The sequence below is a fragment of the Ursus arctos genome, unplaced genomic scaffold (assembly GCF_023065955.2).
Source record: "Ursus arctos isolate Adak ecotype North America unplaced genomic scaffold, UrsArc2.0 scaffold_37, whole genome shotgun sequence".
NCBI lineage: Eukaryota > Metazoa > Chordata > Mammalia > Carnivora > Ursidae > Ursus > Ursus arctos.
The window spans coordinates 26,402,281-26,690,638 of record NW_026623053.1 but is presented as its reverse complement, the minus strand read 5'-3'; the positions used below and the strand labels follow the sequence as shown (position 1 = coordinate 26,690,638).

General features: G+C 35.8%; 2 pseudogenes; both read right to left on the bottom strand.

Moving 5' to 3' along the window:
• Positions 1 to 177,434: 177,434 nt before the first annotated feature.
• Positions 177,435 to 179,419, bottom strand: LOC113266047 (kinesin-like protein KIF2A; annotated as a pseudogene).
• A 52,000-nt stretch (positions 179,420 to 231,419) lies between these two features.
• Positions 231,420 to 235,560, bottom strand: LOC113266072 (glyceraldehyde-3-phosphate dehydrogenase-like; annotated as a pseudogene).
• Positions 235,561 to 288,358: the final 52,798 nt, after the last annotated feature.

The following is a 288,358-nucleotide window of genomic DNA, read 5'->3' as shown; positions in this document are numbered from 1 at the left end:
TGACCACAAACTTCATGGTTCAGAAAAAGACAAATTTATTATCTCATAGTCCTGGAGCTCAGAGGTCTGAGATTGGTCTTCAAGGACTAAAATCAAGGTGTCAGCAGAGCTCTGTTCCTCATAAAAGATTAGCGGGAAAATATGTTTCTTTGCCTTTTCTGAATTCTAGAGGCTGCTTGGATTTCTTTGCTTGTGGTTCCCAGTTAGCAAGCACCTAATTTCAATCTCTGCTTTCATCCTGACTTCTTCCTCTCTGGTTCTGGCACTCCTGTCTTGTTCTTTTAGGAATCCTTATGATTATATTGAGCCCACCCAAATAATCCAGGTGTATCCTTCCATCTCAAGATACTAAATCACAACTGCAAAGTCACTTTTTCTATGTAAGGTAATATGTTCACAGTTTTCATGCTTAGGATATAAGCATCTTTGGGGAATCATCATTCTATCATTCTTGCCTATCACCACTGCCCAATGCTCATTCCTAGTCTTTCTTCTTAGCTCTGCTTTGTGATTGCCTCATTTCTGATGTCTTCAGAGCCGGTCTCCTGGAATTGTCTACTCAGAATTTTTTTTCCTTATCACCCTATGTACGCATACACACATTCTTGGAAACCAGTTCCATCATGGGCACTATGAATTTTTTATCACAAAATCCCTTTCAGTTCCTACCTTACTCCTTACTTGACCTTTTGGCTATATTTATACCACTGACAACACATTGCTTCTTGAAAAGCATTCCTATTTTTTTCTCTTTTTTTATTATGTTCAGTTAGCCAATAGTACATATATGTACATATAGTACATAATGATGTACATATAGTACATCATTAGTTTTTGATGTAGTGATTCATTCGTTGCATATAACACCCAGCGCTCATCACAACACATGCCCTTCTTAATACCCATCACTCAGTTACCCATCCCCCCACCCCCTTGTATAGGCTTCTATAACACCTACCTTTCTAGTTTTCTGCCTATGTCTGTACTCCTTCCTTCCTTCCTTCCTTCCTTCCTTCCTTCCTTCCTTTCTTTCTTGTTTCAGAATTTTTTTCTGCATATCATTTTCATGTTAGTTTTTCTCTGGGTTCTATTCATAGCCTTATTCTCTACTCACTGTACGTGGTCTCTGTAACTGGTCTCAAAGATACCACCATTCAAATTCTTTTAGGAATACCAATGGCATCCCAGTTTCTATTTTTAGTATATAACTCTTTTTTATTTCATAGCATATATATAACTGATCACTGTAATTTTCAATTAAATGGGGATAGCATTTTATGCCCTAATCCTTTTCCATTCCTTATATTCCTTATACTCAAACATAAGTCTTGAGATACACTCTTGAGTTTGCCTCTGTATTTCTTCCATCAATCTATCATAATTCTTGTCTTCTTCTTTCTAAATCCTACATCCTAAAATTTTGTAATTCACTCCATTTTTATGGGCTTTACCATAGTTCATGCCAAGATTATCTATCATCTGAATTATTTTTATAGCCCTCAGGCAAGTCTCCCTGCTTCAAATATGGCTTCCCTTCCAAGCTATACTCTATGATGGAAGCAAGGTATATTTCTAAAACTAAAATGAGCTTTTAGTATTCTCATACTTAAAAGCTTTTATAGTTTCCTATTATTCTTAGATGGGACCAGCTTGTGACATGAGCATGCACAGGTCCTGGTTTTAGAAGGGCCCCATAGTTGACTTAATGTTCTGTTCTATCATCTTGAATTTTTCTTTAAGATTTATTTATTTATTTTTGAGGGTAGAGGGAGGAGGGACAGAGAGAGAAGGAGGGAATTTCCAGCCTCTTTCTGCAGACTGCTAACATGTAAAGTCACATTATAATTAAAAAATATTTTATAAACTGCACAATTATGTGAGCTATGTCTCATATTTTCACACCAAAGGCAAGCTATATCAAGCACCACATTATCAAAAGTTTGCTTGGTGTTCATGAAAGCAGAACAAGGGAATTAGTAGATATTAAGAAGTCTCTTTTAGCTAGCTAGCAACAAAACTATCTTTCACTTCGGGAAGCCTTGATAAAGGAGCATGAGTGTTCTGCCTATTTAAAGCCCCTTCTCCATGACCAACCTCAGACTCTGCTATGCTTACTTCTACTGATACTCCATCCAATGTCCTTAGAAGGCTCTTCTTAGTGTGAACCTAAGTTATGTCTCTTTTATCACACTGGAGTGGTTACTTCATAGTATTTGGCAAAATCTTGAATTTAAATAATTGCTTGGTCAATGTCTATTGAACAGTAAGCTCTAGGAAGTCAGAACTTTTACCTATTCTGATCATTATTTTATAGACAATGCTTGACACACAGTAAGCATCTGGTTAAGTTTTTTTTTTTTTTTTTTTTTTTTTTTGCATGTTACAAATGACAAACAAGCTTCAGTCTCTAACCTGGCCTTGCACTATGGTCTCCATTAATCCCTCCCCTCCCCCATTCATATGTTGAAATCCTAATGTCCAACATTAAGGTATGAGGAAGTAGGGCCTTTGAAAGGTGATGGCTAAGTCATGAGGATGGAATCTCATGAATGGGACTAGTGTTCTTACAAAAGAGACCCTGCAGAGCTTCAGTAAGAAGGCTCTGGGTATGAACCAGGAAGAGGGCCTTCACCATGCTCGTGCCTTGATCTTAGACTTCCAGCCTTCAGAACTGTGAGGAATAAATTTCGTCTTCATAAGTTACCTACTCTGCAGTATTTTGTTAGACCAAATGGACTAAAACAGCTTGGTATATGCTTGATCAAATTTTGATTTATTAATTTCAAATTTGTCTTCCCAAATATCACTCTCTTAAGAATACCATGATTTGAATTCTGGGACCTCTTATACATATGTGATCTAATTGTTTACTCTTATATGTGGCTAAATTTACTGTATGTGAATTTCCTAGTAAACCACTGGGGCAATCATATATTTTGACAATCGTATTCTTAGGTGGTTGCTCTCTTATTGCAACATACCTTTCTACGAAGCACCTAAATTCTAGGACAGAGAACATTTTGAAGGTACACACAATAGTTCCTTTTTAAAAAATTGTTTAAATGTAATGAGTTGCTGGAATATATTTTTAGTCAACTAATTATGAATGTCTATCTAGTGAGTTCACATAGGAAGTTATATATGAAGAGATATGTATGTATTTCTAGACAAAGAAAAATCTATTTTTCTATATGGAAGTCTAAAAGTGCAAGTCCATGTATCTCTTTCAGTTAGGGTTGTCGAAAATAAATGAATAAATAAACATACCAACCAACCAACCAACCAACCAACCAGGAAGTGATGTTTCAGTCAATGTAGTTATTTGGATTCCAAACCTCAGAAAGCTATGAAGAACACCCAGTGTAATGACAATCTAGTTTATGGTGTATTTCAACTTGTATGTTTCTAAGTGAGTTGGCTATGTAACAGAGACTGATTTTTCATTAAACTAACTCAGTTCTGAGGTTTATCCAGACTCTAAATGTACAGAGGCTCTCAAACATACAATACTTTGTATAGTAAACGCTCAAACTTCCCCAAAGAGATTTTTATCACAGAAAACATTTTAGCATTCCTATGGGAACACATTTCCAATACAATAATTGCTAAACTTGAATCAAAATACATATACTTATTATTACATGTTTCTAAAAATAAAGCAAAATCAAAACGTCAAGGTTAATTATTAAAGATAGAAAATAGAGAGTGGTAGATATTTATATAGTACTATGGACTTTCATTTTAATAGGATTTGGTCTATACAATACAAAAAGTGCCATAGTGCTATGCAAATATTTAATAACTGGAGATAAACAGATACTGACACATAGGAAACTAAAGGCATTAATTGGCTCGTAGATGACCAGATAAATACCAATGACTGTCAAGAACTGTAAAGGATCTGAACTTCTAACCTACTCATGGGCAAACAACTTAGCCTACTTTCATTGTATAGAGGCTGGTAGAAGGCACACACCTTAGGCCAGAGACAAAGGAGGGTTGATTACTCAGAGTAATAGCAGTACATCACTTTAATAAGTCACATTGAGAAAGACAAATATCATATGACTTCACTCATGCGTGGAATCTAAAAAATGGAAATGAATAAACAAAAAGCAGAATCAGACTTATAAATACAGATAACATGCTAGAGGGAGGGGTGGGGGCATGAGCAAAATGGGTGACAGGGAGAGGAAGATACAGGCTTCCAGTTATGGAATGTATAAATCATGGGAATAAAGGGCACAGCATAAGGACTATAGTCAGTGATATTGTAATAGCCTTGTATGGTGACAGATGGGAGCTACACTTGCAGTGAGCAGAGCATAATGTATAAGGAACTTGAATCACTATGTTGTTCACCCAAAACTCATGTAGCATTGTGTATCAACTATGCTCAAATTTAAAAATATATGTATTTTTAATATGTCACTTAGCATCAGTTCCCAAGCCCAAATTCTCACATGGCAATGTAAAGATGGCCTAAGGTAACAGCACAAGAAATGTATTTGGTTACAAAAGAGTAACCCTGGACATGGGCAACCCCAATCTTTACAGCAGGCAGTAAACATGCCCAACCTTAACTTCAGAAAAGACACTGTCTCTATTTCTCGAAGTTGTTTGTTACATAGACATCCTTGAAAAGTGAGTCAGGACAAAAGGGCAATAAGTGTCTTGCTAGAAAGACATACAGAAATATGAGAGAGCCATGAAGAACTGTGTCTCAACATTGGCTCTTTAAAATAATTGAACAAGGATCACCTTTGGGTATCTTAACAATTAGTTTAGATGCTGGAATAATCAATAAACCTGCACTTACACTTTTGGATGGTGAAGGGTGATGGTTGTGAAACACACCTACCCATTTCTGGAGCTCCTTTTTTACCTGGGCATTATCTTAACAAAACCCCCATCTATTCTCTAGGGTGATGTTTTTGATTAAAAAAACAAACAAACATAAAACAAACAAAATTTAGAGGTTTTAAATACCAAGAAAGGAATGTCTATAATGAGTAAAAGGAGATTGATGGTTGTAGAGTTTAAAGCAGAGTAGCATCTCTGAAGTATATTTAACCTAATTCTAAAAGAAAACAGAATGTCCATTAATGTAACTATCAGTATCTCCATCACATGTGCTATGTAGCTATGCAATCAAAACATAGATTTAGGGCACAGAATCTGATTCCAGTTACTCTTTTAAGAAACATAGAGGTTTTCAGGGGCACTTGGGTGGCTCAGTTCTTAAGCGTCTGCCTTTGGTTCACGGTGTGATCCCAGGGTCCTGGGATCGAGCCCCGCATCGGGCTCCTCTGGGAAGCCTGCTTCTCCCTCTCCCACTCCCTCTACTTGTGTTCCCTCTCTCACTGTATCTCTCTCTGTCAAATAAATAAAGAAAATCTTAAAAAAAAAAAACATAAGAGGTTTCCAAAAATGGTAAGAAACTGAATTTTAGAAGATTAGAATTTCTGAAATAAAAAAAAAATACCTTTCTTTTGGATCTTCCAAGTTACCCTTCTAAAGTTCATCTTACACACATTCTATACTACTTAACCTATCTCTGTTGATATTCTAGAAAGAGCAACATCTTTATTATCATATTTATACAAGAGTAATTCTTTTGAAAATTACAATGGGCTTTTGACCCTTGGGTATCACAGTATTTTTTTTCAAACATTTTTATTTCCCTTACTGATGATTTTGGGAAATGATGTGTCCACTGACTCATTCTTTAGTTTAACAAATATTTACTGAAACCTATCATGTACAAGTGACTGGTCTACGGAAGAAAGCTATAGATCTCACCTTGTCAGAATAGCCAAAATCCTTGTCCTGACTGACCTTACATTTAAATGGAAAGGAAAAATAATACAACATATTTTGAAATAAAAAACCAAGATGACTTGATGGAATAATGTGGAATAATTTCACATGGTACAAAAATGAAGGGCTTTTCTACAGATGAGAAACAAGAAACACAAAGGAATCAGTACTGTGAAGTCCCTAAGAAAAGCAGTTCAGGCAAAGAATGCAAAGGGCAAGTGCTAGGTCCCTGAACAAACAGAAAGTCTGTATGATTATAAGAGAGCTAAGAATCTGGCAAGGTGAGACAGCTGGTAGGCCTGAAGGCTATAGCAAGAAGTTTGGTTTTTATTTATTTTTTAATGTAAAGTCATTGAAAATTTTTTTACAACCAGAAAGGAACATTATTTGTTTGGATTAAAAAAAAAATACTGTCATTCTAAATGTTGCATTAAACACTGATTGAATGGGGACCAAAATTTGAGGCAGGAAAGTTGGTATATTTAGACATATTTGAGTTATTCCTGAAAGCACATGATGAGGTTGGATGAGGAAAACACGAGTGAGAAAAATAAAGGGTGTTCCCAAGTTATGGGCTCTGCCATGCTGTTACTGAGAAGGGATTCCTGGGAAGAGATACAAGTTGTAATGCATAATGGACATGCTAAATTTGAAATGTCTATCAGACATGCAACTAAAGATGTATAATAAAATACTGGATTAACCATCTGGACATATAAATTAAGCAATCATCACATATAAATATTTTTTTTACAGCTAGATGCAATTGTTCAGGGTGGAGGATAAATAGAAAAGAAAAAAATTACTCTAACTCGACCTTTGGGGTACACCCATATTGAAAGTTTTAAATTGGTCTCTCTGGGAAGGGGAGCCCAGGAAGAAGGAAAAGGGAAAGAGAAAAGTCAGAGATGTGTGATTTCAAGAAATCCAAGAGAAGAACTCTCCCAGAAAGAAGGGGAGGTTGATGAGATTTCAAGTAAGATGAGGCTAAAGCAATATTATAAGTGAGGGAAGATGACAGTTTTTTATCACCTTAGTACAGTCTGGGTAGTTGTGGAACCAAAGCCAATGGAAATTGATTGACAAGTAAATAGAGAATCAGACACAAACCATAGAAGATGCTTTGAATATTTTTCTATAAAGAGGGATTGAAAATGGCCCATCACTGATAAAGTTATGTCATCAAGAAGAAATCTGTTTGTTTGTTTTTTGGATAGTGGAATTATAATTCACTTAGTTGGAGACCATCAACTAATGGTAATAACCCAGTGAAGCAGGATAATTTGATGATTCAGAAGAAAGTGATGAATATATGGAGTAAGCTAAAGTTTTAAGTAAAATCAAACAGATATTATTGAGAACCAAGGAAAAGAGTATTACTGATAGGAGTAAGGGAACAAGAGAAAAGAGAGATGAAGGATGTAAATTTGTGTTGGATTTATAGAACTATATCGGTGGGGAAAAATGGTTCTTTTTCTGTGTTAGCTTCTATTCTCTCAACGAAATATGAGGTGAAATCATTATCTGAATTATCTTTTTCTGTGTTAGCTTCTATTCTCTCAATGAAATATGAGGTGAAATCATTATCTGAAAGTAAAAGGTGGTAGAGAAGGGAGGTGGTGAGACTTGAAAAACTGTAAAGGACAAGATACCAACAGAAAAATAGTAGGTTTCCTTGGCAGTGCTATTTATTTGTGTTTGCCATTGTGAATTAATATTGAAACTGCTCTTTCCCCACAGCTACCTCCAGTGGTTTGGAGGCAGGTGCGGAGATGAAAGACCCTGCATTCAAGGATGATGGAGGTTGAGTGGACTAGAGACTCGTGAATGTTTCCCATGAGGTCATTTTAATAATATGTCAATATGTATAAATTGAGTGAACATGGAAGTGCAGGAAAGAAGTACCAATGAATGGAGGGAATGAATACAGTAGAATAAATAAGTTGGACCAGTAAATAAGAGGTAGTGGTAGGAAGGTGGAATGCTTAAACTAAAATTTTTGAAAGTAGAATGTATCCTGTCTACGTCCTAGATCTGAGGGACACAAGCAAAACACAATCCTGGACAGCTAAATTTTAGATGAGATCTGGAGGTGAACAGAAATAAAAGACTGAAGATTTACGGATTGTTAATTTACTGATTCAGGGCTTCTGAGGGCATGTGTTTTAAGTCTGACCCTCACAAGGGGGATGAAAGATGATATCCAATTAGAAGATGTCCAAGATGGTGAGGAAATTCAAGTTCAGATGATAATGCATAAACTGGGATGCTTGGTTTCTGGAAATTACAAATATTTTCCATAATAAGCAGCAGTAAACAGTGGTATTTGAAATGGTTGTGTCATTGGGCAAAGCAGGCTCGGGACACCTGGGTGTGTCAGTCGGTTAAGCATCTGCCTTCTGCTCAGGTCATGATCCCAGTGTCCTGCGATTGAGCCCCACATCGGGCTCCCTGCTCGTTCGGGAGCCTGCTTCTCCCCCTCCCACTACTGCTCCCCCTACATGTGCTTGCTCTCTCTCTCTCTTTCTCTGTCAAATATATAGATAGATAGATAGATAGGTAGATAGATAGATAGATAGATAGATAGATAGATAGATAAAAAGTGGGCCATTAGTTCAAACAGCTTGTTATGGGTTCCTGGAGCCATTAGTCTGTTTTATAGCTAATAATATAACACTGTGGAGGAGAAATGTGATAGCCAAAGTGTTCCCCCTAGGCCCTGAGGCAATGTGTTTAAGACTATATAACAGAAGTAAAATAGATATAATTTCAAATCTTAGCTACGTAACTTAATTGCTAGGAGAATCACATAACGTGAAGCCATGGATTTTTCATTTGTTAAGGAAAAAAATAAAGAAAAATATTGGGAACACAGGTAATTACTCCTATATTGGTAGGACGCTGTAAAAGGTAAAGACTGAGTGAAATGAGGTATATAGCAAAGTACTTACAGAACGTCTGAACGTTGTTTTCCTTTTCTGTGTGTCTTCTTATTGGCCTTGTGCTCCACCCCCACTGCCTCCCTTTTCCCACTCCCCTCAGCCTAGTAACAATGATAATTTTAATAACTGACAGATGTGGCATTAATTTTTAATAGCTGGCTCATAGTAAGTTTCCTAAATATTTCTCTATTGAATTACAAAAATGTATAATTATGAATATGTTAAATCTTCAGATCCAATAATTGCAACTTTTGTACCGAGAAGTTACCAGTATCATTTTTATTATTTAGAAAGATGCGAAAGATGGTTCTTTAACAATTGGATAGAAAACTGTTAGCATTTTAGTTCCTCCCTTTTTAAATTTAATTTACAGAGCTAGTACAATTTCTATTGTATGTCACAAATATGTGGATGATCCTGTTTTTCTGCTTTGTAAATTCTTATCAGCTCCTTTGATTAATGTTTACTGAGCTCCCACAAAGAACATGACATTGAATTTAGTAATTTCTTCAAAGCTGATGAATCAGCACTGTTGGTGGAAAGAATGACTCAAAACTAAAACATGAGTACTCTACAAAGGAAAAAAAAAGCTTTCAGCCAAGATTATTCATTCCCCTTCTCAATGCTTTTGTCTTTACAGTGTTGGCAATCGGGCATTCTTTGTGCTTTGCCTCCCTTCATAAAATGCTCCCTTAACACTGCTAGTATTACTCTTGCTATTTAAATTTATTTTTCTGTTGATGCCTTTACTTAGAAACCATAAATGGATTACATCCCTCTTCCTCAAGAAGAGGGTTAATTGTCCTATTCTCTTGTTTCAAAAGAAAAATTGATAATCATTGATAATCATAAAATTTTATAAAAACATTTTTGGAATTGGGGCACCTGGGTGGCTCAGTCAGTTAAGTGTCAGACTTCGGCTCAGGTCATGATCTCAGGATCCTGGGACTGAGCCCTGAGATGCGCTCCCTGCACAGCAGGGTGTCAGCTTGTCCCTCTCCCTTTGCCCCTCCCCCACCCCACCTCAGGTGCTCATGCTCTCTCCCTCTCTCTCAAATAAATAAATACAATCTTTAAAAAAAATTTTTTTTGGAATTAACTCCTTTCTAAATCCTTTCCTGAAATCAAATGGGAAATTGTTTTAAGTTAGATCATAAAATATTATTAGCACATGCCTTCATTTTCATATTTTATACAAATTTAATCATCCCTTTTGCTAATTAGCATAAACCTAAATTCATATTATGTTTTAAAAAATAAATTACTGATATCATCTGCAAACTTTCCTTGCTAATATGATCTGAAATTACTCTATTTAAATTTTAGTGATATAACCCAAGGTGCTAGAACTACTATGCTCATTGGCTGATATTAACTTATTGACCTGCTCTGAAGGTGCATATTTTCATTTAAAGCGCTACCAACAGGGAAATGTCACTTCTTATGCTCTAATACAGGGTAGATCAAGAAAAAAAACCTGATAATTATAAAAATAAACTACTTGGAAATACTCAAGTTAGGGAAGAGCCTGTCTACCTGCCAGTTTTATAAATAGTGATTATATTAACAAATGGCTTTGCTCTCAGTCACAGAGAAATTTTCACCTGGGGGTAAGGTTTTTACCTACAAACGGGTTTATTTCATTTGGAACCTTAAAAGCAAAAGCAATGATAACTTTTTTAACCCAGTTTAGTAATCAGATGCTGTTTGTTTTGTTTGTTTTGCTTGTTCGTTTCTTTTCTTTTTAACATAGTTTTCCTTTGGCCTTTTGCTTTGCCTGATGAATCAAACTCTATTTTAATTCTTTGATTCGGTTAAAAACTGCTTCAACCAAATGAAAAGTAGATAAAGACTCCAAAATACAAACCCTCCTACCAGTATTTTTTGCCTGATCAGTATGTAATAGGAGTTGTGAAGGGTGGGTGGGGGGCTAAACTGGGAGGATGTGTGAGAAGAAGGTATAATAGCATCTATAAAAATAGATACAATCATCTGAATTATTTTCCTCTCTGAGACACACTTTGAATTGGTCACAGTCTGCTTCCCTGATAAGGATTGAAGCCAAGATTTAAATAAAATTTGTTAAGATTACATAACTAGTGTTTTCTTCTTGACTTTTTCCTTGGATCCTAAATGGCCCAAACTGCAAAGTCAAGAGTCTTGGTAACGTAGATATTCTTTAATTCACGAATTAACCTAGCTTCTCGTAAGTAGAACATTAGCTTTTCATGGTCTGATTTTTAAATCCTTTTCTAAAATTTTGCGTTTGCCTTTCTTTTCATGGGGAAGGCTCATTTAATTCTGTCTTTGTCAATTTAAGTCCAAATTCTAGAACACAATAGTCTTTCTGCTACCATCACTTGTCCTTGAACAATTTCTGGTTTACATTTTCTCTTGCAGCATTCATTTTGGGCTTTTAACTGGAGGTCTTTTATTTCTGCTGGCAGATACAAGCTTTTTCATTTATCAGCTCCTCTAAGGAGCTCTAGGAACCTCTCGACGTATCTTCAGACCAAAGGCTCCCGAAATTAAACATCCTATCTTTAAGATGCATTGCTTTATCTACAGAGAAGAGTTGCCTATTCTCTGGTCAAAATCCAGTAGCAGCTTCACTCTGACCATCTTTATGGTCTACTCTGATTCTTCCAATGGTTTTTGAACCTTAGACCCAGTGACCTATGTTGTTTCTGCCTACTCCAATTTGCTTGATGGAATAATTTTTGAATTTCAAATTTTGAGTGAGACACACATCAGGGTTGAGTAACTCAAAGTATATAATTCCCTTGGGGAACTGTAGAGAATAGTCTTCTTTATTCTTTACTACTTTACATTGAAATACAATTACCACCTTTTCTCATTACTGTCTTGTAGAGTACAAATACCAGCATTTACTATGTAAAAGCTGCCACTCAGACCCAAACTGTGATGGCCCAGCAGAAAAAATATTATTCAACATTTAAAGCTCATTATGCTTACTGTCTGCCTTTGTGGTGATACATGGGTGCTACAGAATTCTAAATTAATTTCCCTTAATAAGCCATTTTCTTTTTTTTTTTTTAAATCTTTTAATGACATTTCTCCTAGTATTTAATCATAGCTTATGGCACAGATCTGTAAAAGCAATTATGAGACAACACATGTTTGGCAGCCTTGTCATTATCTCGTGAGTTAAGAAAGGTCAGACTCTCAAAACCTGAATGGAAATCTCCAAAGAAAAGCCAGGTGTTTCATGGATAAGCACTAGGGATTCAGGAGAAGCAACTCTATCCTTTGAGTCAGAACAGCACAGTCTTGATAAGACAGTCAGTAAATTCCCACTTCCCCACTCCCTGCCCCGTCCAGTGAAGCAGCTCTGTTGTTTTCCGGTGAGAAGAAAATGCTCATGAATGTATATTAAAAAGAATGAAAAATGGACATTAGCAACTTTTCAAAAGAAGCTCTTCTTCTAAGAAAGTAAAATAATTGAACTGATAAGATATGGAGTTGTTTATACAACATGGTGACTCTCAGCTCTCTCTCTTCTAATCCGCACAAGGGAAAAGAGAGAAGGCAGGTACTCGTGGTGATTAATTACACCCACTTGCCTCCCCAGAGTCACATCACGGTGATGGATGTCTGCGTAGTGCTGTAGTCCTCTAATTAGGGCTGACTGAATATGGTAGATTAAAATTCTAAACATTAGGCTTTGGGGAAAAACTCCAGCCCCCCTTCAATTTTCATTAGCTTAAGTCACTTCATATATTCAAAGTCATCTGAGAAATATTTATAGGTTTCCTGAGAAATTTAGCTACATTCCAGGAATGCTGAAATTTGACGATTATTTTTAATTCTTAAACTGACTGGATTCTTTCAGTGGCACCTTCTGTGCAGAGGCAATGCCTTTAAAACTTTAAAATAATTAAAGAAAAACAAATTTTTTTAAAAAAAATATTGTGTTTGTTTGATCCTGAGTTTTAAAACCTTAACCCAGTTTGCCTAAGTTACAGATTTACACCTTACTTGGATTTTTGTTTATTGTACTCTTCTAAAGCAAAATTCCCATTTTTTAAATATGTTAGCCTTAAATACATTATTTAGTGTAGAGAAACAGCCTGAATAGGTTTTATTTTCTCTCCTTTTAGTTTCCACTTTTTTCAAAAGGGAAATTTCATTTTAGTGCATAATGTATATACAGAAAATAATGTAATTAGAATAAGTAAAAAATTTAAATGAGAAAAACAATTTCAGCAGGCCATGGAGAGTTATTGTTAGTAATTTATAAATTTAACTCAGTAAACAGATTTAGTAAACTTCCTTAAAATCTGGCAATTTGGTCTCCACACTGATTTGCATTTTTAACAAAGACATGACAGGTGATACTGTCTCTGGTGGTCAGTTTCTATGCCTGCCTGTTTTTCTTCCTCAGCTTGAAATCCAAGAGGGAAAGACTGCTTAAATAAATTCAGTAAGACTGAGTGGAAGGGTTTGGGTGGAGGGAGAGTAGGAGGAGAGAGTCCTTAATCTAGAATCTGCTCCCACCTCTAAAATTTCCCTCTGGCAGAACTCTTGGACACTATTCGGCCTTAGAAATGCAGATAGAGCCTCAAGCAAGAATTCCTATTACTGAACTAATCCCGGGTTTGAAGACAACCACTTGCTTGTCAGTTGAAGGTTTAATGAGAAACTTCCTGGGCAAAATGACAACCTGAAGGTGGGAAAAATGAAAATCAAGCTTTGAGCATGTAGCAAAATAAAATAAATAGCTTCCCCATTTGGTTCTAGCTGTCCACTTTGCATTTGGAGGCATCAATTATTATCAGCATTTTGTATTGGTTTTCAGCTCTAGACTTGTGTATAGCAGTGGTGTATAAGAGACTTCTCCCACATATCTTGTATATTTTCCCTGATTTCATAGTTGAGACAGATCGGGAATGGGCATTTTTCTTTGCTTATTTTATCATCCTGATGACTTTAAGCTAATAGAGAAAGTACTGACCTTATTTCTGCTTATAGCATATATCTATCAACTTAAAGGCATATTTATGCCATTTCTGATCTAAAGATGATGCTGGGAAAAGATCCGAGCACCAAATGGCACTAGTTAAGAGTGAAAGGTATCCCCGAGACACAAGGAAAAGGGGTTTTATGCACAATTATAGAGAAACTATGTCAGGTTGTGTCTTCTTGCTTGTTACTTATATTTGGTTAAGTTCTATTTATCTCCTTTACTTCCCCTTCTGCTTTTTATCATCACCAGAAAAGCCCTACAAATCCCTGGGTTAAAATAATCCTATTTCTTGCTGCCAAGTTATCATTATTCTTTAGGCTTTTCAGTAACTGTTTATCCAAAAATTTGAAACCAATTACATGAACATTTTCCATTTCATTTTAAGGGCCATTTAGTTACTATCGGTATCAAGTAGGACTACGTTTATCTAAAAATCACAAATAGCAAACGTACCAGTGACTTCAAGACTACCTGTTTTTATTTCTCTCACATGTGCAAGTCTCAAGGTAAGCCATCCAAGCGTTGTTTTGCCAATTCTCCTGGGTGAAATCTCCAGAAACTCAGGGTAGTTTATCTTGTTGTTCTCCTAGGAGTGGTTTTTATCCCTAAAGTGTTACAGTCTGAAATGGTTACTTTGACTCCAGATGTCACACATGTTCAAGGAGAAAGGGGTAAAGTAGAAGGAGCAAAGGACGGAGCAAAGGAAGGAGGAAAGATCACCATCCGCTTAACATTCCACGGGCCACGTTAGTCATACGGTATTTGTAACTGCAGGTGGACTGAGAAATGCAGGGCCCAACTAAAATTAGGAATTCTATTACTATGATAAAGGGGGAAATAGATATTGGAGACACAAGCAATCTCTGAAATTTTTTAAAAGGAAGAAATTTGCAAGTAGCAGGTAATAAATGCTCTGGCTTCCTCCCTTACTTTAAACTTCTCCTGTTTAAAAGGTAAGTCTATAAACCACTCTAAGCTTTAGATGTCTTAACAGCAAAGTAGGGAAAATAATGACATCACTCTTAGAAGGTTATTGTGAGGATTGATTATACAGAAAGTCATAGTATAAAGCCCTGTGCATTATATGTGTTCAATAAGTGCTATCCTCCCTGTATAATTCCTTTCCTTATAAGCTAGTTTGTAGTACTGCAGGAGCTTTAATGATTTATAAAATTGACAATGTTCAACAGAAAAATCATACAAGTCAAAACTATGAGTATACTTCAGTATGCATTTTCTAGTATCCAGATTTAAAAGAAGTAAAAAGAACAGGTTGAAATTACTTTACTATCTTTTTTATTTAAACTTACATAGTCAAAATGTTATCATTTCAACCTGAAATCAATATAAAATCATTGAGATTGGGGCGCCTGGGTGGCTCAGTCGTTAAGTGTCTGCCTTTGGCTCAGGGCGTGGGATTGATCCCTGCATAAGGCTCCCTGCTCCACTGGGAGCCTGCTTCCTCCTCTCCCACTCCCCCTGCTTGTGTTCCCTCTCTGGCTGGCTGTCTCTCTCTCTCTGTCAAATAAATAAATAAAATCTTTAAAAAAAATCATTGAGATAATTTTCATTTTTTATGTACTATATTTTCAAAATTGCTATGCATTTTATACATACAACCCATCTCAATTTGGACTAGCAACAATTGAGTTTCAATAGTAAAATATGGCTAGTAACTACTTATTGAAGAGTGAATCTATACCCCAAGATTTTACTTGAAGCAAAAAAATGCTGAGGTTCATGACTGACTTTTCTTTCCACATTGAATATTTGCAAGCCAATATCTAAAATAGTCCAAATTAAAACTTCCTAAATATATACACAATAGAGAAACAAAATGCTCTTTGATCAGTTAGAACTGGCAAAAAGGAAGATCGGGTACATATTTGAAGATGAAAAGCTTCTTATACAGGAAATGGAGAGTAAATTTAAAAAAATACCAAATGTATTAATGTGTATTTGTGGAGTTTCTATCCATTGAATCCCCAATTGAGATATTCTTAATTTATTTAGTGTATGTTAGCTTTTGTATTCCAATACAAATGCAAACTTGTTTTACTCCATTAATAAAGAAAAAAATCAATGAGATTTTAATGATCCTCAATAAAACTTTAATTATTAGAGGCAAGTTTTTCATCTCAACATTAAGGCTACATAGTGATAATTAGTTGTTAATATGATAAGTGATTATGTAAAATAGGTCATAGAATAAATGGTATTGAACATAATGCATTTGTACCACTGAGAAGGAAGAGTCAAATCAACACTTGATTTTTGTCACTGCTAAAAAATCCATTGTTCTCCTTCACAAACGAAAAGAAATAGTTTAAATAAAGACAATTAAAATGCACACAACTAACTCATGAATTTTCATGACAGTAAACAAAATTGATCAATTCTCGATATATATGCTTTTACTGATCAATTTAATAATTTTATGATAAAATTAATTTATGTTTAAAAATCTATCAGAAAATTAGAATAAGATTATTTTAGAAAGGAAAAAATTTCCCTACTAGAAATCTCTTGTTTTGTGTATGAAGAAACCAAGACTCAAGAAAAGTAAGTAAATTTTCCTCTAGATAACTGGTTTGTGTCAAAAGTACTAAAATTAAGTTCTAAAACTAAATAAAAAATCAACATGAATTTTGAGGATTCAGATTTTTAACAAATGTATAAAAGACAAATTCTCATGCCAAGTTGCAGTTGTTCCCGGGGACAGGCGCCACACTCACTGCTTTTTTCAGGTGCACTCATCTGAAGCTCTCCACACTCACACACACACGCGCGCGCGCACTGGTAATTTTCAGTTTCTTTGGGGGCATTCACAAGAACCATCTGATATTTCAGTGAAGTCAGAGGCAGCACTTTCATTCTAGGGATTTAAAAGTCTCTGTATTGGCTTAAAACAACAGAATTTTAGGCTCTCATGGTTTGGGAGTCCAGAAGCCCAAAGTCAAGGCGTTGGCAGGGCCACAGTTGATCAGAGGGCTCCAACGAAGGATCCTTCCTCACCTTCTCCAGCTTCTGATGGCTCCCTAGTCTGTGGCGGGATAACTCCAATGTCTGCCTCTGTCCTCACATGGCTTTTCCCTGTGACTCTGTGTGTCCTTTCCTGTCACATATAAGGATGTTCTTATTGGATTTAGGGTCCACTCTAACACAGTATGACCCCATCCCAATGCCTACCTTAATTACCTCTGAAATTAATTAAATTCACAGGTGCCAGGGATTATGATATAGACATATCTTTGGGGGGGGGGGAGCAGGCACTACTCAATCTACTAAGGTACCTAAATGGTTGTACATCTTATTTTTACAAAACACAATGACACCATATCCATGACAGCAATGTAATTGTGGCTGCCATTTGAATAAGGGTATCATATTCGTATCTTTCATTGTTAGTTTGATTAACTTCCTTCCCAACAACCAACCAACCCCAAGTCCTCAGAAATTCCATCACCATCACATCTCTCAAATGCTTTCTCTTCTTCTTCAAAAGTAACTTTCTCTTCTACCTGCACCTCATTCTAGTTCAGTACATGTGGCAATCTTATTAATGTGGTATGCTAACATGCCAGGGGTTATCATTCCCCTAAGCATTCTCCTCCAAGGGTGTTTGTTTGTTTGTTTGTTTGTTTTTACATTTGTCTGACTAGTTTTCCAATTTTATTGTCCTATTTATAGAATTTATCTTATCAAATGTCCACCAGAGGCAGACCCTGTACCAGGATTTAAGTACAATAAGTTTGTCTGAGAGACAGAGGGAAACCTTGTAGGAAAGCTGGGAAGTCATACAGGGGAGGAAAGGCAGCCAGTTAGGGGTTCATTATCAAGGGATGATTGGAGCTTAACATGTGGAGAAACTTGAGAAACAGAGTAAAACACACGTCTCAGCATTAACCGACCTAAGAGGCAAGGGGCCTTATGTCTTTATATCATCCCCTCCAGCCTTTGAGGATTATTTCCTGGGCTTGCTGCCCATGAAGGCTGTGTTCCATTTTATGTGTTCAGGGGAAAAAAAAATCTGGCTGTTTAGGACTAAGTTATAGCTCACTGAAGTAGTATGGCTCCAGGCACGTGGGCATGGCAATGGAGCCTCTGCTACACTTAACACTGTAAACTTTTCTTTATGTTCCGAGAGTTCGTTCTCCACTAATGCTCCCACTGTCCTCGAATAAATATATTACAACATTTACTTTGTCCTCTTTTTAAATTGTGAATTTTCTCTCTTTAAGTGTAAGCCAGACCAGGACTATTTTTGTTAACTTATTTGCATCCATCTCAGTAACTGACAGCACTTAGCAATAATAGGCTCTCAAAAATACTAATTAAAATTAATGTTATATCAAGCAATGCACTCACTTGTGATCATCTGAACTGGTGATTCTGTTTCCATAGACAATAGGTGGCACTTTCTGTCTACCTGTTATTATCTCTGCATTCAAGCAAGGCTGGAAATCAGAGTTCTTATTGACCCTTCAAAATTATTGAGAATTTATAATATTTATAAGGGAAGGTTTTAGATTTTTCATTTAATATCTGACTCATTTGGGGAAGGTAAATACTCCTCCATAGATCTAACTTTTAAGAAATTGCAGAAAACAAAGTAGCAGGACCTTTGGTATGGAAATAATTTAAGGATGCTAAATATAATTTGGGCAAGTATGGATTGTGACAAAGAGTGGTCTATACAACACAAAGACTATTTCCTTCTCATACTTCACACATATACACAACACCAATTGTGTTTACAACCAAAGATAAATTCCTAGAGAGATTAAAAAAAAAAGATCCTATTCCTTACCATTTTTTTAAAGGGACTATAACATGTCATACATCTTCATATCCCCCATGCTCTAGTAGCTTTACTACTGTACACCAGGAATTAAATAAAACTCTTACTTATTTGAATTCTCATATGGTTATATTAGTTCAATACATTCAGATATTATAATGTACAAAATGTAGGCATAATTAATATGCCTTAACATAGAAGTCTCGTTGCAGTCATCTCTTCTCTGTTCTTAGAAAACAGATGTAGCTCTTTCATAAACTTAAAACAGATTTATGTTAGGTTTCCGTGTGTGTATGTGTGTGTGTGTTTTCATATCAGTGTTTGGAGATTGATTCATAGAAACTACAAAGAAAATAAAATGTATTATTAAAATAGATTTCTAACATTGAGCACAAATCTCAACTCAGAGAAGACATTTAATAATTATTTGTCGAATGAATTGCTCTAGATTTTTTTTTCAAAAACTTCAAGATTTTATTTATTTATTTGACAGAGATAGAGACAGCCAGCGAGAGAGGGAACACAAGCAGGGGGAGTGGGAGAGGAAGAAGCAGGCTCATAGCGGAGGAGCCTGATGTGGGGCTTGATCCCAGAACGCTGGGATCACGCCCTAAGCCAAAGGCAAATGCTTAACCGCTGTGCCACCCAGGCGCCCCTGCTCTAGATTTCTACTTAAATTTTTCTCATAGCAAAATTATAGAAAATATCTACAAAAACACAAAATTCCCGACGTTATAGAACAAAGAAGTAAAGACTTGCTTGGGATATATTTTTAAACCTGAATAATACTAATGGTCAATATTTTATTTTTTATGCCTTTACACCTGCATTGAAAGAAAAGAAAAATTACTAAAATACACTACTATGCTAGATACTGTTTACTGGTAAACTAAATATCGTAACACTATTTATCTGGTATAAATGTGAAGGAGGTTTCTTTATCTAGTTAGCCAATTGTCAGAAATTTGCAGCAAATATATCTGAAGAAGACTATTACACAAAACAGAATGCATTAGGATGCTTCCTTTTCATAAATCAACACTTTCCAAAGAATTCATGATGATCTACTTAACAGACTAATGGTATAATTTGTTCAGTGTTGCTTAAAACTGTAATAGCTCCACTCTACATCATAAGTGGCTTGAATTAAAACATAATCTAAAAAATAAAAGTGGCTCACATACTGACATAATACTGATATTCGATAGATACTTGAAAATTCAACTTTATGATTTAGACGCAAGCGAGGTCTCATTCGAAGTAGAGTTAATAGTATGCTCTAATGGTATGGTATCATAGTGACCCTGCACGTCTATTATCCTCATCCAGTAACACGAGTTTCTGAAGTTAAAGTACCTCAAATCACCCAGGTTACTTCCTTCAGTCAACAGTTGCAGAGCTTCAGGAAGTGTTCCTAACTCCCACCCCACCTTCTCTTGGCTCCACCATCCTGTGAGGTCTAACTTCAGCCAGCAGGGGAATAGGATTTGGGGTGTGAGAATTTTTAGTTTGTTTACGCAAGTAGCAAAAAAAAAAAAAAAAAAGGTATACTCAATTTCCTAGGGCTTCCATAACAAATGACCACAAAATGAGTGGCTTCAAATTACAAAATGTTATTCTCTCACAGTTCTGGAAGCCAGAAGTCAGAAGTCTGAAATCAAGGTGTCCACAGAGTCAATTTCTTCTGGAAGCTTAAAGCCTTAGGCTTACAGAATCCATTCCATGCCTTCTTTCTTGTTTCTATGGTTTCTGGCAATCCTTGGCATTACTGGTTTATAGCCACATGACTCCAGTCACTCCCTCAGTCTTTACAGTGGCTTCTCGTCCATGTGTTCGTGTCTTCCCTTATGTCTGAAATCTCCCTTTATCTTATAAGGAGATTTGTCATTAGATTTAGGAGCTGCGTATGTAATCTAGGATAATCTTCTCATCTCAAGGAAATATTCACAGGCGTCAGTGTTTAGAATGTGGACCTATCTTTTGGAGGGCTACAATTCAACCTCCTTCAAAGAGGTTGTTAAAAATCAAAACAGGAAAAGTTAATGAACCAAGATTTATTATAATTATTGGACAACAATAGTTTTCTTACATGTTCTGGTGAATTCATAATCATAAAAAGGGGTTTTGAGAAGGGAGTTTTGGGATAAAGCACTCTTTTAGATACTTTGAAAATGAGGATTTTTGTGTTTATAATGAGTTGGCATATTTCTGCATATGAGAGAGAGTGTGTGTGTGTAGTGAAAGATGGTCTAAAGAGAAGTATTTAGTCCTAATAAACAGCTGACAAAGGTAAAGCGTTGGATGCTGTAATAATGAAGAAATATGCTGAGCTATGGGCTAACAGAGGTTTTTAGAAAAGTTTCTTAGAGCAAGGGTAAAATTTGGTAGTTTGTGTCTTTGAAGTTGATTACATTTCAAGGAAGATAATTGAGTCTTTTTACATTGTGAAAAAAAAAATACTTGAAGAACTAATATGGGAAATCCAGTGACAAATTTTTTAAGAAGGTAGGTTCCCATTTTCAAAGGCATATTTGTTATCATAATAGCTTAGTACTTGCTACACTAAGATGATTATTCAAGGAAGGACTTCTTTAAAAAAGATTAATTTATTTATTTTAGGGGGGTAGGGACAGGGGAGAGGGAGAGGAAAAGCAGACTCCCTGATGAGTGCAGAGCCCCATCTCATGACCCTGAGATCATGACCTGAGCCAAAACCAGGAATTAGACACAGTCAACCGAGCCACCCAGGTACCTCAGGAAGGATGTGTTTTTCTTTCTTTCTTTCTTTCTTTCTTTCTTTCTTTCTTTCTTTCTTTCTTTCTTTCTTCCTTTCTTCCTTTCCTTTCCTTTCCTTTCCTTTCCTTTTGTCAAACTAACACATGGATATAGTTTAAAAAGTCAAACAAAATGTATTTTTCACTCACCCTTAGAAAGCACCTTAAAATGAGGGTAAACAGAAAAAAAGGGTTAAACATACTAGTACACAAAGGAGAGAGAAGGGCCAACACTAGATAAAGGAAACTAGACATGACAACAAAATTACGGAAAATTGAAAGTAGATGGAAAAGTAATATCTGACTGAGGACACTAGAAACTTAAAATCTAAAGCTACACAGTAAGGATGCAGTTAGATTCAAGGTGATACAAGCTAAAGAACTCCTTAACTGCCCAGGAATTAAAGACAAAAAACTGAAAATGGTTAAAAGTTTTTGTTAAAAGTTAAATTTTTTTTATGAAGAAGAGTTGGGCTCCTAAATACCTTCTCATCCCTGAAATGGGTACTCTGGCCCAAGCAAGAGACACTGGGCAGAATGGAGGGGTTATGTACTGCAGACGGTTTAGGTGGGAATCTACCTGACTCTTCCGCCCTAACGCTCTTTCAGAAAGATAGACTGCTGGACTTACACTCCCACAGAAGAGGTTGGGAAATTCATCTTCGGGAACCTGAAAGACCCAAAAGAAAAAACATACAGAAACCTATAACTGGGGATCTTACAGCAAGGTCTTTTGTTTTTGAGCCACACCTACACACAGAGGTTCTAATATGCTTGTGAGCGCCAAAGATTGGTAGACATTGGAGTAAAGCACCTACGCTGGCAGAAAGAAATCAAATCATACAGTTGTAAAAAGCAGTGTCTGCAAAACCAGAGTCAGAAACATTGCAAGGAACAAGCAGAAGTAAATTCAGACATGAAGGAATTTAATATTTTCAGAGGAATGAAAGAAGACATTGGACTCATAAAATAAAAACAGAAGGCCATAAAACAACCAATCATAAAATGAGAAAGAACTCTTGGAAATAAAAAAAGGATGACAGTGAGTATTTATTAAAAAAAAAAAAAAAGAAATGTTGAAAATAAAGTTGAGAAAAGTGTCACAAATTGAAACAAATTGACAAACCTGAAATAGGAAAAACGTAAGTTGATTTACAAGATTAATCTAAAGGATTCCACATCTGATTCAGAATAGATTCTGAAAAGAGAAACGATGAGAACTAGGACCTCCTTATTATCAAGAAGTAATTCAAAATTTTTTTCAGGACTAAAGGCCAAGAGTTTCAAAATTGAAAGTCTCCCCAAATGCTCAGAATAATAAATGAGGTGCACACACACAGACACACACACACTCACACACAGGCCCATCAACCTGAAACCAAACAAACAAACAAAACAGAAAGAACAAAGAAAAGATGCTTAAAGCTTGCATATAGGAAAAAAGGAGGAACTAGAATGTTATTAGATTTCTTAACATCTGCAAAAGAAGCTAGAAGACAACGCAGAAATGCCTTCAGGCTCAGAGGGAAAAAAATGTCAAACTTAGTTACTGTTTAATCATCAAGCTGTAAGTTAAAACTGAGTTTATTATAAAATTTTCAAACATGAGAGGACTCAGAAAACTGTGGTCTGGGTACCATTTCTCAGAAAGTCTCTAGAGGATGTGCTCCACACAAAAGCTGTAGCAAAACGAGAAAAAGGAAAGCCATGGCATCCAGGAAAGGAACAGGCTTTTACGCAGAAAGAAATGAAAGGCAACCCTAGACCCACGGAAAGGAAGACACCAGCATACTGGCCGGGCAGCTGACGTGGGAGCCAGTGAACTGGACTGGATCAGGGAAGGTGAGGGGTAACTTCAAGGAAGGGCAGCAGGAGTAGAGAAAACATGTAACAGAAACTGATGGGTTTGGACGTTTTATGAAAAAGCTTCCTGCTTTGCCCAGGATTTTGTAGATAAATCTCTAATGGGTTTCTCTTTTAATTTAATTTTGTTTAGGTTGGGTTTCTCTAAGACCACAGGTCTTAATAAATATGGAAATACGTGACCAGTATCGGGGCGTTGTGATTGTTGTTTGATTCTAGGTTGATTCTGTCCTCTGGGTCATGGTCATAAAATGCTAGAATACTGAATGTCTTTTCTGCTTGGAAAGGCCTTCATCAATGTACGATAAGACAAAGACAACTTCAAACCCAGCTGGACCAGCTGGAAGCAATAGGGAACAGCAGCATGTTCTAAAATTTTGCTGAAGGACGTACATACTTGCTCTCTGTGTGCAGTGCCCAAAATAATCAATGCTTATATTATAATGAATCTTTATGAATAATCACAGCTACATATTCTGCATAAAGTTAGTGAACTGATCAGGAATCTACGTATTTTTGGAAAGTTTGAATGGGGAGCGGGGAAGACTCAAATCACCAGCAGAACCCGAATTTCAGATCCTTGTCAAGCACTGAATATACCATGCTTGACAAGGTTGATAACGTCTTCCATTATTGGACCCCCCCCATATGAACCATTTATTAACTATTATAAGCTACAAACTAGCACATTTTCTAGGCCACAATATCTTTATCTATAAACTATACAATCATCTGAAAAAAATGTGTCTACGTATAATACAATTAGTAAGTGTCCATAGGTATATACTTTGGAACTAAGGAGATAGTGGTAATTTATGGTTATTTTATTGGAATTTAGGTATCTGGCCAGTGTCCTGTACATTATACTTAACCAATATTTTCTCCCTACTGTCTCTCCCATGGGACTCCTTCCTCCCACATCCACGATCTCTATCGCAGAGTTGGGCCAAAGTAGTCATATTTGCAACCTTTGGCCCTTTCCCTATGTGACTGACTTGAGACTGGATCCATATCTATTTTGCTTGGAGTCAACAATATTCTTTCCAAAAATCCTCATTTTAAGAGTTATAGACAACTGGATAGGTCTTCCATTAAAGCTTAGCCAAATGTCTTCCTACTGTGTGTTATGGATTGTTCAAGTAGTAAAATAAATACTTTTTAAATCTTTCTCTAAGTAAATTTCTGCTCCATATGACAAAAAATTACCTTGGTGAAATATCTTTATGTATTAAATTATACTTTAAATTATTAAATTTATTTATTAAACATTTTTATGGTTTATTTTATTAAATTATTAATGGTTTAATTTATTAAATTAACTTATATTAATTAATGGTTTGATTTGGTTTAATTTATTATGGTTTAACTTATTAAATAAATTTATTAAAATGTAGTTTCTATGGGGCAATCATATTTAACCTACATTAATGAGTGCTGTGTCAATGTTTACATTGATACAAATTTTATCTTGTATGAAATATGATAATGGATAATAAGTTGGTAGAATAAAAAGCTTATAGTTTTACTTATCTTGAATATCCCAAATAAAGAAGACTATGGTATTATACTACAAATCTGTCACAGAAAATCTCCCTACTCATATGACTATTTCTACTTCTAGTTCTGAAAAAGATAAAAATAAGAAGACAGGCTTCTTATTTCTGATTCTAATTCTCATTTAAATTTAGTCCATTGAAAGAAGCTAATAAGAGATATAAAACACCTTCTGGCTACTAGCAGATATAAATAAGAAGTAATTACTCTCAATAGCATTTTAGTGCTATAATTTCATTTCTATTTATACATTGGTTCATAAAATCAAGTAAAAAACACTTTAATGTATTCCTGAAATTGCTCATTAAATTATTATTTATTAAGGCGCTGAAATATCTATGATGTTGAATTTATCAGACATTCTAAAGTTCTAAAGTGAATTCAGAGGGGAAAGCATAATTGAGATCAAGATGTGAAGGTGTGTAATTCCAAATGGTTTCTGATAAATGCAATTACCATAATCTGGAAGGTGAGTTAAAAGCTTATTCATTTGGATCATAAGACTTTTCCCTTTGCTCTTTTATGGCAGCGTTCTCTATTATTTTGCCATTTGTTATTTTGACAAATGGAAGAGATTTCTAGAAATAGCAGAGGGCAATGGGCTTGAGTAAATTTTAATCAAGTACATGTACCGCTAGTGGTCTTCCCACTACCATGACTGTTGCAGTCCTATGGTAGTCCTATGGTCTGCAATGGCAATTTCTCATTATAGTTAATTTCACATGCAGTTAACTTTATCTTCTCAAAAGGATAGCTGAGATGATTTTTCTACACTCAATGAATTGGAGGCAAAAAATTTTGGTTAAACAAACACTTGTAATTTTTGAGGCACTAAACTTACACTAATATAAAAGGCATGCACCCTATCCTTAGTAATCTCAGAGTTTAATTAAGGGAGACATGAAAACAGTTAATTATGGTACAGGAGAGATTCATATGTGCATGATTCTGGGAGCCCTAATTCCCCATGTGATTGTATTAGAGATAAGGCCTTTAAGATGGTTAAGGTTAAATGAGAGCAGAAGAGTGGAGCCCTGATCTAGGGGAACTGGTACCCTTACAAGAAGAGGAAGACACACCAGTGGTGTGTCTGCCATGTGAGGACACAGCAAGGAGGTGACCATCTGCAAACCAGGAAGAGAAGGTGACTGCTGCCACCCTGACCTTCGACTTCCGACATCCAATACTCTGAGAAAACATGTATCTGTTGTGTAAGCCAGCCAGGCTACGGTATCTTGTTATGGCAGATAAGGCTAATATACATAGAAAGGGAAAAATTAACCCTGGGTGGGGGGATGGGAATGATATAAAACTTTACAGGGAAGGTGACTATGATAGGTAAAACAATACCCAGAGGTATTTGCATCCCAATCCTGGAAATTTGAGAATGTTACCTTACATGGCAAAAGGGACTGTGCGGATAAGATTAAGTTAAATATCTAGAGATGGGAAGATTGATCTAGATTATTCCACTGGGCCCAATCTGAAGATGTTACACTGCCTGTTTTAAAGGTGGAGGAAGGGGTCATGTAGCAAGGAATGCAGGTCGTTCTGAGGAAATGGAAAAGGCACTGGAACACACTGGCTCCTAGAATCCCCAAATAGAATGCAGTCTTGCTAAAACCTTGATTTTAGCCCCAAAAGACCCATTTCAGACTTCTGACCTCCAGAATGGCAAGATAATAAATTTCAATTGTTTTAAGCCACTAAGTCTGTGGTAATGTGTTTTGTCAGCATTAGGAAACTAATACAGTGGCCTTTGAACTGGCTCTGGAAGTCAGAATCAACTTTCACAAGTAAAACAAAGACGTGAGTTACAGAAGGCAGTTTTCATGGCACAGACTATGGCATGAAAAGACTGGCAGTTTCAGTAACTACCTATGATTCTGTTTGATGGACAATAACGGATGAATTGGAGGCAAAGGATTGAATCCTGGCAGGGTTTGGAATTTGGAGATCTGGTAAGCTTTGGAAGTTAGTTGAGTTTTGTTGTGGGGTGTGAGGAGAACATTTTAACCAGGAGTGTCATGCTTGGAGATGCATTTATCAGAAGACTAATGGAAAGACAGTGTGAGGGGCAAGAGGTGGGAATATGGACTGGGGATAATCCTGACAGTATGAAGGCCAGTTAGAAGGAGAAGCCAGTGCAACCTTAACCTGACTTGCCGGATCCATCCTCTAGTTTCCCTGAACAGGCCCAGTAGTTTTTTTTTTCTGCTCTGATCAATCTGTCCAACTTCTCTTATCCATGCAAGAAGTCAATAATTAACATGCTGCATGCTAGGGGTGCCTGGGTAGCTCAGTTGATTAAGCATCCAACTCTTAGTTTTGGCTCAGGTCATAATCTTAGGGTTGAGAGACTGAGCTCCCTCCACCCCCCGCCCACCCACATTGGGCTCCATGCTTAGCGGGGAGTCTGCTTAAGATTCTTTCTCCTTTTCCACCTCCCTCTACCCCTTCTCCCACTTGAGGGCTCACATGTGCTCTCCCTCTCTAAAATAAATAAATTAATTAAAAAAATAAAATTGAAAATGCTGCATGCTGTAGTTAAAAGAACAATATCAACTTTATGGAGTGCCTGGGTGGCTCAGTCGGTGAAGTGTCTGACTCTTGATTTCAGTTCATGATCTCAGGTCCTTGGTTTTGAGCCCTGTGAGGGGCTCTGGCTCAGCATGGAGTCAGCATGTCCCTCCCCCCCACTCTTTCATTCTCTCTCTTTCAAATAAATAAATAAGTAAATCTTTAAAAAAAGAGCATCAACTTTGTAGTTTTATCATCTTATTAATTTAATTCCCATATCTGGATATTGAAATCCTTACTGCCCCCAAGAACCAGTTACTAGAATGCAAGAATACACAGGGATTCCTTTTTCAGTCATCACTACCCTTTCCAGGTCATTTATGTTGTCTGTCCCAAAACTTCAGGAAGTTACTCCTCTTTTGCTTCCATAATTCTTGGTGCACAATCAGCACTACATAACGGCATTGCTACTCTGTCTGTGTTTTTTGGTCGACTGTGATTTCTTTAGGACAGAGAGAAATCTCTCTATATGTCCAACATTTACTAGTAAATAATAAATGCTCAATAAACATTTATTGAAAATATGATAAATAAATGATAAATGAATGACAACCATTTTAGTGATCATTTCCATATCCTTTATCTTTCCAGAGAAAACCATTTAAACTGTGCAGGGAGGAAAAAAAAAAGTCAGTATCAAATAAAGTATATATAAGGTTCAAAATTCAGAATTGTGAATGCCATGTGGCCAAAGAAGATTTCATATGAAGAAGAAAGAGTAGGAATGATCAGATACAGCAGCATGTCCATTCCGTTCAGACCTCCAAATAAAGACTCAACAATAACCAGTCCTCCACACAACACCCAGCCAGACTATTTTGTTGGTACTATTCACATATTGTTCAGAGTGATTGACTTGAAATAGAAATGGAGTTTTCAGAATGTAATGGTAAAGGTTGGAACTACTTTATTATCAGAATTATTAGAATTTTCATGACTTTGACTAATTACTCATGTGTTAATTAACTATTTTCCGTATTTATACTTGACAAAATAACCTGGTTTGCTGTCCAAGTAATGTAAAGAATTTTACTGTTTCCAGAATCTTCTCTATCAGCAATAACATCAGATTTATAACTAATCACATTAATATTAATGGAATTTTTGCACATAAACGCATCATGTATCACTGATAGACGAGAGGGTGGTCAAAAACTCTAAAAAAATCTCATGTGCCAAGGACATTAGCGAAAATGGATGGTATCAAGGGATAGAAACCTTATTAAAGCATGACCATCTAAATGATGTCCACCAGTGTTAAGAAATCATTGTCATTATATCATAGATAAAATGGCCTCTTGTAGAGAAATGAGAGGGATTCAAGACCTTCTTCCTATTTGGGGGAGAGTAGTGTGGAAACACCTGCAAACAGAAAAATCACTGAATATATCTTTTGGCATAAAATATTTCTGACAGCTGTCTGATTTCTTTTGAAAATATCTATTTTCATGCTCTTTTAATGTATGCATTTAAATGGGGGGGGAACCTCAATTTAGTGCTTACTCTCCTAAATAGTTCAGTCTAATTCTGAGTAGCTATCTTTTGCTCCGCTTAGGAAACCTCACTGCAAGAGTACAGACAACAGATGTAACAGCAGGCGTAAAAATGGTATTATTACCACAGTAATAGTGATTTACATCAAGAAGCAAAGTTAACCGTAGGCTGAGCAAACCACAGGATTCATAAGGCAGCACCTATTTCAACTTGAGAATTATCAGTCTATTGCACAACTACTTCCCCCAATATGTGTTAACTGAGAATATTTAATTGACAACATACAGGAACTAATGTTGCAGCATGTGGTGAAGAGAGAGCCATTGCCTCTTTTTTTTGCTTATAAAAATCCATGAACACTAACACTGAATCAAGGCATTTTATCTAATCTTTATTAAACATCCTATCAATGCAACTTTGAGTGAAAAAAAAGTATCTTGAAGAAGGCATGTTAGTTGAGTAAAAATAAGATGGCATGAAATGAGAAAAATCAGCTATTTGTAATGACTGTCATCTTCATCAGGGCATATGCGATATTTGAATAATTTCAATCCACTCATTTATATTTTCAGCATATTTGCCAACATATTTATTAAATATTTACTATGTATTCTAACACTGGAGTAGATACTGGAGGTAGAAGTGGGAGTAAAAATACAAATAAATATTTAATAGAAAAAAATACATGGTGTTAAGTGCCAAGAAGACAATTATAGGATCAGAGGAGCATATGTCTGAGACTTAATATAGAACAGAAGGCGGGGAAATGTGGATGGCAGAATGAGTGAAGGCTTCTTTAGAAAGTAACATCTAAGGGGTGCGTGGGTGGCTCAGTGGGTTAAGTGTCTGACTTATCATTACGGCTCAGGTCATGAGCTCGGGGTCCTGGGATTGAGCCCTGTCTCAGCCTTGTGCTCAGTGGGGAGTTTACTTGAGATTCTCTCTTCCTCTCCCTATGTCCCTCCCCCCAGTCACTCATTCTCTCTCTCTCTCAGATAAATAAATACATCATTTTTTTTTTAAAAAAAGAAAGTAACATCTAAGATCTGAAGGAGGGGTGAGAGATGTTTAATTAGTAAAGGATGGCTGAGGGTTGGTGGATGGGAGGGTCCAGCCAGCGAGAACAGTGCTGGTTATCACCTGAGTCAGAAAGGACTATGGCAATGTAGGAACCGAGAGCAACAACACGGAGCATTGGAGTAAAACAAAGTGAACACAGAAAGATCACGAAGGACCGAAATGTATGTGTTCACTTTTGGCTTGTATCCTAAGAGATATCAAAGCCATCGAATCATTTTAAGTAGGGGAATGGTATGCTCATATCTGAGTTTGTCAAACATCATTCTTCCTTTAATATGAAAAAAAATTTAAGTGGAGAATGGATGACATTCAAATCTACAAAACACTTGTAGTCTTTCAGGTAATGACTTAGAAAAACAATATACTTCTTGATGGTAAAATTCTTGTTAGTTTAGCATTTAAAATATTCATATAATTAAATTCAGTATATTTGAGGGTTTTTTTTTTTCATTCATCAGAGAAAGAGAGAGCACAAGCAGGGGGAGTGGCAGAAGGAGAGAGAGAAGCAAGCTCTTCACTGAGCTGAAGGCAGACCCTTAACTGACTGAGCCACCCAGGCATCCCAGTATTTGAGTTTTAAAAACATTTTATATCACGGTGTGCCTGGGTGGCTCAGTCGGTTAAGTGTCTGCCTTCAGCTCAGGTCATGATCCCAGGGTCCTGGGATGGAGCTTCCCATCGCAGGCTCTCTGCTCAGCGGCAAGTCTGCTTCTCCCTCTCCCTTTCCCTCTTCCTCTGAGGTCTCTCTTACTCTCTCGGTCAAGTAAATAAAATCTTAAAAAATATTATATATCAGATATTTCAGATATTAATACAATGTCGTAAAATGTCTATAGGTAAAAACGTAAAACAGGTAAATAATTTTACCTAAGTAGCAATTATAGTAGATATAGTAAAAAAATATATTAAAGAGGTTATTCTTATGAGGATGAACTTTTTAGTAGTGTTGGGAATACATTTAAAACTAAAGCCGTCACATTATGATAAATATTTGTATCCATTTTCATTTGCAAATAACTTCTGGAAAATGACAGTGGAGTGCAGAAAAATTTCCAAATTTGGTAAACAGACAGGTAAACAACAAAAACACCTACAGCAACAAAACAGAATAAATTTCATCAACAGCAGCTAGGAGGGAATATTTGTTTTTCTGCTCGTTTCCTTTATAGTGATCTTCTTTTTTTTTTTTAATTTAAAAAGTGTCTAATAAAACACACCAAATAAGTAAATAAGAGTAAAGACTGTGGCACGGGTCACAGCACATAGATATCGTACATATTCAAACCAGAGATCCATTCTTGACGGGGCATTGAAGCAAAGCTGATATTTAATCTCTCTGCTTTGTAAGTTCTCTTCACAGGCTTTTGTTTGTAACACAGGAAAGTTTGTACAATTATTCAGAACTTGCATCCTTTTGACACGGTCATCAATAAAAATGTACGAGACCCTAAAATCATTTAAAATTAGCATTTAGTGACACTTACAAGTAAGGTTTTAATTGATAGAAGGATACTTGGCATGAAAAGTGCATATTCCATGTCACCCTTAGTTTACTGCCGTGGCAAGTTCCATGCCGACACTTCTGTAAAGGTAAAGTCATTACTTATTCACCTCGGATCAAGAATACAGCAGGCCTTTTCATTTCCAGCCTATTGCAGGTTTAATCTGAATATCTCTACAACAGTTTTCGGCATTAACTGTAGTGGCCAAAATGCAGATGTTTACCCATGAATCATGTGCATACGTAAAACCTTCAGGCCATTAGTATGTGGACAATCCTGATAAAGCAAATCTAATTTAACTTCACTATCAAAAGAAGGAAATTAGATATTACTGAATTTCCCAAACTTTCTAAACCATCAGTGGAGAGTAGAAGATATATTTAAACAGAAAGCAAATTGAACAATTTCAGTACTAATTTTATTTTATTTATTTTTTTGAAGATTTATTTATTTGAGAGAGAGAGAGAGAGCACATGCAAGCAGGGAGGGGGCAGGGAGAGAGAGAGAATCCTTAAGGACTCCCACTGAATGCAGAGCCCGACTTGGGGCTTGACACCAGAACCTGGGGATCATGACCTGAGCCAAAATCAAGAGTTGGACGCTTAACTGCCTGAGCCACCCAGGTGCCCCAGTAGGTACTAATTTTAAATTAAAGACATGGCTATTTCCTAGAATTAAAGTCTCAGCTTTCACACAATAAAAAATAGATTTAACAGATTTCTAGAGCTGGCTTTGAACTAGTTACAATATGGTCTTGATAAGGCTTTTAGCTTTGTTTAAAAATATTAGGTATAAATTCCCCCCCGAAATCACCAAAACATTAAAAAATAAGTGAGACAGAAAGTGACAATTTTATGTATACCACACACACCTATATATAATACATTTTGTATATTATATATATTTATAATGTGTATATTTATATGCAAAGCTTTATGTCTAATACATAACATTTTTATAATCAGAAATATTTGGGGGGATTTTATTTGTAGGTACTTGTCAGCCTACTATTGTGTCCCTATCTTTGACTTACGGTTTTTTCAAGAGTGTCAAAGGCACTCCTTCAAAGTAGTTTTCATAGACATGATTCTGTTGAATTTTTAGAGTATATAAATATCATGGAGAATGATGGCTTGTAGAAAGATGATGATGATACTCTGTCAACAGAACGTGTATCTTTTCCATTGGTGTTGTTTTCCATCAGAAACTAGAAATTTTCCATTAGTGCCTGGAAATTTTATCTGACAGGCTGTTTAATTCTGACCCACAGCAAGCCTTTACAGGATGCTAGAGTTGTCATGGTAGTCCCTGGTCACTAACAAAGTGGTGGAGGAGTTGGGGAGACTTATCCAACAACTGAAATAACTACTGTAGGTTTTGATTACAAGAAAAAAAGAATAGTATTTATTAGAATATATTTTAATATCTATTCTCACATACATTAAAAATGAACTTATGGGAGCACCGGGGTGGCTCAGTCAGTTAAGTGTCTGCCTTCAGCTCAGGTCATGATTCCAGGGTCCTGGGATTGAGTCCCGCATCGGGCTCCCTGGTTCCATGAGGAGCCTGCTTCTCCCTCTATCCCTCCCCACTGCTTGGGCTCTCTCTCTCTCTCATACTCTTTCTCTCTCTCACACACTCTCTGCCTCAAATAAATAAATAAAATATTTAAAAAGTGAACTTAGGATTATTTTTATGTATGCTTTTCCTTCATTCTTCACTTTGCACCCTAATGTGATGTTCTTGTAAAATATGTATTTATTAAATGATATAATGGGAGCCTTATTATAAAGTTGAACTTATACATCAGTGGTAATAGTTACTTGTATAAAATTCTGTTTCAACTAACAAAATAAAAAGTAGGGGAAGAGAGGTGGCTAGAGTCTGGCAGAGCTATAACCAATAAGAGAGCATGAATACAAGAAGGAGAAATCATGCAAAAAGCCTCCGATTACCTTTTTGTCAGAACAGGGCATTAGATAAAAGGAACTCAGTAAGCATAGATTATTTTTAGGAGGGCATTTTTTGTACTGCCTCAAATATTTAATTCAAAATGGACTTTGAAATGACTTCTGCTTTGCTGTGTGAACATATCAGAAGGATCACAACCAGACAAGAGTCGTGCTTTCAGGGCAAGTAGATTCATCACTCACACTAAAAGGTTACCATTTGGAGGAGTGGACTAAAGAGGTAGAAACCACAACATGTTTAAATCCAGACTTTATATCTCATACATTTAATTAATTGATCTGATATTTTGGGATATTAACTGGAAAGTGAACAATTGTTGAGTGTTTTCTGAATACAGAATCCCTGCAGGCTGCATTTTTAATGATAAAGATTTCTATTATCTAACACAGTGCTGACTTATCATAAGGACACAGAAACAATTTGTTAAATCAATGCACAAAGAGCTCGGAGAACACATAGTCTCTGGTTCCCAAATATTCCCAATTGTATATAGAGGTGCCTCTACATAAAACATTGTATGTAGTGGTAATTTTATATCATGCCATGAAAGGTATGGCTTAAATTCCTGCAAACAGAGAGAAGTAGAGGTACTTTAGTTACCAGTGTTATAAGTTACAAGGTAAAGAATACTTGAATAATATCCTCTGCACGAATAGTAAGATGACATTTAAATAGATTGTACAAAGACGTCAGTCCACTGAACACCTGAAATTTAACTAGCTAGAAAATTTAGGTAAATATTTTTTTTATGATGTTCAGCAATCACTCTGAAATGTCAGTGCCAACAGAAAAAGGAACATCATAGTTGTATATGGGTTGAATAATATGCCAGGAAGAGTTTTGGAAGCAAATGGGTCATATGCTGTGGAGGGTTTAGGCAGGGTAGGGGAAATACAGGACATTTTCCACTAGTGATCAAAATTTATATAGGACGTACTCAATGCAAACCTAGGTCTTCAACCTAAAACAAAGAATGCCATCAAAAGGAGAGTCCACGCGTACAATATAGTGATTCAACAATTCCATACAACACCCGGTGCTCATTGTGACAAGGGCACTCCTTAATTCCCGTCACCAGTTTAACTCATCCCCCCTACCCATCTCCCCCCTGGTAACCATCAGCCTGAAACTAATATAACACTGTATGTTAACCATACTGGAATTAAAATAAAAACTTCATAAATAAAAAAGTTAGATATTTGAAATCTTAAAAAAAAAAGGAGAGTTCACGAATCTGACTATAAGTTATGCACAAGAAACAGAGCCTGAGCCAATAATAAAAAAACTGAATTAGAATCAAAATGAGAGAAACTAAACATTTCCTAGGAGTGGTCTAGGCAAAATGCTGATAGGTCCTGGTGGACTTCTGTTAAAAACCCACAGCTCTCACCCCCACGCTGCTTCTAAGGCCTGAAAAAAGTGATGTCCTCTACAGGGTTATATAGACAATATCAAGCCACGTGCATTCATTTCCAAGGGTTGCTGGAACAGAGAACCACCAACTGGGTTGTGTAAAACAACAGAAATTTATTGTCTTATAGTTCTGGAGGCTAGAATTCCAAAATCAAGAAATTGGCAGGGCCATATTCCCTCCGAGAACACTTCCTTGCCTCTTCCTAGCTTCTAGTGCTTTGCCAGCAATGCTTGCATTCTAAACTTGCAGCAGCAGGGCTCTATCATCACATGGTCATCTTCTCTCTGTTGTGTGTCCATCTCTGTGTCTCTGTTCCTCCTCTTATAAGGAAACTAGCCATATTGGATTCAAGGTCCACCATATTCCAGTATGACCTCATCTTAACTTATATCTTTATTATAGCTGCAAAGATCCCATTTTCACATAACTTCACATTCACAGCTACCAAGAGTTAGGATTTAAGCACCTCGTTTGGGGGTGGGGGAGATACAATACAAGCCTTAAATCTTGTTTTTGACTAATTAAAGTGGTCCTGGTGTGAATGGGAAGCTTAGGCCGAAAAAGTAGAACAGTGGTTTCTGCAAGAAAAAAGCCAAAGGCAAAGAGGACTGGTGAACACAATGCCAACAGACAACATAAAGACCTACTCTACGACAGATACTGCTCTAACCCCTTTTCAAACAGCCACACATTTTCCTCACTCTGATGACGTGAGGCTGTAGTTGTCCACATATTTAAAGATGAGAAAGCTAAAGGACAGAGATATCAAATTGCTATGATGTGTCAACACTGGAAATTAAACTCAGATAACATGGCATGGAATTTATGTGCTTAACTAGGATAAGATTTCAAATCACAAGCTCGTTCCTCAGATCAGATCCCATCAATTGTTTGTTGTCAGCTACGGTTTCCTTCCTCTGGATTAGCAGCATTGTAAGGTGCTAATGGGTGGGGGGAGGTTAAATATGATTTAGGACTGGCCATAAAAGGATTACCAAGTTTACAAAATGCAGGTCAGGCTTCAGCTCTGTATTAGGGTACGCTCATAATTATAGGAATACACTTAAACCTCTATTTATTCTTGTGATAATGCCTACTTCTGTCTGAGAATAGGTATCTAGCTGAATCACAAAGTTATATGTACCCCGTACTTCCCTACACGTTTTCTCCTCACTGTCTATACTGGGAAAAATATCTAAAGAACTGACATTTCAGCTTGCTACCTTTAAAATTTGCTGTACTTAAATATTATTTTTATAAAAAAGTTATCTACGTAGACATGCATATGTGAAAATAAATACAAAACAAAGGAATATATACAAAATATTTCCCCAGATTTCTGGGATAAAATAATGATTTCATTTTAGAGGCTGAATAATATTTTATGAAATCTCTTTTCCATATTTTATTGAAAGATCAGTTGCTGGATATTTCATTGCAAAACTCACTTGTAATTGAAGCTCAAAAATAATATACTGGAAAAATATTATTGGACTCATAGGCCAAGGTAAATGCGATAAAATATATATCTCAAATTGTAGTATCTTATTTTAGATTTATTTTCTTTAAAATACAAAAGATCATGAAGTCAGATTTGATATCTGAAATATAACCATATGACACAAGAAACTTTTTTTTTTTTTTTTTTTTTGTACTTGGCAGGTGAGTCTTGCTAAGCTTCTAAGGTACCCAGTTGGGTGGACCACCAGCAAATCAAGGGGAAAAAAAAAACGTAAAATATAAACACGTGGTTTGAAGCTATGATTAAAGCACTTGAACTTATGCATGCTCCTTCCCTGGTGTTTTGTTCTGGGGCATTTTATTACAGTCTATACAATGGTGATAAGAAAGAATGGACACTGAGAAATCAGACTCCGTTATCACCAAGGTTGATAATCTCACTCAAATTTTAGGAAATGAGCTGATTTTTTACATCTTGGTCAGGAGGCTTACAGTATATTTTCTTTTTCAGAAGATACGGTTTTCTGGACAGCACCATCATGGTTGGCTGATCTATCAATCTTGTTGAATAGAAAAGCAATGAGTTTACAAACCTTAAAGCACTTTCTACAACCTGATGCTAGGAAACAAGGTCTGGCTCAAATTGCTCCGTTTGATGGTTCCATGGACAACTCATGGAGCACTTAAATCTGCCTACTGCAAACAGCAGTAATACTGAGGAATTAAACTCAAAGGGAATTAGGGGCCAGTAAGGCTACAGTATTTCTACCCTTGTCAAACACAACACATACATACACACACACACACACACACACACACACACACACACTTCCAAAGTGATAGATTTTTTTTTTTTTAATAAAGTAAAAATCTAAAGTAACCCTGCAAAACAATGCTACATGTAGGAAGTTGTCATGGTCACTATCTGAACATCACGCGGAATTTTGTTAATAATAAAACTGTCAGTGGAACCACCAGTGTCCATACTGCTCTACACCCATTCAGGCATGGTATCTTTCCAAATTGAGTCTGGGAAATTCTGGCCACTATTCTTTTGTGATGGAGTGTCTCTCTTAGTTTAAGGGAAATAAACCTAACTCATTTCGGGGAAATTACATTGTCATTTTATTAAAAACACTTTTTCTTTATGATTTTGTGATACACTCTGCACCTAACTAAATACACTATTGTAACATGATTGCTGCTAACAAAACATTTCCCTGAGAGATTGAAAACATGTGAAATAAAATATGGACTTTAGTTAAAACATTTTATAAGTAGAAGAACGCAGTGTGGAACATTGAAATACTGTCTTTAACCTGGCTTCACAAGGGAAATGGATAACAGGGCTTCCTGTCTTATTAAAGACTGTTTTGTTGTGAAAAGAATATTTGTGGAACAAAAGACTAGAAAGTACAAGTTACGTGACTTTCTCTGCTAACAATTCAAAATTGTGTTAAAAGGATATGTGATTATAAGTGAAACAAAATTCATGTTTAATTCATCAATTATCTCTTACTTAAACAAACCCAAGACAATAATGACATATCTTACAGAATCTCACTTTAATGACTAGATTTGGATAAGTAATGAAATGTAGGAAGAAAATTTACACACTAATATCATATTCCAGTTTTCTCTGGTCTTAATATAAATTTATTCATTCATTCAATACATATTTATTGATCGACTGTGAGCAAAGTACTCACCTGGGTACTAAAACATTACTTCCTTCTATAGATCATCAAAGTAAATTATTGATCGTGATAATGAGTTTTCTTTAATGCCTTGATCATAAAATATTGTAAACATGTACCAAAGGAGATGAAGAGTGTAAAGAATTTTCATGCACTCAAAACTAAGCTTCAACAAATAACCTATGGCCTATCTTATTTCACCCATTCCCCCCTCACCTCAGCTCCCACATTATTTTGAATAAAATCCCATACTCCATATCATTTCAATAAGTAATTCAGTAATTATCTGTGTAATATAAGCTTTCTTTTACGGTTAGTTTTTTTTGGGGGGTTAGTTATGGTTAGTTTTTTGGGGGGTTTAGTTTGGTTTGTTTTGGTTGTTTTGGGTTGTTTTGTTTTGTTTTACAAAACCATCTTACCATTATCACGGCTAAATTTTTGACAATCTTTCAATATCATCAAATACCCAGTCGGTGCTCAAATTTCTAATTATCTTTGAAATGTCATAAAATCAAACTTAAAGGACTTGAAATACGACCTGAATACAGTTCACACATTGCTGCTTGGATATGGCTCTTAAGTTTCTTTAAATCTATAGGTTTTGCTTTCATCATGTTTCTCCTCTTCTTTCAGTTTATTGTTGAGGAAAACAAGTTTTTGTCCTGTAGAGTTTTGCACTATATGGATTTTGCTGATTGCATCTCATGGTGCATTTCAAAATGCTTCTCTATCATCTGTAGTTTGATTTAGAAGCTTGATAAGATACACATACAAGTGTCTCAGTGTGGTGAGACTACATTATAAGTGGAAGGTGTCTTCTTCAATCTGCAAGCACACGGTATTTGGTTGTCTTATATTTTGGCTAACAGCATTTGATGCCTAGTGCCTGGATCCATTGTTACCAGAACTTGCAAAATATTCTAATGCTAGCATTCCTTTTCCATTTATTAGGTGGAGTACTTCTATAGAAAGAAACACTCTGTTATTTACTATAAAGTTTTATAGTGGTAGTTTTTATAGGTAAACCAAGATAAATTTACTTGATTTTTCTCCTAAATTGTCTATTTTTAAAATAACACATTGCTTTACCAGCATCGTCGAGTTATGAACAATTGTTTTTAATTGTTAGGAAATCATGGATTTAAACATATTTGATCTGCTTCAACTTGTTACAATTATTTCCTTAGAAATTGCTCTATCTTTTGCTATTATGAGCTAGATTGATCCCCCTAGAAATTTTGACAAGATTCAAGTGGTCTTGGGTAGCTCCTTGCACTTTTTTTATGTGATGAAATATTTTATGATCATGTTGTACATTTCTGGCTCCAGATCTGGAATTATCTACTTCCACCTTTGTAAATAGAACTACTCTCATTTTAGATTTGTCTGATGTTTATCACGGTTACATTCAAATGTTTCATTTCAGGTTGATAAATGACCTAAATGATGTCATGGCCCTCAAAGGAAATCACATCAGGAAGCATTCAATGTGCATTTGCCTCTCACAGTTGATATTAATTTTTTCACCCTGTTAAGGTGTTGTCCTGCTTCTCCATTTTATAGTTACTGTTTTATTCCTTGAAACTAATAAAAATTTTGGAAAGACACTTTCATACCATGCAATATTCCGTATCTCATAAAAAATAACTGCCTAGGTTTGGCAACCATTAATGATTCTTACCTAAACCAATTTTCACTATGATGGTTACAAAATATTTTTCCATCTCCTGTAATCCCTTCACATTTAGAGGCTATCAACTGGCATCTTACTATAAGAAAAAGCCCCTCTTCTCTTTTTTCTATTTGCTTTTATGTTTATTTATGATTGCTATACATTCATGGATTCCCACTTTGTTGCTCAAAATATCCAAGATTTGGCAAGAAGGTGTTACTTATAACCGCCTCCTGTGTCCTTGTAATATGCCCCATATATTTGTTTTTCATTATTATTATTTTAGTATTTCCTTACTTTCTGGTAAAACAGTTTTCAAACTCATGTTATACCTATCCTGACCACCTTTGGAGTCAAGACATTTTATGAAACCAGAACAAATCTGACATCATAAGCTGATAAGTACATTAGAAAGTAAAATTAGAAGCCAATCTCTGCTATGGATATAGATGAAAAAAATCCCTTAACAACATATTAGGAAATTGAATTCAGAAATATCCTTTGGTAGATAAGGACAATGGCTGCAATAAAGCTATAATCTCCAAAATTTTTCTCTCCAAATAAAAGTATACAGTACAGTAATACAGGATTGTTTCTTTGTTTGTAGGGGAAGGACTAGGGGTCTTCCAGTTTTGTGGTTCACTTTGGCCTGTAGAACCCTCAAACTGCATCTTATTCTTCTTTTCCTCTATACCATCCTATTGTCAAAGGGTACTTCTCTCTTCCTGTTGCTTTTTTTCTCCCCCAGAAGCTATGTATTTTGAAAGTCTCTTTAAAGTCTCTCCTATCTGTGTAAATGGCATCTGTCCTTTTAAATAACACTTACCCCTTTCAATAGTACCTCCCCTTTTAAATCACAGATACTTAAAAATCTCTTCTCTATAGATCATGCCCTGATACTTTTCCAGTATTTCCAGAATGGATTTAATAACTTTTGTGTTCATTGCAAATCATCTTTAGGCTCCTCTGACTAGTCTCCCCCTTATGTCTTGCCCAGAGTTGTTCTCATCTGTCTTTCCTTGCCACAAAGACTTGTGCCTGGGCAAGAGTGGTGTGGTAGCCTGAGAGTTCCTACACTGGAATTCGGTGTTTGTTTTTTTGTTTATTTCTCGTTTTACTTACAGTTGTTTACAGTTTCAGCATTTTTATCTTAAAATTGTGCTATAAGAATAGTTTTACATAATTCAATTTTTACAAGTAAAATAAAAAGAGGATAAGAAGTCCCCCCCCACCAGAGAGAAAACAAGAAGAAACTAATTGATGATAACCATATGCAAACAAACAAAAACTGAACCTCAACAATTATAAAATGTTGTAACATAAACATAGGAGAAAATATTTGTGACCTAGGGCTAATCAAAAGTTCTTGTCCATAACATCAGAGCATGACCCATAAATAACTCTTATCTTCAGTAGTATTCTGATACCAAAGTCAGGAAAAGACACCACAAGAAAATAGCCAATATCCATAATGAATATACACATAAAAAGTCTCAAAAAACATTAGCAAACTGAAATCAACAGCCCATTAAAAGGATCACACACCATGATCGAGTGAGACTTAACCCCAGGATTCAAGGATGGTTCAACATACTCAAATCAATAAATGTGATACATCACATCATAAAACGAGAGATAAAAGTCATATAATTTTCTCAATAGACACAGAATTTCAACATGCTTTCATGATAAAAATCCTCAGCAAACGGGTATAGAAGGAATACACTTCAAAATGTAAAGACATATAAAAATATACAAATACATAACAAGCCCATAGTTAACACCACATTCAATAGCGAAAGGCTGAAAACTAAATTTGGGAATACAAAAAGGTGCTCACTCTCAGCACTCCTATGCAACATGTACTGGAAATCCTAACTAGAACAATCAGGCAAGAAAAAAAAAAAAAAAAAAACAAATAAAAAAGCATCTAAATCAGAAAGGAAGAAGTAAAATTGTATCTGTTTGCAGAAAACATGATTGTATATATAAAAAAGCTCTAAAGATTCCACACAAAAAAATTGCTACAACTAATAAATTCAGTAAAGTTGCAAGATACAAAATAAACACACAAAAATCAGTTGTTTCTACAAACTAAAACAAATTATCTGAAAAAAAATAAAGAAAACAATTCCATTTACAATAGCATCAAAAATAATAGAATAGTTACTGTATTTAACCAAGGGGGTGTGAAAGATCTGTGCACTGAAAACTACAAGACATTGATGAAAGAAATTGAAGATAGATATAAATGGGAAAGACATTTCATGTTGATGGATTAGAAGATTTAATATTATTAAAATGTTTACACTACCACAGTAATGCAGTCCCTATCAAGATTTCACTGATATTTTTTACAGAAATTTTTTTTAAAAAAATCTTAAAATCTTAAAATTTGTGTGGTATCACAATGATCTCAAATAGCCAAAGCAATCCTGAGAAAGAAGAACAAAGCTAGAGGCATCAAACTTTTTGATTCCAAACTATACCATAAAGCTATAGCAATCTAAGCAATATGGCACTAGCATAAAAAGACACATAGATCAATGGAACAAAATGGAAAGTACAGAGATAAATCCATGCATATATGGTCAATTATTATGTGATAAAGGAGCCAAAAACATAAAATGGGGAAAGGACAATCTCTTCAATAAATGGCGTCAGGAAAACTGGACAGCCACACGCAAAGGAATGAAACTAAATTCTTATCTTATACCATACATAAAAATCAACTCAAAATGAATTAAAGATTTAAATATAAGACCTGAAACTATAAATTTCCTAGAAGAAAACATGGGGGAAGAAAAAGCTACTTGACATTGGTTTTGCAATAATTTTTTGGATATGACAACAAAAGCACAGGCAACAAAAGTAAAAATGAACAAGTGGGACTACATCAAATTAAAAACATTCTGCACAGCAAAATTAATAATCAGCAAAATGAAAAGGAAACTATGCAATGGGAGAAAATATTTACAAACCATGAATCGGAAAAGGGGTTAGCAAAAGGAAGGAAATAATAAAGATTAAAGCAGAAATAGAAATGATACAGAAACGGGGAAAAAACAGACACCACACAACAGAACATATCAATGAAACCAGGAGCTGGTTCTTTGAAAAAAAATTAATAGAATTGATAAACCTCTGGCCAGACTTATCAAAAAGAAAAGAGAAAGGACCTAAATAAATAAAATTACAAGTGAGAGAAGAAAAATAACACCACAGAGATACAATTATAAGAGAATATTATGGAAAACTACATGCCAACAAGTTGGACAACCTGGAAGAAATGGACTAATTCCTAGACATATAAACTACCAAAACTGAAACAGGAAGAAATAAATAAAACTTGAACAGACTGATAACCAACAAAGAAATTGAATCAGTAATAAAAAAACTCCCACAATGGTCTGGGGCCAGATGTTTTCACAGGCGAATTCTACCGAACATTTAAGGAAGAGTTAATACCTATTCTCAAATTATTCCAAAAAATAGAAAAAGAAGGAAAATTTCCAAATTCGTTCTATGAGGCCAGCATTACCCTGATACCAAAATCAGATAAAGACTCTACTAAAAAAGAGAACTACAGGCCAATACTCCTGATGTACATGGATACAAAAATTCTCAAATAAAATACTAGTAAACCAAATCCAAAAATACATTAAAAAATCATTCACCACAATTAAGGGGGATTTATTCCTGGGTTGCAAGTGTAGTTCAATACTTGCAAAGCAATGAATGTGATACACCAAATTAATAAAGGATAAAAAACCATATGATCATTTCAATAGATGCAGAAAAGGCATTTGACAAAATACATCTATTCTTGATAAAAACCCTCAACAAAGTAGGTTTAGAAAGAACATACCTCAACATAATAAAAGCCATCTATGAAAAACATACAAATGATATGATCCTCAATGGGGGAAAAATGGAGAGCTTCCCCTCTACAGTCTTGAACAAGACAAAGATGTCAACTCTAACCACTGGAGGTCCTAACCACGTAATAGTAGAAGTCTTAGACACAGCAATCAGACAACAAAAAGAAATAAAAGGCATCCAAATTGGCAAGGAAGAAGTAAAACTTCACTATTTGCAGATGACATGATACTCTATGTAGAAAACCTGAAAGATTCTACCAAAAAACTACTAGAACTGATAAACAAATTCATTAAAATCACAGGATACAAAACCAATGTACAGGAATCTGTTGCATTTCTAAATATCAGTAATGAAGTAGCAGAAAGAGAAATCAGGGAATCTATACCATTTACAATTACACCAAAAATTATAAGATACCTAGGAATAAAGCTAACTAAAGCGGTGAAAGACCTATGCTCTGAGAACTGTAAAACACTGATGAAAGAAATTGAAGATGACACAAAGAAATGGAAAATATTCCATGCTTATGGATTAGAAGAACCAATATTGTTAAAATGTCTATACTACCCAAAGCAGTCTACACATTTAAGGCAATCCCTATCAAAATGCCAACAGCATTTTTCACAGAACTAGAATAAACAATCCTAAAATTTGTATGGAACCACAAAAGACCCCAAGTAGCCAAAGCAACCTTGAAAAAGAAAAGCAAAGCTGGAGACATCACAATTCCAGACTTCAAGTTATATTACAAGCTGTAGTAATCAAAACAGTATGGAACTGGCACAAAAGCAGATACATAGAACGAGGGAACAGAATAGAAAACCCAGAAATGAACCCATAATTATATGACCAATGAATGTCTGACAAAGCAGGAGAGAATATCCAATGGGAAAAAGAATCTCTTCAACAAATGGTGCTGGAAAAACTGGACAGCAACATGCAGAAGAATGAAACTGGACCACTTTCTTATACCATCCATGAAAATAAATTCAAAATGGATTAAAGACTTCAGTGGGGACCTGAAACCGTAAAAATCCTAGAAGAGAACACAGGCAATAAGTCCCTTGGCATTGGCCACAGCAACTTCTCTCTAGATAGGTCTCCTGAGGCCAGGGAAACAAAAGCAAAAATAAACTATCGGGACTTCATCAAAATAAAAAGCCTCCGCACAACTAAGGAAACAATCAACAAAGCTAAAAGGCAACCTACAGAATGGGAGAAGATATTTGCAAATGACGTATCTGATAAAGGGTTGGTATCCAAGATCTATAAAGAACTTCTAAAACTGAACACCCCAAAACCCCAATTAATCCAATTAAAAAATGGGCAGAAGATGCATATAGACATTCTTCCAAAGAAGACATCCAGATGGCCAACAGACAAATAAAAAGATGTTCAACATCACTCATCATCAGGGAAATACAAATCGAAACTACAATGAGTTATCACCTCACACCTGTCAGAATGGCTAAAACTAACAATACAAGAACAACAGATGTTGGCAAGGATGTGGAAAAAGGGGAACCCTCTTGCACTGGTTGTGGGAATGCCAACTGATGCAGCCATTCTGGAAAACAGTATGGAGTTTCCTCAAAAAGTTAAAAATAGAACTACATTACAATCCAGCTATTGAATTACTAGGTCTTCACTGAAAAAAACAAAATACTAATTCCAAGGGATACATGTATCCTGATGTTTATAGCAGCAATATTTACAATAGCCAAATTATAGAAACAGCTCAAGTGTCCATTGATGGATGAATGGATGAAGAAGAGGTGATATTTTTTTAAATGGAATATTACTTAGATATTAAAAAATGAAATCTTACCATTTGCAATGACATGAATGGAGCTATAGAGGGTTATGCTAAGCGAAATAAGTCAGAAAAAGACAAATACTATATGACTTCACTCGTACGTGGAATTTAAGAAACAAAACAAATGAGCAAAGGGGGAAAAAAGAGAAAGAGAGGGAAACCAAGAAAGAATCTAAACTATAGAGAACAAACTGATGGTTATCAGAGGGGAGGTAAATGGGGGATGAGTAAAATAGGTAATAGGGACTAAGGAGTACACTTTCTATGATGAACACTGGGTGTTGTATGGAAGTGTTGAATCACTATAGAGTTTTCTATATTCTGAAACCAATATTACTCTATATGTTGACTAACTGGAATTTAGTTAATTTAAAAATTAAAGTAAAAACAAGCTATGTAATAAATACATTTATGTAAAAAAATCCAAAATATATAAATAACTCACACTAAATAATAGCAAAAAAAATCTGATTAAAAATGGGCAGAAAAACTGAACAGAAATTTTTCTGAAAACATGTAAGTGGCCAACAGACACATGAAAAGGTACTCAACATCACTGATCATCAGGGAAATGCAAATCAAAACTACAATGAGATAGGACCTAACACCAATGTTTTAATGGCTATTATCCAGAAGATAAGAAATGACAAGTGTTGGCTAAAACATAGAGAAAAGAAAATGTTTGTGCACTCTTGGTTTTAATGTAAATTGTTACAGTTACTGTGGAATACATTATGGGGGTTCTTCAAAAAACGAAAATTTTAACTACTATATGATCCAGCAATCTCACTTGTGGTTGTATATAAGAAGAAAACAATAAAAAAAAAATCAAAGAGTTATGTTATCATGTTCATTCTAGCGTGATTCACAAAAGCCAAAGTATGGAAACACCTAACCACCTATTTACAGATGAATGGATAAGGAAGATATTTTATATATATATATATATGGTATATATGGATAAAAAAGATATATATATATACACATACAAATATAATAGAATATTATTCAGCTATATAAAAAGAAGGAAATTTTGACATTTGCAACAATATGAATGGATCTTGAGGGCATTATGCTAATTGGGACAAGTCACAGAAAGACAAATACTGTTTGATCTCACTTACATGTAGAATCTAACAAAAAGGAACTCATAGAAACATAGAGTGGGTTTGTGGTGATTGCCAGGGATGGAGATACAGGTGGGGCGTGGGGAAGTGAGTGAAGGTGGTCAAAGGGTAAAACGTTCAGTTATAAATCAGTAAGGTCTGGTGATCTCATGAATGATGAATAACATTAACAATATTTTATTATATACTTAAAAATTGTTAAGAGGGATCTCAAAAGTTGTCACCCCCCAAAAATGATAACTATGTAAGGTAATGGATGTGTCAACCTTATTGTGCTAATCTTTTCACAATATATATGCATATATCGAATAATCCCCTTGTGTCCATGTCAATCATATCTCAATGAGGCTAGGGCAGGGGGAAACAAAGGACCCAACCTTCTGACCTAAACATTTTCAAATAAATAAATTAATTAATTAATAAAATATCATTAAAAATCATAAAAAACATAGTAGTCAAGAAAATCTGAGAAATAAATCTCTGAAGGGAGCTTTATTATATCTGCCCTACATTAAAACATACTATACTGTCTCTAAAATTAAAGCCCTGAGGTACTGGTTCACAAATAGACATCACATCAATGGAATAGAATAGAAAGCCCAGAAATGAACCTCAGGACATACAGATGTTTAGTATATGATAAAGGAGGTATTTTAATATTTTAAAACACTGGGATAAAGTTGAACTTTTTAATAAATAATGCAGGGACAACTGAGCAGCCATATAGATTAACTTTGACCCATATCTCACACCTTTACATGAAAATAAATCAAATGAATTAGGGATCTCAAAGTGAAAAAGAAAACCGTACAAGTACCAGAAGAAACCTGAGTAAATTACTCTTTCACCGTGGTATAGGGACAGACTTTCTACCTCTGACTCAAAATCCAGGGTCAATAAAGTGATCAATTTGATTACATTAAAAAACAAGGCAGAGAAGGAGTTAAGATGGCGGAGGAGCAGGGGACCTCTTTTTCAGCCGGTCCCCTGAGTCGAGCTGGATACCTACCAGAGCATCCTGAACATCCACGGAATCAGCCTGAGACGCAGGAAGATACATCTGGATCTCTACAAACGAACATCTCCAGCGCCGAGTATTGAGGTACGAAGCGGGGAGCCGTGAAACCGCGCACAGATATCGGAAGATAAACGGCAGGGGAGGGAGCCGCTGCGTTCGGCGCCAGGAAGCGGTAGCCACTTGCATGGGGGAGCGGGCGGACTCGTGGACCAGCACCCGGGAGAGAGCAGACTGAGACCGTAAGTGGGAACGAGCGCGCGACCAGACTGAAAACCGGAGCTCCAGAGCATGCGCGAACCACACGGAGACAGCTTGGGAGCGCGCACCAGGCGGCTGGTGGTTGGCGGCTGGTGGTGTTAGAAACACAAAGGACAGAGACGCGCTGGCCCTAGAAGTGAGGGCTGGGGCGCCAGGTGTGGGGCGCACATCCTGGGACCCTGCAGGGTTGAGCAGCACCAACAGAAACAGAGTTAAAGTGGCCAGAACATCAGTGGAGAACGGTCCGGGATCCCTCTGTTCTGAGACAGAGGCTGAGATTCCACCACTGCTGCTCTGACTCTCAGGAGAGGCACAGCAAACCACCAGGGAAAGCCGCCAGAGAACAAAAGCCTGGAAACACCGGCTCACAGTGTGCCCATCCCCATCCCCCCTCGCAGGGGACATGGAGACTCTACCCAAACAGGGTTGCCTGAGTATCGGCGCGGCAGGCCCCTCCCCCAGAAGACAGGCTGAAAAATCAAGAAGCCACATCCCTAAGATCCCTATAAAACAAGGGCGCACGGCCTGGGTCCCGGTCAATAATTTGGGCTCTGGACAACCCCGCAACCTCTCCTCATCAGAATGATGAGAAGGAGAAATCCCCCCCAGCAAAGAAAAGACAATGAGTCTGTGGCCTCTGCCACAGAATTGAGGGATATGGATATAACCAAATTATCAGAAATGGAGTTCAGAGTAACAATGGTCAAGATGATGTGCAGACTTGAAAAAAGTATTAATGAAAATATTAATGAGAATATAGAATCTCTAAGGGTGGAAACGAGAGTGATTCTGGCAGAAATTAAAGACGCTATGAGTCAAATCCAGTCAAAACTAGATGCTCTGATGGCCAGGGTAAATGAGGCAGAAGAAATCAGCGAACTGGAGGATGGGTTAGTAGAAGAGAAAGCTAAAACAGAAACTTGGCTCAAAAAAATCCAATCTCAAGGATGCAGGTTACGGGAGATTACTGACTCAATGAAACGTTCCAATGTCAGAATCATCGGCATCCCCGAGGGGGTGGAGAAAAACAGAGGTCTAGAAGAGATATTTGAACAAATTGAAGCTGAAAACTTCCCTAATCTAGCAAAGGAAACAAGCATTCATGTCCAAGAGGCAGAGAGGACCCCTCCCAAGCTCAACCACGACAAACCTACGCCACGTCACATCATAGTGCATTTCACAAATATTAGATCCAAGGATACAGTATTGAACGTGGCTAGGGCAAACAAATTTCTCACGTACCACGGCAAATGTATCAGAATTACGTCAGACCTGTCTACACAGACCTGCAATGAGAGAAAGGTTGGGGGGGGGCACATTTTTAAAGCTCTTTCAGAGAAAAAACATGCGGTCAAGGATCCTTTAACCAGCAAGGCTGTCATTCAGAATTGATGGAGAGATAAAGACCTTCCAGAATCGCCAGTCACTGACCAATTTCATAACCATGAAATCAGCCCTACAGGAGATATTAAGGGGGGTTCTATAAAAGTAAAAAGGCCCCAAGAGTGATACAGAACAGAAAGTCACAATCTATAGAAACAAAGACTTTACTGGCAACATGGCATCATTAAAATCATATCTCTCAATAATCACTCTCCATGTAAATGGCCTAAATGCTTCCATAAAACGCCACAGGGTTGCAGATTGGATAAAAAGACATGACCCATCCATTTGCTGTCTACAAGAGACTCATTTGAACCTAAAGATACATTCAGACTGAAAGTAAAGGGATGGAATACCATCTTTCATGCCAATGGACCTCAAAAGAAAGCTGGGGTAGCAATTCTCATATCAGACAGATTGCATTTTAAACTAAAGACTATAGTTAGAGACACAGAAGGACACTATATTATTCTTAAAGGATGTACCCAACAAGTGGATATGACAATTATAAATATCTATGCCCCCAACAGGGGAGCAGCAAGATACACAAGCCACCTCTTAACCAGAATAAAGAGACATATAGATAAAAATACACTAATAGTAGGGGACCTCAACACTCTACTGTCAGCAATAGATAGATCACCTAAGCAGGAAATCAACAAAGAAACAAGAGCTTTGAATGCCATACTCGACGAGTTGGACCTCATAGATATATATAGAACACTACACCCCAGAACAAAAGAATACTCATTCTACTCTAATGCACATGGAACATTCTCTAAAATAGATCATGTTCTGGCTCACAAAACACATCTCAACCGATACCAAAAGACTGAAATTATTCCCCGCATATTCTCAGACCACAATCCTTTGAAATTGGAACTCAATCACAAGGAAAAATTTGGAAGAAATTCAAACACTTGGAGACTAAGAACCATCCTGCTCAAGAATAAGTCGATAAACCAGGAAATCAAAAATCATTTTAAACAATTTATGGAGACCAAGGAAAATGAAAACACAACGGTCTAAAACCTATAAGACATTGCAAAGGCAGTCCTAAGGGGAAAATACATAGCCATCCAAGCCTCACTCAAAAGAATAGAAAAATCTAAAATGCAGTTTTTATATTCTCACCTAAAGAAGCTGGAACAGCAACAGAGGGACAGGCCTAATCCACTCAGGAGGAAGCAGTTGATCAAGATTAGAGCAGAGATCAATGGATTAGAAACCAGGAGCACAGTAGAGCAGATCAACAGAACTAGAAGCTGGTTCTTTGAAAGAATCAATAAAATAGATAAGCCGTTGGCAAGACTTATCCAAAAGAATAGAGAAAGGACCCAAATTAATAAAATTATGAATGAAAAGGGAGAGGTCACAACCAACACCAATGAAATAGGAAGGATTATTAGAAACTTTTATCAACAGCTTTATGCCAATAAATTAAGCAACCTGGGAGAGATGGAGGCCTTCCCGGAAACCTCTAAAATACCAAGACTGAAACAGGAAGAAATTGATTTTTTAAACAGACCAATTAATTATGAAGAGATTGAAACAGTGATTAAAAACCTTCCAAAAACCAAAACTCCAGGGCCTGATGGATTCCCTGGGGAATTTTACCAAACATTCAAAGAAGAAATAATACCTATTCTCCTAAAGCTGTTTCAAAAAATAGAAACAGAAGGAAAACTACCAAACTCATTCTATGAGGCCAATATTACCTTGATCCCCAAACCAGGCAAAGACCCCATCAAAAAGGAGAATTACAGACCGATATCCCTGGTGAATATGGATGCCAAAATTCTCAACAAGATCCTAGCTAATAGGATCCAACAGTACATTAAAAGGATTATCCATCATGACCAAGTGGGATTCATCCCTGGGATGCAAGCGTGGTTCAACATTCGCAAATCTATCAGTGTGATAGATTATATCAACAAGGAAAAAGCCAAGAACCATATGATCCTCTCAATAGATGCAGAAAAAGCATTTGACAAAATACAGCATCCTTTCCTGATTAAAACCCTTCAAAGTGTAGGGATACAGGGTACATTCCTCAATCTCATAAAAACCATCTATGAAAAGTCTACAGCAAATATTATTCTCAATGGGGAAAAGCTGGAAGCCTTTCCCTTAAGATCAGGAACATGATAAGGATGCCCACTCACGCCCCTATTATTCAACATAGTACTAGAAGTCCTTGCAACAGCAATCAGACAACAAAAAGGGATAAAAGGTATCCAAATCAGCAAAGAAGAAGTCAAACTGTCTCTCTTCGCAGATGACATGATACTCTATATGGAAAACCCAAAAGAATACACTCCCAAACTACTAGAAGTTATAGAGCAATTCAGTAATGTGGCAGGATACAAAATCAATGCTCAGAAATCAGTTGCATTCCTGTACACAAAGAATGAGACTGAAGAAAGAGAAATTAGGGAATCCATCCCATTTACAATAGCACCAAAAATCATACGTTATCTCGGAATTAACTTAACCAGAGACGTAAAGGACCTATATTCTAGAAACTACAAATCACTCTTGAAAGACATTGAAGAAGACACAAAAAGATGAAAAAATATTCTATGCTCATGGATCAGAAGAATTAACATAGTTAAAATGTCCATGCTACCCAGAGCAATCTACACTTTCAATGCTATCCCGATCAAAATACCGATGACATTTTTCAAAGAACTGGAACAAACAGTCCTTAAATTTGTATGGAACCAGAAAAGGCCCCGAATTGCCAAGGAATTGTTGAAAAGGGAAAACAAAGCTGGGGGCATCACAATGCCGGATTTCAAGTTGTACTACAAAGCTGTGATCACAAAGACAGCACGGTACTGGCACAAAAACAGACACATAGACCAATGGAACAGAAGAGAGAACCCAGAAATGGACCCTCGGCTCTTTGGGAAACTAATCTTTGATAAAGTAGGAAAAAACATCCAGTGGAAAAAAGACAGTCTCTTCAATAAATGGTGCTGGGAAAATTGGACAGCCACATGCAAAAGAATGAAACTTGACCACTATCTCATACCATACACAATGATAAACTCCAAATGGATGAAAGGCCTCAATGTGAGACAGGAATCCATCAAAATCCTAGAGGAGAGCATAGGCAGCAACCTCTACGACATTGGCCAAAGCAACCTTTTTCATGACACATCTCCAAAGGCAAGAGAAACAAAAGATAAAATGAACTTGTGGGACTTCATCAAGATAAAAAGCTTCTGCACAGCCAAGGAAACAGTCAAAAAAAACTAAGAGGCAGCCCACAGAATGGGAGAATATATTTGCAAATGACAATACAGATAAAAGACTGGTATCCAAGATCTACAAAGAACTTCTCAAACTCAATACACAAGAAACAAATAAACAAATCATAAAATGGGCAGAAGATATGAATAGACACTTTTCCAATAAAGACATACAAATGGCTAACAGACACATGAAAACATGTTCACCATCATTAGCCATCAGGGAAATTCAAATCAACACCACACTGAGATACCACCTTACGCCAGTTAGAATGGCAAAAAATGACAAGGCAAGAAACAATTGTTGGAGAGGATGTGGAGAAAGGGGATCCCTCCTACATTGTTGGTGGGAATGCAAGTTGGTACAGCCACTCTGGAAAACAGTGTGGATGTCCCTTAAAAAGTTAAAAATTGAGCTACCCTATGACCCAGCCATTGCACTACTGGGTATTTACTCCAAAGATACAGACGTAGTGAAGAGAAGGGCCATATGCACCCCAATGTTCATAGCAGCACTGTCACAATAGCTAAATTGTGGAAGGAGCCGAGATGCCCTTCAACAGATGACTGGATTAAGAAGATGTGGTCCATATATACAATGGAATATTACTCAGCTATCAAAAAGAACGATTTCTCAACATTTGCTGCAACATGGACAGCACTGGAGGAGATAATGCTAAGTGAAATAAGTCAAGCAGAGTAAGACAATTATCATATGTTTTCTCTCATCTATGGAACATAAGAACTAGGAAGATTGGTAGAAGAAGAAAGGGATAAAGAAAGGGGGGGTAATCAGAAGAGGGAATGAAGCATGAGAGACTGTGGACTCTGAGAAACAAACTGAGGGCTTCAGAGGGGAGGGGGTTGGGGGAATGGGATAGACCGGTGATGGGTAGTAAGGAGGGCACGTATTGCATGGTGCACTGGGTGTTATACGCAACTAATGAATCATCGAACTTTACATCAAAAACCAGGGATGTACTGTATGGTGACTAACATAATATAATAAAAAATATTATTATAGAAAAAATAAAATAAAACACAAGGCAAAATCAATCATAAACAAAATCAAAGGGCAATTGACAAACCAGTAGATCACATCCACAAACGAAGGGCTAATGTTTTTCTATATAAAGAACTCTTAAAAGTTGAAGGACAAAGTACCAAAAACACCATATTGGGTTGTAAATTGGATAGAGGTGTTGTAAAATGAGAGTTCGTTAGAATATAAATCTAGGAAATGAACTGAGGTCACCTTGGAAAGCAAAGCGCAGAGAAGAGACGTAGGATGACTGAGCCCTGAAGTATTCCAGTACAGACAGGCTGGGAAGAGGGAAAGGAATGAGGAAAAAGAATCGGAAAACAGCCAGTGGATGAACAAATTAAGCACATCTTGTGCTCTTTTTCCATCTTAATATAAAAAAATGGCTCAGAAGTAAGTTCTATCAAGATATTAATATGACAAAAAAAAATCTATTGAAAACTTACTTTTCAAGTCAGGCAGCTCATTGTTTTTTTGTATCATTTAAATAAACAACCATTATCATTTTTGGGTTGAATTAATGATTTAAAAATTTAATTAAAGCAAGTTAATTGGTGTATATCTAAATTAAAGCTTCTACAATGAGATGCATCAACTCTTCACCCTTTGTTTTACACACATTATTCTCTATAAATAATTAATTACCTTTTGGAAGCATTCAGGAAATTATTATCTTCTCTCTGCTGTACAGAAACACGAAAATGCAGCTTTTCCAAGTACAAAGCTTTTTTTAGGAGATAACAAATCCTAAAAGAACATTGCTTACTAAATAAAATATTTTGAGACATAGACATTTTCTAAAACCACTTAAAGCATATATAAGTGAAGAATATCAACACCCAGGACACTGTTTCATCTATGCTGCCTCATCCTTGGTGGCCCATGTTAAAATGCAGTGACAATAAATAGAGCCTGCTGTGTTTGACACACTATTTAGAGTAGCTCGGGAGAGTCGAGGAACGTTTACTGTTTTTAATCATTAGCTTGAAATGATTGATCAGCAGTGTTACTGGAGTGCTACTCGTTTAAATTTAAAAGCACTCTGAAGTTTCTAATTTTAGAAAGAAATAATTGAGTAAACAGCCAAGTTAATCATCATGGATGCCTTAGTGTCAAGACGGGCAATTCATAATTGTGAAAAACAGTGGTATGAAGTAGAAAGAAATCTCATCAAGTTAATGTGATTTGTTTCCTGAAATGTTATTTAAGTGGAAACTAAACTTGAGTCACTTTGACACAGACTGAGTAGAGGAAATGAAGGAGAGAGGGCTGACTTACCGCTACATTGGAAGACACTTGTCATTTGTACTTGTCCCCTCAGAAAGCACTTCATCACTTCAAAAGTGTGCCTCCAGCTGTATCATCCATTAATTTTTATAATAAACAAGTATGTATTCTGAAAGGCTGAGATATTTTTATACCCAATGTAAAGAATATATTCCCTCTGACTGTCAACAGAGAAAGACTGGGAGAATCAAAAATGAAAGCTTTCAGTTATCCTTAAAAGACTAAGAAAATTGTGGGCAAAACCAGTGGTTTCCTTACCCTGAGACAACTTCTGTAATTTTCAAGACTGAAGATGTGGAGGGTTTCTTTCAACTTTGTAGAGACCTTTTTTTTTTTTTTTAATTATTCAAAATAGATAGCATTCTCAACACTTCAGAAGTCCTATCTCTACTTTTTATATAGTTTCCCTTCTTTTTGGGGTCTGTCTTGCTTTCATATTCTACTTATTAATACCTAGGAAGAAAGAAAACCGTGAAATACACTGATGTTAAGGATCTTATTATATGAATATTCCTAAGGGCGAATGCTTTTTAAAGGAGAAGTTTGAATAATGAATTCTTACCCTAAATGAATACAGTGCTTCAAAATCAGATTAGAGAAGTACCAGAGTACATAGCAGTAAACCCCAAACCAGATCATTTTGAAGGGATGTACATATAGTGAAATTGGTCATACACAGATTATTTTATGGAATACTACATTAGAGAACCTGGAGTGTATTTTAGAAGGCAGAGTTCAGAATAACATAGAACAGGAGTTTCCAGAATGTCTTAAAGCATGAATAGTATTAAAAAGTTTTGTAGATCTCACATAAAACTTGCTTCACTACCAGACAATTCAGTTATGGTAAATCATCCCTAAACACTTGACCATTGTTGGACAGGTTTGTATTCAATTAACCTGAATTACACCTGGAAAATAGTGAAGGAATTCCATGTGAACTATATTATTTTTTTCTAATGACAATGCCTGATGCAAATAAGAATTTGAGGGCTCTTTTTAACAACTTAGCAAGGGTCGAGGCCTCCTAACTTTCCCACCTGAAATATACACCTGCACATCCCCAAGTTTATGACTCAGCCGTGAGAACACTGTCTCAGAAGCAACACATGTAGATACAAGGCAGTATAAACAGATGGTCAGTAAATCACTGCTGGAAAACAGGTTGTGGACATTTTAAAATATTGAGAGGCAGAACTAATACAGGTAGTCCTTATGTTATAAGGATATTGTTTTCCCAAAGTATTAAAATACTTTAGAAATTGAAAATCATCTTTTCATAGAAACAACAGTGGTTAGGTTGTCACAGAGACAATTTCACGTATATACGTCTAGGACAATGTATTTCTAAAATCCCACTTGGGAGGATGGAAACACACTTCACCCCCTGCAGAAGAATAACTAAACTATTTTGGTAGATGTGTAAAGAGTAAGTTATAGAGGATTTCTATCATCTATCTATCTATCTATCTATCTATCATCTATCATCATCTTCCATCTATATATATTTGTGTGTGTGTGTGTGTGTATACACACACAATGAATGTGTATTCGTTTCTGTGCCTGGTTACTTGTTTCCTTAACATTTGTATAACAAGAGCAAGCTTGGAGTTTTAGACGGTGCATGTCTGTGATGTGGGTGTGGGACGTCATGTGTTTACATCATAAATTACTTGTGTTTCAAAGTGTTAACTGTTCTTTATTCCTGAAGCCAGTAAAGTTTAAATAATTTAACCAAATGTATACTGAAGAATGTCTGCATTGAATGAAAACATGCACCATGAAACCTGAAAGCCTCTGTCACTATAGATTTATATCCTTGAGTTTTCCAAAAGTGCAGTGTGTGTTCAGAGTGAAATCTTTCTGCTGGTGCATTTTAATCCTGCTAGGAAGGCGTAGTCTGTAGAAGTTAAGACAGAGTTCGTTGTCCATAGAATTTTACACTTGGCCTTTGTCCTGAGTTTTCCAGCAAGAGCTCTCATTAATATCAATTTTCCTGACAGCTTTCATGATGTGGACACATTAATACTAGGAACTGGATTGTGATCGCTGACATAAACTACGGAACTGCTGTCAGAGAGCAGTGACTTCAAATCATTTACAGAGGATTTAATGTAGTGAAGAAAATTAACCTCATCAAGAACTTAGCTTGTGTATGAAGTAAGGAATATATTTATTACTTCCTAGTAAAAATGATTTGGGAGAGAACATGCTTTCATGGTTCTAATTGAATACGAAGCATCAAAACATGGGATTTCCCTTATAATTTCTACTGATGTGTGTGACCCCAGGTAAACCACTTTTTACAAATTCTTCCCTTAATAGCCCAACAGCAGAAAAGTAAATCATGACTATTTAAAAATGTGTGTGTTTCGACAGTAAGATATCTCACCTTGAGCATAAGGCTTAATGATGCATTTTCTTTCAAAACTTATGGTAAAACACCATTATATTCTTAAAACAGAAATAAGCATCTCCAAATAGTCTATGAACACAAAAACGTAGCAAGACATGAAATAGCTTTTAATTTCCATCTTATAAGTGCTCTTCATTGTTCATTAACTTTTAATAATGTATGGAAGCAGGTCTCAGGTTTCTTGTGATAACAACTCTGACGTTCAACGTATTGACTCCTGGATCTACTCTCTCCAGAAGGGCTCAGCCTTCTCTGACCACAGGAAGAGGTAGGCGGCTACAGCCAAGGCGCAAAGTACTATAATGACGAGAATTTCAACTGTACTCACTCATCCCCAGTTCTGTCTTTTCCCGTTTGATATAATGGACACTAGAGGAGTTAAAGCAACGTGGATTTGGAATAACTGACTTATTGGCACCATGAACTATTAAGCCAGTAGAATAAAAACCAGTTTATATCCATTTTCAATTCCATTCATACCCTAAAATCTGTTTACAATCAATCTCCACTTTCATCTGCTAACTCCTACCCAGATCTTCTTCTCAGGCGAAGCTCCCGAGATAATGTGTTGCTGTTTCACCTCTGTTTAGTCTCTTCTTCACTTATACGAGGATTTTTCTCATTATAATTTTTTTAAAGATTTTGTTTATTTATTTGACAGAGAGAGAGAGCACAAGCAGGGGGAGCAGCAGGCAGAGGGAGAGGGAGAAGCAGGCTCCCCACAGAGCAGAGAGCCCGACCTGGGTCTCGATCCCAGGACCGAAGCCAAAGGCAGACACTTAACTGACAGAGCCACCCAGGCGGCCCTCTCATTATAACCTTACTGACGCTGGGGAGAGTCACACTATCCAGACAATCGAGAGTACTTAGGCAAAGTGTAGATTGCCAAGGCATTGATGCCCTTACTGATGAGACATGATGTTCTTGGTTCATCTGAACATATGCAGAAACATTTTAATAACCTTTTTGTGTCTCATATGCCTAGGAATATCTTCTTGACCAAGACATTCTTATTGACTGGACTTGGCAGTCAAGGCCATTTTTAACCCAGATTTCCAAATTAGTACATTTTCTTTTCATTATTTCAATATAAAACAAACTAAAAGTAATCTCAATTTCATTAAACTTAAAAAGACCTTTGATAAAATGCAATTATTATTGTGATTTTGATAAATCAAAATTTTACTTTTATATTTCCCATAAAAATATTGTTCTTATATTAAACGATGAAATACAGTATGAAAATAAAATTTCCTTCTATACTCCACGAATCCTATCACTTACTTTTCAGGGAAAAAATAAGTTATGTTTTATTTGATCTAAACTAACACCATTCCAGGTACATACTCAAACTTACTGTGCTCTCTGAAACTCACTTTTAGGCAGGATTCTAAATGGGGAGTGGAAAATAACCAGTTGTGATTTCCTTGTGCTAGGTAACATTTTGTTGTGTTTCTATTCTCTTATGATTTCTAAGAAAGGAAATAACTGTATAGGTCACGCAACTTACACAAAAATACAAAAAAAACCCCACAACACTGTCAACATTTAAATGTATAAGAAGTATACTGGAAATCAACCACTATTCATTGAATGAGTAAAAGGTGAAATCAATAGCTCTTATCATTTATTTTTAAATCATAAAAAAATAGCAGGGCTTGCTGGATAAAGATATTTTATAAATTAAAAAGATATTTCATATGTTAAATTTTTAAATGAAAGAACAATTTATACTTTAAAGTATTGATAATAGTAATAATGATAATTATCTGCATTTTTCTTTTTTCTTTGCATTTTTCTGTTTTGCATATGTGGCAGAAAATAATGGCTAAAACATGTTTGCACAGCTCATTTTTTTAGGTAGTTTTCTTTTCCTTAGCATTTTTAGAGTTGCTGCATTAAGACTACGGAAAATGGATCAATTACTATTCAGCTTAGAGTCACAAGGTTAAATGTTAAGTTGTTACCTTACAATAACAATAGTAGTTAGGAATGTTTAATTTGGTGACCATTGTCATTTTTTGGTTGAACTTGCAGGGGAAGGATACAATAAGCTTTCTTAGTCAGAAGGGTGTCAACAAACTTTTTTTTTTTTTCTTTTTAACAAGGACACCCATCCATATTCAGGCCAGAATACACTGTACTATTTTGTGCATGAGAAAATGAGCAGCACTAATGCAAACCGAAAATGGATATTGACTATTCCTTTCCCCATGCTGCTGCCTCTCTGGGTGAGAATATAGTCATAGGTAGGGCAGACAGATCTGTCAGAGCTGGGTAGTGGATACCATAAAGAGGAACATAAGTGGCCAGCTGCCCCCTTGATGGTAGAAAGAAGAATGAGTTGGTGTCCTTGCATGCTTTCTGCTTTCAAAAGGTTTGCTGCCTAAGGCACAACTGCAGATGTATCATTATGTGTCGAATCTAAAATTGTACGTCCTGGGAGTAAGGACAAGAGGCACCCTCAGCATGGAGAGGACCTGAACGGGATTTGTGAGGCCTCCTTCTCATCTGAGCTCCCCAGGCTGTTAAAAAAGTAAACTGCTATTGTCTTTTGACAGATAACAAGCAGAGCTACAAGTAAGAATGTGAAAGGGAAGCACAAAAGAATTTCCTTCTCCTTTCCCCCCAAAGAGATCTTTCGTAGTATCCTGAGTATATGATAAGATGAATCACAACGTACATGAATAAAAGAATGTGAGAGTTATTTTAGTGATAAAACAAGGATAAAAATCACCATGTTAAAAATAACTTGGAAGAGTGTGTGTGTGTGTGTGTGTGTGTGTGTAAACTGAAATTCTTGGGAGCAAAATAAGTTTGACACAATTTACACCTTCATCTGTTTAATCTGTGAGCTGCCCAAACTGCAGATCACAGTAAATACCCTTTGGTCATGACTGTGATTTAGCTCTTCTGGGATTTGTTCACTACTTCATACCAGTTAAAGCTGAAGGCTGGCACTGTTTATAGATCCGGAGAACTAGATACGAGTCATATTTCACCATGGTTTTCCTTGCTAATGGCTTCCCTCTGAAAATAGAATAAAATCAGCCCAGAAGGTCCTACATGGTCCCATGACTCTCTCCAGTCCTCACTTGCTCTTCTTTCCTGCCTCACACTTCCCTATGTTCTCTCTTGCTTTCTTTGCTCCAGCCACATTGGCTTTTCCTCAAAGGGCCGTAGCCATTCTCTCCACCTGGAATGTTCTTCAGATCCAGTCACGGCCACCTCCCTGTCATTCACTTTTTAGCATCAATAACACTTCCTCCAGGGAAGTTTCTGCATGCCTTATCTAAAATTTCCCCAAACCCGGCCACTAAGTATAAATTTGCTTTATTTTTTAAATAGCATTTGTACCTGTCTGAGAGTTTTCTTACTTATCTGTTTATTGTCTGATTTCCTGCACTGTCAGCTGCACATCTGAGCTCGATGAGGGAAACATTTTGCTTATTTGTTTAGTACAGGGCTGTCAGAGAGTGACCCCTCAATTAATGATGAGGCAGAGATTGGATCATGTACATATTTGATATTTGCTGGAACAGTCAGGCCTTAACCAGATCCTTTTTTTTTTTTTTTTAAGATTTTATTTATTTGACAGAAAGAGACACAGCAAGAGAGAGCACACGAGCAGGGGGAGTAGGAGAGGGAGAAGCAGGCTTCCTGCCAAGCAGGGAGCCCGATGCGGGACTCGATCCCAGGACCCTGGGATCACGACCTGAGCCGAAGGCAGATGCTTAATGACTGAGCCACCCAGGTGCCCCAGAACTTCTTTTTTTTTTTAAATAAAGAAAGTTACAGAAATAAAATTGTTAAAATACAGCAGAATAATGGAATGATTTCATAATGCTATGGTACATATGTAATTTTCCATAAATCTTTTCAAATAAACTGTGATATTTCAATGTATTTCAGACCAGTCTACAAGTTATCCCCTGCTATTTTAACTCAACACAAAGCTTTAGCTATTACAAATTTATCTACATATATTTTAGAATTATTTCAAGTAAGTTTTTTTCCCCCTGATTCCAAAAGGAATCTGTAAGGTGCTATATTTTGCATTTAAAATAGCTAATAGAATAAATGACTGATCTGGCGGTTTTGTTTTTTAAAGCAGAAAATAATAGGGCAATATTATGCACATATATATTCAACTAGATAAATGTAATCAGCATTGCCAGATGCAGTTTTAACATTTGCTTGATTTATTTCTATGTCAGACTGTTTATCCATGTCTGTTCTAGGCCCGGTGAAACAGCATGAATGATAAATTAATTGAAGTGTCTTTAAACTCCTGTGCTCTTTCACTCAGGCCAAATGCAATAGATGCCCTCCCTTTCTCTAGAACTCCAGATTTCCCCCAAACATACCTCATTCCCTGAATATAACCCAATCTCCTCAGTGACTTCAATAATGCAGAGCTGATCCTATCTTTCCCTTTATTGATATAAATCAATTGACCCTGTCATTCCAAGGACAAGTTCCTTATAGTGGTGTAAAATCTCTTCCAGACTCAAACCTCTTTTCCTGACACGTCCCACTTTAGCCATATCTTCCTAATAACCCTTCTCTCCCTGTCTCTGTGTATCTGCACCTATTAATTTATTGTGGCTGAAACATCCTACCAATTCTTACCTCTCAGATTTGTGTGAGTAATTCCTGATCACCACTGAAGACTTGGCTTTCTTATCTTTTCTTTTGAGCGAACTTTTCTGAGCCCTGTAAAGACCCTCTAGCAGCCTTCGGATTCCCCTATTATAGCACACAGCATGTTTTTTATAACCGCCAGTTTGTCTGTCTGCATCATTAGATTTTGAAATCTGTAAGCAAAAGGAACTTTGCTTTATATTTTATTTCTCAAACACAGTACACAAAATATTATAGAAGTTTAATAACATATTTTTGAATAAATTAGTAAATGTGGCAAAAAGAAGATAAACAAATGAATGAATAATTTGCAATGAATGGAGCCTTTAAGCTCCATGAAGATAGACACTATTTTGTCTGGACAACTGTATCCATCAGATCTAGCACGGGTCTGGCACATGGATGTAATTTCATAAAATATGTTAAATAAGCAGACAAACTAATTTGACATTAGACAATACATGGATATGGTTTTTCAGCTCAAGTGATTCTCCCAGTGTAAAAGTCTACTCAGTAGGATAGCAAAATGGCTAAAAATGAAATTCTGGATTTAGAGCTAATTGATCTCTAAAATTCACCTGTGTTTTCTAAAAATACTAGGGTTTTTTGAAGACTAAAGAAGGCAGTCAATATACAGCCTCCAGAATGTGCTCTGACAGCCAGTGAGTGGCCAGTTGATGTAATGTGTTACCAACATTATCTCTGCTGCCATGCCTGCTTTTCCTGCTTTTCCTGCTCTTTTTACCCATACCGCTAGATGAGTTAGACACTTAAACATGAGGATAAAGAAAAAAGAAATTGTGTTTAGCATGAGTAAAAACAGAATCACAGATTTAACTTCTCAACTCTTGTGACAGTTAATTTTATATGTCACCTCACCTGGGCTAAGGGATGACCAGATAGCTGGTAAGACATTATTTCTGGGTGTGTCTGTGTCGGTGTGTCTGGAAGAGATTAGCATCTGCCTTCATAGACTTAGAAGATCACCTCCACCACTAGGAATGGATAGGAATGGATATCATGCAATCCCCCAAGGGCCAAATAGAACAAAGAGGCAATTTGTTCTCTCTGTTGAGCTGGAAATCCATCTCCTGCTCTTGGACAACGGTGCTCCTGATTCTCAGGCCTTTGGACTTAGACTGCTTCTTACACCATTTGCCCCCTACTTCTTAGGACTTTGGGTTTGGGCTGGAACTATACCTGCGGCTCCCCTGGACCTCCAGTTTGCAGATGGGAAATCACGAAACTTCTCAGCTTCCATAATCACGTCAGCCAAATGCCTCTATAATGAATCTTTATATAAAGCCCATTGTTCTGTTTCTCTAGAGAACCCCAGCACAGTTATTAAAGTGTAACCCCTGAACACTGAGTAATGTCTTCACAAAGCCAGAAATAATGGAAAATCCTCAAAGTTACATCACTGCATTTTTATATATAAACAAATTACATATTGGAATTAGAGTATTTATAGTACATCTTTACAAATGGAATAGCTCATAATTTTAGCCAAATACATATTTTAATAGAAATTAAATAGGAAGCAATCAGAGACAGTAGTAAATATTGAGAATGTAAATGTATATGCCCATATAAATATGAATTGCCAGGCCACCCACATATCAGCAACAGAATCCAAGAATTCTCAAGTAGTATGTTTGTTGCCTCCAGCCTCAAATTCATGACATTAATTTTCTAATTAAACATGCTTGTCTCACTGCATTTCGTGTTGCTACAATCTGAATCGGCACTAAACTAGTTCAGATTGTTTTATGTTTTCAGTCTTCTGATTCACTGATATGCATTATACAACACACTCTTTTCTTTCCAGCACAACCAGATAGGAAACCCTTCATTTGTAGTCCATACAGTTTGGGTAGCAATCTGGATTTTCTGTCAATATTCCATGATGCTACATTCAGGAGACTCATTCCCCAGAATGCCAGAGATATTTATAGACTTGACTGGCAAGAAGGGCAATGTGACTTTGCCAGTGTTCTAACAATTGCTTAGAGTATTTAGAAATGAGTCATCTCATAAGCAGCCCACCATCACAGAAGCTGATTGCTCACTGTACTCACACAGTGATGATAATAAATAGCCCCTATACAAGGAAAGACTAACACAAACTTTGCTGCATTCATGTAGACTGCACTACAGTATTTTGAGACACCTAAACTTGAATTGCTAGCACAGTTTTTATGTGACTGCCCCCCAACAAGAAAAACTCACCTAGTTCATTATTTGTTTTTGTTTTTTTTTTCTTAGATTTTTTTTTTTAAGTAATCTCACACCCAGCGTGGGGCTCAAATTTACAACCCTGAGATTAAGAGTCACATGCTCTACTGACTGAGCCAGTCAGATGTCCTCATCGTTTGTTTTAAAAGAAGCAAATTCTAGATGAGAACATGAGAAATAGTACTTAGCCCCTTTTCTCCAAATTTTCCCATGACTTAGAGGAATTCTCTATACAAATGAAAATTACAAGGTTAAGAAAGCAATTGGGAAAAATTCTAAGCTATAACGAATGTCTTCTGGATCAGAGATGATTGAGTTCTGTAAGCTAGAAGGTTAAGTGTGTAATGAGCAGGGAATGGAGGAAGGTGACTCTGAACCCACAAAAAGCCCTTCAAATAGATTCCTTTTTATTTCTGTACATGGAAGTTGACTGTCATGGAGATTGCTATACCAAACAGAGAGCTAGAACTTTCCATCTACCACTTTTTCTTCTTCTACTGTATCCTCTTTCTTTTGTTATTCCCAACTCTTTAACTCTCTACTAGGGCCTTAAATAGTGGCTTTATTCAAGGAAATGTTTCTTCTTTTTTTTTATTATGCAATTTTCAATGATTTTTTTGAAGAACAAACTTTCCTTGGTCTTTCTTTTGTACTGATACTAGGGAAATCTAAGAAACATTGATAATGAAAAAATAAAACCTGTAGTTCTAAATATGATATAATTATGTTTTTACCAAAAAAAGGAAAACACATTATGAGTATATGAAATACCAAGATTAATATAGATTAGATTAGATAAAATAAATATAGTACTTGACATAGCAGAAAATGAAATAGAGAGGCACCTGGGTGGCTCAGTTTGTTGGGCATCTGACCTTTGGTTTCAGCTCAGGTCATGATATCATGGGTCATGAGACTGAACCCCCAGTCGAGCTCCACAATCAGCAGGGGGTCTGCTTGAAGATTCTCTCCCTCTGCTCTTTCCCCTATTTGCGCAAGCACTCACACACTCTTTCTCTCTCTCAAACAAATAACTCTTTGGGGAAAAAAAAAAAAGAAAATGAATTAGGTAAGCAGAGGATAGACTTGATAAACACTGCCAGGAAAGAGAGAACAAGCTTAGAAAAAGTAGAATCTATGGGAAAATAGATAATATAAAGAAAACAAATAGTGTATTTTAAAACAGACTATTTGATGTCTCTGGAAGAGAGAATAAAATGAGTAAAACCATTTCTCAACATTTGCTGCAACATGGACGGCACTGGAAGAGATAATGCTAAGTGAAATAAGTCAAGCAGAGAAAGACAATTATATTGTTTCTCTCATCTATGGAACATAAGAAGTAGGAAAATCGGTAGGAGAAGAAAGGGATAAAGAAAGGGGGGTAATCAGAAGGGGGAATGAAGCATGAGAGACTATGGACTCTGAGAAACAAACTGAGGGCTTCAGAGGGGAGGGGGGTGGGGGAATGGGATAGACCGGTGATGGGTAGTAAGGAGGGCATGTATTGCATGGTGCACTGGGTGTTATACACAACTAATGAATCATCGAACTTTACATCAGAAACCAGGGATGTACTGTATGGTTGACTAACATTATATAATAAAAAATATTATTATAATAAAAAAATAAAGAAAAAAGATGAGTAAAACCATTTAAGACATGGTAGGAGAAAGCTTTCCTTATCTAAAACAAAACAAAACATGTCTGAAACTGGCATAAAATGTTACAAACAAATTTTATAGAAAGAGATCCACACTTATACATAATTAATCCAATAATCCTTCAAGCATGCAAAAGAAAAATAAACATGCAAAGGCACCAAACCTAGAAACAAATAAAAGTCAAACTAACTGAAGACAGTTTTATGACATTAAATGCCAGGAGAAAATGGAGTAACCTCTAATATTTAGAAAGCTTGGACTGGTATGGAAAGCTTGTTTACCTGTGAACAAACAAATAGGTATTTTCAGATATGTAAGTAATCAGAAAACTAATCATGATTTTTTTTCTGAATAAAATATTGGAATTTGTATATTATTACAAATACATTTGTATATTATTAGGTTCCAGAAGGTTGAGTCAAAACAAGAAACTCAATATTGGAAAGTAATGACTGAAAAAAACTAGGCACAAAGAATTAAAACAAGTAAAATATAGAAATAATGAGGAGTTACAATCTTAGATAAATGATATCCTTTAAAATGTGGTGTGTGTGTGTGTGTGATTCTGTGTGGTTATGAATGTGTGCACAACTGTTCCCCACTTGCTCTGCAGTCTTTTTCTACCATAACCTAGCCTAGGGTTTTTCTTCATTGTGTATGTTAACTAGCTGCCACCAGCTTGCTGTCTTCCATAAATTTGCTTAAAATTTTAGTTTATTTGTGTAAGACTTTCTCATTCTCTTCACCACAACAGATTTATTTTGTCTTGGGTTTGTTCACTTTTGTTCCAAAGAGATCAGAAGATGGAAAGCAATTCCATTTGTCAATAACTAGGGCCCTATTCCTTATTTCCTAAAGCACATCCCTTTCTCCATATGTTAGAATTTGCAGTTATTTGCAGCAAATGAAACTGATACATATTAGAGGGATTGAAGGTTTTTTTTAAAGTATAATTAACATACAATGTTATGTTAGTTTCAGGTACAGAACATAGTAATCTGACAATTCTCTACATTTCTTAACGCTCACCATGGTAAGTGTAGTCACCATCTGTTACCATGCAATGTTATTACAATATTATTCACTTTATTCTCTATGCTACACTTTTTATTCCCATGACTTATTTTATAACTGCAAGTTTGTACCTCTTAATTCCCTTTATCTATTTTAGCCACCCCCTATGTCCACCACCCCTCTGGCAACCACCGGTTTGTTCTCCATCTTTAAGTCTGTTTTTTGTTTGTTTGTTCATTCGTTTTGTTGCTTAGACTCCACATATAAGTGAAAACATATGGAGTTTGCTCAAAAAATTAAAGATAGAATTAACATATGATCCAGCAATTCCACTGCTGGGTACCTGATCAGAGAAAATAAAAACACCATTTGAAAAGATACATCCTCCCCCATGTTTATTGCAGCATTATTTACAACAGCCAAGATATGTAAACAACCCCCATGTCCACCAATAGATCATGGATAAAGCAAATGTGTTATATGTATATATTCATCTATGGATAATGGAATATTACTCAGTCATGAAAAAGAATAAGATCTTGCCATTTGTGACAATGTGGATGGATCTAGAGGATATTATGCTAAGTGAAATAAGACAGAGATTGAAGTTTTTAATGTATATTTAAAAGTTTATCATTGAATAATCCATTTTACTTTTTTGTGTTTCCAACTTATCAATTATTTCATAAGAATGAAGTTATATCAGCACATTTACAGTAATGGCTAGAGTTTACTCTCTAGTTACGCATGCCACATTGATGGAAATCATGTTTTAAAAATATTTTGGAATGCTTAAGAAATATTTGAAATCCAATTGTTTCTGTATTTAAAATGAGCTAGGGCTTAGTCTTTTTATTTATTTTCAAAATCAGTTAAAGAGGTGATTTCATCTTTTGTAATCCTGTCTACATCACATTTCTTTAACTGTGACATTTTTATCTTAGCAAGAGTCATAAGATCTGGATATTCAATTATGATATTTCATGGGAAAGACTATGGTTCTGGGAAACTGAACTTTTAGGGTTTAGCCACATTCTCCAATCTCTGGATAGCTTGGGCATGTTTCAGCTTTCCTATGCTACAGAGGTATGCTATTACAGTTTTCTAATTTTTAAAATGAAGAACCTAAATGATTTGTTAGGTTCTTTTCTTGTGTATATTTTTCCAAAGTTTAAGAAAGCAGTTTGGCAAGCATAACATAATTTTTTAAATAGCATTTTGAACAAATTTATTATGGTTTAATCAGCATTGGTCTGTTTTTATGAGTAACTGTGATTATATAAAGAAAATTCTGCAAGCAAAGCCATCTAGGGAAACACACCTTAACTTAAAATTGAAACCGTAGGGAGAGACAATAAGACATTAACAAATAATCTAAGAAATGGACTGCCTAGAAATAAAGACTGGATTCCAGCTTTGTCTCTGGAGTTGATTAGCAAAGATGAGAGATATTATCAAGGGAAAGCAAATCCTATTATGTTTCATTTTCTTAATTATTTCATTCTACTTTTAAAAATTTATGTATGAATTTCAGGACACCAGAGAACTCAAAATTAAAATGTGATATACATGGAAGTCATAATCTGAAGATATTTTAGGAGTGTAATATCATGAACCTCTGTATCAATGTTTTAGGAGGGAAATAAATTTTCCCCTGCTCTTGTTTCAGGGCTGAGTTTCCACTCGTAGGACATAGTACGATGAAATTTGTTTTTGAAGAAACTGTATTTAAATGAAGCCTTATGTCTAAATACCAGAATTCTGGGTCTAAGAATACATTGTTTCCAAGAGGTAAAGACTTTAATTTCAAATCTACTCCAAAGAGATGAGGCATTATTATAGGTTAGGTACATGTTTGGGTCTTTTAGAGACAAGAAGTTAAGCTTGTTAGTTTGGCTTTTAGCGTCAAAGTGCCTCTGAGGAATGTGGTCACATCGTTATGTTAAAAGCAAAATTGTATCCCTTTAGCCAATGCTTTTTAAGGAAAGAAAATAATTTTTTATGTAATAAAAGCATGAAGATTTCTCTGGGTCTAGAAAAAAGAAACAGTGTCTTGTTCTTATGGAGTTGTGGGAGGTTGAAGTCTAAGAAGTTACTAAGATGATATTAGAAACAAAAGACCGGCAAACCAAGGAACGAACGATGCTAATTTTATGTGTCACCTTGACTGGGTCACGGGGTGCCCAGATATTTGGTTAAACATTATTCTGGTTGGGTCTGTGAAAACTTTTCTGGGTGATATTAACATTTGGATCTATCAAATCAGTAAAGCAGATTTCCCTCTTCCATGGACGGGCTTCACCCAACTCACTGCAGGCCAGAATAGATCACAAGGTGAGAAAAGAGAGAAGGAGCCCTTTCTGTCTAAAGGTCTAAAGGTCTTCAAGCTGCAACGTCTGTCTTATCCTGCCTTCAGTCTCAGATTAGAACTTACGCCATCGGCTATCCTGGTTCTCAGGCCTTAGTTGGCAGACTTTGGGACTTCTGAACTTCCACAATCACGTGAGCCAATCCTTTATAATAAATCTTTATTTATTTATCACAGCCACACAAACACACGTGTGCGCGCACGTGCACACACACACACACGCACACACACATCTTCTGTTGGTTCTGTTTCTCTGGAGAATCCTAATAGAGAACCCTTGCCCAGGAGTGCTACTTCTGGACCTCAGGTGACAAAACTGAGAAGAGACCCATTCTCCTATTTATACAAAAGTTACCACCACCTTGGCATTCATGCCGGTGATGGTCTTAGGGAGACTGAGAGGCATTCCCCTTGGTGTTCAAGTAAGCATTCTAACAGGACCTTGGAAGGAGCTTCAGAAATCTGATAGCGTAAGGAGGCCTGAGAAGGAGAATTTAAGTGGAATTGTTACTGAGATACAGATTCAGGGACTCAAAACTGGAAACCACTTAGAAGCCTGTCCAAATCCTTGTGTAGTTTTAGCAACTTTTTTACAATTTGAGTATAAATGTAAATAGGTCTTAAGTGAACCATTTTCAGACATAACCATTACACACCATATTCTTGAACTTGGGTGACTAACTGCCTATTCCATTCAACCCAATATATGTGCGGCCTCTTGCTCGGTTTCTGTCAACGATGCAGTCATTCAAAACGCTCCCACACAGTGAAAAAGATTCAGCAGTTTCTGCTTTTAGATAATTTTATTGAGTAGCTGAGTGAAGGCTACAGACTACCTTTGGTTAAGAAAATAAAAAGGAAGAAAAATATCCTTTTACATATTTGGGGATAGAGGAAAATATTTGAGAACATTGTTTTTATCAAGATGTTTACTTCACCCACTACAAATGTTGCAAGTTAATCCAAAATGCTTCCTCATTAGGAATAAAGCAATTAAAAATAACTACAACTGCATAACTGTGCCACTGTTTTTAGATGCCTAATTACACAACCTCTTCAGGGCGATGGAAATGTCAGCTCATTAGAACACAGTTCTCATTATTCGAAGCAGACTACAACCAATATAAAAGGCGCCATCTTCAAGTTAGCCATTTTGCATGACAGGACAGATGATTAAAGTATTATTTCTAAGTCCTTAAATATACATTGAAACTAATTTTGGATGAGGTTTATTCCTTACGGGAACAATGTGAAGGATAAGAAAAGAAAGTACATCTAAGTTATGCCAAAGTGTTTAATAGGATGATTTCAAATTCATACTTTAAGAAAAATTAGCATATGCCTTCATTTTATAAAGACCGTCAGTTCTCTTTTATCCTGATCTATATAATTTGAAGCTTTGCCAGTGCTGGGTAGTATTTCAATTAGGCAGCTGTTTTCTCTCATTGCAATTCTTTTAATATCTTGACTATTAGTGCTTGGCAAAGATAAGTAGTAACAGACACATATACTCAGGAAATGAAATTCTCATATTGTTATCCATCTGGAATACACATGACGCATACCCCTGAGTGAGCTATGAGGCTCCATGAGTAAGCCTGAAAAGCCAGGCAGGTGACAGACACTGATACTTATTTCATCCTGGCAGAGGCACTGAAGGAATTCTCCTAACTGCATGGTATTCAATACGATGCCAGCAAGCGCTTTACTATTTTTCTATCATAACTATGAGTGTGTTATTCCAGTGAAGCATGCATGGTTCTATCTTTATGTGTTCAAATAGTTTGACAAAACAACTTTAGAATTTCTGTGGAAATCCTTTGTTGTCAGGCAATCTGTTTCCAGTCCTCATCTTTCTAAAATAGCTGAGGAACCTTCATCACATCCCTTCTCAACTCTGGACCTTGTTTTTCTCCAATAGAAAATCAGGCTTGACTTCCATAGTCTCCAAAGCCCCTTCCAGTGTTGACATTTGATGATTTCATTTTACGAATTCAGTCTCTTTCAGCTGTCAAAAGAATTGCACTTTCCTTTGTACTCATTAAAGTGATTTGTACTGCTACCTTTCTCTTCCATTATTTATATTTGAGGAGCAGAAGTCTGCACTCCCTCCTAATCAAAAGGAGCTCGGCATGCTCTGTAGGAGAACAAGAGGATTTTACTCATGTGGTGTTAGCACGAGAGAATAAATATCTATTTCCTCTGGTCACTCATAATAGCTAGTAGAATGAGTGAGTCACATCAGGATTCTATCTGGAAGTGACTAATGAGGTCTTCTAGAATATCAAATGGGATTTTTCCTGTTGCCCTAGAATTGATGCCATAACCAAAAGCTGAGGACAAATTACTACATACCCCACAGTCTAAGGTGAAAATGTATGAGCAGGTAATATCAGACAAGGTTTCCTCAAGGTTAATTAAGAGGCTTAATATCTCAGCTCCTTGCCCCTACCTGTACCCTGAAGCTAACATAAGATTATGGCTGAGAATGTTATCAACCTCTTAAGGAATACATGGTCCATGGACGAGAGGCCTAAAGCTAAGTGGTCCCCAAAAAATCACTTGCAAAGACTAGGCGTACTTGCAGACAGTAGCATCAACAATCGTGTTCGCCATCTTGATGCTTGCTGAGCTTTAGAACCCGTTGACACCTCTGGCATCTGGATAAAAGCAAAGGGTGGAGACATTGCTCCTAAGAACATTCTGGGGCTTGGCATTATGGCTTAATGACTTATTAATTCTCCTCTACCGAGGGAAAGAAAAGAGTGATATCTGAACTAAAGGGTAGCGTCCATCTATGATTTCTAAACAAGGAAGAACTGTTGAGGCTGTCCGTGCCACAGTGATAGAAGGCGAGGTGCCTGTGCTATGCCTGGGCAGAAAGCGGGACATCATTTACCTTGTGTCTGGGGCCCACAGTGGGGGAAACAAAAACCTCAGCTGTGCCTATTATTTCACAACCAAGCAGTGGCCTTTTCAGAGAAGGGGCTCTGGGCAGCTACTGAACTAGGTAAAGCCATGCTCAACTTGGTGGCCTAGACCAGGGGAATACTCCCGTGAAGACCACCACATAAGCAGAGAACTAAAGATCAATAAAAATAAACTAAATCAGAGTGAGGCCTTTATTGAAATGTCAGAAGACCTTGGCTTGGCTTAGCCCTTATTCCTGCAACTTGAGCCCCACTGGAGCCCAAGCATGGAAAAGAGAGAAGGAAGAAGTGTTCTAAAGCCATGCCAGATCCTTCTTTATTTCAGAGAGCCACAGGTAGGGATGTAATCTGACCTCAGGTAAGGGGAAAGATCAAACTTTGAACTGAGTTGAGAATAACTTTTAAAAATGAAAATCACAGGGCACCTGGGTGGCTCAGTCATTAAATGTCTGCTATTGGCTCAGGTCATGATCCCAGGGTCCTGGGATTCAGCCCTGTGTCAGGCTCCCTGCTCAGCAGGGAGTCTGCTTCTCCCTCTCCCTCTGCTGCTCCCCCTGCTTCTGTGTTCTCTCTCTCTGTCAAATAAATAAATAAAATCTTTTAAAAAATGAAAATAACCAAATCTTATATGTAAATCTTTATATGAAAATAACCAAATAAGGGTGCCTGGGTGGCCCAGTTGGTTAAGTGTCTGCATTCGGCTCAGTTCATGATCCCGAGGTCCTGGGATTGAGCCTCGCATCGGGCCCTCCACTCATAGGCGAGTCGGCTTCTCCCTCTCCCTCTGTAATCTTCCTTGCTTTTGTTCTCTCTCAAATAAATAAATAAAATCTGAAACAAAGAAAGAAAGAAAGAAAGAGAAAGAAAGAAAAAGAAAATAACCAAATAACTACTGAAATGAGGTCATTCTATTTACACAAGGTGACAGAAATTCTGAAATGGCGCTAAGATATCTTGACGCCTTCCCAGTATGATAGGAGACTTCATCGGAATAGTTGGAGATAGTTATTTGAAAAAAAATATCATATTTAGACCCTCAAGAGTTAAAATTATTCCAAAATTCAAGAAAAGAGCCAGCTTTTTCCTTTACTCCACTGGGGGCACATTTGGAATGGAACTCACTACTTTGGCTTTAAGCCACAGAATATACTTTTAGTTCCCCAATTTTTCACAGCTATTCCAAAATTCTTCCTTTAAGTTGAAATATTCAGAAAGGAGAGTATGAATGAGACACAGATCATTTACTGAGGGATGCATGGGAAAATTCCATTTTTTAAAAATCTTAAAAAATCCAGAGGTAAATAATTTTTTCTTTTAGTTTTCTAGATATCTACTTTCCTTTCCAATTTTCCAATGTCCTTGGTCTGCAACCTATCTTGGAATATTAGATCTTCTATTTCGGGGAGCTCACCCAGTGACTTACTCTCAATTATACCTGAAGAATTTCAAAAGTGGGTTCTGTTTCATTTTCATGCTATAGTTACACAATACGAACTGTATCCTCACAGCTCACGCACTCCATCACACTGAGACTCACTGCTTGCTGTTTTCAAAGAACATTTTATTGGCTGAATATAAAATAACTCACTGGTCCCTATGGGGGAATAGGATTCATTGACCACTTACTGCTTCTTTAATCAACACAGGATTTCACATACAGCATTTAAATCTAAACATTACAAGAGAAAAATAACAAGAAAGATACCATCTTAAACAGAAAAATTGTAGTAGGAACTTTAATTATTAACTAAAATTGGATACCAGACAACATGCAAAACTGATTCTGAGTGAGGAAAAAAATCCTTCAAAATAGACCAGCTGTATTAATAAACTTGTAATCATCATACCTGAATGAAGAGATAACTAATATTGATCAATTATTTTAAGACAAAAACCCTTCTGTGCATTGCAGTTGTCAATACCTTGACTGAGTCAATTGAATTTTTCGGCATCTCAAATGTTAAAAATTTAAATCTCAGCTTTGCCTCTTTCTAGCTGTGTGAGCTCAAACTTAGTCTAATTTTCTTTTAAATTATCTTCTAAGTTTTTTACTACAGAATATGGTACATAGAAAATGCTCAACAAAATCAGTTATAAATATTAATATGGTCATCATCAATAAGATAGGATTTTAAAGATATTGATATGTACAGGCATACAACCTGAACATATGTTTCTTTCATGCTGTGCCTATATACGTGGTTTGTGGACTTGATCAAATTTTGGATAATATTAGAGGTAGATGGATATAAATCTTTCCATTATTTTAAAGAGGAGGAATGAATTACATATATTTCGCACAAACTCCTAACTCGTTACAGTATTTTCAGAGTGCTGCATATAAAAAATCATTTGGAACAGAACAACAACATTATTGCTTATGCTGTAGATATTATAAGCAAATATAGCAAAATAGGTGTTTTCTCATATTTCTTACATTATGCCTTTGTCATCTATAGCCTTGGATTATTACTACTATAGTTTTAAGTTCTATTTATATTAAGTGAACAGATTATGAAGCAGCTGGTTGGTTAAGAAATCATAAAACAGCAAAAGGAAACTCTACTATGGCCCTGTTGTTAAGTTAAGGGCTAGGTGGTTATAAAAATAGACCAATCTAAAAATTCACTGGTTTAAACAGAAGAACCATTTACTTCTTGCTCATGTAATCATTAGGAAGTTAGAATGCCAGCCCAAGTGGCAAATCCAATTCCCATCTTGTACTCAGAAGGAGGATGGAAGAACCATAAGAGAACACATTCAGTTCTTCAGAGGGCAACCTCCACATTTGGCACATATTACTTCACAGACATTCTAAAGACAAGAACTTACTCAGACATGTAGCTACACAATATCATCTTTAACTGTGTCCTTAATATTGAAGACAGGGATGGTCAGATGTTGACTTAAAAATTAAGCAATCTGGAAGAAATGGATGCATTCCTGGAAACTTACAAACTACCAAGACTGAAACAGGAAGAAATAGACAATCTGAACAGACCAACAACCAGTAACGAAATTGAAGCAGTGATCAAAAACTTCCCCAAAAAACTAGAGTCCAGGGCCAAATAGCTTCCCAGGGGGATTCTACCAAACATTTAAAGAAGAAATAATACCTATTGTACTGAAGCTGTTTCCAAAAATAGAAATGGAAGGAAAAGTTCCAAACTCGTTCTACTAGGCCAGCATTACTCTGATCCCAAAACCAGACAAAGACCCCATCAAAAAGGAGAAATACAGACCAATATCCCTGATGAACATGGATGCCAAAATACTCAAGATCCTAGCCAATAGGATCCAACAGTACATTAAAAGGATTATTCACTGAGACCAGTTGGGATCTATTCGTGGGATGCAAGGGTGTTTCAACATTCAGAAATCAATCCATGTCGGGGCGCCTGGGTGGCACAGCGGTGAAGCGTCTGCCTTCGGCTCAGGGCGTGATCCCACCATTATGGGATCGAGCCCCACATCAGGCTCTTCCACTATGAGCCTGCTTCTTCCTCTCCCACTCCTCCTGCTTGTGTTCCCTCTCTAGCTGGCTGTCTCTATCTCTGTTGAATAAATAAATAAAATCTTAAAAAAAAAATCAATCAATGTGATAGAGCACATTAATAAAAGAAAAGACAAGAACTATATGATCATCTCAATTGATGCAGAAAAAGCATTTGAGAAAATACAGCATCCTTTCCTGATTAAAACTCTTCAAAGTATAGGGATATAGGGAACATACCTCAGTATCATAAAATCCATCTATGAAAAGCCCACAGCAAATATCATTCTCAATGAGGAAAAACTGAGAGCTTTTCCTTTAAGGTCAGGAATATGACAGGGATGCCCACTCTCACCATTATTATTCAACACAGCACTAGAAGTCCTAGCCTCAGCAATCAGTTAACAAAAAGAAATAAAAGGCATTCAAATTGGCAAAGAAGAAGTCAAACTCTCTCTCTTCATAGATGACATATATTTTATGTGGAAAACCCAAAGACTCCACCCTGAAATTACTAGAACTCATACAGCAATTCAGCAATGTGGCAGGACACAAAATCAATGCACAGTTGCATTTCTATATGCTAACAATGTAACTGAAGAAAGAGAAATTAAGGAATCCATTCCATTTATAATAACACCCCAATCATAAGATACCTAGGAATAAACCTAATGAAGGAGGTAAAGGATATATACTCTGGAAACTACAGAACGCTTTTGAAAGAAATTGTGGAAGACACAAAGAGATGGAAAAACATTCCATGCTCATGGACTAGAAGAATAAACACTGCTAGAGGTATCTGGGTGGCTCAGTTGGCTGAAGCATCTGCCTTCAGCTCAGGTCATGATCCTGGAGAGCCTGCTTCTCCCTCTCCTTCTGCTGCTCCCCCTGCTTGTGCTCTCTCTCTCTCTCGCTCACTCTCAAATAAAATCTTAAAAAAAAAAAAAGAATAGACATTGTTAAAATGTCTATGCTGCCTGACAAATCTACACTTTCAATGCAATCCCTATCAAAATATCATTGACATTTTTCACAGAGCTAGAACAAACAATCCTAAAGTTTGTATTGAACCAGAAAAGACCCTGAATCACCAGGGGAATGTTGAAGAAGAAAACCAAAGAAAACCAAAGGCATCACAATGCTTGACTTCAAGCTATATTACAAAGCTGTGATCATCAAGACAGCATGATATTGCCACAAAAACAGACACGTAGATCAATGCAGCAGAATAGAGACCCCAGAAATGGACCCTGAACTCTATGGTCAACTAACCTTTGACACATCAGGAAGGAATATCCAGTGGAAAAAAGACAGTCTCTTCAAAAAATGGTGCTGGGAAAATTGGACAGCCACATGCAGAAGAATGAAACTGGACCATTCTCTTACACCATACATGAAGATAAACTCAAAATGAATGAAAAACCCCAATGTGAGACAGGAATCATCAAAATCCTGAGGAGAACATAAGCAATAACCTCTTCCAAATCGGCCACAGCAAGTTCTTTCAAAACACATCTCTAAAGGCAAGGGAAACAAAACAAAAATGAAGTTTTGGGACTTCATCAAAATAAAAAGCTTCTGCACAGGAAAGGAAACAGTCAACAAAACTAAGAGGCAGCCCACGGAATGGGAAAAGATATTTGCAAATGACATTACAGATAAAGGGATGGTATCCAAGATCTATAAAGAACTAATCAAACTCAACATCCAAAAAACAAATAATCCAGTCAATAAATGGGTGGAAGACATGAACAGACACTTTTCCAAAGAAGACGTACAAATGGCTAACAGACACATGAAAAAATGTTAAGCATCACTAGCCATCAGGGAAATACAGATCAACACCACAATGATACCACCTTACACCAGTGAGAATGGCAAAAATTAACAAAACAAGAAACAAATGTTGGTGAGGATGTGGAGAAAGGGGAACCCTCTTACACTGTTGATGGCAATGCAAGCTGGTACGGCCACTCTGGAAAACAGTATGGATGTTTTTCAAGATTTAAAAATAGAGCTACCGTACGACCCAGAAATAGCACTACCAGGTATTTACCCCAAAGATACAGATATAGTGAAAAGAAGGGGCACCTGCACCCCAATGTTCATAGTGGCAATGTCCACAGTAGCCAAACTGTGGAAGGAGCCAAGATGTCCTTCAATGGATAAAGAAGATGTGGTTCATATATACAATGGAATATTACTCAGTCATCTGAAAAGATGAATACTTGCCATTTGCATTGACATGGACAGAACTGGAGGGGATTATGCTAAGTGAAATAAGTCAAGAAAAGAAAGACAATCATATGGTTTCATTCATATGTGGAACATAATGAATAGCACAGAGGACTATAGCGGAAGGGAGGGAAACTGAATGGGAAGAAATCAGAGAGGGAGACAAACCATGAGACTCTGGAGTCTGGGAAACAAACTGAGAGTTACAGAGGGAAGGGGATTGGAGGATGGGGTAACCGGGTAATGGGTATTAAGGAGGTCACGTGTTGTGATGAGCACTGGGTGTTATATGCAACTAATGAATTTTTGAACACTATATCAAAAACTAGTGCTGTACTATGTGTTGGCTAACTGAACAGAATAATAAAAAAACAAACAAAAAACCTATGTCCAAATATATCTTGAGCTATGATTACATTCACAAAGAACTGATTGAAAGCAAATAAACTGGAAAGTTCTTGAGTTTTTAAAAGAATTAGATTATTAACCATACAATAAATTTAGCATACATATAAAACGCAATGGTTCCACCTCTAAAATGACCTCAGGGCCCAAATCCACAGAAAGAAAGTGTGAAACATGAACTATGGCAAAGGAGACCGTAATGTATCTAACTCATATGTGATATATGAAATAATGTAAAAGGAAGATTTATTCAGATGGAAAGTTTAGGAATACAAAGGACAATAAACAAGAAAGTTCTTCCCTGAGAACAGGACTTAGTTCTCAAGAAGGAACTTAACTCCATGTTTGTGTCATAAGGGCCTCATGGTTTTGCCGGATATGTTATCAGCCAGTGACACCTGTTTCAAAGTCTTCTCTTTTCTAAAGGGCAAGATTTTGTTGTTTTGTTTACTTTTTTTGTTTCACTTCTCTGTGGTTATCCCGTTTCTTCTCCAGTCTCATATAATAGGTATGAGGTGCCTAAATTATTAATTTGTAAATCATTGGAACAGGAGGAGTCCAATCCAGACCTGAAGGAAAGGGAGGCAGTGACTGACTCAGATTTGAGGATGGCATGGCCTCTCCACCAGCCCTCAGCTGTTTAACTCTTGAACATTATGTGGAAAATAAGTGAATGTACATCTTGCCAAGTTACTGAATCTTGGGGATCTCTTTATTATAGTAGTTTCGCCCAGGCCTAACTGATAATAGTTTCCACGTTTTAAACCAAGTGTCTACAAACTATGACCCATGTGCCGAATCCAGACTGTCACCTATTTTAGTAAAAAGAACTAAATAAAAAATGTTTTATAAGAACACAGCCACGCCCATTCATTTGCATACTGTAATGGCTGTTTTTACGTTACAGGTACAGAGTTGAGTAGTCTTAACAGAAAGTGTTTGTCTGTTAAATCTCAAGTATTTACTACCTGATGCTTCATGGATAAAGTTTACCAACTCCTAGTCTAACCTCCAAACAACATAAATTGATGGGGGGAAGACTATAAGTAAGATGGCTGCGGTAGCTATTTCCCTGAGTCATGAAGACTGTCAACTTTTCAAAGGTTTTCTGGTGGAAAAGTAAGCAAACAGAGCAAGCAAAAGAGAGAGGGCGGGACAGAGAAAAGTTTCTGTATTCTTACTGGAGTAAAATAATGGGTTTGATTCGTTTAACTAACATTTTTAATGTCCTCTCTCTGCTTCTTTATTACTGCAAAGGTCCTAAGTTTGGCCTGTAGACCTTGACCTTCTCTGCTACCTCAGGAGAGAAAATCATCTCGGAGTCCCATGCCATGTATAAAGAGACTTCAGCATTTTCCAGCTGCGAACAACTTTTGACAACTCCTAACACTCGGGGGAAATTTTCCAGGTAAATGGAGATAATTTCCCTTATTCTGAGATCAGAATAAGGGATAAGTTCCCTTATTCCCTACTTCTGCTTTCCTGTTTTTATAGTCCTTTTACTGTCCAGGGTGACCTGTGAAATTTTCTTCAATCGTCCAGCAACCTTACTAGAAATCATTGCTACATCTTGATATGAGCCTGCTGAGCCCTATTGAATGTAGCCTCCTTTCAATCATTTTATTTAAACTTTATCTTGCTATGGCCTTCACTGAATGTAGTTGTATCTTTGGCTATGACGTGCACGACCTTGAATCTTCATAACCAATCTGACTCCTTTCATCACACGTGGCTTTACTTCTATTCATTTTATAATTATTTCAGTTACTTACCTATCACTTGAAGAAAATCCTGCCATCTGGCCACTTTATGAAGCCAATTTAACAGTTAAAGAACTTTGTTAAATTTTATAAGATATTCACTTTATCTTTTCAAATTACTGTCACATGCCTAATATAACTGAGGGGATAGTCAAGAGAGTAAACTCCTTCTATAAGCATATTGAAAGCAGTTAAGTCTAACCCTCATTAGCACTTGGGAATAATTGCTTCTGTACATTACTAGGGGAATGCTGGGAGTTTGGTTGTCTTTGCAGCTTGGGTAATCTAATGATATCTTACACTGGACTTCTAAAGATAATGAGTACATTATCTTGAAATTCTTAGCATTTAATTCAATCACTGATAAAGCTGATGCTTTATTGAATTTTTGTTGAAGCGAGGGGGGTTATTTGTTTTCTTTTGTTCTTTTAAGCAAATAGTACTACACTATCCATACTTTTTTCTGATCATATTCTATTTCTTCAGGCAAGCTACCTGAGGTTATCTAATAATAGCTGAAATTTCCTATCACAGAGTATAAAAATAATATATGAAGGTTAGTAAACATAAAGAAAATTAATGGATAGTTAACTGGATATAGGTCAAGTTGTATCAAAGCCAAATTTTGAATCTTTTTTTCAAATCAGGTAAAGGAAAAATTCTGGAAGTATTTTTCAAATATTTTTAGATCTGTTCTCCTTAGTTGTGTACTAATACTTCCTACGAAACACAAAATGATTTAAAAAACTCTTTGGACAATTTCTTTGCACATAACATATTAACAAAAACATTTTAGCCTTGACTCTTTAAATCATAATGCATTACAGTTGTGCGAAAGTTTGAACCACTGTGGAAAACAGTATGAGAGTTACTCAAAAAATTAAAAATAGAATTACCATAAGATCTAGTAATACTACTACTGGGTATTTACCCAAAGAATATGAAAACACTAATTTGAAGAGGTATATTCACCCCCTATGTTTATTGCAGCATTATTTATAATATCTAAAATATGGAAGCAGCCCAAGTGTCCATTGACAGATGAATGAAGAACAGGTAGTACATATAAAACAGAATATTACTCAGCTGTAAAAAAATAATGAGATCTTGAGACTTATAACAACATGGGTTGACCTAAAAAACAGACTCTCATGTATGGAGAACAAACCGATAGTTACCAGAGTGAAGGTGCCTGGGGGGGATGGGTGAAATAGGTGATGGGGATTAAAAGTATACTTATGATGAACACAGAGAAATGTATAGAATTGTTGAATCAATATATTGTATATCTGAAACTAATATAACACTGTATATTAACTAAACTGGATTTAAAATTTTTTAAAAGACTGAAAAAGGGGTGCCTGGGTGGCTCAGTCAGTTAAGTGTCTGCCTTCTGCTTAGGTCATGACCCCAGGGTCCTGAGATCCAGCCCTGCATCATCAGGCTCCCTGCTCAGTGGGGAGCCTGCTTCTCCCTCTCCCTCTGCTGCTCCCCCTGCTTGTGCATGAACTCTCTCTGTCAAATAAAAATATAAAATCTTAAAAAAAATAAAAAAAATAAAAAGGCTGAAAAAAATTTTAGTTTATATATTATTAATATAGCTTTAAATATTTTTCTAGAAAGATTTTAGGACCAGCATAGATAAAAGTCAATGGAGAACAGAAGTTATAATCTAAAATACCTAAAAAATAGTCCCATTCACATTTTGAAACTTGTCTTTTGAGACATTACTCTATAGATAGGAATTTTCTATATTTTCTATTAGATTGTATATCCTATTATACATTCTGCTTTGTAAATTTCCCTACATGATCAATATTTTATATTAATTAAAACAGATATGACATATTTTCTTTAACTTCAATCTCAATTTGGATATTTTTTATATTCTATAAATTGCTGAGATGAATTAATCAACACACTTGCAGCATACATATTTGCTTGTTTGTCAGTTTTTTTCTTGTTTGTATGTTATTTTGTATATTTTCTGATATAATATCAGAAGTGGAATTAAGATTAATATTCAACATTGATAAAATTCTTTAGCTAGGATTTAAGAATGTAATGTCCTAGCAAAGAACTTGGACCTAATGCTAATATTTCTGATATGACTCCTTAATAAGTAGTCACTATTATGGTTCTCCAGAAAATAGTTTTTTGCAATTTTAATGAAGGATCTAATATAATATCTTGGCTGCAAAGGGCAGTTTTCGAGACTTCCACTTGATTCTTCCTACAATAGTGACTCTTATTTGAAATGCACAGGAAGTTCTTGCAAAAATATCCCAAATAAAGTTAAGGTTAAATTATTGCACCTTGCACTACTGACCATTAAAAGTCATAGTGATATGTGGGCCTCTATGGGTTTTGAAAAGCATGTACTGCATGTGGGAATATTCTTTCCATCAATTTGTCAGATGAATTGGAAACTTGACAACTTTGAGTGAGACTCCAATAAGTCTGGAAGCTTATCCAGTTAGGTCCAAGCTGTGGTGCAACTTCACATTCAATGTTACAATTAATACCCATGTTTAATAAGGATTCTTTGTGTAATCTCTGGCAAAATCCAATTAGAGAATCACAACACAGAACTTCTAGGTTCTAAAAAAAGGCTAAGATATCTTCAAGACAAAACAGCTCACTATTTGAAAACCACTTCCTGGCATGCTACTGAGCAGTATCAGAAACTGAAATCAAGCGGCCGAGGGACCTCAGCTACTCATCATGAAATGGGTATTGCACAATCCACCAAGTCATCATTTTGGACAGGCGCACCAACAGCTTAAACCTATGTTCCCATGGGGAAAACTCAGGCCTGATATACAGTAAGGAGACATGGCCTTATTAAAGATATACATGGGCATCTGGGTAGGACACATGTCTGGTTTGTCAGGGTCTAGAGAAACAAAAATAAAAGATCATGGGAAAGAGAGTCTGGTGAAGAGCCATGTAGATGGGCCTAGCAAAGAGGATCCAGTGCAGAAGGGAACTCAACAATATGGTAGACAGATAATGTATCCAGTGAATACTAGCCAGCCTCTATGCCCAGCTACACCATTACTTGTGAAATAAGATTCATGAATGAAGTACCCATATTTGTAGAGATGGAGACTATACATGCAACTGACAGTATGTGCTTTCTCCCACAATGCTGACCTAACTACTGCTGTATCAAGTGTTCCATCAGCAGTGAGCCCTGAACCAGCCATCCGGGCAAGTTGATTACATTAGATCCCTTCCAGTCTGGCAAGGGCAGAAATTTTCCTTATTGGGCATCTGGGTAGGGCACATGCTTGGCAACCTATTCCTCATTCCAAAAATAAATTCCCTTCCCTAGTCCAAGTGTTTTCTGCAGTCAGTACTATTCAAGGGCTTAGAAAATAACTGATAAAAACTGACAGGGAATCCCACATAATTCAGCCTCAGACCAAAGGAGTCATTTTATAGGGAAGTGTGTGCAAGAATGGACACAGGTCTAAATAACCCACTCTTTCTATCACACGTCAAAATACCAGGAAATATCAGGCTGAGACTGGCATTCAAATAAGACATCAAGTTGGGAACTGACCCGTGGATGTTATATATTCATTAAGGCAACATTCAGTATATAGTACTATGTTCTCTGTATATCGAAAGCGTGAGCTGGGAACCAAAAGATGGAATTAAAATTAACTTCTTTAACTATCCCTTTTAGTAACTCACTTGTAGAGCTTGTACTCTGCTTCTCTACAAACTGAGCTCTGCTGGTGAGGGGTTCTGGTTCCGAGTAGAGCAGCGTTATCATCAGAGAACACAAATCTGAACCTGGGGCTTTGAATTTTTGAATAACTCTTTAGATTAATGGGGCAAGAAAGGAGTTCTACACTGGTAGAAAGTATTGGATTCTCATGATTATGAGGAGGTAGAGTTGTTGCTACATGGTATGGGCAGGGAAGAATATGTCTGAAACTTGAAGAATTCACTGGAAATCTTTTGGTGTGTCTATACGTTGACAAGGCAGGTTGACAAAGGCAAGGCAATCAAAGCTCAGCCTCCTCAAGAATGAAGACTTGTGTTGACTAATCAGGCAGCATACGTCACAATCAGCTTACTTGATTCTTTTTATCTTTTTGTTGTTTCAAAAAACCCCACTATACTCTGTAATATTTTATTGAGAAAAATTAGCAATATTTTTTGTTTTCTATAGTGTAAGTTGTATTATAACTAAATATGCTATTCATTTTACAATGCTCTAAATATTATTTATCCTTTCAATAAGTAGAAAATTAAAAAATATGTAACTATATATATATTATTTATCCTTTTATACATATCTTATTTATCCTATTATTTTATATATAATATATATATTATTTATCCTATTATTTATCCTAAATATTATTTATCCTTGCAATAAGTAGAAAATTAAAAAATACATAACTATATATATATATATATGAAGAGGAATATTTGGATTAGCTCAGATAACAGGTGATACCTAGAAGGAAATTCATTCAATGCCGTAGGATTTCGTTAATGGCACTCTCACACAAACCATTTGTTGGTGGACATCCTGTTTGTAATTTATGTATAAACTGTTCTGATATTCTCATTCAGATTCTCATTATTTTCCATTCTCGCATGCTTTGGTGAATTTAGCACAATATTATCTTGTTAGACTCCAAAAGTACCACTTGGATTGTGTTGACTACGTATCAGAAACACCAAGTGGTGGATTTTCTACTTTCCAAGGATTTAAATCTCATTTGAGGTTTCCATCTTAACATCCCTCAAAATTGCTCTTCTCCCTTTATTTCCATTGATTCAATAACTCAGAATCTACATTATATGTATCTCTCCTGAGCTGTGTTCACATCTCTATTTATATAAATATTTTCTTGCCTCTACTCCCAAACTTTTGTCTAGAAAAATCCTAATGAAGACTTATTTGAACTGTTATTCCATAAGGTTTCTTTTGTGATGAATCTAAATTGGCGGTGATCCATTCTAGGTTTTTCTGTGTCACCTTTAACTGTTCACATCGCCCTCATCACACACCTGTTGTTTATGCCACAGTATATTAATCATCCATTAAGGTCTTTTTTTACTTTATATTATTTAATTTTAATTTCCTTATTTATACCAATTCTATGAGTCCAATTTAACCATAATGTAGCATGTATTATAGATATCAATGTTTCTTCTCTCATGCACCCTGACTTCTAGACAATAAGTTATTTGAAAGCAAGGTATTTATATGATTTTTGTTTCAATCTTTTGTTGCAATAAAGAATCTTCAAAATCTTATATGCAAAGGCCAAATCGTTGTAGACTAAACAAGCCCTTAATGTTCATAATGAGCTTCTTTTTGAAAAAGTGGTATTAAAGTACGTTTCCATTGCTTGACATAGTCTATTAACATTATGCTAACATATTTCTTATTACATTTATTCAATCCTAACTAAGTATTTTAGTGGTAGAAATATAGTAGAGAAATTTATCATGTTTTGCCATTATATTCTATTATTATGTGAGAATTTAATTTGTGTGTGAAAAGTAAATAAAAAATAATAGTCAAAGAAAAAAAACATTAATTTATTCTTGACAACTGACTATGAAAAAAAAACAGATTTTTGTGAACCATCAAAGATATAACATAAATGCTTATATAGCAATATGAAAGTGCTGAAATTCATTAGTACTCAATTTGGAATAATGATTAATTCAAGTCTACTTGTAATATAAATACAATTATGCAGAGAGAATTTACACACAACTTTAATATTCTTTAAATGTCATAAAATGTTCTTTGGAACATGATTAAATTAATCAAATTCGAAAGGCAAGCATTGTCACTTATGTTAATGTAGGGTTAATGACATTAAATAGAAAATAGCCTTTTACTTAAAAATAATACAGCAAAGTCAAGCTAAAAATCAAATAAATGCTGGATGATATAAATGCTGGAATTTTTTTTTTAAGATTTTATTTTTATTTATTTGACAGAGAGAGAAACGGCCAGCGAGAGAGGGAACACAAGCAGGGGGAGTGGGAGAGGAAGAAGCAGGATCCCAGCGTATGAGCCTGATGTGGGGCTCGATCCCAGGACCCTGGGATCACGCCCTGAGCTGAAGGCAGATGCTTAACGACTGAGCCACCCAGGTGCCCCAAAATGCTGGAATTTTGAAAAAACAAAAACAAAAACTACACATTTTGTGGGTTTGTTGAAATACGCATAACCTGAAAACTTAAGCCATGTAACTCTGAGTGTGTGCCTATAAATTATACTATTTAGAAATAAATTATTGAATTCTTAACATGCTTTCCAAATCTGAGATTATAATTTTACAAAACCTTTACTCTGATAAGCATGATAAATTTGAAAAAAAGTATATTAAATTGTTTCTTATCTTCTGCAATATTAATGATAGATTTACATAGTAACCTAGAAATATATTCATGGTCACTTATAAACTATGGATGGCCACATACCGTATTAGCCAACAAAAACTGGAGCTGGGAATTAGGCCAGATATGAAAGGGTTTTGCAGGTACATTCAAATCAAGTAGTTCAATGGACAAGTCCAGAAAGGATAATTAAGGCAGATGGTAATTATACACATTTACTCAGCACTCGGAAACAGAAAACACTGGGAAAGTAGCAAAATTAGTGGGATGATAGTGTGCTCAACGTGATACTGGCAGAGTTTGAGGATGATGTTTCAAAACATCCAAGAGGAAATGTGTAATAAACAACTGGATATGTGTATCTGGAGGTTAGTAAAGATGTTTGAAATGGACATCAGTATCTAAACAGCAATTGAAGCAAGAGGAGACAGTGGAGATCAGAAAGAATAATCAATGAAAAGGGAAGAGTAGCTAAGGAAAAAAGTACCAATATGGAGAAAGAGCCATCCATAAAGGATTTTGAGTAGGGTTAGCCAGAGAAATAGAGAAAAAAAAAAAAATCAGGAGATTGGGGTATCAAGAAGGAAAAAGTTCTACATTTTTCAGACACTGCTTAGAAGACCAAATATATGAAAAATGATAAACTATGTAGTGGACATAAGAATAGAAAGACATTGGTGATCTTGGCAAGAAGAATTTTAATGAATGAAGTAGAGAGGGGCAGAAGTTTCCATGCATTGAAACAAAGTTATGCTCAATATATCCCAAGAACAAAACACATACAAACCACACTGAGGCACATCAAATTAAAATTTCTAGAAACAACTATAAAAAGAAAATCATAAAACCATTCCGAACAAAAAAGACATATTACATATAGGAAAAAGACATAGATGATAAGCAGATTTTTTCCATGAACAATGGAAGAGAGAAAACAGTACAGCAACATGTTTAAAATGTTGAAAGAGAAAAAAAAACCTGACAATCTAAAATTTATACTCTTTGCAATATCTTCTAAAAATTAAAATGAAATGCAGACATTTTGAGATCTTTGTAGATAATTAGAGATATTAAATAATTCATCGGAAGTATAGCCTCACTACAAAATTAATGTTAAGAATATCTTGTTAGGCAGAAGGAAATATGGATCAACACAAAGGAATGGAGAGCACTGGAAATGGCAGCCGTTTTTTGTTTGTTTGTTTGTTTTAATGCTTCATCTATCACAGTCCTAGGTATTTACTCAAGAGAAGGAACATGGGGGCACCTGGGTGGCACAGCGGTTAAGCGTCTGCCTTCGGCTCAGGGCGTGATCCCAGCGTTATGGGATCGAGCCCCACATCAGGCTCCTCTGCTGGGAGCCTGCTTCTTCCTCTCCCACTCCCCCTGCTTGTGTTCCCTGTCTCGCTGGCTGTCTCTATCTCTGTCGAATGAATAAATAAAATAAAATAAAATAAAATAAAATAAAATAAAATAAAATAAAATAAAAAGAGAAGGAACATGTACACCCACAGAAGACTTCTGCAGGAGTGTTCTACATAACGCTTGCCTTTGTAATACGCCCTAATTATAAAGTTCCCAATGTCCATCAGCAGGCAAGTATACAAGCAAGCTGTTGTGTGCGGCACTACTCAGCAATGCAAAGGAATGAACTAGTGGCACGTGCCTCGACAGAAATGACTCTCAGAATGATTATCCTGAGTAGAGCAAACCAGATATTAAAGAGGGTAGACTATAAAATTTTATTTTCTATAAACTCCATAAAAAGCAAGCCAGCCTAGAGTACAGAAAACAAATTAGTGGCTCCTAGGACCTGCATTATTAATTTCAATATCATATGAAAAATCATTTAAAAAGTTAGCCGGTGAGGGGCGCCTGGGTGGCACAGTGGTTAAGCGTCTGCCTTCGGCTCAGGGCGTGATCCTGGCGTTATGGGATCAAGCCCCACATCAGGCTCCTCCGCTATGAGCCTGCTTCTTCCTCTCCCACTCCCCCTGCTGTGTTCCCTCTCTCGCTGGCTGTCTCTGTCTCTGTCGAATAAATAAATAAAATCTTAAAAAAAAAAAAAGTTAGCTTGTGAAACACGTATGCACCAATAGAGAACAAAGACAGCTGTCTAATTAAAAGATGCCTTATAATTTCATCAGTGTAAAACTTTGAAGTTCAAACCCAAAGGAAAGGAAAGAGACTGCCATAGGAAAAGTATCTTTGATAAAATGAGCAATGAAACACAACACCCCCCCCCCCAAAAGAATGATTAACACTAATGTTTGGCTACAATATGTACTTTAAAATGATTATATCATGTACAAATACAGGTCTTGAAAACTTGAACGTGATATTACTGTGATTCATTTTAACCAAAATTTTACTTTTTTCAGGATTAGGACTTTTGATTCACTTCCGTCCTCTGTCCATGCTGGTTAACCAAAGGGACCTTGAAATGACAGTTTTTTTCTTATTTGTTTCCATGGCACACTGAAATCAGTACATATATATACCAAATGGGAAAAATCATGCCTGTCTAATCAAAAAGTTGTACTTGTATTTGTTTCTCACTTATTCTCACTCATGTGGAATTTAAGAAACAAAACAGAGGATCATAGGGGAAGGGAGGGAAAAATAAAACTAGAAGAAATCAGAGAGGGAGACAAACCATAAGAGATTCTTAATTATAGGAAACAAACCGAGGGTTGCTGGAGGGGTGGGAGTTGGTGGGATGGGGTAATTGGGTGATGGTCATTAAGGAGGGCACGTGATGTAATGAGCACTGGGTGGTACATGCAACTGATGAATCTCTAAACTCTACCTCTGAAACTAATAATACACTGTACGTTTATTAACTGAATTTAAGTAAAAAATGTTTATTAAAAAAAGTACTTGTAAAAAGTATCAGGAAGTAATGTAGTGAGGATGTAATTTTTCAAAATAGGTCTTACATAAGATGGGGGTGATGATTTCTCTATTACTTAGCATTGTAACTCCCAAATAGTAGATAATCGAATAAACATTAATTTCTTTCCATCCAATTTTAGAACATCTTAGTGATGGACCATGTCTATTTTGAGATGTTTGCCTGATAACGCAATGAAGTATAAACATTACACGCTACTTTGTCATTTACTAATTATTTGCCATGAGTGACTCAGGGCAGGCACTCTGACTCAGAATCTCAAAAGTATGATCATTAATGAGCTCACAATTTGTCAAAGTCCCCTTCATCCAGATGCCTGACCATTTCCTGATTTTTTATGCACAAGAATAAATTCCATTGATAAAACAACGTTTGACCTCTTCCTCACTCTCCAGTTTCCCTTACTTGCTATCTGGCAAAGAGGTATCATAACTGTCTGGAGATGAGCCCAGCCCTGTTTGTAATGGATTTACTGGTCTCTGTGGGGATGAATCACATGACCCACAAGATTATATAAATTAGCCAACAGACTACCATTCATTTTTCCACCCTGGAAAAGCAACAAAAAGGCTAATGTGAGCATTAACATTCTGGGCTTGCTAAGAAGCATGGGAGATGAAGTCTAAATTGTCCAATGGGAGGGCTAGTTTTACGGCTAGCATGCACACACATGCGCACATACACACACACCGACAGTAAACACACTCAGGAAGATACAAAAACAAGACAAATGCACACGCTACATATACATACTTTTTCAAGTGGAGGTGGAAATGAAAAGACACGTCAAGCTATCAAATTTTCTGCCAGACCCAACCAAGCCCCGTATTAGAATTTCTTCTAAATTCATGTAATACGCTATCTTCTTCACTAACATGTAGCCTGACGCAATATGTTAAGAGCGTTCACCGAGGTTTTGAATTTAGGAGTATTTCTCAAATGAAAGCAATTTTTTCAGATCTTACACAAAGTAAAAATTCTGATTTACAGCAAATCAGATTTTTTTTTAATGCATTTTTAGAGCACTACATGGTATAGGGGAGCCTTCTCGGAAACTCTCAAAATGTCACCGTGTAGATGAATGCCTACCAGCTTTATTAAATCTCCAGAAAAGTCTGGAATTATTGTTTTTGGAATTCCAAAAGGAGGTTTAAGTTCATGAAACTTTTGAAAAAACTCTTCCAAATAAAGCATTTCACAATGCCAAAATAATAAAAATTAGAATTTAAAAGTTATATAGAAAATTAACTTGTAAATTAATTTAGATTTATCATCTTTAGAAATGGAATAATGGAAATGCATAGTACTTCTGCAATCTCACTATGAATCCTAATATTCATAATTCTATGACATGTTCAGTTTTAAGTCTTAAAAAAACTATTTTAATAAAATAAAATTACTAAGCATGTTACTTTTGCTATTAAGAAGTAACCATTGGGGCGCCTGGGTGGCTCAGTCATTAAGCATCTGCCTTCGGCTCAGAGCGTGATCCCAGAGTCTTGGGATCGAGCCCCACATCAGGCCCTTCCGCTGGGAGCCTGCTTCTTCCTCTCCCACTCCCCCTGCTTATGTTCCCTCTCTCGCTGGCTGTCTCTATCTCTGTCGAATAAATAAATAAAATCTTTAAAAAAAAAAAAGAAGTAACCATTACATGGATTTTTAAAAAGATTAATGATTTTTTCAGATGAAATTATCTCATATAAATAGGACAAATATTTTTACATACATGTTACAAAAGTCAATGAATTACTGTATTTCTACTCTTACTAATGAATTTGAAATAACAACATTTCAAAAGACAGGGAAAATATCAACATAGCATTAAGTCAATCTACCAGTGTTTCCTTAAATCAGAAATGTTATATTCTTTTTGTCTCATTCTCTTTCCTAAACCAATTCCAGAACTAAATGTACCAAGTTGTTAAATCAATAGTTTGAAAGAGCACATCTCCAGATAAATGCAAATGATGACAAGAGTAAATAAATCTGATTACGTCCCTGCTACAAAAGTTATCACTGAGACCAGTAAGGCATACATGAATGCTGAATTGCTTTTGTGTATTTAAACAAAGACGTTTAACAAATTCAAGAAGCTTGTAAAAGTCATTTGGTCTCTAACAGATAGTAAAACAGGGAGATAGTTTATTTCTGTATTTCCACCATCTTGGACAGCAGTGCAAGAGAAAAGTCCAATTATTTGAATGGGTACATATTTTGTCTAAATAGTTACCTATCACTGGGCTGCAGGAATAAAATAAAGAGCCAAGGAAAAATACCTTTTCTCTAGATTCTGAGAAAAATAGCACAGGTTTTTCAAGGCCAAATAATAAGGAAAATGCCTGCTTCAAATAGATATTGACAAATATATACAGTAAGATTAAGGGATTTTTTTAATAATAATAGTGTCTATGTATGGGGAAGGAATAGTACTCTATTAAATATTGGTAAGAAGACAAATTATCACGTCTCAGGTGGAGGGGAGATATTTTGTAATATATAAATCTGCAAAACTATGTGTACACTAATCAACCAATTTTACTCTCGGAGCATTTATCTTAACAAAATAATCATGGCTACATACAAAACATTACCTAGAAGGATGTAAATTTTAAGTACCCCAATTCCAAATATAGCACTAGTTTATTAATGCGATATATTTATATTATAAAATACTGTGTGGTTATTAAAAGGATGTAAAATGTATTACTTGAGATAGAAATATATTAAGGATATACTCTTTTTTTTTTTTTTTAAGATTTTATTTATCTATTCGACAGAGATAGAGACAGCCAGCGAGAGGGGGAACACAAGGAGGGGGAGTGGGAGAGGAAGAAGCAGGCTCCCAGCGGAGGGGCCTGATGTGGGGCTCGATCCCAAGACTCTGGGACCACGCCCTGAGCCGAAGGCAGAGGCTTAACCACTGTGCCACCCAGGCGCCACGAAGGATATACTCTTAATTGAAAAAAATAAAACCTATTTATCTCCATATTTTTGAGGTTATTATTAAAAATTAAATAATTACAGAAGGCATATATTGAATTATTTCTTGGCAGAAAATTTACTGCCCTTTCTAGTTAGATAGCATTCCACTCAGATTCTCAGGATTCATTTTAGGGATGCCTTGTTTATAGATCATAAAACCTTCCTCTTAGCTCGACCACATCTGATACATCCAGGCAGCCATGACCACCCTGCCCAGTCTGGACCAATAACGTCTTTATCAAAATGTCTTCTGAGAGTTTATTCTATAATTTTATCTGTAATGTGTAAACTTGTGAGATGTCAGAAATAATATCTGTTTTGTGGTCTGGAAAACAAAGAAAGATGATCTGTAGGGAAAGAGATCAACAAAGCCAACATTCATGGAAAGCAAATATCAGAAACTGAATAAAAGAACTTGAAGCATTCTGGTCTGTGAATCTAGCCCATGTCTGAGTCCTAGCAGCAGTCTTAAGTTTAATGCAATGAAAACCTTGTATCCATAGAATAAATTCCTCATTTCAGCTTATGTTACCTTCAGTGAATTTCTATTAGATGTCAATAAACATTTTCTCTGCATAAGTTCTGGACAGATATTCATCCAAATGTTAATAATGGTTATTAACATGTAGTAGAATAATAAGCATTTTTTTCTTGTGTATATTGGTATTTACAGATAAAATTTCTGGAACTTTGTATGACAGATGTTTATCAGTGGTTACTTCCTGCAGGGGAAGAACCACCTGGAGGGACTAAGTCAGGCTCAGATTTGGGGTCTGGGGTGGGGAGACTTATTTAACATACATACCTTTCATATTTTTAAAATTTTTATATGCCACAGTCACGTATTTTCCACTAATTCCATTTCAAAATGTGAGCAAGTATACTTTGCCATAAATTGTGTAAGAAAATCATGAAGGCAAAAAGAGAAAGAGACAGAGAGAGAGTGAGAGACAAAGAGAGACAAGGCAGGGAAATGAAGTAAGATTAAAAGGGCAATAGAACGGATACATTCAAATTCCCTTACGGATCTGGAGAAGAAAATGAACTTTTTATTCTAAATGAGATGTGACCTTCTCTTTCATTGGGATGCTAAGATATCTGCATTGTACTCGGGGGAAAGAATTCGTTTCAATCCGTGCAATTGTATTCTCAAAATAGTCATAAAAAAACCTAGTTATAATTTTCAGCATTTACCAGAAACTAAATTAACCCTACAAAATGGTATTTCAATTCCATTTCTATGTCTTTGCCAATGGATTATGTGATTATTTATGAGGCTGCACAACGAAGCTTTCAGCTGCTACATGTTTTGAAAGTCCATTTTCAAAGGATTAAAAGGCTATAGAACTGAAATATATTTGTTCACGTGCCAAAAATAGCAGTGCACTTATAAACAGAAGGGAAACTTTATAGGTATATCAAAATAGAAAGTGTTGTTTCTGTAATTTCGGAATTAAATTTTGTTCTCTCATATATAGAATGATCAAAATATTAAAACTATTACATTCTAAAGATAAGAATTTCGTGATGTAACCTAAGAACTGGCAGCAAATCCTGACAGTAAAACAAAATATATTTTTGTCTAGTGATTTTCTTGAGATTAAGAAGTATATTGAAAAACCCTGATATCCATTAATCTCTGATGAAAAACATACTTTATGAGATTTTTTTTTCCTTTAAAGTCCTTTGTTTTGAGAAGTATGTATCATCTACTGTTCTTGACATGAATTCAATCTATTCTATTTTCTATAAATGCTTCTCTGGGTACAATATGACAGTAAGCCATAAAATGAAAAGGACTTGACTGTGAAAATCAGCATAAATCCATTTGCGCATATTTTACAAACACTCTTCCTTTCTCCGTGGCCATGAGAAGAGACTTTTTTATGGTAATGAACTTCCCTGCTCCTAAAGGATGCATTGCTCCTGTGAGACAAAGCAATGACTGTATCTAATAAAATAGCAAGTATCAGCAACTATGTCAATCAGATAACAAACGAGTGATGCTGATTAAGACAGTATCTCTCCATCTTAGTACCTAAATACTCAAAATTTGTAAAAAGCTTTCTAACTGCTAACACATATCCTTTCTCAATTTTCACTACTCTGAGTACTGAGAAACTTTAGTGAACACTTTCATTCACCTGTATTTCTGCTACATATTTCAAGGAAGAAGCAATTAAAAAATCCATATTTAAATCCAAAATACTGTAACTGCATTTTCAAATAAGTGGTAATATATTTTAACATTTTTTATGAGTCACAGGAGACAGATTTTCATAATTTTTTTGACAAGTTTATTGAAATAGAGATTTGTTTTCTCTTTGGAACAAGACATCTTGTCACTGTCATTCCTGGACTGTTTATCCTCATATTTATTTATTCCCACCATGAGTTTGTTTGACTTAATTTAATAGAAATATGTTGGAGTTTCACCATTGTGGATTCTACTGAGATAATGGACTTAGCAACAATCACTAATGCGCCTTCCATAAGCACTCATAATATTGCCCATATGCTCTTTTTGTTTTGTTATTAAGGATCACTGAATATCGTTTCATTCTAACGTTAAAAAAATACTAAATTATGGACACATTAAAAAGTTGTTAATAAGATCCACCTACCCCATTATAATGCTTCCCTTATATAATTTTACTTGATTTGATAATTATATTTCAAAATCAATATATATTTTTTTGCTTGGATTAAATATGAACTCAATAACAACTATAATAATAACATAATTCAGAATAATTATTCAATATGATACTCTAAAGCATCATGGTAATTGCATATATTTTAAAATTCATTTTATATGCATAAATTTATTGCAGAGAAATATAAATGCATACTTAATACAAAGTTTTAAATAATAAACATATATATGACCAAATTCTGTGAAGGAAATTGCCTGGAAATATGAGTCCCAGGAGCAAAAGAAATTACCATTAAATAGGTTATAATTCATGTGTATTTTTAAATGAATTACATGGGAATAAAATTACTATGATATACAGATTCCATTTATTTCCTGGATATTCTGGATTAGTCATACAGTTACCCTCCATTCCAACTTTTATCTATCAGAAAGGATTGGAGATAAAGTACATTTTTAGGCTCATTTATATCTAGGAATTACTTTCTAAGAAGTAGATGTACTCTTGAGATTTGGAGGATGGAATCGAGCCCCAAGACTATTTCCTACAACTTTTGGCTGATAGGTCTGGTAAGTCATACATGAAGTTATTCTGTAGCAAAATTCATTCCAGTGTCCATTTTCTAGCTTCTCAGGTGGGAGAGGCAGTTATGTCAGGAATGATTGCAGCTCCTAGCATTAGGCATACCCTAATGGAAGCCTTCATACAGCAATTCTATGTTATTTTGTGAGTCATTGTTAGATGATCTAATCTAGAACTTTCTCTTTCAAACTCCCATTAACATTGTAAATACACACATGACTGTTTTCATTCCTTTCCTGTTTAAAATAATTCGAGCTGTTTTTGCTTCTGATATAGATGTATGAATGATGCAGTATTTTGTACCAGAATTAAGATAGGATGGCTGCTCACAATGGAACTTGATCGAAGAAGGAAAATGACAAGTTATGTCTTAGTTTCTCAGCTCAAGGCAAATTCTGAGGACCAGATATCTTTTTTTATGACTATTCTATGAGATCGTACATTCTGAAAATCTTACTGAAAAAAGACAAAATTAAACAAACAAACAAACAACAAAGTCTGTTATGGTATGGCAAGTAGTGTAATACAAGTTAAATTCATAGCCATTCTGGAGGTACTAAGTAAAATTTCTCTTACTTATTAGAAAGACTGAGACCTACATAATTGTAGTAAAGACATCTTGATGAATTCAAATGAGTGTATGCATCTTGGATACAGAAGGTTCTGCTTTTCCCTGTCTATTAAGACTATTCCTATCTTGTCGGAAGACCTAGCAATTACTTTATTTTAGGTATTTTCCTTGCAAAAGAACACAAACTATACCTAGCCCATTTTTTACCACGTTTCTGTATCTAGCACTAGTTCAAAACCCGATCTCTAATACCCTAGCAAACATGTTTAAAGTCCAAACTGACAAGAGAATTTTCGAATTTTGCTAATTATTATCAGAAGCCTGAAGAATATATGTGAGATAAACAGATTGGACCAAGAGAGTTACTGGTATGGACATATTTGTTGACCTTTTGCCTAGCTCTATACATTATTGAAAGTGGAATATTGAATCTCTATTATGTTGAATTACAAAAGTTTTCATTCTATACTGTCAGCTTCGGCTTCATGTATTTTGGGGCTCTACTGTCAGGTGCCATATGTTTATAACTGTCACATTTTTCTAATGGATTAACAGTTGTATTGTTAAAAAGTCCCTCTTTATATCTTACAGCATTTTCTGTTTAAAAGCCTACTTTCTTCTTGTAATACTATAGGCTTTCCAGCTCTTTTATGGTTGCTGTTTTCATAATATATCATTCTCTATCCTTTGCTTTCAATCTTTTTTTATATTTGAATCTAAAATATGCCTTCTATAATGTTTTTTAATCCTATGTAAAAATATTCATCTTTCAATTGGATTTTTAATCCACTCACATTTAGTGTTATAATGGATATAGATGGATTTATATTACTTCTTATTTTATATATGTGTCATGTCTAATTTGCTCCTCTATATTCCTCCTTTATTGTGTAATTTTTCATTGAGTATTTCCTAGGGTAACATTTTAATTTCTTTGATGATTTTTTCACTGTATTGTTTAAAGTTATTTTCTTAGTGGTTGCCCTAGGTCAATTATACATCTTGTCAGAATCTGCATTGAATGTAAAAACAAAACAAAACAAAAACCCGCTTAATTCCAATGAGATTTTAAAATGTGATTTCTATACAGCTCTATTCCATCTTTCCCCTTTTATGCTATTACTGCTATACATATTAAATTTATATACATCACAAACCCAATAATACTAGCATCCAGCAATTTGCCAGTTACAGTACAGGTATTTGTACCTGAGCACTGGTTTCTGCTCTTGTAAGTTGTAATTCTCAGTATCTACCTGTCTGTTTCTCTCTTAAAAAAAGAAAAAGAAAAAGAAAAAGAAAAAAAGAAAAAAGATTCATTTATTTATTTGAGACTGAGAGAGTGAGTAAGGCAAGGAGGGCAGAGGGAGAGGGAGAGAGAAACTTTAGCAGACCCTGAGCTCAGCACAGAGCCTGACACGGGGCTCTATCTCATGACCCTGAGATCACAACCTGAGTGGAAAACAAGATTTAGACCCTTAACCAACTGTACCACACAGGCACCCCTACCTCTCTACTTCTATAATTTGGGGGGCAGTGGTTTGGCTTATGACCTCAATTCGCTCATGAACCTAAGAAGAGTTGTTGATTTTAATTTGTTCACTTTTTGTTTGTTGTTAGGCCAGAGTGATGACTTCCAAGATCTTTATATGTGAAAAGGGAAACCAGAAGTTCCTCCATTCTTGTAGATTATGCTAAGTAAAATAAGCAGAGAAAGACAATTATCATATGGTTTCACTCATTTATGCAACATAAGAAATAGGAAGATCGGTAGGAGAAGGAAGGGAAGAATGAAGGGGGGTAAACAGAAGGGGGAATGAACCACGAGAGACTGTGGACTCTGGGAAACAAACTGAGGGCTTCAGAGGGGAGGGGGGTGGGGGAATGGGATAGACTGGTGATGGGTAGTAAGGAGGGCACGTATCACATGGTGCACTGGGTGTTACACGCAAACAATGAATCATGGAACACTACATCAAAAACTAAGGATATACTGTATGGTGACTAACATAACAAAATAAAAATTATTATAAAAAAAAAAGAGAGAAGTTCCTCCATTCTTTTATTTTTTAACCAAATAACTCAGTCAAAGGTTTCAAACTTAAATAAATTTGAAATCTATGAGAAGGTCATATTGCATTTTTGAATGATATATTTGTGGTAACATATACAAGAATAAAAAAATATCTTGGAGAAAACACTAATTTCTTTATTCCAACTGAGTCTCAATCCTATGAAAGAAATCAGAAATCAGTGAATGACAGTTAATTCTCTTGTTTTGTGGCTCACTGTATATGGTATATTTAAAGTATATGTACAGTTTGCAATTTTTTGGTAGTAATTACAATCTAGAGAAATTATCATTGCAAATTTTTTAGTGTAAGTTAATTTATGTTGTTTTTCACTCCTCCCTTTATAAGTTGTTGCCTATAATGCAGCATGTTTCTCGATACCTGACCTTTCACTTAGTAACATAGTTCATTATACACCTAGTAGAAGTCTATAGGCAAGTGGTGAATATGTAGTTTTACCTTATTATTTTTTTATTTTTTATTTTTTTAAATTTTATTTATTTATTTGTCAGAGAGAGAGAGTGAGAGAGAGAGCAGCAGGCAGAGGGAGAAGCACACTCCCCACAGAGCAGGGAGTCCAATGCAGGACTCGATCCCAGGACCTTAGGATCATGACCTGAGCTGAAGACAGATGCTTAACCCACTGAGCCACTCAGGTGTCCCTTATCTTATTACTTTTAATGTATAATATGTGGTTTTGTACCAGATCTAAAGTTTAGAAGGACTACAAGTAGTTCCACCAACCCCATTAACTTGCATTTTCAAAACCAAAATGTTTAAGAACAGTGAAAGAAAAGAATTACAAAATACAAAAATATAAGTTCTCAATTAACAATTCTTAATAAAGAAAATTTTACCTTAATTGTCAAAGCAACTCAAATTTTAGAAATTTTGTCAAAGATATATTGAAACTTGTGACAGCCAAGATGAAATTAAAAAAGACTAAATTTCGGGGCATCTGAGTGGCTCAGTAGGTTAAGCGTCTGCCTTTGGTTCAGGTCATGATCCTGGGGTCCTAGGATTGAGCACTGTGTCATACTCCCTGCTCAGTGGGAAGTCTGCTTCTCCCTTTCCCTCTGCCCCTGCCCCCACCCCCACTCGTACTCTCTCTCTTAAATAAATAAAATCTTTTAAAAAAGAAAAAAAGACTAAATTTACCCTTCATCCTTAAACAAATTGAAACTTAAACACAATGTATGAAACAATAAATTTCAAAAAATATGTACTTTGATCACCCATAGTACAAGACAGTAACCCACAAAAGAAGGCAAACTATCAAAGTAAGCCCAGTGAGCTCTCTAACTCACTTCTGATAGATCATTTGTAAACCAAAGAACATGACAAGGAATCATATCATTCTCTAATTGCTAAAAAGCAGTGATAAAGTGAAAATCTTAAAAAAAGCAAGAAAAAAGACACATTATATACAAAAGAGCAAAGATAAGAATGCTATCAGTCTTGACGGAAACAAAAAGCCAAAACACAGTGGAATGACATATTAAATGATTAAACAAGAAAATCTTTTTACATAGGAATATATATCCAAGAAAATTGTTTTGAAAAAGAAAGGGAAGCTCTTTCAACCATTCATAATGTAGAGCATTGCAAAGAATATCATTCCTACATAATAATGAGAAAAATGCAGATAAACTTCAAAATCTTGACTTTTTTGGGGACCATCAAAAAACTGAAGTTGTCTAGCACCAACTTATAAAGCAACATTATTTCGCAACTGGCGAGGGGTAAGAGCATGGAGTTGGAACTCTCTCTGTTAGATATATAGACCCCTGAAAGTTGAAAACAGAGCATGAGCACTAGTAAAACGTTCTGGCACCCAGCTGGCACTCTAAGCATTGGTTAGAGAAGCTCACCACCAGAAGACTATGAAACTGTACGGCACCGAAGGTGACAATAGCAATAATGGTACCCAAACTCAGATCATCTTTAATTAGATGGCACAAGCTCCTGCACTAAAAGCCTAACAGGAGAGGAGCTATAAGTACTATTCACCTCATTCTCTACTGTCCCATGCTCAATGTCCAGCATGAACTCAAAATTATGCGATAGACCTAAAATAAAAATTAAAACAAAGTCATTATTGAGCAATAAAGAAATCAACAGATTCAGAGCTGATTCAGATATTGGAATAATTGCAGAAGTCAAACTTTCACTATTTCTGGATGACATGATACTGTATGTAGAAAATCTGAAAGATTCACCAAAAAATTGCTAGAACTCATACATGAATTGAACAAAGTCACAGGATATACAATCGATGTGCAGAAATCTGTTGCATTTCTATGCACCAATAACGAAGTAGCAGAAAAAGGAATCAAGGAATTGATCCCATCTGCAATTACACCAAAAACAATAAGATACTAGGAATATATCTAACTAAAGAAGTAAAAAATCTGTACTCTGAAAACTATACAACACTTATGAAAGAAATTGAAGAGGACACAAAGAAATGGAAAAGCATTTCATGCTCATGGATTGGAAGAAAAAACACTGTTAAAATATCTATACTACCCAAAGCAATCTACACATTTTATGCAATCTGCATCAAAATACCACCAATATTTTTTTCACAGAGCTAGAACAAACAATCCTAAAATTTGTATGGAGCCACAAAGGACCTCAAATAGCCAAAGCAATTCTGAAAAAGAAAAACAAAACTGGAGACATCACAATTCTGATTTCAAGCTATATTATAAAATTTTAGTCATCACGATGGTATGATACTGGCACAAAAACAGATCAGTGGAATAGAGAACCAGAAATGGACCCACAACTATATGGCCAACTAATCTTTGACAAAGCAGGAAAGAATATCCAATGGGAAAAAAAAGACAGTCACTTCAACAAATTGTATTAAGAAAACTTGGGGCGCCTGGGTGGCACAGCGGTTAAAGCGCCTGCCTTCGGCTCAGGGCGTGATCCCGACATTATGGGATCGAGCCCCACATCAGGCTCTTCAGCTATGAGCCTGCTTCTTCCTCTCCCACTCCCCTGCTTGTGTTCCCTCTCTCGCTGGCTGTCTCTATCTCTGTCAAATAAATAAATAAAATCTTTAAAAAAAAAAAAAAAGAAAGAAAAAGAAAACTGGAGAGCAACACACAGAATGAAACTGGACCACTTTCTTACACCATACACAAAAATAAACTCAAAATGGATGAAAGACCTTAATGTGAGTCAGGAAACCATCAAAATCCTAGAGGAGAATACAAGCAGAAACCTCTTTGACCTTGGCCATAGCAATTTATTACTAGATACATTATCACAGGCAGGGTAAACAGTAAAAATGAACTGTTGAGACTTCATCAAAATAAAAAGTTTCTGCACAACAGAGAAAACAACCAGCAAAACTAAAAGGCAGCCTATGGGATGGGAGAAGATGTTTGCAAAAGACATATCTGATAAAGGGTTAGTATCCAAAATCTACAAAGAACTTATCAAACTCAACACCCAAAAAACAAATAACCCAGTTAAGAAATGAGCAAAAGACATGAATAGATACTTTTCTAAAAAAGACATCCAAATGGCTAACAGACACATGAGAAGAGGCTCAACATCACTCATCATCAGGGAAATACAAATCAAAACCATGATGAGATACCATTTTACATCTGTCAGGATAGCTAAAATTAACAAGAGAGGAAACAGCAGGTGTTGTGAGGATGTGGAGAAAGGGAAACCCTCTTGCACTGGTGGTAGGAATGCAAACTGGTGCAGCCACTCTGGAGAACAGTATGGAGGTTCTTCAAAATGTTAAAAATATAACTACCCTACAATTCAGCAATTACACTACTAGGTATTTACCCAAAGGACACAAAACTACAGATTCAAAGGGATACATGCACCCTGATGTTTACAGCAGCATTATCAATGATAGCCAAACTATAGAGCAAGCACAAATGTCTATGAGAATGGAAAAGAACATGTAGTGTGTATGTGTGTGTGACATACACACACATATATAGTGTAGACACAATATGTGTACACAATGTATACACACACACACACACAGGAATATTACTAAGCCATCAAAAAGAATGAAATCTTGCCATTTACATCAACATGGATGGAGCTAAAGTGTGCTATGCTAAGTGAAGTAAGTTAGTCAGAAGGACAAATACCATATGATTTCACTCACAAGTGGAATTTAAGAAAACAGATGAGTATATGGGAAAGGGGAAGAGAAAAAAAAAAGGAGAGAGGAAAACAAGCCATAAGAGACTCTTAACAACAGAGAACAAACTGAAGGTTGATGGAGGGATGTGGAAGAGGGATGGGCTAAATGGGTGATGGGTATTAGGGAGGGCACTCGTTACGATGAGCACTGGGAGTTGTATGTAAGTGATGAATCACTGAATTCGGTTCCAGAAACCAATATTGCACTGTATGTTAACTATCTAAAAATTTATATCAAAAAAGAGAAAAAAGAAATCAACAGATTCAGAGCTGATTCAGATGTTGTAATAATCACAGAGGAACATTAAAATAAGTATTATTAATATTCTAATGGGTTTAGTGGGAACAGACAGCATGTCTGAGAGCAGAGAGAAAGAAACTATGATTCAAATGGAAATGCCAAAAAAAACCCCCAATATCAATAATAAAAATATTAATGGTAAAAAATAAGATAAGAAAGAATTTGATATGCTGTTAGCTTGATTCTCTTACTTTCAGTAGCCCAGAAAACCATATAGGTATGTGCTTACTGATGAATTTTCCTGTTCACAGCATTTCCATAATTATATTTTCTTTGTTCTATTTTACTGTATCTTCAATATCTTTTTCTCCCCAAATAGGAGGTAAGCAAATAAACTTCCTAGTTTGCCATCTTGAATTGGATATACACATATTAACAAATTTTTCCATATATGTGTTTACGCATGCAAATACGTGTTATATGTATGTGCATGTACATGTGTGTGTGTGCGTGTCTATTTACATGGATTCTGATTCAGACAATTAACATACCTGACAATCCCTTTCAGTCCCAGACCTCTCGTGAATCTCTAAGCAGCTATCTTTTAAACAGTAAGGCTGAATAGAAATAGTCTTGAATTCATATTTTGTTCTGCCTCTTCTCAGATGTCTTCCCTTGGGTAAATGATTTACCCTCACAGAATTTACTGTGTTGCCGAATGGGAGAAAAATAAAGTATCCAATACAAACGATCACTGAATGCTTGTAAAGTGCTCAGCCTAGGGTCCAACACTGAAAGTGGGTATTTTCATGAGTCATAAGAATTGATTTTCGTAATTGAATAGGGAGTTCCTCAAATTGTGAAATCTCATTTATATTCTTATTTTAAAATTTTGAAATCCTTTTATTACTATATAGATATTACTATATAGACTTTTTTCTTAAGAATTACTGAGCATGCCCTTTTCTTGTGTTCTCCATTTATCTATGCTACTAAATATGCAGAGGGTGCCATTGATGGTTTTATCCGAATATTTATTTTCTGTCTTTTTAACCCTCATATTTTAGTTTGAAACTTTTCCTAACTCACATTGATGTGTCTCCTGGTAAGTAAATACTTCCAGTGATGACGAGGTGCACTTTAACCCTAATGAAAAGCCCATCCTTCTAATATTATAGACTATTTTCCAGAAACCAAATTTAGTAGCTCTGCAATCATATAATCCACTGGGAAGAATGGGTTGCAGCAGCATCAATGCCCACAGATCCTTCCTTTTTCCTGTGTAGGACATTAGTCATGACCAGTTACTACAAATCTTCCCCTCCCCCCAACACCCACATTCCAGAGCTATGGATTTTCTCTTCTCTGTTAATATCTTTAAATACAGTTTTTTGTTATTTGACTATGATATGATAAGTGGTATATATTAGTTTTTTTCAGAAAGAGCATCACTACCTTTTTCCTGGACACAATATTTCTTTTCTCTATGCATGTTCTTTCACTACACAGACTCTTCATATTTGATTTAATTGCCTGTTTCCCCACCATCCCTTTGTTTTCTAGATCATGTCTTCTGATCTTCATGCTCTGTACTAGGACAGAGCATTATGTTTTTTTTTCACATAGTCTCACTGTTCCTTTAGCCAGCAGACCAGTCTGCGTTGAGATCACACATAATTTGTGAGTACCTCAAACAGGAAGACATTCACAGCAGGACACATTGAGGTTTATCGGAACTATTTCTCTTAGGATCCAAATATCTGGAGTACTAGAAATATTGTCCCTTGTGACTCTCCCTGACAAGTTCCTGCAAACTATACCAGCAAACTGATAGATTAGCATACATTTTCACAGAAAACTTATTAGATTTGAACTCCTCCTTAGGTTTCATGAGTTGACAAAATTTACGGAAGCTTGATGTTAGCTAAGACTTTCCAGCAAACAGCCCATCAAATAAGCGCTATTTGACTGGTTGGTTGTATATGGATATGTATGGATGTAGATGTGTATGTGTGCCTACGTACACGCATTTACCCTGGAAGTGAATTCCCCAGTCCTAGTCAAACCTTCATGCAGTCCTAACAAACACCATGAGTGGTTCTTAGACCACTCATCTGAGTCACTCCTGAAACCCAGCTTTTAGAAATTGTTCAAGTTAGTAAATGTTTACTGTTTTAAGTCACTAAATTTTGGAATAATTTGTTAAGCAGCAATTGATAACAGTCCAGTGCTAATGAACCCATATATCACCGCTCAATTAACATCAATTAGAGACTCTGCTTCCCTAATAGGCGACGAAGATAGTGTATAGCCTTTTAGTTGTAAAAGTCTGGCAATATTACTTGTCCTTCAAACCTCATTCCTGAGTACCTAGTCAGGTGCTGAACTGGATCAGGTTTCATGCTTGATGCTAAAACTTTTGCACTCAGCAGTAAATATTCAGAAACCACTAGCATCTATTTTTTTTCACTGATAGCATCATAGTTGAGTTAGATTCTTGTAGCATGCTGAATTTTTTTTTTCTGGCCAATATTACTTCTTTTTCAATCACTCAAGACACATCATTTTTCTAACTGGAGGTGACCTGTCAAGTTTATTTCCTAGTATCATCAGCAATTATTGTTTCAGTCTGCACTACTTTTGGAACACCTGTGTACATAGACCAAATAGATACTAAATTCTGTATTTTCTTTATTTGACCCCCAAGAAATATTTGAATAAGAACTGTGTCTCATTTGTTTTGTATCCTCAGTGTGTCTTTCTTTTCTTTTCTTTTCTTTTCTTTTTTTTTCTTTTTCCTTTCTTCCTTCTTTCCTTCCTTCTTTCCTTCCTTCCTCTCTCTCTCTCTTTCTTTCTTTTAGAATTCATTCAGGATGTAGTTATTAGAATAGCCTAGTAGGTCCTGAGTTCCTCATGATTACATCTACTGGAGTGAAAACAAGCAAAACACAATTGAGTAAGCAATCACATTATTTTACATTATAAATAGTTATAAAGATAATGGAGAGAGGACTGTAATAGAGAAAAGTAGGAAAAATGCAGGTCCTATGTCCCTCTGAGGAGGGAATATTTAAATAGACTTCTGAAGAGAGGGAATCATTCAAGCAGATAAAGAGCCAGGCAGAGAAGCCAGGGATGAAGGAGACTATGATGCAGCCTAAGGAGAAACCTCCTAGACATCACCGAAACAGCCTGCTGATCAAGCAGAGCCTTGCTGATCAATTACTATGTAATTGCCAAGGGGAGGTTAAGGACAAGATATTTTTTATATTGTCGAGGTCTGATTTAAGGCAGAAGTTTCAATGTAGAGCTCATTATCATGGACAAAGTTCCTTATAAAAAATTTTAGTGTTGATGGAAACAGAGAGTTGAGGTGTTGAAATGGACTTTGAAGAAAAAAACAGTTGTTTGATAAATCCAGTTGAGCCAGCGATCTCATTCTGATAAAGGAGCCCTTCACCTTGATGAGGGCAAGCTGAGTAACCTGCTTTTCACTTTTAGAACTTTTTGAAACCTAAGGTGATTTTTCTTCCTGGACAAGAATTCCCTGGACGGTGAAATCATGTTTATGGAGCCAGTCTTCATTTTTTGTCCTTTAAAGAGCTCTGATGTCGAAGATTTAAATCTTCAGTGTGAGTTAAGTTGGAAGAACAACAGGGCCAGATTCTAGTGCTTCCTTCAGTAGCACATACACTAAAAAAAGGACCAGATTTTATTTAATACCCCGTAGAGCGTGGTGAGGAACACATGCTCAGTGCACAAAAATCATCACTGGTGTGTTTTAGTGAGAATAGGGATCCCTGCTCGCGTTCTATAAGTATCATTCTAGCTTTCGGGTAGGGGATGAGTCAGACAGTGAAAAAGAAAACAACTGTGACGTTTTGCCTTCAGTCTAGTTCTCTACTAGGTTGAACACCCAGTATATGAAATGTGAGAGCTTCATATTTCTGAAAAGAAAAAGCATTGTATTTCTAAAAGGCCTACATTTCAAGATGAACCCAGAGTAGCAGATCTCCCTAAAAGCAACCCTGTGAGAAATAAGCGACTTTTGTCCCTCATCATTCCAAACCTCTTTATGAGAAATTTTGTTTGGTTCTTTAACAGTAGAAAGAGAAATGGGGCAACAAATAGAGAGGCTGTTGTAATTATACAAGCAAACTACCATATTTTGGACTAATTCAGAAAAGTGGTAATAAAAACAAATCGATGTGCACATCAGACATTAAAGGGTGGGTGGTGAGTCTATAATTCTACCCTTATATCCTTTGTCCATTTTTTTAGAGATTAGTAAAGCAAGGAATATTGGAAATGAGCCTGAAATAATTCAGAAGTCATTATTCTCTTTTTATTCTATTTAGTTTTTATAATGAGCAAGTTTATAAAATTTCACACCTGCAAGAGTTTTCATCTACATCATTACAGCCAATACTTGTGTCATCCTAAAGCCGAACTTCAATCATTTTACTTGCTCTTGCCTTCAGCTATGAAAAGATAGACTGTGAGTTTCCCATCATTGTGGTTGTCACCCTAAGGCAGGATGGCCACTTGATAAAGATATTGCTCAATGAAACATTGAATTTCTGATGTCTCAGATAGTATGATAATCTACAGTCAAATGATAATATTTTAAAAACCACTCCGCAGGATTTATAACATCTTTTCCTTTCTTTCATTTGCTATTACAGAGTTTAGGACAGATGGGGTAGAAAGACCTGGAGGCCACAATAACTTTGTGAAATCCAAGATCGGTATTGATTGTGCCTACACCAGTGGCCAGGAATAGTAGCAATAACTCCAAATAGTAGTAAAGACAGAGGGGGTGGAGCTACTGCCAGAGGCTGGTTGCCAATCCAAGTGTCCTAGTGTGTCACCATCTGGCACAAGTGTTAAAGGTTGCCAACCCCTTAAGTTAGAGCAATCATATGTATCAGCAGGTTTCCTGTCTTCTCTGATCGCCAACAGATTGGTTCAAGTACTACATTCTATTAAAATATGGTGCTGAGATACTTTATGTTGTTATGAAAATAGCATTCAAAATAACTTGTTTAATGTCCTTGAAATTAAGTGTAACATTCAGATGGTAAGTAAATGTCTTTGTAAAGAGTAAAGGAAATATTGTTGCCATTTTGTAATAATGAAATTGCTTATTAATGGTAAAAAGTACAACTTTGTTAAAGGAACTTAAAAAAAACTGTTTTTTAAATAGCATTTTTCATTCTAATAAACCAACATTGATAAGATTAATGTGGTAATAATATCATTATAAAGTTTTATGATATTTTCTAGGACAAGACATTGTCAACATTACTGAAAATAAGTACTGACCTATTTTTTTTATTTGATGGAAGACTTAGCTTAACATTTTGATAATTATATTGAAATACCTATTAAAATAAATCTATTTTTTTCTCAAAAGAGTAGAAAAGAAATATCCTGGAATTAAAATATTCAAAAGATTCATCTCCATGAATGAAAAAAAAAACCTCAAAAGTGAGATTATGTTAAATAGATCACAAGAAATGAGGCTCCTTTCTTGTGATTTTAAAAGATAACCTGAAATTTTCTTTTTTTTAAAAAAAGGTTTATTTATTTATTTTAGAGGTAGAAAGAGCATGAATGGGAAGGGCAGAGGGAGAGGGAGAGAGAATCCACACTGAGCATGGAGCCTGACTTGGGGCTATATCTCAGGACCCTGAGGTCAGGACTTGAGCCAAAACCAAGAGTTGGATGCTTAACCAACTGTGCCACCCAGGCTCCCCTTATATTTTCTTTTCTTATGAAAAAAGTTATGGAATTATGGAGTTAGTAAACATTGACTGTATGGAATAAATAACATTTTTGCCATTACCAATCTCAATATCAAATATATACATATTTTATTATTAAAACAAAGATGATAATCTTCATATGCATATCTCTTTGGCATTTGAAATAATATCACTGTAGACATAATTTATAATGCAAGTCAAAATTTATAATGCAAGACTAAAAAGAGCATGGACAAAAGATCAAATTGGTAAAAAGAAGAAATGATCTTTTACAGCAATTCTTCAAAAGGCTCAAGGACTAAAGATAGGATAAGTTCACTTCATTGTTAAGATAAAAGCCTTTGGGGATTAGTTGAAAACTTTTTCTTGGATATCTAGAAACAGACCTAAAATTAGTGAGTCGTTCAAGTAGCTGAATTCTGAGTATGTATAACACCAATCCAGTAGCAATGTAATGGAAAAATAGGGCAGTATATTATTATAGAAGAAGATCTCAGTTATCAACTTGGTAAGATAAAATAATAATAATAAACATTTGTATGCTAGTCTTCGAGTTTCAAATATAACTCCAGAACTTAAAATTCTAGAGAATAGGGTGCCTGGGTGGCTCAGTGGGTTAAGCGTCTGCCTTTGGCTCAGATCAGGATCTCAGGGTTCTGGTCCCACATCGGACTCTGCTCATTGGGGAGTCTGCTTCTCCCTCTTACTCTCCCTCCGTGCTCTCTCTCTCTCTCAAATAAATCATATCTTTGAAAAAAAATTCTAGAGAACACAATCTTCTTAATCATAAAGAAAAGTTTAACATAAATATAAATCACTTAGAAATGTATCAATTCAAATAATTTAATTATGAATTAGAACATTATCTAAAAGGGTTTTTTCCCACCAAAATGATTTTCCATAATTTTTAATATTTTAGTATAGTTAGCATACAGTGTTATATTATTTCATGTGTACAATACAGTGATCCAATAATCCTACATATTGCTCAATGTTCATCATGATAAGTGTATTCTTAATCTCCTTCACCTATTTCACCCATCCCTCCACCTACCTCCTCTCAGGTAACCATCAGTTTATTCTCTATAGCTAAGAGTCTGGGTTTTAGGGGGTTTGTCTCTTTTTTTCTTCATTTGTTTTATTTCTTAAATTCTACACATGAGTGAAATCATATGGTATTTGTCTTTCTCTGAATTATTTCACTTAGCATTATACCCTTTAGATCCATCCATGTCATTGCAAATAACAAGTTTCATTCTTTTTATTACTAAATAATATTCCATCATTATATATATATATATACATATATATATATGTATATATATATCTCTCCATCCATTATCCATATAATCCATAATCCATATATATGTCACTTCTTTATCCATTCATCTATTGATGGACACATAGTTTGCATCCATATCTTGGCTATTTTAAATAATGCTGCAATAAACACAAGGGTGCCTATAACTTTTCAAATCAGTGTTTTGTATGTTTTGTGTAAATACCCAGTAGTGAAATTACTGGATTCATATGGTAATTCTCTTTTTAAATTTTTTAGAAATCTCTATACTGTTTTCCAGAGTGGCTGCAATCAGTTTCCGTTTCCATCAACAGTGCATGAGGGTTCCATTTCTCCACAACCTTATCAACCCTTGCTGTTTCTTGTGTTGTTGCTTTCGGCCATTCTGACAGGTGTAAGGTGATATCTCATTCTGGTTTTGATTTCCCTGATGACTAGTGATATTGAGCATCTTTTCATATGTCTATTAATCATCTATGTGTCTTCTTTAGAAAAATATCTGTTCGTATCTTCTGCCCAGTTTTTTAAAAGATTTTATCTATTTATTTGACAGAGAGATACAGAGAGCCAGAGAGCACAAGTGGAGGGAATGGCAGAGGGAGAGGGAAGCAGGCTCCGCACTGAGCAGGGAGCCTGGTGCAGGGCTTGATCCCAGGCCCCTGGATCATGACCTGAGCTGAAGGCAGATGCTTAACTATCTGAGTCGCCCCGGCGCCCCTCTTCTTCCCATTTTTAACTAGATTATTTGTTATTTTGGTTTTGAGTTGTATGAGCTCTTTATGTATTTTGGATACTAACCCTTCATTGGATATGTCATTTGTAAATATCTTCTCCCATTCAGTTCTTTTAGTTTTGTTGAAATTTTCCTTTGCTGAGCAGAAGCTTTTTATTTTGGCTTAGTCTCAATAATTTATTTTTGCTTTTTTCTCTTGCCTCAGGAGACATATCTAGACAAATGTTTCTAAGGCTAATGTTAGAGAAATTATTGCCTGTGCTCTCTTCTAGCATTTTTATGGTTGCGGGTTTTGCATTTAGATCTGTAATACATTTTGAGTTTATCCTTGTGTGTGGTGTTAGAAAGTGGTCCAGTTTCATTCTTTTGCATGTGGCTGTCCAGTTTCCCAACACCATTTTGGAGACATTTTCCCATTGTGTATTCTTGCCTCCTTTGTTGAAGATTAACTGACCGTGAGAGTATGGGTTTATGTCTGGGCTCCCTATTCTGTTCCACTGATCTATGTGTCTATTATTGCACCAGTACCATTACTGTTTTGATTACTGTTGCTTTGTAGTATATCTAGAAATCTGGGATTGTGATGCCTCCAGTTTTGTTCTTCTCTTTCAAGACTACTTTGCCATTCAGGATCTTTTGTGGTTCCATACAGAAGTTAGGATTGTCTATTCTAGTTCTGTGGAAAATGCTGTTGGTATTTTCATAGGGATTGCATGAAATGCGTAGATTGATTTAGGCAGTATGGATATTTTAACAATATTTGTTCTCCCAATCCATGAGCATGGAATATCTTTCCATCTGTTTGTGTCATTTTCAATTTCTTTCATCAGTGTTTTATTGTTTTCAGAGCATAGGTCTTTCACCTCTCTGGTTACATTTATTCCTAGGTATCTTATAGTTTTTGTTGTACAGGTCTTTTACCTTCGTGGTTAAGTTTATTTATAGGTATTTTATTATTTTGGTGCAATTATAAATGGAATTGTTTTCTTAATTTCTCTTTCTGCTACTTAATTATTAGTGTATAGAAAAGCAAGGTATTTTGTACATTGATTTTTCTCTTCTGTGACTTTAGTGAATTCATTTACTAGTTCTAGTAGCTTTTTGGTGCTGTATTTAGGGTTTTCTACAGATAGTATCATGTATTCTGCAAATAGTGAAATTTTACATCTTCCTTACCAATTTGGGTATTTTTATTTCTTTTTTCTTGTCTGACTGCTGTGTAGGACTTCCAGTAGAATGTTGAATAAAAGTGATGAGAGTGGTAGCTCTCTTTTGGTTGTGTCTATCTAATTTTGATATCAGGTTAATGTTGGACTTGTAGAATGAATTTGGAAGCCCTGCTTTCTCTTCTATATTTTGGAACAATTTTGGGAGAATGAGTATTAACTCTTCTTTAAATGTTTGTAGAATTCACCTGTGAAGCTATCTGGTCTTGGACTTTTGATTGTTGAGTTTTTTTTTGATTACTGATTTGATTTCTTTGCTGGTAATCAGTCTGTTCAAATTTTCTATTTCTACCTAATTCAGTTTTGGGAGATTATATGTTGCTAGGAATTTATCCATTTCTTCTAGATTGTACAATTTATTGGCATATAATTTTTCAAATATTCTTTTATAATCTTTTGCATTTCTGGGTGCTGATTGTTTTTTCTCTCTCATTTCTGATTTTATTGTTTGAGTCATTTATCAGTTTTGTTGATCTTTTTAAAGAACCAGGTCCTGGTTTCATTAATCTGTCCTATTGATTTTTAGTATTTATCTCATTTATTTTTGCTCTAATGTTTATTTCCTTCCTTCTACTGGTTTTGGGTTTTGTTGTTCTTTTTTTTCTAGCGCCTTTAGGTGTAAGGTTATGTTGTTTATTTGAGATTTTTCTTGCTTCTTGAGGTAGACCTGTATTGCTATAAACTTCTCTCTTAGGATAGCTTTTCCTGCATCCCAAAGATTCTGGACCATTGTATTTTCACTTGCATTTGCCTCCATGTAGTTCTGTATTTCCTATTTGATTTCTTGATTGACCCACTCATTGTTCAGTAGCATATTGCTTAATCTCCATGTATTTGTGTTCTTTCCAGGATTTTTTTTCTTGTGGTTGATTTCTAGCCTAATAGCATTGTGGTCAGAAAAGATGCATGGACTTCAATCTTCTTTAATTTGTTGAGACTTGTTTTGTGTTCCAATATGTTATCTGAATGATTCATGTGCACTTGAAAAGAATGTATATTTTTGCTGTTTTAGGATGGAATTCCTGAATATATCTGTTAGATCTATCTGGTCCAATATGTCATTCGTTCAAAGTCACTGTTTCCTTTTTGATTTTCTGTTTGGATGATCTATCCATTCATGTAAGTGGGGTGTCAAAGTCCCTACTATCATTGTATTACTATCAATTACTTTCTTTGTTTGTTATCATCTGCTTTATGTATTTGGGTCCTCTCATGTTGGGTGCATAAATAGCTACAATTTTTATATCTTCTTTTAGGATTGTTCCCTTTATGATTATATAGTGTCCTTCTTTGTCTCCTAGTTTTAAAGTCTATTTTGTCTATGTAAATATTGTTATCCTGGCTTTTTTTTTTTTTCAATTCCATTTGCATGGTAAATGTTTTTCCATGCCTTCATTTTCAATCTGTGTGTCTTTAGATTTGAAATTCATCTCTTGTAGGCAGCATATAGATAGGGTTTACTTTTTTATACTTTTTTATCCATTCTATCACCCTGTCTTTCAAATGGAGCATTTAGTCCATTTATATTCAAAGTAACTACTGATAGTATGTATTTATTGCCATTTTACTTGCTTTATTATTGTTTTTATAGTTCTCTTGCTCTTTTCTCTCACAGTTTGCTTGCTTTCTTTAATGATATATTTGGATTCCTTTCCCTTTTTTGCATATATTTTACTTGTTTTTTATTTGTGGTTACCTTTAGGTATATATGTAACACCGTATGCACATAGCAGTCATCTATATTATGTAGAATGATGCTTAAATTCAAATTCATTCTTTACTTCTCTCCCCCCACCCACATTTTAGGTATATGATATAATACTTTACATCCTATTATTTTGTGAATCCTTTGACTGATTTGACTTATTTTGTGCTTCCCACTTTTCTTACTCCTACTTATGGTCTCTCCTTTCCATTCGTAGAGCCCCTTTAACATTTCTTGAAGAGATGGCTGATTTATTGGTATGAATTTCTTTGACTTTTGGTTTTCTGGGAAACACCTTATCTTTCTTCTACTCCGAATTATAGCCTTGCTGGATAGAATATTCTTAGCTGCAAGTTCTTTCTCTCAGCACTTTGAACATATCATGCCACTTTCTTCTGGTCTGCATAGTTTCTGCCAAAAAATCAGCTGATAGCCTTGTGAGTATGTATGTAATTGTTTTATCATGCTTCTTTTAAAATTCTCTTTGTCACTATTTTTTGCTGTTTTAATTACTATGTGTCTTGGTGTGGCCTCCTTGGTTTGATTTTGTGGGATCTCTCTGTGCCTCCTGGATCTGGATTTTGGTTTCCTTCCCCAGATTCAGGAAGTTTTCAGCTATTACTCCTTCAAATCAATTTTATGATCCCTTTTTTCTCTCTTCTCCTTCTGGGATCTCTATAATGCAAATGTCATTATGCTTGGTGGTGTTGCTGAGTACCCAAAGTCTATTTTCATTTTTTATTATTATTTTTTCTCTCTCCTGTTCAGCTTGATTGCTTTCCATTACTCTGTCCTCTGGGGCACTGATCGGTCTTCTGCTTCCTCTAGTCTACTATTTATTCCTTCTTTGTATTTTTAATTTCAGCTATTGAGTCCTTCATCTCTGATTGGTTCTTTTTTATGTTTTCTATCTCTTTGTTGAGGGTCTCCCTGAGGTCCTCCTCTTTTCTCAAGCAGTGAGTATCTTTATGACCATTACTTTAAATTATCTATCAGGCATATCACTCATCACCATTTCATTTAGCTCTCTTGTGATTTTGTCTTGTTCTTTCACATGGGACACATTTTTTGGTCTATTCATTTTGTCTAACTCTGTGTCTGTTTCTGCGTTTAGGAAAGTCAGCTAATTCTTCTGTTCTTGAAAGTAGTGCCTTACGAAGAAGGTTTCTGGTGGCCTATGATGCAATGGGCTCTGTTCACCAGAAACTGATGCTTTAGGGGTGTCTCCTAACTATGTTACATGTGCCCTACTGTTGTGGTTGAATCATGTTTGTCTTCAGTGCAGTTGTCTGTAATGATTCTCTTTGCCTCTTGTGGGCAGGGTTTGGTCCTTGTGTCGTTAGTGTTTAATCTGAAGCAGGCTTGGGCTTGATTTGAGTCAGACCAGGTGTTTGCCAGTAGTGCAATAGAACTAAACTGCAAGGTACTTTCCTTGAGTTGTCCCTTGAGAAGCTTTAATTGGTTGGTGGGGCCCAGAGTCAGACTAGATATCTGCCCCCAGCCCACTGCTGGGGCAGAAGTTGGACTGTTGTGTATGGTTATCTTCCCCTCTCCCCAAGGCAGGATCACTTTGAAGTGGTGCTGGTCTCTGGGGGGCTGCTTATGCATTACCAAGCTTGTGGTACCACTTTGACTGGGCTGTTGCTAAGGGTATATTGGAAGTTGGGGGAGTCTTCAGGAGAATGTGGGGGCAGGGTGTATTCGTTTGCAAAGTCTGTGCTGGTCAGCTGATAGAGGGGGAACTGCAGCTTCCTGGGAAAACTCTTGTCCAGGCTTGGATCAAGGGAGCCTGTCCATGGGAGAATGTGGGGGTGCGGCATGCTGTTAGCAAGTTAGGTAGAGAGTGTTCATGCTGAGCTGCTTTCCACAGGTATCTATGTATCTAGACTGGGGGACATGGGAGGGAAACGGTGCCCACCAGCTATTTCATTCTTAGAGAAGTTTTTCAATGATCCCTGCCCCTGCAGCACATGCTCTGAGATTAGTAAACATACCTCCTTCTTGTATGCCTTAGGCATTTTCCAAACTGCTGCTTCTATGCTGTATCTCAGTGGGGTTATTTGTTGTGCTGTCTCTTTAAAGGCAGGACCTCTGCCCTGCAAAGCCAAGTGATTTTGAAAGTTCCAGGTATTAAGCCCCACTGATTGTTGGGCTTCTCTGGTTTTCAAAGCCAAATGTTATGGGGATTCATCTTCTCTGTGCAGGTCCTTATGTCTGGGGTGCCTGGCTTGGGGATCTGTTCCTCTCCACTCTCAACACCTGCTTCACCCCTCCCTCCCAGGGACAGTCACATTGGTCCATTTGGCTCCTAACCATGTCTCTGCCCTTCTTACCCTTTTGGATGTGGTCTCTTCTCATCATTTAGTTATGGAGAATCTGTTCTGCCAGTTCTCAGGGTTTTTCTTATGTTATTTACAATGATGTGGGTGTTATCTAGTTGTATCCATGGGATGAAGTGAGCTTAGGGTCCTCCAACTCCACCATCTTCCCCAGAGATCTTAAAATGTTTTAATAGGAAATTTTCCAAATGTACTTATCTTTGATCTGAGTATCTTGATTATATATGTAGTAGAGACATACAGCTGGGAAAATGCTTAAAATCACATCCCACTGATTGCTAGTGGTGGGAAATTGGCATAATTGAAGATGTTTTAATATATAATATTAATATTTATTAAACTATAATTTTCAATATATTAAGAAACATTCTGTCATACAATGGATTCATTTTAAAATGTACTCAACTAATTAAGCAATGAGGGAGAATGTGAATATGCAGTTTAATAAGTAAAAGAAGAACTCAGTGTATGACTGCTCCATTAGATATAAAGCTGGATAAAGTCCAACAAAGCCATAATCTATAACCATTGGGATTACTGATTCTACTTTACAGGAATCAAATACATCTTTACTATGGAAAACTCTTTAAGTTAGCACGTAGCATTATAATGCCTGGCATTGTAAACCAATAGTATACAATGTCATAGTAAGTAAATCTCTAAGATAACTCTTGAGTTGTTTATCATCATATAGCAGTTAGAAATATACTTTTTCCAGTAAGTTTTAGATCTGTTTTGACTTTTTATCCTCATGTGATCATAAGTAATCAGAAAAGATTTTTATTGTTCATAAAAATGTGATTTGTGTTCATGAATGTGTTTGTGAACTGGCCTGATTATTTATATAGTCTTACAAGAGTATTTATTAACCATACAAATCTTGAGTTTGCTCTGTACAGGCACACCTCACTTTACTGTACTTCACTTTATTACACTTCACAGATATTGCATTTTTTTTTATTAATTGAAGGTTTGTGGCAAGTTTGCACAGAGCAAATCCATTGGCACCATTTTTTCCAGAAGCATTTGGTCTCCTTGTATCTCTATGTCATATGTTGGTAATTCTTGAAATATTTCAAAATTTTTAATCTTCATTATTATATTTTTTATGGTGGTCTGAGATCAGTGATCTTTGATGTTACTATCATAAATATTTGGGGCCACCACTAATAGCACCATTATAAGATAGTGAAATTAATCAATAAATATTATTTGTGCTCTAATTGCTGCACCACCTGGATATTCCCCTCTCTCTCTCCCTCCGCATGGGCCTCCCTATTCCATGAGATGTAATTTTGAAATTAGACCAATTAACAACAATATTGTTGCCTCTAACTGAAAGGAAGAGTCACAACTCTCTTACTTGAAATCAAAAGCTAGAAATGATTAAGCTTAGTGAAGAAGGCATGCCAAAAGCCAAGAGAGGCCAAAAGCTAGGCCTCTCATGCTAAGTAGTTAGCCAAGTTGTTAATGCGAAGAAAAAGTTCTTGAAGGAAATTAAACATACTACTCCAATTAACATACAAGTGATTTTTTTAAAAAGTGAAACAGACTTATTTATGATATGGGAAAACTTTTAGCGGTCTGGATAGAAAATAAAAGGAGTCACAATATTGCCTTAAGCCAAAGCCTAATTCAGAGAAAGGCCCTAACTCTCTTTAATTCTATGAAGGCTGAGAAAGGTGAAGAAACTGCAAAAGAAAAATTTGAAGCTAGCAGAGTTTGGGGCATGAAGTTTAAGGAAAGAAGCCATCTCCATAGCAGAGAAGTGCAAGGTGAAGCAGCAGATGCTGGTATAGAAGCTGCAGCAAATTAAACAGAAACTGTAGCTAAGATAATTAATGAAGGTGGCTACACTCAAAACCAGATTTTTGGTGTAGACAAAACAGCCTTCTATTGGAATAAGATGCCATCTAGGACTCTCATAGCTAAAGAAGAGCAGTTAACACCTGGCTTCGAAACTTCAAAGGACAGGCTGACTCTATTAGAGACCAGTGTAGCTGGTGTCTTTAAGTTGAAGCCAATGCTCATTGACCATTCTGAAAATCAAAGGGCACTTAAGAATCTTGTTAAATCTACTCTGCCTGTGCTCTATAAATGCAACAACAATGCCTGGATGACACTCATATGTTTACAACATGGTTTACAGAATATACAAAGCCTACTGTTGAGACCTACTAATCAGGAAAGGATTCCTTTCAAAATATTACTACTCATTGACATTATCACCTAAGAGCTTGGATGGAAGTATACAATGACACTAATATTTCATGCCTGCTAACACAACATCCATTCTGCAGCCCATGGATCAAGGAGTCATTGTGACTTTCAAATCTTATCAGTTGGAAATATATTTCGTAAGGCTATAGCTTCCCTAGAGATCCTCTGACCTCCTCTGATAGTCTGGGCAAAGTAAGTTGAAAATATTCTAGGAAGGATTCACCATTCTTGATATCATTAACAACATTCATAACTCATGGGAGGAGGTCAAAACATCAACATTAAAAGGAGTCTGGAAAAAGTTGACTCCAACCCTCAAGGATGACTTCAAGGGATTTAGGACTTCAGTGGAGGAAGTAACTGCAGATGTGGTAGAAATAACAAGAGAACTTGAATTAGAAGCGGAGCTTAAAGATGTGAATGGATTTATGTAGTCTCATGAAAAAAGTTGAACAGATGAGGAATTATTCCTTATGGATGAGCAAAGGCAGTGGTCTCTCGACATGCAATCGGCTCCTGATGAAGATGCTGTGAAGACTGTGGAAATGACAACAGAGGATTTAAAATATGACATAAACTTAGTTGATAAAGCAGGGGCAGTGTTTGAGAGGATTGACTTGAATTTTGAAAGAAGTTCTGCTGTGGACAAAAATGCTACGAAACAGCATCACATGCAATAGAGCATTGTTTGTGAAAGGAAGAGTCAATCAGTGCAGCAAACGTCAATGTTGTCTTATTTGAAGAAATTGCCACAGTCACCCCAACCTTCAGCAACCACCATGCTGATTAGCCAGCAGCCATCAACATACGGGCAAGATCCTCCACCCGCAAAAGATTATAACTTACTGAAAGCTCAGTCAATAGTTAGCATTATTCAGCAATAACGTATTTTTAAATTAAGCATGTATATATTTTTCAAACATAATACAGTTGCACATTTAGTTGACTACAGTATTGTATAAACATAGCCCTCATACGCACTGGGAAACCAACAAGTTCATTTGACTCACTTTATTTCAATATTTGCTTTATCGTGGTCTTCTAGAACCGAACCCACAGTATCTCCAAGGTATGCCTATAAATCAAGAGCTATTCAATATTGAGCAAGTACAAATGTCAGAGAATTAAATTCTGTCTGGACATTTTTACACCAAATCACAGACTGGGCTCAGAAAAGCCTCTCTTATGTGATCTATTTCAAAGCTAGAAAACCAAATTCCAGAAACCTTCTCTGCCAGATTTCATGTGCAGTATCATTAAGTTTGGGTAAATAGCCATTTTCCTGAGGCTGCTCATATACGTCCCTTACCCGTCAGGAATTAACTTCCTTTACCACTTGTAAAAATGGTACTTTGCAAATCAGGTATCAAGCCAGAGCTATTTGAGCCAACATAGTGACATTTCCATACGCCACATGGCAAAGCATTTCACAAAATCCTTGGTGAGTATGGTCTGAAAGTAACATGTCCACATATGAAGTCAATCCTTGATTTTTAACAGTGGGCTTGCCATGCCTAATTAAATGAGAATCATTCTCAAATATGATGTTTCAGAAAGAGCCTTGGCTACACAATCCATTTGCCCAATCATATACTAGTAAATAAGAAGGCAAATTTTTATTGAATGCATACAAATGTCTCTATTTCCCTAAAATGTAAGCAGGCTCAAAAAACTGTCTTTAAATTCTGGGTAAGGACAAGAGAACAAAGAGGATAAGTGACAACCAGATACCATTAAAAATGTTTCATTTCAATTTAAAAATGTAGTCTGCTTACTAAAATGAGGGTTAGAGATAGTGACTCCTTCACATACCCATAAAAGTAGAGAATTTGAATTAAAATTTTGCCGACGGTATTCCACACAGATAAACATAGTTAAATTTTACTCATCAGTTCTTTAGTCCTGGCTAATTAATTCTTGTTCTTCTGGATTATGGGTCAGCAATGTGCTCTCATGGAGTACATCTGTTTCTGGACCATAAAGAAACCTGGATATAATGACTCTGTCCACTGATACAGGCTTAAAGTTACCTAAGTGAAATCAGCTTTGAAGCCTATACACAGCAGTCAATTCTTTAGCAATAGTGCAAAGTACCCAATACAGTTCTTTCCACAATGCATTGTGGTTGCCCTTTTATTGTTTAATGTACAAATTCTAGATGCAGCTTAAAGCAGAGACTTCAGGCAACCATCAGAGGGAAGGAAAACCTGTTTGATAATTATACTAAATGATTGTGGTCAATTTATTATACCTACTAACCATATCAGAATACAGAAGAGTAAAATTCTTTATGGAGGGATAGTATATAGTTATTTCCTAAGAAATTGGTCAATGCTTCCCATGAGAGTAAGAATAAGCAATGGAATGCACAGTCACTGACAGATCTCCCAGGTATTTATAGAATGTACCAACCCTGAAATACTTCTATTAATAATATATTTTTTTCTTAACTTAGGATAATCTAAGCATCTTTTCTGATTTGACAACTCTTATGCAGGTCTCACAATTGTATTGATCTAATTGAAAATATGGAGCATAACAAGCAAGTCTATTTCTAGTGTCTCTTTTTATAAAGGAAAGGACAGATCTATATGATTTTTAAGAGGCTTTCTGGGAAACCTAAAAAAGAGTTTTAGGTATAAATATTTCCCTTAAAATTTTTATTTTTTTCTAAATGTAAGGTCTGATATTGGGACAGCAAAATCAAAATATTTATCATAAGATATCTGGCCACTAGATTAAGACATGGATGCCTGAACAGCACAATTTAAAAAAGCTGAGTTCTACATCTCAGGAAACTTTGTTCTATTTTAAATAATGAAGGGCATGATAAAGTTATCTCAAGATAAAATCATTTCAGTGGGCCATGGAAACGCTGCTATCTGGGCAGATTGCACAGAAGGGGAAAGATGATCGTTTATCATTTTAACAGCGAGAAAGCCAAATTCCAGTTTGGCATTAATATTCGGCAGTTAATGCTTCATAACACTTTAAAAATAAACACATCAAACTGAGCCAACTTTGGCAAAAATATTTATACAACCTTTGTGTCTGTATGGATCCAGTATTTGCAGATATTATAAGCCAAGACAAGTAAAATTCTCCTTTCTGCATGCATTGCAAATATTTTCATAATCATTCAAGTTTTGATTTTTACTATCTTCTTTCAAATTATGGAATAACCAGACATTTTAAGACTACATTATTAATATACTGATTTAAAAAACACATTATTTTTTTACTCTGTTGACACATTTATGCTTCTCAGTAACCATTTTCCCTAGGATACTCTGAATTATTCATGTTAATTATAATTTTCAAACAAAAGAAATAATATCTATTAAAAATGTTCAGTGGTGGTTCATTGAAAATGGCTATCATATTCAAGCATCTTGGTAGACTATCAAAATTCATAAATACATATAATTTTCCACTGCTACATACATTTATTTTATATCTTTTTAAGGTAGTGAAATGACATTAATAGTACTATATTACCCAAAGGCATAGTCTCTTGAAACATATGAAAATAAGAAGCAAAATGTTTACATTAAAATTATGCTTGGTAGTCAATGTTTTACTATTCACAATTACTGAGAAATTAAACAAACAAAAACCATAATATTAGTAGAAACAACAGCAGCAAACCTTAAGTTTCCCATAGTCAGAAAGATTGAAATTCTGTTATACTCAGATTTTACTCCATAAACAAAAACAAAAACAAATTCTCCAGTTTAAATAGCACTTTAAGTACATACACTTCTCCAGCAAGGCCGTTTACTTGGCCCCATCAGGTGAGTCCACTTACGTATTTCAGTGGATGATCCACAAAAGTACTAAACTCTAATTTTCAAATGGTTCAATAACATGACTTCCATGTAAATATAAAATGAACACATTTCACATATTTTATTTAATTTTAATTAATGAAAGAACCAAAATATATTAAACTGGTCCAAAGAACATTTGAGAAGTCAGATAGATAGATAGACGATAGATAGATAATAGATGATAGAATGAAGGAAAGAAACAAAGAACAATATACAGCTAAGAGGTAGAGGTACAGATATATAATTTAATTAAAAAAATGTTTGGAAAAGATAGGTAGGTTAAATGTAACTGTTTTAGGTCAATTAGACTGTAAACTGTTATTTTGGTAATATTTATTCTACTAAATAGAAGTTATTTGCATCTCTGCCTGACAAAATTCTACTAGTTGAGCTGTAAGTTCACTAAGCCTGGGACCTTCAGCCAATAATAAATAAAACTTCACTATGTATATTTAATTAGATAATCTTTGGGTAGCCTTTGCCTTTGTATGACATGGTAAGGAAGCGCCACCCACACTTCTGTCTTCTAAGTTGATAGTTTTTCTTACAATGTTTAAATAACTTTCAAAAGACATACTTTTACAAGAAAAATTAATTACTACAAATTCTATAAATTAGGGCATGTTACTATCAGGACTCTGAAGATTGGACATCCCTAATTTGAAGTATATATATTCATCTCAGACATATTTATTTAATCAGTAAATCAGTGAAAAAGATTGTTATCACTTGTTATTGTGTACAAGCTACTATACAACTGTTTAAAAAATGTTCCATTCTACAGGTTCAAATATATTTAAAAGACCCAGAGAGGGAGTAAGGGCAAAGTCTCTTGGAGGAGCCCCTTACCTTGCTACCATTAGTTTAATTGCTGATCTCATTAGATAATTACTTAATGCATTGTTTTCTTTAAAATTTATTTTAAAAGAAAAATCAGGTATCTGAATCACATACAAGTGACCCACATTCAAATTCTTGAATGATTCCGTTTTCTGGCTACGTAGCTCTGATAAGACTTGCTTTCTGACGACAGCAACCTGATTACAGGTTTAATTATAAAATAAAAGCATTTAAAGGCCAACCTGGCAAATTCATTCTTATTTCAGTGCAGGAAAAATATATAATCAATGGTTTAGATTAATGTCAATTTTATTTGGTCACTTAGGATTCCTCACATAACAGGATTTTTCGGTTCTTTATAAGCAAGTATGGGGGTTTAATAATATGAACAGATATGTTCTTTTTCCAGTCCACCACAGCTCTGCTCCCTTTCTTCCCCCTTGGAAATAAAAATAATGTCTAGAATCTGAAGATATTTAGTGTTAAAGTAACAGATACTTAAGCCATTGTTCTTGTCCTTTATGATCACAATTGGAAGGATAGCAACCCCACTTTCCTGTTTCATTTGCCACTTAGGTTAGAGTAAGACAGTAAGGGATGTGCTATGTAAGGTATTTGCCATATAAGTTGACATTATTTTTAGGTCTGAAGAACAATGGAAGAAGAATGCACCAACTCTTTGCTACGTCTTATTCAGTCAAACAACAAATCTCACTTTCCATCTCTAATAGAAACATTAAGTAGCCCTGCAGTGTATCAGTGGGTAATATATAAACAGATATAAAATAAATGTATGTAGCAGTGGGAAATTGTGTTATATGTATTCATGTATTTCATGAATTTTCATGAATTTTGATAGCCTACTAAGATGCTTGAATGTGATAGTCATTCCTCAATGAACCACCACTGAGCCTTCTTTAAAATATTGATATTATTTCTTTTGGTTGAAAGTTATAACTAATATGAATAATTCAGATTAAGGTAAATGGTTATTGAGAAGCATAAATGTATAGACAGAGTAAAAAATGTATTTTTTAAACCAATATATGAACAGATTAGTGTTAAAGTGTTTGGTTATTCCATAATTTGAAAGTCTAAGATGAATCAGGACTGCACTCCTCCGGTAGTTTCAGGGAAGAATCTGCTTTCTTGCCTTTCCAGCTTCTAGAGTCTGCCTTAATTTCCTTGGCTCTTGCCCTTCTTCTATCTGCAAAGCCAGCACAGTAACAGTTCATATCTCTCTTGTTTTCTGCTTCCACTTACAAGGACCGTTGTGATTATATTGAGCACACCTAGATAATCCAGGATAGTCTTCCCATCTCTAGATCCTTAATTTACTCACACTTACAGAAGTCCATTTTGCCATGTAAGGCAACAAATCTACAGATTTGAGAGATTGGGACATTGGAAATCCTTGGGGAGCCATTTTCCTGCCTACCATACCGATCTCATCAATATTATGCTTTTTTTCTGAGTTTTGTGTTAATATATAATCTTTTTCATTGCCACTTTTTTTTCTCACCTCATTAGACTCACTGGTATAAAAATCTTGTCATTTCTAAATCTTTTGGGGAATTAGAAGAAGAAAGGGAATGATTGAAATGTTCAGGAGACCTCAGAGGGAAAGGATTTGAGTGAAAGGGGATAAGAACTGCTTTGATAAACCAATGTTTGGGTCACAAAAACAGCTAAGGTAATAAATTTTTAGTGTAATGTTTTAATTATAATCTCTAAACTTATATTTTATTCGTTCTTATTTCCATGTAACAAACTACTTAAAGACTTAAAACAACATGAATTTATTATCTAGTAGTTTCCATGAGTCAAGAGTCTGGGAAAGTTATTATGGTCCTCTCCTCATGGTCTTGTAAGGCAATTAAGTATCAGGTGGGATGTGTTCTTATCTGATGGCTTTCCAGGGGAAAAATTCATTTCTATGCTCATTCTGATTATTGGCAGAATACACTTACTTGTAGTTATATAACTATGGGCTCCTGATTGCTATTGGCCAACTGTTGGAAGTAACCCACGAATGCTAGAGGTAGTCTACAGTTCTCTGTCATGTGGCCTTCTCTCGACACTGTTTACAAAATGGCTCCTTGCTTCTTTAATCCCAGCAGGAGAATTTCTAACTCCTAATGAGTTTTACCTACAGTAATATAACCATGGTCATGACATCTTGGCTATATAATGTAAACTAATCAAAGGAGTGGTGTCCCATCACCTTTGCCATTTTTTAATGTTTTGGGTAGAAATAGTTTATGGATTCTGCCCATATCTAAGGAGGGGGATTACGCAAGACTACAAAGAGTATGATGCATTCAGGGGTCACCTTAGGGTATGTCTGCCACACAGATGTATAGTTATTTTTAAGTAATAGAACTCAGATAATTTTTAAGAAATTTTTATAGCTGATGCCATCATCTTGCTAAAGATTAGAAGACATACAGGGAAAATAACTGACACCATAGTTAAAGACATAGGCTCTTGAGCTTTTAAGTAGTTTAGTTATTAACCATCCTTATCAATCTAGGATAAAAGAATGTTCGATTCTCAATGGTTATTTTTTTGTCATAAATTCAGTTACCTCTTCAAATGTTATTAACTATCAAATGTTATAACATAAATATGAGTACAGTAAGAGTCACTATCCTCAAAAGCTCAGAGTCTGCTAAATGTAAGGACACAATTAAAATGCACTCTAATGCGTATTAAAATGGAAGAGTTTTTGTGATGGCACAAAGGAGAAAAATATTAAAAACCTTTGGTATCAGAAAAGTCCTTGCTGGAAAAGTCGTATTTGCTTGGGTTCTTAAGGATCAATCAACGTTCCATGGAGGTTTAGGGAAAAGTTATATTGCAGTGATGAATCTTCAAGCTGAGCAAAGAAAACAAAACATCCGAAGCATGGGAGCCAGTCATAAATTGGGATTCCCAAAAAAGAGACTGAGATAAGGAATTTTGAGGAGGTATGTTACTTGGGCAGTCATTCCAAGGTGTAGAAGCAAGGCACTGGGAAAGAGAAAGATGATATTAGGATGAAATGATTAAATAACTGCTATGAGAAATGGGAGTTTGATTCTGCTAGGTCCTTCTTAGAAAACAATATAATGCCTCCCCAAATTGTTTACTTGGTGGGAAGCCAGAGCATTTATCTCCTTCTTCTCTGACCTCAGTGAGAATTGTTGCAGGGATGTTCAGTCCTCCTGGCCTTCTACCTGTGCTGGCTTGAGGCTTAAGGTGGCACCTATGGTGCTGTAAAAAGTATTGGAGTAATATGGGAAGATGAGTCATTATGCCTGATCTATTAACAATGCCAGACAAAATTGTCCATGGCATCTGCAGGTGAAATTAGAGGTGAACCAAGGGATATGAAGTGGGGAACCAAAAATGATCACAAATGAAATTTAAACAATATGGTGCACTCAAGAATTTAGTGTAGCTATAAGAATTTAGTATAGCTGAAGCACTGGGTATGGGATAGAAATAGGGTGGGAAAAGAGTTTTGAATGACAGTGCAATAAGATATAAAGGGACAAACAGTTTGGACCCCAAATAAGACAATAGAACTAGGAATTGAAAAGGGGATGGAAAAAATACCTCATAATTCCACTAAATAATTTACCAATATTGCTATATTGGTTATTTCCCTCCAGTATACTTCAATGTATATATTTCTCGGTTGCTTCTAAACATATCATGATAATGTCAATGTATTATATCATTCTAAAGTACATATGATATACATGCATACATATATATACACATACAATTTCCTTTAAAACATCATTTCTAATGTTTCCTTAATATTTTTCCTGAATAAATGCCTTAATTTACTTCTTTTTACTGTTATTTTCATTTTTTTCCCAACTTTATCTGAGGAACAATATCTCTATGAATAAATTATATTTAATTACTCGGATTTTCTCTTAGAATACCTCTCAAATTGGCTAAAGGTAATTGATAGCTTAAGGGTACTAATAATTTCCCTATGTCTTGACCAAAAAGATTGAAACAAGTTATAGTTAAACGAAGAGTTAATGATAATAGTTATGACTATGTGGACGATGATAATATTGATCACAGAAATAATAATACTGTAGCTCTACTTCCAAGATTGCCCACCCTTCAAGAATCACACCCCTAGTTTTCACACTCTTGTATAGTTTTCTCCCTTAAGTCTAGGGTGGTTCTATGACTCATTTGTAACAAAGAGAATCCATTCCACATGATGCTGTGTGGCTTCAATGGTTAGTTTAAAATACTGTTATGGATAACCCCTGACTGCGGGTTACTTATCTTGTGGGAAGCCAGTGTCCATTTGAGAAATCCGTTTATCCTGAGACTACCATGTGGCAAGAATGTCAAGCTGCCAAGTGAAAAGGTCAATGGAAGGAGAGATGCCTGGATAGTACCGAGCTATTCCTGATATTGTAGATGAGGTACAAAACATGTGAATCTAGAAGAAATTATCTTAGCTATCCAGCCCAGTGAGCCTTCAGATAATTCCTGCTCAGCTATCAACTGATTTCAATCACATGAGGGACCACAAGTGAGAACTGCTCCACTGAGCTCAGCCAATACACACAAAACCATGAAAGATAAAACACTAATAAATAACCAGAAATTAGTAATAGTAAAGCAACAACTAAAAAAAAATGTATTGAGGATTTACTATACTCCAGGCATGATAAGGACTTTATAAACATTTATTTATTTCATCCCCAGCAATCCTATGCCATGTGTACCATAATTTTAGTAAAAAGGAGATGTGGGTTCAGAGAGATTTTACAACTTGCTAACAGACACACAGAAAATAAGAAGAAAGACTGAGCTTCAACTCAGGTTAATCTGAGTATAACTCTGCTTTTAATCATGTTCCTATTAAAGGATCTATAGCAATGTCCCTTAACAGTATTTATATATTTGCAAAGATTATTGATAGAAAATGAATTCTTATTATGGTTTTAGGTTTTATAACTACTTTTATAGTGATATACTTTTTGTCTAAGAACACAGGAAATAAATTTGTGAATGAACAATGTCAATAAAGTAATAATAGCATGTATTTATATAAATCACACTTTTTTTAAGAGAGAGAGTGCACACACAAGCAGAGGAGGGGCAGAGGGAAAGGGAGAGAATCTTAAGTAGGCTCCACGCTCAGTACAGTGCCGAAAATGGGGCTCATTCTCATGACCCTGAGATCATGACCTGAGCTGAAATAAAGAGTTGGATGCTAAACAACTGGGCCACCCAGTCATCCCTATATAAATCACTCTCCTGCATGCTTTTTATATATCTCATTTAATTCTCCCAACACTAATGATAGCAACTATTAACAGCCATATTTTGCAGATAAGCATTTGAGGCACAGAAAGATTCAGTATCTTGCTGAACTAGTAAGTAGCAAAGTCAGACTTGGAACAAAGACAGCCTCGTTCTAGAGCAGTATGTATACTTAAGCAATGTATATTGTGCCATATAAATATAATGTTAATATTTAAAATATTCTGACTCTTAAAATTAATCGAACCATCACAAAGTACTAGTATTAATTTTTGAGAATTCATGTATTCACAATAGCCAAAATATGGAAACAACCTAAACGCCCATCAGTGATCAGTGGATGAATACATAAAGGAAAATGCACAAAGAAAATGTGATACACACACACACATACATGCACACATATTTATAATAATATTATTCAGCCTTAAAAAAGAGGGAGGTTCTGTCATATGCAACAGGATGAGCCTGAATGACTCCACGCTAAGTGAAATAAGCCAATCACAGGAAGACAAATACTGCATGACTTCACTTATATGAGGTATCTAAAATAGTCAAACACCCAGAAACAGAGAGTAGACTCATAGCTGCTAGGATCTGGGGGAAAGGGAAGTAGAGAGTTGCTTTTCCACAGATATAAAGTTTTAATTATGCAAGAGGAATAAGTTCTGGAGATCTGCTGTATAACACTGTGTCTATAGTTGAGAATACTGTATTGTGCACTTAAATATTTATTTTTTATGTATTTATTTTCATTTAAATTCAAGTTATTTGACATATAGTATATTATTAGTTTCAAGGTAGAGTTTGGTGATTCATCACTTGCATATAATATGCAGTGCTCATGACATCAAGTGCCCTCCTTAATGCCCTTCATCCAATTACCCCTCCCCACCCAGGTCCCCCCAGCAACCCTCCGTTTGTTCCCTATAGTTTAGAGTCTCTTATGGTTTGCCTCTCTCTCTCTCTGCTTTTATCTTATTTTATTTTTCCTTTCCTTCCCCTCTGTTCATCTGTTTTGTTTCTTAAATTCCATATGTGAGTGAAGTCAGATGGTTTTGGTCTTTCTCCAACTTATTTCGCTTAACATAATACCCTCTAGTTCCATCCACATCATTGCAAATAGCAAGATTTCATTCTTTTTGATGGCTGAGTAATATTCCAATTGTGTATATATGCCACCTCTTCTTTATCCATTCATCCATCAATGGACACCTGGGCTCTTCCCATATTTCAGAAATTGTGGACATTGTTACTATAAACATTGGGGGTGCATGTACCCTGTCTAATCACTATGTTTGTATCCTTTGGATAAGTACCCAATAGTGTAATTGCTGGGTCATAGGGTAGCTCTATTTTTAACTTTCTGAGGAACCTCCATACTGTTTTCCAGACTGGCTGCACCAGTTTGCATTCCACCAACAGTTTAAGAGGGATCCCCTTTCTCCACACCCTTGCCAACACCTGTTATTTCTTGACTTGTTAATTTTAGCCATTCTGACTGGTGTGAAGTGGTATCTCATCGTGGTTTTGATTTGTATTTCCCTGATGCAAAGTGATGTTGAGCATTTTTGCACTTAACTGTCTAAATCTCATGTTAAACATCCTTACTATAATTAAACACAAATTCATGTAGTACCAGAGAAAATATGCCTTGTGGTAAATAATTAAGAACACGCTAAATAGCACATATTTTAGATAACAGATACTAAAGATTACATGGCTATAAAGCATATTTATGTCAGTTTAACTTTGTAATCATCATCTTTAAAAATCTTGAGATGATGCTATTTTTGTTTTGTTGTTCCCATTGTTATTGCTGTTGTTCAAATCTAAAGAGTAAATGAGATCCTGGTAATGTACAGGATATGAAATTCGTATCTAAGGAACTGCAAAAATGAAGTCCTATCAGCCTAACCTAATTCCTTATTAGTACATGATTAAATCTGTATTGTGCTTCATTGATTGTCTGCTCTGCAGGCTGCAAAAGGCTCAATGTTTATTGAATGCAGATTTATGATTGGAGATGAAGAATGAACCAAGAGCTAGAATGTTCCTTAACAGTATTAGTGTTTGAATTTCATATGACCTCCCTGTCAACAAGGACAGTGATATTTCTCCAAGACTTTTATTGGTGAGACTTATTTTCAAGGCCCAGTAAATGGAAAAGCAGGTACAATGTCAGGCTAAAGGAAAACACTGAATCCTATTTAGAAGATTTCATGTATACAGATGCCTGTTTGCCTAACTGCTTCCTTTTCTGGACAGTCATTTTGTTGTCTATTTCAGACCTAGGTTCACCAACTGTGTACTTATTGTGCATAAAATCAGCAGTTTATTGGAATTGTAAACTACCTCTTTAAAAAAGAATTCTAATTCTATTTTAATACTTAGCTCCAAAAGCCACTGTATTACTTTGCTAGGGCTTTAATAACAAAGTACCATGGACTAGTGGTTTAAACAGCAGAAAGGCTCCTTAGCCATCCTCCCCCATTTGTGTTGATGTCTTAATCTCCTCTTATAAGGACACCAGTCATATTGGGTTAGGACCCTCTGCAATGATTCTCTCTAACCTTAATTACCTCTTTTCAAAACTTTATCTCCAAATATAGTCACATTTGAAGGTACTGGGGGCTAGGACTTCAACATATGAAATAAGGGGGGGGGGCAAAATTTAGCCCATAACAGCTACCCTCCCTCCACTGTTGCTCAATCCTATCCACCATAGGTGCTTTGTGTTTTCTACAGAGAATCCACGACTCAAGAAGCCGACCTTGTAGCAATCCCTGTTCCGCTGAAATCAGAAACCGCATACACGTCAAAAATGGCCAGAGAGGAAAAAATTAGTGAAGACATCAAACACCTTTTCAAAGGCTTCTAAAAGGTAAGGACTTCCCAGATATTTCAGGACTGATCTATACTACTCTATCTACTTCTAATCATGATGGTAACTTCTGTGAAAATTTTCCACGAGGAGCAGACAAAAATTTTCAAATAATACCGGATATAATCATATTAAGGAAACAGTACAAGTTATTTACCAAATTAAGTAGCTGTTTTTCAGTAAATTTCCTCTTATTAAACATTATGAAAGAGAAATGTTACAGTACTGAATGGAGTTATAGGGTTTTACAATGTCTAAAGTATGTTGATGGAAATTACAGACAGTATCACAGGAAATAAAAAAAGGGGGGGAGGTAGGGGGAAATGGAGATTATAAAGGCAACCAAAATAGGCTTTACAAACATTACAAGTTTCCTATGGATGGCTATGGCTGATGGCAATTGCACTCAGGATTGAATGTTAATACATCAGGGTCTAACTTTTCTCTCTATATTCAAAGAATCTGTGCAACTTCCAGAGGACAAACCTCATAAGTACATATTAGCCCTTCTCTTGTTGCAGTTCCTTTTCTATCCTTGCTAAAGGATATTGCCCTAATTCAGCAGTCAAGTCAATTCATATTAACCTGACATATAATGGACAAATGTGTTTCTGGATAATATTCACGAAGAACTTATGTTCTAGAGGAGGAAGTAGGATATCCATACAGAGTGTAATGAGACTAGATAGCATATAATAGCAATAAACACTGAAAAAATGTATAGTTTCAGAATTCTGAGGAAAGAGCTTTTTGTGTGAACTGAAATATTTGGGAAGGATTTGTGATGGAGATGACAATTGTATCGGATTTCGAATTGTAAAATAGATTTTAATTCCAAGAAAAAGAAATAGCATGTGAAAACATGGCGAAGGAAAAGAGTGAGGCTTCTATGAAGAACAGTGAGATTTGTTTGGCTCAAGTAAAGGGCAGATGAGGGCAATAAAATTGAGAAAATTTGACCTAAACTCAGAAAATTTGAATTTCACCTTTTATGCGAGATAATTCTGGAATGAGGCCTTTGAAGAGGAAGTGAGTGCACAAATTCTATTGTTTATTTATTGGGCTCTAAAGTTATTATAGTGGGCTGGGGAACCTGGATGGTTCAGTCGATTGAACATTTGACTCTTAATTTCGGCTCAGGTCGTGATCTGAGGGTTGTGGGATGGAGCCCCACAGGGTCGTGTGGGGCTCAGCGCTCAGCAGGAGCCTGCTTGTCCCTCCCCCCATGCACCTGTGTATGTGTGTGTGTGTGTGTGTGTGCGCGCGCACACGTGCACACACACGCTGGACGCATGCATGCACTCTCTCTCTCTCTCTCTCAAATGAATAAATAATAAAATATTTAAAAAACAGGAATTATAGTGGGGAAAGTCTTTGAAATTGATTTTTTAAAGATGAGAACTGATGTAAGCAAGGTGAATTCTGAGGAGAGAAGGAACTATTGCTGGAGTCATAAGACATTCTGCCTTTATAATTGCATAGCTAATGGTGGTGATTCTTTTGGTTCTCAGAAAGCCCAGCTTGTTCATTCTCTTTAAACATATGGGTGGATATACTTTGGGTTGACACTCACTGATGAAAGAAGACAAAAAAATCACTAAATATTCTCAGTATGGGGGCGCCTGTGTGGCTCAGTCCTTACGCGTCTGCCTTCAGCTCAGGGCGTGATCCCAGGATCCTGGGATCCAGCCCTGTATCGGGCTCCCTGCTCTGCTGGGAGCCTGCTTCTTCCTCTCCCACTCTCCCTGCTTGTGTTCCCTCTCTCGCTGGCTGTCTCTATCCCTGTCAAATAAATAAATAAAATCTTAAAAAAAATATTCTCAGTATGTAGTTACTGTGAAGGAACATGTGGCAATGGCATATGAAATTTTGTGGAAGATAAGGAGAAGTAATAGTCCTTGGATCATTTTCAAATATGTTAGAGCTATGTTGTCCAATATGGTAGCCACTAACCATGGTGGTTAAATATAAAGTAACTAAACGTAAATAAAAATCCATTTCCTCAGTCATACTAGCTACGTGTCAAATACTCAATAGCACATGTTGCTAGGACGCTTCCATCATCATAGTATTGGGCAATGCTACTTTAGTGTGGCTTCAGTGGATTAACAAATTAAGAGTGCGTAAGACAATTTGAGACTTGGGAAATGTATAATTAATTACAAATACATACATATATTCATTTTACTTTATTATGTCCTACTGAACAATGTTAAGTGTTAAATAAGGTAGTTTAAGAATAAAATTTAAATATATATACCTAGGTACATTTAATTCTGTTTAAATAATGCAAATTTTATAGAAAGTTTATCTTATATATCAATTATTGAATGAACGTTTTGAAAAAATACGTTTGCTTTCGGAATATTTGGAAAGTTCTGAATATCAATATATGGAAAATGTTTATTTTATAAATGTGTACTTTGAGATTACATATGCAGAAGTTCAGTTGTGACAATAGTCATCCTTCAGAGTCTAAAACACATATTTGCAGCTTTCCTTCCACTGAAGACCACTGGCTAAATAGGTGATCAAGAACAATAAGAATAAGCAGCCCGTTGGAAGGTGTGGTGATAAACTATTGCTAAAAGGGGCTTGATTTATAAAGTACCAATGGTCTTACCTTATTCTAATCCGGTATTTTTAAGTCGTTTTTATGCTTTCTCTGAGAGCGAGGGATCTATTTTTAAATTTTTCTCCCACCCTCCCTGTTTGACCTTTTCTTTCCCTTTTCTATTCAAATATATTATATAGATTCCTAATTTGCTTTAGGGGCACAATTCTGCATAGATAAATTTATTTAATAGCAAAGGCTGCCATCATAGCAACTTCTAATGTAAGCTATAGGAATCCATGGGAAATTGAGGAATAGAACATTGAAATTTACTTTTGTAACATTTAAGCACTTTTCTTGAAATATTGGAGCAATTATTTTGGTCTCCCCATGAAAAAGAAAAAGCTTTGGTGTCCTTCCTTTCCTTGCTGCTATCATTTTGCTGCCAAAGTTAGGTTTCTTGAACTTTCATAAAACATTGAACATCAGAAACTGAAGACAACAGCACGGGTACAAAGCACTTTGAACATCAAATTGGACTAATCAAGAAATTGTGAATGAAAGACATATTTATTGATTGTTAGAGGCAATCTGTTGCCTTAACATTCATGTCACTCTGTGTATATGTCTTTGATTTTTCAAAACATCTCAGTTGCTTCTTATCATTCTTAGGTGTTTATAATTTTTTTTTCATTTTTGTTTCCTGCAGTGGTTTTAAGTGGGTAGATTACTGAACCTCTTGGACTCAAGATGAAAATCAATTATCTTCTAATGAATTCTTACACTTCACATATTTCTGCAGTTACAAAATTAATTGGGTGTAAATGAACAAATTACTTATCTTACTTTAAATTTTTAGTTAGAGATATGACCCAAGAAGTATTGCAGGATTCTCTGAGAATTCATATTATGGAAATTTTACAAAACCTATAATGGCAGAGAACATTAAGTCCCAAAATTGCAGCTTAGCCTGAGGATGACCTTTATGAAGTCTAGTAATGTAAAACTGTATTTCTGAAAATATGATGCCTTGGGTGACAAATGAAACTTTCTCTCCAACTAGATACAAGAAAACTTATTTTCAGTGTTTATGATGCAAGAATCCAGTATGTACAACATGTAGTATTGTGGGCACTGGTGTTATGCTATAGAAAGGAATTTTCACTTTAAAGAAGTTAATGTTACTCAAAATATAGAAACTAATTAGCAGAAACTATTGACTTTCAACATGCATTTCAATCATACAGCTGTTCTATTTCTAACTTGCTCTTTGATATATATTATTTTTCCTTAAAATATATTTCTGTGATTTTGTTACTAAAGGGAAAATGTATTAAATGGATGTGAATTATCAAAAATGAATTGATTATGCTAAATTCATTATTTGAATTTTTTGAAATCTAATTAGAACACTGATTTTAGAGAGACATTTATTTAAGCCTACATTTTACCACACTGTATGTTTACATTCCAGATATAATTTGTTTTTGGTATATTGTTTATAAACTTTCTTTTATTATATTTTGTATGTAACTTTTGTTTATAACTTTTAATCACAGAATTATAATCCCAACTTTGAATAAACCTGGATGTTCATTATTCACCTTCCTCATTTTTTTTTTTAATACCTAGGATATCCTAATTTAGGATAAGAAACTTACTACTCCAAGATAGATTCTTTTACCTTTAGGTAGGAATGAAAGTTCTTCTTTATAGTGACCTACATTCATAGCCATTGGTTGTAGTCTTCCCATGTAAATGCATTAGATCTTAAAAATCTGCTGAAGGTGGGGCCCCTGGGTGGCACAGCAGTTAAGCGTCTGCCTTCGGCTCAGGGCGTGATCCCGGCGTTATGGGATCGAGCCCCACATCAGGCTCCTCCGCTATGAGCCTGCTTCTTCCTCTCCCACTCCCCCTGCTTGTGTTCCCTCTCTCACTGGCTGTCTCTATCTCTGTCGAATAAATAAATAAAATCTTTAAAAAAAAAATCTGCTGAAGGGGACTTCATATTACTTTGTAATCTTTCCTTTCTAATTAACATTTATTGAAAAAACTGAGCCAGATCCTAAAATTCAAAGATGAGGTGGACACAGAACTGGATCTCTAGAAATTTGAAATTATAGTCAGTTAATAATTAACCACGCATCTCTATGTATTTTCCTTCTCAGTTTCTTATTAAGTATCTTGATCAGAATTTTTTTGAGGTCTAGCTATCCTCCCCCCAATTACCAGTTTGTATATTAATTCCTGGTTAGTTTCCCCTCCCTTCTTCCATCCTCTTTTTTTGTTCCTTCCATCCTTCCTTCCTTCTTTCTTTCCACCCAATGATTGCTATTCATTGGGATGAACTGGGTTATTTATCATATCCTTTTTCACACGGTTTGTGCAATGACACTGATTTTCCGATTATTTTCAATCAAGATGCGGTCATTTTCTTATTTTTAAAAATCATTCTTGGCTTTTCTCTATTAAAAATAATATGTATGTTAAAAATACAGAAAAATGTGTCATCATGAGATGATATACCCTAATTTATATCAACATAATGACATTTACATCCCTCAGATTAAGGAATATAGATGAATTAAACTTCATTCTTACACATTTATGATAATGTATAAGGAATAAACAAATCTGATGACTACAGTAACCTTGTAATTTGAGCTCTGTTTCAGTTTATTATTTATGGTAGTCAAAAAACTCATTTATAAGATGACTTCATGGTAAAAAAAAGTAATTATGCATACTGAATATGTATATTACTTAATTGACTAAAGCAATGAAAATCTCTTTTATTGCTTAATGCACTCGGCATTTTTAAAAATAAGTTTGCATAGCTATATTTCTGACTATAATTATGAGTGAAAGCTTGAAACTTCACCATCGACCTGACTGAAAAGAGACTTTAGGAAAAAATATATGGAAATAGAAAAGTACCCATGCCTTTCAACTGTGGTAATGAACTGAGGAAGAGTCAGAGCCCGAGCGTGCTATGGAATATGCTAATCCTTTGAATGCTGCTCAGATAGTTTTCATCTGGCTGATCGGCAAAGCACAATGGCTCCAGGAAGACTGTCCTGATGAGACGGCTGTTTGACTGTAGGCTCCAAATTGCAAATTGCAACCTACATAACATTCTTTCTCCTTTCCTGGGTTCAGATCAATTTGGCTTGATAATGCCACTACGCATCACTCTGCACAATTCTGCTAATCCCTCTGCAGAAAGTTTGAGAGATTGAAATACTCCAGTAAATAACTGACCACTGCAGTTAAAAAATAAAAAGAATCTGCAGTTTAAGATGTCTTAAATTTTAGGAAAATAAATCTATATTAAAATAAACCAATAATTTGCAGTATATGAAAATAAATTACTTTGGAGAATAGCAAAGCCAGTTTGCTGTACTTTTCTTAGAGGATGCAGAGAAATGGGGAAATGTCATCCTAAGGAGAAATCAAGAATGAACCCAGTTGAGGTCTTCTGCGTTTCATAAACTTCTCCTTTATTAAGTGGAAGAGAAAAGTAAAGGAACAAAAAGAGTAAGTTGTCATTTTGGGAAACTGTATATTGATCTGACATAAAGGGACTTTTACCTTTGTCGGATTAATGGTTGTATTTTGACCTTTGTTAGAAGTAAGAGAGAATAGCTACTAGACTTGCAAGGTTGTAAGCACGCGTTTGGGATGTCCCTGCTCTCAGCACATACTCTCCTCTGGAGACACTGCCCAAGATGAGCTCAGCAGAGCTACACATATAAAAAAGGCTTCTATTTAATCTTAAAAGGAGCCTAGGTACCCTTTCTTCCCCATCTCCCAGAATTCTCTTACTTCTCTGACTCTAAATGCACCTATTAATGTGATATATATGAACTGGCATCCTAATACTGAGGATCAGAAATTTTCCTCATCAATAAGAGCAAAAATATCACTTTCACTGCATAATCTTCAAGAAATAAAGTTGCAGGAGCACCTGGGTGACTAAGTTGGTTGAGCATCCAACTCTTGGTTTCAGCTCAGGTCATGATCTCAGGGTGGTGAGATCCAGCCCAGTGTTGGGCTCCCTGCTCAGTGGGGAGTCTGCTTGAGATTCTCTCTCCCTCTCCCTCTGCCCCTTCACTCACTTGCACATGCATGCACGCTCTCTCTCTCAAATAAATAAACTTTTTAAAAAAGTCATGCAAGAATATATTTGCAGGTTAGAAAAATGTGAAGTTCAGTAGTTTTGTTAAACAACTGATTATCCAGTTTTTAGTACAGCAGTCTCAGAACCACATAAACATAATTTGGATCCTAATATTATGTGGCATACTTAGATTAGCAGCGAAGTCATTGATTTTGAAACATATTTATATCAATATATTAATATATGCTCTTCCAAAACTCCTTGGGTAATTATGCAGTTTATGTGTTTTTTGAGAAATAATGGGATATTAAAATTATAGGGCTTTTAGAATAGAAATACCCTAGTGTGGTGATCCTCAAAGTATTGTGCCCACAGCCCATCTGTACTCTCCACTCTGCCCTGCGAGGTCCAAATTTGAGATTTGGCACTCAGCTAAGAAACCTGACTACCACTTAATCATTAGCACTTGAGATCAGGGTAGCTTTTTGAAATATCTGTGTGTTTTGCTAATCTTTACAAAGCTTGGAATTCAGAATGAGAAAGCTGTACTCTGGCATTAAAGGCAAGTTTAGTGATTGTTGTCAGTCCTATTTCCTTTAAGAATGTTTTGCATAGGGGCGCCTGGGTGGCACAGCGGTTAAGCGTCTGCCTTCGGCTCAGGGCATGATCCCAGTGTTGTGGGATCGAGCCCCACATCAGGCTCTTCCGCTATGAGCCTGCTTCTTCCTCTCCCACTCCCCCTGCTTGTGTTCCCTCTCTCACCGACTGTCTCTATCTCTCTGTCAAATAAATAAATAAAATCTTAAAAAAAAAAAAAAAAGAATGTTTTGCATAGGGGCGCTTGGGTGGCTCAGGCGTTAAGCGTCTGCCTTTGGCTCAGGGCGTGATCCCGGCGTTTCGGGATTGAGTCCCACATCGGGCTCCTCCACTGGGAGCCTGCTTCTTCCTCTCCTATTCCCCCTGCTTGTGTTCCTCTCTCACTGGCTGTCTCTGTCAAATAAATAAATAAAATCTTTAAAAAGAAAAAAGAATGTTTTGCGTGATTTTGTGATTGTTACATGGATGCCTTTCCACTGACTGTCTTCAACTTAATATGTCATTGCTTTCAGTGGGTTTCCATTGGCAGATCTGGGTAGCAGTTTGATTTGAGTACCCCTTTCAGTATTCCTCTGCCAGCCTGAGCTTCTCTTCTTGCTTTAGCCCCCACCAAGGCAGCATTCTAATTAGTCCCCCTCACTGGCAGGTATCCCACATGGAAGATGTTTTGCAACCTGTACTTTCCTACAATAAAATAGACGCTTTATGTCCCCTTCTCTTGGTGACATGTTGTCGCTAATGTGATGCTAGGTAGTCATGAGTTAGATAAGGCCACATATTTTGTATACCTGCTGGGTAATAAGACTGTATTTAGCAAGGGCTTTCTGAGGACAGTGCCTTAAGTTGTAACTAATGATACATGGCTGGCCAGTGCAGGAGATATTTGTATTCAGGCCAGAGGCCTTTGTATTCTGTTTAAATTATAATATGTAAGCAGACTCTTCCCATTGTTCTATTTGCTATTTTTCCCCTGAATTCTAAAAGCACCTATAAGCTCTTCTCCACTAATTTTGGAAATTAAAAAAATATATAAATCTTAGTGGTTCCTTTAGGATTTGGAAATAATACTCTTCCTCTTAAAACTAAAACTTTTATGTCAAGTACTAGAGCAAAATTTTTCTGAGTTTCACCTTAAATGAACTAACAATAACTGTCACCTAAAACTCAACATGATTCTTGGCCACATCAGAAATAGCCCACATGGCAATATGACATATGTTAAATACAATTATTAAAATATACTTAAATATTTTTCCAGTTAATAAAAAGGGGGGAGTATTTTGCTACGGATTACAGAGGACTGTATTCTAGTCCCACCTTCATAAGCTAAGATGACCTTTGATAATCCATTACTGGACATGAACTTCCTTTTCTCATTTTTAAGCTAAGTTGACTCCACCAACTGGTCTCAGATTCCTTTTGCAGTGAAAATTATACATCTTTTATGTGAATTTGTAAAGAAGCAGCAAACTAGATTCATAGCTTTAGAAGGCAGAATAGTCAGTTATTACCTCCTGCCATTTGTTTAGAATTAAAAGTTGACATGCATTAATGTTAGAAGATGTAGAAGAAATTAAATGTGAAGAAACTTCTAGCCAATTCCCTTTCCTGGTACAGAAATCAACAAGGAAAAGGTGGAAAATTCACTTTTTCCCTTTCCTTTTCTACTTGTGAGTACAAAGTAAAGTTATATTTGGGTTCAAAGAATGCAGAGAACATTTAGGGGAAAATCAAACATTTAGTTACTTAAAAAGAAGAGAAAAAGTCTTACTGTGGCAATCTCTCATGCCAGCTGTGTGTTTCTACAGCAAAGCTGGGAGCAGGGACAGATTTGGGAAACAATCATAATCACAGAAGGGGACTGAAGGAACCTAGCCAAGAGCAGATTACTGAAAGGGCAACTGGGCCCCTGAAAAATAATTTACAATGAGGTGGTAGGAAATGGGGCCAGGACTAGATTCTGAAATAAGGTTTCAGAAGAGCATTGATGCCAGTTCTGCACCTGCCTACCCCTAGCCATCCTGCATATAGACCAATGCCCAAGGAAGATGGTTCTGTGAGCAAGTCCAAAAGTCGTCACCCTACATTATAGTGCAAGCCACTGTGAGCCTAAATGGTCTCAAGTGATGAATGAAGAAGGAAGGAGTATCTTCTCTCACATGTCAGAGAAGTACCTCCTGACATAGCAGGACCCACTGGGGAAATGACAGAACTGGTGTCACACCTATATGAACTGTTGGCAGTCCACTGGGATTGATGCTAAGACTCGGGTTTCAACAGTTGAAGCCACAACACTGCCAGGATGAGTGAATGTGGAAAAAAAAAAGAAGAAGAAGAAGAAGAAGAAGAAGAAGAAGAAGAAGAAGAAGAAAAAGAAAGAAAGAAAGAAAGAAAGAAAGAAAGAAAGAAAGAAAGAAAGAAAGAGAAAAAAAAAAAAAGAAAAAGAATCGTACCCCAGTTGTGTATCAGAGTTTGGGACCTGGGTAGGAATAGTGCTGAGAGCAAGAACAATTTCACTACAGGGCTGACACACTTCAAAGTTTACTCTAAGAAAATTAATTTGGACATGCAGTCTACTACTTTCATCATCTTGTACTTCTTAGTCCCCAACCCCATTCCTGAAACTCCTCTCCTCCTTTGGGCGAATAGAATATAGAAGGAGCTATGATTCATTTATTTCTCCACCGATACCCAGTAGGGAACTTCTTGTCCTATCAAGCATTTGGCCAATAGCATGGGATCATTCTGTGGGCATAGATGACATATAAGATTTGTTCCATTAGCTCATGGGGTGAAAGAATGTGACTGACTAGACACAAGCGCCTTGAAAGAATTAGGTGTTAAGAGATGGGGCAGAGGGCAAGAAAATACTAACTTGTTATTTGGGGCAGTTAAGAACTCAGAATTACTATCTTCAAGAGTGTAAGTATGAAAATAACATTGATTATTTACCCATATTGGTGAATATCACATATGAGAGCTACACACTTGAGATTCTGGTGAATCTCAAGCAAGTTTTAAATGCTTTCACTTTAATAACAGTTTGGCTAAATGCTAAATTCTGAAGTTGAAATCATTTTCCCTCAGAATTTCAAATTTATTGTACCATTGTTTTCTTGCATCCAATGTTGTGGCCTAAATTCTGAGGACTAAGAAAATGAGAAGAAAATTGTAATTAAGAAGTTGATAATATGTACTAGAATCACTGATGTTGTGATTATGGAGATGATAATATGCACTAGAATCATTGATGTTGCAATGTTCTCATTATGAATGAAAAGTATATAGTTAACCAGTTCCTCAAATATACAAGAACAACAAAAATCATATAATATCATCATAATGTGTAAGCTGCAACATGGTTTAAACAGATGGATCATCACTTAGAGTAAGAGGTACCTGAGACATGAGTTGAGCCTGAATTAGGATGAGCTATCAGTTGAGACTGAATAAGGAGACTGGGATAGATGACAGTAGAGTGGCAGCAGGAGTAGTAAAACAGAAGTATGTGACCTTCATGAATAAGAGAACCACCGCTATTTTCTGTCATGTTGTATCATGTTCACTCGTATCCTGAGTGCCTCTTTTTCTACAAAGTCTTGCATAATTACAAAGCCCTAGACTAGCCTCACTACGCAGTGAGGTTTCATAAGGAGTCTATGTGTCTCCTGACGATGCAAGGCTTCCTCAGGTCACATAAATGTGTATTTAGGGGATCTCACCAGAGTTTTTGCTAAGGCACATGGCTAAAATCTATGCAAACAGTTCTCTCCATTTGTGCACATGAAGTTCTTGAAGACCAGTACTTACAATAACTCAGATATTAATTATCAGTGTCTCAGCCTCCCCTTAGTGTCACCTTTGAAGTCCACGGGCATCCTCTACCCCTCAAAGTACTCAGTGCCTGTTGAGTGGGAACCTCTTCTAACATTGGTATTACCCTGCTTACTCTGACTGAAATCCAATCAGAAAGTTTATCTTCCAGGAAATTTATATTTTTATCCTTTTAATTCATGCTTCTAAAATGAGAGGAATATTGAACATTAATAAATCACATTCTTGGAGGGTAGATGAGCTTTCTTACTGACTTTAGACCCTAAAATACAAAACATGACACTGGAGATTTAGTTCTTTTAATACATATTGTATTTATGTGTAAAGTGGAGAATGAGCAGAAAGCAATGGGACATTTCTCTGTGCCCAGATATGTACCTCAACTATTTATCTATGGTACATGGTAGTTCCTGAAAACGCTTAATAGAGGTTCATTATTTTAAGGGTTGCTGAGTTACAACAGAACAGGTACACTGGACATGTGATTTGTGAGGGCAGAGAAAATACATGATGTCATTTTCAGTTTTAGATACTAGTAATTGTCCAGATGGAAATATGGGATAGGGTGAATGGAAAGACAGATTGAAAATGAAATTGTATGTAATCCATATAAAAGTGGTTACTGAATATAAAACTGAATAAGTTCCCAAGGAAACGAGTAGAGAGAAAAAAAGAAACAAAACAAAACAAAGACCCAACCGTGTAGAATGCCCACACTGATAACGGGAAAGGAGGTGAAGGAGTCAACAAATTGGGTTGAATCCCAGGGGTAGTAGGACAACCAGCGGAGGGTCAGTGAAGCCAAAAGAAAACAGTATATCAAGAAAGAAGGAGGAGACCAGAGAACGAAGAAAGGGGGGAGAGAAATTTTGTGACAGTGAAGAAAGCAGGATAAAGAAGAAATACAAAAAATTAAAATAGACATTTACATGAATTTTCTACTTCGTCAATGGGCAGTTTTGGCCTACTATATTATAGTCCCACACCATAAATGTGAAAAACGTTAATGAATGAACGAACGAATAAAGTGAATATGATAGTTATCAAAGAATTAATGAAAAGTCTCATTCGAGGTTAGATGACAAAGTTTTCAGAGAACCTATATACCATTCTGTTGCAACACTCGCCAGCAATGCTCAACAGCCTGAAATCAAAGAAAAAGAACTGGCGCCATGAACATGACAAGGGCAGAAAAGTAGAATGGCAGGTGAGGTAGGTCATAAAGGGAGTAAAATGTTTCTAGGCATTGGACAGAGCAATTGGGTGGCCATGCTGACCATAAATTACAGGCCAGACTGGAAGGCTCGTAAGAAAAAAAAAAAAAAAAAAGGATGGTTGGGGTGCTAAGCAGTTGGGAAACATGGAAAGGAAGACAGGTGAGAAATCGTAAGATAAACTCTGGTGATTCTCTGACATTCTTCTGCAGCAATATGCACGTTCTTCGAGGACTGGATGTAGTTTCCCCCGTTCATAACCTTAAATGCCCGTATGCAGTGATGCCCTTCACAGGCCTGATTCCTACTCCCTCCTCCTCTAGTGCCAATGGCAGATCGCCACATGGAAGGCTGACATCACGCTCAGTGGAGAAAAACGTAAAGTCTGCATCCTGAGAACAGAGAAATCTCGGCTCACTGATTTACTCATTACAGATTTTATTTCTGTCCCTCCCCCCTATCTGTTTTGTCAAGGGAACTGAAATAACAGCATCATTAAAGAGTCAGATAGATATAGTTCTCCCCAAATCATCCAGATCCTATGCAGGACCATTACACACACAAACAGCTGTATGAAACCTAAGAGCAGCAGCTAATTACAGCCCCAGAAGTTAGTGACCAAGAAATGCTGCAGATCTGGGATTGCCAGACTGAGATTACTTGGCCTGGGAAATTATCATCTATGGTTGTTTTGGTTTTCCCAAGGGAGCCAAGCGGAGAAGCTGTTAATGAGGAAAAATGGGAGGTATTTCATTTTTATAAGACAAAGAGGCCCTTTGCCATTTTCTAGAGCCCCTTAAATCTTTATTTTATGATGGATTAAAGGTGAATTCTAGAGAACATTAAGAATTTGTCCCTTTAAGTTTTAATCATTTAATCATTTCTTTGGTGATTACCACAATATTTAACTTAAACATAGACTATATTAAAAATTATAAAGAATAAAGCATGGGAGAAAAACTGTACTATACTGTATGAATACACGTAGAGGGAATATATAGGTAAAGGAGAGTTAAATTGACTTCAAAAATAATACTCTTTACACTGATTCTAGACATACTCCCAAGAAGGTTAACAAAAATATAAATAGCAGAAGGAATTTTCATATCATGACATCTACTGCTAAGTATCATACTGCATAAATGCATAAAGAATCCATTCTAAAAGTTCGAAAGTTTTATTTACCATTCTTTCAATGAATGCATGATGTACACTTTTGGGAAAGTACTCTTAGATACTGGAATACCATACAGGAATAAATCAGACCTGAATACTACTGTGCAATCTTATAATCCTGTTTCACTGAATACATTATACCTATCCTTCCATGTTTATAAGTATATCATTATGGTTTCAATAGTTTTGTGTGTGTGAAATATGAATATATATGAGTGAAAAAAGAATATATGTAAAATATTAATGCACGTATATATATGCAGTCACCATCATTTTTTGGTGCCTGAAGTTTGTTTCCTATATTGCTTTCGGTTTATAATAAATATCCTTAAAACTAAAACTTTGCTCACTTCTGTAGTAATCCATTAGGTTAATTCCCAGAAGGAGATTTGATATATAGAACCATTTTTAAAGCTTTTGTTGTTTTTTTGTCAAACTGTGTTACAGAAAACTTATACTATTTTATTCTCCAATGAGTAGTATATAAGATTTTCCATTTTCTTCTACCATTGCCAACACTGAGTGCTATCACTTATAAAGTTTTTGATGATTTGATCATTAAAAAGTAGTGGCTCATTAACATTTTTATATTTATTTCTTAGTTTATTAGCAAGCCTCAAAATGTCTTCATGTGCTTGTCGGCTATTTAAATTCCTTCTTTTATGTACTGCATGTTCTTTTAAAATTTTCTACCAGAGGTCTTTTTAACTGGTAAAAACTTTTTATTATTTATTTATTTAAATTATAAATCATCGTACACAAATTAAAAAGTGTTCCATAAGAATGTTTTTATTTTAATTTTTCTGCTCTTCTACAAATCCTTGCACTAAAGCTTTTGGTAATATATGCCATTTTTTCTTTTCATTTATCTGTATCTTTATTCTAATGACTAGGTTGACAGTTTAGCTCAAGGGTAGCATTTTGTCATTGAATTGCTTTGCCAGTTACTTGGTAAAGCTAAGCTTTGGGGATAAAATGAAAACCCTGCCAGAATTGGGGAAAATTCATTTTACATTAAAATGAAGAAGAACATATTTGAGGAAATTTAACTTCTTGATGGAAGAAACATTCCCGTGTATAATAGACAGCATTCCAATAGTGGAACAGTAACAAAATGTATGGTTAGAATAGAAACCGTAATGGTGCTGGTTAAGATGAGACATATAAGCCTCCGTTAAGTAACGCAAGAGGAAGGAAATTTCCTACAGGCAAACAATTTGTTAGCAACTATACAACCAAGAGGACCCACATGTCTGAATTTAGCCATTAGATGAAGCAGCAAATGTGATAGTCCTAAAATCTCAGAATGTTCTGGTGATAGCCGTTTATTATCAGAGGAGGAGACACTTCTGTGACACCCAGGGAGAAACCCTATCTAATTTTTAATCACACATTTGGGATGCATCTGACCATTCTCAGTGCCCTTTATTTGAGTAGAAAAGCTAACTTGGAATGTATCCATTTGCTTTCTCCCATTTTCTCTGCTTATTAATAACATTGGGAGTAAGGACAATTTTCAATACATGGCCCCAGAGATAGATTAAATGTATAAATTTCATCTCTTGGTTCTAATAGAGACTGTCGTTTGGTTCCCTGCTGCCAAGTAAGCAACATGTTCTTGTTGTTGTTGTTGCGCTTTTGCCTGTTAGAGTAACGCTTTATCAGTGCGATATCAGAAATAAATAAAATATAAGACCAACATGGGAGGAAGACACTCAAGTTGCCAGACAGATGTTAATGAAGGAAATATTTGCATAATATCGTTGTGTCTTCTGATCCTATTAAAAATATTCAAAAGAAATAGTGCTTTATTTATTTTTACAGGACTTCCCCCTGTGGAGAAATGATTAGGAATGGCCCTCAGAGAACCTCCAGAATTAGAAGAGACGTGCACATGTGAAGGATCTGGTCTAACACCCTGTTTCTGGTCTTCACCACCATTAGTTTCTATGTACAGCAGTTCTGTAGAAGTTATTTCCATCAGGTTCTCTATATTTTGATTTAGTTGAAGATTTAGTTGAACACTGTTGGAGATCATGTAGTTCAACCTCCTCATTTTACACATGAGAAAACAGAGATCTTAGAGGTTAAGTGATTTGCCCAGGGTCACACAGCTAGTTAGTGACAAAGTAGAAACTAACTTACAGGACTCCCGATTCCCAATCAACCTTTCCACTTTACTATGATGACTTTCTAAAATAGTACAAGACCTTAAATTAACCTTCTAAATAGTTAACTTTCTTAAGGTTAGTCCGAATTTCTGCTAAGCAAGTAGAAAAGTATATTGATTTGTTTCACTATTTGAGGTTACCTATGTGGCTTCTTTTTTTGTTCTTTTGTAAAAAGAAAACAAAACACCACAATCTTCATTAACAAAAAACTCACACCCATGGCCTAGAAAAAACTGCATAGTTACTATAAAACTCAAAAATAATAGCCTATTGAATTCATAGTTTCTAATTTTTTCATTTTATTTTGAAGTGATTTGCACATACCCGTGGGCAATTCACAATTGTTAACTGCAACGAAGGATGTGTGTTAGGGTTGTAAGACCTTTCCTTGCCCCTTCCATTCTCCTTTCTACCATACCTTAATACCTGTCATCTGCCAGCAACCTCCTCTAGGTTCTCAGATAACTTACAGGAGACCAAAACCAACTTGGCATAGGAAATTAAGAGTTTTCTGACCTCAAGATGCCTGCCAGCGTTGTGCGAGCACGCTGCAGAACCCAAGCCAAATTCTGTGATTTGAACATTCCCGGAAGTTTGTAGATATTACTCCCCTAAAAACATTACAACATATTTTCTAATCCCTTTTTAATTAACCTCTGTCTCACCACCAAAGGATTTAAAATAATTAATAAGTGGAATAATTATCAAGAGAGGCCTAAGAAACATTCAGTGCTTCTCTACAGTGTCCCAGCCCTTGCTCCTATCATCTTCCTAAGAGCTTCTAAGTGCAAATTATCATAAGCACTACTTGATAACTAGTTCTCAGGAAGATTTACTATTACATAAATCTTTTAGACACAGATCCCAATTAACCATAATCGTTCTACTTAATGTCCATGATCTAAAGCATTAAATAACTCCCAAAGTATTCAAAGCTAAAACAAAAATGGTAGAGAATTGAAGATTTTTTCTTTGATTTCTTTGCTATATGCTAATTTCCAAATGAGATTTTAAAGTGTTAAGGCAACAAAAGGAAACAAAGCATAACCCTTGAGTCAAGAAGAAAGTTAAGCATGTTCAAGCAGGGAAAAAGAGAGATGACTGTAAACAAAACTAGTGAGATGGGTTAGGGTATCCAGCATACTGAACCGACTCAATGCTACAGATTTTCCAGAAGTAGAAGATGAGGACTGCTGTTGTTTTGTCTTTTGCCCTTAAGTTGGTCAGGATGACTCACCCGGACTTCTATTGGAATATGCCACTTATTTTAGATTATGTTCACTTGATAGAGATATTCTGAGATGGAGACCTATAGACAGACGGGTCATTGTGAAGAGCTCTTTGGAGATACAACTGCAAAATAAAATGAAGAAGTATGCTTGGGCAGCAGGAAAAACTGACCTGCAGTGTAGTTGTGACTGAGGCTTCATCCAGTTGTATATAGAGCTTTGGAGCTGGGCTGACAGAGCTGTCCCAAATTGAGGCACAAGGATATGCTTCTATATTTGTTGATTAGTCACTCATTAACCTTAAGCCTCCCTTGGATGAGGTGGAAACCCATGAGCCAATGCCTGGTGGACTAATTCCTAGCAAACAGTGCTACTGTAATCCCTCCGAATCTAATATGAACAGTGCGTAGGACGGATACTGAAGATCTAAAGAAGGTCAAGGTCCAGAAACCGAACAAAGGAACGTGGGTCTTCACTGAAGTTGCCGCCTTCCTGGTTATTCATACTTGATTCCTTTTTAGCAAATAGATTAAGGCATTGCAGGGCTGCTTTCTTCTCTAATTAATCCTGACTCTCAACCTTTTTATAGGTCATATTCTTAGAGCATTCATGAGGAAAGATTCTGCACACAGCCCTTTTTTGCAGAGTCTATCATCACAAAACCAAATTTAAAAAAGCTGGTACCAGGAGTGGAGCTTTAAAGTGGATTCTTAGAAGGGATGTTAGAGATTGATCACTTAGCTGGCTGCAGGTGAGAAACCCAACACTCTCGGAAGGTGGAGCATGACTAGCCGCTCGCACAACACATCAGTGCACCTGTTAAAACTTCCATTGGTGGTAAACTGGCAAGTGACAAAAGTAGAAAGGGATATACTGGCTTATGTAATATCTTAGGTAATGGAGAGGTAAGAGGGAAATGGTAACTAAAAGGGCTACAGAATTCAGTGACGTCCCTAGTATGCCACTAATTAAGGGAAGAGAGAGAATGACAAACTCATATTTATTAGTCACTAATGCAAGACAAACGTTAAAGCCAAAGGATTCCTTGATAGCACTCATGAAGTCCTAACCTTCTGTAGCTGTATCTGCCGGGCAGGTTTAGGACCAGGTTGAGGGCTTAACCATAAAGACTTAACCATAAAGACAGTTTTATAACTTAGACCTTTCAGCAGATAAACTACGTAAGGTGTTCCCTCTACGAGATGGGAAAGGAACCTGGAAGAACAGCATAGGAATCCCATATGGATGATGAGCAATGCAATGGGTAAATATATTGGCAATCTAAGTGCTTTATTATAATCATTGTCAAAATTTTAATAAAAAAAACCAATTGTGTTTATACCCATTAGCAATGGTAATAGGTATTTTTAAAATATATGTAAACTATATATAAACTGTAAGAACTAGATGTGATCATATCATATCTCTCTTTGAAGCCCTTTGGTGGCTTTCTAACTTATTCAGAGTGAAAGCGAAATCTATCAAATGGCTTCAAGATCCATCACTAACTTTCTATGACAGCATCCCTTACTACCTCCATACAGCTAGTATGAGGTCTATGGGACTATAGAATACATATGTTTCTGTACTTTTAGGGCCTTCAGAGAAAATTTGCCTGAACATTAGGATTTGGGTTCAGTAACCAACCTGGAAATAAAATTAGAGCTGAATAAATCAGAATATACATAAAACAAATTGAATTAGTAATTAAACATATTCCCAGAAAGTAAAGTGCAGGCCCAGATGCATTCAGTCATGAATTCTATCAAATATTTAAAAACGAAATAATGCCAATGTCTTAAAAACTCTTCCAGAAAATAGAGAAGGAAAGGAACACTTCACAACTAATTTTATGAGGCCTCTTTCACCTTAATAGCAAAGCCAGAAAAAGACATCACAAGAAAAACAAAACTACAGAACAATGTGCAAAAATCCTCAAAAATTTTTTAGCAAGCAAAATCTAACAACACATAAAAAGAATTACATACCCTGGCTACATGAGATTTATCACAAGAATGCAAGATATCTTTCAAAAAGCTATTAATATGATAAAACGTTTTAATAAAGAAAAAGCATGATGTTCTCAATGGAGACAAAACATTTGACAAAATCCAACATGTACTGATGATAAAAAAAAAAAAAAGGCAAGAAACTGGGAATAGATGGGAACTTTTTGCCCTCACAAAGATATCTATGGAAACCCTCAGAAAATACCACACTTAATGATGAAATTCCCTCTACATTTGGGAATAAGGCAAAGTTGCCTGCTCTTGACATTATTCTCAACACTGTACTGAAGAATGGCTAGTACAATCATGTGAGGGGGAAAAAAAACAGATTGGAAAGAAAGAAAGAAAACTGTCATTGCTTATAGATTATATAATCCCACATAGAAAAGAAATTCATAAAAGAAAATTGTTAGGACTAATAAGCAATTACAAGGTTGCCTGTTACGAGGTCAACATACAAAAATCAATCATATTTCTACATATAAAAAATGAATGATCCATAAATAAAATTAAGACTATAAGTTCTTTTACAGTAGTATCAAAAAGAATAAAATAGGAAGAAGTTTAAAGAAATGCAAGAAGATTTGTACATGGAAAATTACAAAACACTGATGAGGAAATTAAAGAACATCTAAATATATGGGGACACATTTCTTTTTCATGAATTCAGAGACTCAATATCGTTCAGACGGCAATTCTACCAAAATTGAGTTACAGATTCAATGAAATCCTTATCACAGTCCAGCAGACTTGTGAGTGTGTGTGTGTGTATGGAAATTGACATATCAATCCTAAAATTTATGTGAAAAAGTACAAGACCTCACACAGCCAAACCAATGTTGAAAAGGAATCACGAAGTTGGAGAACTTTCACATCTCAATTTCAAAACTTAGCATACATCCGCAGTTTTAAGACAGGGTGTTACTGGCATTAGACAGAGATGAATGAAACAATTGAGAGTCCATAAGTAAATCCGTATTATTTGTGATCAACTGATTTTAAACAAAAGTCCTAGGGCAAGTAATTGGGGGAAGTAGTGTCTTTTTTAAAATAACAGTGGAACAATTAGCTATTCACATGCAAAAAGATGAACTTAGACTCCCACCTTAGAGCATGTGTAAAAATTAACTTAAAATTGATCACAGACTTAAATGTAAGAATTAATGCGATAGCATTTTTGAAGAAAACAGATCTTGAGTTAGGCAAAAATTTCTTAGACATGACATGAGAAACATGGTCTGTGAAGAGTAAAATTGATAAGTTGAACTTCATCAAGATTCAAAACCTTTTTTCTTAAAGGCACTAGGAGAAAATGAAAAGACAACCAACAGAGTGAAAAAGAGTATTTGCAAAATATCGATAAAGGGCTTGTATGCAGATTTCAAGAAGAAGGCATTTTAAAAGACAAAACAATCCAATTTAAAAAATGGGCAAAGTTTTGAACATTTAACTATATAAGATATATGACTAGCTAATAAGTACACAAAAATATTCTCAATATCATTAGTCATTAGGGAAAGGCAAATGAAAACTGCACTAAGATACCTCTTTATCCTCACTAAAATGGCAGAAAATAAATGTTTTCATAGTAGAGGGGAGAAGGAACCTTCTTACATAGCTGATAAAAATAAAATACGATACAGCCACATTGGGAAACAGCCTAGCAATCATTTAATAAACATGGAGTTATCATATGACCCAGAAAGTCTAATTTTAATTACTTACCCCCCAAAAGGAAAGCATATATCCACAGAAAGCCTTACACACAAATGTTCTTGCCAGCATTCTTCATAATTGCTCCAAATTGGAAACAATTTAAATGTTCATCAACTGGTGAGTGGATAAACAAAATATCAATAAAATAGAATATTTTTTAACAACAAAAAAAAATGAACTATATACAGATACATGCTGCGGTATTGATGGATCTCAAAAACCTTAGTCTGAGTAAAATAACCCAGACATGAGAGAGCACATGCAAAAGCCCATTTGTCTGACACCCAGATACGGCAAAACTACACGCAGGCAGAGACAGTAAATTAATGGCCGAAGTAGGGAAGTAGGAGCAGGAGATGAGCAGTGAACGCTCAAGGGATCTCACTGGCGTGATCGACGTGCCCTAAACCTGATTTATGTTGACAGTCGAACAACTTTGTAAATTTACTTAAAAATTACTAGTATTTTGTACTATACTACTATTACTAGTAGAATTTTATATGTAAACCAATATATAAAACGTACCATAAAGTTATTTTCTAAATGACCACTAGTTGCTGACTACGAACTGTAGACAAATTCACTTCTCTGGAAGTATGTGTTTAATTTCAAGGGAGTCAGACCCAGGGCCATGGGGACATCCCATGGATTGTACATTAGTTTAATCTTTTTTTGTGGAGAGATTAATTTACATCTCAAAGGACTGGAATCAGGACCTAGGTAATTCTCTAAAAAAGACAAAAGGGATGGAGGGTACTGCCTCTTTCTCCCCTGTTAAGCCATCCGGAATTCCTTTCTGAATGTGGTGTTCCTCACCTACAATCCAGATGCATAGTGTAAGATGACACTTGTTTTCATTGCACCATCCCATGGGAAAGAATTGGGACACAGAGAACCTTCACAGTTATTTGTTCAAAGTAATAATAATTAAAAATAATGTACTCTGTTCCATAAGCCTTACATATGAATTCTAGGTAAATTTTTAATATTTATATTTGTTAACATAACAATCTCTTTGGTGTTCTTGCACACCATGCACGCCTCTACCTTTTAAGTTGTCTCTATCTGGACTTTTTTCCCCCAAATATATGAGTGGTTAGGATCTTTACTTCATTTGGATCCATGATAAATTCATCTAGGAGTTAGGCTTCCCTTGCACTTTTCCGACAAAAGTAGCTCCTCGGGCACCTGGGTGGCTCAGTCGTTTAAGTGTCTGCCTTCGGCTCCGGTCATGATCCTGTGGTCCTGGGATAGAATCCCACATCAGGTTCCCTGCTCAGCAAGGGAGTCTGCTTCTCCCTCTCCCGCCGGCCATCTCCCCGCTTGTGCTCTCTCACTCACTCTCTCAAATAAATAAAATCTTAAAAAAAAAAAAAAAAAAAAAGTAGCCCCTTCTACCCTGGCATGCTCTATACTTTACTCCGCTTTCTTCTCCGTAGTATTTGTAATCATACCAAAATATTTATTTGGTAGTTTAGTCCTGTGTCCCTCCGTGTCACTCCAGGAGAGCAATGGTTCTGTTCCTTCTGGTTGGTTCACTGCTATGTCCTCAGCACCCTAACTAGCGCGTGGCTGGAGCACAGCGACTGTGAAATTAGTGCTGCGTGAAGGAAGAGCCACTAGCAAATGAGGAGATACCAACGAGGCTTTACAGATGAGCTAATATTTAAGCTCAACCTTAAAGAAAAGGTAGAGCACTATCTTAAAAAGAGAGCAAGAAAGGACTTTCTAGCTAACTGTATGGAAGGAAGGGTAATACAACCAACAGTGTCCTATGGAAATTAGGAGGAGGTCTGATGATGATGAAAGCAAATTCAGGAGGAAAAGATGGATTATTTTTCAACATATCCTTTCATATATCATATTTTGTATATAATGTATAATGGAATCATAATATATGCAGATATGATACACATTTCTATATACAGAATCTAGATAACATATACACATCTTTATATTAGTCTTTTTAGGTTGTTCCTCTGCTGGCCGAATTACTAAAATGTTTGCATTCTTCTTGAAGACTGTACTTATTTCAAGAGTCTGTATTTGAAAGCATTTAGAAAAATAGAATTAAAAAAGAAACATCAGAAACTCTGTGGAGTCTAGAAAACAAAACAAATGAATAAACAAACAAAAAGCAGAATCAGACCTATGAGTACAGAGAAGAAGCTGATGGTTGTTCAGAGGGGAGGGGTGTGGGAAATGGGCAAAATGGGTAAAAGGGAGTGGAAGGTACAGGCTTCCCGGTAGGGAATGAAGAAGTCACTTGGGGATAAAAGGCACAGCACAGGAAATACAGTCAGTGGTAGTGTAAGAGTGTAGTGTGGTGACAGATGGCAGCTTGCGGTGAGCATAGCGCACAGAGATGCTGAATCACTCTGTTGTACATCCGGGACTGGTGTAACATTGTGTGCTCACTATATATATAAAAAAAAAAATCTAAAACTAACTTAACATGTGTCTCAACTATACCAAAAATATTTTTTAAGAAACTATTTTATTTTGCTTTCTCCTTCACATGTAAAGACATGATTTCATAAATAATGACATGGGTGGTAAAGCGAAAAACTATTACCTCTCCTTACAGTTAAGAGAATTCAGCTTCAGGCTAACCAACTTAGTAAAAAGTTTCTTAAAAGCTGAAATTTTTAATAACTATTCAAGAGCGTTAACTAGTAAAAATACAACCTGAATTCTGTTGTAAGAACAACATATAACCATCTTAAATGTTGGGATATTTTTGTTTGACTGGAATCATCATGGAATTTTTATTTTCCCAAGCCTCAAGTCAAAAGGTATTTAGATTACTGCTATGAACTTGCCAAATGGGAGAGTAATCACTAGTTGTATTAGAGACAAATCTTAAATGCTCAGTGACTTTACACAAAAGAATTCTATTATTCACTTATGCTCAATCAAATACGGGCTGGCAGGAGGACATGGGGCAAGTTCTTCTCAGGCTGGTGGTTCTGGGATCCGAGCTTCCTCCATCTTCTGTTCTCGCCACCATCTCAATACAAGACCTCGAAGTTTGCAGTGTCAGGGAAAGAGACAGCAGCCAGCTAGCACAGAGGATTGCTAACGCCTTGTTTTGCAAATGATTCACGTCCATTCACAGTGGCTTGCTTAATAGTACTATGTGTACAACAGTACCAGGGATGCTGCAAGTTCAGCCTTCCAAAACGCCCAAGAAAAGGAGAGGATCTAGATGAACGTGAACTCTAGTTGTGCCCGCCCACCCTTGGGGAAAGTGTGGGGAACATCAGGGAATTTGTACAAAAGTCAATGCTGCTCTCTCTCCAATTTTCTATTGTCCCAGTAGTGTTCTTATTTAGCATTTTCCCCCCAAATCCTGATATTCTTTTAAATATCATATAGTTAGAATGATCTCACGTACTAGTCAACAAATTCCTCAACATCTTGCATCAGCTTTCTGCTAACACAGAGTGTAAATTCTACATTTTTCTTTTTCTTCTCCAGTTATACCATCTCAATTGCAACACTTCCATATCTGAGCATTTCAAGCAGTGCTTCACATGGATTTTTAAAAAATTGTTTACTGTTCAAAATTATAAGTCAAATCTCTCTAAAAAATAGTATTTCTATAGATATTTATGTACTATCAGAGTTGGAAGATGCAGAAGAATGAAACACTGTCTTCCCGTTTAGGCTACAATTCTACTAAAAACAACACCCACCCGTATGTAATACTTTGTTAATAGCAAAGGGCATGGCCAGCATATAATTAAGTACAAAATTTTTAGAGAAGGTATGTGAAGTTCATGAGTGATGCAAGCTTTGCAAGGGAGTGTCAGTTTATCAGACCCTTAAACAATGTGCATAATTGGACTTAAGCGATTTGTGTTTTGTTGGGTCATCAACAGAGGTGAGTATGTTCTTAAGACAAAAAGCAGAACAGATCATATCACAGCGGTTAATTCTATATTGCAGTGACATGGGTGAAGCTAGAGAGTATAATGCTAAGTGAAATAAGTCAGAGAAAGACAAATACCCTATGATTTCACTCATATGTGGAATTCAAGAAACAAAAAGAGAGGGGGGGTGCAAACCAAGAAACACTAACTATAGAGAACAAACCGATAGTGCCCAGATGGGAGGAGGGCGGAGGGATGGGTGAAATAGGTGATTGGGATTAAGGAGTGCACTTGTGATGAGCACCAGGTGTTGTAGGGAAGTGTTGAATCACTATTGTACACCTGAAATGTTAACTTACTAGAATTTAAATAAAAACTTAAATAAAAAAATCTAGGGACACCTGAGTGGCTCATTGGGTTAAGCATCTGTCTTTGGCTCAGGTCATGATCACAGAGTCCTGGGACTGAGTCCCGCATTGGGCTACTTGCTTAGTGGGAATGACAAATAAATAAAATCTTTTTTTAAAAAAAGCATTTGAAAAATCTACACTGATAATTTAAATGAAGAATTATTTAAATGATACTAGCAGATCAAAATAAATGTTGAGTATGCCAGTTTGATTATCGATGGTTAATTCCAAGAGCAAGGACTTTAAAACTCGCTTATAAAGCAATTAATACCAGTTTTTACTCTATTTTGAAGTGTATCCAAGGTGAGAGAATTTATTCTGATCCATGATCAGATGCTATGATATTTAGATTCTGAAATATTTATGTTAAAATAGGAGAACAAAGAACATTCCCTGATTTAGTTTCTAAGACATCCATATAATCATAATCAACAGAAAGAAAAAAAGAACCAGTTATTTCTGCTGGCTTTATGGACTATTTCTCAGGCTAAAATGATTATGGGCATCTTTTATCAAGAAATTTAAATCATTTCAGAAAAATTCATTTCAGTTTTAATTGAAAGTATGTTAGTGTTATTCATGAAATTCCTGTCTAGCTACTGCAAAATAGAAAAATAAAAGCAGGGGCTCAAATAATAATTTGGCAGGATTATTTTGATATTTAATTCATTTTCATCACTTGAACTGCTTTTCCTAGTGTATCTGCCATTTTAATAAGGACCCAGCTCTTTTACACAGATATAAGTTACTTCTAGATAATATTCCTAGTATTACAAGCAGTATACATGTTTGAAAATACGTAACATAATAATGTGTGGCTATATTTATTTCTAAAAGGGATACATGCACCCAGATGCTTATAGCAGCATTATCTACAATAGGCAAATTATCTTCAAGTTAAAAAAAAAAAGTAAACTTTGATCACATTTTAATTTTGAATCAAATCTATTCTTGATTTATGTAAAAAGAAAATAGTTGTGATATGTACATGGAGTGTACATAGACAGAGATTAGAACTCTGTCTAATATTTTCTTTTGTATTACGTTCCATGTGTTATACTTTTGGAATTCTAAACATGTTGCATACATATTTTTAAATGATGGAATTGGGATCGGTAACATTAAAGAAAACCATAAGCACTAGAAATATACTTCAATTTGTTTTATGAATGTTTATCTGATATAGTAAAAATTTTCATACTAATGAATCAGTTCCTACCCTGGAGCTTATGAGGGTCATAGGGCACTCACTCTCTGTACTACAAATCTTATAATAATTTCAGCCAAAATTCAATATATTCTAACTTGATCAGAAGAGACAAAATACCTTTTATTTACCCCATTATACTGTTTATTTTTTACATCTAATTAAGTAGTCCTAGTGTTCGTCATTACATGTGTTGCTCGACAAATGTTTACTCTGACATAAACAAGTGGTAAGAAATTGGTAATTTGTTTTTCTCATTAGAACATGAAGCTGTCAGGACGCCTGGGTGGCTCAGTCAGTTAAGCATCTGCCTTCGGCTCAGGTCATGATCCCAGGGTCCTGGGATGGAGCCCCGCATCGGGCTCCTTGCTCGGTGGGGAGCCTGTTTCTCCTCTACCTGCCTTCCCCACCCCCCCGCTTGTGCTCACACACTCATGTGCTCGCTCTCTCTTTGACAAATAAATAAAATCTTAAAAAAAAAAAAAAAGAACACGAAGTTGTCTTTTTGGTTACTCTAAAACCTGAGACTCTATTTTTCCATGTACAATAGCAAAAAAAAAAAATTGTGTTTAAACTATGTTTGGCATTATGAACGATGGCACCATCCTCGACTTCAGGTTGCTGACAATCTAGTCAAGGAGAAAACCATTTTTCTAGAAACTATGAAGAGCACTATAAAGGACAAGCAAGCATGCTTAAGAACAGAAATATAATTTGACCCGATACAGTGTTGACAGGTGAAATACAGGAGAGATAAATACACCCCAGAATGCTCAGATAAGGAGCCTTCATGGATAGGGATAGACTTCAGATATGTTCTTAAGGATAGCTGAGATAGGCTTAGGAGAATAGTTAGAAGCAGTTCAAAAAAGTAGTAATTTCACCCATTCACATGTTATCTCCAATGACTTAAGTAACTAAGTAAAGGTGTATAAATGGTCATAATCATCCCCCAAATATTAACATAACAAGAGAATTTTTAATAACAGAGGAACTACATTATTCCATCTAGAATTCATATGTTTATGCTTTTATAGATTTTTATATCACTAAAGAATCATTGTTTATTCAAGTGTTAACTTTGTTTATTAAAAGATTTGTGTAGTGTTTTGTTTTTTATAACTGGCTCAAGTAAAATGTTTAAGACTCTCATTGAAAGTGAAGGGAAAAAAGTAAGTCCCTATAAATAAGTATTTACCATACTCCAAGGAATGAAGTCCTACATGGCACATAGATACAAGGGGTTGCTGGTCTTGTATTGACATCTTCCTGTTGAGCAAGTTCTGTTTCGCGGATTCTTTTTTTTTTTTTTTTTTAGAAAAAATAAGAATAGAGCTTCATAAATAATAACTCTCCTTTGGAAATGATCCAAGATAGCCTTAGGCTAAATCTTTGACATCCATTCTTAGCTTAGAGGTTCTGACAGTTACATACAACAGGCTGTGCAAGCTCAAAGTTGATCTCAGAAAGAAATGGGAGTATGAAGGTCTGATAAATTGAATCAAATGAGGCGATTTTTTAAAAATTAAATGGCTCTTGAGATCTTTATAAAAAAGAACATGAGGAGCTTTTGATACCAATATGCCATCTCTTAACAGAAAACTATATCAAGGACCTAGGAGGGTGCACACTCTGATTACAGCTATTAGTGGCTGCAATACTAACATTTTATTTTCTACCAACCATAAGGCAGCAAAGTACAGAGTATGTCTATGCCTTGTGAACAATGCTACATAACCTGATTTTTTTTTTTTTGCCATCAAAACAAGGAAAATAGAAACTGTGTGTAAAATAGTTCATTTTTAGAGGTAAACCTGTTTGTAAATTGACAGGATTCTATTCAAATATTCCCACATCAGTCTTATCTACCTATATCAATAGAAAATTGAAAGGAAAGGCTTGAGTGTACTACTTCTGTCTATCTCAACAAAGGAAGAACTAGTTTCTTATGTATATTATTTATATTGTGGGTATCCTGGAAAAAAATTTTAAAGATAATTTTTTGTTATGTTTCTTCCATTAAAATTGCAATTTATTTTTTTCTCAAGTGCTCTTAGTAGCCTAGCTCATGGGTAAGTGAAAGAAGAAACTGGTATTAATACAATATTTGGACTGCATTTGCTACATAATTTCAGAGAAAGGATAATGGGGAAGGGGCAAGACTAGTTGAAATAAGGGGATTTAAGTTAATAAAAGAAGGAAATAGAGACATAATTCTGCTGATAATTAAAATGTGGAGGCGTCAAAATAACCTATAAAATAAGAGACAATAATGAAGTAAGAAAAACAGCTGATAATGATCAGAGAATAAAATGTTTAAAGTTCAGATTTCTGAAAAATAGTTTTCTGTGGTGACCAGATTCAAAGGGCGGCCATGGAATAAGATGTTTGGTGTAGAATAAACATAAAGTTCACTAGCGATGAAGAGGCTAGTGAACCTAAAGATTAGAGACTTATTTTAGTCTTATTAGTAATTTTTAAATGAAAGATTCCAGATTTTTTTTTTATTTTTTACAAAGCTGGATCTGTGTATTTCTCTTGAATCTCACTGATTCAGTCTGCACCAAGTTGCAGACTGTTCTACGTGCTAAATTTGGCACATTGCCTATTTTTGTATGGCCCATGAGTTAAGAATGGTTTTACATTTTTAAATGTTGAAACAAATTTTAAAAGGAATATTATTTAGCAAAATATAATAACCGCATAAAATTCAAACTTCAGTATCTGCAAATAACATGTTACTGGAACACATGTTTTGGAATAATGGAACACACCCATTATTTTACATATTGTCTATGGCTGCTTTTGTGCTTCAAGAGCAGAGTATAATTGTTGCCACATTGATCACAGAGCTTAAAATATTTGCTATCTGATCTTTTCCAGAAATATTTGCAGACATCTGGACTACACAAAGTCAGAGGCCTAAAGGGTAAGATATCACCAGATTTTCACAACAGGTGCTACATAATGGTTATTATTGTCACAGATGTTGTATGTGTATTAAATATGTAAAGCCTGCTGATAATTTTATCATTGACTACACTCTATTTTTAGTGGGATTTCTTCAGACATATCATGGATAATATTAGTATTTTGCTTCCAAGTATCTTCATGCTATTATAAACCAGGAATATACTTGGTTCTTATTTTATAATTGATGAAACAGGTTGAGAGCAAAGTAAATCACCAAAGGTCAAATCAGGAAAAAAATTAAAACAAAGTCCACGAATATACTTGGTTCTTATTTTATAATTGATGAAACAGGTTGAGAGCAAAGTAAATCACCAAAGGTCAAATCAGGAAAAAAATTAAAACAAAGTATGAAAACAAAGTATTAAAGTACATTAGTATTAAAACAAGTATTAAAACAAAGACAATATTAGTATAGTATTAAAACAAAGGCAATATTCTCTAATCCCAAAGTCTGCATTCCCTTTTAATATGCTACATTAATTCCTATAACATGAACTAATATTATTCTGGAACTACTCTGTTCAAGGAGTAATGATAATGCCCTCATGTCCAACACGTGACTGAGCTGATAATTTTTCTCTATTCATGAGCAATAGTACTCATCACGGACAAATCAACTCCAGCTTGTGTGTTATTTGTTAAAACAGCCACAGCAATAAAAAAAAGTTGTGCTGAAGATTAATACTTTTAAAGATACAGATTTTCTGAGGGTAGATCGCTCTTATTTTAAAAATCTTTGACTACTGACTTCTTGCTGGGTAACACTTGAATTTAGAAGTATTATAATTTGATAACGTTAGAAAAATGTTTTAGAACATATAAGTTGGTATTTTAATGGAATGCTTTGTTAGTATTGTCATCATATTCTGAAATTAGAAATTGACCTAAGAAAAACATCTGTATTTTAAATTAAGTAAGCTTCTATCCCTAATTTCTCTGAATCTCTGAATACAGGGTTCCCATCATAATGTGTAAGTACTTTTACTTACCAATTTTTCAATAATCCCTAAGTTGCATATTATTTGTTTAATGAGTGCTTAAGAAAATTAAATGTTTAAATTAATATCTTTCAATAATTACTCTGAAAGTAAATGGACTAAATGCTCCAATCAAAAGACACAGGATATTAGATTGAATAAAAAAAATTAGACCCATCAATATGCTGCTTACAAGAGACTCACTTTAGACCCAAAGCACCTCCTGATTGAAAGTGAGGGGGTAGAGAACCATTTATCATGCTAATAGCATCAAAAGAAAGTGGGAGTAACAATCTCTATATCAGACAAACTAGATTTTAAACCAAAGACTGTAATAAGACATGAAGATGGACACTATATCATAATAAAGGGTCTATCTAACAAGAAGATCTAACAATTATAAATATTTATGCCCCTAACTTGGGAGCAATTATATAAACCAATTAATAACAAAATGAAATAAACACATTGATAATAACATAATAATAGTAGGGGAGTTTAACACTCCATTGACAGCAATGGACAGATCATCTAAGCAGAAGATCAATAAGGGAACAAGGGCTTTGAATGGCACACTGGACCAGATGGACTTCACAGATATATTCAGAATATTTCATCCTAAAGCAACAAAATACATATTCTTCCTGAGTACACACGGAACATTCTCCAGAATAGATCACATGAGAGGTCACAAATCAGGTCTAAACTAGTACCAAAAGACTGAGATTATTCCATGCATATTTTCAGACTACCATACCTAAAACTTGAACTTAATCACAGGAGAAAATTTGGAAGGAACACAAATATATGGAGGTTAAAGAGAATCCTACTAAAGAATGAATGGGTCAACCAGGAAATTAAAGAAAAATTTTAAAAATTAATGGAAACAAATGAAAATGAAAACACAACAGTTTAGAACCTTTGGGGTGCAGCAAAGGTGGTCTTAAGAGGAAAGTATATAGCAATACAGGACTTTCTCAAGAAACAAGGAAAGTCTCAAATACACAACCTAACCTTACACCTGATGGAGCTGGAGAAAGAACAGCAAATAAAGCTTAAATCCAGCAAGAGAAGAGAAATATAAAGGTTAGAGCAGAAATCAATGAAATAGAAATCAAAAGAACAGTCGAACAGATCAACAAAACTAGGAGTTGGTTCTTCGAAAGAATAAGGTTGATAAACCCCTGGCCAGACTTATCAAAAAAGAGAGAGAGAGAGAGAGAGAAAGGACCCAAATAAATAAAATCATAAAAGAAAGAGGAGAGATCACAACCAACACCAAAGAAATACAAACAATTATAAGAGAATATTTGGAGCAATTATATGCCAACAATCAGGCAATCTGGAAGAAATGGATGCATTCCTAGAAACATATAAACTACCAAAACTGAAACAGGAGGAAATAGAAAACCTGAACAGACCTGTAACCAACAAAGAAATTGAATCAATAATCAAAAATCTCCCAATAAACAAGAGTCCGGGACCAGATGGCCTCCCAGTATATGTCTACCAAACATTTAAAGGAAAGTTGATACGTATTCTTCTGAAGCTGTTCCAAAAAACAGAAATGGAAGGAAAATTTCCAAACTCTATGAGGCCAGCATTACCTTGATCCCAAAACCTGACAAAGACTCCACCAAAAAGGAGAATTACAAACTAATATCCTGAATGAACACGGATGCAAAAATTCTCACCAAGATACTAGCTAACAGGATGCAATAGTCCATTAAAAGAATTATTCATCATGACCAAGTGGGATTTGTTCCTGGGTGCAAGTGTGGTTCGACAACCACAAACAACCAATGTGATACACGACATTAACATAAGAAAGGACAAGAGGCATATGATCCTCTCAATCACTGCAAAAAAAGCAGTTGAGAAAATACAGCATCCTTTTTTGATAAAAACTCTCTGCAGTGTAGGTTTAGAGGGAACATACCTCAATATCATAAAAGCCATATACAAAACACCCACAGCAAATATCATCCCCAAGAGGAAAAACTGAGGGCTTTTCTCCTAAGGTCAGGAACATGACAGGGATGTCCATTCTCACCACTGTTGTTCAACATCGTACTAGAAGTCTGCCGAAGCAACAGACAACAAAAAGAAATTAAAGGCATCCAAATTGGCAAAGAAGAAATCAAACTTTCACTCTTTGCAGATGACATGATACTCCATGTGGAAAATCCAGAAGATGCCACCCCAAAATTCCTAGAACTCATACAGGAATTCAGCAAAGTGGCAGAACATAAAAATCAATGCGCAGAAGTCAGTTGCATTCTATAGACTAACAATGAGGCAGAAGAAAGAGAAATCAAGGAATCAGTCCCATTTGCAATTGCGCCAAACACTGTAAGATGCCTATCAATAAACCTAACCAAGGAGGTAAAAGATGTGTACTCTGGAAGCTACAGAACACTTATGAAAGAAAGTGAGGAAGACACAAAGAAATGGAAAAACATTCCATTCTCAGTATTGGAAGAACAAATATTGTTAATATTTGATAATGTCTATACTACCCAAAGCAATCTGCACATTCAATGTAATCCCTATCAAAATACCAATATTTTTCACACAGCTAGAAAAAACAATCCTAAAATCTGTATGGAACCAGAAAAGATTCTGAATAGCCAAAGGAATGTTGAAAAAGAAAACCAAAGCTGCTGGCATCACAATTCTGGACTTCAAGCTCTATTACAAAGCTATAGTCATCAAGACAGTACGGTACTGGCACAAAAAATAGACACATAGATCAATAAAACAGAATAAAGAACCCAGAAATGGACCCTCAACCCTATGGTCAACTAATCTTCGACAAAGCGGGAAAGAATACCCAATGGAAAAAAGGCAGTTTCTTGAAAAAATGTTGTTGGGAATATTGGACAGCCACATTCAGACGAAACTAGACCACTTCCTTACACCATTCACAAAAACAGACTCAAAATGGATGAAAGACCTAAATGTGAAACAGGAACTCATCAAAATCCTAGAGGAGAACACAGGCAGCAAACTCTTTGACCTCGGCCACAGTAACTTCTTGCTAGACACATCTTCAAAGGCAAGGGAAATAAAGGGAAAAATTAGGACTTCAAGATAAAAAGCTTTTGCACAGCAAAGGAAACAGTCAACAAAACTGAGACAACCTAAAGAATGGGAGAAGATATTTGCAAATGTCTTATCAGATAAAGGGCTAGTATCTAAAATCTATAAAGAACTTTTCAAACTTAATACTCAAAAAATAATCCAGTCAAGAAATGAGCAAAACACATGAACAGATGTTTCTCCAAAGAGGATATACAAATGGCCAACAGACACATGAAAAAATGCTCAATGTCACTCGGCCTCAGGGAAATACAATTCAAAACCACAATGTGATACCACCTCACATCAGTCAGAATGGCTAAAATTAACAAGTCAGGAAACAACAGACGTTGACAAGGATGCAGAGAAAGGGGAACCCTCTTACACTGTTGGTGGGAATTCAAGCTGGTACAGGCACTCTGGAAAACCATATAGATGTTCCTTAAAAAGTTAAAAATAGAGCTACCCTATGACCCAGCAATTGCACTACTAGGTATTTATCCAAAGTTTATAAACAGTGATTCGAAGGGTCACATGCACCTCAATGTTTATAGCAGCAATGTCCACAATAGCCAAACTATGGAAAGAGCCCAGATATCCATCAACAGATAAATGGATAAAGAAGCTGTGGGGTGTGTGTGTGTGTGTGTGTGTGTGTGTGTGTGTGTATGCAATGGAATATTACTCAGCCATCAAAAAGAATGATACCTTGCCATTTGCAACAATATTATGCTAAGTGAAATAAGACAGTCAGAGAAAGACAAATATCATATGATTTCACTCATGTGGAATTTAAGAAACAAGACAAATGAACATGGGGGAAGAGAAGGAAAAATAAAATAAGATGAAATCAGAGAGGGAAACAAACCATAAGAGACTTAACTATTGGATACAAACTGAGGGTTACTGAAGGGGAGGTAGGTAGGAGGTTGGGACAACTGGGTGATGAGTATTACGGAGGGCACTTGATGTAATGAGCACTGGGTGTTATATCACCTAAATTCTACCTCTGAAACTAACAATACACTATGTGTTAATTAAATTGAATATAAATTAAAAAAGAAAACTAAATCGTTTTCACCAATAATTAAGAACAGTTTCAAAATACATACCTCTCCCTTGTAGGTAAATTCATCAATATTAGCAACTTTTAAATTGGCAACTACACATTGAAAATCTATGCTCACAAAAGCATGGTACTAGATACTGTGAAAATACATTTTCACAAGGCATTCCAAAAACTTATATACAGGATCTCACACATTGAGACAAAATTAAAAGCAACATATAAATTAATAAACATTCAAAATTACAAATCGTTAGTCCATTCTTTACTATAGAATCTATAATATCATTCCCCTTAGAGGTGTTGGGATATTTGCAGGACCATCTATGATCTTTGATTATTGGTGTGTAGCATACTTAAATGATCAGGACCAGGGATGGTAGGGAAAGAATATCTGTTTACAGTTACCTGAGCTTACAATCTAACTCCAATTTACATAATGGATAAAATATTTTGTGCATGAGTTACTATACACTCAAGATCATACTGCTATAAAAATTGGCAAAAAAAAAAACCCATTATATTTCAGCTATAACGTTATCGAGACTTATTCACTATATTAGATAACTTTGTCATTGAATACAAAGCCAGTTGCAATTATGGCTCAATTTATTGGTCTGCAATTTTTGCTCTCTTATTCTGAGTAAGTTTATGCAGCTCTGATAGTTTCATAGTGCATTTGGCATTGAAATATCAGAATATAAATTACATAGAGATTATATTTTTAAAATAATTTATACTCATTTTATTTCTTCTATACAATTCAACTAGGATATTATATTAACTTTTGAAATATGTTCATAGCCTGATTATATTATCTATAAATAATATCTGGGGGAAGAGGTATGAAATATTTTTTGTAGAAGTAGACTTTGAGCCTCCTATGACTAATATTACATTTAGAGACAATGTACCTTACAAGTCCAGACCACAGAAACCTGCTGTGATTTTAGAATGAGCATGAAAGGCTTTATGGAAATATGAACTGACTTTTCAGAATTACATAGAAGTGACCATTCAGAGAGGAGTGGAGAGTCCATGACATGCCTGCGTAATAGTTTGAGCAATTAGGGATATAAATGCCAAAACATTTTCAGGGCTGTATACACATTCCCACTGAACAAAGGGCTCTTTGGGGAAGATTAGGGCAAGAGGAATCTCAAGGGCTTGGAAAATCAGAGATCGGGCATTGTTATATAAGAAAGGGACTGTAATGGAAAGTAGTTGGTTTTATGCTTGCTGCTCCTATTGGCAAATGGATGACATATTCAAAATGTGCTTTTCAAACATTAATCAGGAAGGGGAGTAGAAAACAAACACTAAACTGAAGTGTTATCTGGGGAAAAGAAGAAACAATAATAAAAAGATTTCAAAAGAGGAAGGGGGTTTGGAGAACATTTTGAAACTAGATATTGATTGTGAGATAAAAGAAAATATACTCAAGTGGCAGCCCAGTTTTTGATAAGGGATTTTAAATTTTCAGTCGTGTTTACTATGCATTTTTTCCTCATAGAAAGTCTATAAAAAAACAGACCTCCAAAGCAAATAAACAAATAACCTCAAGGAAAACTTGCATTCCTTAGCCAAAGGACCAGGAAAGTTGCTGCCTAGGAAGTCAGAAAACATCAGGACTATAATTGCTCCACTCCAGCCAAACACCACAGAAAAAACTTGAGCCCCTTCCACCCTCTTTCTAGTGGAGAGCCTAGATTTTCATCCCCATCTGTGGTAAGAAGGCCCTAACCCTGCTGGGAAGGTGCCAGAAGGAACCAGAGGGGGGGTACCTGGGACATTCACTGCCTCTAGTGGCTCATAAGTGTCTCCAATGGACCTGACGTCAGTGTAGAGGCCTAGTGGGAAGCCTGAACTTCCACCCCCATGAGGCAGTAATGAGGTGAGACCCTGGCCTTCCAATGAGAGTATCACAGTGTCAGAAAAGTCCTGTTAAAACGGAAGATGTAAATAAGATCCCAAATCTCATAGTACTCAATGTCCAAGATTCGATTAAAAATCAAGTCACACCAAAACCCAGGAGCATCTCACTTGAATGAGAAAAGACAATCTACAAATGCCAACCTGATTTACAAATACCTGTCAAATATTTTAAAGCAGCTATCATAAAAGGCTTCAACCAGTAATTACAAACACACTTAAACAACAATAGCAAGTCTCAGAAAAGAAATAGAAGACATGGACAAGAGTCAAAATGAAATTTTAGAACTGAAAATTATAATAACCAAATTTAAAAAAAAAGAAAGAAAGAAAAACCTCAAGGTCGGGCTCAGTAGGAGAATAGAGAGCACAGAATAAAGAATCCGTGAATTTGAAAATTAACAGAATTATGTCATCTGAACAAGTGAGAAAATAAACTGAACAAGAACACCTCAAGGACTATAATAAAGAGCTAATACTCTAGTCATTGGAGACCCAGGAGGAGAGAAGAAAGAAGGAAGAGCTGAAAAAGTACCAGAAGAAATAATGACTGAAAATTCCTCAATTTTGGCAGACGACTTAAACCTATAAATTTAAGAAGCTAAGTAAATTCCAAACAGAATAACCCAAAGAAATTCATGCCAAGGGGCGCCTGGGTGGCACAGCGGTTAAGCGTCTGCCTTCGGCTCAGGGCGTGATCCCGGCGTTATGGGATCGAGCCCCACATCAGGCTCCTCCGGTATGAGCCTGCTTCTTCCTCTCCCACTCCCCCTGCTTGTGTTCCCTCTCTCGCTGGCTGTCTCTGTCTCTGTCAAATAAATAAATAAAATCTTTAAAAAAAAAAAAAAAAAGAAAGAAATTCATGCCAAAACATCATAATTAAAATTCTGAAATTAATGATAAAGAAATATCTTGAAAGCAGTAGGAAAGAACCAGAATGTTGATTAAGCTGGAAAGATGTGACACATAACAGTAATACTTTAGCTGATTTGACATATTCACAACAATATACAAATTACAATAGCGTGCTTCACATGTAAAGAAACTGAAATGAGCATGGGATGCCTTTCCATTTGTTTGTGTCATCTTCTATTTCTTTCACCAATGTTTCATAGTTTTTAGAGTACAGATCTTTCACCTCCTTGGTTAAGTTTATTCTCAGGTATTATTTTTGGTGCAATTGTAAACAGATTGTTCTTAATTTCTATTTCTGCTACTGCATTAGTGTATAGAAAGGAAACCATTTTCTGTATATTTATTTTGTATCCTGCAATTTTATTGCATTCATTTATCAGTTCTAGTTTTTCAGTGGAGATTTTATGGCTTTCTATATATAGTATCATGTCATCCACAAATAGTGAAAGTTTGACTTCTTTCTTACCAATCTGAATGCCTTTCTTTTTACTTTTTCTTGTCTGATGCTATCTGGAGCTAGGACTTCCAGTACTATGTTGAATAAAAGTGGTGAGAGTAGACATCCTGGTCTTGTTCCTGATCTTAAAGGAAAAACTCTGTTTTTCTCCATTAAGAATGATATTAGCTGTGAGTTTTTCATATATACTCTTTATCGTGTTGATGTATGTTCCCTCTAAACTTACTTTATGGATAATTTTTATCAGGAATGGATGCTGTACTTTGTCAAATGCTTTTTCTGCATCTACTGAGATGCTAATATGGTTTTTATCCTATCTCTTATTGATGTGATGCATTATATTGATTGATTTGCAAATATTGAACCACCCTTGTATTCCTGGAATAAATCCCACTTGATCATGGTGAATGTTTTTTTAAATGTATTGTTGGATTCAGTTGCTAGTATTTTGTTGAGGATTTTTGTATCTATGTTCATCAGAGACATTGGCCTGTAGCTTTCTTTTTTCATAGGGTCTTTATCTGGTTTTAGTATCAGGGTAACACTGACGTTATAGAAGGAATGTGGAAGCTTTCCCTCCTCTTCTGTTTTTTGTATTAGTTTGAGAAGAATAGGTATTAACTTTTTAAATGTTCAGTAGAATTCACCTGTGAAGCCATCTGGTTCTGGATTTTCATTGAGAGTTTTTTTATTTTTGATTCAATTTCATTGCTGATAATGATCTGTTCAAATTTTCTATTTCTTCCTGATTTAGTCCTGGAGGTTATATATTTCTAGGAACTTTTCCATTTCTTCTAGGTTGTCCGATTTGTTGGCATATGATCTTTCATAATAAGCTCTTATAATCCTTTGTATTTCTGTGTTATCTGTTGTTACTTCTTCCTCAGTTCTGATTTTGAGTCCTCTTTCTTCCTTTTTTTGTAAGCCTGGCTAGGTTTATCAATTTTATTGATCTCTTCAAAGAAATCAGCTTCTGGTTTCATTGTTATATTCTTTATTTTTTAGCCTGTATTTCATTTATTTCTGCTCTAATCTTTATTATTGTTTTTCCTTCTACTGGCTTTGGACTTTGTCCTTATTTTTCCAGCTACTTTAGGGGCAAGGTAAAGTTGTTTGAGATTTTTCTCGCTTCTTGACGTAGGTCTCTATTGCTATAATCTTCCCTTCTAGAACAGCTTTTTCTTACGTCTCAAAAACTTTGGACCATTGTATTTTCATTTGCATTTACATCCATGTATTTTTAAATTTTCTCTTCGATTTCTCAGCTGATTCATTCATCGTTTAGTAGCATGTTATTTAGCCTCCATATATTTGGGTTCTTTCCATATTTTTTTCTTATGATTACCTTCTAGTTTCATACTGTTCGGGTCAGTAAGGATGCATGATATGATTTCAATGTTTTTGAATTTGTGGAGATTTGTTTTGTGGCTTAACATGTGATCTATTCTGGAGAATGTTCCATGTGTACTTGAAAATAATGTGTGTTTTTGCTCATTTAGGATGCAATGTTCTGAATATATCTGTTAGATCCAACTGCTCTGATGTGTCATTCAAAGCCATTGTTTCTTTGTTGATTTTCTGTTTGGATAATCTATCCATTGATATAGGGGAGTCCTAAAGTCTCCTACTATTACTGTATTATTATATTGTATTGTTGATTTCCTTTATGGCTGTTAATAGTTGCTTTATGTTTTGGGTGCTCTCATGGTGGGTGCATAAATATTTATAACCATTATATCTTCTTGTTGGATTATTTCCTTTATCATTATGTAGTGTTCTTCTTTATCTCTTTGTTTTAAAGTCTATTTTGTCCAAAATAAGTATTGCTACCCCAGTTTTCTTATTAAAATGGCCATACCACCCAAAGCAATCTACAGATTTAATACAATCCTTATCAAAATACCAACAATATTTTTCATGGAACTAGGACAAACAATTCTAAAATTTGTATGGAACCACAAAAGATCCTTAATAGCCAAAGCAATCTTGAAAAAGAACAAAACTGGAGGTATCACAATCCCAAATATCAAGATATAATATAAAGCTGTGGTAATCAAAACAGTATGGTATTGGCACAAAAGTAGAAACAAAGAGCAATGGAACAGAGAGTCCCAAAATAAACTCACAATTTTATGGTCAACTAATGTTCAACAAATGGTGTTGGGGAAACTAGACAGCTACATGCAAAAGAATGAAACATACTATACCAAAAATGAAAACAATAACAACAACACCCTGAAAATGGATTAAAGATCTGAATGTGAGACCTGAAACCATAAAATTCCAGTAGAAAACATAGGCAATAATTTCTTTGACATCGACCATAGAAATATTTTTCAAGTTATGTCTCCACTGACAAGGGAAACAAAAGCAAAAATAACTATTGGGGCTACATCAAAATAAAGAGTTTTACACAGGGAAGGAAACCATCAACAAAACAAAAAGGTAACCCACTGAATGGGAGAAGATATTTACAGATGATATATCCAATAAGAGGTTAATATCCAAAATATATAAAGAACTTACACAATGCAACAGACAAAAAAGAAATAATCTAATTAAAATGGGCAGAATACATGAATAGACATTTTTTCAAAGACATACAGATGGTCAACAGACACATGAAAAGCTACTCAACATCGCTAATCATCAGGGAAATGCAAATCAAAACACACCTGTCAGAAGAACTAAAATCAAAAACACCAGAAACAATAAGCAGTGGCAAAGTTGTGGAGAAAAAGGAAACCTCATGCACTGTTGGTGGGAATACAAGCTAGAGCAGCTACTGTGGAAAAGACTATGAAGTTTCCTCAAAAATAATTAGAATTACCATATGATCCAGTAATTCCACTATTGGGTATTTATCCAAAAAATTTTGAAAACACTGATTCAAAAAGATATATGCATCTCTATGTTTATTGCAGCATTATTTACAATAGCCAAGATATGGAAGGAACCCAAGTGTCCATCCGTAAGTGAATGGATAAGAAGAGGTGGTGTGTGTGTGTGTGTGTGTGTGTGTGTGTATAAATACATATTTGTATATACCAACAACCATAGATATAGATATAGATATAGATATAGATATATAGATATAGATCTGCTCCAGCTGTATAGAAGAATGGGATCTTGCCATTTGCAACAACACTGATGGATCTACAGGCTATAATGCTAAGTGAAATAAGTCAGAGAAAGACAAATACCACATGATCTCAGTTATATGTAGAATTTAAGAAACAAATGAATAAAGAAAAAAGAGACAACCAAAAAGACTCAGAGAACAACCTGGTGGTTGCCAGAGGGGAGGTGGGTAGGTTGGTGGGTGAAATGGGTGAAGGGGATTGAAACTACACTTATCTTGATGTGAGCCCTGACTAATGAATAGAATTACTGACTTATATTGTACACCGGAAACTGATGTAACACTGTGTTAATTATACTTGGGTAACATTTTTTTAAATTAAGAAAAAGAAATTGAAAGAATATTTACCACTGTGGTTTACCTTTGTTGAGAATAATATTTGCCCAGGTGTTAAACATTTTCTAGTAGTCCCATTACAAAAATAAAAAGAAATGAGTATAACAATATGTATTAACCAAAATTATCTAAAATGCTTTTTAAATGTAATCATTCTAAAATTTAACAGTAAGAGAGTTTACATTTTTATACTGAGTTACACAATTGTGTATTCAGCACTGACAGCATATTTCAGCTCAGTCTGGCTGCATTCACGCACTCACAAGCCCCATTAGTCCTTTGGATGCTACTACGCTGTGTGGTGCAGGGCTGTAGTGATGGCGTGAGAGACAACACTGCGCACAGCAACAACGGATTTTTCTGCTTTCATCAAAGCCGTTGCTACAAGTCTTCCCAGTATCACTATACATCTCGTTAATTAGAAGAATGTTTCCCAGATATAAGTAGTTTGAAACTTCTATTTATAAGCACTTATGTATATAAAGATTCTCTTTGTACTTGGCAACAACAAAAAACTGATAGTGACAAATTAGACAATGAGGCTGACAGCACCGCTGCTCTCATCTGAAACCCTCATTCAGAACTTGGTGCTAATGAAAACTGCCTCATGGTTCCTCTTTCCGCTTTGTAAATAAATACCAAAATTTGAACTTATTTATTAAAATCGACTCCTTTTTGTCCAGTGCATGCACGGAGGTTATGTTTTGATCTGCAAATGGTTTAAATAATAAAATTAAAAAAGGGGAATTAGTTGATAATTATTCAGGGACTGATCTCCAGTTCAATTCAGTAGGTATCAGTACACTAACCTCCTGACATCATGGAAATGAACAAAACTAAACGGAGAAAAGAAAAGAATGTTAATAAGAATGAATCTGGGGCACCTGGATGGCTCAGTCAGTTAAGTGACTGACTCCTGATTTCGGCTCAGGTCATGATCTAAGAGTCCTGGAATCCGTGCTCAGCTTGGAGCCTGCTTCAGATTCTCTCTCTCTCTCTCCCTCTGCCCCTTCCACTCATGCTTGCTCTCCCTGTCTCTCTCTCTCTCAAATAAATAAATAAATGAATAAATAAAATCTTGTAAAAAAAAAAAGAATGAATCTGTTTCCATAAACAGATTTTTATTATGAACTTGACATGACCTACATCTAAATTTAAAGACTGAACATTATTACACCATGCTAATAAAAAAGGTGTGTGTTTAAAATAATAGCAGTGGCGGAGGGAGGGGGCACCTGGGTGGCTCAGTCGGTTAAGTGTGTGCCTTCAGCTCAGGTCATGATTCCAGGGTCCTGGGATTGAGTCCCCCATCTGGTTCCCTGCTCAGTAGGAAGCCTGCTTCTCTTTTCCCCCTGCTTGTGCTCTGTCAAATAAATAAAATCTTTAAAAAAAAAAATAATAGCAATGAGGAATTGGACTCTATCAACCCTCATTAACTGCAAATTTGGTCAGATTTTCCCAGTAGCATAAGGGAATGCCTCCAGGGGAAAACATAAGGCTTTAGCCTGAGAAAGATATAAGACTGGGAAAATAGTATGTCTAAGTTATGCAGCCAAAATATGGCTTTTTCAAATGTATACTAATTCAGGTTTCATTTTCCTGTGTGACTAAGATTTCTGATATCAAGAAAAAAGGATTAGGACATGGTACTCTAATAAAACTAGTCATATACTTCTGCTACCCTAATGGGTCTTTTTATTGCACTATTCTTTACAGATTCTGTCAAAGTATATTTTTGACAATACACAAAAAAGACATAGTCCCTCACTCGTGGTTTGGCACTTTTAACTTTTGATGCGTAAAATTTAAAAATTCTCTGTATTACATAATTTCCAAAGTTATACTTAAATATTCAGAAAAGAATAAATGAAACCCTGGAAGTTTTACAAGGTCCACATTGAGAGCCATCAGAATGCGTCAGTGGTCAAGGGCGGTGTGTGTGTAAACATTCACATTTATAGGGAGAAGAGGGCAGGGCGGGGGAGGCAATGGTAACATTTATCCAAATAGCAGTTCCCAGTCTGCACAGCACCGCGTGCCTCCTATTCCAATCCAAACTCCCCAGTCTTACTGGCTTAAAGAACCAAGGGAACTGGTTTGGGGCGACAGCAGCCACTAAGAAAATTCTAGAATGGAAAGAGACAGAAAGCTATTGGGCTGATCCCTCACTTTCCAGGGGCCCATCGCAATGATCACATTTTTACAGAAGCACCATATTTACACTGCAGGCCTATTAGAGTCTTCTGCCCATTTTTTAAAGCTTTTATTCAAATTCCAGTTAGCCAACAGACAGTTTTAGTTTCAGGTGTACAATTTAGAGAAATACAGAAACAAATAAGTTTGAATTTCAGGTCTCTATATTGACTAATAGCACACAATGAGTCCAAATTGTTTTGCTTACTAGAAAAATATCTATTTACTACCAAACAAGTTATACCAATATCCTAGAAAGGCGAGGTGGTAGACGAAAACAGGGAATAATGTTAAGGACTTTTGGACCATGTGTGTAAAGTATAAAGGAGAGAGTCATTTTAGGGTGATTTTCATGTTTTATCCTACACGCAGTTGCCACACAGTTATTGAGATCACTACACGATTTATTTGGTTCAGCTCCCGTTCCATTCCCGAGTTACAAAATTGCTTATTTTGTGGTCATTTGGAAGAATGCAACAACATATTTATATCAACTAGGGATAGTCTCTGAGGCTGAAGGAAGCCCTTATTTTTTCGTGTAAACATGGTCATTACGCCTTTAAATTGCAAATTTCAGAGAAACCACTACCTAGTTAACTTTCAAAAACTTTTCCTGAAGCAAGAATTTAGAAGACTCAAGTTGCTTGCACAGTTGCCGCACAAGTAATACAGTGAGAGGCTTCCTCTTGGGGCACGAGACGACATTTATCTGTTTTAAATAATTACTTTAATGTGCTTAATTACGTTATCATTACGAATGCACTTTAATCAACAGGACAAACAATATCCAGTGTTTCCTATTTTGTAGTCTCTTAGAAGAATCCAGGAAAACGTTAATAAGGCATTTTATTCCTTATGCCAGCAGCTAAAATAAGAGATTTTAGAAGTACCTGGGATATGGAGGTCCTAAATTACATGCAAGAAGAATCTGGGAAATAAAAAGGATTTATTCTCCCCAGGCTCATTGAATGCTACCTTCTCACAAATAAATGTTAAGATGCCCTAATACACATTGCTTTCACTATCTTAATCTTAGTTGCTAAATAACTTTATAATAAATAATTGACGGGTTTTCTTTAACTGACAGATCTCCTGAAATTCAACAAACAAAAGCATGAAATAGAAGCCTAATAAAAGTTCCTAATTAGGAAATTGGTCCCTGAGAGCACATTTTCTTTCAGCCTAAAGGACTGCTTTATAGCTAGATCATTGTTTTTATTTTCAGCTGCTTTCTCTAATTTGCATGTGCACACACACGCACAATAACACAAAAACATTTTCTTCGAGAACAATTAAAATATAAAAAATTATTTGCCAATCAGGTTAACTATCCAGATGTTTTTAAATATGTCACATATTTTTCTCTTTACTAACATAGTATTTCAGAATGAGAAAAGGCTCCACGATGTGGAGTTCACAGCAAGTATCTTTCCTGATAGAATTTCTGTATGTTTCCACAGAGCCTCTTATATCTGTGAAGGGAATTATCGCATGTGTTTTTTGCTGTGTTCAACTTATTTTCTATCTTCTCTGCTGAACGTAGGAGCATGAAAAGTAATTGTTTTCTCTCACTTTTAATCATTCTTCATGTATAATCTATATATTTATATTTTCCTTAATGAAGATTATTTTGTCATGAAAATGCTTATTAAATATCGCATTACAAATATTAGTCTGATCAATATTACTCATAATATCCAAACCTTTTTCAGGACAGAAAAATTGATAAATTTAGACAAAATATTCTGCTTGAATGGATTTCATGAACCTGTATATAATAGTTTGACTGTGTAGAGCTCAGTTTAGTTTTCTATGTGCAATCAAGCGACGGAAAAGTGGCTGGGATGGGCTCACGTTTGGTGATAAATACTACGACACAACTGTTATTACTATAGTATTCGTTTCCTTTATCTAATCTCCTCATAATTAGCTTTTATTTTATTTTAATGATATATAATTCACAACTATTATTTCCTAGTTGTTTTCATTTTTCTTACTGATTAAGTTTAATAAAATGGGAATTTCCGATAAGTGTTAAGCTAACAAAATGAAGGGATACAATATTGTAAAGACGCTTTGTAATACAATGAAATATACTGAATGCATTTTCTTACTTAGTGTTTAATTTTAAGCTAAACTATTAAAAACTACTTTATCTTCACTCAAATCTGATATCTTCTATTTCGTTTTCTTACATAAATTATCCAAATACCTATTATTTTTAGAATAGTAAAGTGGCTTAATTTCTATGTGAATAAAATATTGAAGTAATAAAATTTTGAAGAAATGTCATGTTGATATGTGAATTACAGGCTATCTTCTCTTCCTGTAGTGTTCAAAATCATTTTATTTCAAACTCTTCAACCCATCCCTTCCACCATCAATTCTTTGTCATGTACATAATAGGGGAGTCGGATACGATTTTTTCAAAAATTGCAGTTCAGAGAATTAATCACAAAATAACCATTAGATTTTGTAGTAGGAACATAAGTAAAAAATGATAAATCTATAGGACAATTTGATAGCTTTTATCATATTTATTTTCAATAAGATACTTCACCTGCCCACATCCCCTAAAAGAAACTTTTATATCAACTTTGTAATGGTAGTTTTTTTTTTTTCCTGTAAAGTGAACAGATCAAATCAGTTTAGTGTTAAATGAGTATAATTTAGGTACATGTACTTTTAGGAAATTTTTTTAAAATTTCATTTTTTATTACACAGCAACTAGTTTATATTTTAGTTCTTTATAAAGAAAATGCTAAGAAAATTAAAACCATGTATTATATGGTTTTAAAATCATACTTCCAGATTTCTTTACTTATAAGATAGAATAGCTCAGCAGCTATGTTCACTACCACAGACTTAAGTTCCATTCAATGATACGGCACATCATGGAAAATTAACTAGTCACAAACAAAAATGTCTCAAATATAGTAAAAATGTACATATCATACAGGTAATTCACAATGCCAAATAAGAAATGTAATTTATCTTGGCTGTGCTTCAGAAATTTATCATCATGGGGTGCATCTGACTCTTGGTTTTGGCTCAGGTTATGATCTCGGGGTTGTAAGACCAAGCCCTGCTTAGGACTCAGCAGGGAGTCTGCTTGAGATTCTCTCTCTCCCTCTCCTTCTGCCCCTCCCCACTATGCTCTCTCTTGCTGTCAATCTCTAAAAATAAATAAACAAATCTTTAAAAAAAATAGCCTTTGTCAAGGCACAAAGCAGAGAGAGGTGAGGATATCTGTCCCTAGGAATGGGCAGAGTGTATACAATCACTGATGAGGCATCCATACACCCTAAGGATTTAAAACTGCTCAGTCTTGCTATGAAAACTGAACGGAGTTAAAAGGAAATGCTGCGGCTCCCCCCTACTATTCACCTCTGGATAACGTCCACAATCTTATTTCATCACATAGAAAATAAAATTGGCAAGGATCTCCAAAAATAAATCACAATTTGGGTAAATGAAACAAAATACTTCATCATTTCCAAATTTTGGTTGTATCTCCTGGATTAGAAGCATTTTGTAGACAAAGGAGTGTTTCACAAAATCGAAATGTCATTCGGATGAAGGAAACACATTTTCCACAGACACTTCAAAATCTCAAGCTTTCAAGTGGCTCTTACAGCATAACCATCGTACGTTGCAGTAGCGTGGGTCTGGGGATCCTTCAGTAGCGAATGCTGATTTACAGGGTGTGGGGTCTCTTGGGGTTGATCAGCTTCCTGGCCTGTTCTTGCAGAGCTACACAGAAAGATTTCACTTTATCCCATAGCTCAGCTACAAGTTGTTTTCTTTTTCTCAAGAATAGTTCCAAGTGGAGTAGCATATGAATCTACGTCATAATCTACTTCTTCGGTCATCTCTAGGAGAGACTTCTCCTCTTCTAACCATGGAACAGGCTCCTGGAACACCGTCCTCCTGTGATCTCCTACACCTTGTTCTTCCATTTCCACCATTTGTGAAATAGCTTCACGGAAAAAAGCAATTGTGGAGAACCCTCTTCCTCACGTTGTTCACAAGGAAGTTTTAATATCATCTCTCTGAAGAGAGCTGCCCGTACCCCACTCTGCCTCTAAATCCTCTATCTGATTTGGTGGGTGGTGCATTATTGGACGAACAACCCAGAAGCAGTCGGATCCGCAAACTCTTTCACACTATTTGCATATCTTATGTCTCCAGAATATTGTCACAGGATGCCATCCCCGGAGAGTTTGTAGCTGTTATGCACACATCAGAGTCTTCACCCATGAATAAGTCTGCTAAGACCTAAGTGAGTTTACTTGCATGGAAAGGAGTAGGAGGTTTGTTTCTACTTGAGGCTCTAATGCACTCCTTCAGTGCTGTAGACTTTTTACTAATTTCAGCACCTTCAAGCCTTGTTTGCCTGTCTGCCCTGGAAGGACCAGCTCCTCTTTCATTTCCAGGAAAATTGATGAGAGACAATTTACCATGTAGTTTTCCTTTCCCTCTAAGAATAATCTGAAACGCTGCATGGCTCCAAGAGGAATGTGCGCTGGCAGATGTTTGACCGGATGTTCTCCAAGTGTTGCCTATGTCAGTGAGTTTCAGTACATGGTCAACACACTTGACTTCCTGTTCCTGTAATCCCACCACTTGATCCTGCCATTTTCCATCTTCTAGCACTCTTAATTTTGCTTTCCTGTTCAGCAAGTCAAACACATTTCCACTATAAATTTCCAAAAATTTGCATATAGTTGAAGTTCTAATTTCTTATAATTTGGCCTCTTTGACTTTAAAAAAACATCTCCAGCTGCTAATGCATGAATTCCTTTGAACAATCTTTTTTTTTCCCTTTGAACAATCGGTTCTTTCCTGAGAAGTCATTTCCCATTATTTGAGCTTTTCTACTTTCAGCAAAGCGCGTGGCCATTCTCCTTTCAAGTATAGTGTCCATTAACAGTCTAACTGTAATCCTGTAAACCATTTCAGTTAAGAGCTAAGTCATCAAAGGAAGAATCAAAACCCAATATTTGGTTTTTTAGGTATCTTATTGAGACAAAACAAAAGACCGTCACAATAATTTTATTAGGGATTATGATTACATCAAGATCTTTCGTTTGAATTTTTTTGCTGAATGATCACTTTCTTACACAAACACATATCCTATGTTCATCAATAGGATCTTCTGTTGTCCATGGTCTACAGTCCCTTTAAAGTTTCCGATCATACAAAGAATTTCATATTTTGGGTTTGTAGCATCAATGTCCTGGGCTCTAGTTTTTCCTGTTGTATTTTTTTCCTGTTCTTTATCTTTTTCATAATTTTTCTACTTTTCTCACACAGTGAGAATTTCTATATGCATTTTGTTATGCAGAGGAAGACTATTCAGGAAGCTGACTAGGTCGTGCACATGAGGAGCCAACCACTTTGTTATCTGTTAGAGGAAGGTCATTCTAAACAGAAGCCATAGTCTGACAATTCTTTACAGTTTTGTTTACTTTGGCAGAAGATGCTGGAAGTAGAGGTTTCTGGGCTGGATTCAGTTTCTTCATCAAGAGCAGAGTCACGGTTGAGTGAAAAGATGCTTTCCAGGTCAATATCTTTGTCCTTTCTATCTCCATTTTCTACCCATTCAACAGTAATACTTTCACTATTTTCATTTAAAAATGTTACCATTGCTTGATATATTTGGGTTCACTAATTAGGGCCTTGAATTTGTTCTCATTTCTTTGCTCTTTCCATGGATTTTGTTCTTTACAATGAAAATTGTTTCCAAGCTGGCTGGGTGTCACTCTATACCCCAAGCAACTGACATTAAACATTTTCCCCTAAAGGAACCATCACTCAGCTAGCTGGCTAGATCTTCACATAAATCCTGATCCTCATGTTGCTGAATTTGGCCATTACTGTTCATCTCATCTGAGGTGTGTGCGTGGGGGGTGGGGAGGGGAGTTGTGACAGTGTGACTGTGAGCAGGGCCCTCAGGGCATGGAGTGATACCAGGTCTGGGAAGTTAGGCACCAGGAGAGTGGGAGGGACTAAACTCAGTTCTTGAGATCCAACTCTGGGAACAGAAATTTTTTGTTTTACATAAGTAAATTTAGAAAGCTGCTTCATAAAATTAATGAGATATATAAGTGGCCATAGAGAAAACTATTCCAAGCAATACTCGCACATACAGCCAAAGTACATGGTGGGCTAATTCTTCCCTAGAAGATAAGGTTCCTTTTAATAAAATGAAGACTTCATTTTTTTATTTTGGTAAATTATCAAGTTAAAAAAAATTGAATTTAATCCAGTGTAAAAAGAGTCAATATCATACAACCTTATCATAAAACAATGAGGAGTAAAACTGCTGAGTTGAAAGATTACATTCTCAAGCTTCAATATTCACTAAATCCTAAAATTCCTTAATTTTATATTCAGTCCTCAAGCTGTCCATCATAAATCTGTGTATGCTGTACAAAGATGGGAAATCAAAAAGTATAAAAGTAAATTCAAGACAAGTGCATTAATATTAAAAGTATTACTATTGATTACATACTTTTGGGCATTTTGTTGATTTGAGATTAGCAACTTAAAATGTAACATTTAGAAACTCAATCATCAAGTTCTTATAAATTGTTAAATTTTATACTCTATTTTTTTTTACATTCTTGCCCTTCATTCATCCTTGCCCCACCAAAAGAAGGAAAAAAGAAAAAAGAAAAATAAATGTACTGGGAATAAAATCTGGTAAACTGCTTGGTTTGAACAAGATTTCACCACTTACTAGCTACATCATTTGAGCAGGTTACTTAATTTATGTGACTGTTAGTATTTTGTTTTGTTTGACTTTGAGAAGTTGATATAATTATACCTTCAGAGTATGCTTTAGGATGTCTAAAGGTAATGCATGTAAAATAAACAACATAATGAGTACATTTGGTACTTATTCAATATTTATCATTTATAAAATTATTTTTAAATGTTATCGTAATATACTGGTTATTTTCTGTATTATTCATTATAATTATGATGAAAATCATAAGTCAAATGTTAGAGCCTAGATAATAATATAGATGAAGCAAAATGAATAACATGGCTCAAAAGTATATTATTCTTTGTAGAACTATAGTGCATATAGTATATGTCTCTTTCTTGCCTAACTGGTGCCAATAACATGAATTTGCAAAGAACACAGGGATTTTACAATGAAGTGGCTTATATTAGTAATGTAAAAAGCAAAGCTCCTTGTAAGTTAGGCTCAAAGTTGTTTGGACAACATATTATGACTTGCACTAACACCTCAATCCTTGACAGCTTTTCCCCTCTGGACTCTATTAAAGACCTCTTTCCCTGGTCTAAAACTCTTCTTCTCACAATATATATCAAATCTTAACTTAAGGAAAAAGTGGTAGTAAAATTTAGAAATTTTCAAAAGAATAGATGCTGAAAAAAATTTTCAGATGTAGACCTAGAAGTTGTGAACGATGAAATAAGATCAATTTCATTTTTGATCTAATTAGATCATGTTATTTTATGTTCAAACAATCTTCAGGTGCCTATAATTGTCATTCCCTATAGAGTTCTGCTCCTGTCATGGCCAAGTAAACTCCCATTGGACCAACACTCCTGCAGATAACAAGTATAAACTCAACAAAACATAAAGAATTTCCTTCAGGCACTGGAAAGGGACAGAAGCATAGATATTCCATGAAAGTTGACACAGAGGAAGGGAACAACATGGGGTCAAATTATTTATGATTCATCCTGATAGAAGCCTCAAGCCTTCACTGCTCAATGTGGCTAAAATTTAATAAGAACCCTTCAGTCCAACTGGCATGAGGGAACATAGGAGAGGATTTAATGTAAATGCAACCACTTAAAGTAACAGAGAAATATCACAAGGAAAAGTGAGAAGAGATCCCTAAATTTTTTCGTACAATTTCTGCCCAGATCTCTGGCTAATCTCTGAACCATTGTGCATAGGGAAAATCCCAAACACCTAAAAAGGGAAATGGAGTTTCATAGTTCATGTTCAGCCAACTTATAGGTCTTTGAAAATGAATTTTAAAAAATAGTCATCAGAAGGTCATAAAATCATCTTTAGTTTCTAAAAAATATCCATTGCAATGCCCAAGGAAACAATCTAAAATTGGTTGATATCTAAAGAAATAGGATGACATAATTAATTCAAAAAAGAAAGAACAATAAACAAAAGATAACACTGGGTAACATAGATGTTGAAATTTAAGATAATAAAGGACAAGGATAATAAAGGAGCTATTACAACTATGTTTAAAGATATAAAGGAAAATACAGGCATACCTTGAAGATATTGTATGTTTTGTTCCAGACCACCCCAATAAAGCAAATATCACAACAAAGCAAGTCAAATGATTTTTTTTTCACTTCCTGGTGCATATAAAAGTTATGTTTATACTACAGTCTATTAAGTGAACAATAGCATTATGTTTGAAAAACAATGAATATATTTTAATTTAAAAATACTTCATTGTCAAAGGTTAACCATCATCTGAGTTTTCAATGAGTCATAATGTGTCACTGATCACAGATAACCATAACAAATAAAATAATGAAAAACTTTAAAATATTGTGAGAATTACTGTGTTACAGACACATGAAGTGAGCAATTGCTGTTGGAAAAATGGTGCCATTAGACTTGCTCAGAGTTACCACAAACCTTCAAGTTGTAAAAACACATTACCTGTGAAGGGTATTCAAGTGAAGTGCAATAAGGTTATATGGTCACAATTAATGAAAAGACAAACTCTGATTATAAAACAGAACAAAAAATATTGACATAAAATCCACTGGATGATGGGGCGCCTGGGTGGCTCCACCCATTAAGCGTCTACCTTCGGCTCAGGTCATGATCCCAGGTTCCTGGAATGGAGCCCCTTGTCCATTGAACTCTGTACTCAGACGGGAGTCTGCTTCTCCTTCTGCCCCTCCCCCTGCTCATGTGCTCTCTCTCTCTCTCTCATATAAATAAATAAAATCTTGAAAAAAGGAAAAAAAAAAAACCTCACTGGATGAAAAAACAATAGTAAAGACTGAGGGAAGAGTCCCTGAAGTTGAGGATAGATCATCAGAAATTGTGTAATATGTGTAATATGGAGAATATATATGTATATATGGTGAATATGCTTATATACAAATGTATAATATATAAAATATATTTGTGTTTGTACATATCATCAGCCTGTGGGACAATATCACATGACCCAAATATATGTAATTGGAATTATTAGAGTTCTCCAGGGACACAGAACCAGCAGGATGTCTATACATAGCAAGAGAGATGGAGAGAAAGAGATTTATTATAAGGAATTGACTCATACAATTATGGAGGCTACAAATCCCAAGACCTGCGGTCAGTAAGCTGACAACCCAGAAACCCTAGGGTGTGGTTCCAGTCTGAGTGAGAGGAGGCTCACACACTCTTTCACAACAAGAAAGCGCTGATATTTCCGTTCAAGTCCAAAGGCAGAAGAAGCCAATATTTCAGTTCAAGTCCAAAACCCCAGTTCATGGCAGTTAGGCAGAGAGTTCCCTATTACTCATGGGAAATTTAGCCTTTTTGTTTTTATCAATCCATTCTTAGTCTACTGATTTAAATGTTAGTCTCATCAAGAAAAACCCTCAGAGACAAACTCATAATAATGTTGGATCAAATATCTGGGCTCCCAATGCTTCAGTAAGTTGACAAATAAAATTAACCATCACAAGTCCATTCCTAACACGATAATAACATGATACTATCCTGTGCACAACCAAAAACACTAATTCTCAAGAGGTAAAGTGCTTGAATGATGTTTACTCTTCTCCTTGATAAACCATAACAAGTTTTATAAAATTAATAAAATTAATAAATACTATTAATAAATATTAATAAATAATAATAAAATTGATAATACTTAATACTATGATATAAAGTCAATACATCCAATGTTACTTGATAGGGAATAAGAGAGTGAAGAAAACAAAGATATAGGATATACAAATTCATAACAAAATGATAAAATACTCCTAAAAATTATAGTCTCTATTTCTGTAACTTGTCATACGGTTATACTATTCTCTTTGCCTTCAGCAAGCACTTCAGCTGAGTGTGATTCTTTAACTGGTAAGGTGACCCATACCTTCTTTCCTGGAGAGTCAGGGCCATTATTGGTCCTGCCTGGATTGGGTTGTTGTAGTTTTCTATTGACCTTAAGCACAGGGCATTGAAATACTAAGAGATTCCCTCAGGGATCTCCTGTATTCTAGACATATTTTTCCTTACCTCTACTGTGGAGTAGTAGTCCAATTCTCTCTTTGTAGTCAGGAACAATCATCAGAGACAGCGTAGTAACTCACTTCTTTTCCAGTTGATTCAGAGGCATGAGGAGTGACCAGATATCAGTCTTAATTTCTAGCTCAAGGGAATCACTGTTGTGTCTTCTGGTGAAAACATTCACCCCTTTATTACGAAGACCTCTAAGGCCAGTAAAGCTTAAGATTCTGGAAAGAGGAAGCAAAATACTTTGCTAGTCAGTCACTAGGGAAAATAGTGAGTGGTACCACTCCCCATTTCTATTCCTTGATTCCTAGTTCTGTAAGTTGTAGCTATGGGAGAAACACCACCATATACTGGATGCTTATTCAGACCATGCACAGTCTTCTGGGATATCTTACCCAAGCCCTGCAAGGTACTGGCACCTAACTAGGACTGTAAATGAGTCTTCAAAAGCCATTCTGCCACTCAACCAGCTACAGATGTTGGAGAACATGGTATGACCAGTAAATTCCACAATAATGAGCTCATTGCCTCACTTCCTTTGCTGTGAAGTGAGTTCTTTAATCAGAAACTATTCTGTGTGAGATTCCATGACAGTGAATAAGTCATTCTGTAAGTCCATGGATGCCAGTTTTGGCAGAAACACTTCATGCAGAGAAGCCGAATCCATAACCAAAATAGTGTTTATTCCGATAAGAACAAAATGTCACCTTTTCCATGATAGAAGTGTCTGATCAATCAACCTACCACCGAGTAGCTAGCTGATCTACCTAAGAAATGATGTCATGTAGAAGAAGACTCAGTAGTGGTCTTTGCTGGTGGCAGATTGGGTACTCAGCGGTGGCCACAGCCAGGTTGGCCTTGGTGAGTGGAAGTCTGTGCTGCTGAAGCCATGCACGATCTCCAGCCCTGCCACCATGACCACTTTGTTTTTGGCCCATTGGTCAATGACAGAGGTGGCTGGAGAGAGATAATGACTGGTATATATAGAATGGGTCACCCTATTCCCCTTGATCATTAAAATCCTCCTCTGCTGAGGCACGCTGTGGTGAACATGCACATAGGGCACACACATAAATCTTTTCTTCCTCTGCCAGTTTATCATGGGCAAATCCCCATGAGGTTACGGTGCAGGCAGAGCGAGAGAATGTAGTGCAGAAGTGGGGGCCATGGACAGACATTTGGACCACTTCTTCATGTAACTTAGTTGTGCCTTCAGGCCCTACTCAAGCCAGATCATGTTATATACAACTTCTGTTTGATGATGGAACACTATTGTTAATGTCCAGCTTTAAGTAAGTGAAATAAGACCCAGTACATGACGGACAGCTCAGGTCACATGGTGATGTGATAGCCTAAGTTTAAGTGTGCAGTCTCTACTAAGAACCAATAGCAGGTTAAGAACTGTTTCTCAAAAGGAGAAAAGTTATCCAGAAGATAGTAGGACTTTGCTCTAAAATCCTAAGGGCCTGTGGTGTAATTAACCTATGAGGGCCCTCCAAAAGCTATAAATAGCCTCCCTTTCTGCCACTGACACTTCAAGCACCATTGAATCTACAGGATCACAAGGCCCAAGTGGCAGAGCAGCTTGTAAGGCAGGATGGACCTGTTATAGAGCCTTCTTATGTTCTGGGCCCCACTCAAATCTAGCAGCTTTTCAGGCTACTCAGTAAATAGGCCAGAATAACACACCTAAATGATGAATGTATTGCCCCCACTATCCGAAGAGATCCCCCAGGCATTGTGTGTTGTTTTGCTTATAGGAGTAGCCAGATACAACAATTTATCCTTCACTTAAGAAGAGAATTTTGACATGATCCACACTGCTAGAGCCCTAGAAATTTTACTAGGTAGAAGACCCTGAAGTTATTGGATTTATTTCCCACCATGTTTTCAAGATTTAGTTTCAAGATAAACTAAATATGGGATCATAAAAAATATCTTCAAAATGGTAGTGAAACAAATAACCACAAATGAAAGTCAGAAGATGGAAATCAAATGCACTCATAAACTCACAAGAGTTTCACATATAAAAAAGTATCAAAAACAATATAAAAATATTACATATTAAAAGATACCATTCTAGGTCCTGAAAATACAACCAAAATCGTTCTTATTATGACACATTCTTGTGATACAGATAAACAAAAATATAAATAAGTAAAAAATACATACATACACACATTATATTTAGTATATTGTATAGTATATAGTATGTTAAAATATGTAATATAGATAATGAGAAAAATAAATTAGAGAAGGAAATATGGAGTGCCTGGTGTGGGATTATGATTTAAACCCAATAGGAAACTCATCAAGAAATATTTGATTCGTGTAGATAAAGAAAAAAAAGCATTTTGAGCAAAGGAAAAGCAAGCGAAAAGATTCTAAGACAGGCACATGTCCTGTCTTGAGGAATAATAAGAAAGAACCATTAGAAGAGACGAGGGCAACATAGCAAAGGAAGTCTGAAGTTACTGTAATGTGGACCAATTTAAGGCTTTTTGCTTTTAAAATGATTAAGATAAGAAACTTTTGAAGGGTTTTGGATAGAATGCTGAAATACGGGATCTGTGTTTTGTTGATTAATCTAGCTGCTTAAATGCAAATAGAGGTGGGTGGGAAATAAGAGAGTGGGAGGAGAAAGTAGAGGAAGACTGGAAGAGGAGAGAGAGAGAACAGGAAAAGGTGAAGAAGAAAAAGAATGAAAGAGAGAGGAGGAGGAGAACAGCCAAGGGGCTGTCACAGTAATCACAGCCAAAAGGGACTTTGACTGGGGCCAGAATGGCAGCAAGAGAGGAAGAAGTGGTGGTTACTTTCTGAAAATAGTCAATAGAAATTGCCAAGAGCTTGCTAAGAGGTATGGGGTGGGGGGTAGGAGGGGATGACCTCAAGGTTTTAGCCTGAACAACTGCAAGGAAGTTGCCATTTGCTGAGATGAAGCCTCAGAAAGGAAAAAAAAAAGGAGGGGGGATAGCAGAGTTTAAATTCAGAGCTGTTGAGTCTGAGATTCTTATATGTCCAAGTAGAGATTTAGAATAAGCAGATGGACATCTGAGGTTGGATTGCAAAGAAAATTCCCAGGCTAGAGAAGAAATTTGGGAGTTACTACCATAGGAGAATGAGTGAAGAGGAAAACTAGAACAGGTCCAAGCAATGAACACTGGGATTTGAAAATTAAAATGCTATCTAAATGCCAATATATTTGAATATTTAAATGAAAAAGGACAAATTCTTGAAAAACACAATTTATCAAAATTAACACAATGAGAAACTATCTGAATAAAAAATATAAAATATACAAAAATGTCCATAACAATATTATTCATGAAATTCGTACACTGAAACAATCCATAGGCTATTCCACATTTGGTAAAGTCACTTGCAATATCATAAAGCAATGAAAAAGAGCAGTCTTGCAAGATGCAACAGCTTATATTGATTCCACAGACATCCTGTTAAACAGAAGAGGACCAATTCACACTGTATTATTCCATTTTTATAATGTTCATGTGCATCAAAACTAAACTATTGCAGGTATTAGAATGTTTGTTTCCCATGTGGGCTGATAATGATAAGGTATGCCTTATACCTTAATCTCGGTTTGATTATTGGAGTATTTTTATTTTTTTAAGTTTTACTGAACTGGAAGCTTTTTAGACTAATCATTCGTCAGACTGTACAGATTAATTTCATCTACTTTTTAACCTGAACTTCCAAAAACATTTTGTTTTTTAGTAATTAGAAAATAAAAAGATAAATAACCAGAACTAAGCAGAAATATATTTAAAATAGTAGTGTATTAAAAGACAAGACTGGGGGCGCCTGGGTGGCTCAGCTGGTTAAATGTCTGCCTTCAACTCAGGTCATGATCCCAGGGTCCTGGGTTGGAGCCCTGTCAGACTCCCTGCTCAGCGGGAGTCGGCTTCTCCCTCTCCCCTGCCCCTCACCTTACTTGTGTGCACTCTCTAGTACTCTCTCTCTCAAATCAAATCTTAAAACAAAACAAAACAAAAACCTAGCCTTATCTGTTATTAAAATATCCTATAAATCTACCATGATTTAATAGGGTTTATACTAGTATGATACTGATAGGTTAGGTACTGAATAGGAATCGGAAGTATTAACAGGTGAGATGCAAAGGTAAAATATATAATCTAAACATAGAAAAGGTGCTAAAGAGACAAATCCAGAAGCAATTGACATAATAAATTTCACTACATATACTTTGAAAGTGTCTGTCTGACTAAACAAACTCAAACGCTGGAGACAAATTGGGAAAATATTTGCAAAATATAACATAGATAAGTATCTAAGTTTTTACAAATCAATAAGTATTAACCACCTAATAGAAAAATATTTAAATAATATAGAGTCCACAGTAAAATACAAACACCTTTAAGATGCTCAATTTAACTCATAATCAGATTTTCTAATTCTTCTGGTTTTGTTTGTGACAAGTGTATATTTTCCATGTAATATGAGAACATATTAATAAAATATAAAAACAATTTTTATTTTATTAAGACATAACTTAAATCTTGCTGTGCTTGGAAGTTTTGTTCACTAAAATTTGTTATTATATTTTACAATCCCTGGAAGTAGCAGTCTCTATTTTACCCTATGAAAATTCAAGTCATTGCACTCGACTTTTTAAATTGAAACCAAGAGTAACCCATTTTATATTGTAACACTACACGCATAAATACACAGTCATTCACTAACGATATTTATGCCTACTACTTGTGATGCATGTAGAAGTATTATGGTCTCTTCTGTCCTGTCTTATTTTATCCTGCTTCATAATTTATAAATGCTAGTCTCAAGGCATTAAGTTGATGCCATCAGACTGTGACCCACAGTTTTCAAAGCACTGCTCCAGTAGGTACCAAATGAGCTTATATTTAGTTTCAATAGATTAACATGAATTTTGCGAGATAGTAAGGAATAGTACTTATGACCATTTAATTTGAAAGCCTGATACAGCAAAGTGCTGCTGTGACAGTCCAACAGGAGAATCCGTTTAACACTCAAACTTTAGGGCCAATCAGTACATAATTGTTGACTCTGACTGCAGTTCTGTGATGTGAGTACTTTCCAAAAATTGTGTGCGTTACTTACCTTTTTGAAAGAGATAACATTTTTAAGAATTCATGCTTCTCTTCTTCCGAAGAGAAGGAAAAAACGTTGTGGCTTCAAGTGTATGCATCTTTTGTAAGAAAGGATGATATTTTCATCATTTTAATGGTCCAAGTAAGTGAACATGTAAAACTTTTTCAGAATCCTATCATGGATTTTCACAGAGTAATCTCTCAATTGTAAGTAAAAGGAGTATTATTTGCTCTCAATTTGTAAGAGAAAGGATAGTGCCAAACAGTTTTTCTCTTTCAAAATAACACAAAGTATACTTTCCACTCCTCCTCCTGTCTTCAAAAGGGTATAAGTAATGACTTCTCATTGTACATCTGAACATTCCAATTTGTGTTATACTTTTAACACTGTTATGCTATTTTCAAAGGTGTCATGGTTTGAAGTTTATAGTTATTTCCTCTTTGTCATTTCTTATTTTCTGTTACTCCAAGAAATAATACGTTATTCTGAGTATAGGTTGGGAATTGTCTCCCTCTCTCTCAGCTAAAATCTACTTTTAGTCGTATATTACCAAAACTACTATGAAAACATTAATTCATTATTAAAATGAATTGGTTTCATATCATTTAAAAAAACAGTGGGTATATTCCTAAATTGACCTTAAAGATAAAAGGAACTATGCATGAAGCCATAACCTTTTTCATATTCAGATGAGACAGGCAAAGGTAATTGTAAAGACTATTGTGAGGGGAGGAGGTTATTCTGGGTTTGTGAAAATCAATTTGTTTTATCATTTTTGTGAAAATAAGATTCTTAAATGTCTTCTAAAACTTTTTCATTCCAATAAGGCTTTGCTTATATTAAAAAACTAAGGCTTTGGTAACAAAATAGATAGGTTTCATGAAGGTACAACCTGTTTGAAATGTATAAAATTCTATATTTTGTTTTAGAAGATTTGCCCTTTTTTTACCTTAAAAAATATCAAACCTACAGAAAAGTTATAGTAAAAGCCATTTTAATGACACTCATTTACCCCTTACTAGGATTTGCCAATTGTTAACAGTTGTTTTCTCTTTCTCCTTTGCTGAATATTCAAAAGTAAATCACTGACATGATGATAGTCACTCGTAAATATTTCATCTTGTTGCCTTTAAAATCAGGGAATACCTCCTACATAACCACAATTCCATTTTCACAGCAAGGAATTTAACTCGGATTCAATAATAGTATAGGAAATGTAATCCATATTTAAATTATGTAAGTGTTCATAAAATTAGCTGCCAGCCTTGCTTTAATACAAGATTCCATCAAGAATTATACATTGTATTTGGTTGCATGTATCTTTTGTCTTTAATTCTCTCGACTTTCTTGTCTTTCATAACATCGATACTTCTGAAAAGTCCAGGCCACCTGTATAAAATGCTCCACAATCTAACTCTGTCTTTTTTATGATCTCATGACCATACTTAGATTAGACCATTTACAAACCATTTAAACCCTATCACAAGGAATGTACACATTCCCTGGCAATGTATCGGAATATACGAGCCCAGTTTTTATGGTGAATGGGCGTGCTACGTGGTTAATCTAGCATGATGCTTTCCAGCTACATGAATGTCTGCTTCCCAGTAACTAGTCACACAATGGCTCCGTGTCCGTTTATGGATTCTTGCCTAAATCAGTTTTTTACATCCGTGTCTATAAATTGGTGATTTTTAATTATGTAATTTTTCTATATTAACCTATTTCCCTTCTTCAGTAAAGATAGTTACATTCTCAGCAGTTCTGTGAATGAAGACTGTCTGCTTCATGAAGTGTTAAAGTTTGTCTGTATCACCTAAAGTGTCTTATCATTTTTTAACAGTCTTTGGTGATGAACAGTAGGATCAGAAGCTGACTGCTAACCACCTGCGACGTGATGAGACGTACACTGAATCCTTTGAGTTTACTGTTCCTCTCATCAGGACCAGGAGCTGTGGGTCAGTGACTCTCAGATTTAAGCTCCACTCCCTTGTGTGCAGCTCTCTGACCCAAAGAAACTTTATCTTTTTTTAATTTATATATTTATATAATATTATATTTGAATATAAATACGTATTTTTTTGGCTTCAAATGTTGCTTTCAGAGTGTGAAGTCAAATGCCAAACCTTCCAGTTTTTAAAAAAAGGGACAAAAGATGGGTGAATTTTCTATAGCCGATAAGGAAAACCTTGAAGCCACTATTAAAGAATTAGTCTCATCATGTGTTCTAAAACATAAAACATAACCAGCTATGAGCAGTTTAAAACTATACATATATATATTTTACTTACAAAACAGAAAGATCAGGCATGAAGGCTATATACCCAACTGCCGTCTGATTATAAGTGACAATAAAATATTAATTCTACCTTTTTTATTAAAAACAATTATTTCCCAAACAGACTTCAGGGTTTTTTAAAGTTCCCAGAAAAGTTCTGGGATCCTGGAAAGGCTCTGGAATAATTATACTAAGAGTCCACAGTGAGTGGTAGCCATTAGGAGACTTAAGAAGAAGGAATTCCAATGTCTGCAATGTGTGGTAGCCATCGGGGGACTTAACAAACCCTTGAGGTACGTCCACAGCATAAAACATTGGAGGACTTGAGGAAATAAATTAAGACGAGAAATTCAGAATGTTTGACCAATGGCACATCAAAATCTAAGTAGAATCAAGTCACACTATTATAAGCCATCAGGTCGTTCATACCATAAAGAAAACTTCTCATGAAAAGAACAATAGATCTGTTGCTAATGGAAACCAAAGGCGTAAAATTGGTGGGCGTGAATCAAGCATTAAAAGCTGTTAGACCACGAGCCACCTAACCCTAGACCCTTATGCTGGGGTAAGTTGATCACAGAATGGGTTAAATTGATACTAGGTCACCTCTCAACCTCAGGAAGATTTCCGCTCAAGGAATACTGTAAAACACCAAAAATCCCCAACCCAGTGGCACATTCCCCTTAGGCATTCATTTGGCTATGAGAGACCTGAGGGCTAGCTAAAAAAATGCCTCCTTCCAGCATATCTCTCTATAGGTCTAAGAACGGTTTCCCTGGAAGCTGTAGATACCTACAAAAATGATAAAAATCTTATTAAGACAATCTAGAATTACCGTGGCCATTATGAGAAATAATCCAATTAGCCAAATCATTCATTAGAGAAGTATACTTCTCTGAAAGCAACTGTTTCCAAATCAAACAGAACGGGATACCTATTTTAATTGCTATGCAGAAGCCTCCAAAAGGCTTCAAGATTCTAAGAGAGCGTCATTAAAAGAGTCACTGCAAAAGGCTAATGAAAAGTTCAAAGCCACAAGAGGTACCCAAAGCAAAACAGTATAAGACTGGTAGGACTCCTACTGCTCCTTGCCAGCCTCCTTGAGTATTCACAGTTCATTAAAACTACACTTGAATTGCCTTTCCACTCTGCAGAGACTCTAAGGCCACAAACAGAAGTCCACCAAGTCAGTAGCCTTAAAACTACAGCAGCTCTAGGACCAGAGACCTAAACCAGCACCTGGGCCTCCCATTTTGCACCCTGAGAGGGGTCTATTATCAAAACACTGGCCCAGAAATTGGGGTCTCATTTGTAATCAAGTTGGACACTGGAAAAATGATTGTCCTCAAAAAGTTTTATACAAATCCTTCCATACCAAATTGAATGCCCTCCTATCTGAAAGGAGGGCCCCAAGGTGGGGCTTTGCAGGGCTGATGAGACGCTGAGGGATTCTCTGGAAACAGCCATGAACATTCCCTTAAACAGCAGAGAGGAAACTAAAATTAAGGGAGAACCTTGCCAAATTCTGGAAGATTCTGGAGCTACACACTCTACCTTAAACCTCACTCTCTCTAGAGCCTACGGATTCGATCCTGGGAAAACGGGCAGAAGCCTGTGAAGGGTGACAGTTCTTACCCGAGTCAGCCCTCTTGGATCTCTGTGGCGCCGGGCAGAGAGACGAAGGTAAAATGTCAGTTGTTCCTACTGGTTGTCTGCCGTTTTCTCTCCCAGAGACAGCCATGCCTTCGTGGGTCGCATGCTGGGAACGCCGCTCGGCTTTCTGTCAGGAGCACGTAGGTTGCTGATTCTCTCCTACGTAGGCAGCTCCACCGTCAGGTTCAGGCCCCAAGACGTGCCCGCACAGAAATGCGAGCTGCGCCCTGCTTGTGGCTAGGGCCTGTCAAATGACAAAACGAACACAACTTACGAGACTTTGTGCGAGCGAGTTTTACAGAACCTTAGAAACGGCAACAGGAAAACAGGGCTGATGGGCTAGGAGGTCAGGGAGTTCCACTTAAGGCCAAGCAGGCCCTTATTTCCTAGGTTAAGGTAAACCAGCTGAGGCTGGGTTAGAGGATTGTGATGAGTATTGGTTAGGGCTCGACAGGTGTTTCCCATAAATGCGGACTGACTTTGGTTTAGATTTATGATGTGGGGCTGGGCCCCTGGGGTGGCCTCCATTTTGTGGATTCTGATACACTAATTAACTTTACCAGGTCCTGCTGATGGTTGCTAGGTCTCAGGGGAATTGTTTAAGCCTTTCTTTTGGCTCTTTTTGGGATAGCTCTAGCGCTTTGGAGGGTAGTGTCTTTTGCACCCGTTTGGGGGGATGTCTCTTGCATCAAAGGGTCATTCAAAACTGCCAGGAATATTTATTGTTTGTTCTAGCTGAAACCTAACAAGATATTTGAGGTGATTTTTTTTTTCTAATTGTATCCTTTTCTTTATGTCAGTCACCATACAATACATCCTTAGTTTTTGATGTAGTGTTCCACGATTCGTTGTTTGCGTGTAACACCCAGGGCTCCATGCAATACGTGCCCTCCTTAATACCCTTCACCAGGCTAGCCCATCCCCCCACCCCCTCCCCTCTTAAGGATCTGTACCAAAGTGGAAGCTGATATTCAGAGCCTGATAGGATTTTCTTTTTTTCTTTTTTAGGCCTTCTCTCCTCAGCAGAATGAAACAATTCACCCACAGGAAAAGAAAAACATTCCAAAGACAAACACCTCTAAATCTAGAACACAGGAATCTGCTGATTTCTATCATAGTTGAAGATCTTCTCCTGATAGAAAGAAGCAAAGCGAAGATAATATAGTGGGGTGACTGGCTCAGTCCCCTCATAGCATTCAGGGTGTAATCCAATTCTTTGAGGAATTAAAAATAACCGTTCTTCAAACTGAGGCTTCATAAAAACAGAAAAAGCCCACCTAATCCTTTCTACCAATCCCAGAATCTTCCCTATGCATTTCAAAAGGCTAGTAAATTCCTAAATTTTGGATTCAGGAAACAATAGATCTTCTTGGAGTAGCTTGCGTTGTTTTTCTGTGCCCTTGAGATGTGAATATTCTACTTGGTCTCTGGAAACTGAGGGCCCTCTCTTCAAAATGCAAATTTTAGGGAGGTAATTCCTGTCAGAAGAAAACAAAGGGAGGAAAAGACTATTTGGAAACTGGGTGAATGAAAAATCTTCAGTCTTCTCCACGAATTCTGGTAAAAAGTTTAAGTCACCCTTAACTTATTTCATCTGCCAGAAATCACCAACTGCCAGAAGCTAAGTACTACTCACTGAATAAATATGTAAACAATAAACATGACAAAGGTTAAACTCGCTCCATGGCTGAGTCAATGTGCACAATCACTTTGAGCAGTACGCTATTTCCCTCAACTTTGTCTACTATGCATTTGCTTCTATTACACCTGTACCGTTTGTTTCCAGTAGATACCATAACTTCCTAAAACACTCGTGTATTTCCAAAATGTCTTTACTACCTGTTTTACCATCAAGTAAAAATTTGTCACCCTATCAAAATTCCTACCCCCTCCATCCGTCTGCATGGTAATGATAATGCTTAATCATTCTAGAAACTCAATTGTAAAAGGATGTATGTTGATGATACTAAAAATCTTTCTTGTTGGTATCATTTGATTTTCATATTTGCCACTTTGTTTACAGTCAATCAAAAGTATATGTATCCAGGTTAGTACTGTTAGCTCTTTAGTGATTTACTTTATGATATGGTAACTCACTACAGTGCATGTACACATTATTTTTAAAATATTTCATCTATTGTGAAGACTGAATGTCTTGATATGAAAAATATCTCCTTTAATGTTAGCCAAAAAGTGTCCTATTTTTATTATTATTATTATTATTATCATTATTAATATTTAGTAACAGATCGCTATGGTACTAGTATACAACTCTCTGGAAGACCAATTATTATTATGGTCATATAAAATAGACATGCTTATTGCATTGTGGGGAGCAGAAGGCTAGCTGAAGACAAAGTATAAGCTGACACCCTGCAGCCTCCCTCTACACTCCCTCCCCCCCCACTCCTGGGTGGGATATGTGTGATATTCATCCAGGAAGCTCCCAACTATCTTAAAGTTATTGCTTTCCTAGGGGGAAAGACAACTTTAATTTGACAATGGCAAGGCCTCCAGTATCCTGTAGGTCCTCTTTAACATATGAAAGTTCTTTTGAAAACCTCCTGTCTTCCCTACCCCCAACTCCCAAGTATATAATCAGCGACCCCTCACAACCCCAGTGCAGCAGCTCTTTCTGCCTACAGGTCCTGTCTCCATTTTTTTAAAAAGATTTTATTTATTTATTTATTTGACAGAGAGAGAGGCAGCGAGAGAGGGAATACAAGCAGAGGGAGTGGGAGAGGGAGAAGCAGGCTTCCTGCTGAGCAGGGAGTCCAATGCAGGACTCGATCCCAGGACCCTGGGATCATGACCTGGGCCAAAGGCAGATGCTTAACGCCTGAGCCACCCAGGAGCCCCCTGTCCCCATTTTTTAATAAAACCACCTTTTTGCACAAAGACTTCTCAAGAATTCTCTCATGGCCATTGACTCTGGACCCCACACCACTAAATCTCCCCTATATTCCAAAACCACATCAAAATGGTAGAAGCAGATGATTGAGAATCTTGGGGGAGAACATTCTAAAAGGTAAGGGAGAGAACTTCATCGAGGCGATCTAAAAAAAATTAAACAATTTAATATTGGCTCTACTGTTAATATCCAAGATAAAATAAACAAAAATCTGGTCTGCAAAGAGCTTTTAAAGTCCTGTTCAATAGCAAAAGAAATGGTCTTTTTCCCCACATATTCCTGAGAGTGAAAAGATGATAGGAATTGATTCCAGTGCCTGATGTCAGCAAGTGGACACCATCTTTTCTAAAAAATATTTAAAAGTTGCAATTTTGCCTCTCATCCTTGATCTTCACGGCAACTTAACCTCGCAGCAACAGGAATCCCATTGTTAAAATAATAGCTAGTTCCTTAAGCAAGCCAGAATGGTAGAAGTAGAGGGAGTTCAGGAATAAAAAACATAAGTAAATGACATGGTAAAATTAGATATTAACAACCATTAGGCAATCATTTCTGCAACAGGTTTCTTAGTTTCTCATGTGCTGTACAATGAGATGATCTTGTGACCCTCCTTATAAAAGAAAAATGGTGCAATCCATTTTATACATAACAGCTACTTTCTCTACTTATTAGTACTCTATGTATTAAGAAATATATTCACAATCACACTACTTGTAAGAATCAGTCAGTAGATTCTTCCAGTACCCAATAACAAGAGTAGGAGATAAAATACATTTGTTCTCTGCCATTAAAAAAAACAAAAAACAAAAAACCTCACTGCTCACCTGAAAATTGTAGTCATGTTTTCTGGGATCCAGTGCATTACTAAATAGAGTTTAATTTGCTTTGACTTAAAAAATACAGAAAACAATGAATACTTGCTCACTAGAATAAATATCTCAAGTTCTAATACTACCTGAAGAATAATATAAAGACACTGACATTTAAATTAAGGGTAGGAGCACCTGGGTGGCTCCGTGAGTTAAACAGCCAATTCTTGATTTTTGGCTCAGGTCATGATCTCAGGGTCATGAGATCAAGCCCTACTTCAGGCTCCCCGCTCAGAGTGGAGTCTGCTTGAGACTCTCTTTCTCCCTCTGCCCCCACCTAAAATAAAACAAAAAATAAAATAAATTAAGGCTAGAAAACCTAATAAAGACTACTATTGACTCATGAAAGATTATATTCATAATATATTTGCATTGTAAAGCAACTTGTTGGGTGAAGATAAAAAATAAAATGTAAAAGTAATGCCACAAAAAAGACCTGAAGCTTACTTCACAGTATAGATTTTTTAAATTAAAAATGCATTAAAATAACAGTTTTGATATTTTTAGCTATGCGACGCTGGATGATTTACCATTTTTCCTCACTTATAAGAGGGTATGTTAAAAATAATTTTGAAGATAGTGGTCTTGTTAAATGAAATAATGTGGATTGGCAAGTATGTAGTAAATCCTCAATGACTATCATACATAAAATTATTTTTTCTTTTAAATCAAAATAAAATTAGACTTCTTGAAACTGTGAACTCCTCTGGTGAATTTGACACATTTTAATTTTCAGTAACGTTTTGATATGAAGCATTTTAGAATATATTTATTTTCATTATATTTATACTAGCTTAATAAATTAAATATATAATCATTTATTTAAACAGAGTTAAGTGTGATAGTTTAAAAATGTTATCATTTTTAAAGGTGGAATTTGATGGTTGTCACATTTAAAACAAAGTGTAAGAATTTAACTGTGATACACCTTATTTAAATCTTTTACCTCTTGTTTTTAAAGTAACTATAGTTTATCCTACATAAAATAAAATTACTTGCTGTACTACATGGCTAATTTTGTTTATTTTGGCACCATATTGCACTTTAATTATGAACATTTCCAGAGAATCACAATGCCAAAATTTTGCTTTTCTAATTAAAAGAAAAAGCACTGTAAGCTGTTTTATTAGAAATGTGGGTGATACTATTAACAGCAGATAATGATTTAGGAAAGTGAACTTACAATAGGGTGAACTTTAGTGCAGAATACGCAAAATGAAATAGTACACACTCATCAGTTAAAATGGGACAGATTATCTTATGATTGCTAAATATTTTTACATAGATAATGGAAGGTAAAGTTTTACTTGTGTTACATATTCTAAAACTCCACATCTCAAAATCGGAGACTATATGTTTTATCAAAAAATGGGAATTATATCATATAATAGAAAGATAGCTAAATGTTTGCACATGTGCATGTCACCTGAGGTTAGGGGGCAGAGAGAAGAATGTAAATATACATTCATAATAGTATAGATAAAGAAATTACTGCGGCATTATTTTTTAAAGGAATGAACAGCAAAAAACCGAAATTAGCAATATAATAGGTTAGGTAGGTTATGATACACTTACACAAAGAATTATTATGCAGTCAATAAACACACCTGAGATATAGTATTAAGAGAGGGGGAAAACAAGATGTGGAATCATTTGTATTATATATTGGTATTTTTAACATCCACATAAAATGCTATAATCCATTCAGGATCTGAGTAAGCAGTTTTGAGGGTCACTTGGTAAGCCAGGCATGCATACTCTCTGCAAGAGTAAGTGTTTCTATTTTAGGCTGCAGCAATTATTACAGTAGAGGCATATATAATTGCTTGATTCCTTTTTGGAGCGTAGGACATATAAGAAACCATTAACAGTGGGAAGTTGGAAGTAAGATTGTAATATTTATTGTTACTAGTATTTGAATTTTTAAAACTTGCTTAACTATTAGTAGACCATTTAGTTTTTTTAAATAACAGACCTTATGAATACAATATTAATGTGCATCATTAATTCATGTTTTAGTCTCTCCTAGAGAGACATTTTAATAGAAGCTTGAATGTATCCAGCTTTTTTAAAAAGGCTAATAACAATCCAGAATTAAACGTTTCTCTTTTAGCAACTTTGAAATATATAATGCAACATTATCAGCCACCATTCTGTACATTTCACAATATCAAATCCTTATATTTTATACCTGAAACTAATATGTTATATGTCAATTCCATCTGAATAAAAAATTACAAGTTAATTACTACATTTCTCTAAATTATCCTTTGTTCTATAAACACAAGTTAATTTTTCCTTCTTAGATTTATTTTATCACAAAAAAAGAGGCAAATATGAGGAAATTATGTAGTTCTCTAAACTCATAGCTGAACTTTTCTATAGAAGTCACTATTGCCTGGCATAGAATTTCCTCTATCACAGAAAACATCCATAACCAGATTTAAAGACAGCTTGATGATATCATGATAGATTTCAAACTACTCTCTAGGACTAATATAATTCTGCAATAGGTGTGAAAACATGCTAACACAAAAGGATTTATTTCTAAGATTTTGTTGCTACATAAGTCAGGGTCAGGTCAACAGGCTTTGGCATGGTGAAGCCCAGACTAACAGATTTACATCAGCTTTTTGTAGCATGTTCAAAAGTGGTTTTCATGCCTACTGAAAAGAGAGCAAAAAAAATTGTGTTAATACACATATATATTGTTGTACAGGACTAGACCCAAATGCTCTAAATAAATAGAAATATCTATTCTAATGAAAAACTTTCTACAATATAGAAAGAAATTTAATAAATGTTAAAAGGATTCCTAGAAACTCACTGAAATGCATATAGATGCATCTTATAGAAACATGCATGTTTATAGAAACATACATGTTATAGAATCAGCAAGGCAATAGAAACATTATGAGGAATTAAAGTATAGAGATACAGTAGGTGATTTTATTTGCTTGCAAATTGAGCACCTGCTATATGCGAGACACCAGATGAAGCTGTGGGCATCAGGTAGGTGCTGTGAAAGGACCAATCACTGGGAGCAACTGCCTATCAACTAAGACCGTATGCTATCAAATTCTTATACTGAATGTAGATGCGTGTGGATGTATGTGCGTGTGTAGGAAACAGGTAAATAACTATCATGGACAAAGCCTCAAAAACGTAATTTCTTAAAGTCAAAAGTCCATCTCCACAATCACAGGATTGGATTTTACCCATTGTCAATTAATTGTAAAGGGTCTGAAATTTTACCCTGCTTCCATGCTAAAAGTCGGCCTGCCATCGTTGCATGGATATTGGCAGAGGTCATAAGTTTTCTGGGTCAAAAATAAAGTACTTTATTACTCATGGCACAACAAGTAATTAGAGCATGATGTGAATGTTGGTTCTCTTTGCCCCTCGTAGCCCATGAAGGTGATGGAGAGGAAGGCCTAGGTTGAGGCTGCACGTACGCTGGGTTTACATTACAGCGGAAAGGACTTAAACTTAGGAAACCCCAATATTTTCAAGGGAGCCACCAGTAAATCTGCTCGATCTTTGCCTCAGAGGAAAGACATTATCTTTACCATCTTAGACAGCAAACAGTTCTGAATTTTTCCCCAGCAGAGGCACTATCTCTATCTTCCAGTGTGGTTTGCTGTACAAACATCTATGAGAAAATAACGCAGGACGGAAGCTCTTACTGCCTCTGTTTGGAAGATGTGCAGAAAGTGAGAGGCCCTTGGAGAATTGTCTCTTGGATAATCTTCTGACAACTATAGAAATGTTGGCCTTTTGAAAGAAGTCTTAAATTATTTCAGAAATAAAATATGATTCCATCTAGACTTTCTCACTATTAGATTTGTCTGACATTTAATGACTTAGATAATTCTTGATTATCTATACAAAGGAATTGGTTTGATTTGATTTTTGACTTTAGTAAATGTCATTTTTCAAGAATCTGTTGAATTGATGGTCCACTAAACAGAGTATTATTAGCCTCTACTCAATAAGGATCCAATTCTTAGGCTGATTCTAATAAGTTTATCTTGAGAATTTTTTTTTTTGTAATGACACATGTGACTTGTACAACTATTGGACAGCTTTTGCTCCAGTTAAAGTATAGAATTATAATAAATAATAATTTGACTGTAGAATTTTATTGATACCAGTCCAATATTTATTCTATCAAGGGAAAACAAAAAGCAGAAATGTATTCTAAAATATATGAAAATATTTAAAAGTTTTCTCTTTTAATCTTTGCTGCTCTCTGGTAGTAGTATATTGAAGTGTGTGAACACCCAGATCATAAATGTCTACCTTAAAATATGTTTGTGATTTTACCCATGTTACAAATGTGAGATTATATTACAATATTTAAACAAAATAGAGAAATTACCTGGTAAATACTGAATTTGAAAATGTTAGAGAGGGTCTGATATTTCTTACTTCTCTTTGATTTACTCTCCAGGAAAATCAACATGGTAACCTTTGAAAATTGATAACAAGTATTTGGCTCTTTTTACAAATCTTATATCCTTCTTTCTTCTTCCATGTCTCATTCTCTCATGATAACTGCTCAGATTTACATAAACTCATTAAAAAAATATTCTTTTTTTCACCTAGTTAAACTTTTCACTTTCCCAGGAAAATTGGTAGAATGATAATACTGTGGCTTAAAAGGAAGTCCACAGCAGACAAAATAAGAATAAGGTCTAAAAATGAAGCAGTTGCTTTTTGGATAAGGGTAATCGGATGAGGTTGGGGTGGGGGGAGTGTCAATAAATGTCCAATGAAATATTCCAGAAAATAAGCAAGTGGAAGTGTATACTATGCAATTTGTGAGTATCTTCTGGTTTAATTTAGATGAATATGTTTCATTTTAAAATGTTTATTAGGATGATATTTAAAATATTGTTTATTGGGGCGCCTGGGTGGCTCAGTCATTGGGCGCCTGCCTTCGGCTCAGGGCGTGATCCTGGCGTTCTGGGATCGAGCCCCGCATAAGGCTCCTCTGCTGAGAGCCTGCTTCTTCCTCTCCTACCCCCTTGCTTGTGTTCCCTCTCTCGCTGGCTGTCTCTATCTCTGTCAAATAAATAAATAAAATCTTTTAAAAATAATAAATAAATAAAATAAAATAAAATAAAATAAAATAAAATAAAATAAAATAAAATAAAATATTGTTTCTCTTTTCTGGGGCACCTGGGTGGCTCGGTTGCTTAAGCGCCTGACTCTTGATTTCAGCTCAGGTCATGATCTCACGGTTGTGAGATCCAGCTCTGCAATGGGTGTGGAGCCTAAGATTCTTTCTCTCCCTCTCCCTCTGCCCCAACACCCCCTCAAAAAATAAAATACAATATTGTTGCCCTTTTTATATAAAGAAAAAAAGTGCTTAGTACCTTCCTGAAAATTATACAGACTAGTGATGGCAGTCAAACTATGCAAAAGAATGAGGCTACAGTAAACTGAGTGTAGTCATTGTTCCTGAAGTAACCTGTCATCCATATATATTTCACTTTTTCTATAGTCTTTTTGTGTCTAACCATCTGTATACTCTTCTAGTCTTTTCCTCCATTTCTTCAGACTTAGGAATCACCTGCAGGGCTCTCTGAGTTGTCAATTATGTCCACTCTAATTTCTGGACTTCATCTAAGCATTTTTAAAATGGCTCAACGAGTCCTTGCTTGAATTTCAATGATTTCCCCAGAAATGCCCATATCTTTGAGATTTCCTTTAAGAAACAGAACAGCCTTTGAGGTCTGCTATATGGCTCTGAGAGACTGATACCACTGAAAACCATGTAGTCACAGAAAGTGATACCTTAAAGTTAAACTTCTCTTTATCTGTACGAAGAAATGGAATGGAATGAATTACAGGGTTTGGATGCACATGGAACTCAAGGACAGTTGGCTATTAAAATAGATATGTTAGGATTATGAAGTTATTTAGGCAACGAACCTGCAATTCTAAGCTCTGGAAACTAAGAAAAAGCAGTCATAGGAAATAACTAATAAAGAAATAGATTTCAATTTTATTGCAAGATTTATTTATTTATTTGAGAGAATGAGAACTTGTGCAGGAATTGGGGGAGGGGCAGAGGGAGAGAATCTTTAAGCAGATTCCTTTCTGAGCACAAACCCAAAGGGGGACTCAATCTCACCACCCATGAGATCATGACCTGAGCCGAAACCAAGAGTCTGAGGCTTAAGCAACTGAGCCATCCAGGCACCCTGATTGTAATTTTTATAGTTAAAAGTCTCGGGGTGGGACACCTGGGTGGCTCAGTCGTTAAGCATCTGCCTTCGGCTCAGGGCGTGATCCCGGAGTCCTGGGACGGAGTCCCCCACATTAGGCTCCCTGCTGGGAGCCCGTTTCTCCCTCTCCCACTCCCCCTGCTTGTGTTCCCTCTCTCGCTGGCTGTCTCTCTCTTTGTCAAATAAATAAATAAAATCTTAAAAAATAAAAATTAAAAAAATAAATAAAAGTCTTAGGGTACCTGAGTGGCTTAGTCGGTTAAACATCCAGCTCTTGGTTTTGGCTCAGGTCATGATCTCATGGGTCCTGAGATCGAGCCACCCTCTCGGCAACACCCCCTCCACCGAGTCTGCTTGAAGATTCTCTCCCTTGGCCTCTCCCCCCACTCAAGCTCTCTCCGCCTTTAAAAAAAAAAAAGTGTCTTCGTTTTCTGTGGTAAAATCTTAATGTTTATAATGTTATCAGAGAAGCAGGTTTGAAATATAGTGCATTTCAGTAGCAGAAGAGAGCACAGGCATATAGATTAATTTTCAAGGTGAAAATAGTCATATTTTGTACCTAGCCTTCATATCTAAATGGCAGAGCCATTAATACTCATCCATACCTCAAAGCAAATGTTTTTCTTTTTCTTTCTTTCTTTTCCTTTATTTCTTTCTTCCTCCCTCCCTTCCTTCCTTTTTTTTCTTTTCTTTTTTTTTTCTTTCCTTTCCTTTCCCTTCTCTTCCCTTCCCTCCCCCTTCTTTCCTTCCTTCCTTCCTTCCTTCCTTTATAATCCTGAACAAGGTTCTTGAAGTTTAGGAGATGGCACATGAGAAGAGTTTTCCTAGAAGCACCTCATTCTGACCACGGGAAGCTATATATAAGCTTTCTGTATTTTAATTTATTAAATTCAGATGCAATCTATTTGAAGCAATATTCTTTTTTAACTTTTCTAAAATGCTTATTTATCTTACCGGATTTGAGTATTACAAGGAAAAGTGTACAGGTCATTTTTTTATTCCTAAAACAATAAAATGGAAGTAAATATATTAGAAAATAAGCCACTAAAAATGTAGAAGAATACATAAAAAGAATAATGTGGAGGGGCACCTGGGTAGCTCAGTCAGTTAAGTGTCTGGCTCTTGATGTCAGCTCAGGTCGTGATCTCAGGGTCATGAGATTGAGCCCCCTGTCAGGCTCCACACTCAACATGGAGTCTGCTGTCCTTCTTCCTCTGCTCCTCCCCCTGGTCTCTCTCTCTCCTCCTCTCTCAAATAAAAAAATAAATATATAAATAAAATCTTTAAAAAAAGAATAATGTAGAAATACATGATGCGCAGGAAAGAGTTCCTTGACATATTTCTTCATCCAAATAATCTGAATTTTTCTTTTTAGGTTCTTGTATTTTATGATCACATAATTTAAATGGATTAATATGTTTACTGAGTGTTTGTGGTTTAGTCACTGTGTATGGTAGAAAAATGAACAAGGCAAAGATTCTAGCTACAAGACCTTGAGATCAGGCAACAACCATAAAATATATAGGAAGGTGTAAGTAATGTACATAATAAAAAGCAGAATATCATTTGTTATATTAATTACAAGATAAAGATAAATTTAAATTACATGATGTCAATGAGTCAGATAACATATCCTAGTAGTAGAGGGAATATAAATTAAAATAATGTCATATATGGGGCACCTGGGTGGCACAGCGGTTAAGCGTCTGCCTTCTGCTCAGGGCGTGATCCCAGCGTTCTGGGATCGAGCCCCACATCAGGCTCCTCCGCTATGAGCCTGCTTCTTCCCCTCCCACTCCCCCTGCTTGTGTTCCCTCTCTCGCTGGCTGTCTCTATCTCTCTCGAATAAATAAATAAAATCTTAAAAAAAAATAAAAATAAAAAAATAAAAAATAAAATAAAATAAAATAATGTCATATATATCAAATGCCATGAAAATAGTTGTGTTTTCCATTCCTAGGAACTTGTTGTAATACGTCAATACAAACAATAAAAAAGTTAGATGCCTAGAATCTATTATCCTGCAAGTGTCAAAAGAGCCTTAATGTTGCGCAATAGCAGAAAAAAAGTAACTTTTATAATTCAACTCAATGAAATATAATGCTGCCTTAAAAGGATGGTTTTAAAGACCATAGGAACAGAAAATATGTTAAGTAAACATGACTTCAATTTTATTAAATCATGATAAAATTATTTTAGAATTAAGAGCATGGAAAATTATAAAAAGATAGTATAGCAAGCAAATAATGGAAAACACTAAACATCATTACCAATTTAAAATGTACAACGTGAGGGGCACCTGGGTGGCACAGTCAGTTAAGCATCTGACTCTTGATTTCAGTTCAAGTCATGATCTCAGGGTTCTGAGATCAAGCCCCGCTCCACACCCAACAGGGAGTCTACTTAAGATTTTCTCTCTCTCCCTCTTCCTCTGCCTCTCCCTTGCTTGCATGCATGCTCTCTGTCTCTAAAATAAATAAATAAATCCTTAAAGTAAATAAAATGTATAACATAATACAGTTATTTTCCTTATTACCTGAACATGTTGTTTTCATTATTCCCTTTCAGTAAATAGAAAAAAAATCTTGGTTCTCTCCCTAATCTTATTCTTTTATAAGATTAAGAATTCCCGAACTGTCAATTCTTTGGACAGTTGTCCTAAGAATAATATCTAGTATTAGTTTAATACATATATGTGGATTGAGAGATTCCTTGTTGTTGAATAAATAAATTCAATTTTTTTGGCCATAATATCTCTCAAATATATAAACCTTTGTCATCTAACTTTTTCTATATCTGTATCTGTACCCATACTTTATTTTTCTATACCTTTGTGTCATATTGTGAACTGTCGAATCAGTATTATTCTCTCCTACGTTGCATGGGAGAAACCCTGGAATTGTGCTTCCCAGAATTTCTCATCATCAGAATTCTGGGTTAGATTATACCAATGAGAAGTATTCACATAAGATTTGAAAGACCAAAGTAAAGGAGAAGCCATTAACCTCCTCTGGCGGTGGTGGGCAACACAGAATTTGTAGGAACTCCCAAGTTCCTATGTGAGTGAATCACTCAGTTTGGTACTGCAGAAAGGGGAACTCATTAGAACCAGTTTTGTGTAATTTCTGCAGCCTCCTAATCTCCAAAAAGAACATATTCCTCTGACTCATGCTGTCCAAGCCCTTTTGACAATTCTCTGAGCATACTCACATTTTTTTTATGATCTTTTTTTCTGTGAAAATACCGAGGGTATTTGGAAATAGAGTTATTTACTCTAATAATTGAATATGATTTAACTCTGGTAACAATTTATATCCACATCAATAACTGCATCTCTACGTCTTATCTACAACTGTATCTATACATAGACGTCCATTGAGAAAAAGGAATTATTCAAATCCTGTAAAAACAAATGCTAGAATTGCCTTTGAACAATGATTTCCATGAAATCAAAAAGTCCAATTCATGTAGAACTAAAGTTTTTTCTAAAATACCTATATTGGCAAATCGTTATAGTACAGTTTTTTCCAGTAACATGCAAAGAGGTATTTAGAGATAACTTTTAAAATAACTTTTAAATGACTTTTAAATAACTTTTAAAACATTAAATTAAAAATAAAATATTATTTTAGTGTATTTTACTCTGATTCCATTTATAATCAAAGAAGCAGAATTATTGGTAAAAGTAATATTTCAATATTCATGTTATTTTGCTATGTCTTTTGGCAAATTTTAAATTTATCATTGTTTTTACGCTTTTAAATTATATAATCCAGTAACTCTATTCACTGCATATGAAGATACTATCTATGATTATCACTTAAAAATACCATATTGATAGTTCTACTCCCCGGGCCTTTTGATTGGAATTTAATGTAGTCCTTAGGAAGCGACAGTTCATTGATGTAAGCAATAATTTCTTAGAATAAAAAAATCTCAAATCTCTCAAACCTCCAACAGATTTAGGAGTATGTAACATATTGGGGTAAATACCAAATTTGCATAAAAATATTATTTTAAAAGTCTTAAAGGAGATAATTATATTCATTTAATTATTATTAATGGTTTGTGCAGTTCCAGACAACTAATATTTATAGTTGCCAACACCAGACTATCACTGTGTGTCTAAGGACAAAATTACCTTACTCTTGGGTCCTATAAAGAACTGGCTAGTCCTTTCCCCTTCCTTTTACTAATATCTATACTTTTCACTTCAACTGACTTATAATTTTTCTTTTTGAAATCACCCTTTGTTTTCCCATAGTAAATTGTATAACTGAAATTATTTACCATCATCTCTCATTGCCACCGTCTGTTAAATGGCTATATACATCCTGAGTATCTTTTAAGGACATGAATATGATGATGCCATTTCCCGGCTTGAACCACTCAAAAGGTTACTCTTCCGCCTCAAGAAATGTCCAATCCCTACTATGATTTATAGATCCTTTTTGTTCAGGTCCCCACTTAGCCACCGAGCCATATCTCTTGATAGCTGACCGTTTCTCTCTGTTCTAGAGTTACTTATAATTTCTTCAATATGTGAAATTATCTCTAGAACGACTCCAGAATTTCATCAAGTAGAGCAAAAGTAGAGGAGATGGGAACTGAGCTGGGTGAGGTCTGGAAGAGATTAAGAGGGCTGTAGTCATACTGTCTTTGTGGCAGCCAGTTCCAATTGCAATTGCTTGGGAGAAGTACAATAGAGATTTTCCCGAGAAGGTGAGGATAAAAGGATTATCCACAGAAGTGATCATTGACTATTGAGAGAAAGCATAGCTCTTTCCTCCACAAAGGAATTTCCTGACAAATTATTTTTTAGTTGTCAGGCCACAACATATATGTTGCCTGTGGAAAACCTTCAAGACTGAGGTGGATACTCTCTCTTGCTGTTGCTTTTCCATGACATCTTGTATCTTTGCCCATTTCATAATTCCTATCACACTGTATTATAATGATTTTTCAAAATGTATTTTTATTACAGAAATAATATATGAATATTTTTGTTCCAGTGGATTAAAAGAATGTCTTTGGGCACCTGGGTGGCTCAGTCATTTAAGTGTCTGCCTTCTGCTCCAGTCATGATCCTGGAGTCCTGGGATGGAGTCCAGCATCGGCATCCGGCTCCCTGCTCGGTGGGCGTCCGCTTCTGCCCCTCCCCCTGCTCCTTCTCTTTCTCTCCCTCTCTGTCTCTCACTCACTCTCTCTCCAAATAAATAAAATCTTTAAAAAAAAAAGAATGTCTTTATGACAGTAAAATTTTTCCTCTTTAAATGTGGTATCTCCATTACCTTTCAATTGCCATAGACAATACTGCTAACAGGGCATTTATATACAGAAGCGTAAAATTTTAGTAACTTTTCAATTCAGTCTGTTTTTATACATTTTGAGTATGGGGCTTTGGAATAATAATTTCTGAAAAAAGATTTCCTCTATTAAGATTTTGAAGACTAATGAATAAGGGAAAGTATAGGAGAATATATCACTAAATGCCTGATGCTTTAGTAAAGAACTGGTAAGTGGCAGAGTCATTCAGAGTAGAGAACAGATAGGTTATAAAGAAATTTGTTATAAAACCTTCTGTTGAATTAAATACGACATATTTTAAAATACCTTAAACTAGTTCGTATTATACTAAATCATCATCTAATGTGTGTGTGTTTAGGCCAATAGTCACTAAATTTTTTTTTAACAACTTATTAACTAATGTAGTCTGGTCCTTGTCTTGTTTCCTTTTTATAGCTGTGGAATTTTGTTGATTCTGGAATTATTTAGTTCACCTTCCTCCATACCAGTATCTCAACTTTGTACTTTCACTTGATTTGACCCAACTATCTCAGTGAGTCTGTTAGCTTCCAAAGTGTCTGTGTTCTTGCAGCTGTGGTCTCCCCAGGGAACATGGAAGACTTTCTCTACAAGCAGATGGGTTTGGTCTCCCTCAAGGACTGCCTTGGAGCTTGCAGAAGAGGGATCCTTGTCCTCCAGATCTCAGGATGCCAGAATCTGTCATGGCGTCTCCCATTATTCAGTCTGCCCATGTCTATATCTAGATACTCCGCATGCTTTCACAACATAATATTCCAGACTAAGGAAACATTGTAAATGTGTTAAGGTTGACTCCCCGTTGCACTTTTGTCCTTAAAAGTATCTCTAATAAACAAGTCCAGCAGTTGCAGGATACAAGATCAACATATAAAAATTAGTTGTATTTCAATATGCTGGCAATGAATAATCCAAAAATTAAATTAAGCAAATCATTTAGTTCACAGCAACATCAAAAAGAATAAAATACATAGGAATCAACTAAAGAGTGGCGTAAAATCTGCAAACTGAAAACTACAAAATATTGTTGAAAGAAATTTAAAAAGATCTAAATAAATGGAAAGGCACCCCATGTTCATATATTGTAAGACCTAATATTGTTAAGATGGCAATACTCCCCAAATTGACCTACAAATTCAACACAATCCTTAACAAAACCCAATCTAGATCTTTAGCAGGAATTAGCAAGCTCATTCTAAAATTTATGCAGAAATACAAGAGACATAGATTTGCTAAGGCAGTCTTGAAAAATAGGAGCAAAGTTGGAATATTCATAATTCTTTAATTTAAAACTTACTACAAAGTGTTCCAGACAGTATGGTCCTGACATAGTATTTAGAATCTAGACATAAACCTTTACATTTATGAACAACTGATTTTTGACAAGGATGCCAAGATTTGATAGGAGAAAGAGTAGGGTTTTCTAGAAAATTGAGTTGAGGAGAACTGATTCAAAAGAATGAGGTTTGATCCCTACCTTACTCATGTACAAAAATCAACTCAAAATGGGTACTATCTGTAACACTGCCCCTTATTCCATCATGAGCACGCAGTTGTTAAACGACCTTCTCTGGGAGGTCCTGTCGGAGCATTATGGAACCCATAGTTGGGCAGATTGGGAGGCACCAAGCCAAAGGACCCCAAAGTGCCTGAAGTTTCATTCCACCCAGGCAGGCTGGTACTTCACCAAGAGTACAAATACCACTTCAAAAATTATAGAATTTTAGGGGGAAAGTGTCTCAAACTTGAAAAGGGAGCTGCACTGAACTTTGTTGTGCGATATCATTAGCAGCCACTTTTATAAAGTAGTAAACATTTTTTAAAAATATTTTATTTATTTGAGACAGAGAGAGAGCACAAGCAGGGGGTAGTGGCAGAGGGAGATAGGGAAGCAGACTCCCTTCTGAACAGGGAGCCTGATGCAGGGCTCAATCCCACGACCCCAGGATCATGATCTGAGCTGAAGGCAGATGCCTAACTGACTGAGCCACTCAGGTGTCCCAAGTATTAAACATCTCTTAAAAAATGTTTGCTAAACATTTCAATATACTTTCATGACATGCAGATCCCGTTCCAAGAAGTCATATTTTACCCATCCAGCTGATCTGCAATTTGTGAGAAATCTAATATTACCATTTACATATTTAAAGATGCAAGGACTTTTAACCAACCTTATGAGTTGGGGTCTGGGATATCCTTAACCTAGCCTCCTCTAATGTTAGAATCTTAATATAATCATAATATTTATGTTTGTTTTATTTTGATGGGCAATGTTAGTGGAGAATTTAGTGCTTCTAAAATAAGCATCCATTTTTTTAAAAGATTTTATTTATTTGAGAGAGAAAGTGAGCACGTGTGCGTGCAGGAGCAAGTGGGACGGGCGGGGGGGAGAAGCAGACTCCCCACTGAGCAGGGAGCCTGACACAAGGCTCAATCCCAAAACCAGGGGATCAGAACCCCAGCCTAAGGCAGATGCTTAACCAGCTGATCCACCCAGGTGCCCAAGCATCCATTTTTTCATTCATTGAATATTTATTCAATGCTTTGATAATTCCATTCACTAGATTAAAATAGAAAGTAGCCCAAAATGAAATAAATCAGTCAGAGAAAGACAAACATCATATGATTTCACTTATATGTGGAAGTTAAGAAAGAAAACAAATGAACAAAGAAAAAAAGAAACAGACACAAAACAGACTTCTAACTATAGAGAACAAACTGGAGGTTAACAGAGGGGAGGCATGTGGGGGAATGAGTACAACAGGTGAAGGGAATTAAAAGTATACTTATCATGATGAGCACTGAGTAATGTATAAAATTGTTGAATCACTATACTGTACACCAGAAACTAATATAACACTATATATTAACTATACCAAAAATAAAATTTTAAAGAATATAAATAAAAAAATAAATGCAAATTTAAAAATATTTAAAAATAGAGAGTAGCTCAAAGAGGTAGTGCCAGGCACTATTCTAGGTGCTGGGAATAGCGCAATAAACAAAATACACAAAATCCCTGCACTGGTGGAGATTACTCTTTGGACTGAGAGATAGACAACAGATAAAACAAATAAATTATATAGTATAACAGATTATGCTGAGTGGAATTGTCAAAATTAAAGCAGAAAAGGGAGATGAATAGTCCAGATAGAAGGAGTTGCAGTTTTAAATAATGCGATTGGGGAAGATCTCTCTGATGTTAAATTTGAGCAAAGATATGGAAGAGTTTCCTACTTGAGCCTTGCAAATACCCTGAAAAGCACATTCCAGGAAGTGAGCCCCAGAGATGAAGAACCTCATGCAAGAGCATGGGAAGAAAACTCCAGTATCAGGGAGTAGTATTACAGAACGTAATGATTAGGGCACACCAGTCACGCTTCTGCCTTTTGACTTTGTGCTTATTGCGCCCTCTGCCTAGAACACGCTTCCTCCAGATGTACACTTAAGTTTTTATCTCCCTGAAATCTGTGCTCAAATCTCACCTTCTCAGTGCGGCTTACTCTAACCACACACTTCAACAGTGCAGTTTGCTTGTGCTTCTCTCCACCATTAACAACCTAGCATTCTGGATCCCCCTTACTCTGATCTACTTTCACTATTCTTCATAAAATCAAAAATTAAATTTAGTTTCTATTCTAAGTCATATTTGTTGTTTATTGTGTGTCTCTTTCTTGCTTGAATGTGAGCTTATGAAGGCAGGCATTTCTTTTGCTTGTTTAGTGATAGATACCAAGCATCTAAAGGGTGTCTACCACATGAAAATATTTGATTGCTAATTCAGTGAATGAATGCAGAATGAATAGAGTCGATGAAGAAGTAAATAAATGAATGGAGAGCTTGAAGTGGAGGAATGATAGAATAACTTAGATGTATTGTGTAGAACAGCCTAAAAGAAAGTAATTGGGGATGCAGGGAAACAAGGTATGAATGCAGGGAAGATATTTGTAGCTTGGACCGACATGAGTTTTAGAGACAGCGATGAGGTGCTTAGCATCTGTATATATTTTTGCTAATAGATTGGAAGTAATTTATAAAACAAAGAGAAAAGTTATCAAAGATTTTGGTTGAAACGTCTAGAAAGACAGTATTTCATCTGACTGAGATTAATGGGTAGAACAGATTTGGGTGGCAGAAGCAAACAGGAGTTCCATACTAAATATGAGCACCCAGAGATTGAGAAGTCCAAGGATTGAGCCCTGGGCACTTCAATATTCGGAAATGAGAGGGTTGAGAAGAGACCAAAGGAGATTAAGTAGAAATAACCACTATGTAAGAGGAAAAATCAGATATGTGTGAAGTCCTGAAAACTAAGGGTGGGAGTGATCAGTTTTGTCAATTGTTATTGATGGGTCAAGTAATATGATGTTTTTAATGAATATTTAATATTGATAGAGTAACATGGAGGTGTTGCTAAGCTCGACAAAGCATGTGACCTCTCCCCCTCGCAACACATACATATCACTTCCAACACTCATCATCCAATTTCTTTCTTTGTGTCATATAATCATTGCTGAAAGTGATCTCAAGAATATTTCTCTCTCTCCCTTATAAAATGGCATTGGACTTAACATCTTAAACTTTCATTCATTTGACCTCTGGCCAGTGAATTTCCAGAATATGGTTACAGATTGTTTACTTTTGATTTGAAACAGTCACAACACAAATACACAGGCAATATGAGTCAACAAAGCCTATTTCTCTGCCTATTTCTGTAAGTACCTTAGCTGTAAATCATTGATCAGAGCCTCTCTGAGTTTCAGTGTCTTTTCACACAAAGTAAGGAAAATAGATTAGATTATTTAGGGATTACCAATCTCTCTAAACCCAAAAGGAGATCCCTGGACATCAAGTGCCCTGTGGCTCAAGTACTGATGTGATAACTGATTGTACGGAAATGAACAGAGACTCCAAGAAGAGTGCATGAAACTGTATGGGATAAGTTTTGCCTTAAGTCAGCCATGGGCACCAGTCTCCATTTACTAGAGCTATCTCGGGAAGTTTACAGCTCCTTACAAGCATTGGAGCCTCGTTTCACCATAAAGCTCACAAATTTTATGATCGTGCATATTGTTACTACTAAAATCTCATTAAGTTCTGCAGTTACCTAATTGAAGTATAAAATGATATGCAATGTTAATGAAATGACAATGACACTCAAATGTCATTGTGAAGATTTAGAGCACTAACAAGTTTTAAAGAGTCTAAAATTCTATGCCACTATGTATGATAGGCCACTCATTTCATCAATAAATGTTTATTATCTCAATAAAATCAACTTAAATTATTTGGGGGAACAGAACTATATTATAATATAGGTAACAGATGATAATTTACCCATATGTATTATCTTGCTATAAATGGTTATATCAATTAAGCTGATATTTTATATTTATGCATGGTTCAATTTTGTTGAAAACACTGATTTAAAGTTAATTAAATACCCTCCCAAATTTTCATTAATTTTAGACCTATTAAAAAGGACAATTCTGGGCATTTAATCTAAAGGAAAGGAAAAATGATATGAAAAGTTTTCAAACCCACCAAATTAAGGATGAATCTAATAATTGTACTATATATTTTATGCTTTCCCTTGAATTTGTGATCTCATTCTAACATTAAATAAATGACCCTAAATGTGCATAAACCTGAGAAAGAAATGAATCACTCATTCTGTAGTATAGCCCAGAATATAATAACTTTACCCACAAGAGATCTCAAATATCTGTTGATTGATACATAGCACCATTCCATCCTCAGGTCAAAACATTCAGGGCATTTAATTTCTCTTGTTAAAATACATTTTAACTAATGACATCAGAGACTAGAGGTCACTGAGGAGGCTATAGGAAAAAGCTCATTGTGCAGAGCAGTAAATGTGGAGCTCTAGGACTTGTAGGCCATAATGATGGGATTCTATTTTGATTTGTAAAGCACGTTAAATGAAAAACAACATACAGCGTATTTTAGGAAAAATCCATATATTTTAACCTAATATATATTATTGCATATCATCTTCACTGTGTCTTATTTAAGCTTTTATTACATCCTAATTGACAAAAACTTCATGCTAGTCTTCATGCAAACCACTCTATTTCCCTAAAATTATGCCAGTGGTGGTAGGAATATCCCATACTGCACAGCCTCACTGTCTATGATAGAGGAACAGCCATTCCTTAAAGAGACAGCAGGAAATAAGATTCCCTTCCCATGACATTCCAGCTGAATCGACATTAACAAGTCTACAAACTTTCAATTTCTTATTTTTCTCACCTATAAAATAACTAATTGATTCAAGTATTAATTTTGTGATTATTACACAATGGCCATTTTTTCTAGACTGTGAAACAGTTGTAAAGTGACAGTTTTAGACAGGACGAATGAGGCACCTGGTTTTATAAAATTTCATGTTTATGTAGGTGAAACATGAGAAACATACATAAGAACATACCATCTACTGATGTCCTATGCAAAGAAATCTGCAGATGAATTGGTAATTAAAGTCTTATTTGAAGGCCTATGAATGAAGGGAAGGCGTGAAGATTTTGGTAAAAACATCACCAGGGGATAGCAACTGCAGAAGCCCCAAATTGGAAAGCTTTATTAGATTCGATTAACACAATGGAGGATATGTGGGACAAGTAAAATGTGGTAGAAGATGAAGTAAGAAAGAGAGATGAGAAGCCTAACAGGTAGGACCTCAAAAGAAAGTGAAGAGCTTAAATTTGGGTCTAAAGCAGTAAAAAGCCATCAGGAACTTTTTTCAAAACAATTAATAGACTTTAGAACAGCTTGGAATTTACAGAACGATTTAGTGGGAAGTACAGAGTTTTCCTATAACCCTTTTACTCCCCTTGCCACGCACACAGTTTACCTTATTAACATCTTGAATTAGTGTGCTATAATTATTACAATTGATGAGCCAAAATTGTTACATTATTATTAATTAAGTTCTACAGTTTACGTTCAGGTTCATTCTCTGTGTTACAAACTCCATGTGTTTTGATAAATGTATAATGGCATGTACCCACTATTACAGTGTCATACAGAATAGTTTCATGTGCCTAAACATCTGTGATCTATCTAGCCATCCCGTCCCCTGCCCAGAACCCCTAGCAATCACTAATCATTTTACTGTCTCTGTGGTTTTGCCTTTTCCACAATGCTGTATAGTTAGAATCATACATTATGTAACCCTTTCAGGTTGGCTTCTTTCACTTAGCAATATGCATTTGAGTTTCCTCCATGTCTTTTCATGGAATGATAACTCATTTCTTTTTTATTGCTCAATAATATGCCATTGTCTGAATGTATCAGTTTATCTATCCATTTATTTATTGAAGAACACCTTGGTTACCTCCAAGCTTTGGCAACTATAAACAAAACTGCTATAAATATTTTCGTTCAGGTTTATGCGTGAACAGAAGTTCTCAACTCATTTAACTAAATAGCAAGGAGTGAAATTGCTAGATTGTACATTAAGAGTATGTTTAATTTCATAAGAAACTGTCAAAATGCCTTCCAAAGTGGCTGTACCATTTTGTATCCCTACCAGCAATAAATGAGAATTGCTATTGCTCCATAACCTTGTCAGCATCTGGTGTTCTCTGTGTTTTGGATTTTAGCCTCTTTAATAAATGTGTAGTGGTATCTTATTGTTGCTTTAATCTGTAATTCTCTGATGACATATGATATCAATCATCTTTTCATAAGCATATGCCATCTTTTTTTTTGGTGAGATGATTGTTCAAATATTGCATTCACTTTTTCATTGGATTGTTTAATTTCTTACTCTTATTCTTAAGAGTAAGTACTTACTCTTATTTAAGAGTTTTTAGCATAAAAACATTTGGATACTAGCCTTTTATCAGATCTGTGTTTGCAAAGATAGTCAGTTAATTCTTTTCATTCCCTCATTTCTGTATCTTTTGCAGAACAAATATTTTAATTTTAATGGAGTCCAAGGTATAAATTTTCTCTTTCATGGATTATGCTTTTCTGTTATATCTAAAAAAGTCATCATCAAACTCAAAGTCAGCTAGACTTTCTCCGACATTATCTGCTATCAGTTTTATAGTTTTGCATTTTATATTTATGTCTGTGAGGGGTTTTTTTTTTGTGTGTGAAAGGTCTGTACCAAGATTTTTTTTTTGCATGTGAATATATGGTTTTTCCAACATTATTTATGTAGAAAATTTCTCCACTGAATTGTCTTTCTTTTTTGTCAAAGATCAATTCAACAACAGGAACTTATAAAAGGGTCAATCAACTATTTGAGTTCTTGTTTTCATATGTTACCTCTGCTATATCAAGAAGGAATTATAATGGCAGTAGGAAGAGGATGGAAAGATTAGAAGAGATTCTGGAGAATGAGTCAGAAGAACTTGCTAGTATTTTGGGATATGAGGGTGAAAAAAGGCAATAAATCAAAACATAATAATGTTCTAACAACATGAATGTAGGGAATGAAGACGGACAACCTCTTAAAGTTGCGTTTGGCCTGAGACTCAATGTTATCATAAAACTGGGAAGCTGTTAAAATGTGGGTGGGCTTATTTATTTCTGTTTGTTTTTCTTTTAAAACTACTGTCTTTGTAATTTAAATTTTTATTTTATTTCACATTTTATATCATTTAAATTATTATAAGTTAGTTATTCCACCAACATGCCTGGGATGGTTAGGAGACATGAAAAAAGACCCAGTGAAAATGTGTCCTCAAGATACCAGCACATTAAATACCGTACCCTCCTTTTCAAAATGACAATGGCAAGAATGATGAGTAATATTTTGCCTTTGACACTAACTTTTAATGATTTCTTACAATGTAAATCACAATGTGTTGGTTTCTTGTTAACTTTAATTAAATCATTTCTGGTAATTATCCAAATGTTAAGAGAAAATAGTATTCATGTACAGTCTTGTCACAGTGTTGATTAACACTTTTAAAAGGATCGAAGAAAAAAAAAACAATAGATTTTTCTAGTAAATTCTTCACAAACTGAAACTTGGAAAGAATTTGTCACACTAATGATAATAATCTTGTACAAAACACAGTCCACTTATATAATTAGGTAAAACCACATAGGAGAAACTAACAATTGCTGCAATTGTAAAATGAAATGCCCATCCTCTAGGGAGGAATGGTGTAATCATTACAGCATGGTTTCTAAAAATATTGCTTCTAATTTTCTTTTTATTTTGGATACATGAAGACCATAATCTTTGGAAGCCTCTTAGTCAAATCCACTTTAAGTGATAATAAGGGTTCCTACAGAAAGTCAGGAAAATAATTCTACCTGGATTGTGGGGTGGCTTTCCTATATTCTTCCCCTTAAACCTTTTATATGCTTCCAAATCTCTTCTGGCAATGCTTGTCATGATGTAACCAAAAGATACCTGATTGTCATATTGTGTAGACATGAAATTTACCAAGTTCTACCAACATATGTCACTTGCTGTAATAACTGTAATCCCTGAATAGGTTTATAAATAATAGCATGTTTGCAGAGATGACTATATATATCAGAAGGCTGAGAAATAAAATTTTGTGCAAGTCATGCCTTTATCAAATAAAAGCTATTAAGACTTTATGCTCTGAGTTATTTTCATTATTTTTTTTGTTTATACTGGTGTAAAGAAGGGATAACTGCTTACTACACAGATCCCCTCACGAAGTTTGTAATCTCAATTTTCAATGTTGGAGGAAAGCATAAAAGTCACATAGTTCCAACTATGCATCCAATCCATGAGCCCCCTCTAAAATGTCTAATTCTGTGGCTCTCAAATCTGGCTCCTGTTAGGATCACCCCGGGAATTATTTTCAAATTACTGATACTTAGGTCCTATCCAGAACAGCCATGTTCATCAGTGTTTTAAAAAGCCCCCTCCCCGCCCCCGCCCCGCCCTGGAGGAATCATGTGCCGCTGGAGTTGAGGAGTACTGTTCCAGCTTATATGTGTGCCAACTGGTTAGAATCATTCCCACAACTATCCCCTAGTACTATATGAACAAGACTAATTATGAAACTTAGAAGTCTCTGAAGATCAGTAAAAATTTGCCCTGGACTTCTGGAATGGCAGTGTGAGGAGCTCAGTAAACCCTTTCCCCAGCCAACAGCCATTATTTTGCATGTGACAATTATTTTAAACAATAATAATAGCCATATAAAGTCTCTGGAAATTGTCCTATGTGCATAAAATAATTTGAGGAAAAATTTGATTTATTCAAGAAAATCTATGAAACCTGGGTAAGAACAGCAAATCTGTGACATTTAGCACAACTTCGTTCTGTTCTTCACCCAGTCCTCCCATGTCCCGGCTCCTTGTTACTGAAACGACTCCTAGTTGCTCTACTTTGAGTGAGTTCGCCCAAGAAGACCCAGCCTTCTGCTTTCCTCAACCCCTACTTCATGGCTACAATTTCACTCATTGGAACCAAGCCCCAGCAGCCCTTCCACTTAGGCACCACAGAGTGTACTGGGGCTCTCCATCGTAAAAATTTGTCTAAGAAAAGAGTTTCACAGCAGTAGGGCACTGAGGTAACAATATGTTAACTGGAACCCAAGTGACCAGAAACTAACGTAGCTTCCTAAACTGTGAATCCCAGGGAATAGTACAGAATTCGGAAAACTCTGGGGTTGTGGATAATTATTCTCCTAAGTGTGTTAAAATCTATCTAGAAATAATATGCAAAAATATTTTTAAATAGTTTGAACATATACATTAATACACGCACTTATATACGTGACAAATTAAAATATTTATTTTTATTTTTTTTACGAATGTAAACCATGTCACCACCACTACTATCAAGATATATAACATTCCTATGACTCCAAAGAGTTCCCTTGGGCCCCTGTGTTGTCAATCTCCTTCCTAACCCCAGCCCCTGGGAAACACAGATATAATTTATGTCTCTATAATTTTGAATTTTCTAGAATGTCATTAAATGGAATCATATAGTTATTTATGTTCTGTGACTAAGTGATTTCTTTCACTTTGCATAATACTTTCGAGGTTCATCCATATCACTGTATGTATCAGTAGCTTATTCCTTTTAATGACAGAGGAGTATTCTAATGTGTGAAGTATCAAGATTCATCCGTTCAGTATTTGTGGGACATTTAGATTGTTTTTAGCTTGGGGCCATTATTCATAAAGGTGCTATAAACATTTACAAATACATTTGAGTGTGACAATGGTTTTCCTTTCTTTTTTTAGTCAAAAATCTAGGAGAGATACTGCTGGGTTTTGTTGAGTAAATGTTTAACTTTATACCCAGTGCCATGAAGAGTTTTCTGAAGTGGCTGTATTGTAAAATAAAAATACTTATCTTAATATCTATGAATTAACTGTACATATTATGGAACTGCTTACCCAGTTCAATATGAGGGAAGAATATTTTAGGGTTTTAGCAGAAGAGAATGCCTTAAAGAGCATATCTCCCATTGCCATGGTCACCCTTCTGCAAAGAAGAGGTAATTATAGCTTAGATTCAGTTACTCCATTTATTCATAATGCTTCCCTGTAAAATAAGCAAAATGGCCATAGCAACTTCAAGTTCATTTTTTTCTTTATCTTTTTATCCTAGATTTTTTTTCTATTTTAAGCATTAGCACACCCAAATTCTGTTTTATATCACACACACACACACACACACACACACACACACACACAAATGTGCATGTATTTCTAGCTTCTCTCATTTCCCAGAAGGTAGACCTTCTCTAACAGCCTAACGCTAAGTATTCCAGTTCAGAATTTGAAAACAAAAGAGAAAGTAAAAACCATAGAGATGGAAGGAAGTTCAGAAGAAAATGCCAAGTGAAATTTTGCTAATCTGTATAATAAAGGAGAAGAAGGGAGAAACACTCTGAGAAGCATCTGAGAGAATTTGGGAAGAAGGGAAAAGAGAATATTGGAAGTATTTAGCAGCATTATGACTTAAGAGTCTCAACAATGTTTTTGGCAGGTGTGAGTAAAGATTGAAAGACCTTTAAATTACTTTCTGGCTTCTATACAATTTTCTCTGAAGGTGACGCCACTCAAAATGGAATCACTGATCACTGGTTGGTGGCTTCAACTGAATGACAGTTGTGAAAAACAGATCTTTGTGAATATGTATGTGTGTAGAAGGGAGAACTTATTGGTGTGATGCTGTTAAACTCATTTTTTACCTTTTAATTCTCTTTAAAGGTACCACACATCTATTACTATGGAGGCAGCAGAGCATCTGTCTTTGAAGTCAGACAAGACTCCATTAACACCTGCAGTTCATTAACTGTGTGACATTGGGCTGGTTCTTTAACTCATTTCCCTCACCTTAAAATGCATCAATAAGAGATTAACTCTCAGACCTCCTTTGGGTTTTAAATGAAATAATGCAATGAAATGATTACTAAATTCCTGGGATATAATAAAAGTAAAACATTAGTAGTTATCATTGGCTGTTGAATGTTTTTTATGAAAGAAAATAGGAACAACAGGGCTCCTGGATGGCCAAGTTGGTTGGGGGTCTGACTCTCTATCCTCCATTATCAGCATGGAGTCTGCTTGAGATTCTCGCCCTCTGCCCTTCTCCCCTCTTGTATGCTCTCTCAAAATAAATAAAAGCTTTAAAAAAAAAAAAGGAAAGAAAATATGAACACCAGAAGAGATTGACACAGTGGAAGAGACAGAAGGGTGGAGGAGAGAAAACTTCCTGAAAAATATGCTTAGTGGATGTCTGAAAAATGTATCTGGAATAGGTGAATGATTGATTGAATGCATTCACAGAAACTTTTCATAATGCTATGTATATAGTGAGTGTTTAATGTTAATGATATTAAAAATATTTCAGAGGGATAACTACTTTCATCTCTCTTCCACATCTCAGTTCTTTCCCATTTAAACATCTTTCATTCTCTAGAAATACTAATGCTCTTCACAATTTAATGAATAATTAATGTAGCTAAAATCTTCTTTACAATTTATAGTTAGAAGAAGTATGTAAATAAAAGGTCAGAGTATTTTTTATTTTAGTTCTGTTGCCAACTCTATATCTAAATTTTACCAATCTTCCTTGAAACATTCTTTCAGTATGTTTAATGTAAATTATTTATTACAAAATGATATAAATAACTAAAATATGTGGTCCAGCTACTGCCTTGTTATGTTTGGTGTTTTATACGCCTATTTAAAGGTTACTGATTAAATAGGGCTCATGTAGATGACTTTATGGTTTGGTACATACGCATTTACTTTTTTGTTTCAGATAAAATTGTTAGTTAATAAAAAATAAAATAAACAAGAATCTGATGTTTAGTAATAAAAGTGAAATAGTATTTGGACTACTCCTTTTTCTGAAACAACTAAAATACTGGATTACATATATTTTTTAAACAGCATCTTACAACATCAAATTATAGTTATGATAGGAAGAAATAGGGGTGCCTGGGCGCCTCAGTCAGTTAAGGGTCTGCCTTTGGCTCGGGTCATGGTCTTGGGGTCATAGACCATAAGATAGGGCTCCCTGCATCTCCCTCTCCCTCTTCCACTCCCCCTGGTTGTGCTTTCTCTCTCTCAAATAAATAAGTAAAATCTTCAAAAAAAAAAAAAATAATTGTGCCACTATCTAATGTAAAGCAGGGGTCTAGGACATAAGGAGAGTATCAGACTACATTAACCTGAGAACATTTTCACAACCTAGAAATCACTAGCTTGAGTGCCCTGATTAAAAAAGACAAACCGAAGGAGCTTACACAGGAAGTACAAAGGAGTGCACATTGCCGTCAAGGGTGATCTGACAGTGAACTTGCCGTTCAGCCACACCCCAGATGACTGCAAGGAAAATTGTGTAGGTGCTAAGAAAACCAGAGGGAAAATGCTATGAAATTATAACCACTTTACCCCTCACAAGGATTTGCCACCCACATTGCCATTACCTGGGCATTTAAAAACCTTAAGCCACAAATGTAATCTAAAGTTCTTTAGACAGGTGACCCTGTCGTCCTACACTGAAGGCATGCATGTCTATGCTAAATGAATTTCCTATTGTGCACCTAGGTCTATTTCCACAACTATTGTTACAAGGGAAGCAAAAAAATTCAACAAGCATTCTTAACAAAGCATTGTGGTAAGCACCAGACAAACAATAGCTAGGACTAATAAACCAGCAAAAGTTTTTAGGTATTTTAGAAATAATCAGATAACCATAATCATGGTCACTATATTTAAAGAAATGAAATACATGCTTTTGAACATTATCAGGAAATTGGAAACACTGGAAATCATCAGAGTTTAAAGAGAAACTAATACAATTTCTAGAAATGAAAATATCACAAGTATAAAGTTATGAACTACATTTAAACTTTAAAACCTCTATTTAAAGATATGAAGATCAGAAAATGCTGAAGAGAAAATTAAAGAACTGGAGGATTGATCAAAACAAATTATGTCAAATACAGCACAGAGGGGCGAAGGAGTGGGAACTATTTTGTGAACTAAGGACTATGGAGGAAGGAGTTTGAACATCTGACATATGTCTAACGGGAATTATGGAAAAGAAAAAGAACAAAGCAGAATCTGTGAAGATACCCAATCATATATTCATGGAAACCAGTGAATCTCAGGCAAGGATAAGAAAAGTTCTATCTCTAGAAGCATATAGTGAAACTGCAAAAAGATAAGGTACAAAAAAAGAAACCTCTAAAAATATCCAGAAGGGAAAAAAAGACAAAAATACCTTCAAAGGGTGACAGTTTGGCTGTCAGAATGGAAAGTAGGAGCCAGAGGTCAATGGGACTATATCTAAACCATAGCACTGTGCCTCTCAACTAGCTGAGGAATTAAACAAATTTCATAACACATTCCGAAAAAATAATTTGTAACTGTTATGGGTTGAATTACGTTGCTTAAAAAGGACACAATGGCATCTTCACATATGGTCGTTGCAGATGTCATTTGTTAAGATGAGCTCACACTGGAGTAGAGTGAGCACCAATGTGACCATGTGAAGATACAGAGACACAAGGAAAATACCAAAGCAAAGGCAGAGAAGAGCTAATGCAGCTGCAATCCAAGAAATGCCAAAGTTTGCTAGCAAATCATCGCAGGCTAGGAAGAGGCAAGGAAGGATTCTCCTACAGTTTTCAGAGAGAGCATGGTCCTCCCCACTCCAGGATATTGGACTTCTAACCTCCAGAACCATGAAATGATACATTTCTGCTGTTTTAAGCCATCTAGCTGATGATACTTAGTAGAGCTGTCCTAGGAAACAAACACGGTAACTTAGTCACAGAGATGTGATATTGAGTAGCTCTTACAACCCTGTTATAAGAGATTTTGTTCTTATTAAATGGATGTTATTAAATGCAATTGCTATTACTTCACTAATGTTGTTAGCAAAAGTTCCTACTGTGGAGGCTACAAATGATAGTATGAATATCATTTTAATAAGTCTCATGAATTAGTTAATAACAGCCATATTAAACAAAAGATGACACTAATATTTCCCAAAAATCAACAAATGAATTGGATTATATTAGAATGATTTGATCAATAATTTACACTAATAACTTACATGACTGGGTTAGTAGTTCTATATATATTAAGTATTATTAAATTATGGAGCTAAATTACTATGTAACTAAAACTGAATATTTCAGTGTCATTTATTTATAAATATATTTATGTTGTTTTTATAGTCTTGAAATATTTTGAATATCATTCTTGTGTATTGTGCAAATATATATGCCACGCCTTTTAAATTTGGAACAAATACTGCTTGTAAAAATGACTATAAGATATAGAAAACATGAATGATATTTTAACTATTAAAAAAAATTGAATAGTCAATAGTCAATTGAAAGGTTTTTTTGTTTTTCTTCTTCTTCTTCTTCTTTTTTTCCTACTGGATACTTTAAGAGAATTTTCTTTGTATCTTAACATTTTTTGCAGTTTCACTATATGTTTCTAGGGGTAAAATTTTTCTCAGTCTTGCCTGAAGTTCATTGGGTTCCATGACTGTGTGATTAGGTCTTCAGCTGACAATTGAATTATAGTCAATATTCAAGAAATTGAACAGTCAACTCAATAGTCAATTGAGTAATCATAAAGCCTTAGAACAAGTGGGATTTGGGGGGTAAATGTAACAGAATTAAAATAAGAAAGAGTTCTAAACCTACAGAAACTTTTCTAGATAATAGAAAATGGGGGTGGAGATATTCTCAAATAAACATAAACTTGACACCAAAACCCAAGAAGGTCAGCATGAGAAAGAAAAATTACAGCCTGATCTCAATCTTGGAGATGCACTGGGTGTAAATGGAAAATCATACACACAGTGTTACGAAGCCGAATTCATCAATGTATAAACATCATAACGTATCATGGCCACATTTGTTTTTCTCCCTCAGAAATTCAAGTTTGGTTTAACTTTGGAAAGTTAATAAAAGTAATTCAACATATAAGCAAAATAAAGGAAGATAATCACATCATCTCTCTAGAATTATAAAAAGCATTTGATAAAATCTAGCATTTATTACAAAAACTCATAGAGAAATAGGAATAGAAAATGAATTGCTTAACTTGATAAACTAAAACCCCAAAACTATGATAAACATCAGGGTTAATAATGAAATATTGAAATATTTCCCTCTCTATTTGGATGAAAGACAAAGATGTCTACCTGTCCATCTGCTTCTGGATGGTAGCAACTCTGCAAAATACATTCCTCTTTTCCTGGGTGAATCTATTAGATTTTATCCTACATTCTTACTAATGTCCCTTACTCTGACTCTAGTAGTGGTTTTATAAGTTTCTTAAAGATTTCATTTTGTTTGTTTCTTAAAGATTTTTCAATGCAAAAAACAATGTCTTCTGTGATAAACACAGCTTTAATTCTTCCATTCTGATCTCTATGTTTTTTATCCTCACCTTGTAGCAATATTTAATAGAAGTGACATTAGGCACGCTTGCCTTCTTCTCAATCACAAAGGGGAGATAGTCAGTATTTCACCATTACATACAATGTTAGCTGATTTCATTCGTTTTTAAAGATGTACATTTTTAGATTGTGGAAATTTTTTCAACTCCTACTTTGCTGAAAACATTTTTTATGTATAAAGTTTTAATTTTACCTGATGATTTCTGTCCAATCTTTGTGATGAGCAATTGTTTTTTTCTCCTTAATTTTATTAAGGTGGAAAATTATGCTGATTAAGTTTTTGATGATTAAACAATCTTGATTTCTTAGATTCAATTCCAGTGGTCATCATCTATTTTTCATTCCAAATTTGCTGCATTCTACTTGCCAATATTTTGCCAAGGATTTTTTCAGACTGTATTTATGAGGAAAATTGGTCTATAAGATTCTTGGCTTGTAATGAGTTAGACTTTAATATCAAATATATTCTGATTCATAAATATTATTGAAAGGTGCCTCTCCCCTTGTAGGCCACATGTTGCAGATTTCACCAACAACATGGAAATGCTCAGCTTGCTGCAAAAAGGAGTGAGACTTGAGGAAACAGCGGGGCATAGTAGAAATGAACAAGCCCAGATTTTATTGTCAGATAATTATAAAAATTATAGTGCCAGCACCTACCAGCTCCCTCATCTTGCTTGATGACCCTGAAACACACACCATGGATTTCCTGCCTGCTAGGACCCTCCTCAGTGTCTGCTTTCTGGGGAACATAATCTGTGACACGAAATGAGCCCAAGTTTCTTCATGCAGCTTAGAGGTTGTGGAAGAGAAGTCTAGTGGTTTCTGTTGTTTACGTGAAGAAACACAAAGGTTATTGAAGGAACAGGAGTCAGAGACATTTCAAAATCAGTGGGACAAACAATCCGGGAAAGAGATTGAGACTGGCAGAGCTGAACAGTTCTCAGGGGTGGAGCCGAAATTGAGCACCTCTCCAAGAAGGGCCCGCCCTCCCATCTTTGTAGAAACAATTACTTCCACAGAGGCTACCGGCCAAGCAGACAGAGCCAGGTGAGTTCTGGAATACTTCCCCACCACTGATTGATCAGTTATGAAGAGAGACTTTTGCCTCTTATATCCCCCTTCAGAGCCAAGGCAGAGAACCCAGCTCTCAGTTGGGGGGAGGGGCATTTCTTCTAGTTCACACCACCTATTTACCCCTTATTACCAACTTATTACTAGCAGGGATATTTGTGTTGTAATAGAGAATAAGGGATAATCTCTGAATAAAGCTCAAGATTGGAAATTTTTAATAGAAAAGACTGAGTTCTAAGTACGAATACTATACCACTGTAATAACCAAGTGTAACTGAAATCTTACGGAATGTGTCAAAATGGTATGATGAAGGCTCCCAGCATGTAGTGAAAAGTAGGGGTCCAACAGAAAAATTATTGAGGACAGTTGTTAAAGAAAAAATGTTCATATTTATTTTAAAAAATCACTGGAAAGGGATTTGTCCTTCATTTTCTAAGAATGTTTATTGAAAATTGGTATTTTTTCTTCCATAAACATTTCACCAGCAAAAGCACCCAGTTGTGGAAATTTCTGTAAGAATTTTTTTTTTTTTATTTACTAATTCGGTCTTTTGTTAGATATAAAACTATTAAGGCTATTCAACTTTTCCATTTATTTTTGTATTTTTGTTCATCTGGGATTTTCTAAGAGATTTTTCTATTTCACTTAATTATTGCTATAAGGTACTTGGTACTCTCTTCTTATCCTTTCACATATAGTGATCTACCCAGTTTAATTCTTGATATTGTCATTTCCATTCTTTTTTCTCCTTCACTTTTTTATAGAGTTTCTCAATCTTATTATCTTCTCAAATAACTGCCTTTCAACTTTATTAGTTTCCTCTATGGCTGCTGTTATGCAACCAATTATTTATATTTCCCTTGCGTCAAAGAACACTTTTATAAGGTTCACATGTAACTGACGACATTTTAATTAGATCGTCACAATCCATGCAAAAATTAAAGATTTACTAAAATAGATATTGCAAAATTTTAATTGAAATGCTATCTTCTGTAACAGGTGTCAGCAAGCGATAGCCTGGGGACCAAACATGGCTTGCCCCTTGTTGTTAAAATTAACTTCCATGGAAACACAGGCATGTTTATTTTGTTTACATATTGCCATGGGTACTTTTGCATTACAACAGCAGGCAGAGTTGAAACAAAGACCTAAGGCTTGCAAACCCTAAAATAGTTACTATTGACCTTTCATTTTTTTTCTTTTTTTAAGATTTTATTTGAGAGCAAGAGAGAGAGATCACAAGCAGGCGAAGTGGCAGGAGAGAGAGAAGCAGACTCCCTGCTGAGCAGAGAGCCCACCAGAGGGCTCCATCCCAGGACCCTGGGATCATGACCTGAGCTGACCTCAGACACTTAACCCACTGAATGACCCAGGCGCCCCTACTATTGATCTTTTACAGAAAAAGTTTGCCAACCCCTGTTCTTTTCTGTACAATATATGCCATAATCATATTAATCAAATATAACTAATGAGAGAGACACCAAGCTTCTCTTGGGTTAGATAGAGTGTCCTTTTTGCGACACAGTTTATTTTCATCATGAAATAAGGTCTAATACCCTATTATACTATACCTAATGATGTACAGGGCAGGGACAATTAATTCACTGTGTTTCTTCACATTTTACTTATATTTGAGCCATAACATTAGGAATCTTTACTGGTGTACAAGGGACCCCAAAGGCGCAGAGGCTGGAGGCACTGACGTTTCCTGAGAAGGTAAGTTGAGTCTCTGAGAAGTTGATATTTGATGAACAGGGTTTTAACAGTTGGATAAGCGAGATGAGGTAGCAAAGGCACAGCACGAAGCACGGCAATGGCATGAGTGTGAACGTGCCATAGCTTGGCCTACTGTATGCTTCACCTCGCCTCCCACACTCCCGCGGACCACTGCATACACAACCCTTTATACCCCCCCTTCGTCCAGGCTCATTTGTAGCTTTACTACTTTATTTTTTACTACCCTACCCTCCGTTTAATAACTACAGGGACTTTCCTTTTAGAAAAAAAAAATGCCTTATTTTATTTTAATCAATTCTGTGATTTAATTTTTTTTTCCTCCTCTTACAAGGGAGAGGTAAAGCTGTTCAGTTATCAAAAAAATTCAAATTCCTTTTCTTGGGTGGACGAGCATCAGTGTGCTTTCGTGCAGCGAATCTCCCATGTCCTGGGAACCACTTCCAGACCTCGAAGCACTTCTTGGGTCAAAAGACTCCACTGCCTCCAGGAACTCCAAGTGCTTCTGTCTTCTTCAGAGGACTTCTGGAACAGGTCCTAGGTCTTCTGCTGCTCTGAATCCCTGTAGAGGTAGTCGGTGGCTTCTGTCATTTCTGAAAAATTGATCTCAGAAAGCCCAGATTCACTTAGAACTTTAATCTCTTGAATCAAGGGCCAAAGGTAGCATCGACCTTGCCTCTCCCAACAAGGTAGGGGATGCTCCCGGAGCTCGACTCTCCACGACCGCGTGGCCGCTCCTCAGCCTGGGTCAGCTCTCCTGGCTTCCAGAGCAGCTCAGTGAAGACCAGCAGGTCAGCCAGGGTAAGAGGAGGCCCACGTTGGTGGCGGAGATGGACAGCACAGCCGTGGCGTGCCTCTCATGCAGCTGGGACTGCCCGCACAGATCTGTCAGGCTCCCCGTGGCTGCTTTGTTGTGACGATTTTGTTCTCTTTGGTTCAGTTTCAGAAACTGACATTTTAAATTGTGCATTGTCCCAGCACATTGAATATAAGGAATTATAATTTAAACTATTTCTTTAAAGCATTGAATGTTCAAGCAAACAAACAAACAAACATTACTTAAGCATCACTTAAGGAGCCAAATCATAAGCTGGTTATTTTAAATACGATTTATGGCAGTATTTGAGTTCTCATTTTTGTTCAGGAAAGAAATGGGCATCATACGTGGCTACAGGGTTTGATTGCAAAGATTAATTAATGCTTGTTCTCTGTGGTGATTCATACTTTTCACAGCAGTCCTTTTCAAATTGTGATTCTAGCAAAAATTGTTATCTAATAATAAGGGCATTAATTGGCATGCTGTTCAATGAATGAATTAATGAGTAACATTATGTAGATAAATACTTCTCATACTTTTTCATCTGTTTTTGATCATATAGACTGCTAGTTTGTTCATTAAAGTCGCTGAGAAGTCCTCGAGATTATTGATCTGATTCAACTCAACAGTTGCTGAGCTCATATGATCATGGAAATCTTTTTAACTTTCCAAAGTCCTTTTTGACTTCAAAAAACAAAATTAGGAAACACAGCGTTACCAATTTTTATTATCTATATTCCACAGAGTGTGTGGCTTTTAAGAAAATCTTCTATTTTCTCTTACCTATTATTTTTCCTGTTTCCACAATTCTTAAACCTTGACGTTCTTTTTTTTTTTTTAAAGATTTTATTTATTTATTTGAGAGAGAGAGAGACAGCATGAGCAGGGGGGCAGAGAGTGGGAGAAGCAGACTCCCTGCTGATCAGGGAGCCCAATGTGGGGCTCGAACTCAGGACCCTGGGATCATTACTTGAGCCGAAGGCAGACACTTAACCAACTGAGCCACCCAGGTGCCCCAAAATTATTTCTTTTCATGTACTTTTATTCTGTAAAACACCTTCTTGTTACATATTTATCAAAAGTACCTATAATTTTTGAAATTACATAGAATAAGATATAGTTGCTTTCAATTTTTCTGTTCAACCGATTTTAATGCATTATTTCATTGTTCTCTAGCCAGTTGCAGATACATAAATAATTATATTTGGATGAGACATCTGGCAGTTTATTGGCTTGACTCTAGTTTTTCATTTTTTTGGTTTTTGGGTTTTTTTGTAAATAATCTTATTTAGGCAAAAGATATGTGGTAACATTATGTTAAAATGAAGAAACCTAGAAATATCTGACCATAATATTTGACCAATAATGCTTAGGTAAGTAATAAACTAGTCCATATTTATAGATTTTTCTCAATTTAAAAATAATGGATTCTTTTCTGTTTAGCCTTGTGTAGTACTCTTGAAGCAAGCCGGACAGATCAAAATGATCCTCTCTTGGTATTTTTTAACCTGGGAAATTTTAATTTCAATCCATGAACTCAGTGAAATATCTCCGAGAGCTCCCTGCTTCTCTGTCATAATTCTCTAATGGACAATGGAGGCTTGAAGCTGAAGGAAAGTGGAAGGTCTGGGACCATCTCCAAATTCCTGCCACCTCCTTTACCTGGATCTCTTCTCAGAGCTTGGCCTTCTCTCTCAAGAGCTATTTTACTTTCAGAACCAGTTTCATTTTCTCTTAGTCCGTTACTTTCTCCCCTCCCAGAGGCTTACCTACACTATTCTCCGATGAGTTCCAAAGACTAGCGTCTGCTTCATAGAACTTATTCACTTACTCCCCAGGTCTTTTCTGCTCCCCTTAACTCCTTCCTATATCCCTGCTATGTCTTTTCTTTCTAATTTTCTAAATTTCTACTTTCCTGAAATCTGAGTGGCAAGTTCCACTTATGAAGTGGCACAGAAATACAAACTTGTACTCATCCCTGGGTCACTTCTGTTCAGGGATAGTGGAATGTTCTGACTTCAGAAACAAGCTGCCTTTTTAGAGGCCAGATGTGATTCAGTCCTGTAATTCTTTACTTTTGTGTCTATTAGAGTTCACTTATGGTAGCAATGTGTACTGCTCCTTTCCTCCTCCTCCTCCTCCTGTTGCTGCTGCTGCTTCTACTACTACTACTTCTTCTTCTTCTTCTTCTTCTTCTTCTTCTTCTTCTTCTTCTTCTTCTTCTTCTTCTTCTTCTTCTTCTTCCTCTTCTTCCTGTCCTCCTCCTCTTCCTCCTTCTTCTTTTCTTTTCTTTTTTTTTGGCTGGGTACAGTGTACTTTATTGATGGTACATGACCAGGTAGGGCTCCCCAAGCCCTTCCCCTTCTTCAAGAAACTGTGTAGAAGTCGGGAGATTCTCAGCATGTTGGGGGATGATGAGTTGGGGCAAGAATTCTCCAGCATCTAAAGGTCTCTCTCTTCCTCTTGCTCTCACTGTGGCTGGTAGTCCAAGGGTTCTTTCTCCTCGGAGGCCATGTGGACCATAAGGTCCACCACCCAGTTGCTGTAGCCAAATTCATGGTCATACCAGGAAATGAGCTAGACAAAGTGGTCATTGAGGGCAATGCAGCCCCAGCATCAAAAATGGAAGAGTGGGTGTCACTGTTGAAATCACGTGAGACAACCTGGTCCTCAGTGTAGCCCAGGATGCCCTTGAGGTGGCCTTCTGATGCCTGCTTCACCACTTTCTTGATGTCATCATATCTGGCAGGTCAGATCCAAGACTGGCAGGTGGCAGTCAGATCCAAGACTGACACGTTGGGGGCAGGGACAATGGGCCACCGAAGCCCATGGCAGTGAGCTTCCCATTCAGCTCAGGGATGAACTTGCCTATAGCCTTGGCAGTGCCTGTAGAAGCAGGGATGATGTTCTGGGCAGCCCCTGGGCCATCATGCCATAGTTTCCCAGAGGAGCTGTCCACAGTCTTCTGGGTGGCAGTGATGGCATGGAATATGGTCATGAGTTCCTCCACAATGCTGAAATTGTCATGGATGACCTTGGCCAGAGAGGCCAAGCAGTTGGTGGTGCAGGAGGCATTGCTGACCATCTTGAGGGAGTTGTCATACTTTTCATGGTTCACACCACAAACATGGAGGCATCAGCAGAAGGGGCAGAGATGATGACCCTCTTGGGCCCACCCTTCAAGTGAGCCCCAGCCTTCTCCATAGTGGTGAAGACACCAGTGGACTCCAAAACGTACTGAGCACCAGCACCACCCCATTTGATATTGAGAGGATCTCTCTCCTGGAAGGTGTAGATGGGTTTTCCATTGATGGCCAGTTTCCCATTTTCAGCCTTGACTATGACCTTATTACATAGGTATAGACATTTGTCAAGTCTCACCAAATTATTTAATATGCTAATATACTTTTAATATGCTAATTTCATTGTACATCAGTGTAAGTCAATTTTAAACTCAAAGGAAAAAAACTTGTAAATAAATATTAAACCCTAGTTAATGGTATTGATGGTGAAGTTATTTAAGAAAATGTGTACTGATACCTGAAACATTTGAAATTCATTTAAAAATAAGATGATTTGATGTATGAATAAAGGAATAATTAATGGATAGATAAGTGATAAAGCAAAAATAAAATAATAATGAAGATAGTTTTTAGGCGGTGGATATATGCTGTATATGGATGTTAACTATAAAATTTTTTTAACTTTTATTAATGTTATACATTTTTATAATAAAATGTTGGAAAAAGTACAACCTGGTTTGAACAATATATCATATTTTTACCATATTTATAATGAAATGAGACTTACAGTTAAGTTTAAAATTCTTAGGAAAAGAATACAAGATAAATCATCTATAATAATGAGAGATTTTCTAAGCAATCCATAAAAGTGGAAATCATAGAAGAAAATATTGATAAATTTAATTTTTAAAATGCTTGGGGTACCTGGGTGGCTCAGTCAGTTGAGCAGTCAACTCTTTTTCAGCTCATGTCATGATCTCAGAATCCTGGGATTGAGACTTGTGATGGGCTCCCCACTCAGCAGGGAGTCTGCTTGAGGATTCTCTCTCTCCCTCTCCCTCTGCTCCTCCCCCCACTTGTGTGTACACTCTTTCTCTCTCTTAAATAAATAAATATTTTAAAAAATAAATAATACTTTGCTGAGAAAGTATCAATAAAGAAAGTAAAGCCTCAAGCTACAAAGAAGAAAATATTTAACTAATATAAAGGTATTCAGAATTTGTAAGTAAATCAAATATCAATATGAAGAAAATACCCCCAAAAGAAAAATAGATAAAATATGATCAATTATTTAACAGAAGAGGGACTAAAGACTAAATCTATGAAAATATATTCAACCTCATTATAATGTAGATTAAAATAATAAAGAAAAACACTTTGTATGGGAGGGAAGGCAGTCTGAAGATTACAAACTTTTGTAAAGCGAATGAGCAAATGTGTTCTTACACACGGCTGGCGGCAAAGTAAATCTATGCAAGCACTACGGAAAACAATTCGGTATCATCTTGTGACCTGTGCTTATTCCTTCAACCTGTAGTTCACTTCTAGGAATATAGAGGCACTCTTGAATATAGGAACCAGTAAATATATTTTAAGCAGCATTTTTATAATAGCAAAGGGGCGCCTGGGTGGCACAGCGGTTAAGCGTCTGCCTTCGGCTCAGGGCGTGATCCCGTAGTCCTGGGATCGAGCCCCACATCAGGCTCCTCCTCTAGGAGCATGCTTCTTCCTCTCCCACTCCCCCTGCTTGGGTTCCCTCTCTCACTGGCTGTCTCTGTCTCTGTCAAATAAATAAATAAAATCTTTAAAAAAAAATTCATAATAGCAAAAACTGGGAGCATCTCAAATATCCAGTGATGGGAAAATAGACATGCCAAATGTGGTTTATTCTAACAATAAAATATTTTTAAATGGTAAAAAAAAAAATAGAGTTTTATGTAACAACTTGAATGAACTAGGAAATGGGCAGTTCAATTTAAAAAAGAAGTTGCAAAATACATACTCTCTTGTAACATTTTAATAAAGCTCAATTACAAGAACTAAGCAACGTATTTATGTATAAGTGGAGACATTTTAAAAGTTAAGAGAAAGACACAGAGGTGGTGGTAAGGGAGAAGCACATGGGAGTAACTTCAGCTGTTACTAGATTTTTACTTCTTAATTGAGTTTATTTTGCCGATGACTTTATCATTATGCTTTATAATATGCCCAGATATCACATTTATTATTTTGTATGAATCAGATATTACACAAATATGGCACAAACACTCCAGTGCTTATCTGAGTTTCTCTTTTTCTTAAATGGGGATGTTGATTATTTTAGATCTTAACTAATTCAGGGGAATACTGATTTCAACTGGGGGTAGATATGTCATTAAATCTGTTATCCAGAAATTCAGGTTTTGGAATCAAGCACATTTGGGTTTGAATATTTAAATTTCGACTTCCTAACTGTGGGACCAGAGCAAATTCCTTAAGATATTTGATCCTCACTTTTCTGATTTTGCCATTCTGATTGGCACCTACTAAATAAGTAAATAAATATTCTAGGGATCAGTATCGTAAGCAGTGTAATTGCCACCTTGAATGACCACTAGATCGGGACTTTCTACGACTAGTACAAACTAGAAGAGTGAGTTAAATTGAATGACTTTGAAAGACTCAATTTGTCATCTTTTCTAGGTATGCAAAATATAAAAGCAAAGCATTCTGACAACAATTTTAAGTTTTTAACACAGGTAGCAACATATCCTCAACTGTTACTCAGGTCAGTGTGTATCATCCTGAACCTGAAGTTTGGTGCTTCTTGACATTTCCTTTCTTGTTTGTATTATTGACCTAACTTCTTGCAACAACTAAAGCATATACAAGAGCTAGGAGAAAAAGAAAATTAAGTGCTGTAATAAATCTGTGTTTGGCCACTAATTTTTAAAAAAACAGTCTTAAATCTTATAAATTAAATGCAACAGACAGCATTTACTATCCAGATAAATATTTAAACAATTATCATCAAATACTGTGGCAATCGGAATTTTCCACTTGCTATTTACTTTATTATTTGTATTTTATACGAACAATATACTTAATTGTAAGATTTTTTTTTATGGACCTTTATACTTGAAAATATTTAATATCCTGTATTATGGCAATTGCATTATGTAATTAAAAAATAGGTTTACTCTTTGTTCCTACTTCCTTTTTTAAACAAATTTATTGAAGTATAAGGTGTAACCTGCATATTATAAAATTCACCCATTTTAAGTGGAAAAATCAATAAATTTTGAGTAAATTTTAAGACTTATGCTACCATCATTACAATACAGTTTTAAAATCTTTTTATCAACCCAAAGTATCCCTCGTGACCTTTTGCTATCAATGCCCATTCCCATCCTCAGGACTGACAACCACTAATCTACTTTTCTTTGTAGATTTACTTCTTTTTGGACATTTCCAATAAATGGAAGCATATAATCTGAAGTCTGTTGTGCTTGGGTTCTTTCCCTTAGCATAATGCCTTGAGGTTCATCCTTGTAGTAGCAACTTCCAGGAGTTTCTTTCTTCCTCTTTATTGTTGAAGAGTATATCATTGTTTGAATACTTCGTATTTTATTTTTTAGATTCCAGGTGATAGGTGTTTGGACTGTCTCCAGTTTGGCAGGATTATGGACAGTGCTACTACAAACACTTGCCTACAAGTTTTTGTTGGGATAGAAGTTCCATCCTTTAGGGATACCCAGGAGTAGAATTGCTGGGTCATGTGTTAAATTGAGATTAACTATATAAGAAACAGCCAAATGGTTTTCTAACATAACTGTTCCATTTTGCATTCCTACCATCAACGTAATGAATATCCACAGAATCTGATTGACCTTCCTTTCATCTAGGTGATTCTCCTCCATCACTTCAATCTTGTGAATAACAAAAAACAATAACATTCCTCCATTATCCCATTATTTTGTGTTACATTTGGAAACTATGAGACTTTACTTTTTACTTCAAATACAAATTTGAGGGGGCTACACTTCTTTTATGTAAATGTTAACCCCCGAGAATGTGCATTCCATGAAGACAGGTCGCGTGTCTGTGAGATCATTGTTGCACTCTTTAGGCCAAAGTCTGGCACATGAGGCCCTCAAGAGAGTTATTGAACATATGTGAGAAAAACTCTTTTATTTAAGTGTATGATTCCTCTCTTTGTATCACCTCAGTATTACAGTTTACACACAGGGTGTATTTCCTGTGCACTCCTCAGTTAAATGCATACGTTTATGTAGTGAGAGATGAACTTAGCTATGGGTCACCAAAGTTCACAGTTTACATCCTTTGACAAAACATGTAAAATAGCATAGGTTGTTTCTTCCCTATCAATGGTCATTCTGATTATCATCTTCCAGGAAAGTGTTGGGAAACTGTGTTTTATTCCTTACTTATAATAATATGCTTTTGAACGTATGCTTTTTTATTTAATAGTACATTTTCCCTATTTTACTGGACCATTATATCACATCACCTGGTTACAGTCAGTTCTAAATATATCCCTCCACGTTTGTGTATCACTAGGTATCTAAAAATTTCCTTGGCTACAGCAATCACTTTATTTAGCAGGAGAAAATAAAAGGACGCATCATTCTAACCTTTACTTCAATAGAAGTTTTTATGTACTAAACTTAAAAAAAAACTAATTCAGGTATTAATAAACAGAAATTTCTATCTGCACTGACTAACGATTAATTAATAGCATATGAATATTGCGAGGTTACAGAGTTAGATTTCTGCGTCTTAGTGATTGTTTTTACTGTGCCTACACTACTCCTCAATATTATGGCAGCTTTACTGGAGGCAAATTCAGAGACTTTTTCATGCCTCAGTGCTCCGTAAGTATTAGCATAGGTTATAAAATGGCCCTTTGAAACTTTGAAGCATTACATTTTAAAATTCATCATGTTGTATAATATATTGAGAGGAATAAAATTATCCATGAAGGGGAAATGTTAAATTAGGGAACAATATCACAAATTACCCATAAATTTGGATATGCTTTACTCAAGGTAAAATATATCTCTTGCTTTTGTCCACATTCCACAATATCCAAGACAGGATTAAGAGTGGTGGATCTGTTCTCACCACATTCTGATTTTACCTGAATGCAAGTATATTCTGATGTCTTTTGTTATATAACAGTGGTTATAATTTAGGACGAAGTAAACATATTTTAAACCACACCAAAATATCAATAAAGTTTTAAAGCAGAACCTTTTCTTAATTGGCTAAATAAATTGTAGGCAAATGGAAATTCTACTTGTATTTATGGTAAACATAGAGTGTGCCATATATACTATGCACATAAACATATGCAATACGTCTGAATCAGGGACACCTGGGTGGCTCAGTCAGTTAAGTGTCTGCCTTTGGCTCAGGTCATGATCCCGGGGTCCTGGGATGGAGTCTGGCATGGGCTCTTTCTTTGGTAGAGAGTTTGTTTCTCCCTCTGCCTCCTGCTCCCCCTACTTTTGTGCTCTCTCACTCTCTGATAAATAAAAAAATAAAATCTTCAAAAAAAATAAATAATAAGTCTGAATCATACTGTGAACCCATTAATAAATTAATCATTAAGTCTTGTTTTGTACTTATTAGAAACCAAGTATATTGGTGGGGGTGGGGGCTGACGAGTATCTACTTCTTTGAGGAGGAGCCATTTTATTTGAGGGAGAAAGGAAGCAATAGAGAAAAGGACCCACTTCAACGTCCATATCCACGGTCCTGTCCCAGAGGATGATTATTCATCCCTATTGTGTTTAACTTAGGTGTGAAAAATAAAGTTTTAATGAAATATGAGCAGAAGTGATATGTGACACTTCTTGTCAGAAATTTTAAGAAACAAAATCTGGGAGCGCCTGGGTGGCACAGTTGTTAAGCGTCTGCCTTCGGCTCAAGGCGTGATCCCAGAGACCTGGGATCGAGTCCCACATCAGGTTCCTCCGCTATGAGCCTGCTTCTTCCTCTCCCACTCCCCCTGCTTGTGTTCCCTCTCTCGCTGGCTGTCTCTCTCTCTGTCAAATAAATAAATAGAATCTATAAAAAAAAAAAAAGGAAACAAAATCTGATTTGCTATTATTCCTTTGTCTTCTGCTTAGAAAACTGTATTCTGCAGCCCATCATCCTGGACGATGTGTATCAGACACACAGTGTGGGAAAGGGACATACTTTTGGTTTTGAAGACCACTGAGATTTTATTTTTTTAATTTTTTAAAAAATTTATTTATTTGAGAGAGAGAACGCAAGCAGGGGGAGGGGCAGAGGGAGAGGGAGAGAGAATCTTAAGCAGACTCCACACTGAGTGCGGAGCCCACGCAGGGCTTGATCTCCTGACCCTGAGATTATGACCTGAGCTGAAATCAGGAGTCTGATACTTAACTGACTGAGTCACCCAGGTGCCCCAGTGAGAAGAATTCTTAATACAGAATAACAGGGAACATCATAACAAATGAGATCAATGTAAAATACATAAATAATCATTATGAGTTCTTTATAATATTTTATATCTTTTTATAAACTGTCAAAAGAAACATGCTTATGGTAATAGATTTAAGCCACACAGATAGGCCTATGTTTCACCCTAAGGTAAATGTGATTATTTCTGTTCTTTATCCCCAGTTTACTCAGAAGCAAAACACAATGACTTAGAATTCATCGTTTCAAATAGATGTTATATTTATACAACTATGTGCAAATACACAGGGTATTTATTTACCCAACATTATATCATGTTCTTTATATTGACTTGCAAATTTTCCCTATTTCTGTGTTTTAGGGGATGTATGTCATTCTCCACATGAGGTATCCACAGTCACATGTCTTAGCATTGAGACAAGTGGCTTATGTACTTTATTTTCTATAAAATGTGGGTTGGAATTTGTATTTCTCTGGGCAATCACGTATACATAGATTCACATTTAAATATATAGGAATAGAGTCAGACTTTCCAGTAAAATTGCACATATTTTACAATTTCCAAAGATTGGAATGTCATCATATATTTATTAAAATGATAGAATAGTTTTCTTATAGGGGATCGTGGGCGGCTCGGTTGGTTGATTGTCTGACCCTTGGTTTCAGCTCAGGTCATGATCTTGGGGTTGTGGGGTCAAGCCCCATGTTGGGCTCTACGTTCAGCTTGGAGTCCCTTTGTCACTTTCCCTCTGCTCCTACTCTGCTTTCCCTCTCTCACTTTCTTTAAAATAAACAAATAAAATCTTTTAAAAAAATAATAGCTTTCTTATCATCCTTGGGTGACATTTTCTTCTTAAATTGTAATTTGATTCTTTCTATAAAATTATGAGTGAGACCTAAAGAGAATCGGAAACATGTCCTCTTTCCTACCATTGTTTAGCAAAAGTATACACAACTGTTGAAATTTGAAATAAGTTGCATTTAAGAGAAGAATAAAGGGCGGAGTGGAAAGCAGAAGGTAATTTTTATACTGACTACAAATTATACCCATTTACAGAGAACATTTCAGTTGAAACCACCATGTAGAGAAAAATTCACCGCAATGCAAAGAAAAGTAGAAAGGTCTGGATTAAAGACAACTTCTGTTCATTTGTCTTAGAGAAAGTACGAGTGCTGAACGAATGGGCTGAGTTATTGAGAGCACTGATTAGGAAGCTCGAGGTAAATCCAGAAACTGGGTTACAGAGTGGCTCAGTGTGGGAGATAGAGGAAGGCCTTCAAAGAACAAACAGGAACTGTGAAAATAAAGATGAAATTCTAAAATTACATGAATCAAACACTTGAAGAACAGGAACTACCAAGCAACGTTAGAACTGTACAGCTGGCTTACAACTGGACTGTACAAATGCCCACAGCTAATGAACAATGAAACCTTTTATAAGTCAATCTTGAAGCCACTCCAGAAAAGAAACCTCACAACTGAAAAGAGGAGGCCTTATTAATTAGAAGATGAATACTCATGGGACGCCTGGGTGGCTCAGTCAGTTATTCACCTGCCTTCAGTTCAGGCCATGATCCTGGGGTCCTGGGATCAAGTCCTGCATAGGGTTCCCCGCGCAGTGGGAAGCCTGCTTCTCCCTCTCCCACTCCCCCTGCTGGTGCTTTCTCTCTCTGTGTCAAATAAATAAAGAAAATCTTAAAAAAAAAAAAAAAAGATGAATACTCATGAATATTTACTTAATTCCTATTAAGTTTGTTTTGAAGCAAAATCATTTTTTCATTTTATCAGTAAAATGATTATTGCAGGGATAGAAACATATTTATTCCTGTCTCTGAAGGATGCCATTATTCATTTGTAGAAGCTCAAAAATTATGTCCATAGGGGAGATAACAACTGATCTGCATATTTATTTTCCTCTCAGCAAACACTGAGATTCATTCTGTGGAATCGTCTAGAATTACTCTAAATGATAACAATTCTGGTTTAGAAATTTCAAATCACAGCCGCAAATTTATGTAAATTAGTTGGTAGACTACCTACCTGCCACGTAAGTATTACATAGACACTTAATGAGTGGTATTTTTTACAGCTATTTAAATTCCCAAACAGTTTAGAATCATGCACAGGTGTAAATAAGAAAGAATACTGGAAAAGGAAGAGTAAGTAATCCTTTATGGGGTGTTCCTTTCAAAACTTTGCTTTCGCTACTTCTGAAATAAATCCACTAGTTCAAAACACGGCCCCGTCAAGCATGCTGAGTGTCAGTGTTTGGCTGTGAAGTAGTATGGCTCGAGGATACTCGAGGATAACACTGCAGATGCAGGCATCAGCCTGACATGGCCCAGATACCACCACAGCATCATACAAATTTGGTGGTTCCTAAAAAATGAATATAATGGAGGATGGCAGTGTAGAAGATACTGAAGTTGAAGATAATAATGATCAAGCAGGCTTCAAACACAGGTGGGAAGCTCAAAGCCTCTGCTGCATCAAAGAAATCAAAGGAGTATCTCAGATGGAGAAACTTCTAGAATCTAATTAGCTCATTTTATAGCAATGGAAAATATATGTGATCTACTTCATATTCTCACTGTCACATTCTCAATTCCCTTCTGCCTATGCTGCTTGATAGAATTTGCACACAAGGCCTGTGGGTCTGCACTGAGGTGCTCAAATTTACCCTTTTTGGCCAGTGGTGTGGCTTTTTTAGAACCATTGGCTTGTCATGAAAAATACGTTGCCTCTAAGTCCAATACAAGTTCTGAGATTGAAGTGAATCCAAAGATAGATTGGATTCCAAATGTGCTCTGTAATCAGAATAAACAAAGCTTCTAAAAGAAATTATTGTCTCATCTACTTAAAATATGAGAGGAGTGTCTCAAATTTGCCAAATATGCCCTATACGTTTTTCTCTGCTGTGCTTTTTCACCCCTTTCTTTGGGTAGTCCTTTCCAAATAACCATTACTAGATGCCCGTTTATCCTTCAATGTTGTGTTTATCTTGATTTCACCAATTACTTGCTCTTTTTCAAATTTTGTACTCTTTTTCCCCTAATTCTAATATTGCTTCATTCTATCAAGTGTCATTTTGATTAATTGTTTTGGATTCTGTGTATATCAATCAACTCTGAAATTTTTAATGGAAATGCTACCTCATAACTTTTACATTTTTTCCCCACATAATCCTTTAATGCTAGACAATCATGTAGGGACTGAGTAGCTATTCAGTAAACATCTCTCTGGGTGGTGGTGGGGGAGGATGCAACAACCTTACTCCTCATAACAAATGTTTCTGATTAATTTAGCGTACCTTTTCTTTTAGGGAGTTAGTTCTGTAATGCTGTGCCAGGCTTGAATACTGCTCTGGCTACCTTGAAATCTGAACCCTGGCCTTTGTGGCATGATATAAGCCATCTTCTCAGAGTCCAGCCTGACCTTAACTAACACCTAAACCAGCTGTCTACACGGCTTGTACCTGGTCTGTCTTTGATCGACCTCCAGCTACTTACATGTCATGCCTTACAATATCTCCTTTCTACACCTGTCATCCTCTCTGGCTGTGCCAAGAATTTGCAGCATGATTTTTCAACCAGTTTCCCAAATGTGTGATAAGTTATGACCTGAGATATTAATCCACTTTTCTTTTGATTAAATTGCCTCAGCTCATTTAATGTTCTCCATAGTTCACAATTTCTAATTGTGAACAGAATTTCCGATCATTTCTCTTTGTTCCTAAAAGATCTGGTATCGTGATGGCTTTGTGTGATGCAACTTGTCAACTTAAATTAAGTGAGATCAGCGATCATATGGTGTTCAGCAACGAGAATGCTTCATTTAACATTCTTATATATTATATTTTCCAAATCATTAATCTGATCTAAAATTAGGTCCCCGATTCTTCCCACCTGCCTTATACAGCTTTCAGTATCCAATCACGCTCTGCGAAATACACATAGCAGTTGCTCCGTTAGGGTTTATTGAAGTGACTGGATTGACAGATTCATCTTTTTGTAGAACTATACAGAGTAATGATAAAGAGTTCATGCTCTGCATACAAACTATGTGGTTTGACCACTTACTAGCTCTTTCTTTAACTGTTTTTATTTGAGTATAGTTGACACACCGTGTTACATTAGTTTCTGGTGTACAACACACAGTCTATTGACTCAACATCACCATGTTATGCTGTGCTCACCACACGTGTAGCTACCACCCGTCACCATACAACGCTACTACGATATCATCGACTATATCCCCTATGCTGGACCTTTCATCCCCGTGACTTGTCCATTTCATAACTGGAAGCCTGTATCTCCCACTCCCCTCCACCTAGTTTGCTCATCCTCGCAGCCTCCACTTCCCTCTGGTAACCATCAGGTTGTTCTCTGTATTTATAAGTCTGCTTCTGCCTCTTGTTTGCTTGTTTATTCATTTGTTTTGTTTTTTTAGATTCTACAGATGAATGAAATCATATAGTGTTTGTCTTTCCCAGTTTGACTATTTAAACTCTGTATTTGCATTTATCACCTGCCACAAGGAGTTGTTACATGTATTAGAATGAATTTTTATTCACATCTACTGGGGAGGGAGGAGGTCAAAGTTATATGTAGAGAGACTAGTTAGAGCAGATTGCTATAATCTAGACTATGAGTATTGATTATTTGTGTGAAAGTTAAGGGTAGATGTGAGAAGCAGATGAATACAGGATGTAATTTGAAGGTAGAGCCAAAAGGATTTTCTGAGGGGGCAGATGAGGGGATGTGACAAAAACATAAGGATGAGGATGATACCAAGATTTTGGTCTGAGCATTTGGAGGGCAGAGATTTCATTTACTCGGGTAAAGAAGATAGTGACAGTTTAGGTATAGGGGAAATAGGGATGTGCTGGTGAATAATAGGAGTGTAGTGTTAATATGTTAAGTTTGAGATGTATTTTGGCCAATACTCTAGTTACCTAACAGTATGGTAACATCTCTAGGACCACAAAAACTTCAGTAAATCCTGAAGAATGGAATTGCTAAATTCATACTTTCTGTGGTTTAGTGTTTACATATGAGCTTCGGAGAGATGTTCTAAGAAGAATGATGTATAAAATCAAATCCAGACTTCCAATGAAGTCTAGAAATACTAACTTTTTGCCTCTTCTTTGACTATGACCTTAATGTTAAGTAATTTAGTAATTGTGGGAAACATCACATGGCCTTACCCAATCTTCATGAAACATTTTTCTTTAATTCCAGATACTTGCAGTTCTTACCAAATTAATCTCATGTTTATTACAACCAGTGTATAATTTTCAGGATTTCCATTTCCACTTATATCCATGTTCATGAGGGATATGGGCCTGTAGTTCTCTTTTTTAGTGGAGTTTTGTCTGGTTTAGGTATCAGGATAATCCTGGCCTCATAGAATGAATTTGGAAGTTTCCCTTCTTTTTTTTTCTTTTTTTTTTTTTTTTTGGAAGAGCTTGAGAAGAATAGGTATTCAGTCTTCTGTAAATGTTTGGTAGAATTTGCCTATGAAGGCATCTGGCCCTGGACTTATTTTTTTTGCAGGGGGCGGATGAGGGCGGGGAGAGTTTGTTGGTTACTGTTTCAATTTCTTTGCTGCTTATCAGTCTGCTCAAGTTTTCTGTTACTTCCTGTTTCAGTTTTGGTAGTTTATATGTTTCTAGGAATTTATCCATTTCTTCCAGGTTGTTCAATTTGTTGACATATAATTTTTCATAATATTCTCTTATAATTGTTTGTATTTCTGTGGTGTTAGTTGTTTTTGCTCCTCTTTCATTTGTGATGTTATTTTTTGGGTCCTTTTTTCTTTTTGATCAGTCTGGCTAAAAAATTTTATTTTATTTTATTTTTTTACAAAGAATCAGCTCCTGTTTTCATTGATGTTGTGTTTGTTTGTTTCTTTTAAGTTTCTGTATCATTTGTTTCTGCTCTAATCTTTAGTATTTTCTTCCTTTTGCTGACATTAGGCTTTGTTTGTTCTTTTTCTAGCTGCTTTAGCTGTAAGATTATGTTGTTCATTTGAGATTTTTCTTGCCTGTATTGCTATGTACTGCCCTCGTAGGATGACTTTTGTTGCATCTGAAAGGTTTTGGACCATTGTGTTTTCATTTTCATTTGTTCCCATGTAATTTTTTATTTCTTCTTGGATTTTCTGTTTCATTGTTTTGGTAGCATGTTGTTTAGTCTCTATGTCCGTGGATTAGCCTTTATGTATTCATGGTCTTTCCAATTTTTTTTCTTATAATTGAGTTCTGGTTTCATAGCATTGTGGTCAGAAAAGGTGCATGGTATGATTTCAGTCTTTTTGTACTTGTTGAGGCCTGATTTGTGACCTAATATGTGATCTATTTTGAAGAATGTCCCATTTGCACTTGAAAAGAAGGTGTAAGGATGCCTGGGTGGCTCCGTTGTTTAAGCATCTGCCTTCACTCAGGTCATGATCCCAGGCTCCTGGAATTGAGCCCCCACATCAGGTTCCTTGCTCAGTGGGGAGCCTGCTTCTCCCCTTGACTGCAGCTCTGCCTGCTTGTGCTCTCTCTGTCTCTCTGACAAATAAATAATTTTTTTTTAAGAAAGAAAAGAAGGTGTATTCTGCTGTTTAGGATGGGATGTTCTGAATATACCTGTTAAATCCATCTGGTCTAGTGTGTCATTCAAAGCCATGCTTCCTCGTTGATTTTCTGTTTACATGATCTGTCCATTGCTGCAAGTGGGCTGTTAGAGTCTCCTACTAGTATTGTATTATTTTCAATTAGTTCTTATTAATTGTTTTATATATTTGGGTTCTCCCATTTTGGGTGCCTAAATATTTAGAATTGTTATATCCTCTTGTTGGATCGTTCCCTTTACTATGAGATAGTGTCCTTTTTTGTCTTTTGTTACAATCTTAACAATCTAAATGTTACTCCATCCCCTCACTTTCAATCTGTAGAGTCTTTAGATCTAAAAGGAGTCACCTTGCAGCATACAAATGGGTCTTGCTTTGTTGTTGTTGTTGTTCTTTAATCCATTCTGACACCCCATGTCTTTTCACTGGAGCTTTTAGTCCATTTACATTCAAAGTAATTATTGATGGATACATATTTAGTGCCATTTTATTACTTGTTTTTTCTTTGTTTCTGGAGATTTCTCTGATCCTTTCTTGGCTTTGTCACTTTTGGACTCAAAGAGTTCCCTGTAATACTTCTTGCAGGGCTCGTTTAGTGGTCATGAACTCCTTTAGTTTTTGTTTGTGTACTAAACTCTTTCTGTCTCCTATTCTGAATGATAGCCTGGCTGGATAGGGTATCCCTGGCTAGAGAAGAGTAACACTTTGAATATATCGTGCCACTCTTTTCTGGCTTGCTTTTGGCCCTACTTTAATATCTTATCACGTTAATATCTATTTCCACTTTTTAATAAGCAGTTGATCCCTTTAAGTCATCTTTTTTTCCCTCTCATATATGTTGTGTTTAATTCTTAAAAAGGGAAAACAAAAACTTGTGTTGCTTCCTGGTCACGTTAATTCTATATAGCCAATAAACTGTGTGTTTAATTTTAAATTAATTTAAAATAAGCAGAGCATAACCCATTTTCCGTGGATTAAAAACATGAGTAATAAAAACAATAAAAGGGCAAATTTCTTTGTATTGGAAGAAAATTTTTGGCAAAAGTTTTACTCCTTGTAATGCATTTTTAAAAAGTGATTTATCTTGTGAGGAAGTAAAGTTCATGTAATAAAGATAGAAGGATGTACTGTTCAGTGGATAGCTGAACATAATAATAATAATAATAAAAAAGAAGCGATGGGAAGATCCTATCTTTATGGAGGCTTCATAGACCCTAAATCTAAGTGGTAGAGAAAAACTTACGAAAGAGAAAGTGCTAATGAAGTCATAATTTCAGCAATGAGAAAGCATCGGTATCAAGCGTATAGTGACAATTCCCATCAAAATATTTGTTTTGCATTACCTCTGACTCAGTTTAGGAGCTCATTCTCCTAGAAATCAACAAGCGTATGTACAATTCTGCAGCCAACCACAGACACCACAGGCAAAATAATGCAGAGATGTTGGAGCCAATCCACTGAAGAGCAATTTAAATGATTAAAGAGACAGATGTGTACTCATGTAGAAGGCGTAAAAAAAAAAAAAAAGTCTGGCCTAGCCAAAAATGAGAAGAAAACAGGATCACTGAACTCCAGAACTGGAAAAACTTCCTAGCTTTCTTATCCAGTCCCACCATTTGACGGACATGAAAATACTCTCAGCAAAGTTATATAATCTGCCCAAAGTCAATTAGCCAGTGAAGAGTAAAAGTAGATACTTAAAAAGTCTGTTAAGATCCATAATTAGGCATCTTGTGCAATAAACTATGTTAAGATATAGAAATAAAACTAAGGAAGAGGAGGCAGCCTTGTGGGGAAAGTCTTTTGAAAAATATATTAAAGCATTAAATTTTAGCCAAAAAGTAGGTCCAAAATAAAACTTAAACCACAAAACTGAGGGGCAGAGAAGTAGCCTACAGAAAAAGATCTACAATTCACACACTGAGTATATATCACAACAAACCCCTGGCCAGAACTCAGGTTATTTTAAAATAAAGCCATGCCCGTTATCGTATAGGGTGTGAAGAAGTTTACCTTGATAATGTGCACTTAGGAAAGTTAGGAATGGTGATTAACTCCATTTTCCACCCATCCCAGTCTTTACTTTTAAGTAGGGATGGACCACCCACCTCCCTCCCTGTTCCTCCCTAGCAGAATTTAAGAATCTAGCATACTCTGGTTACCTCTACAGTCACAGTTAATTGTGTAGTGCATAGCATTGAGTACAGTTTAATAAACATTTTATAATGGGAAATATGAGTTTAACGTTCAAATTAGACAGTTTGACTTTTATCCACATTTGCAGGAAATAAAGGACTGTGTGAACACAGACCTGTAACTCCAGAGATGGAGGGGTACATCCTGGGCAGAGCTGGGCCATAGAGATGGGAAATAGACCCAGCATAGAGCAATCTGCTGAAGAAAAGTTGAAAACGTTGCAGAAAAGAGTATATCACTGGGGTGCTTGGGTGGCTCCTTTGATTAAGTGCCCAACTGTTGATTTTGGCTCAGGTCATGATGTCAGGTTATGAGATTGAGCTTGTACTGGGGCTCTCCTGCTGGGTGTGGAGCCTGCTTAAGATTCTCTCTCTCCCTCTCCCTCTGTCTCCCACTCCTGCCCTCTCTCTGTCTGTCTCTCTCTCTCTCTCAAAAAATAAATAAATAAATAAAAAGAATGTAACACTATTTCTAGAAGCTGCTGCTCAATGACGGGGCTACATTTTGTTACTTTATTAAAAGTAAATGATGAATAAAGGTCATAAAGGAAGGCATTAGTTATAACCACATGATCACCTTAAAACCTGAGAGAAGCATTAATAATAGAAAGGCAGGATTTTTATTTGCTCCCATTTTTTACATATAGATTTAAGTAGACAGTGTAGGTTTGGCTCTAACCATATACGAAAAGATGGTAGCCAGGGAGATCTCTACACAAATACATGGATACATCAGATGTGTGACTTACATTCAGGGTGAATCTGTGGTCTATGCCCAAAAACGATCATTCTATGTATTTTGTTCAGGTCTTATTATTTAAAACAGGAAACTATGTATAACATCAGCAATTCTATCATGGCCAAAACTTCTAATAGCTAAATAAAATAGTAATTCTTTAGATATTATTTTATAAGGCATATTGTAAGTGGTATTTCATTAATTAAAAAAAAAAGACTAAACTGGGTGCTTTTGTCTAGCATCTTAGATTAGTTCAGTGATTCTCAACTTTGTCTATACATTAGAATCACCTCATCTTAGTCCATTTGAGATGCTACAATAGGACACCATAGACTGGTTAACTTATAAACAACAGAAACTTATTTCTCACAGTTTTGAAGTTTTCGAGATCAAGGCACTAGTAGATTCAGTGTCTAGTGAGGACTTGCTTCCTGATTCACAGTTGGCTGTCCTTTTGCTACGTCTTCACATGATGGAAAGGACAAAGGAGCTTTCCAGGGTCCCTTTTATAAGTTTAGGAGTCTCATTTAAAGGGCTCTACCATCATGATCTAATAAGCACCTCCTAAATGTGCCCACCTCCATATATCATCACACTGGGGATTAGGTTTCAACATATGAATTTGTGTGGGGCAGGGATGGGAGGTGGGTGGGGGTACAAATTATTCCCTCTATAATACACCTGATTAGCTTTTTTTTTTAACTGGATGCTTTTATAACACCTTAGACTAATTAAACCTATTTGTAGAATAGGGTCTAAACACAATTAATTTTCAAATCTCTACAGATAATTTTAATGTTTACCCAGTGTTGAAAACCAGTCATAAATTAAGTGCATGGATTAGTTTGGCAAATTCACAAAATAACCTTTGAAATACTACCTTAGAATGTCTGAGAGGAAGGAAAAAAAGGACCTGTAAGTGTAAATAATAAGAGTACTGATGAAAATCAAACAAATACATCTTTTTGAGCAGGTCCCCATTCTCAAAAACACTCTAACAGAGAGCCTTGGTACTGAAGGAGCAACATGAGAGCATGATCCAGCAGTTGTCATTTTCTGAAGAGACAAGAAAGAGGGAGGAGTGGTAAAACAGCAGCTTAGCGAAGGAGGCAAGTGGCAAAGGGAGATGAATGCAGTGTCGAACAGAAACTGGGTTTGGGGTTAATTCTGAGTGCAAGGCGGATGCATACGCGTGAATGAACATGCTTCCGTATTGGTGGTGATTTTAGAAAAATTAAAAGAATAATACCTTATGTGATACCAAATCTAGTAACATACCATCTATATACCTAGCTCCTTAAACTTACTCCTGATTTATAAATGAATTCAAACCCTCGGTATAAACAGCATTCTAAAGAGGATAGCCTTTTATAGCAATGACGATAAGGCCCTTGTGTACACCTCCGGAGTCATTCTAACACAGTAGCTAAACTCTTCCATGACTAGGACCCAAAACATCTCAAATAAATGCATAAGAAACTTTTCTTCCATATATAATTTATTGCAGTCCTTGCTAGAAGAAATGGTTTATAAGAGCCTATGTTGATATATAGTCAATGGAAAGTAACGGTGTTCATTTGATTCAACACATCTTCCAGCTGACTCAGTGATTCAAATGCAAAATTCCCACCTCAGGGAAGGCTTTGTGCATTCACTACACTCCCTGAGGGACTTCAGGTCTAGACCAGTGAATAAAAAACATGGATTACACGAATCTGTGCACAGTCACTTGTTCTGCTCTAAGGGAAAAAAAATTGAGTAATCTTTCTATGAAAAATAATACTAATATGAACACTGCAAATTTTTTTAAAAAATTATTTCTGAAACCACTTCAATCAATGTAAAGAAATGGGAAACTGCTAAAAAGGCTAACATAATTAAGAAAAACACTGAGAAAAAATATAAAGTTTCTTTGAGTTTTAAGTAAGTCCTGATGAATCATGATATAAAAAAACTGTATAAATAACTTCACTAACTTTGATGTACCAAGATTGTAATATTTGATTTTCACTTATTTTTCAGATTAACAAGCCTTACCAATCAGAATCAACAAAGAATATTTTTGTATATATCAATAGAAATTTTGAGGAAAGGACTATGTACTTCACACTTTTCTAGACTTTGGAATAAAAGCCAAAATCCTTGCTCTTTACTTACTAATCCTCTACTCCATAACCAAATTAAATGCAGCTCTTTATCATTTGGTTTACTCAAAATATATTCTTATATATTCTAGGCACATTAGCTCTAATTTAGTTACTGTTCTGGCACAGACATTAAAAGTTAGGAATGGCTCCCCTCAAGATTCCTACTCTCTGACATGAAACACAGAGAGATTAGCTAGTCAATTACAGTAGGAAAATGAATGCTGCAATGCAAATATTCACAAAATGCTCTGGGAACAAATAATAGAGAAAAAGTGTGAAGATCAAGGAAGTTTAGAGGCTCTGAAATATATTATTGAAGTTAAAAGATGCATAAAAAGTAGGCAGGTGGAAAGTTTGTGGAGTGTTTGAAGAAAAAAGAAGGGTATAGGATCTAATTATGTAGGCATGAGATAGTATGGACCATTCATGGAATTATAAATTGCACATTAGGTTAGGGTTTAAGTAGCCCTTCATGGGTGAAAAACATTAGCTGCAGAAGACTCAGATCTTAAATAGGTTCATACTATATTAAGGACTTTTATATGTACACTATATATAATGGGCAGTTTTTGAAGAATTTTAAATAGATGCATTAAAATTATGGAATTTGTATCTAGACATATTTATTGCAACCAATTCCGGTTTCAACTCTGACACATAAACACCTTGAAAGTTCTTCACTGTCGTCCATCAAACAAACAAAAAAAGTGAACAAACTGTAAATCAATGACTCTCACGTTCTTATCAGAGATTTGAGATTTCAGTATGAGTGGCACTTTAAAAACCATGGGGCGCCTGGGTGGCACAGCGGTTAAGCGTGCCTGCTTCTTCCTCTCCCACTCCCCCTGCTTGTGTTCCCTCTCTCGCTGGCTGTCTCTAACTCTGTCAAATAAATAAATAAAATCTTAAAAAAATAAAAAATAAAAACCGGAGACAGAGAATACAGAAAATGCAACTGAAATATGCTCACCAGGAGCAAAAGCCATTAGGCCATTAACTCTCCAAAAACTTAGATGGTAATTTTGAGAATTTCCAGAGGCTTAACTTATGTTAGTGCAAGTGTGAGAAATTGTTCAGTGCCACAATCTTAGGGGCCCCAAAACTTCTGGATTTTACCTCCTGGAACTCCACCAGGATTTCACAGAGGTGAGGCAAGAAAAATTCTCCTTGGGCTCTGGGAAAAGGGAGAGCAAAATAACAATTTTGAAATAGACAAGGGACTTCTTAGCGATAAAGCCATACTCTTCAAAAGAAAAGCTTTACCATAGCTGTATTTCTCCTATGTGGAAGGGAAATTCCTCAACCCCAGGTATTTCTGGGCTTCTTGCCTCACCGAGGGTGAGGAGAGCCTTAAAATACATGGGAAGTCACAGCCCAGGGACATATGACCATTAAGGGATGATAATTTAATCAGAAGATTATAGAATGCACACATTACCATTGCATCAACAGGGATCCAGGATAATAATTGGATTATAGATGAAAGAGCTGTAAGACTCAGACTCCACTTAAAAAAGAGTTCTTGGGGGGAAAAAAAAAGACCACAGGAGAGACAAAGAGAAGAAGACTAGAGAAAACTGAAACTTCTGATACCTACAGCTACTGCAAACATTAAACACAGCCAACTTTGAGTCAAGTCTTAATACAAAAACCTCATGCTAAAGGCCTTTTACTTCAATTTCTGTTACCCAATACATTATGTCTGTGTTTCAACAAAGAAATACAGAGCATGCTAAAAAGAAAGAAAAAAAAAATAGTCGGAAGAGACAAAGCAAGGATCAGAATAAGACTCAGATGACAGATGTTTTAGAATGATCAAAGAATTTAAAATAACTATGATTAATACGTTAAAGGCTCTAATAGAAAAAGTCAACAACATTCAAAAACAGAAAAATGATGTAAAAAGAGAGACAGATACTAAGAAACAATCAAAAGGAAATGCTAGAAATAATGATTTTAAAAAGCACTGTAAAAGAAAAGAATCCTTTAATGGGTGTATCAGTAGACTAGACATAGTGGAGGAAGGAATTGATAAAGACATGTCAACAGAGGGATTCCTGGGTGGCTCAGTCAGCTGAGCATCTGACTCTTGGTTTCAGCTCAGGTCATGATCTCATGGGTCATAGGATCAAGCCCTGTGGGGGGCTCTGTGCTCAGCGGGGAGTCTGCTTCAAGAGTCTCTCCTTCTGGCCCTCCCCCCATTCACGTGCACATTGTTGCATTCTCTCTTTCTCTCTCTCTCTCTCTGTCAAATAAATAATCTTTTAAAAAAAACATGTCAACAGAAACTTGTCAATAGAAACTCCTAAGCTGAAGTGCATAGAGGGAGAAAAGTGGGGGAAAAAATAGAGAATATCCAAGAACTGTTGGATGATTTCAAAGAGCGTCTATATGCATAATTGGACTTCCAGAAGGAAAAGAAAGAACAAATGGCCCAGAAAAAAATATTTGAAGTAATGATAGTGAGAATATTCCAGAATTAGTTTCAGACACCAGACCCTAGTTCCAATAAGCTTAGAAACACCAAGCCAGAAAAATACCCAAAAATCTACACCTAGGCATATCACATTTAAATTGCACTAAGCAAAACACAAAAAGAAAACTTTGAGTAAGTCAGAAAACAAAACAAAACAAAACAAAAACAAAAAACCTTACCTATAGGGGAAAGAGGATAACAATTATAGTGGACTTCTTGCCAGAACTACAAAACCAACAAGAGAGCAGCCAAATATTTAGTGTTGACAAACAAAAAATCTTCCCACCAAACTAGAATTCTATATTTATATCTAGTGAAATTATTCTTAAAAATAGAAAGATAAATAAAAACTTTCTCAAACAAAAACAGAATTTATTGCCAGCAAATCTGCTGTGAAAAAGAAAAAAAAAAAGCTTAAAAACTTATTTAGGACAAAAGAAAATACTATACCTAATAAACTTGAATCTACCAAAAAGAAAAGATCATCAGAGAAGCAATAAATAAAGTTAAAGTAAAATATTTTGTTTTTCTTATTCTTACTTGATCTAACCAGTAACTATTCAAAGCAATAATAGTAACAATGTATTAGATAATTGTAGGATACAGACTTGTTAAATGAATGACATCAATGTCATAAGGGACAGGAAAGAGAATTAATATTCTGTTAAAAGGTACCAACATTACATTTACAGTGGTATAGTGTTAACTGAAAATGCACTTAGATTAATTATATATATTACACAGATATAAAATCTAAAGTAAAGTATATGTCAAAAGACTTAAATACATCATAGATATATCAAAATCTGGGGCAATTAATAAAAACATTTCAAAAAGCATAATTGATATGCTGAGAGGAGAGAAAATCTAACTATATAAAATTAAAACCAAAGAATGAAAAAAAAGAGAGAGAAAAAAGAAACAATAATTGTGAAGACTAGAAAAGCTTTATGAACATGGTAGATATTAATTCCACTATGTCAAAAATTATCTTAAGTGTTAGTGATCTATGTATACCAACTAAAAGATATATATCATTAGAATAGATAAAAACAATTATACTTTATCAACAAGAAACTCACTGTAAGTATAAAGACACAAAGAAGTTAAAAGTAAAGGGATGGAATAAATACAGAGAACAGACAGATGGTTGCCAGAGGGAAGGGTGGGGAATTGGACAAAATGGGTGAAGAGGAATGGGAGATACAGCCTTCCAGTTACGGCATCAATAATTCATGGGAATAAAAGGTATAGCGTAGGGAATGTAGTCAATGGCATCGTGATAGTATTGTATGGTGACAGATGGTAGCTATACTTGTGAGCATGGCTTCATGTGTAGACTTGCAGAATCACTGGGTTATACACCTGAAACTAAGGAAACATTGTGTCAAATATATTTTAATTTAAAAAAATCTAAAGAAAGTAAAAAGAGAATGTTGTACCATTCAAACACTACTCTAACACTACAGAAAAGAATGGGAGTAATTATATTAATTTCAGACTATACAGACTTTAGAACAAAGAAAGTTTAAAGAGGAGCATTACATTGTGATAAATTCTCCAAGGATACGTAACAATCCTTAGCATGCATGCACTTAAAACAGTGTCTCAAGGGGCGCCTGGGTAGCTCAGTCATTAAGCGTCTGCCTTCGGCTCAGGGCGTGATCCTGGTGTTCTGGGATCGAGCCCCGCATCAGGTTCCTCCGCTGGGAGCCTGCTTCTTCCTCTCCCACTCCCCCTGCTTGTGTTCCCTCTCTCACTGGCTGTTTCTCTCTCCGCCAAATAAATAAATAAAATCTTAAAAACAAAAACAAAAAGCAAAACAAAAAAACGGTGTCTCAAAATATTCAAGATAAAATGAACAGAACTATAACCAGGAAAGCCAGATCTATAATTATAGTTGAAACCTTCAACACCCATCTTTAAGTAACTGATAGAGGTCAGGAAGGCAGAAAATTAATAAGATATAATTTACTTAAGCGGTACCATAACTCAATCTAATTGACTTATATAGAATACTTCATCAAATGACAGCAGAATGCACATTTTTCTCACTCTCACTTGGAACAGTCACCATTTTTTAAAAAATGCATAGTTTGAGGTTTTTTTCTTTCGTTTTGGGGCTGCGTACATAATGTGCATTGGGACTGAAAATCCACTGAGGGCCAATTTTCCTATGGTTCATATTGGTTCTTTAGATGTGGTCCCAGGTCCTTCCAGTTGCAACTCAATGTGGGAGAGTCTCCTCTTAGATGTCCCCACACACACATTTGCTGGGCCCTGGGTTTTCATCCCTGTCCCTCTTATCTGGAGAAGCCATAAAAACCAAAGTTGAAATTACCTTTATTAGCAAAAATTTTAGGGCAAAAGCCCTTTCTTGCTTCTTTTACCTTTCTGGGTTCCTACAATCCCTTCAGCTTTGTCCTGGCACTTCCTTACTATCTTGTCAGATATTCAATAATTTTAATATTTTTAAAATATTTTATCCAGCACTTTTCATTATTTTCATCAGGAAGATTGGCCCAATGTGTAGAAAGCAGTGGAATTTTAAAAAGGAAACAAAAATGGAAATCAATGAAATAAAAAACTGATTCTTCGAAAAATCAATAAAATTGATAAACCTTTAGTCAAGCTAACACGGGAAAAAAAAAAAGAGGATACAAACTACCAACATTAGGAGTGAAAGAGTGCTCATCACTCCCGATCCCACGGATTAAAGGGATATTGAAGGAATACTATGAATAAACTCTATCCTACAGATTTGAAAACTTAGATGAAAATTCCTTTAAGTATGTATCTCTTTGGAAGAAGTATGGATGATAGATAAGAGTTTGAGACTAAACCAGGAGAAAGAAACGTGGATATTTTTGCTCAATCTAGGTGAGAAATGAGGAAGACCTGATCAGGCATTTGCTGAAGGATAAGTACAAATTAAACCAGAGAAAGTGTTGAGGAAGTTTTGAAGAAGGAACCATCTATTCCAATGACTTTATACTTCAGTCATTCTCATCCGCTCACTCCCTTGATCATACATCACTGACTCAAAATCTCAAGTTTAGGGGCACCTGGTTTGCTTAGTCTGTTAAGTGTCCGCCTTTTGCTCAAGTCATGATCCCAGGGTCCTGGGATCAAGCCCCACATTGGGCTCCCTGCTCAACGCCTGTTTTCTCCCTCTCCCTCTCCCTTTCCCTGCTGCTCCCTCTGCTTGTGCTCTCTCTCTCTGGCAAATAAATAAATAAGATCTTAAAAAAAAAAACACCAAAATCTCAATTTTAAGCAAATTTCTCTGACAACCAACTCCTATTTTTCCTTGTTAATTTCCTCTGTAACTTGACTTTTACAATTCTTTGATTTTTCTAATATAGACTAAAATCTCTAGGGGAAAACTTTTAATAACACTCATTCCAGGGTTTTGATACACTTGTCATTCATACAGTTAATATGTTTTTCCATAATGTCTATGCAAAATTACTGCTGGCATCCATGAGTGGTTCCATTTTTATTAAGGGGCATCTGTGTATTGCTTTCATTGTTCTGCTAATTCTACATGCAAATGAGAATATACTACAAACCTTCATTCTGCTATATATTTTAGCCTAATATAAGTACACTAATCCCTTGTGGTTTTGACTGATTAGTAAATAAATGGCATATTAAAAATTATTTATCTCATGTATTTCATTGCTTATTTTTCTATAAGCAAAAATTAAGATAAGCTGGTCAATACTGTTAACAATTAATTCTAGTAAGTTTTATCTCCAATTAATAAAAATAGGGGATAAAAATGAAGACTTTATTCCATAAAATTATTTTCAACCCCAAACCAGATATTAGCATTTTTTAAAAAGATGCCTTTATAAATTTAAAGTACATAATTCAATACCAATTTCAAGCTGATATTCAAATCCCTTGGAGATAATTAATTTCAGAAAGGAATGTTTTTAAGTAGGAAATACAATTATACTGTCACATATAAAATATGATTTGAAAAAAATTACGGAGATAAAGTGGCCCACTAAATTGTAATTTAGTACTAATTATTCAATTTGTACCAATATTTTCCTTACATATCCTTCATGGCATCCCGCTCTATCCTCAGCATAAAAGGATTAGAATGTAAGTGTTTTTCTATGCTATCTCTTCTATTCTGTAGTCTTAGATTATGATCTCTGGGTAAATGGAATATTATCTATTAAAAATTTGCTGAGAGCAGATAAAAGGAATTTAAGAAGGATATTGAACAATTGACCTGCTCTTCATGAATGTTTTGAGGACTCAAAAAAAAAAAAAAAAAAACCAAACAACTCTGATCTTTATATTAGTAATATTTCTGAGGATTCCCTTCAGGTGATTTATGTAGAAATAAAAGTATCCAAAAGATTTTTCCCACTTTCCCAATTTTATGCTAATGGGAAAAGGACAATTTAATACAGTAAATGGTAAATAGGACTTCGAATCTTTTAAAGCAATGTGGTTTTCTAAAATAGGAATCTAACTTTCTCTGTCATGCCACATGGCTGGATTTGGGGGCATATACATTTATTCACACAATAGTATTTTAATATTAATATTTTGGTAGACAAAGTAATATAATTATCTTGTTTTTATGTGTATACTGTTATATTAAACATTTAGGGAAAATTCTGTTAGGTTTTTATATTTCTAAATTAATAAACTTTTAACCCCTTATATCAAGAATAGATTTCTGAGGTCTAATTCAAAATATTTTTTTGACTATGTATTTATCATATTTCACTTCAAGCAGCATTACATATAAGTTTGTGAACCTACTGATACTTTCATCCACTACAGTAATCCTTTGGCAGTTCAAGATTTAATGTGTATAATCTGATTCATTCTGAAGAAATATGACTCACTCCGGCATAGCAGTCTTGCAATTTACAATGTAAATACATTCTAATATTCTAGCGTTGGTTAATATAGTCAAATAGATGACATTTGTGTCATCATGGTATTCAGAAATGTGGGGATTATCATTTCGTGGTGTATCTCTCTCAAATGTCAAAAAGTACTATTTATCCAAATGCCTGCTGCGTGGTTTGCTGTCACCTTAAAATGAAAAAATGCACTCATCTCATTCCAAATCTGTTATCTTTTATGATCTTGTTTATTGTTAATAGCAATATAAATTTCCTAAATTGCAGTTTTATTCATTCTTCTCCTTCACACTATATTAAATCAGTCACTAAGTCCTATAGAATCCTGCACCAAAGTGTCATAACAATTGCCTTGTCCTGAAATTTTCTGTGACTCGATTTTCTTATCCCAAGTCTTGTTTGTATTGTTAACTAAAAACCTCTTTCTGGATATACTGTTTCTCCAACCACAGTGGAATTTACTGTATCCTGACCTCTATTCAATACTGATCATAAAATGAAAACAGGGGCCATGTGCCAACAAAAGTGATGGACTCCGGAAGTTGAAAAAGACAAGGACACTGGGTTTCCCTGAGAATCTCCAAAATGGGAACACAGCCCTTCCAACACCTTGAATTTTGCCCCACGGGACCTCTGTCAGATTTCTGACCTATAGAATTGTAAGATAACAAATCTGTATTGTCAAGGTATCCAATCTCATAAAATGTTCTTTGAAGATGTTAAGGGTATGACACACAAATCTCAATTAAACCAGAAAGCGTCTCAGAAACTTAAAAGCATTGTCCTTCAGTTATCTCAGCAAAAGACAAAAATATTGGTGAACTTATCTAGGAAAGATTTGTCAAGGAGCTTCTGTCTAATTAGTAAACTCTATGACATACACGGGAGATCCAAAAGACTTTTGAGAATTTTATACCAGCAGAGACATTGCCAGCTTGGATCTAAAGGCAAAGAGAAATTTCAGACCCTGAAAATTTTACAGGCAGCAAACAGGCTGATAAAAATACTCAGCAGCAAACATGTGCTACCTTTTAGGAAGAGGAAGGATAACTCTGAGGACAAAGCCCAGAAAGTAGAGCAGAGCTATTAGCTGAAAGGGCAGAACAAGGAACCAAACAGTATGATTCTCAAGCCTTGAAAACTAATGGTGTTTGCCTGCCAGGATTTCAAAATTGCTTGGAACTAATGACTCCTTTTTCCTTCTAATGTTCTCCCCTTTGGAACCAGACTATCTGCAAATGTTATATTATGCCTGTGCCATCACTGTATTTAGGGAACACAGAACTTGTTTTTTAGTTACACATGTTCACAAATGGAAAGGATCTGTGCACCAATGTAGATTACACCCAGAGTCTCACCAATATCTGATCTAAATTATTTGGATAATGAGAATTGGTACTTCTGTGTTGAAGATATTTAGATGCAATTTTGGATTTGAGTTGATCTTTTAATGGATTGAGATTTTTAGAGACTTGGGAATAGGATGGATATATTTTGCATTTGGGTTAGACACAATCTTTGGGGATCCAAGGGAGGACTATGCAGGAAGAATAGTGTCCCCCAAAGATGTCTACATCCTAATCTGTGGAACCCGTGAATATGTTACCTTACATGGAAAACATGAACTGTTCAGATGTGATTAACGATATAAACTTTAAAATGGGAGATTATCCTGGATTATCCAAGTGGGCTTAATCTAATAGTACAAGTCTTCAAAAGTGGAGAAATTTTCCTGACTGAGTGAGAGAGATAAGACAGAAGAAGCAAAAGGAGACATTCTAAAGGCGAAAGGGACTCAACATGCTATTGTTGGCTTTGAAGTTGAAGTTAAGATACCACAGCTAAGGAATGCAGGTGTCTTCTGGAAACTGGAATTGGACCTCAAATGACAGGCATAAAGGAAATTGGTTTCAGTCCTACAATTGCAAAAAAAAATTTAATTCTGCCAGCAACTTGAATGAGCAAGGCAATGGGATGCCCTTAGAGTCTGTAGGAAAAAAAAATGCAGCCTTGTCAGCACCTTGGATTTAGCCTGGTAAGACCCACACAAAATTCTGATCTAATACATTCTTGTTTTAAGGCACAAAATTGGTGGCAAAATGTTACAGTAGCAATAGGAAAGCTATTACACTGACAATATCAGATAATTCCAATACAACCTTGTACAATTTTTTTATGTCTGTATCAGTAGCATGCCACTAAGTTCCTTCATAATATTCTAGGATGATAGATATTATATATTGTGTTGACTTTTTATTGATATATAACAGGCTACTACAAATTTAGTGGTTTTGGGGCACCTGGGTGGCACAGAGGTTAAGCGTCTGCCTTCGGCTCAGGGCGTGATCCTGGCGTTATGGGATCGAGCCCCACATCAGGCTCCTCCGCTATGAGCCTGCTTCTTCCTCTCCCACTCCCCCTGCTTGTGTTCCCTCTCTCGCTGGCTGTCTCTATCTCTGTCGAATAAATAAATAAAATATTAAAAAAAAAATTTAGTGGTTTAAAGCAACATCCATTTATTAGGTCACATTCTGTAGGTCAGAAGTTTGGGACAGATGTGGTTCACTTCCCTGTTCAGGATTTTCGGGACTGAAGTCAAGATGTTGGCTGGACAGTGTTAACAATTAGGCTTGATTAACGAAGAATCTGCATCTAAGCTTACTCAGTTGGTTAGCAGAATCCAGGTCCTTGCAGCTTGTAGAGCTGAGTGCCTTATCTTTTTGCAGGATATCAGCCAGGCGTTGCTCTCAGTTGCTAGAGTTCACCCATCCTTCTCTGCCATAGGGCCCCCTCCATGCTCAAATCCAGAAATGGAGTTCTTTTTCATTGCGTCTCTGTCACCCAGTCTCTTCCACTAGGAAGTGGAATAGGAATAGTCTAGTGACTAGGAATAGTCCCTTCCACCTTTTAAGTCTCAGCTGATTAGTTTAGGCCCACCGAGGAAATCTCCCTGTTTAAAGTCACCTAAATTGGGAACTTATTTTTAGCTCAAATTCCTTTCTAGAAACACCCAGATCAGTGTGTTATTGAATAACTGAGAGAAGGTATATATACTACAAGGGACAGGAATCTTGGGATCCTTTTAGAATTCTGTATACACTGAAAAGTCTACAAAGGTAAATTTTTAGAAATGTTTTAGTTCCTCTTGTAGGAATTGCTCTTCTATTTATGTTTCAGATTTCAGAGATAAGCCTATAGCAAGGGTCTTTATGTTTGGTGCAAGGGTCTCGATTATCACCCATCTAAAATTGTGTAAAATTTTAATAGTTGTGTTAAAAATGAGTATGCATTCACCGTACTGCACATAAAATTTTGAGTATATGCTGACGGGTTATAAGTTCTAGATGTCATTTGCACTCAACAAATAAGAAACACTTAGGTTCTGCTGATTTAAATGGCAGAAGAATCAGGCAAAAATCACTCTGTGATGGGGGCGCCTGGGTGGCACAGCGGTTAAGCGTCTGCCTTCGGCTCAGGGCGTGATCCCTGCGTTATGGGATCGAGCCCCACATCAGGCTCCTCCACTGGGAGCCTGCTTCTTCCTCTCCCACTCCCCCTGCTTGTGTTCCCTTTCTCGCTGGCTGTCTCTGTTAAATAAATAAAATCTTTTTAAAAAAATCACTCTGTGATGGATATAAATGATAGATACTGATGCACAATTACTGGTCTCTAAAATCTTATTTCTCCTGAAGACAAGTGACTCTTAACAATTTAATAAAAATTTAGGCTGATAACGTTTTGTTCTTGGGCTGCCCTCCATGCAGATAAAGGTGTGTAACCAGAAAATAAACAGCCAGAGAGTCAGCATGTTGTCAGAGGCTCTTTGGTTCTCTAACAGGTAATGCAGTCAGCAGTAATGATGTCAGCATTTGGACCTGGCGCAGGAGACGATTTTCATCCCTATGCGTTAGCCTGACACAACCTGGCTATCTGAAAGAAGATTCTCCTCATGGAAGCAGTCTTAAAATGGCTCCACATAATATGCAGACCCTGAAAAAAAATTCCTCTGGGCTAAATAGTGTTTTAATCTGTTGACAGCATTTTAATTTTCTCTTTCTGAAGAACCTCTAAAGGAGGCCCTGTGGAGAGAGAAAGCGGGTCAAGAGGAAATTAAAAGTGAAGATCCTGCTTTCTCACAACTAGGATAAATCTGTTAATTAAGCCAACCCAGTAAAATGTAGGCAATTTTTAATTTACAAACTGCTGAAAGCTTGCTATCAAATAAATTGATTAGCAGTACTCATAATCAAATCTCTGGATTAGTAATTTGTGGAATCAATTAATAGGAGCATTTATCAAATAATATTGCCTCCAGAGAATAACAAATTCATTGCCCTGTGTTCCTGGAGATAAGAAACCCTGGACTCTGGGATGTCCAATGATTCCTGGGGATATGACTCTTACGTGAGTTTGTTCTTTTCTTGGTTTAAATTTTCCTTTTTATAAGCATAATATTAACGGATGATGTGTAAAATTATTTGCAGCTAGAATATTTTTCACATTAATTTATAAGTGTTCTGTTGGACTGTTTGTCCTAGATATTTATAATTAATTCTCTGATGGCTGGATAAATATTTTTCCAAATTAATAAAATTACAAGTGGCCCAAGACTCAATTATCTGTGGTTGACATTCAAATGAAATAGATTCTTCTAATTTAGAATTTGGGTTTTCCTGAGACTTATTTTTTTCTGAACATAAAAGTTTTATCCAAATAGTTAAACTATGTAATATACTATCTTAGTCTTTAGGACTTTCAAAATAAATATTGGGTATGATAATGAAGGATCTAATTCCATCTAGTACATATACTTACAAAGTTTTTTTTTAACATATTTTGTAAATCAGTCATTTCCTTAAATCAGATTATCATGCCAACTAACCCCACATTGTGGCATTTGATTATACATTAAGAGAGAAGACAGAGCACTATTACTAGATTGATGAGGAAAATATAACTAAATAAATAATTATTTAACCTTTACTTTTAAAATTTCAGAATTTGTTTAATTTATACTCTCTTTTCTAAAATGAAAATACATCACATCAGTATATTTTTTATTATTCAGTTCTTTTCTGCAAAGATAATTTCAAGCAGTGCCTGGTAAAAGGATCAGTTATACTTTATTACTCTTGGACTAAGATTTTGAAAATCTTTTTTAATGTGTTATGAAGCAACTTAAGCAATATGATATTTCTGTTTAAAGCCAACTTTTCCTTTCATTGGAAATATAATTTCATAGTATCATGTCTGAAAATTCTTACCACAGTTTTAGTTTTCTTTATTGTGTACATAAATATCCCAGAGTATTGCAAAATTGTGACTGTTTGATAAGCCAAAAGAGATGAGCTTTCCAAAACATTGACTCTTTAGTCATGTTAGAAGTTGGAGGAGGGACAGGAAAGTATCTTCCCAAATGAGAAGGCACTTTGAGACTGAAAAACGAAGTAAGTCCCCTGCATACCATTTATGGAAACATTTATCCAGGGTAATTTACCAATGGGGGATTGATATTTTTGTATTGGTATTACCAGCTATGGGTATAATGGTGAGGTCTAAGGGTAGTTATCTAATGTGGCATCATCTGTGCACCAGAGGATCTCTACTAGTCATCTAAAGCGATATCTGCTGTGTGCCACTGTAGGGAGGATCAGAATAAGCCTTTCTGTATTTTGTCAGAGTTAACATTAACGTCTATGAGACCTGGAATATGTAGCCCCAAGGGAGGTCATTGTGTGGACATGAATGAGATGGAGGCCCAAGATGGAGTCAGTGTTGTCAACAGTCCTACAAGTCGTCAGGTCATCAATTCATTCTGCCTAAACAGTCTTTGGTCTCATATTCAAACATGGTGATGGTTCAAAATGACCAATAAGAAAGTTACAACAGAATAGGAACAGAAGGACCTGATTACCTAAAGTCAGGTTCTGCTAATTTTTAGGGAAAGTTATATTAACAGAGACCTCTCTATTATATTTCCACATGTTATATAGATCATATGAACTTTCTCAATTTAAATGAAAATATTTATTAAAAACCAAGCATTGATTTTTACTCCCAGCCAAGCTAGAGCAACAGGGACTGACTTTACCCTCCTACCTGAAACAAACAAATAAACCCACAAAATATGTGAGTATAGTTTTTAAGCCTATGCACATCAGGGAATTAAAGATAGTGATACTTAAGAGACAGGAGGCATGAAGTGAGTCCTACTATGGTTGTACTAGCTTACTGCCTAGAGAAAATTTCCACCTGGGGCAACAACAGGGGAACCTAAGAAATATGAGTTGAGGAGCTAAAGCTGAAGGTCCTGAGAATCCAAAAAGGCTTGAGTTTGTAAGACAGAGTATAAAGAGTGAGCTACACAGATAGAGGACTCTGGGAATCTGCAGAGCAACCCCCTAGAGTCTTTGGCTGAGTAGTAATACATCTATGGGTTTGAGGAAACTACCACCCAAGGAAAGACCCACTCACAATCATTAAAGGAAAAGTCTGCAGAACCAACAGAGAGCTAGAAAAAATACCACTTCCCACAAGTCAAATTGGAAAGACCTACAGAGCATTGGGTAGAGTACTCAGAAGTGTCATGCCCTAGTAATAAGGAAAATTAGTACTCAACTACATGCTGCTCTTATTTCACCTCATAGTGCTTAAAAACAAGACCTGAAAGGACCAAACTGTTTCCAAGTAAATTAACTGAATGCTAGAATGAAGTTTAGGAGCATTTATTAGAGTAAAAATAATCCAGTATCAACAGTTTTCTATTGCCAAGCATTCAATCAAAAATTATCGGGAACGCACCCAGGTCTCATTCCATCAAGTGCCCTCCTTAATGCTCATCCCCCAATTACCTGATCCCCCCATCTACCTTCCCTCCAGCAACCCTCAGTTTCTTCCTTACAGTTAAGAGTCTCCTATTTTGCCTCCCTCTCATTTTTATCTTATTTTATTTTTCCTTCCCTTCCCCTATGTTTATCTGTTTTGGTTCTTGAAATCCACATATGAGTTAAATCATATGGTCTTTGTCGTTCTCTGACGGACTTATTTTGCTGAGCATAATAACCTCTAGTTCCTTCCATGTGCTTGCTAATGGAAAGATTTCGTTCTTTTTTGATGGTGGAACAGTATTCCATTGTATCTATATACCATATCTTCTTTATCCAGTCATCTGTCGATAGATATCTGGGCTCTTTTCATATTTTGGCTATTGTGGACATTGCTGCTATAAACATTGGGGTGCAGGTGCCCCTTTGGATCACTACAGTTGTATCTGTGAGGTAAATACCCAGTAGTGCAATTGCTGGGTTGTAGGATAGTTCTATTATCAACTTTTTGAGGAACCTCCATACTGTTTTCCAGACTGGCTGCACCAGTTTGCATTCCCACCAACAGTGTAAGAGGGTGTTATATGCAACTAACGAATCACTAAATTTTACCCCTGAAGCTAACAATATACTATATGTTAATTAATGTGAATTTAAGTAAAATTAGAAAAAGAAACCATTTTTAGTGTCCTAAAAACAATATGCTTTAGGCAGGTAACTATCATTATCTCTACTATTTTCTTCATTTGCTTTTGTTAATTTTTCATTTAAAGAAACAATGTTGCATAATAGAAAAACATGTAAAAATCCCTCCAAAATACTTGTTCAAATCCCCAAAAATACTTCTTATAACATTTATGATCTTTATGAAAGATTGAATAACTTGTGTTGCAGTCTCTGCATGCAAAATTAGAGCTAAATATTTACTCCATTGATTTGTTAAGATGAAAAGACACTGCACCTGTTACATACTGTACACAAGATAAATTATTACTTTATTATCATCAAAAAGATTATCATGAACTCAAATAAGCAAGAAAATGCAAACCATAGGGAGGAGAAGAACCACTCAATTGGAACAGACCCAGAAATGGCACAAACGATGGGATTAGTAGACAAAGACATATGAAAAGTTATTATAAATGCATGCTATTTGCTTAAGAAGCTAGAGGAAAAATTTAAAAACTAAAGAGAAGAAAGAAGATTTTTAAAAAAGGACCCAAATCCAACTTCCAGTTACGAAAACTACAATATCTGAGAGAAAAATAATTTTTTGACATACTGACAGCAGATAAGATAGTGCAGAAAAAACAAAAAGTTTAGTGAACCTGAACACATATGAAAAGTCACTATCTAAGACAAAACAGTGAAAAAAAACAGAATGTGAAAAAAAGTGAATAGAGTATCGGTGAGCTGGTGGCAATATCAAGCAGTCTAATGTACACGTAATAGGACTCCCTTAAAATGGGGGCAAGGCAAAAAAAGAAAAAAAAAAAAGAAAAAGTGGGATGACAAAAAAAAAAATAAGTGAAAAACTTATGGCAGATGTTTTCCCCAAAATTTGATAAAAACTATAAACCCACAAATAAAGAAGCTCAACAAACCCCAAGTACAAGAAACAGGAAAGAATCTACATAAGGTACATTGTAAGCAAAATGCTTAAAATCAGAGAAAAAGATGTCATATTAATAAAAGTTGAAGAAAAAGTATATATTACATTCAGAGAACACAGATAAGGGTGACAACAGTGTTTTGTCAGGAAAACAAAAAGGTGAATAGAAGATATTGGAGTAACATCTTTAAACAGCTGAAAGGACTCTGTCAATTCATAATTTTATTACATGAGGAAATACTTTTCAAAATGAAGATCAAAATGCCAATGAAGGTTTTCAAAGTGCTGGAACAAACAATCCTAAAATTTGTGTGGAACCAGAAAAGACCCTGAATCACCAAAGAAATGTTAAAAAAAAAAAAAAAAACAAAGCTGGGGGCATCACAATGCCGGATTTCGAGCTGTACTACAAAGCTGTGATCACCAAGACAGCATTGTACTGGCACAAAAACAGACATATAGACCAATGGAGCAGAATAGAGAACCCAGAAATGGACCCTCGGCTCTTTGGGCAACTGATCTTTGATAAAGCAGGAAAAAACATCCAGTGGTAAAAAGACAATCTCTTCAATAAACAGTGCTGGGAAAATTGGACAGCTACATGCAAAAGAATGAAACTTGACCACTCTCTCACACCAAACAAAGAGATAAATTCCAAATGGATGAGAGACCTTGATGTGAGACAGGAATCCATCAAAATCATAGAGGAGAACAAAGGCTGTAACCTCGTCGACATCGGCCACAGCAACTTCTTTCAAGACCTATCTCCAAAGGCAAGGGAAACAAAAGCAAAAATGAACTTTTGGAACTTCATCAAGATAAAAAGCTTCTGCACAGCCAAGGAAACAGTCAACAAAACAAAGAAGCAACCCACAGAATGGGAGAAGATATTTGCAAATGACACTACAGATAAAAGGCTGGTATCCAAGATAGTTAAAGAACTTCTCAAACTCAATACCCAAGAAACAAATAATCAAATAAAAAAATGGGCAGAAGATATGAACAGACACTTTACCAATGGAGACATACAAATGGCTAACAGACACATGAAAAAATGTTCACCATCATTAGCCATCAGGGAAATTCAAATCAAAACCACCTTGAGATACCACCTTACACCAGTTAGAATGGCAAAAATTGACAACGGAAGAAACAGCAAACGTTGGAGAGGATGTGGAGAAAGGGGATCCCTCCTACATTGTTGGTGGGAATTCAAGCTGGTACAACCACTCTGGAAAACAGTGTGGAAGTCCCTCAAAAAGTTAAAAATAGATATCACTTCTCAGCCTAATGGCTAAGATCAAGTGTAAAAAGTTAAAAATAGAGTTACCCTATGACCCAGCAATTGCACTACTGGGTATTTACCCCAAAGATACAGACGTAGTGAAGAGAAGGGCCATATGCACCCCAATGTTCATAGCAGCATTGTCCACAATAGCTAAATCATGGAAGGAGCTGAGATGCCCTTCAACAGATGACTGAATTGAGAAGATGTGGTCCATATATACAATGGACTTTACTAAGCCATCAGAAAGAATGATTACCCAACATTTGCATCAACATGGATGGGACTGGAGGAAATCATGCTAAGTGAAATAAGTCAAGCAGAGAAAGACAGTTATCATACGGTTTCACTCATTTGTGGAACATAAGGAATAGCAGGGAGATGGGTAGGAGAAGGAAGGGAATAATGAAGGGGAGGGGTAAACAGAAGGGGAAATGAACCACGAGAGACTACGGACTCTGGGAAACAAACTGAGGGTTTTAGAGGGGAGAGGGGATGGGCTAGCCCAGTGATGGGTATCAAGGAGGGCACGTATTGCATGGAGTACTGGGTGATATACACAAACAATGAATCATGGAACACTACATCAAAAAGTAATGATGTACTGTATGGTGACTAACATATCATAATTTAAAAAATGAAGATAAAATAAATACTTCTCACACATACAAATGCTGAAGAAATTTTACACTAGTAGACCTGCATTATTTTAAAAACGAAAAAAATGTTTATCAAAGAGCTTTAGGCTGCAAAAAAAATATCACGTTGATGATATAAACAGTGATTATCAGATTAGATGAAAAAGGAAAACCCAACTATATGATGCATGTTAGAATGCCCCATTAAATAGAGAGAAACAAATAGGTTAATTTTAAATCAAAAGTTGTGAAGGGACTGAGATGGTACTATATTTGCAAAATTATATACCAGGTGGATGAAAGATGATAGATGGATAAATAGATGATAGATAGACAGATAGATGATAGATGCTAGACAGATAGATACTGGCAGAAACTGTAGGTATCTGAATCAGACAATAGAGCTTTATTAAACTGACCCTCCATGCCTAGTACCATGAAGGTGATATGATGAGAGCCAGAGGAATAATCTTACTTGTATGGTGGAATTTAACTATAGGGAATAATAGATAATGCAAATATGACTCTCTCAGATAAAAGGGCAACTGTTCACACCTTTCCCTTCTGATAAACCAAAAAAGCCTTTGCTCCCTAATATAAACAAATTCTCTTCTGGAAGAGAAAGGGGGAGGATCCTGCGTTCTTATCCATTGTAATTTAAAGAAGTGCTTCTAAGGGGAAGATAAGACACTCATCTTCTAAGTTTACAACACAGAGTTTTATCCCTTTTTGAAATATATGACAGAGGGAAATACGTCCCTGAATCCCTATGGGAAGTTATTTTCAAAACTTGTCCCTTAACCCAGTAACCTAGAATGTAAACTTTTGATTACAAGGGAGATAAGGGAGGGGGTGTATGTGTGTGTCTGTGTGAGTCTGTGTGTTTTGGGGGTGGGTGGGTTTCTTTGTTTTTTGATCTTCTGAATGGGAGCAAATGTCTCCACCATGAAGAAAGCAAATGGCTACAGGTTTAATACAAATGCCCTGTGAAGAGCAAATATTTCTGGGGAAAGGAAAGAAAACAGGCTTTATTATAGCATATGAATTTCCATGGCTTAGGAATACTGAAAACTGCAAGGAAAATTTGATTTCCCACAACTAAAAGAAAAATTACACACACACACACACACACACACACGCACGCACACTGTTTAAGAGTTATCAGTGATCAAAATAGCTGGAGTGGCTATTTTAGTTTTATACAACATAATTTCAGAGCAAAAAATTATATTAATAATATAGAGAGTCATTTCCTAATTATAGAGGGATTATTTCATCTAGAAGCCATCATAATCCTAAATATGTAAACATATAACAGAATATCTTCAAAATGCACAAAGCAAAACTGACAGAACTGGAGGGAAAAATAGATGAAACTCTGATTATAGTCAGAGATTTCCACACCACCTCAATAATTGAAAGAAAACATAAACAGAAAATTAAGATATAGAAGATTTGAACCATGCTTTCAATGAACCTAACTTAATTGGTCTTTGTGTAAACTTTCCCTGAAACAGAATATACAATCTTTTTAAGCAGACACAGGACATTTATCAAGGCAGACCATATGTTAGGCCACTAGCAAAGACTCAATAATTTCAAAGCATTCAAATTATACAAATTAATTCTCTAAGTAAAACCAGGACCAATAATAAAATTGATAATGGAAAGATCTCTGGAACTACTCAAATATTTGGAAACAACACATTTCTAAATAGACATGGGTCAAAAAGAAATTAAAATTAAAAAAAACTTCGCACTGAATGAAAATGAAAACAACATAGCAACGTTTGTAAGATTCAGCTTCAGCTGAAGAGCACTGCACGTCCATATTGGTGGAAAATTCCTTAAAAGAGACCAACCAGCAAAGCTCACTCAAGAAGAGACAGATAGCTTGAATCACCCTAAATTTGTTAAAATTGATTTTGTTGTTAAAAACTTTCCCAAAATGGAAAATCAAGGTGCAGACAACTTGACTGGGCAATTTCCTCCCGTTGTTAAGGGTGAATTGTCTGTGCTCCTAGCTAGGGACAAAATTCTCTGCCAGTGCACTAGATACCCCCTTTCAATACATCAAGGGAAACTTGTCATTAAGACTCCTCTGTTCTATGCATCACAAATGCTCCTATTTTACTAGGTCATTCTTTGTAGAACACAGACATACTATTGTTTATCTCTATTTTTTTAAAAATATTTATTTATTTATTTTAGAGGGGGAGGGATAGACAGAGAGAGAGAAGGAGAATCCCAAGCAGACACCCAGCTGAGGGCAGAGCCTGATGCAGGGCTCCATCCCAGGACTCTGAGGTCATGATCTGAGCCGAAATCCAGAGTTAGACGCTTAACCTACTGAGCCACCCAGGTGCCCCTGTTTGTCTCTACTTTAAATAAAAATCTTCACATCCTTTTCTCCTGACAGCCCAGGCCCACTGCTTTCCTTCCCTTCACAGAAAACCTTGCAACCGTCTGTACTGGTGTTGTACCATAGAACTTTATGTGATGATGGAAATCAAGGAATTAGATTCCATTTTATTTCTACAGATTGAACATAGAAAAATGTCTGACAATAACAAATGTTAGTGACAACATGGCATAATTTGAATATTTTTAACATGTTGGTAGCTGTGTAAATCCATACAAGGCTTTGGAGAAAGTGAAGAGTAACATTTAGCAGATGTGCTATTTTCCTTGGCTTCACCATTAGAATGTAAGTAAGCCTGGCTCTCAGCTGCCAGCATCTCCATGTTTTTATCTGAGTCTTTTCTCTGCTCACACTTACCCCAGGCCTGCATAGTCGCATGCCCGGCAGGCCGGAAGCACTGGAGAATTAATGGCTCCAGAAGCAGCCCTCAACCAGCAACCTCACACTTAAGGCTGGGTAGCTCTGAGATCCAACCCCACCCTACATCAGCTATCATAGCTTCTCAGCGGAATTAAGCACCAGTTGCCTACAATGGTAAACTTGCTTAAAAATTCATGCTTTACTGGCTGCCTTCTTTTTCTTATTTCAATTCTTTCTGAGATCACTTCCCAGATAAACTACTTGCAATTGATTCCTTGTCTTCATGGTCTGCTTTTTAGGAACACAAATTATGATAGGCTTTTTCAGGGAAATATGAAGATGTGCGTATCCACGAATCAGAAACTGCACCCCTAGGAATTTGCCTTGAAAGAGCTACTGCATGTGTGCAAGAGGAGACATTTACAAAATGTCCAGAGCACCCCTCTTTGTATCAGCAAACAACTGCAGACAGAAAGGATCATGAATTAGTACCTTCATACAATGTAATACTACCTACCAGTAAAAATTAATGGATTACAAATTAAATACCATGAAGTAAAAATCTCAAAATGTTCAGAGAAAAAAAAAGTATTTTAAAGAATAAATGCATTTTTATGACTCTCTTTTTATGAGGTGAAAAACATGCAAATAAAAAAGTGTTTACGAATACTAACGTGATAATACTAAATATTACTGTACATAGTAAGATAATAACACTGTAAGGACAAACGAAAGAATAAAATATGCAAAATTTAGGATAATGGCTACCTCTGAGGAAGGAGGGAAGTGGATTGGAATAGGGCATAAAGTATCTTCAAAGATGATGATTATAATCTTTTAACTTAAAATGGATGGTAAGTGTATTGTTGGTCATTATTATTCTCAAATTATACGAATTTTATAAATAATATTTTGTGTTGACTTAATATTGAGATTAGAAAACTTTTAAAAGCAAAACTTTATAATTCAGACAACAGTTAATTTCCCAACTGCGTCCTCCAATTCTTGCATTATTTGGCTCAATAAAAGGAATATTAGGAAAAATGGTCTAGTTCACTAGTTTATGTCATGTGCCTCCCCCTGGGCTTGGGATGGAAAGTTATCTCAAATATGGAGTTACCGTATTTTGACAAAATGAAATTAGGAAAGAGGTGTGATAAAAGGAGCCTTGAGTGAAGCTGTATGACCAAATTATGAACAGCAGCATCCATCAACAAGTATTCACAATATTCTGTTTTTGAGGTGTTGAGCTTACAGATGTCAGATTAAAACACTTAAGAAAAGCTACTTTTTGCTTGTAAGGGTGAGAAATCTTTTTCTATTCGTTTCTCCGTTGGTAGAGAATTAAGCCTAGAGAAGACAAACATCCTTCACATTGCCCTCAACAAGAATCAGCAAAATACTCTTCAGAATGCTTTGGTCGTATGTGGAGCGTTTTACTATTTCCAAAACATTTAGCATCTGTTATTTTACTTAAATTTCGTTGCAACCATAAGCTCAAGGAGTAAAGGCTTTTTTTTTTTTTTTTTTTTTTTTTTATCGATGACGATGACTTGAAAATCAGCAAAACACATGAAGTGTGGAAAGAGCAAACCAAGAGGTAGGGAAAATACCATCTTCTTTCCACAGCAGTAGGAAAAAAATAGCATAGCAGTCGCATCACTGGACACTCCATATGCAGTTAACTTACTACGTACATTTACTGAATTGTTCACACGAAGACGAATCACAGCTGACTACAAACTTGTAGGGTGCCTTAGCAAAACATCAGGACTTTAAATTAAAAAAAAAAAAAAAAATATATATATATATATATATATATATATATATATATATATATGTATCAATTGTGAAATTATATCACAATAGTATTAGTTAATACCGCCATCACCTCACATAATTACAATTATGTATGTATGTAGATTTAAAATTTACCCTCTTAGCAACTTTCAGTATTTAATATGGTACTGCTAACTACAGTCACCAGACCATACACTGGATAGTTTATTCATCTTACAACTGGAAATGTGTACATTTTGACCAACATCACCCCATTTCCTCCACCACCAGCCTCTGGGAACCACCATTTTACTCTGTTTCTGTTAGAAAAAAAAGAAAAAAACACACATATAAGTGAGATGATCCAGTATTTCTCTGTTTTCTGTCTGACTTATTTCACTTAGCAAAATGCCTTTAATTTCCATTGATAGTGTTGCAAATGGCAGGATTTCCTTCTTTTTTATGGCTGAATAATATTCCTTTGTGTATGTATACTATATCTTTATCCGTTCATCCATAGAAGACACTTAAGTTGTTTCTGTGCCTTGACTACCATGAATTATGCTGCAATTAACATGGGGGGCAAACAGCTCTTCAAAATTCTGCTGTCATTTCCTTTGGATATATACCCAGAAGTGGAATTGATGGATCAAGTAATAGTTCTATTTTTATTTTTTTGAGGAACCTCTCTTGTTTCCCATAGTGGCTGAACAATTTATATCCCCACCAACAGTGCACAAGGTTCCCTTTTCCTCACATCCTCATCAAACATATCTCGTGTGTTTTTGGTGATAACCCTTCTAACAAGTGTGCGGTGATAGTTCACTGTGGCTTTGATTTGCATTTTCATGATGATTAGTGGTATTGAGTATCTTTTCGTGCACCTGTAGACTATTTGTATATCTTCTCTGGAAAAAAAATGCCTATTCAAGTAATCCTCCCATTTTCTAATTGGATTGCTTGATTTTCTGCTATTGAGTTGTATGAGTTCCTTATATATTTTGAATATTGCCCCCATCAGATATATGGTTTGAAAATATTTTCTCCCATTACGTAAGTTGCCTTTTCATTTTGTTGATTGTTTCTTTTGCTGTGTAGAAGATTTTCATTAGATGTATTTATTTACTTTTGCTGTAGTAACTTGTGCCTTTGGTGTCATATCTAAAAAATCATTGCCATGACTAATGTCAAATAGTTTTCTCCTCTATGTTTCTTCTAGGAATTTTAAAATTCCAGATATTACATTTAAGTCTTTAATCCATCTAAAGTTAAATTTTGTGAATATGGTGAGATAGCAGTCCTATTTCATCCTTTACTGTGAATATCCAGTTTTTCCAGAACCATTTATTGAAGAGACTAGCCTTTTCCCATTGTGTGTACTTGGCTCCCTTTTCAAATATTAATTGAACATATATGGAGTGTTTATTTCTGGGCTCTTGATTCTATTGTATAGGTCTATATGTTTGTTTCTATGCCAGTGCCATACTGTTGTAATTACTATAGATTTATAGTATATTTTGAAATCAGGAAGTGTTATACATCCAGCTTCGTTCTTCTTTCTCAAAATTCTTCTGGCTGTCCAAGGTCTTTTGTTCCACACAAATTTTAGGGTTTTTTCTTTCTATTTCTGTGAAAAATGCCATTGCAATTTTGATAAGGATAACATTGAATCTATATTTGGTTTTGGGTAATAAATACATTTTAGCAATGTTAATTCTTCCAATCCATTAACATGGGATACCTTTCCATTTGTTTGTGTCTTCTTCAATTTCTTTTACCAAAGTCTTGTAGTTTTCATCATATAGATCGTTCATTTCTTTAATAAAATTTATTCTGAAGTATTTTGTTATTTTTGATGCTATTGTGAATGAGATAGTTTTATTTCTTTTTCAGACGTTTCAATGCTAGTGTATAGAACACTGTATGTTTGTTGATTTTATATCTTGCAATTTCACTGAATTGTTGGTTAGTTCCAACTGTTTTTGGTTGACCCTGTAGAATTTTTTATGTATAAAATCATATTGTCTACAAATAATGACAATTTTACTTCTTTCTTTCTGATCTGGGTGGGTTTTATTTCTTTATTTTGCCTGATTACTTTAGCTAGTTCCTCAGTACTATGCTGAGTAAGAGTAGTGAGTGGATATCCTTTTCTTGTTCCTGATCTAAAGGAAAAGATTTTAACCTTTCATTCATGAGCATATCAGCTGTGCGTTTGTTGTATACAGCCTTTATTATGTTGAAATATATTCCTTTCTATCCCCAATTTGTTGAAGGGTTTTTGCATAAAGATTTGATATTTTGTCAAATGCTTTTCCTTCATCTATTGAGATGATTGTATGATTTTTATCTTTTATTCTAGTAATGTAGTATATCACATTTGCATATGTTGAACCATCTTGGCTTTCCAAGCATAAATCCCACTTGACCTGGTGTATGATCCTTTTAACATGCTGTCTAATTCAGTTTGCTAATATTTTGCTGAAAACTTTTGCATCTGTATTCATCAGGGCTATTGTCCTGTCGTTTACTTTTCTTATAGTGTCCTTATCTGGCTTTAGTGTTGGGATAATGCTAATTTGTAAAATGAATTTTGAAGTGTTTTCTCATGTTCAACTTTTTAGAAGAATTTATGTTAATTCTTTACATTTTTGATAGAATTCACCAGTGAAAAACCATCTGGTCCTGGGCTTTACTTTGTTTGGAGGCTTTTTATTCTGATTTAATCTCCTTATTCATTTTGGTCTATTCACATTTTCAATTTCTTCATGAGTCAGTCTTGGTAGGTTGTAGGTTTCTGGAAATTTTTCCATTTCTTGTAGGTTGTCCAACTTATTGGCATTTATTTGTTCAGAGTAGTCTCTTATGATCTTTTGTGTTTTTGTTAGTTGTAATAACTCTTCTTTTATTTCTGATTTTTGTTCTGAGTCTTCCATTTTTCTTTGTTAGCTTGGCTAAAGGTCAGTCAATTTTATTTATCTTTTCAAAAAAAAAAAAAACCTCTAAGTTTCATCTATCTTTTCTATTTTTTTTTTCTGATCTCTATTTCATTTGTTTTTCTTCTGATCTTTGTTATTTCCTTCCTTCTGCTAAATTTCAGATTACTTTGCCTTTTTCTCTTCAGATTTTTTTAATGTAGTTGTTTATTGCTATAAAATTCCCCATTAGAATACTTTTGTGAATTCCATAAATTCTGGTATGTTGTGTTTTCACTCATTTGTTTTAAGATATGTTCTGATTGCCCTTTTTATTTCTTTTTAGACCCCGTGGTTGTTCAGGAGTATATTTAATTTCCACATATTTATGAATTTTTCATGTTTCCTCCTGTTATTTGATTTCTAGTGTCATATTTTTATTTATCTCTTGTGACAGCTTTTGAGTTAGAGGCTATTTTGTCCGATATAAATGTAGCTATCCCTGCTTTTTGGTTTTCACTTGCATGGAATGTCTTTTTCTATCCTTTCACTTTGAGCCTACATGTGTCCTTAGTTGAAGGTAATCTCCCGTAGGCAGCATATAGTTGGGTCTTTTTTTTTTTTTTTTAATCCATTCAGCCATTCTGTGTCTTTGGATAATTCAACCATTTACATTTAGAGCAATTATTGATAGGTAAAGACTTACTAGTGCTATCTTATTAATTGTTTTCTGGCTGTTTTGTAGTTCCCTTATTCCTTTCTTCTCTTCCTGCCTTCCTTTGTGAACGGATGATTTTCCATAACAGTATTTTTTTTATTCCCTTCTCTTTGTCTTCTGTGTATCTACTACAAGTTTTTGCTTTGTGGTTACCGTGAAGTGAAAAGAGTAATTTTAAGTGATTAATAACTTAACAATGACCATAAATTGGAGCAATGAAAGAAAAGATTGTCTAAAAATGATGAAAACAACTCAAAACATAATTGAAGATATAGAAAAACAAGTAAACCACTTGGGTTGATTATGGTTTTGAATGCTGTGGTATCCTCACCCTTGGAGTCTGTTCAAAAGGTCATAGAGAGCAATGTAAGATTCTCGATTTTAGATTTTAAATAGCTGCTGTATACACACAATTTTCAAGTGTTTCCTACATAATTTTTTCTCTGGAGAAATTCATCTAAAAAATTTCTTTTCATCTGGAATACTTAAGAAACATAAAAGTGCACACTGACATAACTAATAAGCCACTCAAATACATACAAATCTATTGCTTGGACAGTCAGGATATCAGATAGTATAAAGTTGTTTTATGGAGGATTTATCTTACTAAAGATGAAAGTTTATGCAGCATTTCTAAAATTATTTATGAAAAATGAATTTATGTGTCACTTTGTATCTGCCAACATTTCTTTCCATCTTTAACAACCAAAGTACAGTCAAAATGACCCAAAACTGCCCAGAAAATGTTCATTAAAATTGATTTTTCTGCCAGTTACATTGCTAGTGAAAATGTATGAAATACATATATTTTATTTAGAGGGCTAGTTTTCTTTTCCTATAATGGAATGTCCTTAATAATATGTTTTTTAATAAGAGAATGTCTCTAAAATGGGACAAGGCAAAAAGTTCTGATTTTTCACAGAAATTGAGCAAATATCTTTTGCACAGATAAAGAGATATGTATGGAGCTTCTGCTTGGGAGTTCTAATCTTTCAAGAGATGTTGAATCTATATCCAATAATTGCCTGTTTCTCTTTATTTTAAAGATAGCCAAAAGTAAAGGTAGTCAGATGGCAAACAATGGTAGTAGAAGGAGAGAGGGAGACTAAATGACACTCCACTTGTCCTCACATGGAAGCTGAAATATCATGGAGAAGGAAGGGCAAGAAGGAAAATGACAAAGGAAATTAACTCAACCTATGAAAATTAATAGGAATAATAATTTCATATTCTTTTAAGATTTTATTTATTTATTTATTTGAGAACAAGAGAGAATGAGAGAGAGAGAACCCGAGCAGAGTGAGGGGCAGGGGGAGAAGCAGACTTCCCCCTGAGCAGGGAACCCCATGTGGGGCTCGATCCTGGGCCTCTGGGATCATGACATGAGCCAAAAGCAGACACTTAACCGACTGAGCCATGCAGTACCCCAATAATTTCATATTCTTAAAACTATGTGAACTCAGAGAGAGGCAAGTTTTATAATTCTATTTGTGATGCCCTTAGTCAGAAATATAGGAATATCATAAAATCACTAACTGCAAACTCAACTCAGCCATTTATTTATATATATATATACAGTGTGTAAATTCTTAGAAGTTATCCTACTTGGAGCGATTTAGCTTCCTTCTGATTTCCAGTGCTATTTACCCACCCTGAACCAAACACAAACATTTCATAGTAACTGTGCTATATAGTGTTTTGCTATATATTAAGAAAGATGCACATAAAATTGGTCCTATTACTGGATTGAACTATTTCTGTATTTCATATAAATTGGTTCTCATGGAGGAGACATGGAGAAGCTGCCTGACTAAAATGGACTATAAGTGAGGGCTGCAATCCAGTAAGAAGGGAAGCTGAGAGAACATATAAGAATAGGAAGTCTTCATTTAGCAACAGAATTTGATATACCTGATAATAGTTTTCAAGAAAACAAATTGCTAAAGCATTTGTCCCCAGTACTAAAAAAGAGTAACTTCTAACTGATCTATCAGTTACAGAAGACAACATTATGACAGGATCATTGTTTTTGTGTAGGGTTTTTTTTTAATTTTAATTTTCTTTTTTTACTTACACACACTATTGTATTTGCCCCAGAACAGTCTGTTCCAAAACTGAAAATTGTGAGGCAATGCTATAGTTCACCAGCATCTTCAGCTTTATTCCATGGAATGCTGGTTTAGAGTTTTATCCCCTGGCAGTTTGCGTTGGCAGAAGCTTTCAAGATTGTGTGTCAGCCGCAGAGCACAATAGGAAAAGCCAACATGGTGGTTTATAGAATTAACAAGAGCAGCTATCTTCCTTGACAGATTGCTCTGTTTAATTATAGCTGTTGGGGATTGAATCAGCTGCTTGAACAACAGGGAAAATCAGAGGGTCATTAGGATGGTCTATTAATTTTCTGTCATGAGTAGCGGCACATCCATGATCTGCACATGCAGTATGGCAGAACGCTTTCCAAATCCTTGGCCCTTGAAACCCCTATGGTAGTTTTTAAAAACCATATGGTAACTCAAGGGATAAGAAAACTGGTGATTTTGGGCGCCTGGGTAGCGCAGTCGTTAAAGCGTCTGCCTTCGGCTCAGGGCGTGATCCTGGCGATCCGGGATCGAGTCCCACATCAGGCTCTTCCGCTATGAGCCTGCTTCTTCCTCTCCCACTCCCCCTGCTGTGTTCCCTCTCTCGCTGGCTGTCTCTCTGTCACATAAATAAATAAAATCTTAAAAAAAAAAAAAAAGAAAGAAAACTGGTGATTTTGGATGCAAACGGATAGTAAAATTCATCAGATAGATAATGTTCTGTTTCAATATTGATCTGAAATATTTTTAGAAAAAGAAAATCAATTCAATATGTGACCTTCTTCTGCTAAAAGTATTACTTGTTCCTGCATGTGACAAATAAAGGGCACATTATATTCATTCCTTGGCTCATTTTTTTCTTTGGAAGAACAGACTTTCATGATATTAAAATAAATGTTCTCTGCAAAAAAAGAAAAGAAAAATCCCTCTACTCTCTGCCATTCAGGTGGGACCACAAAAAACAAAAACTCAAAGCATCTATTGCATGTCAGGAAAATCACTGGAGTTGATGCTAATATGATATTTACTTGGTGGCAATGTAGACTCTTAAGGAATGGCCTAACAAAATAAAACAACCAATTTATGCAATCTTTAAGACCATCCTCCAGTTCGTCCTTAAATACTGTAGCAGTCTATAAGAACAACCCTCAGGGCCATCTCAGGACCCTCAGAATGCTGTAAATATTTCCAAGTCTTACACACCAATATGGGAAAGGAACTGGAACTGGAGTTGACAATTTATGACTAACACACATTGTCCTGAAAGTTCTGAGATCTTGAACTCCCAGACTACGCAATTCTTACTACCTTAGTAGCAGCAAAGATCCCTTCTATGCAGATTGCTTTCAGGACGTACATCTCTCTTCACAGATGCCAAGATTGGATAATTAGCTTTATTAGAATCCGGCATTGAGATGGGAGGTGTATATCAATTTAAGAGGACTTGCTAATGTATGTGTCTGACTGTAGAAAAGAAAATACAATCCCTATAATTAATCCCAGTGTGTCTCAGGAATAGAAGGGCATTTAAACACTAACCTAGTACAAGTGAAAGAAGAAACCAAGAACAATGGCAACACTGTGGTGGTCTCATTATATCTGGGTCATGAAGAAAAGGCAGAGCTAAAAAAAGATCTAGGTTCCTAGAACTCTATCTACAATATTCTCTAATAAAATAATACCAAATATAGTTAAGACTTCTTAAAGTATAACACATATTTTATTGTAACTGAGCTAACCATGCATAAAGCAATCTCAAGGAAACCTTCCACACCTTTCTTTTCAAAATGGATTTAACTTGTTATTTATATCCCAAATATAAATGATGAATTCCTCCTTATTGAAAATATCTCTACAGTGAATTTTAATTATATTGCTTCCTTTTTTTCTTTTTATAGAGCCACATCGAAAGTTATTTATCTTCATAAATGGGTTAACCCTCGATGAGCTGAAAGTAATAAAAAGCCAAACACATCAATTCTAAACACATCTGCTCAAAGAAGTGTAGATTTTGAACACAGATATTTATAGGTGTGCTTATTTACTTACGCACCTCCATGCTGGGAAGTTACAGGCATACCTCATTTTATTGTGCTTTGTGGATACTGGGATTTTTGCACATTGAAGGTCTGTAGCAACCGTGCACTGAACAAGTCTATCGGTGCCATTTTTCCAAGCACCATTTGCTCACTGTGTGTCTCTGAGTTACATATTGGTAACTTCCTTTTCATTGTTATTATATTTACTATGGTGATCTGTGATTAGTGATCTTCGATGTTACTATTATAATTGCATCACAAACCACACCTATGTAAGACAGCACATTTAACTGATAAGTGTTGTGTGTGTTCTGAGTATTCCACTGACCAGCTGTTCCCCATTTTCTCCCTCTCCTCGGGTCTCCCTATTCCATGAGATGCATTGGCCTAATGTTGAAATTAGGCCAATTAATAACCATACTATGGACTCTAAGTAAAAGGAGAGGTCCCACACCTCTCACTTTAAATCAAAGCTAGAGATGATTAAGCTTAGTGAGGAAGGAATTTTAAAAGCTAAGATAGGCTGAAGCTAAGACTCTTGTGCCACACAGTCAGGATGTAAATGCAAAAGAAAAGTTCTTGAAGAAAATTAAAAATGCTACTCCAGTGAACACATGAATGATAAGAAAGCAAAACAGCCTAATTGTAGATATGGGGAAAGTTTTAGTGATCTGGACAGATCAAACCAGCCACAACATTCCCTTAAGCCAAAGCCTAATCCAGAACATCGCCTCGAATCTCTTCAATTCTATGAAGGCTGAGAGAGCTGAGGAAGCTGCAAAAGAAAAGTTTGAAGCTAGCAGAGGTTTGTTCATGAGGTTTAAGGAAAGAAAATTTCTCCATAACATAAAGGTGACAGGTGAAGCAGCAAGTGCCGAGGTAGAAGCTGCAGCAAGTTTTCCAGAAGATCGAGCTCAGATAATCAGTGAAGGTGGCTACATTTAACAACGATATTTAATGTAGATGAAACAGCCTTCTATTGAAGGAAGATGTCATCTAAAACTTTCATAGCTAGAGAGGAAAAGTCAATGCCTGGTTTCAAAGCCTCAAAGTTCATGCTGACTCTCTTGTTAGAGGGTAATGCAGCTGGTGACTTGAGGTTGAAGCCAATGCTCATTTACCTTTCTAAAAATCTTAGGGCCCTTAAAAGTCATGCTAAATTAGATGTGTTGGATGACAGAAATCAGATGTGATTAGAAAAAAGCTTTCTTTCAGAATATTAACGCTCATTGACAATATCACCCAAAAACTCTGATGGAAATGTACAATGAGATTAATGTTGTTTTCGTGCCTAACATAACATTCATTCTGCAGCCCATGGATCAAGAAGTAATTTCAAGTTTCAAGTCTTATTATCTAAGAAATACATTTGTAAGATATAGCTGCCATAGATGGCGATTCTTCTGATGATCTGGGTAAAGGGAATCAAAAACTTTCTGGAAAGGCTTGATCATTCTACATGCCATTAAGAACATTTGTGAATCTGGGAAGAGGTCAAAATATCAATATTAAAAGGAATTTGGAAGAAGTTGATTCCAACCTTCATAGTTGACTTTGAGGGGCTCAAGACTTCGGTGGAGGAAGTAACTGCCGATGTGGTAGAAAGAGCAAGACAAATAGAATTAGAAGAGGGGCTTGAAGATGGGACTGAATTGCTGCAACCTCAGGGTAAAACTTGAGCAGATGAGGACTTGCTTCTTATAGATGAGCAAAGAAAGGGGTTTCTTGTGATAGAATCTACTCCTGCTGAAGGTCCTATGAAGATGGTTGAAATGACAACAAAGGGTTTAGAATATGACATAAAGCTAGTGGTAAAGCAGTGTCAGGGTTTCAAAGGATTAACTTCAATTTGAAAAAAGTTTTACTGTGGGTAAAATGCTATCAAACAGCATTGCATGCTCCAGAAAAATCATTCATGAAAGGGAGAGTCAATGGATGCAGCAAACTTTTCTGTTGCCTTATTTGAAGAAATTACCACAGTCATCTCAGCCTTCAGCAACCACCACACTAATCAGTTGACAGCCATCAACATTGAAGCAAAACCCTCCACCAGCAAAAAGATGACAACTGGCTGAAAGCTCCAATAATAATTAGCACTTTTTAGCAATAAAGTATTTTTAATTAACATATGTACATTGCTTTTAAAGGTATAATTGCCCACTTAATAGACTACAGTATAATGTAAACATATCTTTTTTTTTAAAGATTTTATTCATTTATTTGACAGAGAGAGACAGCCAGCAAGAGAGGGAGCACAAGCAGGGGGAGTGGGAGAGGAAGAAGCAGGCTCATAGCAGAGGAGCCTGATGTGGGGCTCAATCCCAGAAAGCTGGGATCACACCCTGAGCCGAAGGCAGACGCTTTAACGACTGCAGGACCCAGGCGCCCCAATGTAAACATATCTTAAATTCACTGGGAAGCCAAAAAAAATCATTTGATTTGCTTTATTAAGATACTCATTTTTTTTTTTTTTTTTGCAGTGGTCTGGAACTGAACCCTCGGTATCTCTGAGGTATGCCTGTGCTATATTCGTCTAATACGTTAATGAGGAGAGTGCTATCTGAGAGATACTAATGAGGATGATACGTCATTCAAGTCATAAATCAAATCTCAAATGGCATCTAGAACACAATGAAAAAACAACCAGAAGTAGTTAGCTGAAAGATCTCCATGACTCCATGAAGCAAATTGTCATATCAGAGGAAATAAGACCTGGTATTATGGGTGACTGGAATTCACCTGTGCAATTAGCTTCTATGCTTCTCTGACTGTGCGAATAAGCATAATGTCATAAAAGTGCATTGATCATAGAGCAGAAAGGAAAAAATGTTATTAGATGAACATGTACATTTAAAGCAGCTCAAATCTTGGACAATTTTATTGGAGTCTGATTACTGATGTTTGTTGAATAACATTTCTTTTATATTTTTAATTTAATAACTGAATGAAGCACTTGTACATGGACATATTTGCAAAGCAGATAGTTGGAAGTAAGAAAATAAGTGTTCCAATGGTACAGCTAACGTTCCTTTCTTCGTTTCTCAGAGAGGATAGAACAGTTTTAAATACTGTTTCTCCCAATTAGATTTTTAAATAGGGAGAAAAATGGATTTCTTGGCAATTTTTTTAAAACCATGACCCTTGAGAACCCCGTCAGCTAATTCACTGCCTTTTTATGAACAGCCCATTTGTTTGAGGAGTGTTTTATATAAAATGGCTTAAATCACTCTATGATTTGTATATTTAAATCCTTATCAGAGGATTATCTTTATTGATTGATTTTTTAAAATGGACTTTAATTTTTATTGCAGTTTTGATTTCACAGCAAAATGGAGTGGATAGTACAGAAAATTCCCAACTACTTCCTCTTCTCACACAGGCACAGCTTCCGCCATTGTCAACATCCCACACCAGAGTGTACTTCCGTTACAGTTGATGAACCTACAGTGACACATGGTTATTACTCAAAGTCCATAATTTACATCAGGGTTCACTCTTAGCATTGTACATTCTATGGGTTCGGACAAATGTATAATGATATGTATCCACCATTATAGTGGGATACCCATTAGTTTCACTGCCCTAAACTCCTCTGTGCTCTGCCTATTCATCCTTCCCTTCTCCCAAACCCTGGAAACTACTGATCTTTTTAATGTCTTCATAGTTTTGCCTTTTCCAGGATGTCATGTAATTAAAATTCTACAGTATGAAGGCTTTTCAGATTGGCTTTATTCACTTAGTAATGTGCACTTAAGTTTCCTCCATGTCTTTTCATGTCTTGATCGCTCATTTCTTTTTAGCACTGAATGACATTCCATCGATGTACCACAGCTATTTATCCATTTCACTTACTGAAGGACATTTTAGTTGCTTCCAAGATTTGACAATTATTATTTTCTTAAGATTTTACTCATTTATTTGAGAGAGAGCGAGAGTGAGCATAAGCAGGGAGGGGGGAGCAGAGGGTGAGAGAGAAGCAGACCCTGCTGAACAAGGAGCCTGATGTGGGGCTCGATCCCAGGACCCCAAGAACATGATCTGAGCTGAAGGCAGATGCTTAACCAACAGAGCCACCCAGGTGTCACAAGATTTGACAATTATTATTAATGTTGCTATAAACATACATGTACAGCTTCTTGTGTGAACATGAATTTTCAAATTTTTTGTGTAAATACCAAGGAGAGCAATTGCTACATCATATGGTAAGTATGCTTAGTTTTGTAAGAAACCATCACGCTATCTTCCACAGTGGCTGTCCTATTTTGCATTCCTATGAGCAGTGAATGAGACTTCCTGTTGCTCCTGGCCAGCAGTTAGTGTTGTTGCTGTTCTGGATGTTATCTGTTCTAGTAAGTGCGTAGTAGTGTTCCACTGTTGTTTGAATTTGCAATTCCCTAATGCATGATGTTGACCATCTTTCCATAAGCTTATACGCCATCTGTATATCTTGGGTGAGGTGCCTCTTCAGTCATTTGTCCATTTTTTAATCAGGTTTTTTGTTTTCTTATTGTTGAGGGTTGTTTTTTGTTTTTTAAGTAGACTCTACACCCAATATGAGGCTCCAACTCACTACCCCTAGGTCAAGAGTTGCATGTTCTACTGAATGAGCCAGCCAGGCGCCCCTTATTGTTGAGGTTTAAGAGCTCTTTGTGTATTTTGGTAAACAGTCCTTTATCAGATATGTCTTTTGCAAATATTTATCTGGCAATTCTGTTTTGTTTCATGAAGTATATTTTGTCATATCTGTTTCAATTGTGACCATCATGGTTTTTTTTAATCTACATTTTCAAAGAGATCTTTTTTACATGAAAAAAAAATCACATGAAAATATACCTTCAAGAATGTATTATATATCAACTTTGTATTTGTTCTAGTTTCTATGATGTTCTTACATGAAATGTGTTTTTAGCATAACAAGTGTTTTAAACTAGTATTCTTTTTTTTTTTTAAAGATTTTATTTATTTATTTGAGAGAGAGAGAGACAGCCAGCAAGAGAGGGAACACAAGCAGGGGGAGTGGGAGAGGAAGAAGCAGGCTCCCAGTGGAGGAGCCCGATGTGGGACTCGATCCCATAACGCCGGGATCACGACCTGAGCCGAAGGTAGACACTTAACGACTGAGCCACCCAGGCACCCCTAAACTAGTATTCTAATACATAATTTAGCAAATAGTACTGTAGGCATCATTTGATTTTCAAGGCAGATTTTACATACACACCTATCGAAGGTCATTGTGGCAAATTTAGTTAAGGTTTTGAGGATAAAACAAAAATTTCACTACCTCACTACTTTTTGAAAGCTTTATTTAAATATGGCAGTATACGGCATAAAAGTGACAAAGTGAGGGATTAAATATGATCAAAAGCGTAAGCATAATGTGCCATGCAAATTATATCCAGTGTTAAAATTCAATGACACCATGCTCTTCCATATTTTTCACTACTCAAATTTGTGTGAGTACTTTTGTGAATTATTCTTATTATTCTCAACTTCAAAGTGAAGTGCTCTACAGTTTAGTCCTTAGTGCTGATCTATCCTCAAGCTCCATTCACTTTCTCAATAAACTAATTCATTATCATATTGTGAAATGCCATCTATAGGTCAATCACTACACCTATTTTTTTCCAGTTCATACTTTACTCCCATACTTTCCAGCTTATAGACCCCCCTCCAAATTTCTCATTCATTCCTTTCCTCTCACACTTTCTATCCAATCCATTAGGAAATTCTGCTGGCTGTCTTTAAAATACCCAAATAGAATGCGACAATTCCTTATCCTAGTACTACCTGTCCTTCTCCACACCATTATCCTTACCTGTCTGGATTACTGAAATAATCTTACAGCTCCTCCTATGTTAGCCCTTCCCTTCATACTTTCTATGAAACACAGCAGCTGAATTGATCATTTTTATGTGGAATTCAATTTATCTCACTCTTCTCAAAATACTGTATTACTTTCACTCAGCATGAAAGTCAAGTTTCTAATAATGGCCTGTGATGGCCCCAATTACTCTCTAAACTCATATTTTACTACTCTCGATCTTGGTCAGTCCACTTCGTATAAAATGGCACTGTTGTTGTCCCTCCCTTTAACACAGCAGAAACACTGCGCCTTAGAGGAGTCCGCACTGATTGTTTCCTTTGACTGGAGTTTTCTTCACTCACTCACTTTGGTGTTTACTTCTCTAACCTTCTTAAAGTCTTCTTTAAGTCAAATGCCGTATTTCTGATAAAGCTTCTCCTAATCACCCTTTTGAAAATTGCAGCCTGTTCACTCTCCAGTGTTCTCAAATGCTCTCTACCCTACTCTACTTTTTCCTTTTCCTACAGCGTTTTTTGATGTAATATGTTTACCTAAGTAATTTCTATTTTGTGTTATTCTTGTGTTTTTGTGGTCTGCCTTTTTGCATTGAAGTGTGAACTCTACATAGACAGTGGTATTTTAGGTTTTTGTTTACTGTTCTATTGTAGAGTCCTAGTTGAGTACCTGGATGTATTAGCTGCTTAATAAGTAATTGCTGAATAAATGAAACACAGAAAATTTTTAATCGTATACTCAGCCCTGGATCAGAATTGCAGATATAAATATAAATTTCTTTAAATTATATTTTGTTAATACATCTCCATGCAAACAACTGAAATTATTCTGAGTGTGTAATGAACTAGTTACCTGTAATAAACCACTCAGTAAGCACTCAATTGAGTCAAAACTGGTCCTGGGTATAGCAGAGTCTGTGCTGACTGAATAGAGTAGCAAATACACATGACATGAAAAATAGTCAAGTGGACCCAAGTTGACTAATAGGTAAGGCATTAATCTCTATAGCTGTAAAAGTATTATAAATAAAATATGGTACAGGTAGGGCAATCTGATTTCACTGCAGAAATACAAATACACTTTCCCATTCAAATACATATATTAATACATTTTTAAACAACCTTCCAAGAAGGATTGTTGAGATAAAGACAGAAGAGACCATGTAAAGAGGATGCTATTTTATAAAAGAGTAGAGGAAAGGGTGAGTGCTCATAAATCAGATCATCTCTCCAAGATATATCTTGTGATCTGTCTCCAGAGTAAAGCTACAAGTGTCTTATTATAAAATTGTCCATGAGAGGATAAAGAACTTTTTTAAATTTGATATATGAAAACCCATTACAGTAATTTTTCCTTGTTAACAGAACCTTAACATTGTTTTTGTGTCATCTAGCCATATTCCCCAGGGAGTGGACTTTGATTAGCTCAAGCTAATCTGATAAATCCATTCCCTTGACAGGGCTAGTCATGCTCATGAAAAACCATGTTGGCCAATTATAGAGGATAGTAATTCTATTAGAATCTTCTGATAAATTTCTCTCACTCTAAAAGTAGCTCTGGAATTTTTTGCTATAATAACTCATTTTAATTTAAATAAAAATTGAATTAATACATACATACAAAATGTTCACAATTCATAAGAGTATAGATTGAATTTTCATAAAGAGAACAAACCTAGGTATTACCACTCATATCAAAAATCAGAACATTACCAGTATTCTAGAAGTCATTTCTCTGCCTCATTCCAGTTACTACCACATGGAAACTAAGCTTTTAACACTATACGTTAGTCTTGATTATGCTTGAACGTTATATAAGTAGATTTATAAAATAAATTTCTTTTGTATTTGTCTTCTTTTGATTAACATTGTGAGATTTATCCACGTTGTTGAACATAACAATAGTTTTGGATTTTGGTTTGTTTTGTTGTTGTTGTTTTCGTTCTCGTACTTGTATTTCATTCTGTTAACATACCACGATTAATTTATCCAGTCCATTGTTGATGGGTCTTTGGCTATTACGTATAAAGTAGCTAACAATACTATTCAAACATGTTCTACAAAGCATACATGAATAAGTTTTCCATTTTCGCATTTCCTTACCATTCTCCATGTCTTACCAAAACTTGGTATCTTCAATTTATTCAAATTTTGGTCATTTTGGTAGTTGTACAGAGAGTTTAATTCGATTTTTTCTTTCAAAAAAGTTAATGTTGAACACCATTTCTTTTTTCTTTTCCTTTTTTTGCCGTTGGGATATCCCCTTTTGTGTAGTGCCTAGTAGTTCTTTATATATTCCAGTTAAAATTAATTTATTGGAGATAAATATCAATTTCTATATTTACATGTAATATATAAATATTTATAGGCAATA